The sequence below is a fragment of the Patagioenas fasciata genome (genome assembly GCF_037038585.1).
Source record: "Patagioenas fasciata isolate bPatFas1 chromosome 19 unlocalized genomic scaffold, bPatFas1.hap1 SUPER_19_unloc_1, whole genome shotgun sequence".
NCBI classification, from domain to species: Eukaryota; Metazoa; Chordata; class Aves; order Columbiformes; family Columbidae; genus Patagioenas; species Patagioenas fasciata.
Window position 1 is genome coordinate 2,057,070 of NW_027288507.1, and position 266,608 is coordinate 2,323,677.

The 266,608-nt window shown below is 52.6% G+C and overlaps 15 protein-coding genes, 2 long non-coding RNA genes and 1 pseudogene across 40 annotated transcripts in view; 11 read left to right on the plus strand and 7 right to left on the minus strand.

The window, feature by feature from the left end:
- LOC139826622 (ribosome maturation protein SBDS-like) overlaps positions 1-3,474 on the plus strand; it is a 53,439-nt gene extending 49,965 nt beyond the window's left edge. The window contains exon 3 of the mRNA XM_071802974.1: positions 3,376-3,474. Coding sequence (XP_071659075.1) covers positions 3,376-3,474 — 99 coding nt within the window. The remainder of the gene's footprint in view (positions 1-3,375) is intronic.
- Positions 3,475-12,974: 9,500 nt separating this feature from the next.
- Positions 12,975-32,198, minus strand: LOC139826638 (S-adenosyl-L-methionine-dependent tRNA 4-demethylwyosine synthase TYW1-like). Of its 3 annotated transcripts, XR_011736783.1 has the most exons (7): positions 31,479-32,198; positions 25,613-25,734; positions 24,975-25,059; positions 23,993-24,187; positions 22,664-22,838; positions 15,917-19,209; positions 15,227-15,773 (listed from the first exon to the last, which is right to left on the minus strand). XR_011736783.1 is itself a non-coding variant. In XM_071802990.1 (5 exons), exons 2-5 carry the CDS (start codon positions 25,636-25,638, stop codon positions 13,990-13,992), a joined length of 462 nt encoding a protein of 153 aa, XP_071659091.1. In that variant the 5' UTR covers positions 25,639-25,734; positions 31,479-32,198; the 3' UTR covers positions 12,975-13,989. The 3 variants fall into 3 exon arrangements, 1 of the variants encoding a protein (XP_071659091.1); XR_011736782.1 differs by having other exon boundaries at positions 15,227-19,209; XM_071802990.1 differs by lacking the exons at positions 15,227-15,773; positions 15,917-19,209; positions 22,664-22,838 and adding an exon at positions 12,975-14,145.
- A 3,777-nt stretch (positions 32,199-35,975) lies between these two features.
- LOC139826615 (ribosome maturation protein SBDS-like) lies at positions 35,976-59,765 on the plus strand. Of its 12 annotated transcripts, none has more exons than XM_071802959.1 (7): positions 36,010-36,180; positions 36,736-36,900; positions 39,808-39,967; positions 40,364-40,460; positions 41,109-41,277; positions 43,537-44,172; positions 44,682-44,854. In XM_071802959.1, exons 6-7 carry the CDS (start codon positions 43,643-43,645, stop codon positions 44,761-44,763), a joined length of 612 nt encoding a protein of 203 aa, XP_071659060.1. In that variant the 5' UTR covers positions 36,010-36,180; positions 36,736-36,900; positions 39,808-39,967; positions 40,364-40,460; positions 41,109-41,277; positions 43,537-43,642; the 3' UTR covers positions 44,764-44,854. The 12 variants fall into 12 exon arrangements, 11 of the variants coding, with proteins under 11 accessions (XP_071659065.1, XP_071659066.1, XP_071659067.1 ...); XM_071802960.1 differs by having other exon boundaries at positions 43,584-44,172; XM_071802957.1 differs by having other exon boundaries at positions 36,011-36,180; positions 43,383-44,172.
- Positions 46,265-48,398, plus strand: LOC139826616 (coiled-coil domain-containing protein 81-like). The gene is made up of 4 exons (XM_071802968.1): positions 46,265-46,475; positions 47,033-47,289; positions 47,694-47,779; positions 48,244-48,398. Exons 2-4 carry the CDS (start codon positions 47,113-47,115, stop codon positions 48,395-48,397), a joined length of 417 nt encoding a protein of 138 aa, XP_071659069.1. The 5' UTR covers positions 46,265-46,475; positions 47,033-47,112; the 3' UTR covers position 48,398.
- LOC139826614 (uncharacterized) lies at positions 48,405-52,745 on the plus strand. The gene is made up of 5 exons (XM_071802956.1): positions 48,405-48,870; positions 49,607-49,727; positions 50,190-50,399; positions 50,722-50,879; positions 51,178-52,745. Exons 1-5 carry the CDS (start codon positions 48,587-48,589, stop codon positions 51,302-51,304), a joined length of 900 nt encoding a protein of 299 aa, XP_071659057.1. The 5' UTR covers positions 48,405-48,586; the 3' UTR covers positions 51,305-52,745.
- Positions 59,766-63,565: 3,800 nt separating the features above from the next.
- On the minus strand, positions 63,566-75,117 carry LOC136110124 (F-box/WD repeat-containing protein 10-like). Its single transcript, XM_065853320.2, has 12 exons — positions 74,956-75,117; positions 74,737-74,864; positions 73,650-73,766; positions 73,014-73,141; positions 71,908-72,108; positions 70,837-70,958; positions 70,342-70,490; positions 69,273-69,415; positions 68,417-68,575; positions 67,241-67,434; positions 65,622-65,813; positions 63,566-64,649 (listed from the first exon to the last, which is right to left on the minus strand). Exons 1-12 carry the CDS (start codon positions 75,098-75,100, stop codon positions 63,790-63,792), a joined length of 2,538 nt encoding a protein of 845 aa, XP_065709392.2. The 5' UTR covers positions 75,101-75,117; the 3' UTR covers positions 63,566-63,789.
- Positions 75,118-98,137: 23,020 nt separating this feature from the next.
- On the minus strand, positions 98,138-110,944 carry LOC139826635 (S-adenosyl-L-methionine-dependent tRNA 4-demethylwyosine synthase TYW1-like). Of its 2 annotated transcripts, none has more exons than XM_071802988.1 (4): positions 110,827-110,944; positions 110,189-110,273; positions 109,207-109,401; positions 98,138-99,305 (listed from the first exon to the last, which is right to left on the minus strand). In XM_071802988.1, exons 1-4 carry the CDS (start codon positions 110,850-110,852, stop codon positions 99,150-99,152), a joined length of 462 nt encoding a protein of 153 aa, XP_071659089.1. In that variant the 5' UTR covers positions 110,853-110,944; the 3' UTR covers positions 98,138-99,149. The 2 variants fall into 2 exon arrangements, with proteins under 2 accessions (XP_071659089.1, XP_071659090.1); XM_071802989.1 differs by lacking the exon at positions 98,138-99,305 and adding an exon at positions 107,889-108,051.
- LOC139826636 (uncharacterized) lies at positions 100,386-103,400 on the minus strand. Its single transcript, XR_011736780.1, has 2 exons — positions 101,076-103,400; positions 100,386-100,932 (listed from the first exon to the last, which is right to left on the minus strand). It is a non-coding gene; the product is annotated as an uncharacterized lncRNA (long non-coding RNA).
- Positions 110,945-120,834: 9,890 nt separating the features above from the next.
- On the plus strand, positions 120,835-145,189 carry LOC139826611 (ribosome maturation protein SBDS-like). 10 transcript variants are annotated; one of them, XM_071802946.1, is made up of 6 exons: positions 120,835-121,378; positions 121,934-122,098; positions 125,006-125,165; positions 125,562-125,658; positions 126,307-126,475; positions 129,880-130,206. In XM_071802946.1, the coding sequence occupies exons 3-5, from the start codon at positions 125,007-125,009 to the stop codon at positions 126,432-126,434; spliced, it is 384 nt and encodes a 127-aa protein (XP_071659047.1). In that variant the 5' UTR covers positions 120,835-121,378; positions 121,934-122,098; position 125,006; the 3' UTR covers positions 126,435-126,475; positions 129,880-130,206. The 10 variants fall into 10 exon arrangements, 9 of the variants coding, with proteins under 9 accessions (XP_071659047.1, XP_071659043.1, XP_071659045.1 ...); XM_071802942.1 differs by lacking the exon at positions 129,880-130,206 and adding an exon at positions 128,581-129,873; XM_071802944.1 differs by lacking the exon at positions 129,880-130,206 and adding an exon at positions 128,735-129,873.
- LOC139826610 (coiled-coil domain-containing protein 81-like) lies at positions 130,209-133,597 on the plus strand. The gene is made up of 6 exons (XM_071802937.1): positions 130,209-130,287; positions 130,958-131,019; positions 131,519-131,675; positions 132,233-132,489; positions 132,894-132,979; positions 133,444-133,597. The coding sequence occupies exons 1-6, from the start codon at positions 130,224-130,226 to the stop codon at positions 133,595-133,597; spliced, it is 780 nt and encodes a 259-aa protein (XP_071659038.1). The 5' UTR covers positions 130,209-130,223.
- On the plus strand, positions 133,607-137,951 carry LOC139826609 (uncharacterized). The gene is made up of 5 exons (XM_071802936.1): positions 133,607-134,070; positions 134,807-134,927; positions 135,390-135,599; positions 135,922-136,085; positions 136,384-137,951. The coding sequence occupies exons 1-5, from the start codon at positions 133,787-133,789 to the stop codon at positions 136,508-136,510; spliced, it is 906 nt and encodes a 301-aa protein (XP_071659037.1). The 5' UTR covers positions 133,607-133,786; the 3' UTR covers positions 136,511-137,951.
- Positions 145,190-148,987: 3,798 nt separating the features above from the next.
- Positions 148,988-159,455, minus strand: LOC139826623 (F-box/WD repeat-containing protein 10-like). Its single transcript, XM_071802975.1, has 11 exons — positions 159,341-159,455; positions 159,068-159,297; positions 158,432-158,559; positions 157,326-157,526; positions 156,255-156,376; positions 155,760-155,908; positions 154,691-154,833; positions 153,835-153,993; positions 152,659-152,852; positions 151,038-151,229; positions 148,988-150,065 (listed from the first exon to the last, which is right to left on the minus strand). Exons 1-11 carry the CDS (start codon positions 159,453-159,455, stop codon positions 149,206-149,208), a joined length of 2,493 nt encoding a protein of 830 aa, XP_071659076.1. The 3' UTR covers positions 148,988-149,205.
- Positions 159,456-168,824: 9,369 nt separating this feature from the next.
- Positions 168,825-174,453, plus strand: LOC139826624 (coiled-coil domain-containing protein 183-like; annotated as a pseudogene).
- An 814-nt stretch (positions 174,454-175,267) lies between these two features.
- Positions 175,268-184,819, plus strand: LOC139826625 (uncharacterized). Its single transcript, XM_071802977.1, has 7 exons — positions 175,268-175,532; positions 177,341-177,793; positions 178,464-178,525; positions 179,025-179,181; positions 180,044-180,300; positions 183,643-183,804; positions 184,127-184,819. The coding sequence occupies exons 2-7, from the start codon at positions 177,730-177,732 to the stop codon at positions 184,436-184,438; spliced, it is 1,014 nt and encodes a 337-aa protein (XP_071659078.1). The 5' UTR covers positions 175,268-175,532; positions 177,341-177,729; the 3' UTR covers positions 184,439-184,819.
- A 10,584-nt stretch (positions 184,820-195,403) lies between these two features.
- LOC139826655 (uncharacterized) lies at positions 195,404-197,221 on the minus strand. Its single transcript, XR_011736790.1, has 3 exons — positions 197,108-197,221; positions 196,471-196,555; positions 195,404-195,683 (listed from the first exon to the last, which is right to left on the minus strand). It is a non-coding gene; the product is annotated as an uncharacterized lncRNA (long non-coding RNA).
- Positions 197,222-214,373: 17,152 nt separating this feature from the next.
- LOC139826626 (coiled-coil domain-containing protein 81-like) lies at positions 214,374-218,286 on the plus strand. The gene is made up of 5 exons (XM_071802978.1): positions 214,374-214,806; positions 215,477-215,538; positions 216,038-216,194; positions 217,057-217,313; positions 218,275-218,286. The coding sequence occupies exons 1-5, from the start codon at positions 214,743-214,745 to the stop codon at positions 218,284-218,286; spliced, it is 552 nt and encodes a 183-aa protein (XP_071659079.1). The 5' UTR covers positions 214,374-214,742.
- Positions 218,287-228,290: 10,004 nt separating this feature from the next.
- On the minus strand, positions 228,291-235,727 carry LOC139826651 (S-adenosyl-L-methionine-dependent tRNA 4-demethylwyosine synthase TYW1-like). Its single transcript, XM_071803001.1, has 4 exons — positions 235,614-235,727; positions 234,978-235,062; positions 233,996-234,190; positions 228,291-229,159 (listed from the first exon to the last, which is right to left on the minus strand). Exons 1-4 carry the CDS (start codon positions 235,637-235,639, stop codon positions 229,097-229,099), a joined length of 369 nt encoding a protein of 122 aa, XP_071659102.1. The 5' UTR covers positions 235,640-235,727; the 3' UTR covers positions 228,291-229,096.
- Positions 235,728-250,145: 14,418 nt separating this feature from the next.
- LOC139826627 (coiled-coil domain-containing protein 81-like) lies at positions 250,146-256,783 on the plus strand. The gene is made up of 6 exons (XM_071802979.1): positions 250,146-251,057; positions 252,866-253,303; positions 253,974-254,035; positions 254,535-254,691; positions 255,554-255,810; positions 256,772-256,783. Exons 2-6 carry the CDS (start codon positions 253,240-253,242, stop codon positions 256,781-256,783), a joined length of 552 nt encoding a protein of 183 aa, XP_071659080.1. The 5' UTR covers positions 250,146-251,057; positions 252,866-253,239.
- Positions 256,784-266,608: the final 9,825 nt, after the last annotated feature.

Sequence of the window (266,608 nt, forward strand, 5' to 3'; positions counted from 1 at the left end):
GCCCACCCACCCCCCAGAGCAAAGCTCTCCCAGTCCCCATCCTTCCAAGGGAGTGACAGTGTCCTGGAGCAACGTCCCAGTGTCCCTGGCTCTACGGTGGGGGGAGTTTCCCAGGCAGGACCCCCTCCTCCCGCTGGTGCCCAGCAAGCGCTGCCTCTGGCTTGGTGACCTCTGGCTTGCCCATCCAGGAGGCCCGGGAGAAGCACCGGGCCACAATCTACAAACAGGCGAACACGCTCAACATGCTGGACTACCAGCTGAGGCAGCGCTGCCAGACCCGGGACAAGCTGCAGCAGCAGCTGCTGCGGCTGCAGGAGGAGGAGTCGGATGAGACTAAGAAGCAAAAGCGGGTACCCAGGACCCCTCTTCCTGGGGTGGCTGCACCCATGGGAGGCTTGAACCCAAGCCCTGCAGCCCCTGCGTAGGTGCTGGGTTCAGCAGGTGGTGTCAGCCCATGTGTCCCCACCATCTCTGCCCCAGATGATTCGCCAGCTGGAGAACGACCTTGACAAGAGGCGCGCCAAACTCCGCGCTGCAGAGAAAGTGGGCACCGTGTACGAGTGGGTGTATGATGCCCTGCAGAAGGTGAGCTCCTCCTCAGCGGGCCATCGTCCCACCCGCTCCCCCTGCAAAGGCAGCGAGGTGCCCCAGGGACTGTGCTGGAGGGACGTCCTCCTGGCTCAGCGAGGTTCTTCTGCTCCCCTCCATGAAGCGGTGAGAGCCTGGCCCGGGTTGCCCAGAGAGGTGGTGGAGGAACCATCCCTGGAGACATCCCAGGCCAGGCTGGACGGGGCTCTGAGCAACCTGAGCTGGTGAAGACGTCCCCGCTCATGGCAGGGGTGGCACTGGGGGAGCTGGGAAGGTCCCTTCAACCCCAGCTATTCTAGGATTCTGTGATTCCATCCACTGTCACAGTGTGGGGACACCCAGGGCTCAGTGGGGTGACACGCTGTGGTTCCCTGTGTCCCAGGAGGTGAGCCAGCTGACTAGGGAGGCGGTGCGCATGTGGAGGCAGTCCGAGCTGGACGACATGGAGCTGAAGGACATGGAGGCCAGGGCCGAGGAGGCCCGCAAAGCTGCTGAGATAGCCCAGGTGAGATCAACCAGGGCACTCTGGGGCCCACTGCCACCCTCCAGAGACCAACAGACAGCACCGTGCACCCAGGCTGGTGGATCTTCCTGCAATGAAGAACAAAAGAGACTAAGCTGGGCTGGCCCACGGCACCTAGATCCTCTGGAGCTACTCACGTCTTATTCTTGGGCCAGGATGCCCTGGGGCTGGGGACAACGTGCCCAAAGCAACAGCCATGGTGAAAGCAGCACTCTCCACCCTCCAGCCCTCCCTGCCCTCCATCCTGCCCACTTTCCTACCCAGCCCATTTACACGGGGGGGTCATTTATGACACTGGCCATCTCAGAAGCTCAGCTGGCTCACAGAGGTCCATCCTCAGAACAAGAAAGCCCTTGAGGTGCTGGAGCAAGTTGAGAGAAGGGAACAGAGCTGGGGAAAAGGCTGTAGCACAAGTGTGATGGGAGCGGCTGAGGGACCTGGGGGTTCAGCTGGAGAACAGGAGCTGAGGGGAGACCTTCTGATCTCTGAACTGCCTGAAAGGAGCTTGGAGCCAGGGGGGTCGGGCTCTGCTCCCCAGGAACAAGCGCCAGGAGCAGAGGAAACGGCCTCAAATTGCACCAGGGGAGGTTGAGGTTGGATGTGGGGAACAATTTCTTCCCCAAAGGGCTGTGGGGCATTGGAACAGGCTCCCCGGGGCAGTGCTGGAGTCACCATCCCTGGAGGGCTGGACAGAGGGAGATGAGGTTCTCAGGGACATGGGGCAGTGCCAGGGATGGGTTGACGGTCGGACTCGATGATCTTGAGGGGCTCTTCCAACCCAAATGATTCCATGATTCTGTGGTCCCAGCTTCTGCAGCCACTTCTCTCTTCTCCGATACCCTCCAGGAGGAGCTGGCCAAGAGGGAAGCCGAGTTCCTTGCGGAGCGCTCCCTGGACACCCAGAAGGTTCCCATGGAGAGGCTGTGGCTGAGGGAACTGAGTGAAAAGAAAGTGCCAGCGGTGAGCTGAGGGGAAAGCAGCAGCACCGAGCCCCATGGGTGGGGGTGGCAGGGCCAGCTCCCCAGGGTGCCAGCAGCTCGGGGGGTGACCATGAACGTCCTTACAGGCAGCCAAGTCCGAGCCCAGCGCGGACGTCTCGACCCAGCAGGACCCAGTGGTGGGTGAGTGCTTGGCGGGGTGCAGTGGGGTGGGACGCGGGGGCAGCTCCGGGCATCCCTCTCTGCCGCTTTTCTCCCGCCTCAGCCCCCGAACTGGAGGCTGACGAGTCCCAGAGAGACCGCGAGGCCGGGATAAGCGAGACGATGGAGGCGGCCAAGGCTGCATTACAGTGCTCCCGCCTCTGGGTAACGGAAGAAGCCATCTCCCCAAACACCTGAGGCTGCTCGTAGCCACAGGGAGCCGAGACCTCTCTGCTCGCTTTGTTTTCTTGAGGGGTTCTCAGCTCTCCTGTGGGCCTGAAGCCCCCCAGAGCCCCTCTTGTGTGGGCAAGGATGGAGCTGTGTTTCTCCACACCTTGAGCCTGCGGTGGTCCCTGGTGCAGAAACCCCCCTGAGGCCACGGGCCAGCTCCTGCACCCTGCATGAGCACTGTGGGCTGAGTTCTCGTGCTGTCCCCTGGTTAGGACATCCCCAGCAAGATCCTGGCACAGGAGTCATCCTTGGAGGCCCTGGAGAACTACATCAAGGAGCAGGAAGAGCTGAAGGAGGAGCTGGAGAAAAAACTGAGGGATCTGGAGCTGAAGAAGGCTTTGCTCCTGTTTCACCAGGCCACCAACAAAACCAGGTGCTGCTGGCCTCGGGACAGCCGTGTCACAGAATCACAGACTCGCTTTGGTTGGAAAAGACTCTCAGGATCATTGAGTCCAACCATCAACCCACCCCTGACACTGCCCCATGTCCCTGACAACCTCATGTCCGTCTGTCCAACCCTCCAGGGATGGTGACTCCAGCACTGCCCTGGGCAGCCTGTTCCAATGCCCCACAGCCCTTTGGGAAAGAAACTGTGCCCCAGATCCAACCTCAACGTCCCTTGGCGCAACTTGAGGCCATTTCTGTTTGTCCTATCACTTGTTACGATTCGGGTGGTGAGAGCCTGTCCCATGTTGGCCAGAGAGGCGGTGGATGAACCATCCCTGGAGACATCCCAGGCCAGGCTGGATGGGGCTCTGAGCAACCTGAGCTGGTGAAGATGTCCCTGCTCATGGCAGGGGGGGGTGGGTTGCAACCTGAGCAGCTTTTGCAACGGATTTGTGGTGTCTCTGCACCCCTGTGCAGTTGTATGCATGTGGCTGTGGTTGGCTGCAGGATGCTGGAGGAGGAGCTGAGGGCGAAACTGCAGGAGCAAGAGGCCCGGCGGGACCGGTCGCGAGCCCAGATGCTGAAGAACGAGGAGCTCCTCTTTGAGATTGAGAACAGAATCGACCACCTCCTCTTCCATCTGCACGGCATCACCGTGCCTGGCCAGGTAGCCCCCCAGCGCTGGGTGGCGCAGTGACACAGCGCGGTGACACTTGGTGCAGCCACCGTCACCCCAGGTGGCTCATTTTGCCCACCAAGGTTGTTCTCTCTGTCTCCAGGATGATTCTCTCCTGTCCCGGGGGGTGGAGGGGAAGCTCCAGTACCTGGCCCAGAAGTGGCAGTACCTGGAGCAGCGGGCAGCCCACCTTCCCCCTGAGTGCAAGATCCTGGACAAGAGCAGCGAGGTACGTGGGGTGTCCATCCCTGCTGGGGTCTTCGGGGACCCGCGCCAGGAGGCTCCTCCTGATGGCCCGTCCCAAGTGAGGAGAATGGCGGTGGCCCCATGGAGCAGCTCAGCTCCAGGTGGCACTGGGCACTGCAGGGTGCTGTTCCCAGGGGATCATCAAGGGCATCCCTTGGGTTGTAACACCCACCTCCCCTTCAACAATTAACCCAGGGTGTCTTTCACAGATTTTCGTGAAGACCAGGGATTTTCTGGAGAAGAAAATGTCAAGCGATCCTCGGAACGTGATGGTTTCCTTTGAGGAGAGAGACAGCAGCGATGACGGTAGGAGAGCTTAGAGGGGACGTGTCCCACGGCGACTGTCCCTGCCCCTGCCTGTTGGGATTTGTGACCATCCTCGCCTGTCTCTCCCTGTCCCAGCAGAGCCCAGCCCATGAGTTCTCTCCAGACCTTGGGGCTGTCTCCAAGGCTTTGAGCATGGGTGGTGCTTTTAGGTGGGGATGTGGGAGCATGAAGGCAGCTGGCGGGGTGGCGAGCATCGGACCACAGAAGGAACAAGAAAAGATGCTGTGGGGCAAGGAGGGAGAGCCTTGTCTTCGAAATCACCTGGTTGTGAAGAACAACCAGTGCTGGGGTCTGTCTGTGGCCTCTTCCCATTGGATACTCTTGGAGGAGCCACTGAGTTTCTGAGCTTGCCACCTGTTTTGAATGAAGCTGGAGCTGCGTCCAGCACCGCGTGGCTCCAGACCTTTCTGGGAAGCCCCAGCAGCTGGGGATGGGCCACAGCAGCGGCACTGCCAGGCCCTGCAGGTCAGCCTGGGATGCTGGGCAGGAAGAGCCAGGGCTTGGCAGGAAAGCTCACTGTGATGCCACCAGCCCTCCAAAGCGTGCTGGCCCTCCCTGGTGACACCGGCACAGCGGAGATGGCCCTGCAGACCCTCCCCAGCCCATTTTTCTCTGTTCGCTCCTCCAGAATCCTCTGAATCCTCTGAAGAGAAGGAGGACGAAGATGGCGAGCACGTCCCTACCCGGGAAGACATCAAGAGGGAGGGGCAGCTGCTGATCCAAAGCCAGAAAAAAGCCATCAAAAAGTAGCAGCTGCTCCACGAGAGCTTTGGATGCCCCAGACCACCCCTTGTTCTTTGGATACCCCCACTACCCCTGTGTTTTGGATGGCCCAGACCATCCACTTGACCCTGTATTCCCCCGCCACCCCTTGTACCCTTTCTCCAACAGGTTTAATAAAGCAGATCTTTTTCGTTCCTCCCAAACCTGTGGTCAAGCTGCAATGGGGGGTCCTAGGTCACTTCTGTCACCCAGGACGCATGGGGGTCAAACCCTGAGGAGCACTCACCTGGGTTTGGAGGCAGCCCCATCGCCCTGGCCCTCACCCAGCTGTTCTCCTCGCAGAGCTGGGGATGGGCTGGGACGGGGGCGGCGTTCCTGGCCAGAGGAAAGCCGGGGGCAGGCTGGCTTTCCCCCACTTGATCCTGTGGAGCCAGCAACTTCCTGGGACCTCTGTCCCCCAGACGGCTCTGGCTGCACCAATGGGCCGCTGTGTGTCCACAAACATCTGCCAAAGCCTCAGGTAACCGAGAAACCCACTTCTCAGCAGTGACATCACCGAATCCAAGATCCAGAGTCTGTTGGTCAACAGCTGGGAATGTCCCAGTTCCAGGTATTCTGACAGCCTGAAGGTCATAGAGAAGAAAATCATAGAATCCCAGAAACAGACTCACAGAACAGTTTGGCTTGGAAGGGACCTTCAGAGCTCATCCAGTCCAACCTCTGCCATGAGCAGGGACATCTTCACCCAGATCAGGTTGCAGCTGGTAGAAATGATGACCTTTCAGAGCGTGCTGGTGGTACTTTGTCCCTTGTGCCCTGCCCGGATGTGCAGAGGAGACAGAAGGGACCCTGGGAAGCTTTGGGGAAGACCCTCCATATGCTGAGGTGGTGTGTCTCCTTCCTCTTCAGCCTCTAAAAGGCATTTGGTAAAAAGCAGAGTTGGAACTGGGGGTTCCCATCTTTTGAGATAAACTGTAAAACCTCATTAATCATTTTGGTTGGAAAAGACCCTCCAGATCATGGAGCCCAACCATAACCCACCCCTGGCACTGCCCCATATCTCTGAGAACCTCATCTCCGTCTGTCCAACCCTCCAGGGATGGTGACTCCAGCGCTGCCCTGGGCAGCCTGTTCCAATGCCCCACAGCCCTTTGGGGAAGAAATTGTTCCCTAATCCCATCTAAAGCCTCCCCTGGTGCCGGTTGTTTCAGGCTCTTGGTCTGGTCTTTGCACTCGGGCTGTGGGGAACAGAGAAGCCACAAAACGTGTTGAAGACTTCTCTCTGACAAAGCTGGACTCCATTTTTCCATCTCAGTTTTTGGAGAATCTGCTCTGTGGCCTGTTTGCCAGATGCAAGGGAACACTGAGATGCTTTAGCTGCCTTGAAAGGAGGGAAGAGCAACGACACGCAGCAACATAGGAATTTCAGGTCTACTGAAACCATTAAGTTGTGAGCAGAAGATACAAAGGCCAATTGCTTTATCATGAGCATTCACTGAATGTGCTCAGACACAGCATCCCAACTCCTCACCACGTCTGCGAGGAGAAGACGTCACCGCACCAGCGAGCTCCTGCCCGGAGTGCGGCGATTAGGAACCACGCACACCAGGACGCAGACAGAAATTCACGCAGAGGCAGAGGTCTTGTTCAGGACGGAGCGCAGCGCCTGGCCAAGCCGAGAGCTGCCCCAGGCCTAGGCTGCCTTCTTTATTCACCATTGACAATTTACGGGATTTACGGGTACAGGCCTGGACTAAGATGTTTACAAAAAGCTGCTTTTCCACTAATGGTTGTTAAGAACACACTAAACTCGTGCGATGTTTATCTCACTTGTTTAACCACTCATTCACAGACCAAGGCCAAGGACATTCGCACATCCCATGCACTTGGGGGCGGTTATCCGGCCCAAGATACCATTCTCACAAGTCTGGGCTATAACTTTTTACAATTACAAGAAACGTACACAAAGTAATCTGTCCAAGGCCCTTTATATGTTATTATGTTAGTATTATGTCTTTGACCGTCCAAATGGTCACGTTAGTATTGATCTTCCTTTATCATCCAGATGGCTGGAACCACACATCTTGCTCTCCCATATTTTACTTTCCAACATTTTCCCCTTTTTTGTTTTAAAATCAGGTTCTCAATGAGCGCAGTAAGGACCCTGGCTTTGTTCTTCTTTGCATTCTGTATCATTGTCCAGGTGATTTGAAGGACTACAAGAAAAACATCACACAAGCATATCCAAATCCCTCAAAAACCCATATACGCAGACTGAGAGCTGAAAATGAAGTTTTAGGGTCTAATCACTTTATGCTATGAGATAATGTTAGCCATTTTGTCTTACAGTCCTAACTCTTACAAACTGTGTAATTATTTGCAGAGTACTGGCTAAATCCTAAATCAGGCCTTGCACATTAGCAAAGACTGTTATTTTACTTGATATCACTCATAAACACTAGAATTCAAGTTCAACAGTATTACACATATTTAGCACTCTGATAAGAGAAAATACAGGTTCAAATAGCAGCTAAGGAGATTATTTAAATACGATATCATAAGAACAATGAGGATCCACAACGTGCATGCAGTCACTCACAAGAAACAAAACTGGAGGCCTTTTGCTTCAGGGTACTCACAAGAAACAGTCGCTCACTCCAATAAAGAAGTGAGGTGTCATTAATCCCAGGAAGTTTCCTTAGACGCTGTTCCTGTCCAAGGAAAGGACTCCAGTTCACAGACCCGCAGCTCCGAGAAGACCACTCAAAAAGGGTCTTTGGCAGGAACCCCATTTCACTGTTTGGCCAGATGTGGCTGTGGGCATTACAACATAGTCCAGAAGCTTCTCAGCGAGTCTGGGCACCTCCTTTGTAAAGGACCCTGTCAACTGACCGAGGATCCCACCCCTCCTGACCCATCAGTTGGTAGAGGTGAAGTTTATTGACAACACCTTGATACCATTCTAGGTGTATGTATGTGGGGACAGGCACAGTGGGGCACAGAAGGTGCTGAAGAGCCGTCAACCTCCTCACTGAAAGCTCCAGATTTCAGGGCAATGTGTAACTGCCTCACAATCCAGCCTGAGACCACAGTCATCTGGCAAACTACTTTGGAGTGGTGGTGCAGTCAGCTCTTGCCTCCAAAGTCAAAAGGGGGCATTCTGTTGGTGAGTTTGCATGCCCGCTGTGGATCATCATACCTTATGTGTCATTTTCTTGTTGCAAATCAACCTACAACAAAATAATACAAATTACAACAATTACAGTTATTAACAAATATTGGAGAAAGCTGCTTAGCCATACTAATAAGGAAAATAAATACATTGAAAGTGTTTTCGCCAGTTAGTCCCCAGTCCAAATCATGTAAATCTGAATCATTCTGATATGCCAGTGCCTCTTCCTTTGATCTCTTCTATTTCTTTGTTGCCCTCTGCCGCAGGGACAGATGCTGGATCTCTGGCATTAGGTCCTGCATCGTGTTTGTCCAGCTCGTAGAAAGGTTTAACGTATTTCACAGGAAGCCACTTTGGTCCTGTTGGAAGAAGAACACAAGCAGAGCCCTTTCCCAGGCGATTAACCACAGGCCCTTGCCACTGACTGTTGTGCAGGGGATCCGGTTATAAAACCTTTGGTCTCTGAGACAGTGAATCTGGAACACGGCAGTGTTTTTCCACTGCTGCGATAGAGGAGGGAGGCACAGTACGATTCAAAAAATGTAAAGCATATATTGCATTGTCTGATTGTTCTTGAGGCATCATATTTGCCCTTTTTTGTTTTAATAACATCTGTTTCAGTGTGGAATGTGCTCGTTCAGTGATAGCCTGTCCAGCGGGAGAATGTGGAATACCTGTGACATGCGAAACACCCCACTGCTATAAAAATTATTGCATGGATCTAGCAGTGTATCCAGGACTGTTGTCAGTTTTAATCTGTTGTGGCACTCCCAGCACAGCAAACAGCGGGTCCAGTGGGGCTGAACATCTCGGCTTTTCTCACTTGTATGTGCAGATGCACAAAACGTACCTGGAAAAGTATCTATAGAAACATGTACATATTTCAAACGGCCAAAAGATGAAACACGTGTAACCTCAGAGTGCCAAACGCCATTAGCTGAGAGTCCGCGAGGGTTAACTCCAAGGGAGGGCGAGCTTGTAATCAGACCTTGACATTCCGGGCAAGAGCGCACTATGTCGAGACCAAACACCTTTTTGAAGGCAGCAGCATTCTGATGGAAGAAAGCGTGTGAAGCCCTGGCAGACTGGAGGCGACTGTAGCTACAGTATAAGAATCTGGAACCGCATTGCCTTCAGTTGTGGGACCGGGTAAAGTCGTATGAGAGCGTATGTGAGCAACAAACAGTGGGTGTGTGCGAAGCTGTAATGCAGTTTGCAATGATACAAACATATCAAAAAGCTGCTGTTGCGAGATTTAAGAAAAGCGGAGGGGATGCGCTGTAGGACCTTGACTACGTACTCAGAACCACAAACCAAATTTAGAGGTTCCTCCCTAAAAAGCTCTAAGGCATGCAAAACTGCACCAAGTTCCACTAATTGGGTTGAGCCTTCAACAGTTTTAACAGAATGATGCCAATCGTTATCTTCACGCCAGACCACTACAGCTCTATGAGACTGCCCTGAAACATCAACAAAAACTGTGCGAGCATTTGGGATAGGACCGAATACAAGTACGGCCTGTGGTCTGGTATCGAAGACACGCAGATTTTGAAGCAATTTACGTTTACATGCCAAAAGCTGTGCTGTTAAGAAAATCAGCTAGCGCCATTTGCAAAGACAGAGATTGTGAATAAAAAAATCAAAATCTGCTTTCACAAAAGGTACGTGTATGACAGATGGATCACGGCCTGCTAAAGCCTGAATCGGTTCTCTGCCTTTTTCGATCAGAGTAACAATCAATTCTAGGGGCTCAGGAATAGTTTCACGAAAAGAATTAGGCAAAATATCCGTTCCAAGTATATCAGTCTGTTTGCATTCTCACCATACGGTCCCGCAACAGCCACAGGTTGTTTCTATGTTGTAGCTCTGAACAGACAAATCCGCAAGTCCAATCGAATGCAGTCAGCCTGTTAGGTTGTCATAAATTTATTCATCAAAGTTTCTAACTCCATTTTGGCTGTCATATTTATTGGATATTGTTTTCCCTTACCGGATCGAAGTCCTGTTTCAGATCTATCAGTGTAGTGTTTGCTTTACCGATACTTTGGTTGCCAATACCAGCGGAAATACAGCATCCAAAATTCCCTTGGAGGTTTCTCACTTGCACCAGCAGATCTGCACCATCCAAGCAGCTTCTTGTGGGACATGCAACGGAACAGAATTCTCAGAAAACGTTATTTGAGCTCACAATTTACTTAACAAATCTTGACCCAAGAGAGGGCTGTCCTGGTCCCTCTGGATGCCACCCCTTCCCTCCAGCGCATCGACGGCACCACTCGGCTTGGTGGAAAAGCAAAACTGAAGTGTCTTGGGTGATGCAGAGACCAGAGAAAAGTGTTTGGCTTTAGCTCTCTGCCAAGAACACCTGGGGAACCCTTTGAAATGCTTCAGCCACTTTAGCAGAGAAAAATAACACCCCCACACAGTTGCCAGGCTTTCACTGCTCACGCAGGGACAAAGGACAGCACGGGGACAGCACAGCTCTCACTCTGGAGCTCGCTGGCTCTGACACCCGTGCCTGTTTGGGACAAATATCAATGGGAAAGATTTTGTGCTCTGGGATTCAGGTCATCTGGAGAACACCAGCAAGGAGAACGACTGCCAAAACCTGCACAACGATGTGACCAACTCCAGCTCCCCTGGGGAAGGAGGCGGCTGGTGCTTGTCCCAGCCCAGCCATGCCATGGGCGACCCAGAGCGGCTGAGAGCAAAGCCTCTTTCCAGGCTCTCTACGCTGTGAGACCGTGGGGCAGGGTCCCATCCAGGGGGGACATGGGGGCACATCCTGCCCGAGCTCTAGCAGGCCACTCTGCTGCACGGGGAGCAGAGGAAGGGACAGAGGCACCTGGGTGGGCAGGTAGCCACCCAGCGCTGGGTGGTGCAGTGACACAGCGCGGTGACACTTGGTGCAGCCACCATCACCCCAAGTGGCTCATTTTGCCCACCAAGGTGGTTCTGCCTCCAGGATGATTCTCCCCTGTCCCGGGGGGTGGAGGAGGAGCTCCAGTGCTTGGGCCAGAAGCTGCAATACATGGAGCAGTACCAGGGGGCAGCCCACCTGCCCCCTGAGTGCAAGATCCTCGATGAGAGCAGCGAGGTACGTGGGGTGTCCATCCCCGCTGGGGTCTTCGGGGACCCGCACCAGGCGGCTCCTCCTGATGGCCCATCCCAAGTGAGGAGAATGGTGGTGGCCCCATGTCAAGCGATCCTCGGAACGTGGTGGTTTCCTTTGAGGAGAGAGATGGTAGGAGCAGCGATGACGGTAGGAGAGCTTAGCGGGGACGTGTCCCACGGCGACTGTCCCTGCCCCTGCCTGTTGGGATTTGTGACCATCCTCGCCTGTCTCTCCTGTCCCAGCAGAGCCCAGCCCATGAGTTCTCTCCAGACCTTGGGGCCGTCTCCAAGGCTTTGAGCATGGGTGGTGCTTTTAGGTGGGGATGTGGGAGCATGAAGGCAGCTGGCGGGGTGGCGAGCATCGAACCACAGAAGGAACAAGAAAAGATGCTGTGGGGCAAGGAGGGAGAGCCTTGTCTTCAAAATCACCTGGTTGTGAAGAACAACCAGTGCTGGGGTCTGTCTGTGGCCTCTTCCCATTGGATGCTCTTGGAGGAGCCACTGAGTTTCTGAGCTTGCCACCTGTTTTGAATGAAGCTGGAGCTGCGTCCAGCACCGCGTGGCTCCAGACCTTTCTGGGAAGCCCCAGCAGCTGGGGATGGGCCACAGCAGCGGCACTGCCAGGCCCTGCAGGTCAGCCTGGGATGCTGGGCAGGAAGAGCCAGGGCTTGGCAGGAAAGCTCCCTGTGATGCCACCAGCCCTCCAAAACGTGCTGGCTCCCCCTGGTGACACCGGCACAGCGGAGGTGTTAACTCTTTGTTTCTCCTTATCTCTTTGAGTTTTTCTAGTTTCTTTCTTATATCTCCCCAGGACTTTGTTACAAACTGGGGGGGTCCACTCCTTGAGTCCATTTATCCTTCGCTTTTTCCTTGGATGAACTTCTCTTCATCCCAGAATTCTAGCATGATCCCCCCCAAGAGACTGTTGGGGAGTCCAAAATTCTAACATGACCCCCTCTACCCCCGCAAAGGGACTGTCAGGGGGGCACCTGCAGCAGGTTGCTCCCCTTCGACCTCTTGTGGGGATCAAACCCATGAAACCTGGCTCACAACGTGGGGCTCAAACCCATGACACAGAGAGTTCTTCACTCGCTTTGTCCCTTCAGTGGCCAAGCCCCTCGCAGGGTGTTGGAACCCCACTTAGAAGGACTCCGCGCTCGCTCTGCAACCAGGCTGCGTCTCAGCCAACAGCAGTCACAGTCACACTGCCCGACCCGGCGGTACTTACAGTCCATTCTTCCCATCAGGACCTACCCGACCCAGCAGTACTTACAGTCCACTTTTCCCGTCGGGACCTTCGTGCACTCTGGATTACGGGTAAACTGCAGTATTCAGGGGGAGCGAGCTCCATTCTTTCCCTTCCGCTTTAATTTTGAATAATGTTGGTAGCTCTCCGCACAGCCGAGTCCAAGGGCCACTATTGAAGTGGGGCGCCTCCCTTGAACCTGAGGTAACACAGAGCTATCCAAGGTTATCATGTTGAGGTCGCCAATTGAAACAAATAACTTAGGCTTTTTCTATGGATAAACAACGTTTTATCCAATTCCTTAATTGTATTCCTTAAACACGTGTTCATTAGAGCAGAAGCAAAACAGCGCTGGGTGAGTGGGGGATTCGCTCCGGCCAACACGCGCACCTTTTAACAATAAGAAGTGTGCTTAAATACAGTAAGGTGTTACATATTCGTAATGACCCCAGGAACGCCTCTACAGATTGATAAGCTTTCACGCTTCTTATTAAAATAAGTCTCAGATAACCATTTCCACAGTCTCCTCCTTGACCCCTCCCTGTTACGCCTGCGCAGTGCCATGAAGATTGGGGAGCCCCGGAGTCAAAGATGGGTCCTCATGGAGCGATGATCAATGCTCGTTTTATTGCAATTCTGATTCTGTTCTACAGGGTTAGTCCAGGGTAGACGCGGCATATGACACATCATAACTAGCTACAAAGTAATGTTCACGCGGTACAGCAATAGCACATCTTTGTTCTACAAGACAGCATACCTTTGTTCTATAACCTCTTTTCGTGTTTTACTTCTTAATAAGTTTCTTTCTATTGATTACCCAAGGACAAATCCTTGCCGTCCGACACGTACGCTGGGTTGTGCAAGTGGGACTGGAAAAGTACTGAGTGCCCTGTTTCTTCAAGCATATTCTCTACAGTGTCACTTGGTGATTTTGAGGAGGGGTCTTTGGATGAAGGCTCCTTCAGCTTCGTCACAGTGAACCTTTTACCTGTGGCTCATTATGCTGAATTGGCTGGAACCCAAGCTGCCAAGTCGACTGAAATCAGAATGGCGCCCCCTTTTTGCTGTAAATCTTGGCTATCTCTTCTCCTCAAGGTTACAGCTGGTGCTGTGAAACTTCTTCTCTCGGCATTCAATGAGGTTCTGTTTATTTCCTTAACTGGTTACATACAGCTCTAAACTAGATATTCATTATGTGGCTTAAAGTGCTAGTTCGTTAGTAGGCCCTTGGAATGTGGTTGGGTAACCCTTAAAATGTTAGTTCCCTCTATCAATATAACTTCATAAACAAGTTTCATAACTTTTTGCATAGAACTTAACCACCTTTTCCTTTTTCCAGGTTCAGAGCCTGTGCCTCATTTGGTTATATCTGTAAACACTGAACATCTCCTCAGCAGGAATCACAGCTGCATTTCTCACAATCATGGGCAGCTCTGGTGCCCTTCACGCCAGAACCTGGGCCACATGTGGCAGCGATGGGGGGGCTGTAAGACCCTAAAGCCCATGGCAAGCACAGCTGAAGCTGCACGGCTGCCCTGGGCAGCTCTTGCTGCTCCCTGGGTGCTCCCCCACGGGATGCCCCCTCCCTCTGGGCTCCACGCTGCTATCGTGCTGCCCTCAGACCTGTGAGAAGATGAGCAAGTTTAAGGAGGCGCATTCCAGCCTGGCAGAGGACATGCGTGCAATGCAGGAGGCGCATTCCAGCCTGGTGGAGGACATCCGGGAGATCCAGGAGATGCTTGGCCTGGTGAGGACAGGGCTTCCCTCCAGGATCTGTGGGAGGAGATGAGCAAGTTTAAGGAGGTGCAGTCCGGCCCGGCAGAGGACATGCGGGCCATGCAGAAGGCGCGTTCTGGCATGGCAGAGGACATCCAGGAGATGAAGGAGACGGCTTGGCCTGGTGAATGTCCTCTGGTGCCCCGGGAGGGAGCTGGGCCCTCGTCCCCTCCCCACTTCTCTCCCTGTCAGCCTGTGCCCCTGCCCCACGGCCATCGGTGTCACCAGCATGAAGGGCAGCAGGAGGGAAGAGTGGGAAGGGTGTCCCAAGAGTTGCTAAGGCGCTTTTGAACTAGAGAGCCATCCAAACAGAACCATGGGCAGGGAAGGAGGGGAGATAAAGCTCTGCCCGTGCAATTCAGCCGCAGCACAGCCCTGGCCAGCGTCCCCCTGCCTCGTGCCCTGCTTCATTTGGGGTCCCAGGCCAGGGCGTTGGGAGCGGGGGCTCCCCTGAGAATCGCACTGGAAGAATTTTCTAGGTATTATTTCTAGGGTGGGGGGGAGCACACACTGCTGGGGAGGGCACTGGCCCTTGAGAGCCTCTAGATGGTCTTTTCTCCCCTCATTTTTTTAAAAATATATATCTAAAGTATAAAAATCCAGAGAGAAGGAGCAGCAGCACAGAGGTGGGCGCTGGGTGGGGGGGTTTCTTAATGCTCCCTCCCACCTGCATCGCTGCAGTGGGGCGGGAGAGCGAAGGGGAGACAAATAACAAAGCAATCAATGGCTGGAGGCAGCTGTCGGCACCCGGATCATGGCTATGGGGGCACCCTGGACTGGGGGCACACAGCCACTGGGGCCCCTGCCTCTGCATGTCCCAGACCCCTGATGAAGCCCCCAAAGTGCTCCCCTCCTCCGGCTCCTGAAATCAGCACGGCTTCTTGCACAGACCCCCGGGGCCCCCTCACCCGTCCTCCCTCCCTTGACACCCCCAGGGCCCAGGGGGATTTTACAAGGTGATGTCCCTCCTGTCACTGCCACTGCCACTCATGGCCCTTCCCAGGGGAGGGGGGAGCTGGGGGGGTTTTAGTCTTCAAATCAATCTTGCTTATAAAAAGAAAACAAAAAAACAACCAAGACAGGTTGAAGGTTCATTATTAATGCAAAAATAAGAAAAATAATTTAAAGAAACCCCCACTTTTTAAACCCCAGGTCCCCCACGCTCCGTACACAGCACAGGGACTGATCCACTCCCCAGCTCATGCGGTTCTGACTGGGCAGGCCGGGCTCCATTGATGGATCCTCTGGTGTTCACCAACCGGGTACAACTGCTCAAGGGAAACCCCATTGTTCAAGGTTCCACCACCCACTGTCCTTCATGTGTATTTTACAGCTCCATTTCCCAGAGGCTGGTGCCCGGCAGGGGCTGTGATCCACCCACGCAGTGCCACGCTCTGCCCCACGTGTCTGAGCTTGTTTCAGAAATGAGTCCCACTGTGAGACTCAGTTCTCTCTGGGTGCTGTGTCAGCACAGCCTTGCTGTCCACGGCCCAGGACAGTGCTCTGGGCAGTGGCATCGGGCACTGGGCATCTTTCAGCCATCCAGTGGTTACTTCCACCATTGTCAGCACGTGGTGTTTACCTTGGCAGGTTTGTGGGAGTGTGATCCAGTCAATCTGCCAGGCCTGCTCAGATGTGTATCGAAGCCACCACCCTCCATCCCACAGCAGCTTTAACCGTTTGTCTTGTTTAATTGCAGCACAACAGTGTCCGTAGTGAAGCCCACCCCTCGATCACGAGCCCGTGTACGTGTTGCAGCTCTGATGACCTGAGCCATCAGGGCTCACCGGGCTACCAACAGTTGCTACTTCGCATCCACCTCAGCCACTTCCATTTTAGCAGCGGCATCGCCCTGCTGGTTGTTTTCATGTTCCTCAGTGGCCACATTTTCTGGCCCATGAGCACCTGCGTGATGGACTTTTCCAAGCAGGCTCTCTAGCCTGGCAGCCAGAGAGGCTGTTTGAAAAAGATGGACTCACTTTGAAACTATTGTACCTCTGCAAGCAGAAACCACCCATTAACGCACCTCTTAGCACTTCAAAAGGGCACGACATAATTTAAAGTGATGAGGGTTAGACACCTCTCCCAGCGCACAAACAGCCCCCGGCCTCGGTCATTCGCAAGACAGCGACCCTGCAACACAAGGCGTTTTGCAGTCTGCGCTTCAGCAAGACGGAACCCGTAACTGCGGTGCAGTGCATATTTCAAGGGTGTTTTGGCGTTGATCTGTCAATGCCAAAGAGCACTCATGGTTGGTACCGACAATTTGAGGCAACAGGCTGTATCTGAGGGGAAGAGCACAGTGCAGCCACGCACTTGAGAAGAAAATGTGAGACGAGCTCAAGAGTTTTCCGCGGAACATGCACCAGTCCCCTCGTCCTGCCAGCCGAGAACTCGGTGATCCCTCATTTGACTGTCCAGTGTGTATTAAGGTGACATTCAATCGTGAGGCCACACGGGTTGAACTCAGACAGGCCGTTTGTGCAGGTGACAAAGCGTGCAGAATTTAGGGATGCGAAGTTACAGAACGTGGAGGACGGAGCTTCTGCCGCGTTTGATTTTTAGTGGTGAAGCGACGTTTCGTCCAAGTGGTCGTGCTGCCTGTCACAACGTGCACATACGATGATCGGAGAATCCACACGGAACAGTAGAGCACAGGCATAATTCTTCAGAAGTGAACGTCTCAAAACCCCCACACCAGAAAGATTTTTATTAGAGAAGTCTCACGATCGTAAGCCCGTATTTTATTAGAGACTTGTCCCAGCTGCCCGCAGAATATTTCATTTTTAGTAGAGATGCAGCGCATCCCCCTCCCCACTCCCCTGGGTATTATTTTTATCAGCTTTTGCTTTATCCCCTCCTATAATGGTTGCTCTGTTCCTTGAGCAATGCTTAGTGCTGTGGAGTCTTGGAAGAAACTTTGAGGGAAAATGCAGCACAGGTATAAAGTATCATTGACTCCAGTGATGTAGTGATTGACGTGGATACCTGCTGGGGACCAAGAAGGTGGGGAGATGCTGGTGGTGGTGACCACGAAAGGAGAAGAAGAACAATGAACATGAAAACTCAAGAAATGAGACTTCCCTGAACCACAGGTGAGATCCCAGAGGAGGAGAGTTGAAGGGCAAAGGAGTTCAGGACAACTGGCAGTTTTTCAAACCCTATTCAGTGCAAACAGTGCCAATAATAAAGCGAAGATCGCAAGCGTAACAAGAAACCAATCTGGCAGAATCACAGGCTCTTCTGCACCCTTGTGATCCTCCAGCTGAAAATAAAAGGAAAAGCACAAGAAGACAGGGTCATAATCAGAAAGGTCAAGGCAGAAAATCAGATAAAACTAACAAAGGACATCCAAAAGGGCTAACAAGGAAGAGCCCAGACAGGAGTAGGGAGAGGACAGGTCAGAGATATTTAATCTAAATGCAATGTTTTCACTTGGATGGTTAAACCCACACACATACACACCCGGCTGAGCCGCTCACCAGGGTCCGCACCCATCTCACCCCACCGACCACCTTCACATTTCCTCCTAGAAAAGCCTCAGGTTGTTACAGTGCTGGCAGAGCAGCACAGAAAGGCACCAAGACTTCATTTTTACCCTTCACAGGGGCATGAATTAGGTGTATTCTCTCATGTCCTGTCCCTCACCCCATCTAGAGGGTTATTTCAAGAGCTCCTGGAAGACAGGCAGGCCCAAAGGTCAAGAAACCAGCAAATAATCTAATCGGAAGGAAACAAGGAAGCTTGGGTCACAATGTATTAATTCTGGAAACAAAAAATAAGCAGATTGAAACACTGGGAGAAGAGATTATTAACTCAGCAGAACAAGGACTGGTGGCTGGAGACGGACAGAGACTCTGAACTTTCAGGCTCAGGTCCTGAGTTTCACAAACCTGCAGTGTCCACTCCTTTAATATCATAAAATTTATATTTCCCTGAAGAATTTAGGCCCTTGAGTCAAGTTACTTAATGAGAAGAAACTTTTGTTTTAATCTATGTTTTCAGTTTCTTCTTAATTTTTTTTTAAAAGACCTCTTTAATTAGCCCTCCTGTTACTCATCTCTTCATTTTGCAGGGCTTACTGTGATTGCTGGCTTTTGGCCACACACTTATTCAGCTCATCTGAACAGAACTTCAGCTGTTGCCTGTAAGTTAGAGCTGGACATCCAAGTACAGGTATAAACACCAGAAAGTTACAGAAGAAGAAATATGAACCAATTTCTTTACAGGATATCTCACTCTGTCTGGTTTGCCGCCTCCTCAGACGCAAAAATAATAAACCCTATTAATTTAAGTCTTATTTAGCTGTTCCATCTCTCTGCAATAATTGATTGGGCTTTAGACACTCAGCCAGAAAACACAATCAAATCAGGTTTGCCTGGTGACTGCGCCATAGCAGTGCCAGAAACCCCCAGTCCCCACACTTGCTCTAATTGACTAAAACATTTGGTCACTCGCACATTTCTATACAGACAATTAAGCTAAAGAGACACTACAAACGCAGCAAGACCAGCTGAGAGCAATAATGGATCTTTTCAGTCTATTTTTCTAGGGAGAATTATGACTTAGCGATGTTGCAGTAACTAAAGCGGGTTTTGTCTCCCCTTTGCTCTGGATGCAGCAGCCTCAGGAGCTCAACGCTGCACAATCGCTGCCTTGCAGGGAACCACACCAACGAATTATCTGCTTTTCCTGCCCTCCAAAAAAGCTGCCACGTGCTAAATCTGCATCTGTTTGGCATCTATCAGGGCTGTAGCACTTCCAGGAATGAGGGGGAAGGGCTCCAGTGCAGAGTCAAGCCACATTTTTTACAAATACCCCCAATTTTCTGAGTCTGTTTGGATGCTGGCTCCGCACGTGCCGGCTGGCACGGGGCCAAAATGTGTCAGTCACAACCAGGCAAACACAACGATACCCAGTTCCCAGGAAAGTGGCTGAACTGCAGCATTTCTTGCCAAAGTGATGCACAGAGAACAAACAGGCTCCTCGGACTCTTCCTCAGAGATCTTGGGGGAGCTGCAGCGGTCGGAAACATTGGCAGAATCTACAAGTGTCAAAAGCCTAAAAGAAGAGATCCAGAAAAAGAAAAAGAATTGCAGCCGCCTTATCTGCAACTTTGTGCACACGAGACAAGAACGGTGAGGCATGACATTTGTATTAAAAACATTTTGCCAACAGTAGATCCAGACTATCACTTCATACGTCTCCAATGGCACAGGTGGTACCTGCTAATAGAAGGTAACGTTTATCCTACCCAGTCACTGGTCCCTGCAGTTCTACATTCAGTCTTGCGTGACTAAGAATCTGCAAACGTGGTTTAAAGCAGAAAGCGTACAGCTAGTCCTGGCTGGAGGATTAGTAAGCTGTGCTGACATGCAACCAGTAGAGAGGAGCGTGGGTATGGAATTCCTGTCTCCCTGCACCAAATCAAATGACCAGCACAGCTCACAGCCACACAGAGGCTGTAACACCCCAACCACAGGGTCTAAAAAAGAAAAAACAAGCAGAGAAAGCTTCAGTTCTGCTTTACATCAAGCTTAAGGTGTGCATGATGTGAGACTTGAGATGAGTGTCAAAATTAACCTTTAAGTCTTCCTCCTCAGTAGAGATCTGAGAAGACAGGCAGCTGCAGTGCATATGGAAAATCCAGCAGCTGAAAACCCATTTCACCTGCAGCAGGTCAATAGTCATAGAATCATTTTGGTTGGAAAAGCCCCTCAAGATCAGGGAGTCCAACCATAACCCACGCCTGGCACTGCCCCATGTCCCTGAGAACCTCATTTAAACACCTTTTAAACCCCTCCAGGGATGGTGACTCCAGCACTGCCCTGGGCAGCCTGCTCCAATGCCCCACAGCCCTTTGGGGAAGAAATTGTTCCCCACATCCAACCTCAGCCTCCCCGGTGCAACTTGAGGCCGTTTCCTCTGCTCCTGGCGCTTGTTCCTGGGGAGCAGAGCCCGACCCCCCTGGCTCCAAGCTCCTTTCAGGCAGTTCAGAGATCAGAAGGTCTCCCCTCAGCTCCTGTTCTCCAGCTGAACCCCCCAGGTCCCTCGTGAAGTGGTTTGGGATGGAAGGGACCTTAAAAATCACCTAGTGTCCACCCCCCAGCCATGGGCAGGGACACCTTCCACTGGACCAGGTTGCTGAGCATCCCAACATGGCAAAAAGTCCAGAAGAAAACCCAAAGACACCTTCCGGCACAGATCTCTACACCACCAAAAACTCATTGCAAGAAAAGGCTTGGAAAGCATACACAAAAAGGCATAATTACAAAGGAATGAAGTAGAGCAGTGGTTGAAAAATGCCCAGAAGTCACAAGAAAGACTCAGCCATCCTCCTCCAAAAATGCAGCCACCATGAGCTCGGTTATAGCCCATCTGATGTCACACTGTGCTTCACAAACTCCTCAACGACCTCCAGAGGGCTTTTCTTCTGAGGAGGGAAATACACAGCTGGCAAATCAGTGTGGGTCTACCAAGCAACCTCCACAAAAGCCCTGGGGTTGGAAGCAATGATTGTCTGTTAAAGCTGAAACATTTCGGTGCAGAAAAGGGAGCTTCACAGCAGGAGATGTTTACAGGGGGAAAAAACGTCCCAGTTTCCCGCTGTTTTACAGGAGTGTGCCGGAGCTGAAGGTCAGACACAGCGGCAAATCCATCACCACCGACTTCAGGAGCATTGGCTGGAACACAATTGCTGCACTTGAGCCACCACCCAAAAGAATGTTCTGACTAAAGCGAGAAAATGTCACTGTTGGTGAAAGGAACCTGTTCAAATTATTTCAGCGTTTTATACCAGAATAGAAGTGGAATCCGGGCAGCGGAATTTTTCAGTTTGCCCAAGTGCGACAGGAGAAAACTCCAGTTTCATTCCTAGGGCTGCTCAGTCTTTGAGAAACCCTTGAAAGGCCACCAAGAGCTATTCTTTAGGCTTCCTCTTTCCCTTAAAAGAAAAGAAAGCGCTGTTGAAAAGTATAAAAGGCTTGAGATTTGTGGAAGGGTTTGCTTCCGTGAACTGAAAGCAGGAGTGAGAACATGAGAGGGGATATTACAGGGCTCTACTTGACACGCAAAAATACTGCAGTCGCAAAATGGATGGAAAGCTTGGTCTTTCCGTGATGCTGCTTCAGATCCTTCTCGTCATACAGGAAACTAAGAACACCTTGGACATTTTTAACACGTAGTAAAAGCCTGCTAAGGTCAGTGAAAAATGCAGCTGCTTCAGCAGGCAAGCCAAGCCGAACCTGGTGTCAAGAAAACGGGACTGGCAGAGTTCAGGGCTGGGAATGCCAGGAGCTGTAAGAAATACCAACCTCAACAGCTGAGCAGAAAAGAGCTAACAAATTGTTAGGATCTGGCTTTTTGCCTAAACCCAGATGCCCATTTTAATCCAAGAGCCCCTTCTGCTTTGCAGCAGGGGACAACAGGAATAACAAAAATTTCCAATACATAAGCGCATAATTTCTTGTCAAACTAAGCCTATGATGGGGTGTCGAACATTTTCACCGGAGGCCACAGCAGCCCCGCAGTTGCATTCAAAGGGCCGAATGTAATTTGAGGATTTGGCCCACAGGGCTTGTGTTTGTTATGTGCATCGTGCTCCTTTATCGCCGACTCTGTCTCGTAACACAAAAGACATACTGGCTTTTCCTCCCTGAAACACAAACACGTATTTGCTTTCCCATCTATCAATAAATCGCCTTCCTTCCGCATCAATCTTCCTCTTACTTGACATTCTGGGATTCAAATTGCTCCACCAAAGACGGTAAGATGTGTCACCTAAGTAAAAGATCTAGATGATACTTTCACCTCCATCAACTAGTACTGAAGAAAAACCAAAATCCTGGACCTTTCACAATAAGCCCCGTGGTAAGTCAGAACGCTTGCTGAGCCTGTCGCAAAACATCTGCCATGAAGATCTCACATTGGTGACCTCCACTAGTGGCAACCACGGCAAACCGTGTCTTACGGAAGTGAGGCCATGGGTATCGACCACACGGCAGCTCATCCCATTTCAATCCCTCCCCCAAATCTACCTGCAAGTTCTTGAGAGCTCCTCTCACCCAGGTGAGATGGAGAAGAGACATCCGTCCCTCAGCCCAAGTAGATTCACTAATTCCTACATTGGCTTCGCCATCCCAGGCTGCTCCCTTGAATTCTTGAATTAGATTCTGGAGGAACTGTTACTCTTTTAGCAACTAATTTGAATGAAAAAAACCTATTGCTATAATAAAAGCATTCTGAAACTAATAGACACTGGCAGATCATCTTCTCAGGCCATTTTGTCCATTAACAGCAGCTGTGTCACGCACCTGTGCTGTTAGATTGCCCACAGAAGAATTCGGAAGACCTATGAAGATGTCACATATTTCCTTATTTGGAGAACAGAATCTACAATGATTATTGAAGTGTATCACCACTATCCATATAAAATAAATGAGAGATACTCCATAGATAGTGTGAGGACATCACTATCATCTGTATCACACTTGACTGATGAGTTCTCTGCCCTTACCTGAAGGTACAGAACAATCCTAAGAAAACAGAACTAACCAGCCACCTCCAAAAACCATCTTCCAACTGCTCTTGGACACTGCACCCAAGAAAAAGACCAGCAAGACAAAATCCCCTCAAAGGGTCCCCACGGGGAGGTTGGGAAGACACAAGAGCGCACGCAGTTCACGTTTGGGCTGCAAAGCAAGCAGAAAAGAAAAATCCAAATAAAACCACAGGATGGGACTCGAGAACAGGTTGTGTCACAGAAGAACCAGTTTCCCGGTCCCAGCTCCCCTGCCAGGGCCAGAGCAACGGGACCCTGGGCTTTCCCCTCACACCCATCTACTCTCCCCACGAAAGGACATCTGGGTTCCTCCAGCGCCCACCACAGCCCAGCCTCATATCCAGCTATCGCTCCCAATAAATCATTTGGCAAATCAAGGAGCGGTTAAAACTAACGATGGTGAACAACCCACCAGAGCACAGGTCTGTGCTGACTTTACAGCAGCAGGGAAGTCTAAAAGACAATCAATATTTTTGTACCCATAAAATAAGAGGACACTGAAGGAATATCTGTGGAGTCACACTGGGGGTTTGTTTGGGGTTTTTGCTGCTCTTGTTTTTAGTTTGGGTTTTTTTTTTGGTTGTTTTGTTTGTTTGGGCCCATTTTGGTTTTGGTTGAGTGCCTTTTTTTCCCCCAGTCATCTTTCCTATGAGAACAGCAGCTTGAGCCTCCCTCTAAGGCTGAAGAAAGATTTAAATGTACTTCCTGGGAAAAAGAAAACCACACAAAAAACCCACCACCCAAACTTTGAGCCCAGCAGGAACTGTTTCAAGCAGCTACAAGCAACTGCAGAAACAAATAAGAACGTGTTAGGCTGTACCTACTAATCACCACAGGAGACACTAATATGAAAAGTGCTTCTATCTGCATTTTAGTTCCTGACACCTACCTGAACAGATTAAATTACTAAAGCGTTCACACAGCAAAATGGAAGCACTGCAAATAGAACCCAGCCAAATACCTGAACCATCAGCCTCTCTCCAGCTCTGTGTTGCTTGCAGGCACTTAGTTTGTGCTGTATTTGTATTTTTATGCAAGACTGAACACTGATGGAAAGGGAATCAGCATTTTCTCAGGCTGCAAGATTGGCTAACAACCTCCTTTCCCATTTCAAGGGGCAGCACACTTGCTTCAAAACTGCACTGCCTGTGCCCTAAACCCAGTCCACACAAAGGCTGCAAATCTCACACAAGCTACCAGTTACCATTCAGTTTTGGAGCATTTTGGGAAGCTCAGCCTTTCAGCGGAGCAGAAACTTCAGAAAGGTGCAGAGCAGATACTTACAGTGTTGTAATGATCGACATAAACCGCATTTCCCAAGCCAAACACAGCGTATCTCAGGCCTTTCAGATACGTTTTCCCAAAGCGAAAGTCACGCGCTGCCTCTTCTAACCCCTTGCAGAACCACGCTGCACTCTCGGTTGGCTGCCCGTCAGTGTACGTAGCTACCAAGAACACACAAACGTTCCTGCCGGTTGTCTAATAATATCAAGAGAATAGAAGAGATCGGTGCATTTCTCAGAACGCTTCCCATTAGTAAGACAACTGGAACACATGGGGAGTTGGAAGAAGTTAAAAGATGAGGTTTTTTCTAAGTGGGATTTTGGTGTGGGATGCTGCAGGTGATAACCCCAACAGTGGCGAACGGCCATCCCCCCTGCAGAGACGCCTTAAATTAGCCAGGAGAGATCAAACTGTCTGTCTGCTGCTTCACAGAGGTGGTACAAGAGAACAGAACATCTCCCTTCCCCACCCCAATCAACAGCTTCTTGAGCAGACTCTTGCAGCAATCAAGTTTCTCACTGATTCAAAAAAACAACTATCAATATTCACAGAAGAAAAATGCCTCAAGGATTACTCCATCTAAATATGACCAGCAAGGAGTTTTTAGCTTATGAGCCTGTGAAGGCTGCAAATTGTCACCATCTGCTTGTTCTGGCTTTGAACCCTTCCCTGGGGATACAGAGACAGAACAGAGGGACCTGGTGCAACCGCTCTCACTGAACTCACACCTGAGTTACAGAACCAGCTCATACCAAGTCACTGTCACCACCAAAATACTCTAGGCAATCCTCTCCTAGGAATATTCAAAATTTAGGTGTTTTCTGCTGAGGGTTGATGGGCTACACTTATACAGAAGGGAAGCGATTTTTAACACACAGCATTGGGAATTTCCAGAATAATAGGAGAGAAATACAAGGGGAAAAGAGTCTTCGCAACACAAGGAAAAGCTTTTCTTTATTAGTCATATTTATAAGGTACTTACCTCCTCTGGATCATAATCTCCCATGCTGATGACTTCCACAGGCAAACAAAGTGAAATAACGGCTTCAGCCAGACCTCTGGCAAACCTCCAAAAAAAAAAGAAAAAGAGGAATTTATCAATTGCTTCAACCCAAGCATGGTAGCGACCAAACAACCCCCACACGCCCAGTCACAAGACACCTCCCACAACAGAAAGAACAAAGACATCCGAGAACTGGACACTGGACCTAGAATTCCTCATGTTAAGAAAAAAAAAAATCAAGTATATTGGCTGCAAGAAGAGAGTGACATGAATTTTAATGACTAATGATTTCACATTTACACACACCATTTTTTTCAAAAGCACCTAAACCAGTACTTGTCTCTGAGAAGACCCGCTCGCAACTACGGGTACGGCAAGAGTAAACTTTAAACTTCATCATCAATGTCTCTACTGCATGCGCCATTTAAAGCAAGTAGAAAAAAAATGTTATTTTTACATAATTTTAAGTTATCTTTCATGTTGGGCAATGACTTCTCATGAGCTAATGAACTTTCTGATGTTTACACTGTGCAATACTTCTAAGGCAAGCAACAGACTTGAGTCTCAATATTTCAAATTACTTCATGTAGGTGGGGAAAAAAAAAAGTAACTGATACCTTTGCTGTGCCAGTCTGAGACCCATAGAAAATCTTTACTTTGCCTCCAGGGTGGCTGATCCATTTACGAGTTTGTCTTCTATTCCTTCAGAAGAAGCTGGATTCCCATTGGATTTTTCACCCTAAGAAACAAGCACCACTTCTCATTCAATCCCTTTTCAAAGTGATGTTAACCCCATTCTCCCAAAACCACTTAAAACACCTATCCTGTGAACAGACTCTCAGCACTAATTAAATGAGGCTATCAAAGCATTTTAGCTTCTCACACCCAGAGAAAGACACAACCACGTCTCTGAACTAGGCCACGCTCCAATAAACTCAGGTCACACGCAGCCGGATCCAGCTGAACGCAGGAACCTCCCAACTCGCGCAGCAGAACTTTGCTCACCTGCGCAAGGAGCTTTTACCATCCTGAACAGCCTAATCCCACTCCCGTCCTAAAACCAGCCCAACCTCATCAGTAACATCAACGGAAAGAGGAACCCGAGAACTCCAGCACAAGTAGAGTGATTGATTTGCAGTGACAGAGCAACCCAGGCTGACACGATCTCTCAGTAACGACGGGAGAAGCGTTCAGCAGAGAGCTGCTCCAACATCAGAGCAACGAGGGCACCGAGTCACCCACAAACATGAGACCGTCCAGGCTGCGGATTATAACCCTCAGGTGCACTGAACTGTAAGGAACGTTCAAGGAAGAAACGTTGTTTTCACAAAACTGGGGAGCTGGCACCTGACCCCCGCGAGGGAAGGGACCGAGACACATCAGACTGTGAATCCTGAATGTAAAACAAAATCTCTTCAAACTAATCCCAGAATGCAAACTGACACCTGTATTTACAAGTTAATCTAGAGGGAAGGACGGCCAAAGAGCCAGGAACCCATTTTTAAATAGATCAATAAGGGAAAGGGTGTTGTTCGGATTAGATGAATGAAATACGTAAACTGAGGCAGGTGTCGGGTGCTCTGTAAACCCTGAAGAACCGACCAGTGGGCAACAGGGGAGGGAAATTGCACCCAGGGTTTGGGGGGATATAAACGGGGGCTTTTTGCCCTATTATGCGTGCCTGCCTTTAGGGAGAACACCCGGTCTTGCAAAATCATTAACAAAATGTGCTTTGCTGAGAGATCCTGCCTGGGCCTGTTCTATTGGCAAGGTGATCGTTTCCTACACGACCACACCTGGGCTCCGCAGTGACCCACGGGGGGGCCCACAGTGGGGCAGCACGTGTCACTGCACCAGTGGGGACCGTCACCCGGCAGCCACTCGCCTCCACACGCAGATTTCGGGGCCTTCTTGGACAAAAGCACTTCCATCTTCCCTTGCCTTCTTTCTGGTTTTGGTGGTGAGGAACTGAACGATGATCCAAATGCTGATCCCAATGATACAGGGAATTGACCTTCTCCCCTGGAGAAGTTGTAGAAACTGAGGGCAACAGAAAGTAGAAATTTGGAAAGGTTGTTAGATGAAGCTTGGAGAGTATTCAGTAACAGGGACAAGGAAGATTCTTGAAAGGATAAGTAAGTAAGGAACTGAAGAGGTTGGAAGGCTTTGAAAGCCTTTAGAGAGAGGTCAGTATATATGTTGGGAAAATGAACGTTGGGGAAGGTACAGAGGAAGTAGGCAGAGAGAGAAACAGACAGTAGCAAGTTTTGAAAAAGACTGATGGGAACCTGGAATGAACAGAAACAAGTGGAATTTTTGGTGGATTGACAACAAGTAACAATTACATAGTAGGTAAAGGGAGTCACTGGCCAAAGTGAACGGGCATATTTTTGTGAACCTTTGAAATACAAATTGGGTAAACAAGTAGGTATTGATAAATTTCTATATATGTCCAATTCCTTCCAACCTTTTTGGGAGAAGGAATTTGGCCAGTAATAGAGAAATTAATACAAGTCAGGTTATAAACAGAATAATAAAGGACCTCTACCCAGTGGTAGCAAACACCTTTCTGACTGTATTAACTCTAATTTGATTTGGCTTACTGTTTTAGATTTGAAAGATGCCTTTTTGCCTCTCTCTCCGTGAAGCCAGCCAGACAATATTTATGTAAAACCCAGCTCACCTGGATGGTGTTGCCACAAGGATTTAAAAACAGCCCAACAGTACTAGGAAATCAGCTCGCTAAAGATCTTGAATCTTGGGAAGCCCCATCTGATGAAGGACAGATGCAACAATATGTGGATGATCGCTACCAGGACACAGAAGACATGCATAACCTGAACTGTAAGCTTGTTGAACTTTGGGGGCTCCAAGGATACCAGGTATCACAGAAGACAGCCCAGATGATACAGCAACTCATGAGTAACTCATTTGGGCTATGAAATCAGCGTAGGGCAGAGGACCCTGGGCCAGGCTCGAAAGGAGGCCGTATGCCAAACATCAAAGCCTCAAACTGTAAAAGAATTACGGACCCTTCTTGGGCATGACAGAGTGGTGCCGGTTGTGGATTTATAATTATGGATTGTTTGTCAAGCCACTGTATGTGCCAGCAGCCACAGATCAGGAACACCTGCAATGGAATAAAGGAGCTACACGAGCCTTTGAAGAACTTGGTAAGGCTTTGACAGCGCCTGCTCTAGGACTCCCAGGTGTGAGTAAACCATTTTTTCTATTCTCTCACGAGAAGCAGGGAATAGCCTTGGGTACACTGGCACAGGATCTTGGCCCGTACCGACGAGCAGCGGCCTATTTCTCCAGACAATCAGATGCAACTGCAAAAGGGTGGCCGGGATGCCCGCGGGCAGTTGCTGCAGCGGTACTGAACATACAGGAGGCCCGGAAATTTACCACGGGTCAGAAAATGGTTGTGCTGGTATCCCACACGGTGCCTACAGTTCTAAAAGAAAAAGGGGGACGTTGGCTTTCCCCACAAAGATTTCTCAAATATCAAGCTAAATCATCCTCACTAACACTGTCAAGCCAGCTTCTTTCCTCAGTGACAACATTGGAAAACCAGTTCATCATAATTGCCTGGAAACCATTGAAACAACATAATCCAGCCAAGCAGATCTAAAGGACATAGGATTATGGAGAACACTGAGAACTGCCTTACGGACGAAAGCAGCAATATCCTGAACGGTGAAAGGCACGCTGGTTATGCTATAACTACTAGCCATGAAGTGATGGAATCTGGGCCTCTGTCTGAAAGTACTTCAGCACAAAAGGCTGAAGTATATACTATATATACTATATATATATATATATAATGTAGTATATACTACATAATCGCCCTTACCTGTGCTCTGGAACTAGCCGAAGGTAAAACTGTGAACGTTTATATGGACTCTAAGTATGCTTTCAGGGTCGTGCACGGAACAATTTGGAAAGAAGAAGGACTCTTGAACTCTCAAGGCACACATATCAAACGTGCAGGAGAAATATCGGCAGCTCAACTTCCTAAGAAGGTGGCAATCATGCATATCCAGGCCCACCAGAAAGCGAGCTCGGAATTGGAAAAAAGGAAATGAGCTGGTGGACAGGGAGGCAAAACTGGTGCCTAAGCAAAAGGTAAAAGTGTAAAGTGCCCTAGTCCCCGACGGGCAGGTTATTTTAGAAGGTAAGCCAGAATATACTAAGGAAGACCAGAAACTTAGTATAGATTTAGAGGAATCATATCATGAGGAAGGGTGGGCTCACGCCCCACAAGAGAAAACTTATTGTTACCTCCTATTTAGTTTGCCCTTTAGTAGCAGAAACATTATACGAACATTTGATCAAAAATAGTAACTACAAATTGGTACACTACTGTAAGACAGGTGACACAGCAACGCGCTCTTTGCCTCCAGACTAATCCTAAGAATATACCTAAGCTAGAAATGGGTCAAATTGGGAAAGGAAACGGACCTGGGCAATAATGGTAAATTGATTTTTCGGAACTCCCAAGAAAAGGGGGGTGCTGATATTGCTTGGTACTAACTGATACCTTTTCAGGTTGGCCAGAAGCACTCCCTACCAGAACAGCAAAAGCTCGGGAGGTAACTAAAACATGAGCACAAGAAACAATACCAAGGCTTGGTGTTCCAGCTGATATATCCTCTGATAAAGGGCCACATTTTAAATCAAAAATTGTACAGCAAATCAGTCAGCACTTGAGAATAGACTGGCAACTACATACACCTTATCATTCTTCCTCCAGTGGCCAGGTAGAAAGAAAAAAAAAAAGATGAAGTGAGTCATCTAATTGAACAACAAATTGTAAATCTGGGGCAGGAGGCAAATTTGGCTTGGTCTCAATCTTCACCTTTGTCCCTCTTGCATATGAACAAGGACAAGGGCAAAGAAGGGTTAAATCCTTTTGAAATCCTGGATGGGAGACCCTATAGTGTACAGAAGGGGATGTCTGCACAGGAAGGGGATGAAATTATGACTTTTTATATGGTTATATTGCGTAAACAACTTAACAAAATTGGGAAGAGTGTTTGGAACTTGGAGTAGGGGTCTGGATGGGCCAGTACATAACATCCAATTGGGCGATTATGTGTCTGTGAAGTCTCTTGCAGAAAAGGACTTTGGAATCACAACAGGAAGCCCATTTCAAGTCCTCCTGGCATCCTTCACTGCTACCAAGATTAAAGAACGGAATGCCCGAATCCATCATTCTAGAGTGAAGAAAGTCTGCAAAGCACCACGAAGGGTAACCCAGGCGCAACCTGGAAAATGCCGTTTCTTACGGTCACAACCCTAGCACACGGATGGGACGAAAATTGCCATGAGCAAGATCTGAATAAAACCATGGGGGAACGCTTTAAATTGGTGCTTTGGAATCAAAACCATCAGAGTGTATATATTACATTGCCCACTTCCGCAGAAGAAAGCTTTACATTTGTAGTAATTAACCAAAACCTTTCTGAAATTCTATCAAAGAAATTAGGTTATGTCCACCCTGACATGTTTTGGTCCTTCTGGACCTTCTGGGTAACCTTTTGGTCCCTTTGGTCCTTCTGGGTGACCAACCCAAATGGCACTTCCTACCTCAGCAAGAAGAAACCCGAAAGAGAAGACAAATGCTACAGCTGCAGTGAGCGGGGTCACCACGCCAAAGAACGCAAGCTCCCGTCGCAGCCCAGAAGATGCCATTCCTGCCGGAGCACCAGCCACATGGCTGTCAGCTGCCCCCAAAGAGCTCAGCAGCGCAGAAGACAAACACCAGGAGCCTGACTTTTGCATTAACATTAAAAATCTGTTGAAGGATAGAGATGGGTTTTCTCAGGTAGAAGTAGCCTTCTTACCTGCGGCCAGAGAAAACATAGACAATCATCACATTAGTAAAAGAATTTACTAACCTCTTAGCAAAGGGGGGAATGATACAGGGAACTGACAATTAACTAATTAACACTTGACACTTAAGGAACTAACCCTACCCCACATCACTAAAGACACTTAGAGAGCTAACCCTTTAACCCACATCACTATTGCCTAGCCTTGTTTAACTCTGTGTAACTTATTGTACGAAAAACAGGACTTCACTGACGCCTTGCAAAGATCACAATCCTCGGGTGCATCCTTGGGTGAACTAGATTACAGAAACTTGGACACAGTTTTAACCAACTCAACAGTCTGAGACACAACCAACTCATCACACTGGACCAAAGGTGATCGGGTACAGAGAAGAGGACCCGGGGTCACGATCACTGCGCAGCTGCAACCAGGAGGAGCCGGAGACTCTGGAAATGGTCTCCTGAACTCATTGCAATAAGAACCGCCTTCTCGGGGACAGGTTATGAATATGTACAGGTGTTCCTAAAACTTCCGTGAATATGTAACGCTTTACTGCATTTAACCAAGCTCACAGCTACTGTAATTTTACACACGTATTAGGTGAAATGATTCCCCGTGTGTCCGGCATCGTACCTAAATACATACCTTCCTTATAACCTCAAGGGTTGTAAGGTCATTCCACGCCTCACCAACAGCAACAACAGAATAAACGTAAAGTCTGTGCAGCCATAAGGACACCAGGGAAGTATAGAAGAAGTTCCACGTATCCATTGAGACATCTAGATCTGGAATAAATAACAGATTTAGCAAAAGCAGATTCCTACAGGATGAATTCAGTGTAAGCACACAAGAAAAATAATCATACAGGTTCTGTTCTAAGGAAAGGCAGAAAATACTTTTGTGCTGTGCAAGTGCCTGAAAGTAAAGAGTCCTTGCAAAACGTTCGCTGGCCTTAGTTTTGCGCGGACCTGACACAGGCAGATCTCTGGAGCTAAAAAGCTCCATGTCAGGGGAGAAATCACTGCCACAGAGGCTGCTGCCGAACACAGCCCTTGCTTGTGTACATGAGACACCACACTGGTTACAACAACAGCTTCGACCCAGAGTTTCAAGGCCAGACTGAAACCTGGAAACCTTCAAAGTACTTTTTCAGAATTCTATCATGTGGGTGACGGTTGGTTCAGAACAACCCACACTGTTCTGAACCAACTTAAAAATTCAGGGTACATAACGCTGCAGCCAGGAGTGCACCTGTGCAGTCACCGACACTACCTAGCTCAGAAAAAAAAAAAAAAGCATTTAAGAGTTTAAATAAGGTTTGTTTGCAACACTGATGGACTGAGGAACGCAGATGACACCCTCCTGCTGTTATCCAGTCCTCTTGGATCTTGTTTCTGCAGACGTGAGACGAGCTCAGAAACCGAGCATTTCCAAGAGGCTGGAAGCTTTGCTAACTTATTTTTCCCCCGGGCTGTTACTAATGCTAAAAAAGCTTCTTTCCCCCTCACCCCTCCACAATTAATACTGAACCCCAAAAAAGAAAAGAGCCGAGGGGCTCCCAGGCCCGTTCAGCAGCTCATCCTGTGCCTCCAGCACGACTGGTTTATGTGGGCAGCCCACAGGGGTGGGTTTTACCCCTCCAGGGGGCTCCAGAAACCTGCAGCAGCCCAAGTACCCCACACCCTGTGCCCACCCCAGCACGCGCCATCCTGCACCCCCAGCCCATCCCTCCCGTGTTCACCCACCCCTCTAACCCCCCATACAAACCCCTCACACTGACCCCCACATCCCACACCCCAGTAACTGCCTCAGAACCACCCCCCCCAGTTATTACCCCTTCACATACCCCCAGATATCACCCCCCCCCACACACACACACATTTTCCCGCCCCGTGGTTATTACCCTTCCCCCCTCACACACACACACTCCCAGTTATTACCCCCCCACACACACACTCTCCCCACCTCAACATCATTACACCCCCAGTTATCACCCCCCACCCTACAGCTATCACCCACCCCCCCATGGCTATTATTCACACACACAGTTATTGCCCCCTCCATAGTTATTACCCACACCCACCCCTCACAGCCCCCCCAGTTATTACCCCCACACACTTCTCCCCTCCCCACAATTATTGCCCCCAAGGGTTATTACTCTTCCCTCCCTCACACCCCCCGCCCCCCAGCCCAGTTATTACCTTCACGCACAGTTATTACCCCACACACACCCCCCCGGGGTTATCACTCACACACACACAGTCATCACCAACACCGTTATTGTCCCTCTCACAGTTACTACCCCTCGCATCCCCCCAGTTATTACCCCCACATGCACAGCTATTACCCCCACACACACCCATGCACTCCCCCCTCAGGGTTATTGCTTCGCCCCGTTATTACCCCCACACACCCTACGGTTCCCACTCACACCTCCCCAAGTCATTACCCCCGACCCCGCCGCTATCAACCCCCCATACCCACCCTCCTCTCATGGTCATTACTCCGCCCCGTTATTACCACTGGCCCTCAGAGTTATTTAGCCCAAACCCTACGGTCACCCCCCACAGTCCTCACAGGTTCACGCCCCTCACGGTTATTCCTCCCCCCATACACCGCAAGCTCCCCAGACCCCCGCCCCTTCCGGCCACCGTTTCCCGCCGGACGGTTCTTGCTGGCGCTCCTGGGGGCGGTGGCCACCAATGGGAAGGCAGCGTGAGGCGGCCCCTCGGCCGTGGCGCAGCGGCGGCCGCCGCCGTGTCCGTCTTCACCCCCACCAACCAGAGGGAAAGCGCCGGGAGGCGCTTCGGGATCGCCTGTTACCGCAACAAGGCCATGGGATGGCGCAGCGGAGCGTGAGTGCCGGCCCGGGGCCTGCCCGAGGGCGGGAGGGAGGCGTGTGGGGCGCAGGCCCGTGTGGGGCGCAGGCCCGTGTGGGGCCCGGCTGGGGGGGGCTTGTGTGGACCTCCCTTGGACACTCTGAAGAGCAGAGGGGCCCTGCAGAGGGACCGGGACAAATTGCAGAGCTGGGCAATCACCAAGCACATGAAGTTCAACAAAAGCAAGTGCCGGATCCTGCACCTGAGCCAACCCCGGCTGTACAGGCAGACTGGGGGACGAGCTGCTGGAGAGCAGCTCCATGGAGAGGGATCGGGGGTTCTGGTGGACGGCAAGTTGAACGTGAGCCACCGGTGTCCCTGGAGCCAAGAGGGCCCCGTGTCCTGGTGCACCCAGCACAGCACGGCCAGGCGGGCAGGGGGGGATTGTCCCGCTCTACTCTGCGCTGGGGCGGCCTCACCTGGAGCATCCACTGTGTGCAAGGCTGGGGACACAGGAGAAAAGGAGACAAAGCTACTGCAGCGTGTCCAGAGGAGGCTGCTAAGGTGGTGAAGGTTTGGAGGGGAAGCCGGATGAGCAGCAGCTGAAGTCCCTGGGTTTGTTCAGCTGGAGCAGAGCAGACTGAGGGCAGAGCTCATGGGCTGCAGGTTCCTCAGCAGGAGCAGGAGGGGCAGGGCTGAGCTCTTCTCTGTGACAGTGACAGAGCCCGGGGAATGGCAGAAGATGTGCCAGGGAGGGTCAGTGGGACATGAGGAAAAGGTTCTTCACCCAGAGGTGCTGGACACTGAACAGGCTCCCAGGGAGGTGTCACGGCCCCAAGCCTGGCAGTGTTCAAGGAGAGACTGGACAATGTCCTCAGGCACACGAGGTGACCTGTGGGGTGTCCTGTGCAGGGACGGGAGTTGGATTCCATGATCCTGGTGGCACTGGGGGAGCTGGGAAGGCTCCTTTCAAGCCAAACTATTCTGTGATCCATGTAGGTGCCTTCCAAGTCAGCACATTCTGTGATTCTATGACCCAGTTTTGTGGGGCAGCCCCGTGTGGGCACCCAGCTGTGGCAGGGGAGAGGCCCAGGTGGGGCCTGGCTGTGGAGCCGGGGAGCTTTTGTGGTACGCGGCTCTCCAGCCCAGGAAGGTGGTGGGATCTGTGTGAATCCGGGTACGCGGAGCGCCCTTGGGCACAGGGCAGTGCCCTGCGCTTTCCTGGGGAGTTACATCTCAGGAGTAGAAGTTTCCAGGCTCGTTGGCAGCACAGGTTGTTCCTCCTTGCTAAAAACTCATGTTCTTTTTTATATTGTTGACTTCACAAATTTTCTAACCGTGCCCTAATCTCTAGGGAGAAAGATTTTGATGAGGTCCTGCAGACACACAGAGTGTTTGTCAACATTTTCAAAGGCCAGGTGGCAAAGAAAGATGATCTTGTTAAAGCATTTGTGACGGATGACCAAACAGAAATCTGTAAGATGGTAGGTTTCAACCACTTTGCGGTTAGCAGCTTTATAAAAGCTTGGAGAAGACTTTCCCCTCCAGGGCTGGTGACTCCAGCACTGCCCTGGGCAGCCTGTTCCAATGCCCCACAGCCCTTTGGGGAAGAAATTGTTCCAAGATCCAACCTCAGCCTCCCCTGGGGCAACTTGAGGCCGTTTCCTCTGCTCCTGGCGCTTGTTCCTGGGGAGCAGAGCCCGACCCCCCCTGGCTCCAAGCTCCTTTCAGGCAGTTCAGAGATCAGAAGGTCTCCCTCAGCTCCTGTTCTCCAGCTGAACCCCCCAGGTCCCTCAGCTGCTCCCATCGCACTTGTGCTCCAAGTCTTGAATATTTTATATGTATTTAGCTGAAAAGAGTTCTGAATACTCTGTAGAATATACAGCTTTTATACACTGATGTCTGTGGACACAGAAAAAAAAAAGAATTACCAGTGCTGAAGAGTTTCTCACCTAAGGTATATTTTTAAGGATGCAGGGGATGCAAAGGGGACAGTTGCTCACTTGGGGAAGTCCAATGAAATGTTAAGAACAGATCTAATTTCTTAGTCCTTCTTGGTAGGATATGAACTGTGGGCTTGTTGTGAATTCAAGGAAATCTGCGCATCTTTTTTTGTAGTTTTTCTGTGGTGAGTTTTTTCTTTGAAGTCTCTCCGTGCTGTCTGTCATAATGACATACATTATTAATACTGTTATTTTTTTATCCACTTCACATCTGACCAAACCATTCAAGCAATTGTTAAATTTAACAGAGTTACTAGATTTTTCACTCTGTAGTCAAACCCATGACATTTATTAACTGGGTTTTTTTAGTTACTTACTGTCCAGATTTTAACAGAAGGAGAGCTGCAGGTATCGGACAAAGAACGGCACACGCAGCTGGAGTAGATGTTTAGAGACATCGCGACCATTGTCGCTGACAAATGCGTGAATCCCAAAACAAAGAGGCCGTACACAGTGATCGTCATAGAAAGAGCCGTGAAGGACATTCACTACTCCGTCAAACCAAACAAGAGCACGAAGCAGCAGGTCTGTTTTCTTGCAAAATCGGTTTCAGGTCAGAGGTGGTGGCTTCAAGTGTAATTTCTCTGTTTGCAGCCACAGAGGGATCAGCAAAGCCCTGGGGGCTGAATTCTGCAGAGTGATTCTTCATCCAGCCGGTGGTTGAATGCTGGATGCAAACAGCTGCTGAAACTCGTGCAGTTTGTTTTCTAACAATTCAGGGAAGGGAGAAAGAAAGAAAGAAACTAATTAAAGCAGCAACAGTGATACGCCTGGAACAGAAAGAAAAGTTTTGTCCTTTAGTTTGATTGAGGTAATAGATCGGGCCTTGCATCTGAGCCACATGTTGGTTTGCAGTATAAGTGCTATTTAAGATTTCAGATGGGTTTTTTAAGCGTTGGAGGGATCACGAATAACAAGAACTCTGCCTTTCCTTGTTAATCTACCAAAGCATTGTTCGAGCAAACTCCCTGCAGCGCTGACAAAAGTGTCAGAAGCTGATGCGAAGGATTTGAGGTTTTGGTCTGTGTGATGGTTTTCAAGCAGGTGTGTAAATGCTCTTTGTTTTTAACACCTTTGTAGGCACTGGAAGTGATCAGACAGTTAAAGGAGACCATGCAAATCAAACGTGCTCACATGAGGCTGCGATTTATTCTTCCAGCAAGGGAGGGGAAGAAACTGAAAGAGAAGCTCAAGGTGCTGATTAAAGTGATTGAGAATGAAGATTTCCACCAACAGTTAGAAATTGTAAGCGATAAATCCTGGCAACTGTGTGGGAGTGTTATTTTTCTCTGCTAAAGTGGCTGAAGCATTTCAAAGGGTTTCCCCAGCTGTGCTTGGCAGAGAGCTAAAGCCAGATGCCTTTCTCTGATGTCTGCATCACCCAAGACACTTCACATTTGGTTTTCCACCAAGCTGAGTGGTGCAGTCGAGGCACTGGAGGGAAGGGGTGACATCCAGAGGGACCTGGACAGGCTGGGGGGTCCATGTGAATCTTGTGAAATTCATCCAGGCCAAGTGCAAGGTCCTGCACCTGGGTCAGGGCAATACCCAGTACCAGCACAGACTGGGGGAGGGAGGGAGGGTCAGACGGATGGGCAGCAACCCTGTGGAGAAGGGCTGGTGGGTAACAAAAGGGCCATAAGCTGGCAGTGTGCTCTTGCAGCCCAGAAAGCCAAGTGTGTCCTGGGCCACATCACCAGCAGGTGGAGGGAGGGGATGCTTCCCCCTCTGCTCTGCTCTCCTGGGGCCCCCCAGAGAACTGAGTCCAGCTCTGGGGTCCCCAGCGCAAGACAGACATGGACCCCAGGGGGTCTGTCCCTCTGTCACCAGTGCTGCCTCAGGCCCTCCAGCATTTTAGAACGATGCTAAAACCCAACCTGTGGCTGGCAATGCCAACGCAGGCGATGTGATGGTGAGTTTTGACCCACACATATATTAACCCTCCTAAAACCAACATGGAAATGGCAGATGTTTGTGCCTCCTTGTGTGGAAGCAGCTCTGGCTGCCTCGTCCCACATCCCACCCTTGCAGCTCCAGGACAGACCCCACACTGGTGGCCCTGCCTGCATCTCCCGTCCCAGAACAGCCAAAGGAGCTGCTTGTTTTGGCCTCCAGCTGGCTGATTTAGCCTGGTTCCCTTTCTCCATGAGCGATAAAACCTGATGCTGAGGCTCCAGTGTCAGTCCCAGCCTGTGCCTATCCTTCGTTGTGTGTCATTTCATGTGATTTTGATCACATCCTTGAAAACAAAAACAAACCTCCAACGCACTCAACCTCAGCCCTCCCAGGGCAGAGATATTTCCGCGTGGTGAACGCTCCCGTGCAAATTCTCCCATGTCCTATTTTAGGTTTCTCACCGGCAGCGGCTGCAGACAACTGCGCTGGAGCTCCTGTCAAGCCTTTGGCAGTGGTTGTTGTGGAAGGAATAAGGGTCTCTCAGGGCAGAAGAGGAAATCTCTCCTTTCCTTCCCTGGGCTGTGTCACCCCCCCACCTGCCACCTAATGAAACCCCAATGGCATCAGCCCTTTCCCTCCCCTGCATTTCTTAATTTATTCCTTACATTATTAATTTTCCTATATTGGAGGGCACCGTGCAACCTTTCTTTTTCCAGTGTTTGGGAATGTGTGTGCTCCCCTGCGCACTGGTGGCGTCACCATCATTGGAGGGGTTGGACAGATGCAGAGATGAGGTTCTCAGGGACATGGGTTAGTGCTAGGGGTGGGTTATGGTTGGATTCCATGATCTTGAGGGTCTCTTCCAGCCAAAATAATTCAATGATTTTATGACCTCCATCTTGGGGACGCCCCGACATGGGCTCTACTGCCCCATGGCCCCCATGGGGTGGGGACAGTGCCCTACTGTGCCCCATGCAGCTCCCCTGCCCAGTGCAGGCAGGCTGTCCCAGGCAGGGCTGTCCTGTGTGGCTCAGGGGTCACTTTGGCAGAGGGATGCTCCTGACCCTGCCACTGCCTTCCTGGTTGGTTGTATTTTGGTGTTTTCTTACTCTAGAAACCCAGGCATTGCCTCTGGTGTCTTCCCACTCGCTCCTGTACCTTTTTGCCACTTGTCACATCCATTTCCACGGCCGCCTCTCCTGGGCCAGGCTAAGACAGCGGCAGTCAGTCCGATTGCACCCAGTGTTGTCTCCCGGGCAGGAGCTCGCTGGTGGGGTGACGTCTTCTCCTCGCCTCACAGACATGGTGAGGAGTTGGGATGCGGTGTCTGAACACATTCAGGGAATGCTCATGATAAAGCAGTGGGCCTTTATCTTCTGCTCACAACTTAACAGTTTCAGGAGACCTGAAATTCCTGTGTTGCTGCGTGTCGTTGCTCTTCCCCTCCTTTCAAGGCAGCTAAAGCATCTCAGTGTTCCCTTGCATCTGGCAAACAGGCCACAGACCGGATTCTCCAAAAACTGAGATGGAAAAATGGAGTCCAGCTTTGTCAGAGAGAAGTCTTCAACACGTTTTGTGGCTTCTCTGTTGGCCAGAGTGCAAAGACCAGACCAAGAGCCTGAAACAACTGGCACCAGGGGAGGTTTTAGGTGGGATATAGGGGACAATTTCTTCCTGAAAAGGGCTGTCGGGCATTGGAACAGGCTGCCCATGGCAGTGGTGGAGTCACCATCCCTGTATGTCCCTTGGGACAGCCATGTCATAGAATCACAGACTCATTTTGGTTGGGAAAGACCCTCAAGATCATTGAGTCCAACCGTTAACCCAGCCCTGGCACTAACCCACGTCCCTGAGAACCTCATCTCCGTCTGTCCAACCCTCCAGGGATGGTGACCCCACCAGTGCCCTGGACAGCCTGTTCCAATGCCTGACAGCCCTTTGGGGAAGAAATTGTTCCCCAGATCCAACCTCAACTTCCCCCGGCGCAACTTGAGGCCATTTCTGTTTGTCTTATCGCTTGTTACGCTTAGGGTGGTGAGAGCCTGGCCCAGGTTGGCCAGAGAGGTGGTGGATGCCCCGTCCCTGGAGACATCCCAGGCCAGGCTGGATGGGGCTCTGAGCAACCTGAGCTGGTGACGATGTCCCTACTCAGGGCAGGGGGTGTGGTGGGTTGCAACTTGGGCAGCTTTTGCAACGGATTTGTGGTGTCTCTGCACCCCTGTGCAGTTGTATGGATGTGACTGTGCTTGGCTGCAGGATGCTGGAGGAGGAGCTGAGGGCAAAACTGCAGTCCGAAGAGGCCCGGCGAGACCGGTCGCGAGCCCAGCTGCTGAAGAACGAGGAGCTTCTCCTTGAATTTGAAAACAGAATCGACCGCCTCCTATTCCATCTGCACGGCATCACCGTGCCTGGCCAGGTATTCACCCAGCGCTGGGTGGCGCAGTGACACAGCGCGGTGACACTTGACGCAGCCACCATCACCCCAGGTGGCTCATTTTGCCCACCAAGGTGGTTCTCTCCGTCTCCAGAATGTCTCTCTCCTGTCCCGGGGGGTGGAGGAGAAGCTCCAGTACCTGGGCCAGAAGCTGCAGTACCTGGCACAGCGGGCGGCCCACCTGCCCCCTGAGTGCAAGATCCTGGATAAGAGCAACGAGATACGTGGGATGTCCATCCCTGCTGGGGTCTTCGGGGACCCGCAGCAGGCTCCTCCTGATGGCCCATCCCAAGTGTCCCCCAGGGGGACATCAAGGGCATCCCTTGGGTTGTAACACCCACCTCCCCTTCAACAATTAACCCAGGGTGTCTTTCACAGATTTTTGTGAAGGCCAGGGATTTTCTGGAGAAAAAAATGTCGAGTGATCCTCAGAACGTGGTGGTTTCCTTTGAGGAGAGAGACAGCAGCGATGACGGTAGGAGAGCTTAGCGGGGACGTGTCCCACGGCGACTGTCCCTGCCCCTGCCTGTTGGGATTTGTGACCATCCTCGCCTGTCTCTCCTGTCCCAGCAGAGCCCAGCCCATGAGTTCTCTCCAGACCTTGGGGCTGTCTCCAAGGCTTTGAGCATGGGTGGTGCTTTTAGGTGGGGATGTGGGAGCACGAAGGCAGCTGGCGGGGTGGTGAGCATCGAACCACAGAAGGAACAAGAAAAGATGCTGTGGGGCAAGGAGGGAGAGCCTTGTCTTCGAAATCACCTGGTTGTGAAGAACAACCAGTGCTGGGGTCTGTCTGTGGCCTCTTCCCATTGGATACTCTTGGAGGAGCCACTGAGTTTCTGAGCTTGCCACCTGTTTTGAATGAAGCTGGAGCTGCGTCCAGCACCACGTGGCTCCAGACCTTTCTGGGAAGCCCCAGCAGCTGGGGATGGACCACAGCAGCGGCACTGCCAGGCCCTGCAGGTCAGCCTGGGATGCTGGGCAGGAAGAGCCAGGGCTTGGCAGGAAAGCTCCCTGTGATGTCACCAGCCCTCCAAAACGTGCTGGCTCTCCCTGGTGACATGGGCACAGCAGAAGTGGCCCTGCAGACCCTCCCCAGCCCGTTTCTCTCTGTTCCCTCCTCCAGAATCCTCTAAATCTGATGACGAAGATGACGAGCACGTCCCCACCCGGGAAGACATCAAGAGGGAGGGGCAGCTGCTGATCCAAAGCAAGAAGAAAGCCAGCGTGTCACGGAATGCACCCCGAGATTAGTTTAAGGGACAAGAGGGTCCAAAACAACTTTTATTAAACCGGTGAGAAACAGGGTTTTAGCACTCCAAAAGTGACTTAAATATAGGTTCGGGTATCAGTTGAGGAAAATTATGAAGGGGCAGCAACTAGTACAACAGGAGGTCCACAGTGTGCATGCACGTGGCTTCACCCAAAACAATGCCGGAACCGCCCCTGAGGCCCAGAGGAGTACACGCTTGCCTGAACACGGTGCGGGATTATTCTTAAAGGGATATAGGTACTCGTAGTGAGTACGGAAAGTGTACGCTCGCGATTCCGCGAGGGTAAATTTATAATACACTCGCAATCCTGCGAGGGTTAATTTACTTACACGTGCAAATGTGCACGGAATACTACACGTGCTTATATGGAAGCACGGGAGGAAAATACACTCGCGATTATGCGAGGAAATAATTTTATACGTGTGCCAATGTGCACAGAAGGTTACTCATGCATATGTGCACGGAAAGTATAAATACACTCGCGCTTATGCGAGCAAATAATTTTATACGTGCTTATATTAAGCACGGGAAGTTACAGGTGCAAATGTGCACGGAAAGTATAAATATACTCGCAATCCTGCGAGCCGTTTTACTCACACCCGTGGCGGCAAGGCAAGCGGAGTCTCCATCCCGGGGAGGAGGGCTCTCGGTGGCAGCATCTCGCTCGTGCTCCGAGAGACCCGCGACAATGGGCGGAGTCTCGACGAGAGTCCCGTTTTTTATAGGCTGATCAGACCTGACTCTAGGCATTCTAGAAGCTTCTCTGCACCCCCACACCGGTTGTGGGGTGCCCCTGAAGCCTCCAAACATCCCCCACACTGGCCGCGGGCACCCAGCGGCTCACTGGCGCCTCGGCACTCCCGTCTCCTAATGACCCTGAGCCCTTCTCTCTGTCAGCCTCTTCCGAATGTTCTGCAGGGTACGCTAAATTAGGCTTTTACACATATCTGTGGAACAGTTTTTTTTCTACAAAGACTACATACAGGTTGCATTGTTTAATGGCAGCATGTACTAATATTATATGCTCAGGTTTCACAGCCACTGATAACATATCCATTTAGACCAGTTTGATTAACAAATATATCGTTAAGTCTATTACAGTCTCTAACCCCAGGAAAAATACACCCACATGTTTAGTGAGAAATTATATTACAGATATACGCTTGCCTGAATCTGGCAAGGAATTATTCAAGAAAATCCACGGGTTTATAATGAGGAAAACACCCGCCCAAGCGGCGAGGAATTATTTAATACACTCGCTGATCTGGTGAGGAAATAGCTCAGTTCTACCTAGTAAGTTATCGCTCACCCCAGCGAGGCGACGAGGCTGACCCAATCCCGGGAGGCTACTTTAGGTGGCGATCCTGCCTAAGGGGAGGCTTCAGGCAGACAGACCCGCAGCTCCGAGAAGACCACAAACGGCCATTCAACGGGACCCCGTTTATATCCGTGTCAGATCTGACTGTGGGCGGTCTAGAAGCTTCACGGCTTCTCTGCACACCCCTACTGTGGCTATGTGCGCCCCCTCCTCCCTACTAATGACCCTGGCCTGGGTCTCACAATAAGAACCATTAGCTTGCCCCATTGCAGGAGAGGGGGGTGGTGCTGGAGAAGGGGATGTGGGGGGTGCACACATGCAGCTGCCACATCAGTTCTCAGCGGAGGCGGGGCAGGGGGTAGGGGGAGAGTGTACTGCCACACTCCCCATGTACACCTGGATCCTCTCTGGACCCGTCTCCAAGACCCTCCCTGGGTTTCCGTGCCCCCTGCTCTGCTCCAAGTTCCTCCGCGGCCACCCAGACCCCTCTGCCCCTTCCTCTGCTGCCCGTGCAGCAGAGCTGCCTGCGAGCTCGGGCAGAATGTGCCCCTCATATCTCTCATGGATGGGACCCTGCCCCACAGTCTCACAGCGTAGAGAGCCTAGAAAGAGGCTTTGCTTTCAGCCGCTCTGGGTCGCCCATGGCATGGCTGGGCTGGGACAAGCACCAGCCGCCTCCTTCCCCAGGGGAGCTGGAGCTGGTCACATCGTTGTGCAGGTTTTGGCAGTCGTTCTCCTTGCTGGTGTTCTTCAGATGACCTGAATCCCAGAGCACAAAATCTTTCCCATTGATATTTGTCCCAAACAGGCACGGGTGTCAGAGCCAGCGAGCTCCAGAGTGAGAGCTGTGCTGTCCCCGTGCTGTCCTTTGTCCCTGTGTGAGCAGTGAAAGCCTGGCAACTGTGTGGGGGTGTTATTTTTCTCCGCTAAAGTGGCCGAAGCATTTCAAGGGGTTTCCTCAGAATTCTTTCCCAGGGCAGTCAGGGTGACTGAGAGCTTCTGTAAACAGTGAGACTGCTGCCAGCAGATCGAGGGAGGTCATCGTTCCCCCATCCTCAGCACTGGTGAATGAAGCCACTCCTGAAGCACTGCGGCCAGTTCTGGGCTACCCCGTACAAGAGAGACATTGACACACTAGAGAGAGTTCACCAGACGGTCACAACGAAGATGAAGGGCCTGGAGCGTCTGTCCAACGGGGACGGGCTGGGAGAGATGGGGCTGCTCAGCCTGGAGAAGAGAAGGCTCCCGGGGGATCTCATCAATGTGCATCAATACCTGAAGGGAAGGTGCCAAGAGGATGGAGCCAGGCTCTTTCCAGAGGCGCCCAGTGACAGGACCAGAGGCAATGAGCACAAACTGCAACACAGGAGGTTCCCTCAGAGCATCAGGACACAGTTTGTTATTACTGCCTGGGTGACTGAGCCCTGGCAGAGGTTGCCCAGGGAGGTTGGGGAGTCGTCAGCTCTGGAGATACTCAAGAGCCGTCTGGACATGGTCCTGGGCAACCAGCTCCGGGAGTCCCTGACTGAGCAGGGGGCTGGACCAGACAACCTCCAGAGGCCCCTGCCAACCTCAACCATTCTGCGACTCTGTTATCTGTGACTGTAGACATCATCAAGTAGTGTTTGTCCCCTCTGCTGCTCAGCTTAGAAATCTCTGGAAACCTCTAAAGGGAGCTGCAGCGGGACCCGTGTGGGAGCAGGTCCGGTGCTGCCGGAGCCAGTGGGAGACGGTTGCAGCCAGCTCCAAAGCCGGTGTGAGCAGCCATCGCCTGCCAAAGCTGCGCCAGGCAGGGCAGCCGCGCTCCCCGCTGCAGACACGTTGGGTGAGAGAGGCAGGAAGAAGCGGGGAAGGGTGGAAGGAAGCCCGTCGGCGCTTGCAGCCCTGTGTCCCCATGTGGGGACATGGCAGGGGCGGCCTGGGGAAACCCCTCCCGCTCAGGAGACAGTGGGGTGGGGGCAGCTCCCAGAAACCCCTGCCCACTGCAGAGCCCCTGGCAGGGCCTGGGGGGCAGGTGTGTGCAGCCCCTCTGTGACACGGTCCGAGGTCACAGTGGGACAGCCAGACGTCACAGTGGTGACAGCCCCCCTTTCCCTGTCGTGACCAGCATCTGCCCCACTCACCCCGGTGAGGCCGAGTCGACTCCAAGTGCTGAGAGCTGCTCTCGCCACCGCTCTGCTCTGGAGTAGCTGCTCTGCAGTGAGGAGGAGAAGGCGGAGAGAGGGAGCACGACAGCACCAAGGAGTGTGAAAGGTGGAGAAGGAGAAGGAGGAGGAGGAGGAGAAGGAGAAGGAGGAGGAGAAGGAGAAGGAGGAGGAGGAGGAGAAGAGAAAAAGAAGGAGGAGAAGAAGGAGAAGAAGGAGAAGAAGGAGGAGGACAAGGAGAAGCAGTAAAGCCATTGTCCAGCCACTTGCTGCAGTTGTTGACTTGAAGCAGCAGTGGAACTAAGATGGCAAGACAGCTCTTCTTGCAGCCTCACCTGAGCCCAACTATTGAGAAGCTCGAGCGTTATGGTAAGGCCTTCAGGCCCAATTTCACATGTGTGTCTGGGTCAAGGACATCTCTGAAATCAGGATGGAAACCCGAGGACTGTGGGGGGTGGTTGCTCAGGAGTGGTGACTGCAAGGAGGGACCTGCTTGACCATCCCAAAGGGCTGAGGGGCTGATGTGGCAGCCAGGGCTCCTGGTTCCCTTCCTGACGTGGCCCCTGCCTTCCTGGGGCAGCCCAGGCAGAAACCCCTGACCCCAAAGGGCTGCCCTTGCCTGGCGCTGGGCATTGCCCACGCTGAGCTCATGTCTGAATGGAAGAGCTGAAGGTGCTCGTGGGCCACGTGGGCTCTGTGTGTTCAGAGATGTGACCCGGCAAAACTGGCCCCTGCTGGGGAGACACCAGGGCCTGCCCTGAGCCTCCGAGAGCCGCGTGGAGCACAGCCCCGTGCCCCCGCGGGCATGGCAAAGCACTGCCGGCTTCCCGTGGGAGTGGGTCACACCCTGGAGAGCTGCACCTGCAAGGAAAGGAGCCCCTTGGAGGCAGCATGAGGTGTCCTTTGGTTCTTGCCGGGCTGGAGAGAGACCACCTGAAATGCCTGAGTGAAAGATGCATCGCTCCTTGGACAGGAGTGGGCCGAATGGTCTTGAGCTTGCTGCCTCAGAGCATGACAGGTCTTTCCCTTGTTTTTCCAGAGTTCGCTAAGATTTGGGCCAGCATATCGTATCACCTCAGCCTGCAGCTGGCTCTCCACCAGGTGGGCCTTACCTCCTTCTCCCCTCACACCCTGATGAACGCTGATCAAGTCCTGACAGCCCTTTGCCATGGGGTGCAGCTGTTCTTCCCCTGCGTTGAAAGCAGGAGCAACGCCCCAGCACGACACTGCAATGCACACAGTGACATGGACACCTTCTCTGTCCATTCAGATGTACAAGAAGGTCCCCTCGTCAGAGTTGCATGTGAAAACCTGGAAGCCTGGGACACATCTGGATTTATTCCAAGCGTGGGAACCCCCTGCCTTCTATCTGATTGAGCCAGAGGGTGTTTGTCAGCTTTCCCTCACCTATTTGGTTCTTCGTAGCTGAAGGGGGGTGAGAGGGAAAAGCGCAGCCCCTGTTTGTGTTCTCCCAAGGAGCCCATCTTGCTCCTTTGTGCCTCAGGCCAGGGCAGGGCACTAAACGCCATCAGCCTCCTCTGACAAGTCACCCGTCTGCCCCTCCAAGACTTCTTCCCATCCGCCATCTCCTCTGTTCCAGGCTGTCCGCATTCCCGGAATCGGGACTTTTGCGGTTGTCAGAAAGCGAGTAGCCCTCAGCGAGCAGGATCTGGTGATCGTGGAGAGACCCGTGTTTCGACCTGAAAAGGCTGTTGTGCAGGACCATGAGCTCCGCTATGGTTGCAAAGACTTCCCTGGTAAGCAGCGTGAAAGCGGCGCTGGCCCTTGAGCAGGGTGGGGAGGGGTGCTCTGCTCCCCAGAGGTGACTGAGGGGAGTACCAACCACCCACCGCGGTCCTGCCAAGAGCTTCACTCGACAAAACCAGCCGGCTGTGAAAGGACCCTGCCTAGCTGTTTGTTTTAAAGAATCACCAGAGGACAATACAGCTAAGAGCGCACTCTCTTTGTCCTGCTTCAACAACAGGTTCCCTCACAGCTTCCTTGGTGTGGTGTCTTCTGGTTCCGTGATGCTTCAACTCTTGCTCCCCCTTTCCGCTGCACTAGACCTCCTCCAGGCAAATGCCTAAGACTCTTTGTTTCCCTTTCTGTATCAGAGAAGCCACAGCTGTCTGTTCTGTACCTCACTGTCCACTTTAAGAGGAAGGGACAAGCCGAGCGTCTCCTCAGAGGCGCTGGCCCAGCCAGACAGCCCAGTACCAAAGTGTTGCCCGAGGGCCTGGAGGCTGCAGACCTTTGATTGTAGCCTGCCCAGCAGGTCTGCAAGCTCATGTGTTCCTCTTCTCTTGTCTTTCAGGCCATCAAGATTTCGAACAACTGCCGTATGCTGAGATAGCCTCAGAGAACGCTGTCTCTGAGGGCACCGTGCAGCTCTACATGGAAAGGACCACGCACCTTTTCCATGCCTGCGTAGAGAACGGGCAGAACGTTGCCATCATCTGGAGGGACGTGGGCATGCTGATTGTCCAGGGAAAAGACATGAAAATGAGATTTTACTTACACTTTTTGGAAAGGCTGAATGGCACTGGCAAGATGCTGCAAGCTCTTCTCGAGGTAGGATTTTCACTTTCCCAGCCCCACTCCTGCTGCTTCTGAAATGCTTTCTGGGGGCTGCTTTCCCCTGGCCGACCATGCCTTGTTCAGTCACCTGGGCTCCTGGAGCTCTAGAGCACAGCAGGCTCTCTGCAGAGCACCTCCCTGGCGTGCAATGGCCTGGCTTTGCAAGAGCCACCCCCAGAGGAGCTGCACTTTGCGAGAAAAGGCCGGCGTTGATGGCGGGGAGCGCTGCGTGCCCCACTCTGGGGGCCGGGAGCAGAGGCACAGGCAGAGCAAGGCTTGCTGAGCCCAGAGCCCTTGGGCGGCTCTGGCTCTTTGCTGGCGCTGGGCTGAGGCGGAGCGAGCAGCCGGCCCTTCCCAGTGTCCGCTCCTCCCGTCATCCGTCTCTGTCCTTGTTGCAGATGCCGGAGATGAGGGACTCAGTCATCTCACGCCATGACACCGCTGCTTCCCAGACCTCTTCTGGACGTGTTATCGTCCTGCCATGGTATGTTTGACTTCACTTGGAGGAACGTGGGACAGTGGCACGGCTTATGCATCTGTCCTACTGTGGAGCTAGAGATGCATTTAGGCAACATTTCCCACTACGTTTCTCCTGCTCCTTTTCTTTCCTCTGTGGGAGAGACTGCTCTTAGGTCCGGAAACGTTAATCTGCAAGGCTCTACAAGGAACTTGGAGGGCAAGATCAGAATTCGAAAGGGTGTTAGAAAATCAGAGCACTAGATAACATTCTGCTCTCCATGTGCACTATGAGCAGAATCATTTCCCCAGAAGCAGCAAGGGGGTTTTGTGGGAGGACGGCCATTCTCACGGGAAGGATGGAAAAACACGGGCACAGGCTGACGGGGCCTCTCCAGGCACTGGAGCTTCTACTGCGTCCCTCCGGGTTGGGCTGCCTTGGTAAACAACGTGGTGTCCTTTCTTCAGCCTGCTGCCTTCTTCCTCTTCCAGGTACCAACTTGAGACCGTGCCGAAAATGCCAGCGCTGATAGACCTGAAAGGATGTGTGAAGGGAAAAGGTGATGGCCTGTGGTGTGAACCTGCCCCAGCAGCAAATCTGTGTGCACGGGACCAATGCAGAAACCCCAGAGCCGGATTCCCTTGAGATAAATGATTCCCCTCCCCAGAATGACTCCTGGACAGCACGAGTATCTCCCATGGAACCCCCCGTTTCAGCACACGGATGAGAGAAAGCCATGCAAACAGTCTTCCCCAGGGAATAACGGTGCACTGTAGGCATGGGGCGTTGGATGTTAAAACAGTGTCAGAAAAGGCCTAAGACCTCCCAGGAAACATGGCTTTCCCCCAAAGGGATGAAAAGGACCACCTTCCCCAGTGTTACCACAGCCCTGAGCAGACCCGCACGTCACTCTCCTTGGAACTGGCACACAAGTGGCACCCGGTTCCCAGAACAACACCGAGATGCTGTTCTGAAGAACCGTCTCCTTTCCCCTTTCTAGAGGATGCTGCCGAGAAGCGCCTCCTCCGTCGAGCAAGGCTTCCTCCAAATCGGTTACCTGCCCTGACTGTGAAGCCGGAGCAGGGTCAGAAAGCTGAGGGGAGTGAGCCTCGCGCCAGGTGAGACACTTGCATAAATGGGTGAGCGTGACCCCCTGCTCCGGCCTCTGTGGGAGCGAGACGTTTCTCCTGGAAACACCCCAAGTGCGCTTTTCCCACGTCCCACTAACTCATGGTTTCTTGCTCATGGCAGTGTCTTGTAGCTTCTTGGCAGACTCTGCTGGCACCACTATTTCTTTCTTCCCTTCCGATGTGCAGATCTCTTGAGTAGCCAAGTGCAAAGGCTCGTTCCAGGAGCAGAAGGTCATTTTGGCTTTCCCTTCAGGTTGAAATGAGCCTGGCCTTTCTGTTTGCTGAGAACAGAGTTCTGCAGTTAGTTACTGCAGAGGATTGCCCTGAGCAACCAGGAGCCTCTTCTACGCTGACGCCTGTCTTACGGAGAGCCCAGTGGCAGGATGGCCCTTCTCGTGGGGTCGTGTCCTCCCCCCTTTGACACTGTGTCCCCAGCGCCCAACCTGCCCGTACAGGGCATAGCGCTATCTCTGGGCACAGGACCCTGTTCCTCTGGTTGCTCCAGCAAGAGAGGGCCGAGACCTGGGCATCCTGGGTTGCAGGGGGGGCTGTTGGGCCCATCCGAGGCTGACAGCTTGGGGTCTTCTCTGTGTCTGGGGACTTGATCACAAGGATGTGAGCAGAGCACGTTCTGCTGCAGAAGCAGGTGCGCCACCTGGAAGCACAGGATGCAGAACCAGCTCCTCCTGCGCTCCTGCCAACACACCCTGTTGTGTCTTTGCAGGCAGCTACCGGTCATCCAGAGGAGCTGCTTGAAGGAAAAGGAGGAGAAAGGAAAGCTACCGCCTCTGGTTGCACCCAGAGAAGTGGACTTCATAGCCAGAGCCATTGAGAGGAGAGAAAAGGTACCCGACACCGGATGCTGCCGGAGCACATCCTACTGGACTGTAGAGCAGCGTTGCTCCACACGTGCCAGTGCTCACAAGATTCTTCACTGGGTGTTCACGGGACCACTGACCAGTTGCTTTGGTGTTTGCTTGAAGGGAGGCGGGTCACTGTCAGTTGAGAATATACTTGTCACTTCCAGTAGCCTGGAAACACCCCCAGAGCCCTCACTTGAGGCCGTTTCTGTCGGCCAGGTGACTGCAGGGCTTGTCTGGGCTCACCAGCTGCCGGCTGGTTTGTAGCCCGGTGGTGGCTTATCTCCCTGGTCATTCCAGACGGGCTCCTCGGTGGAGCCTGCAGGAACCTGGGAGCAAACCAGCGTGGACAGCAAGGCAGAAGAGAAGGGAGGGAGGGAGGAAAACAGCTCAGCCGTGGCAGGACAGACTAATGCTGCCTGCTATTGCATTTCATTCGGCCTCCAGAATAAACGGGAGAAGAAGAAAGAGGAGCAGCTTCCAAAGCATATCCGGAAATTCCTGGAAGGAGAGGAAAAGAAGGAAAAAGAGGCGGCGGTACGGGAAAAAAGTAAACGGCAGTCAGCCAGAGCAATGAAAGCAAAGTCCAAGGCAGAAAAGGAGACACCCGGTGTGAAAGGAAAGGGAGAAAATCCAAAGGAGATGCAGAGGAGCCAGGTACGTGGGATTCCTGCAGAAAAAGAGCACTTTCTCCCGTGGGGCAGCTGAGACTGCAAAGTACCCTGGCACCCAAGCCGTCATAGCAGCCTTGCTGCAGCAGAACCGGGCGGGTGATGCTGCCCTTCCTGAGCAAGAAGGGGGACGCAAAGTTGCAGTGAAACCCTGGTGACACTCAGAGGTCACCCCAGGGCCTGCTGAGCTCCTTCTCCCAGCTCTCCCCGTCCCGTGTGGTCCAGCCAGAAGTGTTCTGGGGTCTGCGTGCTGGGAAGCAGCACCCTCCGGGTGCAGGGCTGTTGTATGAGAGTCTCCTCCTGTGCAGGAATCCAGCTCCCCCGAGTGCTCCTCAGACAGCTCCTCGAGCAGCGTGGAGTCAGACGAGTCCAGCTGTGACCTGCTGGAGATGAACATGGAGGGCTGGGAAGAGGCCGGAGAAGAGCCCCCCAGCGTCCCTGAGGACAACAGCGTCCCCCCGAAGCGGTACGAGTGTGCCCGCTCCAGCCGAGCCCTGGGGCGGTGGGGCGTGAGCCGGTGGTGGTGGGTACGGGGAGCCAACCCCTGAGCCACGGGGCTGCACAGGGCGCCCGGGGATTTCTGCAGCCGTGGGAGCGGGCTGGGTTAGACCCCACGGCAGGGGCCAGAGCAGGGGCTTGAAACCCCTCCTGCCTCCGGGGCGTTGTGGGGCAGAATGGGGCCACATAGCTGTGGGGCTGAGTGTGGGAAGAGGCAGGACGGTCCCAGCTGCAGAGTCAGGGAGACTTTGTCCTTGCTGTTGCAGGAGCCTTTCCCCACGGACAGACCGGGCCCTGCGGGAGGTGGTGACCTGCATCCTGGGGCAGGTGGCCCGCAAGAGAAGAGGGGAGAGGGATGAGCAGCTGGATCTGCAGGACAAGCTCCAGTGGTAAATCTCTCCGGACACGGGCAGCGCTTCCTCTCCCGCAGTCCCTTCCTCCTGCTCCCCGCAGCCCCGCGGGAGAGAGCCGCTTCTCCTGGCACCGGCCTCTCGGCAGAGCCGCTCCTGCGGCCGCGGCTGGCGCCCAGCTGGGAGCCCGGCTGGAGCGCTCTCCTGTGCTCACACCACCTCTTCCCGCTGTGTGTCTGCAGCGAGCTGGCAGTGCTGCGGTGGGAACGGTCGGGGAAAGAGGCAGGCAGCAGCCAACACCTGCGGGAAGCTGCACCCCAGGCTGCACCCCCTGCCAAGGCAGGGGAGAGGAGGGCAGGACCGGTACGTCCCCAAGGCTTGATGTGGTGGCGTTTGTAATGGCGACGGCGCAACGGTGCGGCCAGGCTGGTCTGGGACAGCAAGCAGCCGGGTTGCTTTCAGCCCCGCGCTCCCTTGGCTCAGGGGTCGTTGCAGAAAGGCTCTGCAGTCAGGACCGTGAGCAAAGCAGGGCTGATGGAGAGGCTGAAAAGAAGGGGCAGGAGGGAGGGGGAGCGCTGAAATCCCCCCAGCCCTTGCCAGGGACACTAACACTGCCTGCTGCTGCATTGCCGTGGTCCTGCAGGCGCAGCCCCGCGTGTGCACGGAGGAGGAAACACGCAAGCTCTGGGAGTCCTTGTGCAGCAAGATAGAGCAGAAGCGCAGCAGTGGCACCGCCAAAGGCCTGGAAAAAAGAGCCAGAGCAATGGGAGGCCCAGGTACTGCAGGCAGTGAAAAACAACTGGGGAAAGAGCATTCCCAGTTGAGTGTTTGCCTTTTGGAGTGCTCGCCTCTGAAAAAGGGGGTGTGGGCCAGCTTCAGGCCAGAGCTGGGCAAAGAGGGTGTTTTCCTGACAGCCCTGGGGGCACGGAGAGCAGCAGGGTGGGACTGCATCCCAGGGACCTGGACCTGCTCTCTCCAGACAGCAGCAGATCCCACCACATGTGTCCTGACCAGACTTGTTGCTCTGCACCTCTCTGTGCATACAAGACTACAGAGCTTTGTATTCAACTCCTCAGTTCTGGAGAACAGATCTACTCCACGTCGGCCAGTGCCAGGAGACCGTCTCAGGCACTGAGGCTCGCGGGAGAGACATCCAGCAAGAGCCTCCTCCGGCGTGACGAGCGCCAGTGCCGGCCAGCCAGGCTGCTGACACCAGCTCTCCCTTCTGTTCAGTAAAGCCCCACCTGCAAACCGCTGGGTCTGACAGCTGCTGATCCAAAGCCAGAAAAAAGCCATCAAAAAGTAGCAGTTGCTCCACAAGAGCTTTGGACGCCCCAGACCACCCCTTGTTCTTTGGGTGCCCCCGCTACCCCATGTGTTTTGGATGGCCCAGACCATCCATTTGACTGTGTATTCCCCTGCCACCCCTTGTACTCTTTCTCCAGCGGGTTTAATAAAGCAGATCTTTTTTGGTTCCTCCCAAACCTGTGGTCAAGCTGCAATGGGGGCCTGGTGAGGTGTGTCCTGGCCCTGCGCAGGCACCACTGCTCAAAACTTGGCAACGCTGGCTTCCTGCTGGATGGGGCTTCGTTTCCCTCTTAGCCCTCAACGGTTCTACACGTGAGTAGCTGGGGGTTGTGACCGAAATACGTCTTTAACGGTAAAATTGGCTTTGCTTATGGGCCTTCTTGAATACCAGAACTGGACAAGGAAACCATCATGGGTCATCTAATGCCATCTCCTGTGAACGTGCAGTTATCCTCAGTGTCTTTTTTGAGTCCTTTGGATCAGACTGGCTTTGAACATCATGAGCCATTTGGTTCATTTTAATGGAAAACAGCACCTCCTGGTGTGCAGGAGCTGCCAGTTTTCCTCCCCGCACCTCCAAGTCCACTGTCAAATTCCAAAACCCTGGGGCCCCGTCACCTCCTGGGGCTCCCGGCTCAGGAGCGGTGGTGCTGGCCCAGCCGCCGGTGCCCGCGGGGGGCTGGTGGCCATGACAGGCTGGTGGGGTAGGCCTTAGCCCCAGGCCCAGCCGAGCCCAAGCCCACTGTTCAGGCCCAGGGGCCCCGGGTCAGGGTCTTTGTGTGTGGATGACAGCGGGGGGTGTCTCCCCACAGGCCCTGGGGCCTTGTCACCCTTGTCACAGTACAGGGCTTTACACAGACACGCTGCAGGGCTGGACACAGACACGCTGCAGGGCTGCACACAGACACGCTGCAGGGCTGAACACAGGGTTCAGGGCTGGACGCAGAAACACTGCAGGGCTGCATGCAGACACGCTGCAGGGCTGGAGACAGACAGTCTGCAGGGCTGGACTAAGAGTACAGGGCTTTACACAGACAGGCTGCAAGGCTGGACATTCATGCTGCAGGGCTGCACGCAGACTGGGTGCAGGGCTTGACACAGACACACCACACGGCACAGGCAGACACGCCGCAGGGATGCAGAAAGACAGGTTGCAGGGCTGGAGGCAGACACACCACAGGGCTGGAGACAGACACGCTGCAGGACACCACGCGGACAGGTTGCAGGGCTGGACACGGACACGCCACAGGGCTGCACGCAGACACGCTGCAGGGATGCACACAGACACGCTGCAGGGATGCACACAGACACGCCGCAGGGATGCACACAGACACGCCACAGGGCTGCACGCAGACACGCCACAGGGCTGTATGCAGACACGCCGCAGGGATGCACACAGACACGCCGCAGGGATGCACACAGACATGCTGCAGGGCTGCAGGCAGACACGCTGCAGGGCTCAATGCAGACAGGCCACAGGGCTGGATACAGATGCTGCAGGGCGATACGCAGACATGCTGCACAGCTGCACGCAGTCACTCTGCAGGGCTGGACCCAGACAGTGTGCGGGGCTGCAGGCAGACACGCTGCAAGGCTGCAGGCAGACACGCCGCAGGGTGGCACACAGACACCCCGCAGGGCTGGAGGCAGACACGCCACAGGGCTGGAGGCAGATGCTGCAGGGCTGCACGCAGACACGCCTCAAAGCTGCACGCAGACACTCTGCAGGGCTGGACACAGACAGGGTACATGGCTGGATGCAGATGCACTGCAGGGCTGTACGCAGAAACGCCGCAGGGCTGGAGAGAGACACACTGCAGGGCTGCACGCAGACACTCTGCAGGGCTGTAGGCAGACACGCTGCAGGGCTGTGTGCAGACGCGGTGCAGCGCTGGACGCAGACACAGTACAGGGCTGGACGCAGAAACCCCACAGAGCTGGAGACAGACACGCTGCAGGGCTGTACGCAGAGACGCTGCAGAGCTGGAGAAAGAAACGCCGCAGGGCTGCAGGCAGACACGCCGCAGGGATTCATAGAGACGCTGCAGGGCTGCACGCAGATACACTGCGTTGCCCCATGCAGATAAGCTGCAGGGCTGCACGCAGACACGCTGCAGGGCTGGACGTAGACACGCCGCAGGGCTAGACTCAAACACAGTGCAGGGCTTTACACAGACAGGGTGCAGGGCTGGACACAGACACGCTGCAGGTCTGGAGACAGACACGTTGCAAGGCTCCAGACGGACTGGTTGCAGGGCTGGACACAGAGACACCACAGGACTGCACGCAGACAGGCTGCAGGCCTGGATGCAGACACGCTGCAGGGCTCTAAACAGACACGTTGCAGGGCTGCAGGCAGACATGCTGCATGGTTGCAAACAGACATGTTGCAGGGCTGCAGGCAGACACGCTGCACGGTTGCAAACAGACATGTTGCAGGGCTACAGGCAGACACGCTGCACGGTTGCAAACAGACATGTTGCAGGGCTCCACGCAGACACGCTGCATGGTTGCAAACAGACACGTTGCAGGGCTCCACGCAGACACGCTGCATGGCTATACGCAGACACGCTGCAGGGCTGGACGCAGACACGCCGCAGGGTTGCAGGCAGACACGCCGCAGGGCTCCACACAGACACACTGCAAGGCTCCACGCAGATACATTCGAGCACTCCACGCAGGCACGCTGCAGGGCTGCAGGCAGACACGCTGCAGGGCTGCAAACACATATGCTGCAGGGCTTCAGGCAGACACAATCCATGGCTGCAGGCAGACACGGTGCAAGGCTGGACACAGACACGCCGCAGGGCTGCAGGCACACATGCTGCAGGGCTGCACGCAGACACGCTGCAGGATGACATGCCGCAGGTCTGCACAGAGACACGCTGCAGGGCTGCAGGCAGACACGCTGCAGGGCTCCACACAGACATGTTGCAGGGCTGCAGGCAGACACACCACGGGGCTGCACGCAGACACGCCGCAGGGCTGGACCCAGACGCGCTGCAGGGCTGGACTAGATGCACTACAGGAGTGTACGCAGAAAAGCCACAGGGCTGGAGGCAGAAACGCTACAGGGCTGCACGCAGACGCACTGCAGGGCTGGACTCAGACACGCTGCAGGGCTGCAGGCACACACGCCACAGGGCTCAATGCAGACACGCCACAGGGCTGGATACAGATGCTGCAGGGCTATATGCAGACACGCTGCAGGGCTGCACACAGACACACTGCAGGGCTATATGCTGGCACGCTGCAGGGCTGCACGCAGACACTCTGCAGGGCTGGAGAGAGACATGCTGCAGGGCTTCACGCAGATATTCTGCAGGGCTGTTCACAAACATGCTGCAGGGCTGCATGCAGACACACTGCAGGGCTCCACACAGATGCGCTGCAGGGCTACAGGCAGATACACTGCAGGGCTGGAGACAGACACACTGCAGGGCTGGAGACAGACACACTGCAGGGCTGCAGGCAGATACACTGCAGGGCTGGAGACAGACACACTGCAGGGCTGCAAGCAGACACGCTGCAGGGCTGCACACAGACACGCTGCAGGGCTGGAGACAGACACACTGCAGGGCTGGAGACAGACACACTGCAGGGCTGCAAGCAGACACACTGCAGGGCTGGAGACAGACACACTGCAGGGCTGGAGACAGACACACTGCAGGGCTGGAGACAGACACACTGCAGGGCTGCACGCAGACACGCTGCAGGGCTGCACGCAGACACGCTGCAGGGCTGGACTGAGACACAGCACAGGGCTTGACACACACAGGCTGCAGAGCTGGACACAGACACGCTGCAGGGATGGAGACAGACGCGCTGCAGGACTGCACGCAGAAACGCCGCAGGGCTGAAGACAGACACGCTGCAGGACTGCACGCAGACACTCTGCAGGGCTGGAGACAGACACGCTGTAGGGCTGAACACAGACACGCTGCAGGGCTGGAGACAGACACTCCACAGGGCTCCATGCAGACACGCTGCAGGGCTTCATGCAGACATGGAGCAGGGCTGCACGCAGACACGCTGCAGGGCTCCAAGCGGACACACTGCAGGGCTGGACGCAGACACGCCAGAGGGCTGGACGCAGACACGCTGCAGGGTTGCGGGCAGACATGCTGCAGGGCTCAACACAGACACGCTGCAAAGCTCCACGCAGATACACTGGAAAGCTCCACGCAGACACGCCTCAGGGCTTCACGCGGACAAACTGCAAGGCTCCACGCAGATACACTGGAGGGCTCCACGCAGACACGCTGCAGGGCTGCACGCAGACACGCCATGCCCGACTACTCTCCCTAGCCCCCTCGCAAATCCTGCTGTGAACCAGCAGGTCCCAGTACAGCCCAGCACCGCTGTGCCTGCCCAGGGGGTGGCAGCCAGTGGGGGGTGCCCAAGAGTGGGTGCTGGCAGTTTGGGGGAGCACCCACCCGGCCCCAGCGCAGGGCAGCGTGTTGGGGTGATCCTGGGTCCCCACACCATGACACCCAGCAACAGCCACTACGTGTGTGTCACAGGGCTGTGCTTGTCCCCCTGTCCCCTGCAGGGCTGGACACACACACACACACACACACACACAGAGACACACACACACACACACAGAGACACACAGACACACACACACACACACACACACACACACACAGAGGCACAGGCACAGACACAGACACACACACAGACACACACACAGACACACACACACACACACAGACACACACACAGACACACACACACACGCACACACACACGCACACACACGCACACACACACACACGCACACACACACATCGCCAGGCACCTCAAAGTCCCCACCACCCTCTCCCACGGGCATCCCCACCCTGATGCCTTCATCACCCTCAGCATCCTCACCTGTATCCCCCTGCTCCTGGACACCAATTTAAGCCCAGCAGCCCCAGTGCTGGGATGTGTTGTGCTCAGTCCTGTTCTCTGTGCCCACTGTGGGGGTTTCTTGCTTTACCTGCCCCCACTCAGGTGTTTTATTTCCCCCAATGGGTGCTGGATGTGTGGTGAGACCTGCTGCTGCCATGGTTCCCCCTTTGCTGTCTGGGGTGGGGGTGATGGGACCACCTGCAGCCCCAGCTTGTTTGCTGTGCTGAGCACCCCCCAGATAGGAAGCCTGTGTGTTGGGGGGTGATGACTGGCAAACCAGCCTTCCCCCCACCCACCACGGGGACACCCATTCTGCCCCCCTCTCTGTGCACTGTAGGTTCTCCCCATCCCTCTTCCCCTCTGCATCCTCTCTCCAGTTCCTCTGATCCCAAATATCACAGCTCCTGTGCTTCCCCCTGCTGGTACTCACACCCCCCACCCCCCAGATTCTTTCCCGGTTCTCCCCCATTCCTCTTTACCCCTCCAAATCCCCTCCAGCTCCGTTGCCCTCTGCAGGACTTTGCTCCTGTCCCCTGCTCAATCACCGCTATCCCCACCGAGCACCTTCAGCTCGGCTCTGGTCCCCTGCATGCTCACTCCCACCCTGTGTGACACCCCCAGCACCCTCCCATCCCTTTCCCCCTCCCCATGTACACCTGGATCCTCTCTGGACCCATCTCCAAGACCCTCCCTGGGTTTCTGTGCCCCCTGCTCTGCTCCAGGCTCCTCTGGGGCCACCCAGAACCCTCTGTCCCTTCCTCTACTGCCCGTGAGCTTGAGCAGGATGTTCTCCCCATGTCCCCCCTGGATGGGACCCTGCCCCACAGTCTCACAGCGAAGAGAGCCTGGAAAGAGGCTTTGCTCTCAGCCGCTCTGGGTCGCCCATGGCATGGCTGGGCTGGGACAAGCACCAGCCGCCTCCTTCCCCAGGGGAGCTGGAGTTGGTCACATCGTTGTGCAGGTTTTGGCAGTCGTTCTCCTTGCTGGTGTTCTCCAGATGACCTGAATCCCAGAGCACAAAATCTTTCCCATTGATATTTGTCCCAAACAGGCACGGGTGTCAGAGCCAGCGAGCTCCGGAGTGAGAGCTGTGCTGTCCCCGTGCTGTCCTTTGTCCCTGCGTGAGCAGTGAAAGCCTGGCAACTGTGTGGGGGTGTTATTTTTCTCCGCTGAAGTGGCTGAAGCATTTCAAAGGGTTTCCCCAGATGTGCTTGGCAGAGAGCTAAAGCCAGGTGCATTTCCCTGGTCTCTGCATCTCCCAAGACACTCCCAAGACAGTTTTGGTTTTCCACCAAGCCGAATGGTGCAGCTGATGCGCTGGAGGGAAGGGGTGACATCCAGAGGGACCTGGACAGGCTGAGGGGTCCATGTGAACCTCATGAAATTCAACCAGGCCAAGTGCGAGGTCCTGCACCTGGGTCAGGGCAATACCCAGTACCAGCACAGACTGGGGGAGGGAGGAAGAGGTGGATGGATGGATGGATGGATGGATGGATGGATGGATGGATGGATGGATAGCAACCCTGTGGAGAAGGTTCTCAGCTGGTTCTCAGCTCTCCTGTGGGCCTGGAGCCCCCAGAGCCCCTCTTGTGTGGGCAAGGATGGAGCTGTGTTTCTCCATGCCTTGAGCCTGCGGTGGTCCCTGGTGCAGAAACCCCCCTGAGGCCACGGGCCAGCTCCTGCACCCTGCATGAGCACTGTGGGCTGAGTTCTCGTGCTGTCCCCTGGTTAGGACATCCCCAGCAAGATCCTGGCACAGGAGTCATCCTTGGAGGCCCTGGAGAAGTACATCAAGGAGCAGGAAGAGCTGCAGGAGGAGCTGGAGAAAAAACTGAGGGATCTGGAGCTGAAGAAGGCTTTGCTCCTGTTTCACCAGGCCCCCAACAAAACCAGGTGCTGCTGGCCTCGGGACAGCCGTGTCATTTGAGGCCATTTGTGTTCGTCCTATCACTTGTTACGATTCGGGTGGTGAGAGCCTGTCCCATGTTGGCCAGAGAGGCGGTGGATGAACCATCCCTGGAGACATCCCAGGCCAGGCTGGACGGGGCTCTGAGCAACCTGAGCTGGTGAAGATGTCCCTGCTCATGGCAGGGGGGGGTGGGTTGCAACCTGAGCAGCTTTTGCAACGGATTTGTGGTGTCTCTGCACCCCTGTGCAGTTGTATGGATGTGACTGTGCTTGGCTGCAGGATGCTGGAGGAGGAGCTGAGGGCGAAACTGCAGGAGCAAGAGGCCCGGCGGGACCGGTCGCGAGCCCAGATGCTGAAGAACGAGGAGCTCCTCTTTGAGATTGAGAACAGAATCGACCACTTCCTGTTCCGTGTGCGCGGCATCACCGTGCCCGGCCAGGTAGCCCCCCAGCGCTGGGTGGCGCAGTGACACAGCGCGGTGACACTTGGCGCAGCCACCGTCACCCCAGGTGGCTCATTTTGCCCACCAAGGTTGTTCTCTCTGTCTCCAGGATGACTCTCTCCTGTCCCGGGGGGTGGAGGGGAAGCTCCAGTACCTGGCCCAGAAGTGGCAGTACCTGGAGCAGCGGGCGGCCCACCTGCCCCCTGAGTGCAAGATCCTGGACGAGAGCAGCGAGGTACGTGGGGTGTCCATCCCTGCTGGGGTCTTCGGGGACCCGCGCCAGGAGGCTCCTCCTGATGGCCCGTCCCAAGTGAGGAGAATGGCGGTGGCCCCATGGAGCAGCTCAGCTCCAGGTGGCAGTGGGCACTGCAGGGTGCTGTTCCCAGGGGATCATCAAGGGCATCCCTTGGGTTGTAACACCCACCTCCCCTTCAACAATTAACCCAGGGTGTCTTTCACAGATTTTCGTGAAGGCCAGGGATTTTCTGGAGAAGAAAATGTCAAGCGATCCTCGGAACGTGATGGTTTCCTTTGAGGAGAGAGACAGCAGCGATGACGGTAGGAGAGCTTAGCGGGGACGTGTCCCACGGCGACTGGAGTCAGCTGATCGGAGCCAGCGCAGCGAGAGCCAGAGCCGGCGAGGTTCAGTCGACTACGAGGTTTAGCCGAGATTAGAAAGCCCAGAGGGAAACGTACAGGGACAGCGCGACTCCCGGCGGTCCCGATCCCCCCGAAGCCCCGGTAGCCATTGCGAGAGAGCGGCTGACGTGGCGGGGGGCGTTCCCACGGTGACGGCGACCACACCTCCTCCCCTTGCCTTGAAAAAACCTTTGGGAGGGCACCGACTAGCCGCTGACCACCAGGTGCAGAGAGGAGCAACCAGCTGGCGCAGCGGGTGTGGCAGCTGGCGCAGCGGGTGTGGCAGCTGGCGCAGCGGGGTGCAGAGAGCACTTGTTGTTTGTCATTCCCACCGACTTATTGCCAGCGTCCCAGACCGCTGATGACCATGGTCGCCTCCAGAAGGAGAGCATGTCTCAAAAAGACTGTGGCAACGCAGACTGAAGTTCTGTCCCAAACGGTGGCTGTTCAGGTCTCCGGCTGCAAGGAGTGCCAGAGCCTGCTGCTGCCGGAGGAGGGAGGCCAGCACTCTACTTGTGTGAGGTGTGAGCAGGTGCAAGATCTGCTCGACATGGTTGTGAAGCTTAAGGAGGAGGTTGAGACGCTGAGGTCCATCAGGGAGTGCGAAAGGGAGATCGACTGGTGGAGTAACACCCTTACGTGCCGGTCGGAAAGGCCCCAGGGAGGTACCCCCGAAAAGGAGATGGACCTCCTGCCCTCCCGGACAGAGGCGGAGGTCCTGAGACAGCCCCACCCTTGTCGCTGTCGGGCAGAGGTAAATGACCTAAAAGAAGATGAGGGTTGGAAGCTTATTCCAGTTCAGCATCACAGGCAGCCCCCCTCCCTGCCTGATTTGCCTCCCCAGGTGCCCCTCCGTAATAGGTTTGAGGCCCTGGATCTTGAAGAAGAGGTAGGTGAGGAGGTGGTGCCAAACCTGCCTACAAGATCACATAGGAAGAGGCGGTTGACTACACAACTGAAGACTACCTCTGATAAGAAAGATAGAAGGGTGATTGTAATAGGAAATTCCGTTCTGAAAGGAACAGAGGGCCCAATATGCAGGGTTGACCCTCATCTTAGGGAAGTCTGTAGTCTACCTGGAGCCCGGATCAAGGACGTTGCTAGAGAGCTCCCCAGACTGGTGCACCCGACAGACTACTACCCGCTGCTGGTCTTCCAGACAGATGGGGAGGAAGTTGCTTCCCGTAGTCTGAGGGGAATGAAGAATGACTTCAAGGTCTTGGGAAGGATGGTGAAAGATTCAGGGGCTCAAGTGATCTTCTCTTCACTCCTTCCCTCTTCAAGTGACGATGTGGGGTGGAATGGGAAAATTCAATCTCTAAATGGTTGGCTCCAAGACTGGTGCTACAGGCAGGGCTTTGGTTTTTTTGATAATGGCTGGTTTTATAAGACTCCAGTCCGGACAGTGTTATGCAGGAAAGGCTTATCTCGCAGAGGCAAAAGGATGCTGGGGCAGGAATTAGCTGGGCTCATTTGGAGAGCTTTAAACTAGGCTCGAAGGGGGATGGGGTTGTAGTTGGGCCTGCCCCAGTGGGGCAGCATTCTAAAACAGATGAGGACCGGGTGGCATCCTGTGCCCCTAGGGAGAAATTGGTGTGCTCTGCTCGCTCCCTGAAATGCCTGTACACCAATGCGCGCAGCATGGGGAATAAGCAGGAGGAGTTAGAATCCTATGTTCGGTCGGGAGATTATGATCTGGTGGCAATTACAGAAACGTGGTGGGACAGTTCACATGACTGGAATGTGGTCATGGATGGCTACGCCCTTTTCAGGGGTTTGAATGATGCAGAGATGAGGTTCTCAGGACATGTGGCAGTGCCAGGGGTGGGTTATGGTTGGACTCAATCTTGAAATGATTCTATCATTATTGAATCAGGGTTATATTACCTGCACTTTATGGATGACACAAGTACAACACAAGTGGCACCTGTTTACAGCAGAACTCCACCAAAACTCTCTTGCCAGCTCTCCGGTTTCATCTCCGTGTGTGTGGTCGCATCATGCCCTGCACACACCAGTGTCCCTCTGTCACCTCTGCTCACCCACGGACTGGGTGCACGGAAAGGTCAATTGAATTCAGAAATTAATTGCAAAGATAGTAAAACAAGCTCCTTATAGTTACCTTCATAAGTGATTTCACATACCATGTATGACATCTTCCCATATGTTAACTCCCTTCCAAGGCATCTCAGATGCCCAGGTCCCAGCTTTGTATTGTGTGCTGAGCTACAGCCGAGGGCAGGACTGGCTCCAGCGCTGCCTTGTCGCTCATTTCTTGCTGTTTCTGTTGGCTGCAGCATCTTAGAAGCGCCCGAGCATCCACACCCGCGGGGAGATGCTGATTTGTTGGCTCCAAATACGAAGACAACACTAATCCTTCTCACTTCAGCACAACTAAAAAGTCATCAGTCTTTCTGTGATGTTTTTCCACCAGTCTCCCTTGATTAGATTTTTCCCCAGGGGCTGTGCCAAAGGCTGTGCTGGGATTGAGCCCGATTGCTTTTCAGAAAGTGCCATCCTGTGGCCAAGTGTAAAATCCTTGCTGCTTCCTGTTCTAAAACTAAAGTCAGCAAAGCCACCTCAGACACCATAATCCCTGTAGCACACCACGGATGTGCTGCAGTGAGGCAAATACCCAACCTCTCAGCCTTGCTCATCCCCAGATCTACAACAGTCCTGCTCCCACACCTTCACGGTTCTACGTGGACCCTTAGTTTTAATTACCTGTTCATTTTCTTCTTTGAGGGACAACTATCATTATTTTTCACTGTGAGGCCTGACTTAATCACAGGGTTGGGAAGTTGAAGATGACACTAAAATAAATGAAGCAAAAATCACCACCACTCTACTGTAAGGAGAGTTTCCCAGAGTGAAACTGCTGCTTACAGCACCCCATCATCCACATCGTTATAACAAACATGTCAGACAAAATCAGAGCCAGGACTGCCCTGTGTGCTACACCACTAGTTACCGGCCTCCACGTAGACTTTGCGACACTGATCACCACCCCCTAGGCTCAGTCCACACTTCTTCAGCTTATAAACTCTAATCAATCCACACAATCTCCAGTAAGATTTATTATTATCATTGAGACACCTTGGAGACACATGTCGAGCTTTATTAGTGTCTGTATTACCAGCAGGTCTAGCAGGATAAATCCAGGACAGGACTCAGTCCACTCACTGCCTTGAGAAACAGCTGAATATACCAAGAATATCTCTTCAGAAAAAAACATACAGGGGAGACGTCTTTTATACTTAGAAACTACAGGGGTCGTGGCAGCTGGACGCCAGAACCCTCAGATAACGGTTGGTTGTTGGACTGAGGGATCAGCTCAGATAAATGTATTAAAGCCCAGCTCAGGAGCGGGTATCTTCCCCTCCCCAGTGAAAGAGTCCACCGGCAGGCCTTTCGCTTTCCGTAGCCAGGCTCTCCTGCGCGCTCGCTCCTGTTCTTCCGTGAGCTGCTGCTCTGCCTTACACTGAGCTGCAATAGCTGCCTCGTACCGCTCCTTCCATTTTTCCGTCAGAAGCCTGAACCCACCGTTGGGCTGGGAAGGGTCTGCAGCACTCGTGCAAAAAGAGATTTTTCTCCTGGAAACCACTTTGTTTTCCGTTTGTGCAATGGGCACATGCGTTGGTTTGGTCCTCTCAGCAGCAGCTGTAACGGGATCAACAACCTGAACCCCATCTCCAGGGGGAGGAATGACTTCACCAGGAGCTTTCTTTTCCTTCAGCAACCCAGAGCAAGTCTTGAGCCGCACAACAGAGGGAGCAGGGATGGAGGACTTCACAGTGGGGCCATGCAAAGAGTTTTTCAGCTTGAGCTGCAGCATTTTGGTTTCAAAGGGCACAGAGATTATCCTTGGGGTCAGAGAATCACTGTGCAATTTCGCACGTTGGAGCTGGGCTGCCTGATTGTTTTTGCGTTGCAGGGAGGGTTTGTGTATTTGTACCTTTTCAGGGTGGTGTTGCTCACTTTCCCGGGCTTCCTTGACTTCTGCGTGGCGATGAACGGGGTACCGATGAACGGCGGCTGCCTTGCGGGCGTTCTGCAGCGTGCTGAGTGTTAAGAGGAACTTGTCAAAGGACATGGGACTACTTTCACCTCTTCTCTTTCCAAATTGCCAAGTGGATTCTGCCTTGTCAAGATGTGCAGGCACATTGATAGAAGTGCCATGTTCGAGTCTGCTACCTGTTCCCAAAAATACAACACAGCAGGAGTCAAAAATAATTTTTCTGATCATCATTGGCAGGTTGTGCGATTATGGCCTTGACTAAGAACTGGACGGGGATTGTGTAAAATGCTCAGCCCCACGGACTTTGCCATAGTGATACGTTTGTCACTTTGTTCTGCCATGTCATTCCCATGTCAGTGCTTTGCAACAACAATTCTCCTTTTCCAGTCTGGCCAGCTGGAACTTCTGCCCCCTGGGAATATATTTCAGAGAACATTAAGTTCAGTGCAGAAAGGCAGAGCACAGCAAAGCAAACTAACGAAAGTTACTGCTTGTTCCTCATTTACGGAATTTAGAACTGATTAATCTGCACATACACATGACCCCGCTTCTTAGTTACAAACATGGGAATGTGGGGTTAGAGATTTTTTGATGGGCACAGCTCTCTGAAGTTCTCTTTCAGAGCCTGCCTTCAACTTCAAGGGCCCAAAACATTCTGAATGTAAGACTTTAGAAAAATTAACTTGGGACAAATGCCGTATGGTCACAGGCCACATTTGCGGTCTCAGTGGTCTCTCATTCTCATGTCTCAGGCTGCCGTGTCACTGTTGGCTGAGACAATTCACATGTAATTTTTTTAAACAATTTTCTGAGTTGCTGCTATTGATTAAATACCAGCTCCTCAAATTTTGTGCATGGTTCTGCTACACCTGTTAAAGAAATAAAACACAGAACAAGGATATAACGAAGCCCCCTAGACAGCAGAGAAGTAGAGCCGTACAGCTAGAGCTGAGCACTTGTCCTGTGTCTTCAACGCACAGCAGGTTCTGTAACCATCACAGGCTCTGCCAGTGATGCATGTGAGCACTGCAAACCTTCCATCCAGAGCAGGCCTGGCTTCCGGAGATCCTCGTGTTTCACTCTTTAGTTTATCTGAGGTGCACTCGTTTGAGGAATCGCTGTCCTGCCTACCCGCCAAGGGTCCTCACCAGGAATATCTGCCGGGAATCCTCTAGAACGTGCTCTCGCCAGTTTTCCCGAGGTGAGGGCGCAGGGTTGTGTGGTGTCAGGACCACACAGTTTATTGCGCTGCTCTGCCTGAACGTGAGAACTCTGCTTCATCTTGAGCAAATGCGGGTGCTGCTGGCAAGCTGCTGATGTAATCAGTTTCTTGCCGAGAGCTAGAAAACAACACAAAAGTAATCTCAACTTCACTGGTGTCCAACCTTTAAAATTTAAATAAAACGTTCATAACCGTCGGGCTTTAAGTCTTTGGTTACTGTTTCGCCTCTTATCACAGCTTCTGAAGGTCTAGGGATTAGAAACAATCCAAACACGTTTGTTTAGCAGAAAACTTCACAGCATTCAAAGATGACAGCAAATGTAGATCTTTTAAAATATGAAGTATGTACACACAGCCCGTACTTTTTTGCCACTAGAATTACAATACACTGCACTCCTATTTGTTTCCTGTTTCTACAAACTGTGCGTCCCTTACCAAGTAGAGCCACATCAGTGAGGTCAACACCTGGTGGCCTTAAAAGCATGAAAACTTTCTCAGTTTCCCTGCAATACACAGTTTGACTGTGGAGCTGGAAGATCTGTGATACGTCCTGCATTAAATAACTGCTGATTAAAAAAAAATCACTGTGTTACGATTTAAAAGGTGCCTGCTCATGTCCAATTGCATTTCCCACGGATGGCAGATCTCAAACGCAGGTGTCCTGTGGCTTTCTGGAGTATTTTCTAATAAATCAGAACTGAACCAGCAGCCTGTTTCCCTGCACACCAGCTGTAATAATGTGAATAATACTGATTTCTCTGTTACTGAGCTGGAAAAACGACAGCGCCTGTCTGTACGGGGATATAGCGGAAGATTTGGCGAGGAGCTTAGTTAAATGTAAATACACTCAAGTGACTTGCACCTGTCTGTAAAAAAGCACACACATCACACTCATTGTTTTACTGACCTTGTGTGCTTGACGAGCAGAACCTCTGTGTTAGATACCATAGGCCTGTGAGGAACTCCAGGCACCTCATCACTATGGCTGAGATTCCTGCTCTGTTGTGAGAAAGAGCAGGAGGCTGCGCCTGCCTGAAGCCTTGAAACACAGGTGAGCTCAGCAGCTCAGAGCTCCCAGCAGGGCTGAACTGACCAGCGCCTGCGTCCCTGCCGGTGTCACCTCTGCTGGGAGCTCCCGTGAGGCTTCGGAGATCCCCCGGTAGAGAGGGAACTAAAATGAAGCTCGCTCTTTGCAACACACCCGTGCCCTCTGGCTCTTCTTGCGACGCCTGCGGATGTGCACACACTGTCTGGACAAATGTCTCGAATTTATACCAAACCTTTCTAAAAAGGCACAAAAGTTTTACAAAAGCCTACAAGTGACGGAACCATTGAAACCAACAGCACACCTCCCAGACTGCGCTTTTGAAAAGCACAGAGTCTGTATATTGATTAAGACGAAGGCAGCCATATACTTGCAATTATTTCAAATTCATTTTAGGAAACGCCAGCGTGTTGCAGAGGCCGTTTGTAATATTTTGAGGTGTTCCCCAGCCTTTCAGTGGCCGGCAGCGGACCCAGGTTGAGAACGTGAGCTGTCAGCACCTTCTGGTTCCAGAGCCAGGCGGCGCATCCGGTCGTGGTACAGCCTTCGCCAGCAGGGAACCGCGGTTCTGCTCCAAGTCGCCTGCTGCTGGTTGGTCTTCCCCGCCACCTCTCGGGCAGCATCCAAGGTGTAGTCCCAGCTGACGTCCTCAAACTGGAACACCAGCACTAGGGCTGGAGAATTTATCACCATCCTGAAGGAGGGAAGGAAAAGCTGTGAAAGCACCAATACCATTAACCCAGGGCTTAGTGCCTGCAGGCACTTCAACAGCTCTGAGATGACCTGCACTTGTTTAAGGGAGCAGGAACAATTAACCCCATCGGTGGTGCTGCACATTGTAACCCAACCTCTGTGTGAGCTCTGTGGGGCTCTTTTCATTCAGCTCTATAATAAATTTAGTTGCAAGATGATTAGGATGAAAACTTGCAGCAGTAGAGTGAGCTAGATCAGTGCAATGCCAAAAGAAACTGGAGACACCATATTATTAGGGACGTTCAATGTAAATTGGAGGGGTGGAGCGGGCCTGGCTGGGATGGAGTTTACTTCATAGCAGCCCATATTTTGCTGTGGTTCAGAGCTGTGACCAAAACACCAGCATTTTAGCCATTGCTTATGCAGAAGCTGGGAACCACCTTCACTTCAGAGGTGCAGATGTGAGGACACCTGGGAGAACTTTCCACTGTTGGCTTTTACAAAGAGGCAGTAAGGCAGGGAACAGGTAGAGGCTTTGTCAGGCCTTGGCTCGAGTCCCCAACCTGCTAAGAAATTTGGGTGCTCAATTCAACTTTACAGTTGGTCCATAGAATCTTTTAAGCTGGAAAAAACCATTAAGATCATGAAGTCGACCATAAACTCGGCACTGCCGAGTCCACCGCTGAGCCACAACCTGAGGTGCCACATCTTTAAAATACCTTCGGGGATGGGGACTCCACCGCTTGCCCGGGCAGCCAGTTCCTCTGTGTGTCTTAAGTTGGATAGAAATGGGAAATTGTCAATTGCTGGATGGAGTAAGCAAATCTATTTTTAGCCACTGCTAACAAAACCAAGTTATTAAAGCAGTCAACAAGCAGTAGAGCCTTTTAAAGCTTATTTGTGAGAAGGAAAAATGCTTAATTCCTTAAATTACCAAGTTATCTACCTAGTTTAGTTCAGAGACGACAGCTGCCCTCACCAACCTGTTTTCTGACACGTGGACAGAAGAGATGGGGCCCCCGCTGGTTTCGGCCGTCAGCACTTTCAGGCAGGTCCCAGTCAGGTAGTTAAATATACGGATGTTCCCGTCAGCGCAGCCGCTGATGACTCGGAGATAGAGGAGCTGCAGAGACACGACTTCCCTGGAAACACAACACGGCAGCGCTGGGACATCCATCGTGCTTTCCCGAGGAGACGCGATCAGCTCCCTCTTTTGTCCTGGAGGAGATGCAGAGCTCTGCCTCCATCAACAGCCTGAATAAAGAAGCTCATGGAGATATTTCGAAGGCCTGGTAGCGAAGTCCTTCATAATCCCTCCCTGCCCAAACCAACCAACCCAGCGCATCCTCAGAGCAGCCACTGTGGCTGTGGCCATCTGCCGTGTTTTAAATTGCATTTTTATGTCTAGGAAAGTAAAAGAAAATAGTATGATGGTACAGTTCTAATGAGTATTAGAAAATAACATAGTACACAGTTGGCAGGGTTCAGCATATAACTTGGCCACCTCTGACATAGACCATGTCTTCTCTTGACCAGGTAGCATGACACCCTCTTGCATACAGGTTATGATCCTTGAATTATTAGACTATGCCCTGCCATCCCTGTTCATGAACGAGTGGTTGCAATATGTGCATTTGAGGTTGTTATAGGTCTTAACTGACAAACACTGGTTATGATCACATAGTGCCTGACACTTTTAAAGATGAAGATCGTTGAATGTGGGGATATTTCAGATACTAAGCTTGATAATTAAGGCATTCTGTGTTTCTATAAGGAAGATGTGTTCTTTACAGACTTAGTAGATTGCTGAATACAACTCGAAACGCATCCGATTCCTACTTTGGGTGGTGGAAAGCTACGAGGCATCTGCTCAGCTTTCCCAACATGCTCCATCCCAGGGCGCTCCCATCGGTGCTGCCTGTGACAAGGTGCCACTGGTCAAAGGACAAGCACTTCACTGGGCCTTGGCGCTCCTCTAATGTCTGCAAAATAAAAGAAATAGGTGTAACCCTCAGTAATCTAGATGTAAATACGCCAAGGTATCTCATGGCATTCACAATACCAGCCTCACGTACTATGTTGTAGTTTTATCAGGTGTTATTCTAATGTACCAATATACTCTGTGGATAACTGTTAGTTTTACAGTCACCAGAAATATTTCAGGCTTGCTGCTGATAATGAGCTGCTGGTGTGGAATTAACATTAATTTTCCATCTTTATTTATGTGCTCAATAGATGCCACCACACCAAGGCCTTTATCATCCATTGAATACTCACCCAGGAGAGAAGAGACCCAATGGCCCTGACTGTAATGAAAGGGACAATCGCAAATGTAGCTCAGCTGGAGCTGGGAAATCCTGCATCTGAGATTGCTCTCAATTTGCAGCTAGATTGCTCTCAATTTGCAGATAGCAAGAGCTTCACTCCTCTCAGATGTGGACTAACACTGATTCTGGACACCTGCTAAGGTAATTAGCAGTCTCCAGCCTCAACCTTTAAAATGGAGAGCAGCCATCCAGCTACTTCAGCTGCATCAGCTGTTACCAGTTGTGAAGGTTTCATATTTTAGGCTGACAGGTGAGACCCAACCCCAAGAGCTGTTGGTCAGACCCCAACCTCTTCCCAGGGTCTGAATGTTCCTGCAGGAGCGGGGGTGAACGTTTCTACAGGAATGATGGGGTCAGGCACAGCAAATCAAACCCTGCATTAAAATTGACAGTTGTTTGCAAACAAGTTTTGTATCATTTGCTTACAAATAAATCTGTGGTTTCTTTTACCAGTTTAGGCTGCCTTTGGTTTGGGGCTTTTTTTTTTTTAGGACATCTTTGGCAAGAACCAAAGGCTGTGATAAACTAGCACGGATTTTTAAACATTTAGCACAAAACGATCCACCTAAGAAGAAACTCACTTTGATCAGAGCGCCCGTATCCGCAGCCCAGACTCTGACCAGCCCTCGCTCGCACCCGCTGACAACGCGGGCACCGTCGGTTCTGACCACCCAGACAGCGCTGCTGTGCTGCAGGGTCTGGAGACATCGCCCACTCCTCAGATTCCACACTGTTGGGAGCAAGGGGGAGAAAGGTCACAAATTAATAGTAAAGAAACCTCTGGCAAAGCTGCAAGCTGATACCATTTTCCCCGAGAGCTGGTGTGGCCTTATAGCCACAAAACCTTTAAAAGTGAATAAAAGCAGAAGTAACAAGAATTTATGCAGTGACACAGAGACCTTGCATGTGCACGTGGCCACAGCTTCGGCTGCTCTGGAATCAAAATGAGACGCTAAACTCCACCCTCCAGTTGATGCCCTTGCTCTATTCAGACGCTGCCCGTGTCACCCGTCACACCTCCAGCACTCTGCCCATCTCGCTGCTCCCGGCCTTTGTCTGGAAGCTCCTGGTCTCACCTTTTACCATCCCATCCCTGGCTCCCGACACGAGCTGCTCTTCGTGTAAATCCAAGCAGGTGACTGTCCCATAGTGACCATTGAAGACTTTCACACAAGCACCACTGTAGATATTCCAGCACCTACAAAGGACCAACCAAAACAGGAATACAACGATTAACTTGATTGATGGCTTATTCATTTAATTATTTCCTACTTAACAGGCCCAGCGTTTGTCCTCTACAGATCAGGCTAAAGCCAGGAGTCATTCCACTAAGGTGTCAGAGTATTTGGAATGATCAAGTCAGGATTAGTATTAATTTTTTACCAATATAATTTGTTCTACCTGCAGACTACCTGGAAACACATGTCTAGATTCCACCTTAGGCACAGCTACCTCCAATTAACCTTAAAATGTAGAGCTTTGCAGATAAAATTGTTTCTTTAGTGGCTGGTGTCAGTGTGATTCCTGTTGGCCTCGGAGAACACCAGCACCTGTTCAAACAAACATTTTGGAGCAGGGAAGAGCAGGGGGGTCAGAGCCTGAGTCACTGTAAACTCTTTCCCTTTTTAAGTGCTGCCTTTCATGAATTTCTGGTATTGCTGTGCCAGAGCCAGACAACCTGCTGTTCAGCTTTTACCCCTCCTTGTGATACTCTTGAGATGTAGAGATAAATAAGACGGAAGAGCTGAGCATCTCCTTGTCTGAGGGGGCAGTGTCTGCAAAGGAGCAGCTGTGCAGCGGGTACCAGGCTGTTAAACCTGCTCAGCCAAACTGTCACAGATAGACCCAGCCTTGCTGAACTCAGTGCTGACCTTAGCAAGGCCAGAATCTCACAGCAAGTGCCTATGGGAAACATCTGGTGTTTTGAGGCACTTTAGGAAGACCTGTGCGTCACCAGGCGAAACTGGAAAAGAGAAGCTGTCCTGTGTGAGTGGGGGTTGTTTCCTTATCTACTGTCCTTTCCTCGTTACTATAGCGAAAGTGAGGGAAGGAAGATTCCGAAGATGGGCTGGAAGGACTAAAGATGAATGTTTTCCTGGATATTCCAAGAGGCTGGTATCCCGTGGCACGGTCCCTGTGCTGCTCACCTGATGCTGAGATCAAAGCCTGTGCTGAAGACGAAGCCTTTGTTCTCATCGAGGAGCAGAGCTTTGCTCCCAGCACTACCAGAGAGCAGAGGCGGCACTTCTTTCGTCCCCGGCATGCCAAGGAACCGCACTTTTCGGTTTGCAGAGCCAACGGCTACCAGGTCACCACCACTGTAGTGGATTATTCTGCTCTGGTCTGATCTGGATAAGAAACAGCGACTGAGATGAGCTTTAGCCGGGTGACAAGGTACAACATCTCTAAGGTTGTGACAGGGATTTCTCTGACGCTTAATGGTCTTCACTGAGCAACCTGACACACAACACACTTAAATGGGTGAATCCTTTGCAGGGCACCACAGCCAAGGTCCCTAATTCTGCATATTCAAGATTGTATCTGGAGAATAAGCTCAATAGGTGCTGGAGCGAGTTGGGAGAAGGGAACAGAGCTGGTGAGGGGCTGGAGCACAAGGGTGATGGGAGCAGCTGAGGGACCTGGGGGGTTCAGCTGGAGAACAGGAGCTGAGGGGAGACCTTCTGATCTCTGAACTGCCTGAAAGGAGCTTGGAGCCAGGGGGGTCGGGCTCTGCTCCCCAGGAACAAGCGCCAGGAGCAGAGGAAACGGCCTCAAGTTGCACCAGGGGAGGTTGAGGTTGGATGTGGGGAACAATTCCTTCCCCAAAGGGCTGTGGGGCATTGGAACAGGCTGCCCAGGGCAGTGCTGGAGTCACCAGCCCTGGAGGGTTGGACAGACGGACATGAGGTTCTCAGGGACATGGGGCAGTGCTAGGGGTGGGTTAATGTTTGGACTCCGTGATCCTGAGGGTCTTTTCCAATCAAAACAATTCTGTAATTCTAAAACAGGGAGAGTGCTCTGCATCCTTTGTGATACACTGGGGATCACCAACCCTTAAGTCTTTAAAAATTCCCCTGCTATCTTTATTAAAAACTGGATTTGACACTGAGGATTTTTCAACACTGATGCTGAGGGACTCTCCCCTCCAGCCACACATTCCCACAGAAGGACCGCAGGGAACAGAACAGGTTTGCAGAAGCTGCTGTTGGGCCCTACAGGGTTAGTGCAGAGAGCAGCCAGGCAATCTACTCACTGGTCCATGAGGACACGAACACTGTAGGAGCCACAGAAGACATTTCTCTCTTCTAGTTGGATTGTGTCGGTTTTCAGATCACGATAGGCTTCCTGCAGATTGTCTTTCTCCTCCCGTCTTTTTCCTCTCTGTCCAAAGAGAAATAGGGAAAAGTAGCTCATGGAGGGAGGAATGTAGCATTATTCCACAGTATTACACATAAAGGCTTGGTCCCTACTATAGTGATGAGACCAGAGACAGAATGTGTTGGTAAGGAACACCCAGAGTGCAGGAGCTTCCTGCTTGGTGCAGAAACAAGGGTTGTTCCTTGGCAAAAATGCAAGGCCTGACACCTGCACCCTTGATTTCTGGGGAAAGTGCTGTGCCCTTGGGATGCTGCCCGGCCCTGCTCGCAGCCCTGGCCCCAAGGCTACGCCTGCGAGATGCATTAGGACAAGGCAGGATTTAGGGATGCAGGCTCCTGCTCGTGACAGAAGGTGCTGAGCAAGCTCTGGTCCTTAGGAGTTGCTCACGATGGTACAAACCAGAAGAACAAAGCAACTCCAAATTCACTGTCACATCTTCCAAGATGTGTCCTCCTTCTTCCTCAAATGCTGAAATGCGGGATCCATGGAAGGCAAACACCTTCCAACATACCTGCGGTTTACTTTCACAGTCATGGCCTTCAATGACATCCCCCTCTTCGTTTAACACTGGAACTGCCACATCGACTCTTTTGGCATAGGTTGGAACTGCTCTTCTGGGGCACAACCCCTGGAATGAACCGGCAGAGGCACCACAGTCACCGCAGAGCCCGAGCACACAGAGGACGCTGCTCACGGGTGGTGCTCCAGCATCTCCATGGGACGCTGAAGCCACACGCAAATCTGAACTGCACACACTGGTTTACTGTTCCTTAAGAGACCTGACTTGCATTTACCACCTTGTTGGTGTATGACTTAACTTCTTGTGAAAAATCATTGCTCTTTCTTTTTTCCTCCAAAATCCAGTCTTGAGCTTCTAAGAACCTCCAAGACTTTTCCATTTCAACAGAAAAAAGTTTGAAAGTGCATCTCATCTCTGGTGAGCGCTCACTTGGTTCAGAATCCAAACCCACTGAGATGAGAGGCTCTCGAAACATCTTCAGCAATACTTAAGTTTCATTTGTAATGCGCAAAACCTTACACGAAGCAGCCTTTAAATGCTGGCCCAGAGCTGAGATTTCAATGCTCTCTTCACAAATCAAAGCACACAAAGATCTCCTACTTTCTCTCTTTGGGGATTTACCTTTACACTTAGCTTGGTCTATGGCAAGTCTGTCCTAAGCATGACAGGCATTTCCTAGCAGTTCTGCTTTACTGTGTCCCAACCGCCAGCTGTGACTTCTCACAAAGTAATCTCATCTTTCCATCTTCCTTGGTGGAGCAAATAAAGCTCAGGGAGCTGTCACCAGCTCCTGGAAATACAGGATTTGCATTCCTGACCAAACCCTGTTTTCTTTGTTACAAGAGTGTTTTGATCCATTTTTAGAGTCGCAGGCTCTCTGAAGGTCAGTAAAGGCTCTTGCGTTGTGCTTACTGGTGACAGTATGAACATCTAACCTGGCTTAACTCTGCAGATGGAAGAACAGGACAAAGGTGGGAGGTGGCCTCTAGTAAAAGCATTTCCATCTAAGGGTTTGGGCAGTAGCAGAAAAACCCTCTTTTTAAAGCACATCATAATGGCAGAAGCCCAGACATCATACCTGCAAATATAGGATCCCCTCCTGGACTATTTTATGACATGCACGTTCCTTCTTGACTTCTTTGGCCAGATAAGCCCAGAATTTATTCACAGATGCACATGCTTTGAGGGATTTTCGATCCAAAAGTCCTGAGGAATTAAAAGGACAGAATGGTCCACACTCGAGGCCATCCATGGCCCTTGGGGGAAACCACCCTTGGAAAAATGAGGGCAGCTTTACCAAAGATGTACAGGGACAGGTGAGGTGGCAGGCAGCTAATTAAGTTCTTGGACCCAAAGACATTAGAGGGTGACTGGTGGGCGGCAGGACCCACAGCCTCATCTCGACCAGTTAAGGGGCACAGCAGGCGAGTTCTCCTCTGCATCAGGACCCTCCCGGGGGAGGCACTCGGTGCTGTGGGGCCAGCAGCTCACTGCTGGTGGGTGACCACCTAGGAAACAGAGGAAATGACAGTTTTGTAAGCACTTGAGCTTCAGTGGCCATTAATGGTGCTGTTGTTAGCAGCGCACCGCAAGAGCTGGCTGATTTTCCTTAAACCCTTCACTATTGTACTGTTGAAAGGAAAACACTGGACACTCAGTGTCTTGCAGGACAATTCAAGCCAGCAAGGCTGGGGGGCAGAGGTGTGTGGGATGACAACTCTTCCCACTCCCCTTTGTCCCGAGGAGCAGGCAGGGGCTCCCGAACAGCCCGGAATCCCAGTTCTAGTCTGCAAACAAAAGCTCCCTCCCCAGAGGAGGGAGGGCTGTGTGCTGCTCCTCCCCACCGCCGGCCCTGCAGGGAAGGGCTCTGCTGACAGCCACCCAGGCTGCTGACAGGCGACACCTTCCTGCCTGGGCACAGTTGCTTGCAGTTTGTGTTAAATTCAGCCACTTTAAGTCTCAGCTGGGAGAAATCAAGAGGATTTTCGCAGCTCAGGGGAATCCAGCACAAGCCCCAGCAAAGCAGCATTTGCTTTTCCTACACCCTTAACCCTCAAAAACACTACAGGGAAAACCAGCACGGCATCCGCACCCAGAACACCGAACCGCGCCGGCCTGGTTGCCCTCGGTGCGAGGTTTCGGTCCCCTCCAAGCAGCACATGAAGCATCAAGCGGTGCCCCCAGGCCCAGGTTCAGACAAACCCCTTTGTCCCCGGGTCCCACCGGCGCCCACCGGCCCCGGGCCCGCTCACCCGCCCCGATGCCCTCGCCGCGTCCCGTTGCCAGGAGGCAACCGCTGAACGGAAACCTCCGAGCGCCGCCCGTGTTCTGCCGACAGCCGCGCCCGCCCGCCAGCGCCCGGCGTTCCGTGCCGAGCACGGGAACCCGCGGCGGGGCAGGGGGCACAGAGCCCCCGGAGCACAAGGCAGCTGGAAAGTGAAGCAGAGGGGCTGTAAAAAGACCTCAGGGAAGCGGGAGAGAAGAGAGGGGTAAAACAGCCAAACACCACACACACTCCAAAACAACAACCAACAAACCACACTTCCTTAGCCATCTAATGATGCAAAAATGCATGTAGATTAAGATTAAAGACCTGTTCATCTATCATTTGGGAGAAGGTAGGGGGATTAATTAGATTACTAGAAAAAACCTTTTGAAAAGAAGATCAAGTTCTGCAGAACAGCCTGCAAAGGCCAGGATGAGCTCGTACCTCCCCAGGGACTCCCCTCAGCCTTGCAGGGACAGGCCCAGATGCATCAGGACAGCAGTGGCACGTATCTGGGCCATGCTCTGTTCACAGCACGTTTGGGGTTGTCGCTGTGCCTGTTAGACAGGAGTGGAAACGATGGTGCTGGATGGGAGCACAACAGTCTCTGCCCTGCGGAGATCTCAGCGCTGTGCAAAGCACTCGAGGCACCATCCCATGCACATCCCCATGGTCACATTCGCCGTGCAGGATTTGCTCAGCCCGAGGGCCGTGTTAAAGCAGAGAAATGCAATGCTCCAGCCTCAGCTATTTCTCCAGCGCTAGGTTGTTTTCCTGCCCCAAAGAGCTACTTACAACAAATCCACCCCTTTTCACCAGTACCAAGCACTGCTACGGGGTCTCTCTGGGTGCTTGCTCAACTAGATCAAAGCTTGGAGCTCTGCCCAGATCACAAACCCCTCCAGAAATGCGTTTTACTCCCTATGCACAAAAACGCTTCTCTTACCTACCTTCCTGCATATCTAATGGTATCTCATAAATAACATTTTCTAGCAAAACAGTCCATTTGGGATTACAGCACCCAGACACTGCTGTCCCAGGTGAGAGAAGCTCTCAGACCCCAGACCTCCAGGAGGGCTCTGGAGGGAGCAGCCACCTCTCCCTGGGCCAGATTCCATTCTGTCCCCTTCTTCATGTTCACAAGAAGGTGCAAGCACCCTGATAGGGCAGCTCCTACTAAAACCAGCCCTGAGACCCTCATACAACCGCCCATGGCCTCCTGGCTTTCACAGAGACCCCCAGCCCCAGCGCTGAGATGTCACTCTCCACACCAAACCCGAGCCCTGCCAGGGGGACCAGGAGCACATCCCACCCTGCCAGCTCTGTTCAGAAAACCCAGAGTTACCTTCCCAGCTGCACATGGCTTCCTACCTGAGGGGGGCTCAGCAGAGCAAACGAACTAGGGCTGCGGGTGGTCCCAGCACCCCCACCCCAGGCAGCAAAGGAGAACCATGGCAGCAGCAGATCCCACAACACATCCAGCACCCATCGGGGGGGGGCCAGGTAAAGCAAGAAACCCCCACAGTGGGCACAGAGAACAGGGCTGAGCACAACACATGCCAGCACTGGGGCTGCTGGGCTTAAATTGGTGTCCAGGAGCAGGGGGGTGCAGGTGAGGATGCTCAGGGTGATGAAGGCATCAGGGTGGGGATGCCCGTGGGAGAGGGTGTTGGGGCTCTGAGGTGCCTGGGGATGTGTGTGTGTGTCCAGCACTGCAGGGGACAGGGGGACAAGCACAGCCCTGTGACACACACATAGTGGCTGCTGCTGGGTGTCGTGGTGTGGGACCCAGGATCACCCCAACACGCTGCCCTGCGCTGGGGCCAGGTGGGTGCTCCCCCAAACTGCCAGCACCCACCCCCGGGCACCCCCCTCACTGGCTGCCACCCCTGGGCAGGCACAGCGGTGTTGGGCTGTACTGGGACCTGCTGATTCACAGCAGGATTTGGGGGGGGGCTCAGGAAGAGTAGTCGGGCACCCCACCCTGTGCTGAGCTGGATCCGTCCACCAGCAGCATGTGGAGGACATTGGGGTGCAGGGGGGCTGGGAAGAGACTTGCAAGGTGAAGGGGCAGGATATAGGGGCATGGGACAGGATAGTGGGGTGCAGGGAGAAATAACAGGGTGCAGATGGATGACGCCCACTGGAGGGCAGGTAGAAACACAGTCCATGGATCCCAGCACCACCCCGCCAGCTCCTGGTGAAGCCAAACTGGGGTAACTGGGCATTGATGCTCATGGCGAGCGCCCACGGTGTATCCCAGCAGGGCTCACCCCATCATGGAGGGGCACAAGGATGTTGGGGGGCAACTCATGAAGAGCAATTGCATCCCCAGCCCAGGATCCCTGCTCTGCTCCCCCAGTTCCCAACACGATCCCCACACCAGCGGGACCCCAGGGCAGTGCATGGGGGAACCCTCACCCTTGGCTGCTGCCCCAGCCCCCAGGCGGGGTCCCACAGGGCTCTCCCACCCCCCTCCAAGCTGGGTGCCCCCGTGGGTGCAGCAGAAATGCCTCCAATATCCATTTTAAGCCTTTTTTCCAGGAAATAGGAGCCAGGAGCCGCTGAGCGGTCACTGTCAGCCCCTGCCCGCACGGAAGCCACTCGGGGTTGCAGACAAGCCAGGTCAGCCGTGTTCATTGAGAATGGTTGTGGAGGGATTAAAAATATTTCCACTAGCTCTGTAAGAATGTATAAACCTATACTCTGCTTCTCCCTGAATAAATGCCTCTCTGACCGTCATGCAAAGGGAGGTACTTCTGTAAGAAAATAGCAACGTTAAAAAAAGGAAAGCGCTAATACATCCTGCAGGGCCCTGCCATGTCAGGGGGGTCCCTGCCCGCGGGGGCCAAGGGACCCTCTGGCTGGCACGGGGACATGGGTGACGCACATGGACGCTGGCCCAGCACCCTGCAGCACCCACCCCCAGTACAGCCCCCGTCAGCAGAGCCCTTGGTGTGCAAACCCCTCGCCCAGGGGTGAACCCCCCGGGGACCATGGCTCAGGTGGCCCTGCTAGGGAGGGGACACGTCCCCACGCTAGGGAGCTCCTAGTGATCCCATTGCTCCCAGTTCTGCCTCCACCCTGCAGCTTTGCTGTCCCATCATCTCTCCCCGTACCCAGGGACACCCCTGCGGGGGACACGGCACCAGTGTTCTGCAGGGCAGCAACACTGATGGGGACATCCTGGGGGGACACAGGGACACAAAATAGTACATTGTGGGAATGCCATACAGATGAGGACATCCCTGGGGGACATGGGGACACACAGTGCTGCTGTGTCAGGGCGCAGTGGGGACATCCTGGGGACACACAGGGACAGCACAGGCAAGCGAGTGACAGCAGAGGCTGACACACCAGCGAGGGACGATGCTGTCACCGCAGGCCGGGCAGCGCCGCGGGCACGTGATGGTTGTTATTGCTTTGCAGGGCCAGCGTTCCGGGGGCCAGGCTGGGGAGCCAACCTCTGATTTGGGCTTCAAGGGGCTTTCTCCAGGGACTGTCCCCCTGTGCCAGCCAAGGTCTGGGGGGGAGCAACTCTGTCCCCAACAGCAGGGCAGATGGAGGGGCTGGGATCGCTCGCCCACTTAAGCCAGGGCCAAGCTGAGCGTAACAGCGGAAAGCAGGCAGCCCGAGGTGACACGGGGACAAGGGACACGACTGGCGAGCAGATTGGCCAGTGGCCCTGCCCCGAGCGGCAGGGGGCACAGAGAAAGCCAAAGCTTGGGGGACAGAGCTGTCCCCAGCCCGCCGGGGGTGGCTGGGGCAGCATCTGGCCGAGACAAGGGACCCCCGGGCTGGGTGGCCTGTCCCCTCGCTGTCCCCGCGGGCTGGGCGCTGGCCGGTTGGCTAAGGCGATACCGCAGCAGCGTAGGGTGGCGGGTGCGGTGTTGGTACCGGGGCAGGATGGAGCGCGATGTAAACATTTCTGATCTGGGGCGGTGGCAAGGAGCAGGAGGAGGAGGAGGGGGCTAGTGCGAGTCCTTCATCTGCTTCTGGATCTTCTGCAGCATCTCCTGCATCCGCCGCAGCTGGAGGGGAGCAGAGCAGGGAGCGTGGCGGGGGCTGGCACCCCCCAGCCCCCTTGCAAACAATAGTGGGGTTGAGCATCCCAAGCAAATTGGGATCCTCGAGTGCTGTGGGTTGGGGAGGGAACCTCTGACACCCCTCCAGCACCCCCCACCATGGCTGGCAGCTGCTGGGGTCTGCGGGAAGGGTGATCCCTTGCTGTGGTCGCCGTTTGCTCTGCCCGCTCCGTGATCTTACTCACGATCTTTTGTATTATCACAAAACGCACATTTTGAGTCAACGGATTCTCATGATTTAACAGTCTGTGAACTTACTGTGCCATATAACAGACAAAGACCTATTAAACGGTACTATGCTTAAACAGATACCTACAAAGGAAACAGGTTAATAAGGAAAGCATCTTGCGGAGTTCAGCAAGTTTACTGTGACCTGTGTGTTATCAGTTAACTCTCTCAGCTTGTTGAAGTTCAAACCGTTCCGCCTGTAAAACTGTCTGAAATGATTTAATGATCTCTTGTAGAGATGATTTTTGTCCTGCTCTTCTCGCCTTAAAAACAACATTAATTGCAACAAAGTGTTATACTTCAAGATTCTATTCTCCGGCCACTTTTCCCAATCATTTAACTTACACAGCAGCCACCATTAATTACAATATTTCACAAGATCTTCCTTCCTCCTATTTCCAAGTGCTTTCCTATGTTTAAAAACACCTCCGAATACCGATTTCCTAGGAACACGAACGAAAACAGTCGTTCCCGACCCCATCTCGTAAGTAAAGACCATGAGAAGAGGGAGGCGGGGGAAGCACAGGGCTGCTGGCAGCGCGAGTGGGAAAAGTGGGGAGAAAGTCTTACGGTGCACTTATAGCACAAAGGAACAATTCTAACAACAACCAGTAAAACAATGAACTCGCATTCCTGACAAGCTGCTTGATTTTCAGCAGGGCAATACACAGAAGCATGTAATATGTACTGTAAAACCCGCAGATAACACGTTGATAGCAAACATTAGCATTCTCTGCTGCTAATTTCAACACCAGCGCTTAGTTAACTTCTAAGTTTTCAACTTGCTTATTGAAGATGGTCGATAAATTGCATGTAATTCTCATTGGGACCCTGATAATAGTTATAAACGATTTGGCTCCTTTGTTGGTTTCAGACACCTCTACTACAGCTTGATATGCAAAGTCTGTTGACTGCCTCAGGATTTCAGAACTAATCGCTCCTGTAATTGTGGTGTGCCAATCAGTGTCTGTCCCAGGAGTTGTGGGATACCCACCCCTTTCAACGAGTCCCCATCGTTCCGTCCTAAATGATCCATAGCTGTTATACTGCATAGGTCTAATTTTGCTTGAGTCTTTCATGGTTTTTATCTGATCTCGGGGCAACACATACAAGAACTCTTCTTCCTGTTAACTTTTGAAGAAAATGCTGCAAAGCCCCGTCCTCATCCGAGTCATCAGATAACGCGGACTCGGACGGTGCTGCAGAATCGTTAGGAACAGGGGCGTTCGGAACAGTGCACGTTCTCGCCAATACTTTCTAGCATCATAACTATTCGTATAACCTGAGTCCCCAGGCGCACCCCCTTTCCCGTCACGATCAGCGTGACCGCATTGCCGACTGCTGGATTCACTCGCTCTCAGCTGATCTGATCTGTCACACAGTTCTCTTGCTCAGTTCTTATGCAGCGACTCCTTCTGCTCTCTCGTGGAAGTTGGAGGGTTAAAAGGCGGTAAAAGCAGATACAAATTGGCAAAATTGTTTGCGACTTTAGCATTCTCAGCTTTCTCATGTTCTTTGGGCAAGTTGTCTGACTCCAGTCCTCTGGACTTGCTGTTCTCACCAGGGTTGGGCAATGGTACAGGAGCCCACCCGCTCGGCATTTTTCCTCCCCCCGCCCCGGACTGCTGAGCTGTCGGGGGTGCCGAAAGCACAGCAGGGGATGGAGTAGGGAGAGTATCAAAGACACGAACCGGGCGAACTTCACAGCGACTTTCAGGATACTTATCAGGCTGCAACGCTGCAAAAATTCCCGCAGCAGCAGACCGTTTAGCCTTAAGATCTTTTAAGGTGCTAATTATAAGCTTCCATGTAGTTGCTAATGATTTAGCTTCTTTACCTCCATTGCTGACTTTATCCCATAACTTCTGCCCTGTGTCGTCCCAAAGCTCAAGTTTGAGTCACTAATGCTCATAACAGTCTTTTCAGGTTTTAGTTGCTTCACTGTAGTAACTATCAGTTTCCAGGCGGTTACAACGCCGAGAATATGTTTTTCACTGCGACTAATTGCCTTCCACAACACCGTTCCCACTTTTTCTCAAGTCTCTATTTGAAAAGCTCCTAAGAGATCAGCAGGAAACCCATTGCCTCTGCACCAAATTAACAGTCTTTTGAGGTTACTCTCCTCATACTTCACCCCTCTCTTAGAGAGAATATGCGAGAGGAGCCGCAGTATTTCTTCTTCTTCTTTAAAAATATTCTGCCCCGTCTCCTCCCGCCCCCAGCTGCCCACCTCTTTGGGTGTCCGTTGCAAGGATATCGGATCCTTTATCCCTCCTCTGTCGCTTCTGTAGCGATCAATCAGGAGTCACGCAGCCCGCAGACCGCGCCCCGGCCACGGTCCAGCCGAGCCGTTCCAGCTGGGGCTCGCTCCCCGCAGCGACCGTCCCCCTGCCGTAAATTCTCCTTATGGATCACGTCGGGGTCACCACTTGCGAGGGCGAAAACTCATGGACTCCACACAATTCAATACGAATTCAAGCGAAGCCATTTATTAGAGAAACAAGCCTCTTTATATATGCAGTTATTTCCTGATCACGCGTCCACGCTCCAGGCGTTCACGGGCCGATTGGATATTGTCCGTGTTCACGAGCTGTCCACGGGCCCGAGTCTCACTGCTGATAGGCCTGTTGATTTACATCCCCCACCACGGCTGGCAGCTGCTGGGATGCTGCGGGAAGGGTGCTCCCTTGCTGTGGTCGCCGTTTGCTCTGCCCGCTCCGTGACGATTAAACAGAGCTCTGGTTTGTGCTCCTGACACGACCTTTGCCTTTGTGCCATTAACGCGGTGTGAATTGTGTAGAATCGAAGCAGGGAGAGCTGATGTCAACGGGAGGAGCTTTGACGTGTCGGGTGCGGAGAGTCTGCGGGACTGGATGCTCTTGGAAGCTGATTTCTGCGGCGGCCGATTTACGGGAGCTCGTGCAAGGCTGGGTTAAGTTTCTTTAGGAATATTTTCAAAGTATTTGCCACTATAGACTCTGAGTTTTGCTGAGGGCCACTGCAACGGAGATTCTTGAACACTTTCTCGTGCCCCCAGGCTAATCTTCCGCGGTGTTTAAATGCTGCCTAGGAAAGTTCAGTGGCATAATGATTCTATTTGCTGTGTGGCCACAGCCTCAGTGTGGAAATCTCTCCGTGGACAGATCGGTAAGGTTCCTCGCGTGTACAATCCATGCTCTTCAGACGCCCATCTCTTCATGCGTGCTTTGTGAAGCGCTGAGGATGGTAACGTTGATATTTAGCTTGTCCCTGGCAATTAGCGCTAACATTCGATTCATGAATGTGCGAGTGAGACGCTGAGGAAGAGCCTCCGATGATGGTGTGTCAGTAATACTCGATTTCCTAATCCCGCCATTTGTTTTCTACATCCCAACACGCAGAGCACAAGAGGACGGCTGCAGGTCAAAGAGCTTCTGTTACAAAAACTTCATCTAACTCAATTCATGCGCTTGGTGCTAGGAAGGCAATTTCCTTATCAAGTCTGTTTTTTCTGCAAATGAAATGTTAAGTGTTTTCTCTGGTAGGGGGAGCTTGCAGTTGTTGTCATAGTTGTCCTTCAGCAGGAATGTATGGTAAGCATCCAAATAAAGATCAGTATTGGCGGCTGGTTTGCGTGTGCGGGTTTGAAGAACTCCCTGCGCAAGCGTGTCCTGACTAATGAAGTGGAATTTGGGAAGGAGGATGTCCAGGGAGTGACAGACTCCTCCTGGCACTTGGAGCAATCTGGCAGCTCCCGGGCGAGCGCTGCTGTGTTGTGTGTCCGTGTGCGCGTGTTTTGGCTGCAGTGGTCCCGTTTCTGGTGGGGTTCGGAGGGCTCTCCCGCCTGGGCTGGTTGCGGCTGCCGCAGCCGCGGTGCCGGGCAGCAGAGCTGGGCTGTGCTCGCTGTCCTGCCTGTGGCTGCCGCAGGGCGCTCAGGAATTGCTCCTGAATGAGTCCGCCGCGTGCAGCTGTGGAGAGGAAGGGGCTGTGAGCGGCCGTGTGGCCGTTGGAGCTGCCGCGGCAACGGTTCCGCAGGCAACGGGCACCCGGTTCCACAGGCGGTGCCGGCGGCGGCTCCGGCAGGCGGTGGAGCGGCCATGGCTGCGGCGGGGCCGGGGGACCGGGGCGCGACTGCCACCGTGCGGGGCCAGAAGACGCGGCTGAGCCGGCGCGCCCGGGAGCTGCGCGCCGCCACCGCCGTGCAAGGTGCTGCCCCTTGGGCTTGGCGGGGACGGGCTGGGGCTCTCGCTCCCCGCGTTGTCCCGCACCAACGGCGCCTTCGTGTCCCCCAGAGCAAGGGAGGCAGTTTTTCACGCAGTCCTGCGAGAAAAAGCTCCGTGGGAACAGGGAGCGGCTCCCCCGCCTGTGTGAGGCCGTGCAGGAGGATGCCCAGGCTCTGGCCATGGCCCGGCAGGTAGCGGGAGCTCCCATCTGCCACGTCCCCCTGCCCGGTGCTGGCCCTGCAGAGCCACCTGCTCCGCCAGCCCTCTCCGGGAGCAGACAGCAGTAGGACGTGACCGTCCCCATGCTGACGGGGACGTTCTCTCTGCCCGCAGCACAAGCCCGTCCTGGCCCCCGAGGTCCTCAGGGCGCACAACTTGCCCCCCGATCTGGCCGGGCTGACGGTGGAGGTAACGGGCTCTGGTGGGCACGGGCTGGTGCGGGGGCTGGGGCTCAAAGGACACTGGGAACAGGGTGCACCGTGGAGGGAGCCGGTGCCGGCACAAGGACAAGCCCACAGGGCTGGTGTGGTGAGACACGGGGTGTTCACCTGTGTCCCACGGGTCCCTTTCCACCGCAGGACGCATCCGTGCAGGTCCTCCTTTAGCTCCCGGAGCAGATCCCTTGCCCCAGCAGAGCTCCTGGCCCTTCCAGCCTGCCTCTCCTGGGCTGTCTGACGCAGAGTCCCCCAGCCCTGAGGTGTTGATGTCACCTCTGCCTTAGCCCACCCACCCCCCAGAGCAAAGCTCTCCCAGTCCCCATCCTTCCAAGGGAGTGACAGTGTCCTGGAGCAACGTCCCAGCGTCCCCGGCTCTACGGTGGGGGGAGTTTCCCAGGCAGGACCCCCTTCTCCCGCGGGTGCCCAGCAAGCGCTGCCTCCGGCTTGGTGACCTCTGGCTTGCCCATCCAGGAGGCCCGGGAGAAGCTCCGGGCCACAATCTACAAACAGGCGAACACGCTCAACATGCTGGACTACCAGCTGAGGCAGCGCTGCCAGACCCGGGACAAGCTGCAGCAGCAGCTGCTGCGGCTGCAGGAGGAGGAGTCGGATGAGACTAAGAAGCAAAAGCGGGTACCCAGGACCCCTCTTCCTGGGGTGGCTGCACCCATGGGAGGCTTGAACCCAAGCCCTGCAGCCCCTGCGTAGGTGCTGGCTTCAGCAGGTGGTGTCAGCCCATGTGTCCCCGCCATCTCTGCCCCAGATGATTCGCCAGCTGGAGAACGACCTTGACAAGAGGCGCGCCAAACTCCGCGCTGCAGAGAAAGTGGGCACCGTGTACGAGCGGGTGTATGATGCCCTGCAGAAGGTGAGCTCCTCCTCAGCGGGCCATCGTCCCACCCGCTCCCCCTGCAAAGGCAGCGAGGTGCCCCAGGGACTGTGCTGGAGGGACGTCCTCCTGGCTCAGCGAGGTTCTTCTGCTCCCCTCCATGAAGCGGTGAGAGCCTGGCCCGGGTTGCCCAGAGAGGTGGTGGAGGAACCATCCCTGGAGACATCCCAGGCCAGGCTGGACGGGGCTCTGAGCAACCTGAGCTGGTGAAGATGTCCCCGCTGATGGCAGGGGTGGCACTGGGGGAGCTGGGAAGGTCCCTTCAACCCCAGCTATTCTAGGATTCTGTGATTCCATCCACTGTCACAGTGTGGGGACACCCAGGGCTCAGTGGGGTGACACGCTGTGGTTCCCTGTGTCCCAGGAGGTGAGCCAGCTGACTAGGGAGGCGGTGCGCATGTGGAGGCAGTCCGAGCTGGACGACATGGAGCTGAAGGACATGGAGGCCAGGGCCGAGGAGGCCCGCAAAGCTGCTGAGATAGCCCAGGTGAGATCAGCCAGGGCACTCTGGGGCCCACTGCCACCCTCCAGAGCCCACAGACAGCACCGTGCACCCAGGCTGGTGGATCTTCCTGCAATGAAGAACAAAAGAGACTAAGCTGGGCTGGCCCACGGCACCTAGATCCTCTGGAGCTACTCACGTCTTATTCTTGGGCCAGGATGCCCTGGGGCTGGGGACAACGTGCCCAAAGCAACAGCCATGGTGAAAGCAGCACTCTCCACCCTCCAGCCCTCCCTGCCCTCCATCCTGCCCACTTTCCTACCCAGCCCATTTACACGGGGGGGTCATTTATGACACTGGCCATCTCAGAAGCTCAGCTGGCTCACAGAGGTCCATCCTCAGAACAAGAAAGCCCTTGAGGTGCTGGAGCAAGTTGAGAGAAGGGAACGGAGCTGGGGAAAAGGCTGTAGCACAAGTGTGATGGGAGCGGCTGAGGGACCTGGGGGGTTCAGCTGGAGAACAGGAGCTGAGGGGAGACCTTCTGATCTCTGAACTGCCTGAAAGGAGCTTGGAGCCAGGGGGGTCGGGCTCTGCTCCCCAGGAACAAGCGCCAGGAGCAGAGGAAACGGCCTCAAGTTGCACCAGGGGAGGTTGAGGTTGGATGTGGGGAACAATTTCTTCCCCAAAGGGCTGTGGGGCATTGGAGCAGGCTGCCCAGGGCAGTGCTGGAGTCACCAGCCCTGGAGGGCTGGACAGAGGGAGATGAGGTTCTCAGGGACATGAGGCAGTGCCAGGGATGGGTTGACGGTCGGACTCGATGATCTTGAGGGGCTCTTCCAACCCAAATGATTCCATGATTCTGTGGTCCCAGCTTCTGCAGCCACTTCTCTCTTCTCTGATACCCTCCAGGAGGAGCTGGCCAAGAGGGAAGCCGAGTTCCTTGCGGAGCGCTCCCTGGACACCCAGAAGGTTCCCATGGAGAGGCTGTGGCTGAGGGAACTGAGCGAAAAGAAAGTGCCAGCGGTGAGCTGAGGGGAAAGCAGCAGCACCGAGCCCCATGGGTGGGGGTGGCAGGGCCAGCTCCCCAGGGTGCCAGCAGCTCGGGGGGTGACCATGAACGTCCTTACAGGCAGCCAAGTCCGAGTCCAGCGTGGACGTCTCGACCCAGCAGGACCCACTGGTGGGTGAGTGCTTGGCGGGGTGCAGTGGGGTGGGACGCGGGGGCAGCTCCGGGCATCCCTCTCTGCCGCTTTTCTCCCGCCTCAGCCCCCGAACTGGAGGCTGACGAGTCCCAGAGAGACCGCGAGGCCGGGATAAGCGAGACGATGGAGGCGGCCAAGGCTGCATTACAGTGCTCCCGCCTCTGGGTAACGGAAGAAGCCATCTCCCCAAACACCTGAGGCTGCTCGTAGCCACAGGGAGCCGAGACCTCTCTGCTCGCTTTGTTTTCTTGAGGGGTTCTCAGCTCTCCTGTGGGCCTGAAGCCCCCCAGAGCCCCTCTTGTGTGGGCAAGGATGGAGCTGTGTTTCTCCATGCCTTGAGCCTGCGGTGGTCCCTGGTGCAGAAACCCCCCTGAGGCCACGGGCCAGCTCCTGCACCCTGCATGAGCACTGTGGGCTGAGTTCTCGTGCTGTCCCCTGGTTAGGACATCCCCAGCAAGATCCTGGCACAGGAGTCATCCTTGGAGGCCCTGGAGAAGTACATCAAGGAGCAGGAAGAGCTGCAGGAGGAGCTGGAGAAAAAACTGAGGGATCTGGAGCTGAAGAAGGCTTTGCTCCTGTTTCACCAGGCCCCCAACAAAACCAGGTGCTGCTGGCCTCGGGACAGCCGTGTCATAGAATCACAGACTCGCTTTGGTTGGAAAAGACTCTCAGGATCATTGAGTCCAACCATCAACCCGCCCCTGACACTGCCCCATGTCCCTGACAACCTCATGTCCGTCTGTCCAACCCTCCAGGGATGGTGACTCCAGCACTGCCCTGGGCAGCCTGTTCCAATGCCCCACAGCCCTTTGGGAAAGAAACTGTGCCCCAGATCCAACCTCAACGTCCCTTGGCGCAACTTGAGGCCATTTCTGTTTGTCCTATCACTTGTTACGATTCGGGTGGTGAGAGCCTGTCCCATGTTGGCCAGAGAGGCGGTGGATGAACCATCCCTGGAGACATCCCAGGCCAGGCTGGATGGGGCTCTGAGCAACCTGAGCTGGTGAAGATGTCCCTGCTCATGGCAGGGGGGGGTGGGTTGCAACCTGAGCAGCTTTTGCAACGGATTTGTGGTGTCTCTGCACCCCTGTGCAGTTGTATGGATGTGGCTGTGGTTGGCTGCAGGATGCTGGAGAAGGAGCTGAGGGCGAAACTGCAGGAGCAAGAGGCCCAGCGGGACCGGTCGCGAGCCCAGATGCTGAAGAACGAGGAGCTCCTCTTTGAGATTGAGAACAGAATCGACCACCTCCTCTTCCATCTGCACGGCATCACCGTGCCCGGCCAGGTAGCCCCCCAGCGCTGGGTGGCGCAGTGACACAGCGCGGTGACACTTGGCGCAGCCACCGTCACCCCAGGTGGCTCATTTTGCCCACCAAGGTTGTTCTCTCCGTCTCCAGGATGACTCTCTCCTGTCCCGGGGGGTGGAGGGGAAGCTCCAGTACCTGGCCCAGAAGTGGCAGTACCTGGAGCAGCGGGCGGCCCACCTGCCCCCTGAGTGCAAGATCCTGGACGAGAGCAGCGAGGTACGTGGGGTGTCCATCCCTGCTGGGGTCTTCGGGGACCCGCGCCAGGAGGCTCCTCCTGATGGCCCGTCCCAAGTGAGGAGAATGGCGGTGGCCCCATGGAGCAGCTCAGCTCCAGGTGGCAGTGGGCACTGCAGGGTGCTGTTCCCAGGGGATCATCAAGGGCATCCCTTGGGTTGTAACACCCACCTCCCCTTCAACAATTAACCCAGGGTGTCTTTCACAGATTTTCGTGAAGACCAGGGATTTTCTGGAGAAGAAAATGTCAAGCGATCCTCGGAACGTGATGGTTTGCTTTGAGGAGAGAGACAGCAGCGATGACGGTAGGAGAGCTTAGCGGGGACGTGTCCCACGGCGACTGTCCCTGCCCCTGCCTGTTGGGATTTGTGACCATCCTCGCCTGTCTCTCCCTGTCCCAGCAGAGCCCAGCCCATGAGTTCTCTCTAGACCTTGGGGCTGTCTCCAAGGCTTTGAGCATGGGTGGTGCTTTTAGGTGGGGATGTGGGAGCATGAAGGCAGCCGGTGGGGTGGTGAGCATCGGACCACAGAAGGAACAAGAAAAGATGCTGCGGGGCAAGGAGGGAGAGCCTTGTCTTCGAAATCACCTGGTTGTGAAGAACAACCAGTGCTGGGGTCTGTCTGTGGCCTCTTCCCATTGGATGCTCTTGGAGGAGCCACTGAGTTTCTGAGCTTGCCACCTGTTTTGAATGAAGCTGGAGCTGCGTCCAGCACCGCGTGGCTCCAGACCTTTCTGGGAAGCCCCAGCAGCTGGGGATGGGCCACAGCAGCGGCACTGCCAGGCCCTGCAGGTCAGCCTGGGATGCTGGGCAGGAAGAGCCAGGGCTTGGCAGGAAAGCTCACTGTGATGCCACCAGCCCTCCAAAGCGTGCTGGCCCTCCCTGGTGACACCGGCACAGCGGAGATGGCCCTGCAGACCCTCCCCAGCCCATTTTTCTCTGTTCGCTCCTCCAGAATCCTCTGAATCCTCTGAAGAGAAGGAGGACGAAGATGGCGAGCACGTCCCTACCCGGGAAGACATCAAGAGGGAGGGGCAGCTGCTGATCCAAAGCCAGAAAAAAGCCATCAAAAAGTAGCAACTGCTCCACGAGAGCTTTGGATGCCCCAGACCACCCCTTGTTCTTTGGATACCCCCACTACCCCTGTGTTTTGGATGGCCCAGACCATCCACTTGACCCTGTATTCCCCCGCCACCCCTTGTACCCTTTCTCCAACAGGTTTAATAAAGCAGATCTTTTTCGTTCCTCCCAAACCTGTGGTCAAGCTGCAATGGGGGGTCCTAGGTCACTTCTGTCACCCAGGACGCATGGGGGTCAAACCCTGAGGAGCACTCACCTGGGTTTGGAGGCAGCCCCATCGCCCTGGCCCTCACCCAGCTGTTCTCCTCGCAGAGCTGGGGATGGGCTGGGACGGGGGCGGCGTTCCTGGCCAGAGGAAAGCCGGGGGCAGGCTGGCTTTCCCCCACTTGATCCTGTGGAGCCAGCAACTTCCTGGGACCTCTGTCCCCCAGACGGCTCTGGCTGCACCAATGGGCCGCTGTGTGTCCACAAACATCTGCCAAAGCCTCAGGTAACCGAGAAACCCACTTCTCAGCAGTGACATCACCGAATCCAAGATCCAGAGTCTGTTGGTCAACAGCTGGGAATGTCCCAGTTCCAGGTATTCTGACAGCCTGAAGGTCATAGAGAAGAAAATCATAGAATCCCAGAAACAGACTCACAGAACAGTTTGGCTTGGAAGGGACCTTCAGAGCTCATCCAGTCCAACCTCTGCCATGAGCAGGGACATCTTCACCCAGATCAGGTTGCAGCTGGTAGAAATGATGACCTTTCAGAGCGTGCTGGTGGTACTTTGTCCCTTGTGCCCTGCCCGGATGTGCAGAGGAGACAGAAGGGACCCTGGGAAGCTTTGGGGAAGACCCTCCATATGCTGAGGTGGTGTGTCTCCTTCCTCTTCAGCCTCTAAAAGGCATTTGGTAAAAAGCAGAGTTGGAACTGGGGGTTCCCATCTTTTGAGATAAACTGTAAAACCTCATTAATCATTTTGGTTGGAAAAGACCCTCCAGATCATGGAGCCCAACCATAACCCACCCCTGGCACTGCCCCATATCTCTGAGAACCTCATCTCCGTCTGTCCAACCCTCCAGGGATGGTGACTCCAGCGCTGCCCTGGGCAGCCTGTTCCAATGCCCCACAGCCCTTTGGGGAAGAAATTGTTCCCTAATCCCATCTAAAGCCTCCCCTGGTGCCGGTTGTTTCAGGCTCTTGGTCTGGTCTTTGCACTCGGGCTGTGGGGAACAGAGAAGCCACAAAACGTGTTGAAGACTTCTCTCTGACAAAGCTGGACTCCATTTTTCCATCTCAGTTTTTGGAGAATCTGCTCTGTGGCCTGTTTGCCAGATGCAAGGGAACACTGAGATGCTTTAGCTGCCTTGAAAGGAGGGAAGAGCAACGACACGCAGCAACATAGGAATTTCAGGTCTACTGAAACCATTAAGTTGTGAGCAGAAGATACAAAGGCCAATTGCTTTATCATGAGCATTCACTGAATGTGCTCAGACACAGCATCCCAACTCCTCACCACGTCTGCGAGGAGAAGACGTCACCGCACCAGCGAGCTCCTGCCCGGAGTGCGGCGATTAGGAACCACGCACACCAGGACGCAGACAGAAATTCACGCAGAGGCAGAGGTCTTGTTCAGGACGGAGCGCAGCGCCTGGCCAAGCCGAGAGCTGCCCCAGGCCTAGGCTGCCTTCTTTATTCACCATTGACAATTTACGGGATTTACGGGTACAGGCCTGGACTAAGATGTTTACAAAAAGCTGCTTTTCCACTAATGGTTGTTAAGAACACACTAAACTCGTGCGATGTTTATCTCACTTGTTTAACCACTCATTCACAGACCAAGGCCAAGGACATTCGCACATCCCATGCACTTGGGGGCGGTTATCCGGCCCAAGATACCATTCTCACAAGTCTGGGCTATAACTTTTTACAATTACAAGAAACGTACACAAAGTAATCTGTCCAAGGCCCTTTATATGTTATTATGTTAGTATTATGTCTTTGACCGTCCAAATGGTCACGTTAGTATTGATCTTCCTTTATCATCCAGATGGCTGGAACCACACATCTTGCTCTCCCATATTTTACTTTCCAACATTTTCCCCTTTTTTGTTTTAAAATCAGGTTCTCAATGAGCGCAGTAAGGACCCTGGCTTTGTTCTTCTTTGCATTCTGTATCATTGTCCAGGTGATTTGAAGGACTACAAGAAAAACATCACACAAGCATATCCAAATCCCTCAAAAACCCATATACGCAGACTGAGAGCTGAAAATGAAGTTTTAGGGTCTAATCACTTTATGCTATGAGATAATGTTAGCCATTTTGTCTTACAGTCCTAACTCTTACAAACTGTGTAATTATTTGCAGAGTACTGGCTAAATCCTAAATCAGGCCTTGCACATTAGCAAAGACTGTTATTTGACTTGATATCACTCATAAACACTAGAATTCAAGTTCAACAGTATTACACATATTTAGCACTCTGATAAGAGAAAATACAGGTTCAAATAGCAGCTAAGGAGATTATTTAAATACGATATCATAAGAACAATGAGGATCCACAACGTGCATGCAGTCACTCACAAGAAACAAAACTGGAGGCCTTTTGCTTCAGGGTACTCACAAGAAACAGTCGCTCACTCCAATAAAGAAGTGAGGTGTCATTAATCCCAGGAAGTTTCCTTAGACGCTGTTCCTGTCCAAGGAAAGGACTCCAGTTCACAGACCCGCAGCTCCGAGAAGACCACTCAAAAAGGGTCTTTGGCAGGAACCCCATTTCACTGTTTGGCCAGATGTGGCTGTGGGCATTACAACATAGTCCAGAAGCTTCTCAGCGAGTCTGGGCACCTCCTTTGTAAAGGACCCTGTCAACTGACCGAGGATCCCACCCCTCCTGACCCATCAGTTGGTAGAGGTGAAGTTTATTGACAACACCTTGATACCATTCTAGGTGTATGTATGTGGGGACAGGCACAGTGGGGCACAGAAGGTGCTGAAGAGCCGTCAACCTCCTCACTGAAAGCTCCAGATTTCAGGGCAATGTGTAACTGCCTCACAATCCAGCCTGAGACCACAGTCATCTGGCAAACTACTTTGGAGTGGTGGTGCAGTCAGCTCTTGCCTCCAAAGTCAAAAGGGGGCATTCTGTTGGTGAGTTTGCATGCCCGCTGTGGATCATCATACCTTATGTGTCATTTTCTTGTTGCAAATCAACCTACAACAAAATAATACAAATTACAACAATTACAGTTATTAACAAATATTGGAGAAAGCTGCTTAGCCATACTAATAAGGAAAATAAATACATTGAAAGTGTTTTCGCCAGTTAGTCCCCAGTCCAAATCATGTAAATCTGAATCATTCTGATATGCCAGTGCCTCTTCCTTTGATCTCTTCTATTTCTTTGTTGCCCTCTGCCGCAGGGACAGATGCTGGATCTCTGGCATTAGGTCCTGCATCGTGTTTGTCCAGCTCGTAGAAAGGTTTAACGTATTTCACAGGAAGCCACTTTGGTCCTGTTGGAAGAAGAACACAAGCAGAGCCCTTTCCCAGGCGATTAACCACAGGCCCTTGCCACTGACTGTTGTGCAGGGGATCCGGTTATAAAACCTTTGGTCTCTGAGACAGTGAATCTGGAACACGGCAGTGTTTTTCCACTGCTGCGATAGAGGAGGGAGGCACAGTACGATTCAAAAAATGTAAAGCATATATTGCATTGTCTGATTGTTCTTGAGGCATCATATTTGCCCTTTTTTGTTTTAATAACATCTGTTTCAGTGTGGAATGTGCTCGTTCAGTGATAGCCTGTCCAGCGGGAGAATGTGGAATACCTGTGACATGCGAAACACCCCACTGCTATAAAAATTATTGCATGGATCTAGCAGTGTATCCAGGACTGTTGTCAGTTTTAATCTGTTGTGGCACTCCCAGCACAGCAAAACAGCGGGTCCAGTGGGGCTGAACATCTCGGCTTTTCTCACTTGTATGTGCAGATGCACAAAACGTACCTGGAAAAGTATCTATAGAAACATGTACATATTTCAAACGGCCAAAAGATGAAACACGTGTAACCTCAGAGTGCCAAACGCCATTAGCTGAGAGTCCGCGAGGGTTAACTCCAAGGGAGGGCGAGCTTGTAATCAGACCTTGACATTCCGGGCAAGAGCGCACTATGTCGAGACCAAACACCTTTTTGAAGGCAGCAGCATTCTGATGGAAGAAAGCGTGTGAAGCCCTGGCAGACTGGAGGCGACTGTAGCTACAGTATAAGAATCTGGAACCGCATTGCCTTCAGTTGTGGGACCGGGTAAAGTCGTATGAGAGCGTATGTGAGCAACAAACAGTGGGTGTGTGCGAAGCTGTAATGCAGTTTGCAATGATACAAACATATCAAAAAGCTGCTGTTGCGAGATTTAAGAAAAGCGGAGGGGATGCGCTGTAGGACCTTGACTACGTACTCAGAACCACAAACCAAATTTAGAGGTTCCTCCCTAAAAAGCTCTAAGGCATGCAAAACTGCACCAAGTTCCACTAATTGGGTTGAGCCTTCAACAGTTTTAACAGAATGATGCCAATCGTTATCTTCACGCCAGACCACTACAGCTCTATGAGACTGCCCTGAAACATCAACAAAAACTGTGCGAGCATTTGGGATAGGACCGAATACAAGTACGGCCTGTGGTCTGGTATCGAAGACACGCAGATTTTGAAGCAATTTACGTTTACATGCCAAAAGCTGTGCTGTTAAGAAAATCAGCTAGCGCCATTTGCAAAGACAGAGATTGTGAATAAAAAAATCAAAATCTGCTTTCACAAAAGGTACGTGTATGACAGATGGATCACGGCCTGCTAAAGCCTGAATCGGTTCTCTGCCTTTTTCGATCAGAGTAACAATCAATTCTAGGGGCTCAGGAATAGTTTCACGAAAAGAATTAGGCAAAATATCCGTTCCAAGTATATCAGTCTGTTTGCATTCTCACCATACGGTCCCGCAACAGCCACAGGTTGTTTCTATGTTGTAGCTCTGAACAGACAAATCCGCAAGTCCAATCGAATGCAGTCAGCCTGTTAGGTTGTCATAAATTTATTCATCAAAGTTTCTAACTCCATTTTGGCTGTCATATTTATTGGATATTGTTTTCCCTTACCGGATCGAAGTCCTGTTTCAGATCTATCAGTGTAGTGTTTGCTTTACCGATACTTTGGTTGCCAATACCAGCGGAAATACAGCATCCAAAATTCCCTTGGAGGTTTCTCACTTGCACCAGCAGATCTGCACCATCCAAGCAGCTTCTTGTGGGACATGCAACGGAACAGAATTCTCAGAAAACGTTATTTGAGCTCACAATTTACTTAACAAATCTTGACCCAAGAGAGGGCTGTCCTGGTCCCTCTGGATGCCACCCCTTCCCTCCAGCGCATCGACGGCACCACTCGGCTTGGTGGAAAAGCAAAACTGAAGTGTCTTGGGTGATGCAGAGACCAGAGAAAAGTGTTTGGCTTTAGCTCTCTGCCAAGAACACCTGGGGAACCCTTTGAAATGCTTCGGCCACTTTAGCAGAGAAAAATAACACCCCCACACAGTTGCCAGGCTTTCACTGCTCACGCAGGGACAAAGGACAGCACGGGGACAGCACAGCTCTCACTCTGGAGCTCGCTGGCTCTGACACCCGTGCCTGTTTGGGACAAATATCAATGGGAAAGATTTTGTGCTCTGGGATTCAGGTCATCTGGAGAACACCAGCAAGGAGAACGACTGCCAAAACCTGCACAACGATGTGACCAGCTCCAGCTCCCCTGCGGAAGGAGGCGGCTGGTGCTTGTCCCAGCCCAGCCATGCCATGGGCGACCCAGAGCGGCTGAAAGCAAAGCCTCTTTCCAGGCTCTCTTCGCTGTGAGACCGTGGGGCAGGGTCCCATCCAGGGGGGACATGGGGGCACATCCTGCCCGAGCTCTAGCAGGCCACTCTGCTGCACGGGGAGCAGAGGAAGGGACAGAGGCACCTGGGTGGGCAGGTAGCCACCCAGCGCTGGGTGGTGCAGTGACACAGCGCGGTGACACTTGGTGCAGCCACCATCACCCCAAGTGGCTCATTTTGCCCACCAAGGTGGTTCTGCCTCCAGGATGATTCTCCCCTGTCCCGGGGGGTGGAGGAGGAGCTCCAGTGCTTGGGCCAGAAGCTGCAATACCTGGAGCAGTACCAGGGGGCAGCCCACCTGCCCCCTGAGTGCAAGATCCTCGATGAGAGCAGCGAGGTACGTGGGGTGTCCATCCCCGCTGGGGTCTTCGGGGACCCGCACCAGGCGGCTCCTCCTGATGGCCCATCCCAAGTGAGGAGAATGGTGGTGGCCCCATGTCAAGCGATCCTCGGAACGTGGTGGTTTCCTTTGAGGAGAGAGATGGTAGGAGCAGCGATGACGGTAGGAGAGCTTAGCGGGGACGTGTCCCACGGCGACTGTCCCTGCCCCTGCCTGTTGGGATTTGTGACCATCCTCGCCTGTCTCTCCTGTCCCAGCAGAGCCCAGCCCATGAGTTCTCTCCAGACCTTGGGGCCGTCTCCAAGGCTTTGAGCATGGGTGGTGCTTTTAGGTGGGGATGTGGGAGCATGAAGGCAGCTGGCGGGGTGGCGAGCATCGAACCACAGAAGGAACAAGAAAAGATGCTGTGGGGCAAGGAGGGAGAGCCTTGTCTTCAAAATCACCTGGTTGTGAAGAACAACCAGTGCTGGGGTCTGTCTGTGGCCTCTTCCCATTGGATGCTCTTGGAGGAGCCACTGAGTTTCTGAGCTTGCCACCTGTTTTGAATGAAGCTGGAGCTGCGTCCAGCACCGCGTGGCTCCAGACCTTTCTGGGAAGCCCCAGCAGCTGGGGATGGGCCACAGCAGCGGCACTGCCAGGCCCTGCAGGTCAGCCTGGGATGCTGGGCAGGAAGAGCCAGGGCTTGGCAGGAAAGCTCCCTGTGATGCCACCAGCCCTCCAAAACGTGCTGGCTCCCCCTGGTGACACCGGCACAGCGGAGGTGTTAACTCTTTGTTTCTCCTTATCTCTTTGAGTTTTTCTAGTTTCTTTCTTATATCTCCCCAGGACTTTGTTACAAACTGGGGGGGTCCACTCCTTGAGTCCATTTATCCTTCGCTTTTTCCTTGGATGAACTTCTCTTCATCCCAGAATTCTAGCACGATCCCCCCCAAGAGACTGTTGGGGAGTCCAAAATTCTAACATGACCCCCTCTACCCCCGCAAAGGGACTGTCAGGGGGGCACCTGCAGCAGGTCGCTCCCCTTCGACCTCTTGTGGGGATCAAACCCATGAAACCTGGCTCACAACGTGGGGCTCAAACCCATGACACAGAGAGTTCTTCACTCGCTTTGTCCCTTCAGTGGCCAAGCCCCTCGCAGGGTGTTGGAACCCCACTTAGAAGGACTCCGCGCTCGCTTTGCAACCAGGTTGCGTCTCAGCCAACAGCAGTCACAGTCACACTGCCCGACCCGGCGGTACTTACAGTCCATTCTTCCCATCAGGACCTACCCGACCCAGCAGTACTTACAGTCCACTTTTCCCGTCGGGACCTTCGTGCACTCTGGATTACGGGTAAACTGCAGTATTCAGGGGGAGCGAGCTCCATTCTTTCCCTTCCGCTTTAATTTTGAATAATGTTGGTAGCTCTCCGCACAGCCGAGTCCAAGGGCCACTATTGAAGTGGGGCGCCTCCCTTGAACCTGAGGTAACACAGAGCTATCCAAGGTTATCATGTTGAGGTCGCCAATTGAAACAAATAACTTAGGCTTTTTCTATGGATAAACAACGTTTTATCCAATTCCTTAATTGTATTCCTTAAACACGTGTTCATTAGAGCAGAAGCAAAACAGCGCTGGGTGAGTGGGGGATTCGCTCCGGCCAACACGCGCACCTTTTAACAATAAGAAGTGTGCTTAAATACAGTAAGGTGTTACATATTCGTAATGACCCCAGGAACGCCTCTACAGATTGATAAGCTTTCACGCTTCTTATTAAAATAAGTCTCAGATAACCATTTCCACAGTCTCCTCCTTGACCCCTCCCTGTTACGCCTGCGCAGTGCCATGAAGATTGGGGAGCCCCGGAGTCAAAGATGGGTCCTCATGGAGCGATGATCAATGCTCGTTTTATTGCAATTCTGATTCTGTTCTACAGGGTTAGTCCAGGGTAGACGCGACATATGACACATCATAACTAGCTACAAAGTAATGTTCACGCGGTACAGCAATAGCACATCTTTGTTCTACAAGACAGCATACCTTTGTTCTATAACCTCTTTTCGTGTTTTACTTCTTAATAAGTTTCTTTCTATTGATTACCCAAGGACAAATCCTTGCCGTCCGACACGTACGCTGGGTTGTGCAAGTGGGACTGGAAAAGTACTGAGTGCCCTGTTTCTTCAAGCATATTCTCTACAGTGTCACTTGGTGATTTTGAGGAGGGGTCTTTGGATGAAGGCTCCTTCAGCTTCGTCACAGTGAACCTTTTACCTTTGGCTCATTATGCTGAATTGGCTGGAACCCAAGCTGCCAAGTCGACCGAAATCAGAATGGCGCCCCCTTTTTGCTGTAAATCTTGGCTATCTCTTCTCCTCAAGGTTACAGCTGGTGCTGTGAAACTTCTTCTCTCGGCATTCAATGAGGTTCTGTTTATTTCCTTAACTGGTTACATACAGCTCTAAACTAGATATTCATTATGTGGCTTAAAGTGCTAGTTCGTTAGTAGGCCCTTGGAATGTGGTTGGGTAACCCTTAAAATGTTAGTTCCCTCTATCAATATAACTTCATAAACAAGTTTCATAACTTTTTGCATAGAACTTAACCACCTTTTCCTTTTTCCAGGTTCAGAGCCTGTGCCTCATTTGGTTATATCTGTAAACACTGAACATCTCCTCAGCAGGAATCACAGCTGCATTTCTCACAATCATGGGCAGCTCTGGTGCCCTTCACGCCAGAACCTGGGCCACATGTGGCAGCGACGGGGGGGCTGTAAGACCCTAAAGCCCATGGCAAGCACAGCTGAAGCTGCACGGCTGCCCTGGGCAGCTCTTGCTGCTCCCTGGGTGCTCCCCCACAGGATGCCCCCTCCCTCTGGGCTCCACGCTGCTATCGTGCTGCCCTCAGACCTGTGAGAAGATGAGCAAGTTTAAGGAGGCGCATTCCAGCCTGGCAGAGGACATGCGTGCAATGCAGGAGGCGCATTCCAGCCTGGTGGAGGACATCCGGGAGATCCAGGAGATGCTTGGCCTGGTGAGGACAGGGCTTCCCTCCAGGATCTGTGGGAGGAGATGAGCAAGTTTAAGGAGGTGCAGTCCGGCCTGGCAGAGGACATGCGGGCCATGCAGAAGGCGCGTTCTGGCATGGCAGAGGACATCCAGGAGATGAAGGAGACGGCTTGGCCTGGTGAATGTCCGCTGGTGCCCCGGGAGGGAGCTGGGCCCTCGTCCCCTCCCCACTTCTCTCCCTGTCAGCCTGTGCCCCTGCCCCACGGCCATCGGTGTCACCAGCATGAAGGGCAGCAGGAGGGAAGAGTGGGAAGGGTGTCCCAAGAGTTGCTAAGGCACTTTTGAACTAGAGAGCCATGCAAACAGAACCATGGGCAGGGAAGGAGGGGAGATAAAGCTCTGCCCGTGCAATTCAGCCGCAGCACAGCCCTGGCCAGCGTCCCCCTGCCTCGTGCCCTGCTTCATTTGGGGTCCCAGGCCAGGGCGTTGGGAGCGGGGGCTCCCCTGAGAATCGCACTGGAAGAATTTTCTAGGTATTATTTCTAGGGTGGGGTGGAGCACACACTGCTGGGGAGGGCACTGGCCCTTGAGAGCCTCTAGATGGTCTTTTCTCCCCTCATTTTTTTAAAAATATATATCTAAAGTATAAAAATCCAGAGAGAAGGAGCAGCAGCACAGAGGTGGGCGCTGGGTGGGGGGGTTTCTTAATGCTCCCTCCCACCTGCATCGCTGCAGTGGGGCGGGAGAGGAAGGGGAGACAAATAACAAAGCAATCAATGGCTGGAGGCAGCTGTCGGCACCCGGATCATGGCTATGGGGGCACCCTGGATTGGGGGCACACAGCCACTGGGGCCCCTGCCTCTGCATGTCCCAGACCCCTGATGAAGCCCCCAAAGTGCTCCCCTCCTCCGGCTCCTGAAATCAGCACGGCTTCTTGCACAGACGCCCGGGGCCCCCTCACCCGTCCTCCCTCCCTTGACACCCCCAGGGCCCAGGGGGATTTTACAAGGTGATGTCCCTCCTGTCACTGCCACTGCCGCTCATGGCCCTTCCCAGGGGAGGGGGGAGCTGGGGGGGTTTTAGTCTTCAAATCAATCTTGCTTATAAAAAGAAAACAAAAAAACAACCAAGACAGGTTGAAGGTTCATTATTAATGCAAAAATAAGAAAAATAATTTAAAGAAACCCCCACTTTTTAAACCCCAGGTCCCCCACGCTCCGTACACAGCACAGGGACTGATCCACTCCCCAGCTCATGCGGTTCTGACTGGGCAGGCCGGGCTCCATTGATGGATCCTCTGGTGTTCACCAACCGGGTACAACTGCTCAAGGGAAACCCCATTGTTCAAGGTTCCACCACCCACTGTCCTTCATGTGTATTTTACAGCTCCATTTCCCAGAGGCTGGTGCCCGGCAGGGGCTGTGATCCACCCACGCAGTGCCACGCTCTGCCCCACGTGTCTGAGCTTGTTTCAGAAATGAGTCCCACTGTGAGACTCAGTTCTCTCTGGGTGCTGTGTCAGCACAGCCTTGCTGTCCACGGCCCAGGACAGTGCTCTGGGCAGTGGCATCGGGCACTGGGCATCTTTCAGCCATCCAGTGGTTACTTCCACCATTGTCAGCACGTGGTGTTTACCTTGGCAGGTTTGTGGGAGTGTGATCCAGTCAATCTGCCAGGCCTGCTCAGATGTGTATCGAAGCCACCACCCTCCATCCCACAGCAGCTTTAACCGTTTGTCTTGTTTAATTGCAGCACAACAGTGTCCGTAGTGAAGCCCACCCCTCGATCACGAGCCCGTGTACGTGTTGCAGCTCTGATGACCTGAGCCATCAGGGCTCACCGGGCTACCAACAGTTGCTACTTCGCATCCACCTCAGCCACTTCCATTTTAGCAGCGGCATCGCCCTGCTGGTTGTTTTCATGTTCCTCAGTGGCCACATTTTCTGGCCCATGAGCACCTGCGTGATGGACTTTTCCAAGCAGGCTCTCTAGCCTGGCAGCCAGAGAGGCTGTTTGAAAAAGATGGACTCACTTTGAAGCTATTGTACCTCTGCAAGCAGAAACCACCCATTAACGCACCTCTTAGCACTTCAAAAGGGCACGACATAATTTAAAGTGATGAGGGTTAGACACCTCTCCCAGCGCACAAACAGCCCCCGGCCTCGGTCATTCGCAAGACAGCGACCCTGCAACACAAGGCGTTTTGCAGTCTGCGCTTCAGCAAGACGGAACCCGTAACTGCGGTGCAGTGCATATTTCAAGGGTGTTTTGGCGTTGATCTGTCAATGCCAAAGAGCACTCATGGTTGGTACCGACAATTTGAGGCAACAGGCTGTATCTGAGGGGAAGAGCACAGTGCAGCCACGCACTTGAGAAGAAAATGTGAGACGAGCTCAAGAGTTTTCCGCGGAACATGCACCAGTCCCCTCGTCCTGCCAGCCGAGAACTCGGTGATCCCTCATTTGACTGTCCAGTGTGTATTAAGGTGACATTCAATCGTGAGGCCACACGGGTTGAACTCAGACAGGCCGTTCGTGCAGGTGACAAAGCGTGCAGAATTTAGGGATGCGAAGTTACAGAACGTGGAGGACGCAGCTTCTGCCGCGTTTGATTTTTAGTGGTGAAGTGACGTTTCGTCCAAGTGGTCGTGCTGCCTGTCACAACGTGCACATACGATGATCGGAGAATCCACATGGAACAGTAGAGCACAGGCATAATTCTTCAGAAGTGAACATCTCAAAACCCCCCACACCAGAAAGATTTTTATTAGAGAGGTCTCACGATCGTAAGCCCGTATTTTATTAGAGACTTGTCCCAGCTGCCCGCAGAATATTTCATTTTTAGTAGAGATGCAGTGCATCCCCCTCCCCACTCCCCTGGGTATTATTTTTATCAGCTTTTGCTTTATCCCCTCCTATAATGGTTGCTCTGTTCCTTGAGCAATGCTTAGTGCTGTGGAGTCTTGGAAGAAACTTTGAGGGAAAATGCAGCACAGGTATAAAGTATCATTGACTCCAGTGATGTAGTGATTGACGTGGATACCTGCTGGGGACCAAGAAGGTGGGGAGATGCTGGTGGTGGTGACCACGAAAGGAGAAGAAGAACAATGAACATGAAAACTCAAGAAATGAGACTTCCCTGAACCACAGGTGAGATCCCAGAGGAGGAGAGTTGAAGGGCAAAGGAGTTCAGGACAACTGGCAGTTTTTCAAACCCTATTCAGTGCAAACGGTGCCAATAATAAAGCGAAGATCGCAAGCGTAACAAGAAACCAATCTGGCAGAATCACAGGCTCTTCTGCACCCTTGTGATCCTCCAGCTGAAAATAAAAGGAAAAGCACAAGAAGACAGGGTCATAATCAGAAAGGTCAAGGCAGAAAATCAGATAAAACTAACAAAGGACATCCAAAAGGGCTAACAAGGAAGAGCCCAGACAGGAGTAGGGAGAGGACAGGTCAGAGATATTTAATCTAAATGCAATGTTTTCACTTGGATGGTTAAACCCACACACATACACACCCGGCTGAGCCGCTCACCAGGGTCCGCACCCATCTCACCCCACCGACCACCTTCACATTTCCTCCTGGAAAAGCCTCAGGTTGTTACAGTGCTGGCAGAGCAGCACAGAAAGGCACCAAGACTTCATTTTTACCATTCACAGGGGCATGAATTAGGTGTATTCTCTCATGTCCTGTCCCTCACCCCATCTAGAGGGTTATTTCAAGAGCTCCTGGAAGACAGGCAGGCCCAAAGGTCAAGAAACCAGCAAATAATCTAATCGGAAGGAAACAAGGAAGCTTGGGTCACAATGTATTAATTCTGGAAACAAAAAATAAGCAGATTGAAACACTGGGAGAAGAGATTATTAACTCAGCAGAACAAGGACTGGTGGCTGGAGATGGACAGAGACTCTGAACTTTCAGGCTCAGGTCCTGAGTTTCACAAACCTGCAGTGTCCACTCCTTTAATATCATAAAATTTATATTTCCCTGAAGAATTTAGGCCCTTGAGTCAAGTTACTTAATGAGAAGAAACTTTTGTTTTAATCTATGTTTTCAGTTTCTTCTTAATTTTTTTTTAAAAGACCTCTTTAATTAGCCCTCCTGTTACTCATCTCTTCATTTTGCAGGGCTTACTGTGATTGCTGGCTTTTGGCCACACACTTATTCAGCTCATCCGAACAGAACTTCAGCTGTTGCCTGTAAGTTAGAGCTGAACATCCAAGTACAGGTATAAACACCAGAAAGTTACAGAAGAAGAAATATGAACCAATTTCTTTACAGGATATCTCACTCTGTCTGGTTTGCCGCCTCCTCAGACGCAAAAATAATAAACCCTATTAATTTAAGTCTTATTTAGCTGTTCCATCTCTCTGCAATAATTGATTGGGCTTTAGACACTCAGCCAGAAAACACAATCAAATCAGGTTTGCCTGGTGACTGCGCCATAGCAGTGCCAGAAACCCCCAGTCCCCACACTTGCTCTAATTGATTAAAACATTTGGTCACTCGCACATTTCTATATAGACAATTAAGCTAAAGAGACACTACAAACGCAGCAAGACCAGCTGAGAGCAATAATGGATCTTTTCAGTCTATTTTTCTAGGGAGAATTATGACTTAGCGATGTTGCAGTAACTAAAGCGGGTTTTGTCTCCCCTTTGCTCCCGATGCAGCAGCCTCAGGAGCTCAACGCTGCACAATCGCTGCCTTGCAGGGAACCACACCAACGAATTATCTGCTTTTCCTGCCCTCCAAAAAAGCTGCCACGTGCTAAATCTGCATCTGTTTGGCATCTATCAGGGCTGTAGCACTTCCAGGAATGAGGGGGAAGGGCTCCAGTGCAGAGTCAAGCCACATTTTTTACAAATACCCCCAATTTTCTGAGTCTGTTTGGATGCTGGCTCCGCACGTGCCGGCTGGCACGGGGCCAAAATGTGTCAGTCACAACCAGGCAAACACAAGGATACCCAGTTCCCAGGAAAGTGGCTGAACTGCAGCATTTCTTGCCAAAGTGATGCACAGAGAACAAACAGGCTCCTCGGACTCTTCCTCAGAGATCTTGGGGGAGCTGCAGCGGTCGGAAACATTGGCAGAATCTACAAGTGTCAAAAGCCTAAAAGAAGAGATCCAGAAAAAGAAAAAGAATTGCAGCCGCCTTATCTGCAACTTTGTGCACACGAGACAAGAACGGTGAGGCATGACATTTGTATTAAAAACATTTTGCCAACAGTAGATCCAGACTATCACTTCATACGTCTCCAATGGCACAGGTGGTACCTGCTAATAGAAGGTAACGTTTATCCTACCCAGTCACTGGTCCCTGCAGTTCTACATTCAGTCTTGCGTGACTAAGAATCTGCAAACGTGGTTTAAAGCAGAAAGCGTACAGCTAGTCCTGGCTGGAGGATTAGTAAGCTGTGCTGACATGCAACCAGTAGAGAGGAGCGTGGGTATGGAATTCCTGTCTCCCTGCACCAAATCAAATGACCAGCACAGCTCACAGCCACACAGAGGCTGTAACACCCCAACCACAGGGTCTAAAAAAGAAACAACAAGCAGAGAAAGCTTCAGTTCTGCTTTACATCAAGCTTAAGGTGTGCATGATGTGAGACTTGAGATGAGTGTCAAAATTAACCTTTAAGTCTTCCTCCTCAGTAGAGATCTGAGAAGACAGGCAGCTGCAGTGCATATGGAAAATCCAGCAGCTGAAAACCCATTTCACCTGCAGCAGGTCAATAGTCATAGAATCATTTTGGTTGGAAAAGCCCCTCAAGATCAGGGAGTCCAACCATAACCCACGCCTGGCACTGCCCCATGTCCCTGAGAACCTCATTTAAACACCTTTTAAACCCCTCCAGGGCTGGTGACTCCAGCACTGCCCTGGGCAGCCTGCTCCAATGCCCCACAGCCCTTTGGGGAAGAAATTGTTCCCCACATCCAACCTCAGCCTCCCCGGTGCAACTTGAGGCCGTTTCCTCTGCTCCTGGCGCTTGTTCCTGGGGAGCAGAGCCCGACCCCCCTGCCTCCAAGCTCCTTTCAGGCAGTTCAGAGATCAGAAGGTCTCCCCTCAGCTCCTGTTCTCCAGCTGAACCCCCCCAGGTCCCTCATGAAGTGGTTTGGGATGGAAGGGACCTTAAAAATCATCTAGTGTCCACCCCCCAGCCATGGGCAGGGACACCTTCCACTGGACCAGGTTGCTGAGCATCCCAACATGGCAAAAAGTCCAGAAGAAAACCCAAAGACACCTTCCGGCACAGATCTCTACACCACCAAAAACTCATTGCAAGAAAAGGCTTGGAAAGCATACACAAAAAGGCATAATTACAAAGGAATGAAGTAGAGCAGTGGTTGAAAAATGCCCAGAAGTCACAAGAAAGACTCAGCCATCCTCCTCCAAAAATGCAGCCACCATGAGCTCGGTTATAGCCCATCTGATGTCACACTGTGCTTCACAAACTCCTCAACGACCTCCAGAGGGCTTTTCTTCTGAGGAGGGAAATACACAGCTGGCAAATCAGTGTGGGTCTACCAAGCAACCTCCACAAAAGCCCTGGGGTTGGAAGCAATGATTGTCTGTTAAAGCTGAAACATTTCGGTGCAGAAAAGGGAGCTTCACAGCAGGAGATCTTTACAGGGGGAAAAAACGTCCCAGTTTCCCGCTGTTTTACAGGAGTGTGCCGGAGCTGAAGGTCAGACACAGCGGCAAATCCATCACCACCGACTTCAGGAGCATTGGCTGGAACACAATTGCTGCACTTGAGCCACCACCCAAAAGAATGTTCTGACTAAAGCGAGAAAATGTCACTGTTGGTGAAAGGAACCTGTTCAAATTATTTCAGCGTTTTATACCAGAATAGAAGTGGAATCCGGGCAGCGGAATTTTTCAGTTTGCCCAAGTGCGACAGGAGAAAACTCCAGTTTCATTCCTAGGGCCGCTCAGTCTTTGAGAAACCCTTGAAAGGCCACCAAGAGCTATTCTTTAGGCTTCCTCTTTCCCTTAAAAGAAAAGAAAGCGCTGGTGAAAAGTATAAAAGGCTTGAGATTTGTGGAAGGGTTTGCTTCCGTGAACTGAAAGCAGGAGTGAGAACATGACAGGGGATATTACAGGGCTCTACTTGACACGCAAAAATACTGCAGTCGTAAAATGGATGGAAAGCTTGGTCTTTCCGTGATGCTGCTTCAGATCCTTCTCGTCATACAGGAAACTAAGAACACCTTGGACATTTTTAACACGTAGTAAAAGCCTGCTAAGGTCAGTGAAAAATGCAGCTGCTTCAGCAGGCAAGCCAAGCCGAACCTGGTGTCAAGAAAACGAGACTGGCAGAGTTCAGGGCTGGGAATGCCAGGAGCTGTAAGAAATACCAACCTCAACAGCTGAGCAGAAAAGAGCTAAAAGATTGTTAGGATCTGGCTTTTTGCCTAAACCCAGATGCCCATTTTAATCCAAGAGCCCCTTCTGCTTTGCAGCAGGGGACAACAGGAATAACAAAAATTTCCAATACATAAGCGCATAATTTCTTGTCAAACTAAGCCTATGATGGGCTGTCGAACATTTTCACCGGAGGCCACAGCAGCCCCGCAGTTGCATTCAAAGGGCCGAATGTAATTTGAGGATTTGGCCCACAGGGCTTGTGTTTGTTATTTGCATCGTGCTCCTGTATCGCCGACTCTGTCTCGTAACACAAAAGACATACTGGCTTTTCCTCCCTGAAACACAAACACGTATTTGCTTTCCCATCTATCAATAAATCGCCTTCCTTCCGCATCAATCTTCCTCTTACTGGACATTCTGGGATTCAAATTGCTCCACCAAAGACGGTAAGATGTGTCACCTAAGTAAAAGATCTAGATGATACTTTCACCTCCATCAACTAGTACTGAAGAAAAACCAAAATCCTGGACCTTTCACAATAAGCCCCGTGGTAAGTCAGAACGCTTGCTGAGCCTGTCGCAAAACATCTGCCATGAAGATCTCACATTGGTGACCTCCACTAGTGGCAACCACGGCAAACCGTGTCTTACGGAAGTGAGGCCATGGGTATCGACCACACGGCAGCTCATCCCATTTCAATCCCTCCCCCAAATCTACCTGCAAGTTCTTGAGAGCTCCTCTCACCCAGGTGAGATGGAGAAGAGACATCCGTCCCTCAGCCCAAGTAGATTCACTAATTCCTACATTGGCTTCGCCATCCCAGGCTGCTCCCTTGAATTCTTGAATTAGATTCTGGAGGAACTGTTACTCTTTTAGCAACTAATTTGAATGAAAAATACCTATTGCTATAATAAAAGCATTCTGAAACTAATAGACACTGGCAGATCATCTTCTCAGGCCATTTTGTCCATTAACAGCAGCTGTGTCACGCACCTGTGCTGTTAGATTGCCCACAGAAGAATTCGGAAGACCTATGAAGATGTCACATATTTCCTTATTTGCAGAACAGAATCTACAATGATTATTGAAGTGTATCACCACTATCCATATAAAATAAATGAGAGATACTCCATAGATAGTGTGAGGACATCACTATCATCTGTATCACACTTGACTGATGAGTTCTCTGCCCTTACCTGAAGTTTGAGGCCAAACTTTTGCCAAGAGATTTTAGATTTAAAACCCATCACCATCCGCCAGAACAATCCTAAGAAAACAGAACTAACCAGCCACCTCCAAAAACCATCTTCCAACTGCTCTTGGACACTGCACCCAAGAAAAAGACCAGCAAGACAAAATCCCCTCAAAGGGTCCCCACGGGGAGGTTGGGAAGACACAAGAGCGCACGCAGTTCACGTTTGGGCTGCAAAGCAAGCAGAAAAGAAAAATCCAAATAAAACCACAGGATGGGACTCGAGAACAGGTTGTGTCACAGAAGAACCAGTTTCCCGGTCCCAGCTCCCCTGCCAGGGCCAGAGCAACGGGACCCTGGGCTTTCCCCTCACACCCATCTACTCTCCCCACGAAAGGACATCTGGGTTCCTCCAGCGCCCACCACAGCCCAGCCTCATATCCAGCTATCGCTCCCAATAAATCATTTGGCAAATCAAGGAGCGGTTAAAACTAACGATGGTGAACAACCCACCAGAGCACAGGTCTGTGCTGACTTTACAGCAGCAGGGAAGTCTAAAAGACAATCAATATTTTTGTACCCATAAAATAAGAGGACACTGAAGGAATATCTGTGGAGTCACACTGGGGGTTTGTTTGGGGTTTTTGCTGCTCTTGGTTTTAGTTTGGGGTTTTTTTTTTGGTTGTTTTGTTTGTTTGGGCCCATTTTGGTTTTGGTTGAGTGCCTTTTTTTCCCCCAGTCATCTTTCCTATGAGAACAGCAGCTTGAGCCTCCCTCTAAGGCTGAAGAAAGATTTAAATGTACTTCCTGGGAAAAAGAAAACCACACAAAAAACCCACCACCCAAACTTTGAGCCCAGCAGGAACTGTTTCAAGCAGCTACAAGCAACTGCAGAAACAAATAAGAACGTGTTAGGCTGTACCTACTAATCACCACAGGAGACACTAATATGAAAAGTGCTTCTATCTGCATTTTAGTTCCTGACACCTACCTGAACAGATTAAATTACTAAAGCGTTCACACAGCAAAATGGAAGCACTGCAAATAGAACCCAGCCAAATACCTGAACCATCAGCCTCTCTCCAGCTCTGTGTTGCTTGCAGGCACTTAGTTTGTGCTGTATTTGTATTTTTATGCAAGACTGAACACTGATGGAAAGGGAATCAGCATTTTCTCAGGCTGCAAGATTGGCTAACAACCTCCTTTCCCATTTCAAGGGGCAGCACACTTGCTTCAAAACTGCACTGCCTGTGCCCTAAACCCAGTCCACACAAAGGCTGCAAATCTCACACAAGCTACCAGTTATCATTCAGTTTTGGAGCATTTTGGGAAGCTCAGCCTTTCAGCGGAGCAGAAACTTCAGAAAGGTGCAGAGCAGATACTTACAGTGTTGTAATGATCGACATAAACCGCATTTCCCAAGCCAAACACAGCGTATCTCAGGCCTTTCAGATACGTTTTCCCAAAGCGAAAGTCACGCGCTGCCTCTTCTAACCCCTTGCAGAACCACGCTGCACTCTCGGTTGGCTGCCCGTCAGTGTACGTAGCTACCAAGAACACACAAACGTTCCTGCCGGTTGTCTAATAATATCAAGAGAATAGAAGAGATCGGTGCATTTCTCAGAACGCTTCCCATTAGTAAGACAACTGGAACACATGGGGAGTTGGAAGAAGTTAAAAGATGAGGTTTTTTCTAAGTGGGATTTTGGTGTGGGATGCTGCAGGTGATAACCCCAACAGTGGCGAACGGCCATCCCCCCTGCAGAGACGCCTTAAATTAGCCAGGAGAGATCAAACTGTCTGTCTGCTGCTTCACAGAGGTGGTACAAGAGAACAGAACATCTCCCTTCCCCACCCCAATTGACAGCTTCTTGAGCAGACTCTTGCAGCAATCAAGTTTCTCACTGATTCAAAAAAACAACTATCAATATTCACAGAAGAAAAATGCCTCAAGGATTACTCCATCTAAATATGACCAGCAAGGAGTTTTTAGCTTATGAGCCTGTGAAGGCTGCAAATTGTCACCATCTGCTTGTTCTGGCTTTGAACCCTTCCCTGGGGATACAGAGACAGAACAGAGGGACCTGGTGCAACCGCTCTCACTGAACTCACACCTGAGTTACAGAACCAGCTCATACCAAGTCACTGTCACCATCAAAATACTCTAGGCAATCCTCTCCTAGGAATATTCAAAATTTAGGTGTTTTCTGCTGAGGGTTGATGGGCTACACTTATACAGAAGGGAAGCGACTTTTAACACACAGCATTGGGAATTTCCAGAATAATAGGAGAGAAATACAAGGGGAAAAGAGCCTTCGCAACACAAGGAAAAGCTTTTCTTTATTAGTCATATTTATAAGGTACTTACCTCCTCTGGATCATAATCTCCCATGCTGATGACTTCCACAGGCAAACAAAGTGAAATAACGGCTTCAGCCAGACCTCTGGCAAACCTCCAAAAAAAAAAAAAAAATAGGAATTTATCAATTGCTTCAACCCAAGCATGGTAGCGACCAAACAACCCCCCACACGCCCAGTCACAAGACACCTCCCACAACAGAAAGAACAAAGACATCCGAGAACTGGACACTGGACCTAGAATTCCTCATGTTAAGAAAAAAAAAAATCAAGTATATTGGCTGCAAGAAGAGAGTGACATGAATTTTAATGACTAATGATTTCACATTTACACACACCATTTTTTTCAAAAGCACCTAAACCAGTACTTGTCTCTGAGAAGACCCGCTCGCAACTACGGGTACGGCAAGAGTAAACTTTAAACTTCATCATCAATGTCTCTACTGCATGCGCCATTTAAAGCAAGTAGAAAAAAATGTTATTTTTACATAATTTTACGTTATCTTTCATGTTGGGCAATGACTTCTCATGAGCTAATGAACTTTCTGATGTTTACACTGTGCAATACTTCTAAGGCAAGCAACAGACTTGAGTCTCAATATTTCAAATTACTTCATGTAGGTGGGGAAAAAAAAAAGTAACTGATACCTTTGCTGTGCCAGTCTGAGACCCATAGAAAATCTTTACTTTGCCTCCAGGGTGGCTGATCCATTTACGAGTTTGTCTTCTATTCCTTCAGAAGAAGCTGGATTCCCATTGGATTTTTCACCCTAAGAAACAAGCACCACTTCTCATTCAATCCCTTTTCAAAGTGATGTTAACCCCATTCTCCCAAAACCACTTAAAACACCTATCCTGTGAACAGACTCTCAGCACTAATTAAATGAGGCTATCAAAGCATTTTAGCTTCTCACACCCAGAGAAAGACACAACCACGTCTCTGAACTAGGCCACGCTCCAATAAACTCAGGTCACACGCAGCCGGATCCAGCTGAACGCAGGAACCTCCCAACTCGCGCAGCAGAACTTTGCTCACCTGCGCAAGGAGCTTTTACCATCCTGAACAGCCTAATCCCACTCCCGTCCTAAAACCAGCCCAACCTCATCAGTAACATCAATGGAAAGAGGAACCCGAGAACTCCAGCACAAGTAGAGTGATTGATTTGCAGTGACAGAGCAACCCAGGCTGACACGATCTCTCAGTAACGACGGGAGAAGCGTTCAGCAGAGAGCTGCTCCAACATCAGAGCAACGAGGGCACCGAGTCACCCACAAACATGAGACCGTCCAGGCTGCGGATTATAACCCTCAGGTGCACTGAACTGTAAGGAACGTTCAAGGAAGAAACGTTGTTTTCACAAAACTGGGGAGCTGGCACCTGACCCCCGCGAGGGAAGGGACCGAGACACATCAGACTGTGAATCCTGAATGTAAAACAAAATCTCTTCAAACTAATCCCAGAATGCAAACTGACACCTGTATTTACAAGTTAATCTAGAGGGAAGGACGGCCAAAGAGCCAGGAACCCATTTTTAAATAGATCAATAAGGGAAAGGGTGTTGTTCGGATTAGATGAATGAAATACGTAAACTGAGGCAGGTGTCGGGTGCTCTGTAAACCCTGAAGAACCGACCAGTGGGCAACAGGGGAGGGAAATTGCACCCAGGGTTTGGGGGGATATAAACGGGGGCTTTTTGCCCTATTATGCGTGCCTGCCTTTAGGGAGAACACCCGGTCTTGCAAAATCATTAACAAAATGTGCTTTGCTGAGAGATCCTGCCTGGGCCTGTTCTATTGGCAAGGTGATCGTTTCCTACACGACCACACCTGGGCTCCGCAGTGACCCACGGGGGGGCCCACAGTGGGGCAGCACGTGTCACTGCACCAGTGGGGACCGTCACCCGGCAGCCACTCGCCTCCACACGCAGATTTCGGGGCCTTCTTGGACAAAAGCACTTCCATCTTCCCTTGCCTTCTTTCTGGTTTTGGTGGTGAGGAACTGAACGATGATCCAAATGCTGATCCCAACGATACAGGGAATTGACCTTCTCCCCTGGAGAAGTTGTAGAAACTGAGGGCAACAGAAAGTAGAAATTTGGAAAGGTTGTTAGATGAAGCTTGGAGAGTATTCAGTAACAGGGACAAGGAAGATTCTTGAAAGGATAAGTAAGTATGGAACTGAAGAGGTTGGAAGGCTTTGAAAGCCTTTAGAGAGAGGTCAGTATATATGTTGGGAAAATGAACGTTGGGGAAGGTACAGAGGAAGTAGGCAGAGAGAGAAACAGACAGTAGCAAGTTTTGAAAAAGACTGATGGGAACCTGGAATGAACAGAAACAAGTGGAATTTTTGGTGGATTGACAACAAGTAACAATTACATAGTAGGTAAAGGGAGTCACTGGCCAAAGTGAACGGGCATATTTTTGTGAACCTTTGAAATACAAATTGGGTAAACAAGTAGGTATTGATAAATTTCTATATATGTCCAATTCCTTCCAACCTTTTTGGGAGAAGGAATTTGGCCAGTAATAGAGAAATTAATACAAGTCAGGTTATAAACAGAATAATAAAGGACCTCTACCCAGTGGTAGCAAACACCTTTCTGACTGTATTAACTCTAATTTGATTTGGCTTACTGTTTTAGATTTGAAAGATGCCTTTTTGCCTCTCTCTCCGTGAAGCCAGCCAGACAATATTTATGTAAAACCCAGCTCACCTGGATGGTGTTGCCACAAGGATTTAAAAACAGCCCAACAGTACTAGGAAATCAGCTCGCTAAAGATCTTGAATCTTGGGAAGCCCCATCTGATGAAGGACAGATGCAACAATATGTGGATGATCGCTACCAGGACACAGAAGACATGCATAACCTGAACTGTAAGCTTATTGAACTTTGGGGGCTCCAAGGATACCAGGTATCACAGAAGACAGCCCAGATGATACAGCAACTCATGAGTAACTCATTTGGGCTATGAAATCAGCGTAGGGCAGAGGACCCTGGGCCAGGCTCGAAAGGAGGCCGTATGCCAAACATCAAAGCCTCAAACTGTAAAAGAATTACGGACCCTTCTTGGGCATGACAGAGTGGTGCCGGTTGTGGATTTATAATTATGGATTGTTTGTCAAGCCACTGTATGTGCCAGCAGCCACAGATCAGGAACACCTGCAATGGAATAAAGGAGCTACACGAGCCTTTGAAGAACTTGGTAAGGCTTTGACAGCGCCTGCTCTAGGACTCCCAGGTGTGAGTAAACCATTTTTTCTATTCTCTCACGAGAAGCAGGGAATAGCCTTGGGTACACTGGCACAGGATCTTGGCCCGTACCGACGAGCAGCGGCCTATTTCTCCAGACAATCAGATGCAACTGCAAAAGGGTGGCCGGGATGCCCGCGGGCAGTTGCTGCAGCGGTACTGAACATACAGGAGGCCCGGAAATTTACCACGGGTCAGAAAATGGCTGTGCTGGTATCCCACACGGTGCCTACAGTTCTAAAAGAAAAAGGGGGACGTTGGCTTTCCCCACAAAGATTTCTCAAATATCAAGCTAAATCATCCTCACTAACACTGTCAAGCCAGCTTCTTTCCTCAGTGACAACACTGGAAAAACAGTTCATCATAATTGCCTGGAAACCATTGAAACAACATAATCCAGCCAAGCAGATCTAAAGGACATAGGATTATGGAGAATACTGAGAACTGCCTTACGGACGAAAGCAGCAATATCCTGAACGGTGAAAGGCACGCTGGTTATGCTATAGCTACTAGCCATGAAGTGATGGAATCTGGACCTCTGTCTGAAAGTACTTCAGCACAAAAGGCAGAAATAATCGCCCTTACCTGTGCTCTGGAACTAGCCGAAGGTAAAACTGTGAACGTTTATATGGACTCTAAGTATGCTTTCAGGGTTGTGCACGGAACAATTTGGAAAGAAGAAGGACTCTTGAACTCTCAAGGCACACATATCAAACGTGCAGGAGAAATATCGGCAGCTCAACTTCCTAAGAAGGTGGCAATCATGCATATCCAGGCGCACCAGAAAGCGAGCTTGGAATTGGAAAAAAGGAAATGAGCTGGTGGACAGGGAGGCAAAACTGGTGCCTAAGCAAAAGGTAAAAGCGGAAAGTGCCCTAGTCCCCGACGGGCAGGTTATTTTAGAAGGTAAGCCAGAATATACTAAGGAAGACCAGACACTTAGTATAGATTTAGAGGAATCATATCATGAGGAAGGGTGGGCTCACGCCCCACAAGAGAAAACTTATTGTTACCTCCTATTTAGTTTGCCCTTTAGTAGCAGAAACATTATACGAACATTTGATCAAAAATAGTAACTACAAATTGGTACACTACTGTAAGACAGGTGACACAGCAACGCGCTCTTTGCCTCCAGACTAATCCTAAGAATATACCTAAGCTAGAAATGGGTCAAATTGGGAAAGGAAACGGACCTGGGCAATAATGGTAAATTGATTTTTCGGAACTCCCAAGAAAAGGGGGGTGCTGATATTGCTTGGTACTAACTGATACCTTTTCAGGTTGGCCAGAAGCACTCCCTACCAGAACAGCAAAAGCTCGGGAGGTAACTAAAACATGAGCACAAGAAACAATACCAAGGCTTGGTGTTCCAGCTGATATATCCTCTGATAAAGGGCCACATTTTAAATCAAAAATTGTACAGCAAATCAGTCAGCACTTGAGAATAGACTGGCAACTACATACACCTTATCATTCTTCCTCCAGTGGCCAGGTAGAAAGAAAAAAAAAAAGATGAAGTGAGTCATCTAATTGAACAACAAATTGTAAATCTGGGGCAGGAGGCAAATTTGGCTTGGTCTCAATCTTCACCTTTGTCCCTCTTGCATATGAACAAGGACAAGGGCAAAGAAGGGTTAAATCCTTTTGAAATCCTGGATGGGAGACCCTATAGTGTACAGAAGGGGATGTCTGCACAAGAAGGGGATGAAATTATGACTTTTTATATGGTTATATTGCGTAAACAACTTAACAAAATTGGGAAGAGTGTTTGGAACTTGGAGTAGGGGTCTGGATGGGCCAGTACATAACATCCAATTGGGCGATTATGTGTCTGTGAAGTCTCTTGCAGAAAAGGACTTTGGAATCACAACAGGAAGCCCATTTCAAGTCCTCCTGGCATCCTTCACTGCTACCAAGATTAAAGAACGGAATGCCCGAATCCATCATTCTAGAGTGAAGAAAGTCTGCAAAGCACCACGAAGGGTAACCCAGGCGCAACCTGGAAAATGCCGTTTCTTACGGTCATAACCCTAGCACACGGATGGGACGAAAATTGCCATGAGCAAGATCTGAATAAAACCATGGGGGAACGCTTTAAATTGGTGCTTTGGAATCAAAACCATCAGAGTGTATATATTACATTGCCCACTTCCGCAGAAGAAAGCTTTACATTTGTAGTAATTAACCAAAACCTTCCTGAAATTCTATCAAAGAAATTAGGTTATGTCCACCCTGACATGTTTTGGTCCTTCTGGGTAACCTTTTGGTCCCTTTGGTCCTTCTGGGTGACCAACCCAAACGGCACTTCCTACCTCAGCAAGAAGAAACCCCAAAGAGAAGACAAATGCTACAGCTGCAGTGAGCGGGGTCACCACGCCAAAGAACGCAAGCTCCCGTCGCAGCCCAGAAGATGCCATTCCTGCCGGAGCACCAGCCACATGGCTGTCAGCTGCCCCCAAAGAGCTCAGCAGCGCAGAAGACAAACACCAGGAGCCTGACTTTTGCATTAACATTAAAAATCTGTTGAAGGATAGAGATGGGTTTTCTCAGGTAGAAGTAGCCTTCTTACCTGCGGCCAGAGAAAACATAGACAATCATCACATTAGTAAAAGAATTTACTAACCTCTTAGCAAAGGGGGGAATGATACAGGGAACTGACAATTAACTAATTAACACTTGACACTTAAGGAACTAACCCTACCCCACATCACTAAAGACACTTAGAGAGCTAACCCTTTAACCCACATCACTATTGCCTAGCCTTGCTTAACTCTGTGTAACTTATTGTACGAAAAACAGGACTTCACTGACGCCTTGCAAAGATCACAATCCTCGGGTGCATCCTTGGGTGAACTAGATTACAGAAACTTGGACACAGTTTTAACCAACTCAGCAGTCTGAGACCCAACCAACTCATCACACTGGACCAAAGGTGATCGGGTACAGAGAAGAGGACCCGGGGTCACGATCACTGCGCAGCTGCAACCAGGAGGAGCCGGAGACTCTGGAAATGGTCTCCTGAACTCATTGCAATAAGAACCGCCTTCTCGGGGACAGGTTATGAATATGTACAGGTGTTCCTAAAACTTCCGTGAATATGTAACGCTTTACTGCATTTAACCAAGCTCACAGCTACTCTAATTTTACACACGTATTAGGTGAAATGGTTCCCCGTGTGTCCGGCATCGTACCTAAATACATACCTTCCTTATAACCTCAAGGGTTGTAAGGTCATTCCACGCCTCACCAACAGCAACAACAGAATCAACGTAAAGTCTGTGCAGCCATAAGGACACCAGGGAAGTATAGAAGAAGTTCCACGTATCCATTGAGACATCTAGATCTGGAATAAATAACAGATTTAGCGAAAGCAGATTCCTACAGGATGAATTCAGTGTAAGCACACAAGAAAAATAATCATACAGGTTCTGTTCTAAGGAAAGGCAGAAAATACTTTTGTGCTGTGCAAGTGCCTGAAAGTAAAGAGTCCTTGCAAAACGTTCGCTGGCCTTAGTTTTGCGCGGACCTGACACAGGCAGATCTCTGGAGCTAAAAAGCTCCACGTCAGGGGAGAAATCACTGCCACAGAGGCTGCTGCCAAACACAGCCCTTGCTTGTGTACATGAGACACCACACTGGTTACAACAACAGCTTCGACCCAGAGTTTCAAGGCCAGACTAAAACCTGGAAACCTTCAAAGTACTTTTTCAGAATTCTATCACGTGGGTGACGGTTGGTTCAGAACAACCCACACTGTTCTGAACCAACTTAAAAATTCAGGGTACATAACGCTGCAGCCAGGAGTGCACCTGTGCAGTCACCGACACTACCTAGCTCAGAAAAAAAAAAAGCATTTAAGAGTTTAAATAAGGTTTGTTTGCAACACTGATGGACTGAGGAACGCAGATGACACCCTCCTGCTCTTATCCACAGTCCTCTTGGATCTTGTTTCTGCAGACGTGAGACGAGCTCAGAAACCGAGCATTTCCAAGAGGCTGGAAGCTTTGCTAACTTATTTTTCCCCTGGGCTGTTACTAATGCTAAAAAAGCTTCTTTCCCCCTCACCCCTCCACAATTAATACTGAACCCCAAAAAAGAAAAGAGCCGAGGGGCTCCCAGGCCCGTTCAGCAGCTCATCCTGTGCCTCCAGCACGACTGGTTTATGTGGGCAGCCCACAGGGGTGGGTTTTACCCCTCCAGGGGGCTCCAGAAACCTGCAGCAGCCCAAGTACCCCACACCCTGTGCCCACCCCAGCACGCGCCATCCTGCACCCCCAGCCCATCCCTCCCGTGTTCACCCACCCCTCTAACCCCCCATACAAACCCCTCACACTGACCCCCACATCCCACACCCCAGTAACTGCCTCAGAACCACCCCCCCCAGTTATTACCCCTTCACATACCCCCAGATATCACCCCCCCACACACACACACACACATTTTCCCGCCCCGTGGTTATTACCCTTCCCCCCTCACACACACACACTCCCAGTTATTACCCCCCCACACACACACTCTCCCCACCTCAACATCATTACACCCCCAGTTATCACCCCCCACCCTACAGCTATCACCCACCCCCCCATGGCTATTATTCACACACACAGTTATTGCCCCCTCCATAGTTATTACCCACACCCACCCCTCACAGCCCCCCCAGTTATTACCCCCACACACTTCTCCCCTCCCCACAATTATTGCCCCCAAGGGTTATTACTCTTCCCTCCCTCACACCCCCCGCCCCCCCAGCCCAGTTATTACCTTCACGCACAGTTATTACCCCACACACACCCCCCCGGGGTTATCACTCACACACACACAGTCATCACCAACACCGTTATTGTCCCTCTCACAGTTACTACCCCTCGCATCCCCCCAGTTATTACCCCCACATGCACAACTATTACCCCCCCACACACACATGCACTCCCCCCTCAGGGTTATTGCTTCGCCCCGTTATTACCCCCACACACCCTACGGTTCCCACTCACACCTCCCCAAGTCATTACCCCCGACCCCGCCGCTATCAACCCCCCACACCCACCCTCCTCTCATGGTCATTACTCCGCCCCTCACACACACCCCTTCCCCCGCCCCGTTATTACCACTGGCCCTCAGAGTTATTTAGCCCAAACCCTACGGTCACCCCCCACAGTCCTCACAGGTTCACGCCCCTCACGGTTATTCCTCCCCCCATACACCGCAAGCTCCCCAGACCCCCGCCCCTTCCGGCCACCGTTTCCCGCCGGACGGTTCTTGCTGGCGCTCCTGGGGGCGGCGGCCACCAATGGGAAGGCAGCGTGAGGCGGCCCCTCGGCCGTGGCGCAGCGGCGGCCGCCGCCGTGTCCGTCTTCACCCCCACCAACCAGGGGGAAAGCGCCGGGAGGCGCTTCGGGATCGCCTGTTACCGCAACAAGGCCATGGGATGGCGCAGCGGAGCGTGAGTGCCGGCCCGGGGCCTGCCCGAGGGCGGGAGGGAGGCGTGTGGGGCGCAGGCCCGTGTGGGGCGCAGGCCCGTGTGGGGCGCAGGCCCGTGTGGGGCCCGGCTTGGGGGGGCTTGTGTGGACCTCCCTTGGACACTCTGAAGAGCAGAGGGGCCCTGCAGAGGGACCGGGACAAATTGCAGAGCTGGGCAATCACCAAGCACATGAAGTTCAACAAAAGCAAGTGCCGGATCCTGCACCTGAGCCAACCCCGGCTGTACAGGCAGACTGGGGGACGAGGTGCTGGAGAGCAGCTCCATGGAGAGGGATCGGGGGTTCTGGTGGACGGCAAGTTGAACGTGAGCCACCGGTGTCCCTGGAGCCAAGAGGGCCCCGTGTCCTGGTGCACCCAGCACAGCACGGCCAGGCGGGCAGGGGGGGATTGTCCCGCTCTACTCTGCGCTGGGGCGGCCTCACCTGGAGCATCCACTGTGTGCAAGGCTGGGGACACAGGAGAAAAGGAGACAAAGCTACTGCAGCGTGTCCAGAGGAGGCTGCTAAGCTGGTGAAGGTTTGGAGGGGAAGCCGGCTGAGCAGCAGCTGAAGTCCCTGGGTTTGTTCAGCTGGAGCAGAGCAGACTGAGGGCAGAGCTCATGGGCTGCAGGTTCCTCAGCAGGAGCAGGAGGGGCAGGGCTGAGCTCTTCTCTGTGACAGTGACAGAGCCCGGGGAATGGCAGAAGATGTGCCAGGGAGGGTCAGTGGGACATGAGGAAAAGGTTCTTCACCCAGACGTGCTGGACACTGAACAGGCTCCCAGGGAGGTGTCACGGCCCCAAGCCTGGCAGTGTTCAAGGAGAGACTGGACAATGTCCTCAGGCACACGAGGTGACCTGTGGGGTGTCCTGTGCAGGGACGGGAGTTGGACTCCATGATCCTGGTGGCACTGGGGGAGCTGGGAAGGCCCCTTTCAAGCCAAACTATTCTGTGATCCATGTAGGTGCCTTCCAAGTCAGCACATTCTGTGATTCTATGACCCAGTTTTGTGGGGCAGCCCCGTGTGGGCACCCAGCTGTGGCAGGGGAGAGGCCCAGGTGGGGCCTGGCTGTGGAGCCGGGGAGCTTTTGTGGTACGCGGCTCTCCAGCCCAGGAAGGTGGTGGGATCTGTGTGAATCCGGGTACGCGGAGCGCCCTTGGGCACAGGGCAGTGCCCTGCGCTTTCCTGGGGAGTTACATCTCAGGAGTAGAAGTTTCCAGGCTCGTTGGCAGCACAGGTTGTTCCTCCTTGCTAAAAACTCATGTTCTTTTTTATATTGTTGACTTCACAAATTTTCTAACCGTGCCCTAATCTCTAGGGAGAAAGATTTTGATGAGGTCCTGCAGACACACAGAGTGTTTGTCAACATTTTCAAAGGCCAGGTGGCAAAGAAAGATGATCTTGTTAAAGCATTTGTGACGGATGACCAAACAGAAATCTGTAAGATGGTAGGTTTCAACCACTTCGCGGTTAGCAGCTTTATAAAAGCTTGGAGAAGACGTTCCCCTCCAGGGCTGGTGACTCCAGCACTGCCCTGGGCAGCCTGCTCCAATGCCCCACAGCCCTTTGGGGAAGAAATTGTTCCAAGATCCAACCTCAGCCTCCCCTGGGGCAACTTGAGGCCGTTTCCTCTGCTCCTGGCGCTTGTTCCTGGGGAGCAGAGCCCGACCCCCCCTGGCTCCAAGCTCCTTTCAGGCAGTTCAGAGATCAGAAGGTCTCCCCTCAGCTCCTGTTCTCCAGCTGAACCCCCCAGGTCCCTCAGCTGCTCCCATCGCACTTGTGCTCCAAGTCTTGAATATTTTATATGTATTTAGCTGAAAAGAGTTCTGAATACTCTGTAGAATATACAGCTTTTATACACTGATGTCTGTGGACACAGAAAAAAAAAGAATTACCAGTGCTGAAGAGTTTCTCACCTAAGGTATATTTTTAAGGATGCAGGGGATGCAAAGGGGACAGTAGCTCACTTGGGGAAGTCCAATGAAATGTTAAGAACAGATCTAATTTCTTAGTCCTTCTTGGTAGGATATGAACTGTGGGCTTGTTGTGAATTCAAGGAAATCTGCGCATCTTTTTTTGTAGTTTTTCTGTGGTGAGTTTTTTCTTTGAAGTCTCTCCGTGCTGTCTGTCATAATGACATACATTATTAATACTGTTATTTTTTTATCCACTTCACATCTGACCAAACCATTCAAGCAATTGTTAAATTTAACAGAGTTACTAGATTTTTCACTCTGTAGTCAAACCCATGACATTTATTAACTGGGTTTTTTTAGTTATTTACTGTCCAGATTTTAACAGAAGGAGAGCTGCAGGTATCGGACAAAGAACGGCACACGCAGCTGGAGTAGATGTTTAGAGACATCGCGACCATTGTCGCTGACAAATGCGTGAATCCCAAAACAAAGAGGCCGTACACAGTGATCGTCATAGAAAGAGCCGTGAAGGACATTCACTACTCCGTCAAACCAAACAAGAGCACGAAGCAGCAGGTCTGTTTTCTTGCAAAATCGGTTTCAGGTCAGAGGTGGTGGCTTCAAGTGTAATTTCTCTGTTTGCAGCCACAGAGGGATCAGCAAAGCCCTGGGGGCTGAATTCTGCAGAGTGATTCTTCATCCAGCCGGTGGTTGAATGCTGGATGCAAACAGCTGCTGAAACTCGTGCAGTTTGTTTTCTAACAATTCAGGGAAGGGAGAAAGAAAGAAAGAAACTAATTAAAGCAGCAACAGTGATACGCCTGGAACAGAAAGAAAAGTTTTGTCCTTTAGTTTGATTGAGGTAATAGATTGGGCCTTGCATCTGAGCCACATGTTGGTTTGCAGTATAAGTGCTATTTAAGATTTCAGAGGGGTTTTTTAAGCGTTGGAGGGATCACGAATAACAAGAACTCTGCCTTTCCTTGTTAATCTACCAAAGCATTGTTCGAGCAAACTCCCTGCAGCGCTGACAAAAGTGTCAGAAGCTGATGCGAAGGATTTGAGGTTTTGGTCTGTGTGATGGTTTTCAAGCAGGTGTGTAAATGCTCTTTGTTTTTAACACCTTTGTAGGCACTGGAAGTGATCAGACAGTTAAAGGAGACCATGCAAATCAAACGTGCTCACATGAGGCTGCGATTTATTCTTCCAGCAAGGGAGGGGAAGAAACTGAAAGAGAAGCTCAAGGTGCTGATTAAAGTGATTGAGAATGAAGATTTCCACCAACAGTTAGAAATTGTAAGCGATAAATCCTGGCAACTGTGTGGGAGTGTTATTTTTCTCTGCTAAAGTGGCTGAAGCATTTCAAAGGGTTTCCCCAGCTGTGCTTGGCAGAGAGCTAAAGCCAGATGCCTTTCTCTGATGTCTGCATCACCCAAGACACTTCACTTTTGGTTTTCCACCAAGCTGAGTGGTGCAGTCGAGGCACTGGAGGGAAGGGGTGACATCCAGAGGGACCTGGACAGGCTGGGGGGTCCATGTGAATCTTGTGAAATTCATCCAGGCCAAGTGCGAGGTCCTGCACCTGGGTCAGGGCAATACCCAGTACCAGCACAGACTGGGGGAGGGAGGGAGGGTCAGACGGATGGGCAGCAACCCTGTGGAGAAGGGCTGGTGGGTAACAAAAGGGCCATAAGCTGGCAGTGTGCTCTTGCAGCCCAGAAAGCCAAGTGTGTCCTGGGCCACATCACCAGCAGGTGGAGGGAGGGGATGCTTCCCCCTCTGCTCTGCTCTCCTGGGGCCCCCCAGAGAACTGAGTCCAGCTCTGGGGTCCCCAGCGCAAGACAGACATGGACCCCAGGGGGTCTGTCCCTCTGTCACCAGTGCTGCCTCAGGCCCTCCAGCATTTTAGAACGATGCTAAAACCCAACCTGTGGCTGGCAATGCCAACGCAGGCGATGTGATGGTGAGTTTTGACCCACACATATATTAACCCTCCTAAAACCAACCTGGAAATGGCAGATGTTTGTGCCTCCTTGTGTGGAAGCAGCTCTGGCTGCCTCGTCCCACATCCCACCCTTGCAGCTCCAGGACAGACCCCACACTGGTGGCCCTGCCTGCATCTCCCGTCCCAGAACAGCCAAAGGAGCTGCTTGTTTTGGCCTCCAGCTGGCTGATTTAGCCTGGTTCCCTTTCTCCATGAGCGATAAAACCTGATGCTGAGGCTCCAGTGTCAGTCCCAGCCTGTGCCTATCCTTCGTTGTGTGTCATTTCATGTGATTTTGATCACATCCTTGAAAACAAAAACAAACCTCCAACGCACTCAACCTCAGCCCTCCCAGGGCAGAGAGATTTCCGCGTGGTGAACGCTCCCGTGCAAATTCTCCCATGTCCTATTTTAGGTTTCTCACCGGCAGCGGCTGCAGACAACTGCGCTGGAGCTCCTGTCAAGCCTTTGGCAGTGGTTGTTGTGGAAGGAATAAGGGTCTCTCAGGGCAGAAGAGGAAATCTCTCCTTTCCTTCCCTGGGCTGTGTCACCCCCCCACCTGCCACCTAATGAAACCCCAATGGCATCAGCCCTTTCCCTCCCCTGCATTTCTTAATTTATTCCTTACATTATTAATTTTCCTATATTGGAGGGCACCGTGCAACCTTTCTTTTTCCAGTGTTTGGGAATGTGTGTGCTCCCCTGCGCACTGGTGGCGTCACCATCATTGGAGGGGTTGGACAGATGCAGAGATGAGGTTCTCAGGGACATGGGTTAGTGCTAGGGGTGGGTTATGGTTGGATTCCATGATCTTGAGGGTCTCTTCCAGCCAAAATAATTCAATGATTTTATGACCTCCATCTTGGGGACGCCCCGACATGGGCTCTACTGCCCCATGGCCCCCATGGGGTGGGGACAGTGCCCTACTGTGCCCCATGCAGCTCCCCTGCCCAGTGCAGGCAGGCTGTCCCAGGCAGGGCTGTCCTGTGTGGCTCAGGGGTCACTTTGGCAGAGGGATGCTCCTGACCCTGCCACTGCCTTCCTGGTTGGTTGTATTTTGGTGTTTTCTTACTCTAGAAACCCAGGCATTGCCTCTGGTGTCTTCCCACTCGCTCCTGTACCTTTTTGCCACTTGTCACATCCATTTCCACGGCCGCCTCTCCTGGGCCAGGCTAAGACAGCGGCAGTCAGTCCGATTGCACCCAGTGTTGTCTCCTGGGCAGGAGCTCGCTGGTGGGGTGACGTCTTCTCCTCGCCTCACAGACATGGTGAGGAGTTGGGATGCGGTGTCTGAACACATTCAGGGAATGCTCATGATAAAGCAGTGGGCCTTTATCTTCTGCTCACAACTTAACAGTTTCAGGAGACCTGAAATTCCTGTGTTGCTGCGTGTCGTTGCTCTTCCCCTCCTTTCAAGGCAGCTAAAGCATCTCAGTGTTCCCTTGCATCTGGCAAACAGGCCACAGACCGGATTCTCCAAAAACTGAGATGGAAAAATGGAGTCCAGCTTTGTCAGAGAGAAGTCTTCAACACGTTTTGTGGCTTCTCTGTTGGCCAGAGTGCAAAGACCAGACCAAGACCCTGAAACAACTGGCACCAGGGGAGGTTTTAGGTGGGATATAGGGGACAATTTCTTCCTGAAAAGGGCTGTCGGGCATTGGAACAGGCTGCCCATGGCAGTGGTGGAGTCACCATCCCTGTATGTCCCTTGGGACAGCCGTGTCATAGAATCACAGACTCATTTTGGTTGGGAAAGACCCTCAAGATCATTGAGTCCAACCGTTAACCCAGCCCTGGCACTAACCCACGTCCCTGAGAACCTCATCTCCGTCTGTCCAACCCTCCAGGGATGGTGACCCCACCACTGCCCTGGGCAGCCTGTTCCAATGCCTGACAGCCCTTTGGGGAAGAAATTGTTCCCCAGATCCAACCTCAACTTCCCCCGGCGCAACTTGAGGCCATTTCTGTTTGTCTTATCGCTTGTTACGCTTAGGGTGGTGAGAGCCTGGCCCAGGTTGGCCAGAGAGGTGGTGGATGCCCCGTCCCTGGAGACATCCCAGGCCAGGCTGGACGGGGCTCTGAGCAACCTGAGCTGGTGACAATGTCCCTACTCAGGGCAGGGGGTGTGGTGGGTTGCAACTTGGGCAGCTTTTGCAACGGATTTGTGGTGTCTCTGCACCCCTGTGCAGTTGTATGGATGTGACTGTGCTTGGCTGCAGGATGCTGGAGGAGGAGCTGAGGGCAAAACTGCAGTCCGAAGAGGCCCGGCGAGACCGGTCGCGAGCCCAGCTGCTGAAGAACGAGGAGCTTCTCCTTGAATTTGAAAACAGAATCGACCACCTCCTATTCCATCTGCACGGCATCACCGTGCCTGGCCAGGTATTCACCCAGCGCTGGGTGGCGCAGTGACACAGTGCGGTGACACTTGGCGCAGCCACCGTCACCCCAAGTGGCTCATTTTGCCCACCAAGGTGGTTCTCTCCGTCTCCAGGATGACTCTCTCCTGTCCCGGGGGGTGGAGGAGAAGCTCCAGTACCTGGGCCAGAAGCTGCAGTACCTGGCACAGCGGGCGGCCCACCTGCCCCCTGAGTGCAAGATCCTGGATAAGAGCAACGAGATACGTGGGATGTCCATCCCTGCTGGGGTCTTCGGGGACCCGCAGCAGGCTCCTCCTGATGGCCCGTCCCAAGTGTCCCCCAGGGGGACATCAAGGGCACCTCTTGGGTTGTAACACCCACCTCCCCTTCAACAATTAACCCAGGGTGTCTTTCACAGATTTTTGTGAAGGCCAGGGATTTTCTGGAGAAAAAAATGTCGAGTGATCCTCAGAACGTGGTGGTTTCCTTTGAGGAGAGAGACAGCAGCGATGACGGTAGGAGAGCTTAGCGGGGACGTGTCCCACGGCGACTGTCCCTGCCCCTGCCTGTTGGGATTTGTGACCATCCTCGCCTGTCTCTCCTGTCCCAGCAGAGCCCAGCCCATGAGTTCTCTCCAGACCTTGGGGCTGTCTCCAAGGCTTTGAGCATGGGTGGTGCTTTTAGGTGGGGATGTGGGAGCATGAAGGCAGCTGGCGGGGTGGTGAGCATCGAACCACAGAAGGAACAAGAAAAGATGCTGTGGGGCAAGGAGGGAGAGCCTTGTCTTCAAAATCACCTGGTTGTGAAGAACAACCAGTGCTGGGGTCTGTCTGTGGCCTCTTCCTATTGGATGCTCTTGGAGGAGCCACTGAGTTTCTGAGCTTGCCACCTGTTTTGAATGAAGCTGGAGCTGCGTCCAGCACCGCGTGGCTCCAGACCTTTCTGGGAAGCCCCAGCAGCTGGGGATGGGCCACAGCAGCGGCACTGCCAGGCCCTGCAGGTCAGCCTGGGATGCTGGGCAGGAAGAGCCAGGGCTTGGCAGGAAAGCTCCCTGTGATGTCACCAGCCCTCCAAAACGTGCTGGCTCTCCCTGGTGACATGGGCACAGCAGAAGTGGCCCTGCAGACCCTCCCCAGCCCGTTTCTCTCTGTTCCCTCCTCCAGAATCCTCTAAATCTGATGACGAAGATGACGAGCACGTCCCCACCCGGGAAGACATCAAGAGGGAGGGGCAGCTGCTGATCCAAAGCAAGAAGAAAGCCAGCGTGTCACGGAATGCACCCCGAGATTAGTTTAAGGGACAAGAGGGTCCAAAACAACTTTTATTAAACCGGTGAGAAACAGGGTTTTAGCCCTCCAAAAGTGACTTAAATATAGGTTCGGGTATCAGTTGAGGAAAATTATGAAGGGGCAGCAACTAGTACAACAGGAGGTCCACAGTGTGCATGCACGTGGCTTCACCCAAAACAATGCCGGAACCGCCCCTGAGGCCCAGAGGAGTACACGCTTGCCTGAACACGGTGCGGGATTATTCTTAAAGGGATATAGGTACTCGTAGTGAGTACGGAAAGTGTACGCTCGCGATTCCGTGAGGGTAAATTTATAATACACTCGCAATCCTGCGAGAGTTAATTTACTTACACGTGCAAATGTGCACGGAATACTACACGTGCTTATATGGAAGCACGGGAGGAAAATACACTCGCGATTATGCGAGGAAATAATTTTATACGTGTGCAAATGTGCACAGAAGGTTACTCGTGCATATGTGCACGGAAAGTATAAATACACTCGCGATTATGCGAGCAAATAATTTTATACATGCTTATATTAAGCACGGGAAGTTACAGGTGCAAATGTGCACGGAAAGTGTAAATATACTCGCAATCCTGCGAGCCATTTTACTCACACCCGTGGCAGCAAGGCAAGCGGAGTCTCCATCCCGGGGAGGAGGGCTCTCGGCGGCAGCATCTCGCTCGTGCTCCGAGAGACCCGCGACAATGGGCGGAGTCTCGACGAGAGTCCCGTTTTTTATAGGCTGATCAGACCTGACTCTAGGCATTCTAGAAGCTTCTCTGCACCCCCACACCGGTTGTGGGGTGCCCCTGAAGCCTCCAAACATCCCCCACACTGGCCGCGGGCACCCAGCGGCTCACTGGCGCCTCGGCACTCCCGTCTCCTAATGACCCTGAGCCCTTCTCTCTGTCAGCCTCTTCCCGAATGTTCTGCAGGGTACGCTAAATTAGGCTTTTAGACATATCTGTGGAACAGGTTTTTTTCTACAAAGACTACATACAGGTTGCATTGTTTAATGGCAGCATGTACTAATATTATATGCTCAGGTTTCACAGCCACTGATAACATATCCATTTAGACCAGTTTGATTAACAAATATATCGTTAAGTCTATTACAGTCTCTAACCCCAGGAAAAATACACCCACGTGTTTAGTGAGAAATTATATTACGGATATACGCTTGCCTGAATCTGGCAAGGAATTATTCAAGAAAATCCACGGGTTTATAATGAGGAAAACACCCGCCCAAGCGGCGAGGAATTATTTAATACACTCGCTGATCTGGTGAGGAAATAGCTCAGTTCTACCTAGTAAGTTATCGCTCACCCCAGCGAGGCGACGAGGCTGACCCAATCCCGGGAGGCTACTTTAGGTGGCGATCCTGCCTAAGGGGAGGCTTCAGGCAGACAGACCCGCAGCTCCGAGAAGACCACAAACGGCCATTCAACGGGACCCCGTTTATATCCGTGTCAGATCTAACTGTGGGCGGTCTAGAAGCTTCACGGCTTCTCTGCACACCCCTACTGTGGCTACGTGCGCCCCCTCCTCCCTACTAATGACCCTGGCCTGGGTCTCACAATAAGAACCATTAGCTTGCCCCATTGCAGGAGAGGGGGGTGGTGCTGGAGAAGGGGATGTGGGGGGTGCACACATGCAGCTGCCACATCAGTTCTCAGCGGAGGCGGGGCAGGGGGTAGGGGGAGAGTGTACTGCCACACTCCCCATGTACACCTGGATCCTCTCTGGACCCGTCTCCAAGACCCTCCCTGGGTTTCCGTGCCCCCTGCTCTGCTCCAAGTTCCTCCGGGGCCACCCAGACCCCTCTGCCCCTTCCTCTGCTGCCCGTGCAGCAGAGCTGCCTGCGAGCTCGGGCAGAATGTGCCCCTCATATCTCTCATGGATGGGACCCTGCCCCACAGTCTCACAGCGTAGAGAGCCTGGAAAGAGGCTTTGCTTTCAGCCGCTCTGGGTCGCCCATGGCATGGCTGGGCTGGGACAAGCACCAGCCGCCTCCTTCCCCAGGGGAGCTGGAGTTGGTCACATCGTTGTGCAGGTTTTGGCAGTTGTTCTCCTGCTGGTGTTCTTCAGATGACCTGAATCCCAGAGCACAAAATCTTTCCCATTGATATTTGTCCCAAACAGGCACGGGTGTCAGAGCCAGCGAGCTCCAGAGTGAGAGCTGTGCTGTCCCCGTGCTGTCCTTTGTCCCTGCGTGAGCAGTGAAAGGCTGGCAACTGTGTGGGGGTGTTATTTTTCTCCGCTAAAGTGGCCGAAGCATTTCAAGGGGTTTCCTCAGAATTCTTTCCCAGGGCAGTCAGGGTGACTGAGAGCTTCTGTAAACAGTGAGACTGCTGCCAGCAGATCGAGGGAGGTCATCGTTCCCCCATCCTCAGCACTGGTGAATGAAGCCACTCCTGAAGCACTGCGGCCAGTTCTGGGCTACCCCGTACAAGAGAGACATTGACACACTAGAGAGAGTTCACCAAACGGTCACAACGAAGATGAAGGGCCTGGAGCGTCTGTCCAACGGGGACGGGCTGGGAGAGATGGGGCTGCTCAGCCTGGAGAAGAGAAGGCTCCCGGGGGATCTCATCAATGTGCATCAATATCTGAAGGGAAGGTGCCAAGAGGATGGAGCCAGGCTCTTTCCAGAGGCGCCCAGTGACAGGACCAGAGGCAATGAGCACAAACTGCAACACAGGAGGTTCCCTCAGAGCATCAGGACACAGTTTGTTATTACTGCCTGGGTGACTGAGCCCTGGCAGAGGTTGCCCAGGGAGGTTGGGGAGTCGTCAGCTCTGGAGATACTCAAGAGCCGTCTGGACATGGTCCTGGGCAACCAGCTCCGGGAGTCCCTGACTGAGCAGGGGGCTGGACCAGACAACCTCCAGAGGCCCCTCCCAACCTCAACCATTCTGCGACTCTGTTATCTGTGAGTGCAGACATCATCAAGTAGTGTTTGTCCCCTCTGCTGCTCAGCTTAGAAATCTCTGGAAACCTCTAAAGGGAGCTGCAGCGGGACCCGTGTGGGAGCAGGTCCGGTGCTGCCGGAGCCAGTGGGAGACGGTTGCAGCCAGCTCCAAAGCCGGTGTGAGCAGCCATCGCCTGCCAAAGCTGCGCCAGGCAGGGCAGCCGCGCTCCCCGCTGCAGACACGTTGGGTGAGAGAGGCAGGAAGAAGCGGGGAAGGGTGGAAGGAAGCCCATCGGCGCTTGCAGCCCTGTGTCCCCATGTGGGGACATGGCAGGGGCGGCCTGGGGAAACCCCTCCCGCTCAGGAGACAGTGGGGTGGGGGCAGCTCCCAGAAACCCCTGCCCACTGCAGAGCCCCTGGCAGGGCCTGGGGGGCAGGTGTGTGCAGCCCCTCTGTGACACGGTCCGAGGTCACAGTGGGACAGCCAGACGTCACAGTGGTGACAGCCCCCCTTTCCCTGTCGTGACCAGCATCTGCCCCACTCACCCCGGTGAGGCCGAGTCGACTCCAAGTGCTGAGAGCTGCTCTCGCCACCGCTCTGCTCTGGAGTAGCTGCTCTGCAGTGAGGAGGAGAAGGCGGAGAGAGGGAGCACGACAGCACCAAGGAGTGTGAAAGGTGGAGAAGGAGAAGGAGGAGGAGGAGGAGGAGAAGGAGAAGGAGGAGGAGAAGGAGAAGGAGGAGGAGGAGGAGAAGAGAAAAAGAAGGAGGAGGAGGAGGAGAAGAGAAAAAGAAGGAGGAGGACAAGGAGAAGCAGTAAAGCCATTGTCCAGCCACTTGCTGCAGTTGTTGACTTGAAGCAGCAGTGGAACTAAGATGGCAAGACAGCTCTTCTTGCAGCCTCACCTGAGCCCAACTATTGAGAAGCTCGAGCGTTATGGTAAGGCCTTCAGGCCCAATTTCACATGTGTGTCTGGGTCAAGGACATCTCTGAAATCAGGATGGAAACCCGAGGACTGTGGGGGGTGGTTGCTGAGGAGTGGTGACTGCAAGGAGGGACCTGCTTGACCATCCCAAAGGGCTGAGGGGCTGATGTGGCAGCCAGGGCTCCTGGTTCCCTTCCTGACGTGGCCCCTGCCTTCCTGGGGCAGCCCAGGCAGAAACCCCTGACCCCAAAGGGCTGCCCTTGCCTGGCGCTGGGCATTGCCCACGCTGAGCTCATGTCTGAATGGAAGAGCTGAAGGTGCTCGTGGGCCACGTGGGCTCTGTGTGTTCAGAGATGTGACCCGGCAAAACTGGCCCCTGCTGGGGAGACACCAGGGCCTGCCCTGAGCCTCCGAGAGCCGCGTGGAGCACAGCCCCGTGCCCCCGCGGGCATGGCAAAGCACTGCCGGCTTCCCGTGGGAGTGGGTCACACCCTGGAGAGCTGCACCTGCAAGGAAAGGAGCCCCTTGGAGGCAGCATGAGGTGTCCTTTGGTTCTTGCCGGGCTGGAGAGAGACCACCTGAAATGCCTGAGTGAAAGATGCATCGCTCCTTGGACAGGAGTGGGCCGAATGGTCTTGAGCTTGCTGCCTCAGAGCATGACAGGTCTTTCCCTTGTTTTTCCAGAGTTCGCTAAGATTTGGGCCAGCACATCGTATCACCTCAGCCTGCAGCTGGCTCTCCACCAGGTGGGCCTTACCTCCTTCTCCCCTCACACCCTGATGAACGCTGATCAAGTCCTGACAGCCCTTTGCCATGGGGTGCAGCTGTTCTTCCCCTGCGTTGAAAGCAGGAGCAACGCCCCAGCACGACACTGCAATGCACACAGTGACATGGACACCTTCTCTGTCCATTCAGATGTACAAGAAGGTCCCCCCGTCAGAGTTGCATGTGAAAACCTGGAAGCCTGGGACACATCTGGATTTATTCCAAGCGTGGGAACCCCCTGCCTTCTATCTGATTGAGCCAGAGGGTGTTTGTCAGCTTTCCCTCACCTATTTGGTTCTTCGTAGCTGAAGGGGGGTGAGAGGGAAAAGCGCAGCCCCTGTTTGTGTTCTCCCAAGGAGCCCATCTTGCTCCTTTGTGCCTCAGGCCAGGGCAGGGCACTAAACGCCATCAGCCTCCTCTGACAAGTCACCCGTCTGCCCCTCCAAGACTTCTTCCCATCCGCCATCTCCTCTGTTCCAGGCTGTCCGCATTCCCGGAATCGGGACTTTTGCGGTTGTCAGAAAGCGAGTAGCCCTCAGCGAGCAGGATCTGGTGATCGTGGAGAGACCCGTGTTTCGACCTGAAAAGGCTGTTGTGCAGGACCATGAGCTCCGCTATGGTTGCAAAGACTTCCCTGGTAAGCAGCGTGAAAGCGGCGCTGGCCCTTGAGCAGGGTGGGGAGGGGTGCTCTGCTCCCCAGAGGTGACTGAGGGGAGTACCAGCCACCCACCGCGGTCCTGCCAAGAGCTTCACTCGACAAAACCAGCCGGCTGTGAAAGGACCCTGCCTAGCTGTTTGTTTTAAAGAATCACCAGAGGACAATACAGCTAAGAGCGCACTCTCTTTGTCCTGCTTCAACAACAGGTTCCCTCACAGCTTCCTTGGTGTGGTGTCTTCTGGTTCCGTGATGCTTCAACTCTTGCTCCCCCTTTCCGCTGCACTAGACCTCCTCCAGGCAAATGCCTAAGACTCTTTGTTTCCCTTTCTGTATCAGAGAAGCCACAGCTGTCTGCTCCGCACCTCACTGTCCACTTTAAGAGGAAGGGACAAGCCGAGCGTCTCCTCAGAGGCGCTGGCCCAGCCAGACAGCCCAGTACCAAAGTGTTGCCCGAGGGCCTGGAGGCTGCAGACCTTTGATTGTAGCCTGCCCAGCAGGTCTGCAAGCTCATGTGTTCCTCTTCTCTTGTCTTTCAGGCCATCAAGATTTCGAACAACTGCCGTATGCTGAGATAGCCTCAGAGAACGCTGTCTCTGAGGGCACCGTGCAGCTCTACATGGAAAGGACCACGCACCTTTTCCATGCCTGCGTAGAGAACGGGCAGAACGTTGCCATCATCTGGAGGGACGTGGGCATGCTGATTGTCCAGGGAAAAGACATGAAAATGAGATTTTACTTACACTTTTTGGAAAGGCTGAATGGCACTGGCAAGATGCTGCAAGCTCTTCTCGAGGTAGGATTTTCACTTTCCCAGCCCCACTCCTGCTGCTTCTGAAATGCTTTCTGGGGGCTGCTTTCCCCTGGCCGACCATGCCTTGTTCAGTCACCTGGGCTCCTGGAGCTCTAGAGCACAGCAGGCTCTCTGCAGAGCACCTCCCTGGCGTGCAATGGCCTGGCTTTGCAAGAGCCACCCCCAGAGGAGCTGCACTTTGCGAGAAAAGGCCGGCGTTGATGGCGGGGAGCGCTGCGTGCCCCACTCTGGGGGCCGGGAGCAGAGGCACAGGCAGAGCAAGGCTTGCTGAGCCCAGAGCCCTTGGGCGGCTCTGGCTCTTTGCTGGCGCTGGGCTGAGGCGGAGCGAGCAGCCGGCCCTTCCCAGTGTCCGCTCCTCCCGTCATCCGTCTCTGTCCTCGTTGCAGATGCCGGAGATGAGGGACTCAGTCATCTCACGCCATGACACCGCTGCTTCCCAGACCTCTTCTGGACGTGTTATCGTCCTGCCATGGTATGTTTGACTTCACTTGGAGGAACGTGGGACAGTGGCACGGCTTATGCATCTGTCCTACTGTGGAGCTAGAGATGCATTTAGGCAACATTTCCCACTACGTTTCTCCTGCTCCTTTTCTTTCCTCTGTGGGAGAGACTGCTCTTAGGTCCGGAAACGTTAATCTGCAAGGCTCTACAAGGAACTTGGAGGGCAAGATCAGAATTCGAAAGGGTGTTAGAAAATCAGAGCACTAGATAACATTCTGCTCTCCATGTGCACTATCAGCAGAATCATTTCCCCAGAAGCAGCAAGGGGGTTTTGTGGGAGGACGGCCATTCTCACGGGAAGGATGGAAAAACACGGGCACAGGCTGACGGGGCCTCTCCAGGCACTGGAGCTTCTACTGCGTCCCTCCGGGTTGGGCTGCCTTGGTAAACAACGTGGTGTCCTTTCTTCAGCCTGCTGCCTTCTTCCTCTTCCAGGTACCAACTTGAGACCGTGCCGAAAATGCCAGCGCTGATAGACCTGAAAGGATGTGTGAAGGGAAAAGGTGATGGCCTGTGGTGTGAACCTGCCCCAGCAGCAAATCTGTGTGCACGGGACCAATGCAGAAACCCCAGAGCCGGATTCCCTTGAGATAAATGATTCCCCTCCCCAGAATGACTCCTGGACAGCACGAGTATCTCCCATGGAACCCCCCGTTTCAGCACACGGATGAGAGAAAGCCATGCAAACAGTCTTCCCCAGGGAATAACGGTGCACTGTAGGCATGGGGCGTTGGATGTTAAAACAGTGTCAGAAAAGGCCTAAGACCTCCCAGGAAACATGGCTTTCCCCCAAAGGGATGAAAAGGACCACCTTCCCCAGTGTTACCACAGCCCTGAGCAGACCCGCACGTCACTCTCCTTGGAACTGGCACACAAGTGGCACCCGGTTCCCAGAACAACACCGAGATGCTGTTCTGAAGAACCGTCTCCTTTCCCGTTTCTAGAGGATGCTGCCGAGAAGCGCCTCCTCCGTCGAGCAAGGCTTCCTCCAAATCGGTTACCTGCCCTGACTGTGAAGCCGGAGCAGGGTCAGAAAGCTGAGGGGAGTGAGCCTCGCGCCAGGTGAGACACTCGCATAAATGGGTGAGCGTGACCCCCTGCTCCGGGCTCTGTGGGAGCGAGACGTTTCTCCTGGAAACACCCCAAGTGCGCTTTTCCCACGTCCCACTAACTCATGGTTTCTTGCTCATGGCAGTGTCTTGTAGCTTCTTGGCAGACTCTGCTGGCACCACTATTTCTTTCTTCCCTTCCGATGTGCAGATCTCTTGAGTAGCCAAGTGCAAAGGCTCGCTCCAGGAGCAGAAGGTCATTTTGGCTTTCCCTTCAGGTTGAAATGAGCCTGGCCTTTCTGTTTGCTGAGAACAGAGTTCTGCAGTTAGTTACTGCAGAGGATTGCCCTGAGCAACCAGGAGCCTCTTCTACGCTGACGCCTGTCTTACGGAGAGCCCAGTGGCAGGATGGCCCTTCTCGTGGGGTCGTGTCCTCCCCCCTTTGACACTGTGTCCCCAGCGCCCAACCTGCCCATACAGGGCATAGCGCTATCTCCGGGCACAGGACCCTGTTCCTCTGGTTGCTCCAGCAAGAGAGGGCCGAGACCTGGGCATCCTGGGTTGCAGGGGGGGCTGTTGGGCCCATCCGAGGCTGACAGCTTGGGGTCTTCTCTGTGTCTGGGGACTTGATCACAAGGATGCGAGCAGAGCACGTTCTGCTGCAGAAGCAGGTGCGCCACCTGGAAGCACAGGATGCAGAACCAGCTCCTCCTGCGCTCCTGCCAACACGCCCTGTTGTGTCTTTGCAGGCAGCTACCGGTCATCCAGAGGAGCTGCTTGAAGGAAAAGGAGGAGAAAGGAAAGCTACCGCCTCTGGTTGCACCCAGAGAAGTGGACTTCATAGCCAGAGCCATTGAGAGGAGAGAAAAGGTACCCGACACCGGATGCTGCCGGAGCACATCCTACTGGACTGTAGAGCAGCGTTGCTCCACACGTGCCAGTGCTCACAAGATTCTTCACTGGGTGTTCACGGGACCACTGACCAGTTGCTTTGGTGTTTGCTTGAAGGGAGGCGGGTCACTGTCAGTTGAGAATATACTTGTCACTTCCAGTAGCCTGGAAACACCCCCAGAGCCCTCACTTGAGGCCGTTTCTGTCGGCCAGGTGACTGCAGGGCTTGTCTGGGCTCGCCAGCTGCCGGCTGGTTTGTAGCCCAGTGGTGGCTTATCTCCCTGGTCATTCCAGACGGGCTCCTCGGTGGAGCCTGCGGGAACCTGGGAGCAAACCAGCGTGGACAGCAAGGCAGAAGAGAAGGGAGGGAGGGAGGAAAACAGCTCAGCCGTGGCAGGACAGACTAATGCTGCCTGCTATTGCATTTCATTCGGCCTCCAGAATAAACGGGAGAAGAAGAAAGAGGAGCAGCTTCCAAAGCATATCCGGAAATTCCTGGAAGGAGAGGAAAAGAAGGAAAAAGAGGCGGCGGTACGGGAAAAAAGTAAACGGCAGTCAGCCAGAGCAATGAAAGCAAAGTCCAAGGCAGAAAAGGAGACACCCGGTGTGAAAGGAAAGGGAGAAAATCCAAAGGAGATGCAGAGGAGCCAGGTACTTGGGATTCCTGCAGAAAAAGAGCACTTTCTCCCGTGGGGCGGCTGAGACTGCAAAGTACCCTGGCACCCAAGCCGTCATAGCAGCCTTGCTGCAGCAGAACCGGGCGGGTGATGCTGCCCTTCCTGAGCAAGAAGGGGGACGCAAAGTTGCAGTGAAACCCTGGTGACACTCAGAGGTCACCCCAGGGCCTGCTGAGCTCCTTCTCCCAGCTCTCCCCGTCCCGTGTGGTCCAGCCAGAAGTGTTCTGGGGTCTGCGTGCTGGGAAGCAGCACCCTCCGGGTGCAGGGCTGTTGTATGAGAGTCTCCTCCTGTGCAGGAATCCAGCTCCCCCGAGTGCTCCTCAGACAGTTCCTCGAGCAGCGTGGAGTCAGACGAGTCCAGCTGTGACCTGCTGGAGATTAGGACGATTATGGAGGACTGGGAAGAGGCCGGAGAAGAGCCCCCCACAGTCCCTGAGGACAACAGCGTCCCCCCGAAGCGGTACGAGTGTGCCCGCTCCAGCCGAGCCCTGGGGCGGTGGGGCGCGAGCCGGTGGTGGTGGGTACAGGGAGCCAACCCCCGAGCCACGGGGCTGCACAGGGCGCCCAGGGATTTCTGCAGCCGTGGGAGCGGGCTGGGTTAGACCCCACGGCAGGGGCCAGAGCAGGGGCTTGAAACCCCTCCTGCCTCCGGGGCGTTGTGGGGCAGAATGGGGCCACATAGCTGTGGGGCTGAGTGTGGGAAGAGGCAGGACGGTCCCAGCTGCAGAGTCAGGGAGACTTTGTCCTTGCTGTTGCAGGAGCCTTTCCCCACGGACAGACCGGGCCCTGCGGGAGGTGGTGACCTGCATCCTGGGGCAGGTGGCCCGCAAGAGAAGAGGGGAGAGGGATGAGCAGCTGGATCTGCAGGACAAGCTCCAGTGGTAAATCTCTCCGGACACGGGCAGTGCTTCCTCTCCCGCAGTCCCTTCCTCCTGCTCCCCGCAGCCCCGCGGGAGAGAGCCGCTTCTCCTGGCACCGGCCTCTCGGCAGAGCCGCTCCTGCGGCCGCGGCTGGCGCCCAGCTGGGAGCCCGGCTGGAGCGCTCTCCTGTGCTCACACCACCTCTTCCCGCTGTGTGTCTGCAGCGAGCTGGCAGTGCTGCGGTGGGAACGGTCGGGGAAAGAGGCAGGCAGCAGCCAACACCTGCGGGAAGCTGCACCCCAGGCTGCACCCCCTGCCAAGGCGGGGGAGAGGAGGGCAGGACCGGTACGTCCCCAAGGCTTGATGTGGTGGCGTTTGTAATGGCGACGGCGCAACGGTGTGGCCAGGCTGGTCTGGGACAGCAAGCAGCCGGGTTGCTTTCAGCCCCGCGATCCCTTGGCTCAGGGGTTGTTGCAGAAAGGCTCTGCAGTCAGGACCGTGAGCAAAGCAGGGCTGATGGAGAGGCTGAAAAGAAGGGGCAGGAGGGAGGGGGGGCGCTGAAATCCCCCCAGCCTTTGCCAGGGACACTAACACTGCCTGCTGCTGCATTGCCGTGGTCCTGCAGGCGCAGCCCCGCGTGTGCACGGAGGAGGAAACACGCAAGCTCTGGGAGTCCTTGTGCAGCAAGATAGAGCAGAAGCGCAGCAGTGGCACCGCCAAAGGCCTGGAAAAAAGAGCCAGAGCAATGGGAGGCCCAGGTACTGCAGGCAGTGAAAAACAACTGGGGAAAGAGCATTCCCAGTTGAGTGTTTGCCTTTTGGAGTGCTCGCCTCTGAAAAAGGGGGTGTGGGCCAGCTTCAGGCCAGAGCTGGGCAAAGAGGGTGTTTTCCTGACAGCCCTGGGGGCACGGAGAGCAGCAGGGTGGGACTGCATCCCAGGGACCTGGACCTGCTCTCTCCAGCCAGCAGCAGATCCCACCACATGTGTCCTGACCAGACTTGTTGCTCTGCACCTCTCTGTGCATACAAGACTACAGAGCTTTGTATTCAACTCCTCAGTTCTGGAGAACAGATCTACTCCACGTCGGCCAGTGCCAGGAGACCGTCTCAGGCACTGAGGCTCGCGGGAGAGACATCCAGCAAGAGCCTCCTCCGGCGTGACGAGCGCCAGTGCCGGCCAGCCAGGCTGCTGACACCAGCTCTCCCTTCTGTTCAGTAAAGACCCACCTGCAAACCGCTGGGTCTGACAGCTGCTGCTCCAAAGCCAGAAAAAAGCCATCAAAAAGTAGCAGTTGCTCCACAAGAGCTTTGGACGCCCCAGACCACCCCTTGTTCTTTGGGTGCCCCCGCTACCCCATGTGTTTTGGATGGCCCAGACCATCCATTTGACTGTGTATTCCCCTGCCACCCCTTGTACTCTTTCTCCAGTGGGTTTAATAAAGCAGATCTTTTTTGGTTCCTCCCAAACCTGTGGTCAAGCTGCAATGGGGGCCTGGTGAGGTGTGTCCTGGCCCTGAGCAGGCACCACTGCTCAAAACTTGGCAACGCTGGCTTCCTGCTGGATGGGGCTTCGTTTCCCTCTTAGCCCTCAACGGTTCTGCACGTGAGTAGCTGGGGGTTGTGACCGAAATACGTCTTTAACGGTAAAATTGGCTTTGCTTATGGGCCTTCTTGAATACCAGAACTGGACAAGGAAACCATCATGGGTCATCTAATGCCATCTCCTGTGAACGTGCAGTTATCCTCAGTGTCTTTTTTGAGTCCTTTGGATCAGACTGGCTTTGAACATCATGAGCCATTTGGTTCATTTTAATGGAAAACAGCACCTCCTGGTGTGCAGGAGCTGCCAGTTTTCCTCCCCGCACCTCCAAGTCCACTGTCAAATTCCAAAACCCTGGGGCCCCGTCACCTCCTGGGGCTCCCGGCTCAGGAGCGGTGGTGCTGGCCCAGCCGCCGGTGCCCGCGGGGGGCTGGTGGCCATGACAGGCTGGTGGGGTAGGCCTTAGCCCCAGGCCCAGCCGAGCCCAAGCCCACTGTTCAGGCCCAGGGGCCCCGGGTCAGGGTCTTTGTGTGTGGATGACAGCGGGGGGTGTCTCCCCACAGGCCCTGGGGCCTTGTCACCCTTGTCACAGTGCAGGGCTTTACACAGACACGCTGCAGGGCTGGACACAGACACGCTGCAGGGCTGCACACAGACACGCTGCAGGGCTGAACACAGGGTTCAGGGCTGGACGCAGAAACACTGCAGGGCTGCATGCAGACACGCTGCAGGGCTGGAGACAGACAGTCTGCAGGGCTGGACTAAGAGTACAGGGCTTTACACAGACAGGCTGCAAGGCTGGACATTCATGCTGCAGGGCTGCACGCAGACTGGGTGCAGGGCTTGACACAGACGCACCACACGGCACAGGCAGACACACCGCAGGGATGCAGAAAGACAGGTTGCAGGGCTGGAGGCAGACACACCACAGGGCTGGAGACAGACACGCTGCAGGACACCACGCGGACAGGTTGCAGGGCTGGACACGGACACGCCACAGGGCTGCACGCAGACACGCTGCAGGGATGCACACAGACACGCCGCAGGGATGCACACAGACACGCCGCAGGGCTGCAGGCAGACACGCTGCAGGGCTCAATGCAGACAGGCCACAGGGCTGGATACAGATGCTGCAGGGCGATACGCAGACATGCTGCACAGCTGCACGCAGTCACTCTGCAGGGCTGGACGCAGACAGTGTGCGGGGCTGCAGGCAGACACGCTGCAAGGCTGCAGGCAGACACGCCGCAGGGTGGCACACAGACACCCCGCAGGGCTGGAGGCAGACACGCCACAGGGCTGGAGGCAGATGCTGCAGGGCTGCACGCAGACACGCCTCAAAGCTGCACGCAGACACTCTGCAGGGCTGGACACAGACAGGGTACATGGCTGGATGCAGATGCACTGCAGGGCTGTACGCAGAAACGCCGCAGGGCTGGAGAGAGACACACTGCAGGGCTGCACGCAGACACTCTGCAGGGCTGTAGGCAGACACGCTGCAGGGCTGTGTGCAGACGCGGTGCAGCGCTGGACGCAGACACAGTACAGGGCTGGACGCAGAAACCCCACAGAGCTGGAGACAGACACGCTGCAGGGCTGTACGCAGAGACGCTGCAGAGCTGGAGAAAGAAACGCCGCAGGGCTGCAGGCAGACACGCCGCAGGGATTGATAGAGACACGCTGCAGGGCTGCACGCAGATACACTGCGTTGCCCCATGCAGATAAGCTGCAGGGCTGCACGCAGACACGCTGCAGGGCTGGACGTAGACACGCCGCAGGGCTAGACTCAAACACAGTGCAGGGCTTTACACAGACAGGGTGCAGGGCTGGACACAGACACGCTGCAGGTCTGGAGACAGACACGTTGCAAGGCTCCAGACGGACTGGTTGCAGGGCTGGACACAGAGACACCACAGGACTGCACGCAGACAGGCTGCAGGCCTGGATGCAGACACGCTGCAGGGCTCTAAACAGACACGTTGCAGGGCTGCAGGCAGACATGCTGCAGGACACCACGCAGACACACAGCATGGCTGCTGCCAGACACGCAGCAGGGCTGCAGGCAGACACGCTGCACGGTTGCAGACAGACACGTTGCAGGGCTGCAGGCAGACACGCTGCATGGTTGCAAACAGACATGTTGCAGGGCTGCAGGCAGACACGCTGCATGGTTGCAAACAGACATGTTGCAGGGCTGCAGGCAGACACGCTGCACGGTTGCAAACAGACATGTTGCAGGGCTACAGGCAGACACGCTGCACGGTTGCAAACAGACATGTTGCAGGGCTCCACGCAGACACGCTGCATGGCTATACGCAGACACGCTGCAGGGCTGGACGCAGACACGCCGCAGGGTTGCAGGCAGACACGCCGCAGGGCTCCACACAGACATGCTGCAAGGCTCCACGCAGATACATTCGAGCACTCCACGCAGGCACGCTGCAGGGCTGCAGGCAGACACGCTGCAGGGCTGCAAACACATATGCTGCAGGGCTTCAGGCAGACACAATCCATGGCTGCAGGCAGACACGGTGCAAGGCTGGACACAGACACGCCGCAGGGCTGCAGGCACACATGCTGCAGGGCTGCACGCAGACACGCTGCAGGATGACATGCCGCAGGTCTGCACAGAGACACACTGCAGGGCTCCATGCAGACACGCTGCAGGGCTCCACACAGACATGTTGCAGGGCTGCAGGCAGACACACCACGGGGCTGCACGCAGACACGCCGCAGGGCTGGACCCAGACGCGCTGCAGGGCTGGACTAGATGCACTACAGGAGTGTACGCAGAAAAGCCACAGGGCTGGAGGCAGAAACGCTACAGGGCTGCACGCAGACGCACTGCAGGGCTGGACTCAGACACGCTGCAGGGCTGCAGGCACACACGCCACAGGGCTCAATGCAGACACGCCACAGGGCTGGATACAGATGCTGCAGGGCTATATGCAGACACGCTGCAGGGCTGCACACAGACACACTGCAGGGCTATATGCTGGCACGCTGCAGGGCTGCACGCAGACACTCTGCAGGGCTGGAGAGAGACATGCTGCAGGGCTTCACGCAGATATTCTGCAGGGCTGTTCACAAACACGCTGCAGGGCTGCATGCAGACACACTGCAGGGCTCCACACAGATGCGCTGCAGGGCTACAGGCAGATACACTGCAGGGCTGGAGACAGACACACTGCAGGGCTGGAGACAGACACACTGCAGGGCTGCAAGCAGACACGCTGCAGGGCTGCACGCAGACACGCTGCAGGGCTGGACTGAGACACAGCGCAGGGCTTGACACACACAGGCTGCAGAGCTGGACACAGACACGCTGCAGGGATGGAGACAGATGCGCTGCAGGACTGCACGCAGAAACGCCGCAGGGCTGAAGACAGACACGCTGCAGGACTGCACACAGACACTCTGCAGGGCTGGAGACAGACACGCTGTAGGGCTGAACACAGACACGCTGCAGGGCTGGAGACAGACACTCCACAGGGCTCCATGCAGACACGCTGCAGGGCTTCATGCAGACATGGAGCAGGGCTGCACGCAGACACGCTGCAGGGCTCCAAGCGGACACACTGCAGGGCTGGACGCAGACACGCCAGAGGGCTGGACGCAGACACGCTGCAGGGTTGCGGGCAGACATGCTGCAGGGCTCAACACAGACACGCTGCAAAGCTCCACGCAGATACACTGGAAAGCTCCACGCAGACACGCCTCAGGGCTTCACGCGGACAAACTGCAAGGCTCCACGCAGATACACTGGAGGGCTCCACGCAGACACGCTGCAGGGCTGCACGCAGACACGCCATGCCCGACTACTCTCCCTAGCCCCCTCGCAAATCCTGCTGTGAACCAGCAGGTCCCAGTACAGCCCAGCACCGCTGTGCCTGCCCAGGGGGTGGCAGCCAGTGGGGGGTGCCCAAGAGTGGGTGCTGGCAGTTTGGGGGAGCACCCACCCGGCCCCAGCGCAGGGCAGCGTGTTGGGGTGATCCTGGGTCCCCACACCATGACACCCAGCAACAGCCACTACGTGTGTGTCACAGGGCTGTGCTTGTCCCCCTGTCCCCTGCAGGGCTGGACACACACACACACACACAGACACAGACACAGACACACACACACAGAGACACACAGACACACAGACACACAGACACACAGACACACAGACACACAGACACACACACAGGCACAGGCACAGACACAGACACAGACACAGACACACACACAGACACACAGACACACACACAGACACACACACACACACACAGACACAGACACAGACACACACACACACAGACACACAGACACACAGACACACAGACACACAGACACACAGACACACAGACACACACACAGGCACAGGCACAGACACAGACACAGACACAGACACACACACAGACACACAGACACACACACAGACACACACACACACACACAGACACACACACAGACACACACACACACGCACACACACACGCACACACACACATCGCCAGGCACCTCAAAGTCCCCACCACCCTCTCCCACGGGCATCCCCACCCTGATGCTTTCATCACCCTCAGCATCCTCACCTGTATCCCCCTGCTCCTGGACACCAATTTAAGCCCAGCAGCCCCAGTGCTGGGATGTGTTGTGCTCAGTCCTGTTCTCTGTGCCCACTGTGGGGGTTTCTTGCTTTACCTGCCCCCACTCAGGTGTTTTATTTCCCCCAATGGGTGCTGGATGTGTGGTGAGACCTGCTGCTGCCATGGTTCCCCCTTTGCTGTCTGGGGTGGGGGTGATGGGACCACCTGCAGCCCCAGCTTGTTTGCTGTGCTGAGCACCCCCCAGATAGGAAGCCTGTGTGTTGGGGGGGTGATGACTGGCAAACCAGCCTTCCCCCCACCCACCACGGGGACACCCATTCTGCCCCCCTCTCTGTGCACTCTAGGTTCTCCCCATCCCTCTTCCCCTCTGCATCCTCTCTCCAGTTCCTCTGATCCCAAATATCACAGCTCCTGTGCTTCCCCCTGCTGGTACTCACACCCCCCACCCCCCAGATTCTTTCCCGGTTCTCCCCCATTCCTCTTTACCCCTCCAAATCCCCTCCAGCTCCGTTGCCCTCTGCAGGACTTTGCTCCTGTCCCCTGCTCAATCACCGCTATCCCCACCGAGCACCTTCAGCTCGGCTCTGGTCCCCTGCATGCTCACTCCCACCCTGTGTGACACTCCCTGCACCCTCCCATCCCTTTCCCCCTCCCCATGTACACCTGGATCCTCTCTGGACCCATCTCCAAGACCCTCCCTGGGTTTCTGTGCCCCCTGCTCTGCTCCAGGCTCCTCTGGGGCCACCCAGAACCCTCTGTCCCTTCCTCTACTGCCCGTGAGCTTGAGCAGGATGTTCTCCCCATGTCCCCCCTGGATGGGACCCTGCCCCACGGTCTCACAGCGAAGAGAGCCTGGAAAGAGGCTTTGCTCTCAGCCGCTCTGGGTCGCCCATGGCATGGCTGGGCTGGGACAAGCACCAGCCGCCTCCTTCCCCAGGGGAGCTGGAGTTGGTCACATCGTTGTGCAGGTTTTGGCAGTCGTTCTCCTTGCTGGTGTTCTCCAGATGACCTGAATCCCAGAGCACAAAATCTTTCCCATTGATATTTGTCCCAAACAGGCACGGGTGTCAGAGCCAGCGAGCTCCGGAGTGAGAGCTGTGCTGTCCCCGTGCTGTCCTTTGTCCCTGCGTGAGCAGTGAAAGCCTGGCAACTGTGTGGGGGTGTTATTTTTCTCCGCTGAAGTGGCTGAAGCATTTCAAAGGGTTTCCCCAGATGTGCTTGGCAGAGAGCTAAAGCCAGGTGCATTTCCCTGGTCTCTGCATCTCCCAAGACACTCCCAAGACAGTTTTGGTTTTCCACCAAGCCGAATGGTGCAGCTGATGCGCTGGAGGGAAGGGGTGACATCCAGAGGGACCTGGACAGGCTGAGGGGTCCATGTGAACCTCATGAAATTCAACCAGGCCAAGTGCGAGGTCCTGCACCTGGGTCAGGGCAATACCCAGTACCAGCACAGACTGGGGGAGGGAGGAAGAGGTGGATGGATGGATGGATGGATGGATGGATGGATGGATGGATGGATGGATAGCAACCCTGTGGAGAAGGTTCTCAGCTGGTTCTCAGCTCTCCTGTGGGCCTGGAGCCCCCAGAGCCCCTCTTGTGTGGGCAAGGATGGAGCTGTGTTTCTCCACGCCTTGAGCCTGCGGTGGTCCCTGGTGCAGAAACCCCCCTGAGGCCACGGGCCAGCTCCTGCACCCTGCATGAGCACTGTGGGCTGAGTTCTCGTGCTGTCCCCTGGTTAGGACATCCCCAGCAAGATCCTGGCACAGGAGTCATCCTTGGAGGCCCTGGAGAAGTACATCAAGGAGCAGGAAGAGCTGCAGGAGGAGCTGGAGAAAAAACTGAGGGATCTGGAGCTGAAGAAGGCTTTGCTCATGTTTCACCAGGCCCCCAACAAAACCAGGTGCTGCTGGCCTCGGGACAGCCGTGTCATAGAATCACAGACTCGCTTTGGTTGGAAAAGACTCTCAAGATCATTGAGTCCAACCATCAACCCACCCCTGACACTGCCCCATGTCCCTGACAACCTCATGTCCGTCTGTCCAACCCTCCAGGGATGGTGACTCCAGCACTGCCCTGGGCAGCCTGTTCCAATGCCCCACAGCCCTTTGGGGAAGAAACTGTGCCCCAGATCCAACCTCAACGTCCCTTGGCGCAACTTGAGGCCATTTCTGTTTGTCCTATCACTTGTTACGATTCGGGTGGTGAGAGCCTGTCCCATGTTGGCCAGAGAGGCGGTGGATGAACCATCCCTGGAGACATCCCAGGCCAGGCTGGATGGGGCTCTGAGCAACCTGAGCTGGTGAAGATGTCCCTGCTCATGGCAGGGGGGGGTGGGTTGCAACCTGAGCAGCTTTTGCAACGGATTTGTGGTGTCTCTGCACCCCTGTGCAGTTGTATGCATGTGGCTGTGGTTGGCTGCAGGATGCTGGAGGAGGAGCTGAGGGCGAAACTGCAGGAGCAAGAGGCCCGGCGGGACCGGTCGCGAGCCCAGATGCTGAAGAACGAGGAGCTCCTCTTTGAGATTGAGAACAGAATCGACCACTTCCTGTTCCGTGTGCGCGGCATCACCGTGCCCGGCCAGGTAACCCCCCAGCGCTGGGTGGCGCAGTGACACAGCGCGGTGACACTTGGTGCAGCCACCGTCACCCCAGGTGGCTCATTTTGCCCACCAAGGTTGTTCTCTCTGTCTCCAGGATGATTCTCTCCTGTCCCGGGGGCTGGAGGGGAAGCTCCAGTACCTGGCCCAGAAGTGGCAGTACCTGGAGCAGCGGGCGGCCCACCTGCCCCCTGAGTGCAAGATCCTGGACGAGAGCAGCGAGGTACGTGGGGTGTCCATCCCTGCTGGGGTCTTCGGGGACCCGCGCCAGGAGGCTCCTCCTGATGGCCCGTCCCAAGTGAGGAGAATGGCGGTGGCCCCATGGAGCAGCTCAGCTCCAGGTGGCAGTGGGCACTGCAGGGTGCTGTTCCCAGGGGATCATCAAGGGCATCCCTTGGGTTGTAACACCCTCCTCCCCTTCAACAATTAACCCAGGGTGTCTTTCACAGATTTTCGTGAAGGCCAGGGATTTTCTGGAGAAGAAAATGTCAAGCGATCCTCGGAACGTGATGGTTTCCTTTGAGGAGAGAGACAGCAGCGATGACGGTAGGAGAGCTTAGCGGGGACGTGTCCCACGGCGACTGGAGTCAGCTGATCGGAGCCAGCGCAGCGAGAGCCAGAGCCGGCGAGGTTCAGTCGACTACGAGGTTTAGCCGAGATTAGAAAGCCCAGAGGGAAACGTACAGGGACAGCGCGACTCCCGGCGGTCCCGATCCCCCCGAAGCCCCGGTAGCCATTGCGAGAGAGCGGCTGACGTGGCGGGGGGCGTTCCCACGGTGACGGCGACCACACCTCCTCCCCTTGCCTTGAAAAAACCTTTGGGAGGGCAGCGACTAGCCGCTGACCACCAGGTGCAGAGAGGAGCAACCAGCTGGCGCAGCGGGTGTGGCAGCTGGCGCAGCGGGTGTGGCAGCTGGCGCAGCGGGTGTGGCAGCTGGCGCAGCGGGTGTGGCAGCTGGCGCAGCGGGGTGCAGAGAGCACTTGTTGTTTGTCATTCCCACCGACTTATTGCCAGCGTCCCAGACCGCTGATGACCATGGTCGCCTCCAGAAGGAGAGCATGTCTCAAAAAGACTGTGGCAACGCAGACTGAAGTTCTGTCCCAAACGGTGGCTGTTCAGGTCTCCGGCTGCAAGGAGTGCCAGAGCCTGCTGCTGCCGGAGGAGGGAGGCCAGCACTCTGCTTGTGTGAGGTGTGAGCAGGTGCAAGATCTGCTCGACATGGTTGTGAAGCTTAAGGAGGAGGTTGAGACGCTGAGGTCCATCAGCGAGTGCGAAAGGGAGGTCGACTGGTGGAGTAACACCCTTACGTGCTGGTCGGAAAGGCCCCAGGGAGGTACCCCCGAAAAGGAGACGGACCTCCTGCCCTCCCGGACAGAGGCGGAGGTCCTGAGACAGCCCCACCCTTGTCGCTGTCGGGCAGAGGTAAATGACCTGAAAGAAGATGAGGGTTGGAAGCTTATTCCAGTTCGGCATCACAGGCAGCCCCCCTCCCTGCCTGATTTGCCTCCCCAGGTGCCCCTCCGTAATAGGTTTGAGGCCCTGGATCTTGAAGAAGAGGTAGGTGAGGAGGTGGTGCCAAACCTGCCTACAAGATCACATAGGAAGAGGCGGTTGACTACACAACTGAAGACTACCTCTGATAAGAAAGATAGAAGGGTGATTGTAATAGGAAATTCCGTTCTGAAAGGAACAGAGGGCCCAATATGCAGGGTTGACCCTCATCTTAGGGAAGTCTGTAGTCTACCTGGAGCCCGGATCAAGGACGTTGCTAGAGAGCTCCCCAGACTGGTGCACCCGACAGACTACTACCCGCTGCTGGTCTTCCAGACAGATGGGGAGGAAGTTGCTTCCCGTAGTCTGAGGGGAATGAAGAATGACTTCAAGGTCTTGGGAAGGATGGTGAAAGATTCAGGGGCTCAAGTGATCTTCTCTTCACTCCTTCCCTCTTCAAGTGACGATGTGGGGTGGAATGGGAAAATTCAATCTCTAAATGGTTGGCTCCAAGACTGGTGCTACAGGCAGGGCTTTGGTTTTTTTGATAATGGCTGGTTTTATAAGACTCCAGTCCGGACAGTGTTATGCAGGAAAGGCTTATCTCGCAGAGGCAAAAGGATGCTGGGGCAGGAATTAGCTGGGCTCATTTGGAGAGCTTTAAACTAGGCTCGAAGGGGGATGGGGTTGTAGTTGGGCTTGCCCCAGTGGGGCAGCATTCTAAAACAGATGAGGACCGGGTGGCCTCCTGTGCCCCTAGGGAGAAATTGGTGTGCTCTGCTCGCTCCCTGAAATGCCTGTACACCAATGCGCGCAGCATGGGGAATAAGCAGGAGGAGTTAGAATCCTATGTTCGGTCGGGAGATTATGATCTGGTGGCAATTACAGAAACGTGGTGGGACAGTTCACATGACTGGAATGTGGTCATGGATGGCTACGCCCTTTTCAGGGGTTTGAATGATGCAGAGATGAGGTTCTCAGGACATGTGGCAGTGCCAGGGGTGGGTTATGGTTGGACTCAATCTTGAAATGATTCTATCATTATTGAATCAGGGTTATATTACCTGCACTTTATGGATGACACAAGTACAACACAAGTGGCACCTGTTTACAGCAGAACTCCACCAAAACTCTCTTGCCAGCTCTCCGGTTTCATCTCCGTGTGTGTGGTCGCATCATGCCCTGCACACACCAGTGTCCCTCTGTCACCTCTGCTCACCCACGGACTGGGTGCACGGAAAGGTCAATTGAATTCAGAAATTAATTGCAAAGATAGTAAAACAAGCTCCTTATAGTTACCTTCATAAGTGATTTCACATACCATGTATGACATCTTCCCATATGTTAACTCCCTTCCAAGGCATCTCAGATGCCCAGGTCCCAGCTTTGTATTGTGTGCTGAGCTACAGCCGAGGGCAGGACTGGCTCCAGCGCTGCCTTGTCGCTCATTTCTTGCTGTTTCTGTTGGCTGCAGCATCTTAGAAGCGCCCGAGCATCCACACCCGCGGGGAGATGCTGATTTGTTGGCTCCAAATACGAAGACAACACTAATCCTTCTCACTTCAGCACAACTGAAAAGTCATCAGTCTTTCTGTGATGTTTTTCCACCAGTCTCCCTTGATTAGATTTTTCCCCAGGGGCTGTGCCAAAGGCTGTGCTGGGATTGAGCCCGATTGCTTTTCAGAAAGTGCCATCCTGTGGCCAAGTGTAAAATCCTTGCTGCTTCCTGTTCTAAAACTAAAGTCAGCAAAGCCACCTCAGACACCATAATCCCTGTAGCACACCACGGATGTGCTGCAGTGAGGCAAATACCCAACCTCTCAGCCTTGCTCATCCCCAGATCTACAACAGTCCTGCTCCCACACCTTCACGGTTCTACATGGACCCTTAGTTTTAATTACCTGTTCATTTTTTTCTTTGAGGGACAACTATCATTATTTTTCACTGTGAGGCCTGACTTAATCACAGGGTTTGGAAGTTGAAGATGACACTAAAATAAATGAAGCAAAAATCACCACCACTCTACTGTAAGGAGAGTTTCCCAGAGTGAAACTGCTGCTTACAGCACCCCCTCATCCACATCGTTATAACAAACATGTCAGACAAAATCAGAGCCAGGACTGCCCTGTGTGCTACACCACTAGTTACCGGCCTCCACGTAGACTTTGCGACACTGATCACCACCCCCTAGGCTCAGTCCACACTTCTTCAGCTTATAATCAATCCACACAATCTCCAATAAGATTTATTATTACCATTGAGACACCTTGGAGACACATGTCGAGCTTTATTAGGGTCTGTATTACCAGCAGGTCTAGCAGGATAAATCCAGGACAGGACTCAGTCCACTCACTGCCTTGAGAAACAGCTGAATATACCAACAATATCTCTTCAGAAAAAAACATACAGGGGAGACGTCTTTTATACTTAGAAACTACAGGGGTCGTGGCAGCTGGACGCCAGAACCCTCAGATAACGGTTGGTTGTTGGACTGAGGGATCAGCTCAGATAAATGTATTAAAGCCCAGCTCAGGAGCGGGTATCTTCCCCTCCCCAGTGAAAGAGTCCACCGGCAGGCCTTTCGCTTTCCGTAGCCAGGCTCTCCTGCGCGCTCGCTCCTGTTCTTCCGTGAGCTGCTGCTCTGCCTTACACTGAGCTGCAATAGCTGCCTCGCACCGCTCCTTCCATTTTTCCGTCAGAAGCCTGAACCCACCGTTGGGCTGGGAAGGGTCTGCAGCACTCGTGCAAAAAGAGATTTTTCTCCTGGAAACCACTTTGTTTTCCGTTTGTGCAATGGGCACATGCGTTGGTTTGGTCCTCTCAGCAGCAGCTGTAACGGGATCAACAACCTGAACCCCATCTCCAGGGGGAGGAATGACTTCACCAGGAGCTTTCTTTTCCTTCAGCAACCCAGAGCAAGTCTTGAGCCGCACAACAGAGGGAGCAGGGATGGAGGACTTCACAGTGGGGCCATGCAAAGAGTTTTTCAGCTTGAGCTGCAGCATTTTGGTTTCAAAGGGCACAGAGATTATCCTTGGGGTCAGAGAATCACTGTGCAATTTCGCACGTTGGAGCTGGGCTGCCTGATCGTTTTTGCGTTGCAGGGAGGGTTTGTGTATTTGTACCTTTTCAGGGTGGTGTTGCTCACTTTCCCAGGCTTCCTTGACTTCTGCATGGCGATGAACGGGGTACCGATGAACGGCGGCTGCCTTGCGGGCGTTCTGCAGCGTGCTGAGTGTTAAGAGGAACTTGTCAAAGGACATGGGACTACTTTCACCTCTTCTCTTTCCAAATTGCCAAGTGGATTCTGCCTTGTCAAGATGTGCAGGCACATTGATAGAAGTGCCATGTTCGAGTCTGCTACCTGTTCCCAAAAATACAACACAGCAGGAGTCAAAAATAATTTTTCTGATCATCATTGGCAGGTTGTGCGATTATGGCCTTGACTAAGAACTGGACGGGGATTGTGTAAAATGCTCAGCCCCACGGACTTTGCCATAGTGATACGTTTGTCACTTTGTTCTGCCATGTCATTCCCATGTCAGTGCTTTGCAACAACAATTCTCCTTTTCCAGTCTGGCCAGCTGGAACTTCTGCCCCCTGGGAATATATTTCAGAGAACATTAAGTTCAGTGCAGAAAGGCAGAGCACAGCAAAGCAAACTAACGAAAGTTACTGCTTGTTCCTCATTTACGGAATTTAGAACTGATTAATCTGCACATACACATGACCCCGCTTCTTAGTTACAAACATGGGAATGTGGGGTTAGAGATTTTTTGATGGGCACAGCTCTCTGAAGTTCTCTTTCAGAGCCTGCCTTAAACTTCAAGGGCCCAAAACATTCTGAATGTAAGACTTTAGAAAAATTAACTTGGGACAAATGCCGTATGGTCACAGGCCACATTTGCGGTCTCAGTGGTCTCTCATTCTCATGTCTCAGGCTGCCGTGTCACTGTTGGCTGAGACAATTCACATGTAATTTTTTTAAACAATTTTCTGAGTTGCTGCTATTGATTAAATACCAGCTCCTCAAATTTTGTGCATGGTTCTGCTACACCTGTTAAAGAAATAAAACACAGAACAAGGATATAACAAAGCCCCCTAGACAGCAGAGAAGTAGAGCCGTACAGCTAGAGCTGAGCACTTGTCCTGTGTCTTCAACGCACAGCAGGTTCTGTAACCATCACAGGCTCTGCCAGTGATGCGTGTGAGCACTGCAAACCTTCCATCCAGAGCAGGCCTGGCTTCCGGAGATCCTCGTGTTTCACTCTTTAGTTTATCTGAGGTGCACTCGTTTGAGGAATCGCTGTCCTGCCTACCCGCCAAGTGCCCTCACCAGGAATATCTGCCGGGAATCCTCTAGAACGTGCTCTCGCCAGTTTTCCCGAGGTGAGGGCGCAGGGTTGTGTGGTGTCAGGACCACACAGTTTATTGCGCTGCTCTGCCTGAACGTGAGAACTCTGCTTCATCTTGAGCAAATGCGGGTGCTGCTGGCGAGCTGCTGATGTCAGCAGTTTCTTGCCGAGAGCTAGAAAACAACAAAAAAGTAATCTCAACTTCACTGGTGTCCAACCTTTAAAATTTAAATAAAACGTTCATAACCGTCGGGCTTTAAGTCTTTGGTTACTGTTTCGCCTCTTATCACAGCTTCTGAAGGTCTAGGGATTAGAAACAATCCAAACACGTTTGTTTAGCAGAAAACTTCACAGCATTCAAAGATGACAGCAAATGTAGATCTTTTAAAATATGAACTATGTACACACAGCCCATACTTTTTTGCCACTAGAATTACAATACACTGCACTCCTATTTGTTTCCTGTTTCTACAAACTGTGCGTCCCTTACCAAGTAGAGCCACATCAGTGAGGTCAACACCTGGTGGCCTTAAAAGCATGAAAACTTTCTCAGTTTCCCTGCAATACACAGTTTGACTGTGGAGCTGGAAGATCTGTGATACGTCCTGCATTAAATAACTGCTGATTAAAAAAAAATCACTGTGTTACGATTTAAAAGGTGCCTGCTCATGTCCAATTGCATTTCCCACGGATGGCAGATCTCAAACGCAGGTGTCCTGTGGCTTTCTGGAGTATTTTCTAATAAATAAGAACTGAACCAGCAGCCTGTTTCCCTGCACACCAGCTGTAATAATGTGAATAATACTGATTTCTCTGTTACTGAGCTGGAAAAACGACAGCGCCTGTCTGTACGGGGATATAGCGGAAGATTTGGCGAGGAGCTTAGTTAAATGTAAATACGCTCAAGTGACTTGCACCTGTCTGTAAAAAAGCACACACATCACACTCATTGTTTTACTGACCTTGTGTGCTTGACGAGCAGAACCTCTGTGTTAGATACCATAGGCCTGTGAGGAACTCCAGGCACCTCATCACTATGGCTGAGATTCCTGCTCTGTTGTGAGAAAGAGCAGGAGGCTGCGCCTGCCTGAAGCCTTGAAACACAGGTGAGCTCAGCAGCTCAGAGCTCCCAGCAGGGCTGAACTGACCAGCGCCTGGGTCCCTGCCGGTGTCACCTCTGCTGGGAGCTCCCGTGAGGCTTCTGAGATCCCCCGGTAGAGAGGGAACTAAAATGAAGCTCGCTCTTTGCAACACACCCGTGCCCTCTGGCTCTTCTTGCGACGTGCCTGCGGGTGTGCACACACTGTCTGGACAAATGTCTCGAATTTATACCAAACCTTTCTAAAAAGGCACAAAAGTTTTACAAAAGCCTACAAGTGACGGAACCATTGAAACCAACAGCACACCTCCCAGACTGCGCTTTTGAAAAGCAGAGAGTCTGTATATTGATTAAGACGAAGGCAGCCATATACTTGCAATTATTTCAAATTCATTTTAGGAAACGCCAGCGTGTTGCAGAGGCCGTTTGTAATATTTTGAGGTGTTCCCCAGCCTTTCAGTGGCCGGCAGCGGACCCAGGTTGAGAACGTGAGCTGTCAGCACCTTCTGGTTCCAGAGCCAGGCGGCGCATCCGGTCGTGGTACAGCCTTCGCCAGCAGGGAACCGCGGTTCTGCTCCAAGTCGCCTGCTGCTGGTTGGTCTTCCCCGCCACCTCTCGGGCAGCATCCAAGGTGTAGTCCCAGCTGACGTCCTCAAACTGGAACACCAGCACTAGGGCTGGAGAATTTATCACCATCCTGAAGGAGGGAAGGAAAAGCTGTGAAAGCACCAATACCATTAACCCAGGGCTTAGTGCCTGCAGGCACTTCAACAGCTCTGAGATGACCTGCACTTGTTTAAGGGAGCAGGAACAATTAACCCCATCGGTGGTGCTGCACATTGTAACCCAACCTCTGTGTGAGCTCTGTGGGGCTCTTTTCATTCAGCTCTATAATAAATTTAGTTGCAAGATGATTAGGATGAAAACTTGCAGCAGTAGAGTGAGCTAGATCAGTGCAATGCCAAAAGAAACTGGAGACACCATATTATTAGGGACGTTCAATGTAAATTGGAGGGGTGGAGCGGGCCTGGCTGGGATGGAGTTTACTTCATAGCAGCCCATATTTTGCTGTGGTTCAGAGCTGTGACCAAAACACCAGCATTTTAGCCATTGCTTATGCAGAAGCTGGGAACCACCTTCACTTCAGAGGTGCAGATGTGAGGCCACCTGGGAGAACTTTCCACTGTTGGCTTTTACAAAGAGGCAGTAAGGCAGGGAACAGGTAGAGGCTTTGTCAGGCCTTGGCTCGAGTCCCCAACCTGCTAAGAAATTTGGGTGCTCAATTCAACTTTACAGTTGGTCCATAGAATCTTTTAAGCTGGAAAAAACCATTAAGATCATGAAGTCGACCATAAACTCGGCACTGCCGAGTCCACCGCTGAGCCACAACCTGAGGTGCCACATCTTTAAAATACCTTCGGGGATGGGGACTCCACCGCTTGCCCGGGCAGCCAGTTCCTCTGTGTGTCTTAAGTTGGATAGAAACGGGAAATTGTCAATTGCTGGATGGAGTAAGCAAATCTATTTTTAGCCACTGCTAACAAAACCAAGTTATTAAAGCAGTCAACAAGCAGTAGAGCCTTTTAAAGCTTATTTGTGAGAAGGAAAAATGCTTAATTCCTTAAATTACCAAGTTATCTACCTAGTTTAGTTCAGAGACGACAGCTGCCCTCACCAACCTGTTTTCTGACACGTGGACAGAAGAGATGGGGCCCCCGCTGGTTTCGGCCGTCAGCACTTTCAGGCAGGTCCCAGTCAGGTAGTTAAATATACGGATGTTCCCGTCAGCGCAGCCGCTGATGACTCGGAGATAGAGGAGCTGCAGAGACACGACTTCCCTGGAAACACAACACGGCAGCGCTGGGACATCCATCGTGCTTTCCCGAGGAGACGCGATCAGCTCCCTCTTTTGTCCTGGAGGAGATGCAGAGCTCTGCCTCCATCAACAGCCTGAATAAAGAAGCTCATGGAGATATTTCAAAGGCCTGGTAGCGAAGTCCTTCATAATCCCTCCCTGCCCAAACCAACCAACCCAGCGCATCCTCAGAGCAGCCACTGTGGCTGTGGCCATCTGCCGTGTTTTGAATTGCATTTTTATGTCTAGGAAAGTAAAAGAAAATAGTATGATGGTACAGTTCTAATGAGTATTAGAAAATAACATAGTACACAGTTGGCAGGGTTCAGCATATAACTTGGCCACCTCTGACATAGACCATGTCTTCTCTTGACCAGGTAGCATGACACCCTCTTGCATACAGGTTATGATCCTTGAATTATTAGACTATGCCCTGCCATCCCTGTTCATGAACGAGTGGTTGCAATATGTGCATTTGAGGTTGTTATAGGTCTTAACTGACAAACACTGGTTATGATCACATAGTGCCTGACACTTTTAAAGATGAAGATCGTTGAATGTGGGGATATTTCAGATACTAAGCTTGATAATTAAGGCATTCTGTGTTTCTATAAGGAAGATGTGTTCTTTACAGACTTAGTAGATTGCTGAATACAACTCGAAACGCATCCGATTCCTACTTTGGGTGGTGGAAAGCTACGAGGCATCTGCTCAGCTTTCCCAACATGCTCCATCCCAGGGCGCTCCCATCGGTGCTGCCTGTGACAAGGTGCCACTGGTCAAAGGACAAGCACTTCACTGGGCCTTGGTGCTCCTCTAATGTCTGCAAAATAAAAGAAATAGGTGTAACCCTCAGTAATCTAGATGTAAATACGCCAAGGTATCTCATGGCATTCACAATACCAGCCTCACGTACTATGTTGTAGTTTTATCAGGTGTTATTCTAATGTACCAATATACTCTGTGGATAACTGTTAGTTTTACAGTCACCAGAAATATTTCAGGCTTGCTGCTGATAATGAGCTGCTGGTGTGGAATTAACATTAATTTTCCATCTTTATTTATGTGCTCAATAGATGCCACCACACCAAGGCCTTTATCATCCATTGAATACTCACCCAGGAGAGAAGAGACCCAATGGCCCTGACTGTAATGAAAGGGACAATCGCAAATGTAGCTCAGCTGGAGCTGGGAAATCCTGCATCTGAGATTGCTCTCAATTTGCAGCTAGATTGCTCTCAATTTGCAGATAGCAAGAGCTTCACTCCTCTCAGATGTGGACTAACACTGATTCTGGACACCTGCTAAGGTAATTAGCAGTCTCCAGCCTCAACCTTTAAAATGGAGAGCAGCCATCCAGCTACTTCAGCTGCATCAGCTGTTACCAGTTGTGAAGGTTTCATATTTTAGGCTGACAGGTGAGACCCAACCCCAAGAGCTGTTGGTCAGACCCCAACCTCTTCCCAGGGTCTGAATGTTCCTGCAGGAGCGGGGGTGAACGTTTCTACAGGAATGATGGGGTCAGGCACAGCAAATCAAACCCTGCATTAAAACTGACAGTTGTTTGCAAACAAGTTTTGTATCATTTGCTTACAAATAAATCTGTGGTTTCTTTTACCAGTTTAGGCTGCCTTTGGTTTGGGGCTTTTTTTTTTTTAGGACATCTTTGGCAAGAACCAAAGGCTGTGATAAACTAGCACAGATTTTTAAACATTTAGCACAAAACGATCCACCTAAGAAGAAACTCACTTTGATCAGAGCGCCCGTATCCGCAGCCCAGACTCTGACCAGCCCTCGCTCGCACCCGCTGACAACGCGGGCACCGTCGGTTCTGACCACCCAGACAGCGCTGCTGTGCTGCAGGGTCTGGAGACATCGCCCACTCCTCAGATTCCACACTGTTGGGAGCAAGGGGGAGAAATGTCACAAATTAATAGTAAAGAAACCTCTGGCAAAGCTGCAAGCTGATACCATTTTCCCCGAGAGCTGGTGTGGCCTTATAGCCACAAAACCTTTAAAAGTGAATAAAAGCAGAAGTAACAAGAATTTATGCAGTGACACAGAGACCTTGCATGTGCACGTGGCCACAGCTTCGGCTGCTCTGGAATCGAAATGAGACGCTAAACTCCACCCTCCAATTGATGCCCTTGCTCTATTCAGACGCTGCCCGTGTCACCCGTCACACCTCCAGCACTCTGCCCATCTCGCTGCTCCCGGCCTTTGGCTGGAAGCTCCTGGTCTCACCTTTTACCATCCCATCCCTGGCTCCCGACACGAGCTGCTCTTCGTGTAAATCCAAGCAGGTGACTGTCCCATAGTGACCATTGAAGACTTTCACACAAGCACCACTGTAGATATTCCAGCACCTACAAAGGACCAACCAAAACAGGAATACAACGATTAACTTGATTGATGGCTTATTCATTTAATTATTTCCTACTTAACAGGCCCAGCGTTTGTCCTCTACAGATTAGGCTAAAGCCAGGAGTCATTCCACTAAGGTGTCAGAGTATTTGGAATGATCAAGTCAGGATTAGTATTAATTTTTTACCAATATAATTTGTTCTACCTGCAGACTAGCTGGAAACACATGTCTAGATTCCACCTTAGGCACAGCTACCTCCAATTAACCTTAAAATGTAGAGCTTTGCAGATAAAATTGTTTCTTTAGTGGCTGCTGTCAATGTGATTCCTGTTGGCCTCGGAGAACACCAGCACCTGTTCAAACAAACATTTTGGAGCAGGGAAGAGCAGGGGGGTCAGAGCCTGAGTCACTGTAAACTCTTTCCCTTTTTAAGTGCTGCCTTTCATGAATTTCTGGTATTGCTGTGCCAGAGCCAGACAACCTGCTGTTCAGCTTTTACCCCTCCTTGTGATACTCTTGAGATGTAGAGATAAATAAGACGGAAGAGCTGAGCATCTCCTTGTCTGAGGGGGCAGTGTCTGCAAAGGAGCAGCTGTGCAGCGGGTACCAGGCTGTTAAACCTGCTCAGCCAAACTGTCACAGATAGACCCAGCCTTGCTGAACTCAGTGCTGACCTTAGCAAGGCCAGAATCTCACAGCAAGTGCCTATGGGAAACATCTGGTGTTTTGAGGCACTTTAGGAAGACCTGTGCGTCACCAGGCGAAACTGGAAAAGAGAAGCTGTCCTGTGTGAGTGGGGGTTGTTTCCTTATCTACTGTCCTTTCCTCGTTACTATAGCGAAAGTGAGGGAAGGAAGATTCCGAAGATGGGCTGGAAGGACTAAAGATGAATGTTTTCCTGGATATTCCAAGAGGCTGGTATCCCGTGGCACGGTCCCTGTGCTGCTCACCTGATGCTGAGATCAAAGCCTGTGCTGAAGACGAAGCCTTTGTTCTCATCGAGGAGCAGAGCTTTGCTCCCAGCACTACCAGAGAGCAGAGGCGGCACTTCTTTCGTCCCCGGCATGCCAAGGAACCGCACTTTTCGGTTCGCAGAGCCAACGGCTACCAGGTCACCACCACTGTAGTGGATTATTCTGCTCTGGTCTGATCTGGATAAGAAACAGCGACTGAGATGAGCTTTAGCCGGGTGACAAGGTACAACATGTCTAAGGTTGTGACAGGGATTTCTCTGATGCTTAATGGTCTTCACTGAGCAACCTGACACACAACACACTTAAATGGGTGAATCCTTTGCAGGGCACCACAGCCAAGGTCCCTAATTCTGCATATTCAAGATTGTATCTGGAGAATAAGCTCAATAGGTGCTGGAGCGAGTTGGGAGAAGGGAACAGAGCTGGTGAGGGGCTGGAGCACAAGGGTGATGGGAGCAGCTGAGGGACCTGGGGGGTTCAGCTGGAGAACAGGAGCTGAGGGGAGACCTTCTGATCTCTGAACTGCCTGAAAGGAGCTTGGAGCCAGGGGGGTCGGGCTCTGCTCCCCAGGAACAAGCTCCAGGAGCAGAGGAAACGGCCTCAAGTTGCACCAGGGGAGGTTGAGGTTGGATGTGGGGAACAATTCCTTCCCCAAAGGGCTGTGGGGCATTGGAGCAGGCTGCCCAGGGCAGTGCTGGAGTCACCATCCCTGGAGGGCTGGACAGAGGGAGATGAGGTTGTCAGGGACATGGGGCAGTGCTAGGGGTGGGTTAATGTTTGGACTCCGTGATCCTGAGGGTCTTTTCCAATCAAAACAATTCTGTAATTCTAAAACAGGGAGAGTGCTCTGCATCCTTTGTGATACACTGGGGATCACCAACCCTTAAGTCTTTAAAAATTCCCCTGCTATCTTTATTAAAAACTGGATTTGACACTGAGGATTTTTCAACACTGATGCTGAGGGACTCTCCCCTCCAGCCACACATTCCCACAGAAGGACCGCAGGGAACAGAACGGGTTTGCAGAAGCTGCTGTTGGGCCCTACAGGGTTAGTGCAGAGAGCAGCCAGGCAATCTACTCACTGGTCCATGAGGACACGAACACTGTAGGAGCCACAGAAGACATTTCTCTCTTCTAGTTGGATTGTGTCGGTTTTCAGATCACGATAGGCTTCCTGCAGATTGTCTTTCTCCTCCCGTCTTTTTCCTCTCTGTCCAAAGAGAAATAGGGAAAAGTAGCTCATGGAGGGAGGAATGTAGCATTATTCCACAGTATTACACATAAAGGCTTGGTCCCTACTATAGTGATGAGACCAGAGACAGAATGTGTTGGTAAGGAACACCCAGAGTGCAGGAGCTTCCTGCTTGGTGCAGAAACAAGGGTTGTTCCTTGGCAAAAATGCAAGGCCTGACACCTGCACCCTTGATTTCTGGGGAAAGTGCTGTGCCCTTGGGATGCTGCCCGGCCCTGCTCGCAGCCCTGGCCCCAAGGCTACGCCTGCGAGATGCATTAGGACAAGGCAGGATTTAGGGATGCAGGCTCCTGCTCGTGACAGAAGGTGCTGAGCAAGCTCTGGTCCTTAGAAGTTGCTCACGATGGTACAAACCAGAAGAACAAAGCAACTCCAAATTCACTGTCACATCTTCCAAGATGTGTCCTCCTTCTTCCTCAAATGCTGAAATGCGGGATCCATGGAAGGCAAACACCTTCCAACATACCTGCGGTTTACTTTCACAGTCATGGCCTTCAATGACATCCCCCTCTTCGTTTAACACTGGAACTGCCACATCGACTCTTTTGGCATAGGTTGGAACTGCTCTTCTGGGGCACAACCCCTGGAATGAACCGGCAGAGGCACCACAGTCACCGCAGAGCCCGAGCACACAGAGGACGCTGCTCACGGGTGGTGCTCCAGCATCTCCATGGGACGCTGAAGCCACACGCAAATCTGAACTGCACACACTGGTTTACTGTTCCTTAAGAGACCTGACTTGCATTTACCACCTTGTTGGTATATGACTTAACTTCTTGTGAAAAATCATTGCTCTTTCTTTTTTCCTCCAAAATCCAGTCTTGAGCTTCTAAGAACCTCCAAGACTTTTCCATTTCAACAGAAAAAAGTTTGAAAGTGCATCTCATCTCTGGTGAGCGCTCAGTTGGTTCAGAATCCAAACCCACTGAGATGAGAGGCTCTCGAAACATCTTCAGCAATACTTAAGTTTCATTTGTAATGCGCAAAACCTTACACGAAGCAGCCTTTAAATGCTGGCCCAGAGCTGAGATTTCAATGCTCTCTTCACAAATCAAAGCACACAAAGATCTCCTACTTTCTCTCTTTGGGGATTTACCTTTACACTTAGCTTGGTCTATGGCAAGTCTGTCCTAAGCATGACAGGCATTTCCTAGCAGTTCTGCTTTACTGTGTCCCAACCGCCAGCTGTGACTTCTCACAAAGTAATCTCATCTTTCCATCTTCCTTGGTGGAGCAAATAAAGCTCAGGGAGCTGTCACCAGCTCCTGGAAATACAGGATTTGCATTCCTGACCAAACCCTGTTTTCTTTGTTACAAGAGTGTTTCGATCCATTTTTAGAGTCGCAGGCTCTCTGAAGGTCAGTAAAGGCTCTTGCGTTGTGCTTACTGGTGACAGTATGAACATCTAACCTGGCTTAACTCTGCAGATGGAAGAACAGGACAAAGGTGGGAGGTGGCCTCTAGTAAAAGCATTTCCATCTAAGGGTTTGGGCAGTAGCAGAAAAACCCTCTTTTTAAAGCACATCATAATGGCAGAAGCCCAGGCATCATACCTGCAAATATAGGATCCCCTCCTGGACTATTTTATGACATGCACGTTCCTTCTTGACTTCTTTGGCCAGATAAGCCCAGAATTTATTCACAGATGCACATGCTTTGAGGGATTTTCGATCCAAAAGTCCTGAGGAATTAAAAGGACAGAATGGTCCACACTCGAGGCCATCCATGGCCCTTGGGGGAAACCACCCTTGGAAAAATGAGGGCAGCTTTACCAAAGATGTACAGGGACAGGTGAGGTGGCAGGCAGCTAATTAAGTTCTTGGACCCAAAGACATTAGAGGGTGACTGGTGGGCGGCAGGACCCACAGCCTCATCTCGACCAGTTAAGGGGCACAGCAGGCGAGTTCTCCTCTGCATCAGGACCCTCCCGGGGGAGGCACTCGGTGCTGTGGGGCCAGCAGCTCACTGCTGGTGGGTGACCACCTAGGAAACAGAGGAAATGACAGTTTTGTAAGCACTTGAGCTTCAGTGGCTATTAATGGTGCTGTTGTTAGCAGCGCACCGCAAGAGCTGGCTGATTTTCCTTAAACCCTTCACTATTGTACTGTTGAAAGGAAAACACTGGACACTCAGTGTCTTGCAGGACAATTCAAGCCAGCAAGGCTGGGGGGCAGAGGTGTGTGGGATGACAACTCTTCCCACTCCCCTTTGTCCCGAGGAGCAGGCAGGGGCTCCCGAACAGCCCGGAATCCCAGTTCTAGTCTGCAAACAAAAGCTCCCTCCCCAGAGGAGGGAGGGCTGTGTGCTGCTCCTCCCCACCGCCGGCCCTGCAGGGAAGGGCTCTGCTGACAGCCACCCAGGCTGCTGACAGGCGACATCTTCCTGCCTGGGCACAGTTGCTTGCAGTTTGTGTTAAATTCAGCCACTTTAAGTCTCAGCTGGGAGAAATCAAGAGGATTTTCGCAGCTCAGGGGAATCCAGCACAAGCCCCAGCAAAGCAGCATTTGTTTTTCCTACACCCTTAACCCTCAAAAACACTACAGGGAAAACCAGCACGGCATCCGCACCCAGAACACCGAACCGCGCCGGCCTGGTTGCCCTCGGTGCGAGGTTTCGGTCCCCTCCAAGCAGCACATGAAGCATCAAGCGGTGCCCCCAGGCCCAGGTTCAGACAAACCCCTTTGTCCCCGGGTCCCACCGGCGCCCACCGGCCCCGGGCCCGCTCACCCGCCCCGATGCCCTCGCCGCGTCCCGTTGCCAGGAGGCAACCGCTGAACGGAAACCTCCGAGCGCCGCCCGTGTTCTGCCGACAGCCGCGCCCGCCCGCCAGCGCCCGGCGTTCCGTGCCGAGCACGGGAACCCGCGGCGGGGCAGGGGGCACAGAGGCCCCGGAGCACAAGGCAGCTGGAAAGTGAAGCAGAGGGGCTGTAAAAAGACCTCAGAGAAGCGGGAGAGAAGAGAGGGGTAAAACAGCCAAACACCACACACACTCCAAAACAACCACCAACAAACCACACTTCCTTAGCCATCTAATGATGCAAAAATGCATGTAGATTAAGATTAAAGACCTGTTCATCTATCATTTGGGAGAAGGTAGGGGGATTAATTAGATTACTAGAAAAAACCTTTTGAAAAGAAGATCAAGTTCTGCAGAACAGCCTGCAAAGGCCAGGATGAACTCGTACCTCCCCAGGGACTCCCCTCAGCCTTGCAGGGACAGGCCCAGATGCATCAGGACAGCAGTGGCACGTATCTGGGCCATGCTCTGTTCACAGCACGTTTGGGGTTGTCGCTGTGCCTGTTAGACAGGAGTGGAAACGATGGTGCTGGATGGGAGCACAACAGTCTCTGCCCTGCGGAGATCTCAGCGCTGTGCAAAGCACTCGAGGCACCATCCCATGCACATCCCCATGGTCACATTCGCCGTGCAGGATTTTAACACGGCCCTCGGGCTAAGCAAGCAGAGAAATGCAATGCTCCAGCCTCAGCTATTTCTCCAGCGCTGGGTTGTTTTCCTGCCCCAAAGAGCTACTTACAACAAATCCACCCCTTTTCACCAGTACCAAGCACTGCTACGGGGTCTCTCTGGGTGCTTGCTCAACTAGATCAAAGCTTGGAGCTCTGCCCAGATCACGAACCCCTCCAGAAATGCGTTTTACTCCCTATGCACAAAAACGCTTCTCTTACCTACCTTCCTGCATATCTAATGGTATCTCATAAATAATATTTTCTAGCAAAACAGTCCATTTGGGATTACAGCACCCAGACACTGCTGTCCCAGGTGAGAGAAGCTCTCAGACCCCAGACCTCCAGGAGGGCTCTGGAGGGAGCAGCCACCTCTCCCTGGGCCAGATTCCATTCTGTCCCCTTCTTCATGTTCACAAGAAGGTGCAAGCACCCTGATAGGGCAGCTCCTACTAAAACCAGCCCTGAGACCCTCATACAACCGCCCATGGCCTCCTGGCTTTCACAGAGACCCCCAGCCCCAGCGCTGAGATGTCACTCTCCACACCAAACCCGAGCCCTGCCAGGGGGACCAGGAGCACATCCCACCCTGCCAGCTCTGTTCAGAAAACCCAGAGTTACCTTCCCAGCTGCACATGGCTTCCTACCTGAGGGGGGCTCAGCAGAGCAAACGAACTAGGGCTGCGGGTGGTCCCAGCACCCCCACCCCAGGCAGCAAAGGAGAACCATGGCAGCAGCAGATCCCACAACACATCCAGCACCCATGGGGGGGGGGGGGGGGGCAAGTAAAGCAAGAAACCCCCACAGTGGGCACAGAGAACAGGACTGAGCACAACACATGCCAGCACTGGGGCTGCTGGGCTTAAATTGGTGTCCAGGAGCAGGGGGGTGCAGGTGAGGATGCTCAGGGTGATGAAGGCATCAGGGTGGGGATGCCCGTGGGAGAGGGTGTTGGGGCTCTGAGGTGCCTGGGGATGTGTGTGTGTGTCCAGCACTGCAGGGGACAGGGGGACAAGCACAGCCCTGTGACACACACATAGTGGCTGCTGCTGGGTGTCGTGGTGTGGGACCCAGGATCACCCCAAGACGCTGCCCTGCGCTGGGGCCAGGTGGGTGCTCCCCCAAACTGCCAGCACCCACCCCCGGGCACCCCCCTCACTGGCTGCCACCCCTGGGCAGGCACAGCGGTGTTGGGCTGTACTGGGACCTGCTGGTTCACAGCAGGATTTGGGGGGGGGGCTCAGGAAGAGTAGTCGGGCACCCCACCCTGTGCTGAGCTGGATCCATCCACCAGCAGCATGTGGAGGACATTGGGGTGCAGGGGGGCTGGGAAGAGACTTGCAAGGTGAAGGGGCAGGATATAGGGGCATGGGACAGGGTAGTGGGGTGCAGGGAGAAATAACAGGGTGCAGATGGATGACGCCCACTGGAGGGCAGGTAGAAACACAGTCCATGGATCCCAGCACCACCCCACCAGCTCCTGGTGAAGCCAAACTGGGGTAACTGGGCATTGATGCTCATGGCGAGCGCCCACGGTGTATCCCAGCAGGGCTCACCCCATCATGGAGGGGCACAAGGATGTTGGGGGGCAACTCATGAAGAGCAATTGCATCCCCAGCCCAGGATCCCTGCTCTGCTCCCCCAGTTCCCAACACGATCCCCACACCAGCGGGACCCCAGGGCAGTGCATGGGGGGACCCTCACCCTTGGCTGCTGCCCCAGCCCCCAGGCGGGGTCCCACAGGGCTCTCCCACCCCCCTCCAAGCTGGGTGCCCCCGTGGGTGCAGCAGAAACGCCTCCAATATCCATTTTAAGCCTTTTTTTCCAGGAAATAGGAGCCAGGAGCCGCTGAGCGGTCACTGTCAGCCCCTGCCCACACGGAAGCCACTCGGGGTTGCAGACAAGCCAGGTCAGCCGTGTTCATTGAGAATGGTTGTGGAGGGATTAAAAATATTTCCACTAGCTCTGTAAGAATGTATAAACCTATACTCTGCTTCTCCCTGAATAAATGCCTCTCTGACCGTCATGCAAAGGGAGGTACTTCTGTAAGAAAATAGCAACGTTAAAAAAAGGAAAGCGCTAATACATCCTGCAGGGCCCTGCCATGCCAGGGGGGTCCCTGCCCGTGGGGGCCAAGGGACCCTCTGGCTGGCACGGGGACATGGGTGACGCACATGGACGCTGGCCCAGCACCCTGCAGCACCCACCCCCAGTACAGCCCCCGTCAGCAGAGCCCTTGGTGTGCAAACCCCTAGCCCAGGGGTGAACCCCCCGGGGACCATGGCTCAGGTGGCCCTGCTAGGGAGGGGACACGTCCCCACGCTAGGGAGCTCCTAGTGATCCCATTGCTCCCAGTTCTGCCTCCACCCTGCAGCTTTGCTGTCCCATCATCTCTCCCCGTACCCAGGGACACCCCTGCGGGGGACACGACACCAGTGTTCTGCAGGGCAGCAACACTGATGGGGACATCCTGGGGGGACACAGGGACACAAAATAGTACATTGTGGGAATGCCATACAGATGAGGACATCCCTGGGGGACATGGGGACACACAGTGCTGCTGTGTCAGGGCGCAGTGGGGACATCCTGGGGACACACAGGGACAGCACAGGCAAGCGAGTGACAGCAGAGGCTGACACACCAGCGAGGGACGATGCTGTCACCGCAGGCCGGGCAGCGCCGCGGGCACGTGATGGTTGTTATTGCTTTGCAGGGCCAGCGTTCCGGGGGCCAGGCTGGGGAGCCAACCTCTGATTTGGGCTTCAAGGGGCTTTCTCCAGGGACTGTCCCCCTGTGCCAGCCAAGGCCTGGGGGGGAGCAACTCTGTCCCCAACAGCAGGGCAGATGGAGGGGCTGGGATCGCTCGCCCACTTAAGCCAGGGCCAAGCTGAGCGTAACAGCGGAAAGCAGGCAGCCCGAGGTGACACGGGGACAAGGGACACGACTGGCGAGCAGATTGGCCAGTGGCCCTGCCCCGAGCGGCAGGGGGCACAGAGAAAGCCAAAGCTTGGGGGACAGAGCTGTCCCCAGCCCGCCGGGGGTGGCTGGGGCAGCATCTGGCCGAGACAAGGGACCCCCGGGCTGGCTGGCCTGTCCCCTCGCTGTCCCCGCGGGCTGGGCGCTGGCCGGTTGGCTAAGGCGATACCGCAGCAGCGTAGGGTGGCGGGTGCGGTGTTGGTACCGGGGCAGGATGGAGCGCGATGTAAACATTTCTGATCTGGGGCGGTGGCAAGGAGCAGGAGGAGGAGGAGGGGGCTAGTGCGAGTCCTTCATCTGCTTCTGGATCTTCTGCAGCATCTCCTGCATCCGCCGCAGCTGGAGGGGAGCAGAGCAGGGAGTGTGGCGGGGGCTGGCACCCCCCAGCCCCCTTGCAAACAATAGTGGGGTTGAGCATCCCAAGCAAATTTGGATCCTCGAGTGCTGTGGGTTGGGGAGGGAACCTCTGACACCCCTCCAGCACCCCCCACCATGGCTGGCAGCTGCTGGGGTCTGCGGGAAGGGTGATCCCTTGCTGTGGTCGCCGTTTGCTCTGCCCGCTCCGTGATCTTACTCACGATCTTTTGTATTATCACAAAACGCACATTTTGAGTCAACGGATTCTCATGATTTAACAGTCTGTGAACTTACTGTGCCATATAACAGACAAAGACCTATTAAACGGTACTATGCTTAAACAGATACCTACAAAGGAAACAGGTTAATAAGGAAAGCATCTTGCGGAGTTCAGCAAGTTTACTGTGACCTGTGTGTTATCAGTTAACTCTCTCAGCTTGTTGAAGTTCAGACCGTTCCGCCTGTAAAACTGTCTGAAATGATTTAATGATCTCTTGTAGAGATGATTTTTGTCCTGCTCTTCTCGCCTTAAAAACAACATTAATTGCAACAAAGTGTTATACTTCAAGATTCTATTCTCCGGCCACTTTTCCCAATCATTTAACTTACACAGCAGCCACCATTAATTACAATATTTCACAAGATCTTCCTTCCTCCTATTTCCAAGTGCTTTCCTATGTTTAAAAACACCTCCGAATACCGATTTCTTAGGAACACGAACGAAAACAGTCGTTCCCGACCCCATCTCGTAAGTAAAGACCATGAGAAGAGGGAGGCGGGGGAAGCACAGGGCTGCTGGCAGCGCGAGTGGGAAAAGTGGGGAGAAAGTCTTACGGTGCACTTATAGCACAAAGGAACAATTCTAACAACAACCAGTAAAACAATGAACTCGCATTCCTGACAAGCTGCTTGATTTTCAGCAGGGCAATACACAGAAGCATGTAATACGTACTGTAAAACCCGCAGATAACACGTTGATAGCAAACATTAGCATTCTCTGCTGCTAATTTCAACACCAGCGCTTAGTTAACTTCTAAGTTTTCAACTTGCTTATTGAAGATGGCCGATAAATTGCATGTAATTCTCATTGGGACCCTGATAATAGTTATAAACGATTTGGCTCCTTTGTTGGTTTCAGACACCTCTACTACAGCTTGATATGCAAAGTCTGTTGACTGCCTCAGGATTTCAGAACTAATCGCTCCTGTAATTGTGGTGTGCCAATCAGTGTCTGTCCCAGGAGTTGTGGGATACCCACCCCTTTCAACGAGTCCCCATCGTTCCGTCCTAAATGATCCATAGCTGTTATACTGCATAGGTCTAATTTTGCTTGAGTCTTTCATGGTTTTTATCTGATCTCGGGGCAACACATACAAGAACTCTTCTTCCTGTTAACTTTTGAAGAAAATGCTGCAAACCCCCGTCCTCATCCGAGTCATCAGATAACGCGGACTCGGACGGTGCTGCAGAATCGTTAGGAACAGGGGCGTTCGGAACAGTGCACGTTCTCGCCAATACTTTCTAGCATCATAACTATTCGTATAACCTGAGTCCCCAGGCGCACCCCCTTTCCCGTCACGATCAGCGTGGCCGCATTGCCGACTGCTGGATTCACTCGCTCTCAGCTGATCTGATCTGTCACACAGTTCTGTTGCTCAGTTCTTATGCAGCGACTCCTTCTGCTCTCTCGTGGAAGTTGGAGGGTTAAAAGGCGGTAAAAGCAGATACAAATTGGCAAAATTGTTTGCGACTTTAGCATTCTCAGCTTTCTCATGTTCTTTGGGCAAGTTGTCTGACTCCAGTCCTCTGGACTTGCTGTTCTCACCAGGGTTGGGCAATGGTACAGGAGCCCACCCGCTCGGCATTTTTCCTCCCCCCGCCCCGGACTGCTGAGCTGTCGGGGGTGCCGAAAGCACAGCAGGGGATGGAGTAGGGAGAGTATCAAAGACACGAACCGGGCGAACTTCACAGCGACTTTCAGGATACTTATCAGGCTGCAACGCTGCAAAAATTCCCGCAGCAGCAGACCGTTTAGCCTTAAGATCTTTTAAGGTGCTAATTATAAGCTTCCATGTAGTTGCTAATGATTTAGCTTCTTTACCTCCATTGCTGACTTTATCCCATAACTTCTGCCCTGTGTCGTCCCAAAGCTCAAGTTTGAGTCACTAATGCTCATAACAGTCTTTTCAGGTTTTAGTTGCTTCACTGTAGTAATTATCAGTTTCCAGGCGGTTACAACGCCGAGAATATGTTTTTCACTGCGACTAATTGCCTTCCACAACACCGTTCCCACTTTTTCTCAAGTCTCTATTTGAAAAGCTCCTAAGAGATCAGCAGGAAACCCATTGCCTCTGCACCAAATTAGCAGTCTTTTGAGGTTACTCTCCTCATACTTCACCCCTCTCTTAGAGAGAATATGCGAGAGGAGCCGCAGTATTTCTTCTTCTTCTTTAAAAATATTCTGCCCCGTCTCCTCCCGCCCCCAGCTGCCCACCTCTTTGGGTGTCCGTTGCAAGGATATCGGATCCTTTATCCCTCCTCTGTCGCTTCTGTAGCGATCAATCAGGAGTCACGCAGCCCGCAGACCGCGCCCCGGCCACGGTCCAGCCGAGCCGTTCCAGCTGGGGCTCGCTCCCCGCAGCGACCGTCCCCCTGCCGTAAATTCTCCTTATGGATCACGTCGGGGTCACCACTTGCGAGGGCGAAAACTCATGGACTCCACACAATTCAATACGAATTCAAGCGAAGCCATTTATTAGAGAAACAAGCCTCTTTATGTATGCAGTTATTTCCTGATCACGCGTCCACGCTCCAGGCGTTCACGGGCCGATTGGATATTGTCCGTGTTCACGAGCTGTCCACGGGCCCGAGTCTCACTGCTGATAGGCCTGTTGATTTACATCCCCCACCACGGCTGGCAGCTGCTGGGATGCTGCGGGAAGGGTGCTCCCTTGCTGTGGTCACCGTTTGCTCTGCCCGCTCCGTGACGATTAAACAGAGCTCTGGTTTGTGCTCCTGACACGACCTTTGCCTTTGTGCCATTAACGCGGTGTGAATTGTGTAGAATCGAAGCAGGGAGAGCTGATGTCAACGGGAGGAGCTTTGACGTGTCGGGTGCGGAGAGTCCGCGGGACTGGATGCTCTTGGAAGCTGATTTCTGCAGCGGCCGATTTACGGGAGCTCGTGCAAGGCTGGGTTAAGTTTCTTTAGGAATATTTTCAAAGTATTTGCCACTATAGACTCTGAGTTTTGCTGAGGGCCACTGCAACGCAGATTCTTGAACACTTTCTCGTGCCCCCAGGCTAATCTTCCGCGGTGTTTAAATGCTGCCTAGGAAAGTTCAGTGGCATAATGATTCTATTTGCTGTGTGGCCACAGCCTCAGTGTGGAAATCTCTCCGTGGACAGATCGGTAAGGTTCCTCGCGTGTACAATCCATGCTTTTCAGACGCCCATTTCTTCATGCGTGCTTTGTGAAGCGCTGAGGATGGTAACGTTGATATTTAGCTTGTCCCTGGCAATTAGCGCTAACATTCGATTCATGAATGTGCGAGTGAGACGCTGAGGAAGAGCCTCCGATGATGGTGTGTCAGTAATACTCGATTTCCTAATCCCGCCGTTTGTTTTCTACATCCCAACACGCAGAGCACAAGAGGACGGCTGCAGGTCAAAGAGCTTCTGTTACAAAAACTTCATCTAACTCAATTCATGCGCTTGGTGCTAGGAAGGCAATTTCCTTATCAAGTGTTTTTTCTGCAAATGAAATGTTAAGTGTTTTCTCTGGTAGGGGGAGCTTCATTTGATCTACCAACACATTAATGTACATGCTTGCAGTTGTTGTCATAGTTGTCCTTCAGCAGGAATGTGTGGTAAGCATCCAAATAAAGATCAGTATTGGCGGCTGGTTTGCGTGTGCGGGTTTGAAGAACTCCCTGCGCAAGCGTGTCCTGACTAATGAAGTGGAATTTGGGAAGGAGGATGTCCAGGGAGTGACAGACTCCTCCTGGCACTTGGAGCAAGCTGGCAGCTCCCGGGCGAGCGCTGCTGTGTTGTGTGTCCGTGTGCGCGTGTTTTGGCTGCAGTGGTCCCGTTTCTGGTGGGGTTCGGAGGGCTCTCCCGCCTGGGCTGGTTGCGGCTGCCGCAGCCGCGGTGCCGGGCAGCAGAGCTGGGCTGTGCTCGCTGTCCTGCCTGTGGCTGCCGCAGGGCGCTCAGGAATTGCTCCTGAATGAGTCCGCCGCGTGCAGCTGTGGAGAGGAAGGGGCTGTGAGCGGCCGTGTGGCCGTTGGAGCTGCCGCGGCAACGGTTCCGCAGGCAACGGGCACCCGGTTCCACAGGCGGTGCCGGCGGCGGCTCCGGCAGGCGGTGGAGCGGCCATGGCTGCGGCGGGGCCGGGGGACCGGGGCGCGACTGCCACCGTGCGGGGCCAGAAGACGCGGCTGAGCCGGCGCGCCCGGGAGCTGCGCGCCGCCACCGCCGTGCAAGGTGCTGCCCCTTGGGCTTGGCGGGGACGGGCTGGGGCTCTCGCTCCCCCCGTTGTCCCGCACCAACGGCGCCTTCGTGTCCGCCAGAGCAAGGGAGGCAGTTTTTCACGCAGTCCTGCGAGAAAAAGCTCCGTGGGAACAGGGAGCGGCTCCCCCGCCTGTGTGAGGCCGTGCAGGAGGATGCCCAGGCTCTGGCCATGGCCCGGAAGGTAGCGGGAGCTCCCATCTGCCACGTCCCCCTGCCCGGTGCTGGCCCTGCAGAGCCACCTGCTCCGCCAGCCCTCTCCGGGAGCAGACAGCAGTAGGACGTGACCGTCCCCATGCTGACGGGGACGTTCTCTCTGCCCGCAGCACAAGCCCGTCCTGGCCCCCGAGGTCCTCAGGGCGCACAACTTGCCCCCCGATCTGGCCGGGCTGACGGTGGAGGTAACGGGCTCTGGTGGGCACGGGCTGGTGCGGGGGCTGGGGCTCAAAGGACACTGGGAACAGGGTGCACCGTGGAGGGAGCCGGTGCCGGCACAAGGACAAGCCCACAGGGCTGGTGTGGTGAGACACGGGGTGTTCACCTGTGTCCCACGGGTCCCTTTCCACTGCAGGACGCATCCGTGCAGGTCCTCCTTTAGCTCCCGGAGCAGATCCCTTGCCCCAGCAGAGCTCCTGGCCCTTCCAGCCTGCCTCTCCTGGGCTGTCTGACGCAGAGTCCCCCAGCCCTGAGGTGTTGATGTCACCTCTGCCTTAGCCCACCCACCCCCCAGAGCAAAGCTCTCCCAGTCCCCATCCTTCCAAGGGAGTGACAGTGTCCTGGAGCAACGTCCCAGCGTCCCCGGCTCTACGGTGGGGGGAGTTTCCCAGGCAGGACCCCCTTCTCCCGCGGGTGCCCAGCAAGCGCTGCCTCCGGCTTGGTGACCTCTGGCTTGCCCATCCAGGAGGCCCGGGAGAAGCTCCGGGCCACAATCTACAAACAGGCGAACACGCTCAACATGCTGGACTACCAGCTGAGGCAGCGCTGCCAGACCCGGGACAAGCTGCAGCAGCAGCTGCTGCGGCTGCAGGAGGAGGAGTCGGATGAGACTAAGAAGCAAAAGCGGGTACCCAGGACCCCTCTTCCTGGGGTGGCTGCACCCATGGGAGGCTTGAACCCAAGCCCTGCAGCCCCTGCGTAGGTGCTGGGTTCAGCAGGTGGTGTCAGCCCATGTGTCCCCGCCATCTCTGCCCCAGATGATTCGCCAGCTGGAGAACGACCTTGACAAGAGGCGCGCCAAACTCCGCGCTGCAGAGAAAGTGGGCACCGTGTACGAGCGGGTGTATGATGCCCTGCAGAAGGTGAGCTCCTCCTCAGCGGGCCATCGTCCCACCCGCTCCCCCTGCAAAGGCAGCGAGGTGCCCCAGGGACTGTGCTGGAGGGACGTCCTCCTGGCTCAGCGAGGTTCTTCTGCTCCCCTCCATGAAGCGGTGAGAGCCTGGCCCGGGTTGCCCAGAGAGGTGGTGGAGGAACCATCCCTGGAGACATCCCAGGCCAGGCTGGACGGGGCTCTGAGCAACCTGAGCTGGTGAAGACGTCCCCGCTCATGGCAGGGGTGGCACTGGGGGAGCTGGGAAGGTCCCTTCAACCCCAGCTATTCTAGGATTCTGTGATTCCATCCATTGTCACAGTGTGGGGACCCCCAGGGCTCAGTCGGGTGACACGCTGTGGTTCCCTGTGTCCCAGGAGGTGAGCCAGCTGACTAGGGAGGCGGTGCGCATGTGGAGGCAGTCCGAGCTGGACGACATGGAGCTGAAGGACATGGAGGCCAGGGCCGAGGAGGCCCGCAAAGCTGCTGAGATAGCCCAGGTGAGATCAGCCAGGGCACTCTGGGGCCCACTGCCACCCTCCAGAGCCCACAGACAGCACCGTGCACCCAGGCTGGTGGATCTTCCTGCAATGAAGAACAAAAGAAACTAAGCTGGGCTGGCCCACGGCACCTAGATCCTCTGGAGCTACTCTCACGTCTCATTCTTGGGCCAGGATGCCCTGGGGCTGGGGACAACGTGCCCAAAGCAACAGCCATGGTGAAAGCAGCACTCTCCACCCTCCAGCCCTCCCTGCCCTCCATCCTGCCCACTTTCCTACCCAGCCCATTTACACGGGGGGGTCATTTATGACACTGGCCATCTCAGAAGCTCAGCTGGCTCACAGAGGTCCATCCTCAGAACAAGAAAGCCCTTGAGGTGCTGGAGCAAGTTGAGAGAAGGGAACGGAGCTGGGGAAAAGGCTGTAGCACAAGTGTGATGGGAGCGGCTGAGGGACCTGGGGGTTCAGCTGGAGAACAGGAGCTGAGGGGAGACCTTCTGATCTCTGAACTGCCTGAAAGGAGCTTGGAGCCAGGGGGGTCGGACTCTGCTCCCCAGGAACAAGCGCCAGGAGCAGAGGAAACGGCCTCAAATTGCACCAGGGGAGGTTGAGGTTGGATGTGGGGAACAATTTCTTCCCCAAAGGGCTGTGGGGCATTGGAACAGGCTCCCCGGGGCAGTGCTGGAGTCACCATCCCTGGAGGGCTGGACAGAGGGAGATGAGGTTCTCAGGGACATGAGGCAGTGCCAGGGATGGGTTGACGGTCGGACTCGATGATCTTGAGGGGCTCTTCCAACCCAAATGATTCCATGATTCTGTGGTCCCAGCTTCTGCAGCCACTTCTCTCTTCTCCGATACCCTCCAGGAGGAGCTGGCCAAGAGGGAAGCCGAGTTCCTTGCGGAGCGCTCCCTGGACACCCAGAAGGTTCCCATGGAGAGGCTGTGGCTGAGGGAACTGAGCGAAAAGAAAGTGCCAGCGGTGAGCTGAGGGGAAAGCAGCAGCACCGAGCCCCATGGGTGGGGGTGGCAGGGCCAGCTCCCCAGGGTGCCAGCAGCTCGGGGGGTGACCATGAACGTCCTTACAGGCAGCCAAGTCCGAGTCCAGTGTGGACGTCTCGACCCAGCAGGACCCACTGGTGGGTGAGTACTTGGCGGGGTGCAGTGGGGTGGGACACGGGGGCAGCTCCGGGCATCCCTCTCTGCCACTTTTCTCCCGCCTCAGCCCCCGAACTGGAGGCTGACGAGTCCCAAAGAGACCACGAGGCCGGGATAAGCGAGACGATGGAGGCGGCCAAGGCTGCAGTACAGTGCTCCCGCCTCTGGGTAACGGAAGAAGCCATCTCCCCAAACACCTGAGGCTGCTCGTAGCCACAGGGAGCCGAGACCTCTCTGCTCGCTTTGTTTTCTTGAGGGGTTCTCAGCTCTCCTGTGGGCCTGGAGCCCCCCAGAGCCCCTCTTGTGTGGGCAAGGATGGAGCTGTGTTTCTCCACGCCTTGAGCCTGCGGTGGTCCCTGGTGCAGAAACCCCCCTGAGGCCACGGGCCAGCTCCTGCACCCTGCATGAGCACTGTGGGCTGAGTTCTCGTGCTGTCCCCTGGTTAGGACATCCCCAGCAAGATCCTGGCACAGGAGTCATCCTTGGAGGCCCTGGAGAAGTACATCAAGGAGCAGGAAGAGCTGCAGGAGGAGCTGGAGAAAAAACTGAGGGATCTGGAGCTGAAGAAGGCTTTGCTCATGTTTCACCAGGCCCCCAACAAAACCAGGTGCTGCTGGCCTCGGGACAGCCGTGTCATAGAATCACAGACTTGCTTTGGTTGGAAAAGACTCTCAGGATCATTGAGTCCAACCATCAACCCACCCCTGACACTGCCCCATGTCCCTGACAACCTCATGTCCGTCTGTCCAACCCTCCAGGGATGGTGACTCCAGCACTGCCCTGGGCAGCCTGTTCCAATGCCCCACAGCCCTTTGGGAAAGAAACTGTGCCCCAGATCCAACCTCAACGTCCCTTGGCGCAACTTGAGGCCATTTCTGTTTGTCCTATCACTTGTTACGATTCGGGTGGTGAGAGCCTGTCCCATGTTGGCCAGAGAGGTGGTGGATGAACCATCCCTGGAGACATCCCAGGCCAGGCTGGACGGGGCTCTGAGCAACCTGAGCTGGTGAAGATGTCCCTGCTCATGGCAGGGGGGGGTGGGTTGCAACCTGAGCAGCTTTTGCAACGGATTTGTGGTGTCTCTGCACCCCTGTGCAGTTGTATGCATGTGGCTGTGGTTGGCTGCAGGATGCTGGAGAAGGAGCTGAGGGCGAAACTGCAGGAGCAAGAGGCCGGGCGGGACCGGTTGCGAGCCCAGATGCTGAAGAACGAGGAGCTCCTCTTTGAGATTGAGAACAGAATCGACCACCTCCTCTTCCATCTGCACGGCATCACCGTGGCCGGCCAGGTAGCCCCCCAGTGCTGGGTGGCGCAGTGACACAGCGCGGTGACACTTGGTGCAGCCACCGTCACCCCAGGTGGCTCATTTTGCCCACCAAGGTTGTTCTCTCTGTCTCCAGGATGATTCTCTCCTGTCCCGGGGGCTGGAGGGGAAGCTCCAGTACCTGGCCCAGAAGTGGCAGTACCTGGAGCAGCGGGCAGCCCACCTGCCCCCTGAGTGCAAGATCCTGCACGAGAGCAGCGAGGTACGTGGGGTGTCCATCCCTGCTGGGGTCTTCGGGGACCCGCGCCAGGAGGCTCCTCCTGATGGCCCATCCCAAGTGAGGAGAATGGCGGTGGCCCCATGGAGCAGCTCAGCTCCAGGTGGCAGTGGGCACTGCAGGGTGCTGTTCCCAGGGGATCATCAAGGGCATCCCTTGGGTTGTAACACCCACCTCCCCTTCAACAATTAACCCAGGGTGTCTTTCACAGATTTTTGTGAAGGCCAGGGATTTTCTGGAGAAGAAAATGTCGAGTGATCCTCGGAACGTGGTGGTTTCCTTTGAGGAGAGAGACAGCAGCGATGACGGTAGGAGAGCTTAGCGGGGACGTGTCCCACGGCGACTGTCCCTGCCCCTGCCTGTTGGGATTTCTGACCATCCTCGCCTGTCTCTCCCTGTCCCAGCAGAGCCCAGCCCATGAGTTCTCTCCAGACCTTGGGGCTGTCTCCAAGGCTTTGAGCATGGGTGGTGCTTTTAGGTGGGGATGTGGGAGCATGAAGGCAGCTGGCGGGGTGGTGAGCATCGAACCACAGAAGGAACAAGAAAAGATGCTGTGGGGCAAGGAGGGAGAGCCTTGTCTTCAAAATCACCTGGTTGTGAAGAACAACCAGTGCTGGGGTCTGTCTGTGGCCTCTTCCCATTGGATACTCTTGGAGGAGCCACTGAGTTTCTGAGCTTGCCACCTGTTTTGAATGAAGCTGGAGCTGCATCCAGCACCGCGTGGCTCCAGACCTTTCTGGGAAGCCCCAGCAGGTGGGGATGGGCCACAGCAGCGGCACTGCCAGGCCCTGCAGGTCAGCCTGGAATGCTGGGCAGGAAGAGCCAGGGCTTGGCAGGAAAGCTCCCTGTGATGTCACCAGCCCTCCAAAACGTGCTGGCTCTCCCTGGTGACATGGGCACAGCAGAAGTGGCCCTGCAGACCCTCCCCAGCCCGTTTCTCTCTGTTCCCTCCTCCAGAATCCTCTAAATCTGATGACGAAGATGACGAGCACGTCCCCACCCGGGAAGACATCAAGAGGGAGGGGCAGCTGCTGATCCAAAGCAAGAAGAAAGCCAGCGTGTCACGGAATGCACCCCGAGATTAGTTTAAGGGACAAGAGGGTCCAAAACAACTTTTATTAAACCGGTGAGAAACAGGGTTTTAGAACTCCAAAAGTGACTTAAATATAGGTTCGGGTATCAGTTGAGGAAAATTATGAAGGGGCAGCAACTAGTACAACAGGAGGTCCACAGTGTGCATGCACGTGGCTTCACCCAAAACAATGCCGGAACCGCCCCTGAGGCCCAGAGGAGTACACGCTTGCCTGAACACGGTGCGGGATTATTCTTAAAGGGATATAGGTACTCGTAGTGAGTACGGAAAGTGTACGCTCGCGATTCCGCGAGGGTAAATTTATAATACACTCGCAATCCTGCGAGGGTTAATTTACTTACACGTGCAAATGTGCACGGAATACTACACGTGCTTATATGGAAGCACGGGAGGAAAATACACTCGCGATTATGCGAGGAAATAATTTTATACGTGTGCCAATGTGCACAGAAGGTTACTCGTGCATATGTGCACGGAAAGTATAAATACACTCGCGCTTATGCGAGCAAATAATTTTATACATGCTTATATTAAGCACGGGAAGTTACAGGTGCAAATGTGCACGGAAAGTATAAATATACTCGCAATCCTGCGAGCCGTTTTACTCACACCCGTGGCGGCAAGGCAAGCGGAGTCTCCATCCCGGGGAGGAGGGCTCTCGGCGGCAGCATCTCGCTCGTGCTCCGAGAGACCCGCGACAATGGGCGGAGTCTCGACGAGAGTCCCGTTTTTTATAGGCTGATCAGACCTGACTCTAGGCATTCTAGAAGCTTCTCTGCACCCCCACACCGGTTGTGGGGTGCCCCTGAAGCCTCCAAACATCCCCCACACTGGCCGCGGGCACCCAGCGGCTCACTGGCGCCTCGGCACTCCCGTCTCCTAATGACCCTGAGCCCTTCTCTCTGTCACCCTCTTCCCGAATGTTCTGCAGGGTACGCTAAATTAGGCTTTTACACATATCTGTGGAACAGTTTTTTTCTACAAAGACTACATACAGGTTGCATTGTTTAATGGCAGCATGTACTAATATTATATGCTCAGGTTTCACAGCCACTGATAACATATCCATTTAGACCAGTTTGATTAACAAATATATCGTTAAGTCTATTACAGTCTCTAACCCCAGGAAAAATACACCCACGTGTTTAGTGAGAAATTATATTACGGATATACGCTTGCCTGAATCTGGCAAGGAATTATTCAAGAAAATCCACGGGTTTATAATGAGGAAAACACCTGCCCAAGCGGCGAGGAATTATTTAATACACTCGCTGATCTGGTGAGGAAATAGCTCAGTTCTACCTAGTAAGTTATCGCTCACCCCAGCGAGGCGACGAGGCTGACCCAATCCCGGGAGGCTACTTTAGGTGGCGATCCTGCCTAAGGGGAGGCTTCAGGCAGACAGACCCGCAGCTCCGAGAAGACCACAAACGGCCATTCAACGGGACCCCGTTTATATCCGTGTCAGATCTGACTGTGGGCGGTCTAGAAGCTTCACGTCTTCTCTGCACGCCCCTACTGTGGCAGGGTAGCCGCGCTCCCCGCTGCAGACACGTTGGGTGAGAGAGGCAGGAAGAAGCGGGGAAGGGTAGAAGGAAGCCCATCGGCGCTTGCAGCCCTGTGTCCCCATGTGGGGACATGGCAGGGGCGGCCTGGGGAAACCCCTCCCACTCAGGAGACAGTGGGGTGGGGGCAGCTCCCAGAAACCCCTGCCCACTGCAGAGCCCCTGGCAGGGCCTGGGGGGCAGGTGTGTGCAGCCCCTCTGTGACACGGTCCGAGGTCACAGTGGGACAGCCAGACGTCACAGTGGTGACAGTCCCCCTTTCCCTGTCGTGACCAGCATCTGCCCCACTCACCCCGGTGAGGCCGAGTCGACTCCAAGTGCTGAGAGCTGCTCTCGCCACCGCTCTGCTCTGGAGTAGCCGCTCTGCAGTGAGGAGGAGAAGGTGGAGAGAGGGAGCACGACAGCACCAAGGAGTGTGAAAGGTGGAGAAGGAGAAGGAGGAGGAGGAGGAGAAGGAGAAGGAGGAGGAGGAGGAGAAGGAGAAGGAGGAGGAGGAGGAGAAGAGAAAAAGAAGGAGGAGGAGGAGGAGAAGAGAAAAAGAAGGAGGAGGAGGAGGAGAAGAAGGAGAAGAAGGAGGAGGAGAAGGAGGAGGACAAGGAGAAGCAGTAAAGCCATTGTCCAGCCACTTGCTGCTGTTGTTGACTTGAAGCAGCAGTGGAACTAAGATGGCAAGACAGCTCTTCTTGCAGCCTCACCTGAGCCCAACTATTGAGAAGCTCGAGCGTTATGGTAAGGCCTTCAGGCCCAATTTCACATGTGTGTCTGGGTCAAGGACATCTCTGAAATCAGGATGGAAACCCGAGGACTGTGGGGGGTGGTTGCTCAGGAGTGGTGACTGCAAGGAGGGACCTGCTTGACCATCCCAAAGGGCTGAGGGGCTGATGTGGCAGCCAGGGCTCCTGGTTCCCTTCCTGACGTGGCCCCTGCCTTCCTGGGGCAGCCCAGGCAGAAACCCCTGACCCCAAAGGGCTGCCCTTGCCTGGCGCTGGGCATTGCCCACGCTGAGCTCATGTCTGAATGGAAGAGCTGAAGGTGCTCGTGGGCCACGTGGGCTCTGTGTGTTCAGAGATGTGACCCGGCAAAACTGGCCCCTGCTGGGGAGACACCAGGGCCTGCCCTGAGCCTCCGAGAGCCGCGTGGAGCACAGCCCCGTGCCCCCGCGGGCATGGCAAAGCACTGCCGGCTTCCCGTGGGAGTGGGTCACACCCTGGAGAGCTGCACCTGCAAGGAAAGGAGCCCCTTGGAGGCAGCATGAGGTGTCCTTTGGTTCTTGCCGGGCTGGAGAGAGACCACCTGAAATGCCTGAGTGAAAGATGCATCGCTCCTTGGACAGGAGTGGGCCGAATGGTCTTGAGCTTGCTGCCTCAGAGCATGACAGGTCTTTCCCTTGTTTTTCCAGAGCTCGCTAAGATTTGGGCCAGCACATCGTATCACCTCAGCCTGCAGCTGGCTCTCCACCAGGTGGGCCTTACCTCCTTCTCCCCTCACACCCTGATGAACGCTGATCAAGTCCTGACAGCCCTTTGCCATGGGGTGCAGCTGTTCTTCCCCTGCGTTGAAAGCAGGAGCAACGCCCCAGCACGACACTGCAATGCACACAGTGACATGGACACCTTCTCTGTCCATTCAGATGTACAAGAAGGTCCCCCCGTCAGAGTTGCATGTGAAAACCTGGAAGCCTGGGACACATCTGGATTTATTCCAAGCGTGGGAACCCCCTGCCTTCTATCTGATTGAGCCAGAGGGTGTTTGTCAGCTTTCCCTCACCTATTTGGTTCTTCGTAGCTGAAGGGGGGTGAGAGGGAAAAGCGCAGCCCCTGTTTGTGTTCTCCCAAGGAGCCCATCTTGCTCCTTTGTGCCTCAGGCCAGGGCAGGGCACTAAACACCATCAGCCTCCTCTGACAAGTCACCCGTCTGCCCCTCCAAGACTTCTTCCCATCCGCCATCTCCTCTGTTCCAGGCTGTCCGCATTCCCGGAATCGGGACTTTTGCGGTTGTCAGAAAGCAAGTAGCCCTCAGCGAGCAGGATCTGGTGATCGTGGAGAGACCCGTGTTTCGACCTGACAAGGCTGTTGTGCAGGACTATGAGCTCCGCTATGGTTGCAAAGACTTCCCTGGTAAGCAGCGTGAAAGCGGCGCTGGCCCTTGAGCAGGGTGGGGAGGGGTGCTCTGCTCCCCAGAGGTGACTGAGGGGAGTACCAGCCACCCACCGCGGTCCTGCCAAGAGCTTCACTCGACAAAACCAGCCGGCTGTGAAAGGACCCTGCCTAGCTGTTTGTTTTAAAGAATCACCAGAGGACAATACAGCTAAGAGCGCACTCTCTTTGTCCTGCTTCAACAACAGGTTCCCTCACAGCTTCCTTGGTGTGGTGTCTTCTGGTTCTGTGATGCTTCAACTCTTGCTCCCCCTTTCCGCTGCACTAGACCTCCTCCAGGCAAATGCCAGGGCTCTTCCCAGCTCCCTCAGCCTCCTTGCACAGGGGAAAAGCAGGGGAAACCCAGGGGGGTAAGATGGTTCCTTCCAAAAGCCAGTGACGGCGACACCTGCGCCTTCTAGTCACTACTGCCTTTGGGGCAGCTGTTGTGGGACCCTGGGGAGCACCCAGAGCTTGGGGCTGTGTTTGGGGTGCGTTTCTCTCTAAAGACAAAGACAGCACCGAGTGTGGGCTGGCACCCTCCAGCTTGCCCTGGGACCTGGTGCCTATCTCCCCACTTTGTCCCGCAGTCACTCTTCTTCCCACCAAGTGCCTAAGACTCTTTGTTTCCCTTTCTGTATCAGAGAAGCCACAGCTGTCTGCTCCGCACCTCACTGTCCACTTTAAGAGGAAGGGACAAGCCGAGCGTCTCCTCAGAGGCGCTGGCCCAGCCAGGCAGCCCAGTACCAAAGTGTTGCCTGAGGGCCTGGAGGCTGCAGACCTTTGATTGTAGCCTGCCCAGCAGGTCTGCAAGCTCATGTGTTCCTCTTCTCTTGTCTTTCAGGCCATCAAGATTTCGAACAACTGCCGTATGCTGAGATAGCCTCAGAGAACGCTGTCTCTGAGGGCACCGTGCAGCTCTACATGGAAAGGACCACGCACCTTTTCCATGCCTACCTAGAGAACAGGAAGAACGTTGCCATCATCTGGAGGGACGTGGGCATGCTGATTGCCGAGGGAAAAGAGATAAAAAAGAGATTTTACTTACACTTTTTGGAAAGGCTGAATGGCACTGGCAAGATGCTGCAAGCTCTTCTCGAGGTAGGATTTTCACTTTCCCAGCCCCACTCCTGCTGCTTCTGAAATGCTTTCTGGGGGCTGCTTTCCCCTGGCCGACCATGCCTTGTTCAGTCACCTGGGCTCCTGGAGCTCTAGAGCACAGCAGGCTCTCTGCAGAGCACCTCCCTGGCGTGCAATGGCCTGGCTTTGCAAGAGCCACCCCCAGAGGAGCTGCACTTTGCGAGAAAAGGCCGGCGTTGATGGCGGGGAGCGCTGCGTGCCCCACTCTGGGGGCCGGGAGCAGAGGCACAGGCAGAGCAAGGCTTGCTGAGCCCAGAGCCCTTGGGCGGCTCTGGCTCTTTGCTGGCGCTGGGCTGAGGCGGAGCGAGCAGCCGGCCCTTCCCAGTGTCCGCTCCTCCCGTCATCCGTCTCTGTCCTCGTTGCAGATGCCGGAGATGAGGGACTCAGTCATCTCACGCCATGACACCGCTGCTTCCCAGACCTCCTCTGGACGTGTTATCGTCCTGCCATGGTATGTTTGACTTAACTTGGAGGAACGTGGGACAGTGGCACGGCTTATGCATCTGTCCTACTGTGGAGCTAGAGACGCATTTAGGCAACATTTCCCACTACGTTTCTCCTGCTCCTTTTCTTTCCTCTGTGGGAGAGACTGCTCTTAGGTCCGGAAACGTTAATCTGCAAGGCTCTACAGGAACTTGGAGGGCAAGATCAGAATTCAAAAGGGTGTTAGAAAATCAGAGCACTAGATAATATTCTGCTCTCCATGTGCACTGTGAGCAGGATCATTTCCCCAGAAGCAGCAAGGGGGTTTTGTGGGAGGACGACCATTCTCACGGGAAGGATGGAAAAAAGCGGGCACAGGCTGACGGGGTCTCACCTAGCCCTCCCGGCACTGGAGTTTCTACTGCAGCCCTCCGGGTTGGGCTGCCTTGGGAAACAATGTGGTGTCCTTTCTTCAGCCTGGTACCTTCTTGCTCTTCAGGTGCCAACTTGAGACCGTGCCTAAGATGCCAACGCTGATAGACCTGACGGGACGTGTGCAGGGAAAAGGTGATGGCAGTGGAAAGAAAGGTCGGGGACCAGTGGGTTGCTGGCAGGGGGCTGCAGGGTTTCCTTCCACGGCACATGGAGGGGATCAGAACTGAGGTTACCCCAGGAGGCCTGGAAGAGGGAGAGGCTCCTCCTGTGACTCTCTGGACCCATCATGGTAATGCTCCGGTGCCCCATCATGGGACAAGGTCTCAGGACAGTCCTGCACCACAAAGGGCCTCTTGGACTGCTGAAGGACACCTTTCCAGTGGCCTCCACTCCCTGCTTGGGCTGCAAACAGTGCAAAGCTCTAAGCCTGCTTCTTTCCATCATGTGCTCAGATGTCTCAGAGGCAATGCCTGTGGTGTGAACCTGCTCCAGCAGCAAATGTGTGTACACAGGACCAATGCAGAAATCCCAGAGCTGGGTTCCCTTGAGCAAAATGATTCCCCTTCCCAGAATGACTCCCGGAGACCACCGGCTCTGCCAGGGAACCCCCTGTTTCAGCACAAGGATGAGAGAAAGCCATCCAGATAGTTTTCCCCAGGGAACCCCAGGGAATAACGGTGCACTGTAGGCACGAGGAGCTGGACCAGAAAAACAGTGTCAGAAAAGGCCTAAGACCTCCCAGGAAACATGGCTTTCCCCCAAAGGGATGAAAAGGACCACCTTCCCCAGTGTTACCACAGCCCTGAGCAGACCCGCACGTCACTCTCCTTGGAACTGGCACACAAGTGGCACCCGGTTCCCAGAACAACACCGAGATGCTGTTCTGAAGAACCGTCTCCTTTCCCCTTTCTAGAGGATGCTGCCGAGAAGCGCCTCCTCCGTCGAACCAGGCTTCCTCCAAATCGGTTACCTGCACCGACTGTGAAGCCGGAGCAGGGTCAGAAAACTGAGGGGAGTGAGCCTCGCGCCAGGTGAGACACTCGCATAAATGGGTGAGCGTGACCCCCTGCTCCGGGCTCTGTGGGAGCGAGACGTTTCTCCTGGAAACACCCCAAGTGCGCTTTTCCCACGTCCCACTAACTCATGGTTTCTTGCTCATGGCAGTGTCTTGTAGCTTCTTGGCAGACTCTGCTGGCACCACTATTTCTTTCTTCCCTTCCGATGTGCAGAACTCTTGAGTAGCCAAGTGCAAAGGCTCGTTCCAGGAGCAGAAGGTCATTTTGGCTTTCCCTTCAGGTTGAAATGAGCCTGGCCTTGTGTTTGCTGAGAACAGAGTTCTGCAGTTAGTTACTGCAGAGGATTGCCCTGAGCAACCAGGAGCCTCTTCTACGCTGACGCCTGTCTTACGCAGAGCCCAGTGGCAGGATGGCCCTTCTCGTGGGGTCGTGTCCTCCTCCCTTTGACACTGTGTCCCCAGCGCCCAACCTGCCCGTACAGGGCATAGCGCTATCTCCGGGCACAGGACCCTGTTCCTCTGGTTGCTCCAGCAAGAGAGGGCCGAGACCTGGGCATCCTGGGTTGCAGGGGGGGCTGTTGGGCACATCCGAGGCTGACAGCTTGGGGTCTTCTCTGTGCCTGGGGACTTGATCACAAGGATGCGAGCAGAGCACGTTCTGCTGCAGAAGCAGGTGCGCCACCTGGAAGCACAGGATGCAGAACCAGCTCCTCCTGCGCTCCTGCCAACACGCCCTGTTGTGTCTTTGCAGGCAGCTACCGGTCATCCAGAGGAGCTGCTTGAAGGAAAAGGAGGAGAAAGGAAAGCTACCGCCTCTGGTTGCACCCAGAGAAGTGGACTTCATAGCCAGAGCCATTGAGAGGAGAGAAAAGGTACCCGACACCGGATGCTGCAGGAGCACATCGTACTGGACTGTAGAGCAGCGTTGCTCCACACGTGCCAGTGCTCACAAGATTCTTCACTGGGTGTTCACGGGACCACTGACCAGTTGCTTTGGTGTTTGCTTGAAGGGAGGCGGGTCACTGTCAGTTGAGAATACACTTGTCACTTCCAGTAGCCTGGAAACACCCCCAGAGCCCTCACTTGAGGCCGTTTCTGTCGGCCAGGTGACTGCAGGGCTTGTCTGGGCTCGCCAGCTGCCGGCTGGTTTGTAGCCCAGTGGTGGCTTATCTCCCTGGTCATTCCAGACGGGCTCCTCGGTGGAGCCTGCGGGAACCTGGGAGCAAACCAGCGTGGACAGCAAGGCAGAAGAGAAGGGAGGGGGGGAGGGAGGGAAGGAAGGAGGGAGGGAGGGAGGGAGGGAGGGAGGCAGGCAGGCAGGAAGGAAGGAAGGAAGGAAGGAAGGAAGGAAGGAAGGAAGGAAGGAAAACAGCTCAGCCGTGGCAGGGAAGGCTAATGCTGCCTGCTATTGCATTTTGTTTGTCCCCCAGAATAAATGGGAGAAGAAGGAGGAGCAGCTTCCACCGTATATCCAGAAATACCTGGAAGAACAGGAAGAGAAGGAAACAGAGCTGGCAGAGGCCGAGGCAGAAGAGGAGATGCCCAATGTGGAAGGAAATGGAGAAAAGCCAAAGGAGATGCAGAGGAGCCAGGTACTTGGGATTCCTGCAGAAAAAGAGCACTTTCTCCCGTGGGGCGGCTGAGACTGCAAAGTACCCTGGTACCCAAGCCGTCATAGCAGCCTTGCTGCAGCAGAACCGGGCGGGTGATGCTGCCCTTCCTGAGCAAGAAGGGGGACACAGAGTTGCAGTGAAACCCTGGTGACACTCAGAGGTCACCCCAGGGCCTGCTGAGCTCCTTCTCCCGGCTCTCCCCGTCCCGTGTGGTCCATTCAGAAGTGTTCTGGGGTCTGCGTGCTGGGAAGCAGCACCCTCCGGGTGCAGGGCTGTTGTATGAGAGTCTCCTCCTGTGCAGGAATCCAGCTCCCCCGAGTGCTCCTCAGACAGCTCCTCGAGCAGCGTGGAGTCAGACGAGTCCAGCTGTGACCTGCTGGAGATGAACATGGAGGGCTGGGAAGAGGCCGGAGAAGAGCCCCCCAGCGTCCCTGAGGACAACAGCGTCCCCCAGAAGCGGTACGAGATCTACTCCACGTCGGCCAGTGCCAGGAGACCGTCTCAGGCGCTGAGGCTCGCGAGAGACACGTCCAGCAAGAGCCTCCTCCGGCGTGACGAGCGCCAGTGCCGGCCAGCCAGGCTGCTGACACCAGCTCTCCCTTCTGTTCAGTAAAGCCCCACCTGCAAACCGCTGGGTCTGACACTGTGGGTGTTTCCTTGGTGGCTGTGGAAGCTGCGCTGGGCAGTGGCGCAGGGAAAGGCCACTGCAGGGAAGAGGGCTGGAGCCTCAGCCTCAGCCCTGCTCCAAGGGCAGCCCTCCCCAAGGCTCTGCTGTACCGGCTCGGCTGCGGCCCTGCTCTTTGTGCCCCTGCACCCCGCGTCCCTGGCACGGAGCCTGCCGCAGCTGCACATCCCGGACAGGAGCGGGAGGAGAAGGAGGAGGAGGAGGAAGAGGAGGAGGAGGAAGAGCCTGGGCACCCTGGGGAGCCGAGCTGCAGGGGAAAGCATCCGGGGGCTCGCCCAGCCAGGGCACTGCGGGGCGCCCAGAGCTGTGCAGGAACCACCGTGTGCCACAGGGACAATGGCACCCCAGGCAGGAGCCGTGCCTGGGGAGAGGAAAGCCATGGCGGGCAGCTGGACTCTGCCAAAGCTCTGCTGGGGCTCCCGACCCTTTTGTTCCACAGCCCCTGGCAGGAAAGGCAGGCTGGAGCTGAGGTGGGATGGGGACACCTCCGAAAGCTCCTCTGCGGAGCCCTGGGTTGGCATAAAGCGTGTCACAGGGGCCTGAGAGCGGCTGTGTGGCAGGAGGGAAGGAAGTTCGAAACTGCTGGCTGTTGGGCACCCTCACCCTGCCCGTGCTCTGTGGGGACTCCACGCAGCGGGTGTCAGCGATGCTGGCAGAGCCCAGGCAGGCTTAACCGCGCTACGAGAGATCGGGCCCATTTGTCAGACCTCTGTGGGATATTTTTTCCTGAAAAGCCCTGATTTTTGGGCATCCTGACTTTGCCTCCATAGGAGTAATTCCTACTGCCATTTACACTCTAAACAGCTGTGCCTTTCTCATGGCACCACGCGTGAGGTTGGCCAACGGTCAACAAGAATGGCTTGCCTCTTCTTAGGTGAATCTAAGCAGCTAAGGAATATATGGATATATATATGTATATATGAAGACTTATGTAGATAGGTGCCATGCAAACACCTGCCCCTGAGTTACCTACCTGCTTCCCCTCCTGCTCTAGTAGGCAGAAACGGGATTTCTTCCCTATGATGCCAGTGACTTCAGACACCCACTTTGCTTTATCTTGACGTGCCGCACACAGGATCACCTTTCTTTGCACTGGAAGAGAGTCTGGATCACTGAGAGACAGAAACCTGCAGTCGTTGCTGCTCTGTAAATCAGGTCTTTTGCAGCCTTCAAGATGGATATAAAATGTAGCGAGAAGTCACTTGCAGAAATCATAGTCCTGTTTCTCCTGTAGTGTTCCTGCGCTTGCCCAAGGCGGGGGCTGGAGAAAGCGTAGGACAAGCTGAGGCACCATATGGAAGTACAAGAAAGTACAACTTTCACCCTTTGGCAAACAAGATTTGAGCAAATCAGATTGCAGTCTGGGTAATTCAGTGAGAAGGGAAACTGTGCGTGAATTTGGGGGTGGGAGGGGCTGTTTCTGTGAATAAAATGTCACACAGATGTGTTTGACATTCAAGAAGTTAACAGCAATCACTATCCTAAAAAATATAAACACCCCTTCCTTCCCCAAAGCGTTAGAGGCCTTCAGACAATACACACAGACTCACGGAGATTCCTAGATCCAAATCAGTTCACATTCCAGCAACTTTTAAATACAACCTCATACAATATCAAGTTCCCATCCATCATAGCATTTCGGGTTTGTTTTGGTTTTGGTTTTGTGGGGGGTTTTTGTGGATTTTTTTTTCCCCCCAATCGGAATCAGAGTTTAACAATTTAAATTCTTTCCTGGTCTAAAAATTATTAGATAACAATAAGAGTAAATTAACTTAGAGTACCATACTTCATCCCATTTTTTCCAAAGTTCTGCAGAACAACATTAATTGCAATACAGCACTAAAACCCAGAATTCCACATTTAAGCCACATTCGAGTACAGTATCGTTTCAAGTTTCTTTTATCAGAATATTTCCCCAAAAGTTACTCTAATGCGTAAGGATGCATCCTAAGGGGGAGCAAGGTGGTATTTTAGCAGCGGAACCGGTTCCCATTTTGTAATTATCTCCCCAAACAAAATTCTTTTGGTACGAAATACATATATATATATATATATATATATGCCAACTAAAATACTGAGCTCAGATATGACAACCAAGTACCAAGTTCAAATATGCAGTTGGATCACAGTTACTTATTCAAGACAATATCTCCATTTTAGCACTGCACCTCAAAATTATTTTAGCATTGATCTCAAAATTATTTGATAACAATAAGAGTAATATTTCCCTTTGGGGTCTTCTGGCTTCTCACTGGGTCTTTTCACTGATATCACGTGTGCCTTTGTTTAGTTCAGCTGTAGACACTGTTTATGGTCCATAGCCTTCCGGGTACTGTTTGTGTGAATAAATCCTTTTCTTCTCAGCAAAGTGCCAAACAGGCCCCGTTCTGCAGACGTCTGTGATGCCTCCACGTTAGCCTTGCATTGTTATTTTTTTCCCCAGTCAGTTCCGTTCTTCCCAGCAAAGTGTGAACCAGACCTTATCTTGCAAGTCTTCAGTGTAGTTTGTAGGTGCTTTTGGTAAATATGAGCAGAACTTTACAGCTCCAGATTTTAGCAAAGATTAGTTACAAAGTTTTCTTTTACAGCAAAGATTTTAGCTTCCTAAGTAACATGAAGCAGCAAGTATATTAAAAATCATGCAACCTTATACTTCCAGATAATTCGTTATTTCTAGTATGCATTTGCTTAAGCTAAACGATTGCTATGAAACATAAATTGGGCTCATCCACTGACCTGTGAGCAGTAAAACCATGGCCATACGGCTGGTTATTCAGCAGAGCGAGCTCAAAGTAGGCTCATCCAGGCTGTCATATTTATAAAATAAAGTTGTTGGCTCATAGTCAAATTGCAGACAGTGGGAAAGGTCTGCACAAGACCCCCTGCACCCACAGCCCATTGGTGTTCAGCTGCTGTTCTGCTTCCCTGTGGGTCTCCTGGAAGGAGCTCTTGGCCTGGCTGCAGCCCAGGCCTTTCCCTCCTCTGGAGTCTGAACCAAACTGCCGCTGGGCTGGCTGGAGGGGGTCAAGTGCATCCACCACACCTGGGAACCTGTATCGTTCCTCCTCGTGCACCACAGCTGCCCCGGTCCCTTCCCTGGAGCCAGCCCCAGGATGGACTCCATCCACCCCAGCAGCCTGATCACCACGTGGTCCTCTTGGGAGTCACAGAATCAGAGTGGTTGGGCTGCAGGAGCTCTGCAGATCCCCAGCCCAGCCCTGCTCACACAGGGTCACAGAGCAGATCACACAGGTGGGTCCAGGCGGCTTTGGATGTCTCAGAGAAGGAGACTCCACACCCGCTCTGGGCAGCCTGGGCCAGGCTCTGGCACCTCCCAGCAAACAAGTTTCTGCTCATGTTCACATGGAGCCTCCTGTGTCACGGTTGAGACGGACAAATGGCATAGACCAAGTTCTCTGAGGATAAAAGCAGCAGATGCCATTTATTGCCACAAGTGCATTTTTATACAGTTTTACCAATTCAAGTGTCTCTTCACTATTGGTTACAAGTTACAGCAGTAACATCTCTTTGGCTATTTTTGCTGTCATCAATGTTACTCTTTTACTCCCTTCTCCCTCCCGGGTACATCCTTAACATCTCCGGATACTCCATTACTCCCATCTTTCTCATGGGTAGGCCTTCATATCTTCAAGGCTAATTTTTGTTCCCATGCCCTCCGTCAGGGAATCCACAGACCCACCATAGTCCCACATAACTGTGCACAATATTCCTGCCCTTCCAAAAATAAGCAAAAAATCTCACTCAAAACCCCCCACACCAGAAAGATTTTTATTAGAGAAGTCTCACGATCGTAAGCCCGTATTTTATTAGAGACTTGTCCCAGCTGCCCGCAGAATATTTCATTTTTAGTAGAGATGCAGCGCATCCCCCTCCCCACTCCCCTGGGTATTATTTTTATCAGCTTTTGCTTTATCCCCTCCTATAATGGTTGCTCTGTTCCTTGAGCAATGCTTAGTGCTGTGGAGTCTTGGAAGAAACTTTGAGGGAAAATGCAGCACAGGTATAAAGTATCATTGACTCCAGTGATGTAGTGATTGACGTGGATACCTGCTGGGGACCAAGAAGGTGGGGAGATGCTGGTGGTGGTGACCACGAAAGGAGAAGAAGAACAATGAACATGAAAACTCAAGAAATGAGACTTCCCTGAACCACAGGTGAGATCCCAGAGGAGGAGAGTTGAAGGGCAAAGGAGTTCAGGACAACTGGCAGTTTTTCAAACCCTATTCAGTGCAAACGGTGCCAATAATAAAGCGAAGATCGCAAGCGTAACAAGAAACCAATCTGGCAGAATCACAGGCTCTTCTGCACCCTTGTGATCCTCCAGCTGAAAATAAAAGGAAAAGCACAAGAAGACAGGGTCATAATCAGAAAGGTCAAGGCAGAAAATCAGATAAAACTAACAAAGGACATCCAAAAGGGCTAACAAGGAAGAGCCCAGACAGGAGTAGGGAGAGGACAGGTCAGAGATATTGAATCTAAATGCAATGTTTTCACTTGGATGGTTAAACCCACACACATACACACCCGGCTGAGCCGCTCACCAGGGTCCGCACCCATCTCACCCCACCGACCACCTTCACATTTCCTCCTAGAAAAGCCTCAGGTTGTTACAGTGCTGGCAGAGCAGCACAGAAAGGCACCAAGACTTCACTTTTACCATTCACAGGGGCATGAATTAGGTGTATTCTCTCATGTCCTGTCCCTCACCCCATCTAGAGGGTTATTTCAAGAGCTCCTGGAAGACAGGCATGCCCAAAGGTCAAGAAACCAGCAAATAATCTAATCAGAAGGAAACAAGGAAGCTTGGGTCACAATGTATTAATTCTGGAAACAAAAAATAAGCAGATTGAAACACTGGGAGAAGAGATTATTAACTCAGCAGAACAAGGACTGGTGGCTGGAGATGGACAGAGACTCTGAACTTTCAGGCTCAGGTCCTGAGTTTCACAAACCTGCAGTGTCCACTCCTTTAATATCATAAAATTTATATTTCCCTGAAGAATTTAGGCCCTTGAGTCAAGTTACTTAATGAGAAGAAACTTTTGTTTTAATCTATGTTTTCAGTTTCTTCTTAATTTTTTTTTAAAAGACCTCTTTAATTAGCCCTCCTGTTACTCATCTCTTCATTTTGCAGGGCTTACTGTGATTGCTGGCTTTTGGCCACACACTTATTCAGCTCATCTGAACAGAACTTCAGCTGTTGCCTGTAAGTTAGAGCTGAACATCCAAGTACAGGTATAAACACCAGAAAGTTACAGAAGAAGAAATATGAACCAATTTCTTTACAGGATATCTCACTCTGTCTGGTTTGCCGCCTCCTCAGACGCAAAAATAATAAACCCTATTAATTTAAGTCTTATTTAGCTGTTCCATCTCTCTGCAATAATTGATTGGGCTTTAGACACTCAGCCAGAAAACACAATCAAATCAGGTTTGCCTGGTGACTGCGCCATAGCAGTGCCAGAAACCCCCAGTCCCCACACTTGCTCTAATTGACTAAAACATTTGGTCACTCGCACATTTCTATACAGACAATTAAGCTAAAGAGACACTACAAACGCAGCAAGACCAGCTGAGAGCAATAATGGATCTTTTCAGTCTATTTTTCTAGGGAGAATTATGACTTAGCGATGTTGCAGTAACTAAAGCGGGTTTTGTCTCCCCTTTGCTCCCGATGCAGCAGCCTCAGGAGCTCAACGCTGCACAATCGCTGCCTTGCAGGGAACCACACCAACGAATTATCTGCTTTTCCTGCCCTCCAAAAAAGCTGCCACGTGCTAAATCTGCATCTGTTTGGCATCTATCAGGGCTGTAGCACTTCCAGGAATGAGGGGGAAGGGCTCCAGTGCAGAGTCAAGCCACATTTTTTACAAATACCCCCAATTTTCTGAGTGCGTTTGGATGCTGGCTCCGCACGTGCCGGCTGGCACGGGGCCAAAATGTGTCAGTCACAACCAGGCAAACACAACGATACCCAGTTCCCAGGAAAGTGGCTGAACTGCAGCATTTCTTGCCAAAGTGATGCACAGAGAACAAACAGGCTCCTCGGACTCTTCCTCAGAGATCTTGGGGGAGCTGCAGCGGTCGGAAACATTGGCAGAATCTACAAGTGTCAAAAGCCTAAAAGAAGAGATCCAGAAAAAGAAAAAGAATTGCAGCCGCCTTATCTGCAACTTTGTGCACACGAGACAAGAACGGTGAGGCATGACATTTGTATTAAAAACATTTTGCCAACAGTAGATCCAAACTATCACTTCATACGTCTCCAATGGCACAGGTGGTACCTGCTAATAGAAGGTAACGTTTATCCTACCCAGTCACTGGTCCCTGCAGTTCTACATTCAGTCTTGCGTGACTAAGAATCTGCAAACGTGGTTTAAAGCAGAAAGCGTACAGCTAGTCCTGGCTGGAGGATTAGTAAGCTGTGCTGACATGCAACCAGTAGAGAGGAGCGTGGGTATGGAATTCCTGTCTCCCTGTACCAAATCAAATGACCAGCACAGCTCACAGCCACACAGAGGCTGTAACACCCCAACCACAGGGTCTAAAAAAGAAACAACAAGCAGAGAAAGCTTCAGTTCTGCTTTACATCAAGCTTAAGGTGTGCATGATGTGAGACTTGAGATGAGTGTCAAAATTAACCTTTAAGTCTTCCTCCTCAGTAGAGATCTGAGAAGACAGGCAGCTGCAGTGCATATGGAAAATCCAGCAGCTGAAAACCCATTTCACCTGCAGCAGGTCAATAGTCATAGAATCATTTTGGTTGGAAAAGCCCCTCAAGATCAGGGAGTCCAACCATAACCCACGCCTGGCACTGCCCCATGTCCCTGAGAACCTCATTTAAACACCTTTTAAACCCCTCCAGGGATGGTGACTCCAGCACTGCCCTGGGCAGCCTGCTCCAATGCCCCACAGCCCTTTGGGGAAGAAATTGTTCCCCACATCCAACCTCAGCCTCCCCGGTGCAACTTGAGGCCGTTTCCTCTGCTCCTGGCGCTTGTTCCTGGGGAGCAGAGCCCGACCCCCCTGGCTCCAAGCTCCTTTCAGGCAGTTCAGAGATCAGAAGGTCTCCCCTCAGCTCCTGTTCTCCAGCTGAACCCCCCCAGGTCCCTCGTGAAGTGGTTTGGGATGGAAGGGACCTTAAAAATCATCTAGTGTCCACCCCCCAGCCATGGGCAGGGACACCTTCCACTGGACCAGGTTGCTGAGCATCCCAACATGGCAAAAAGTCCAGAAGAAAACCCAAAGACACCTTCCGGCACAGATCTCTACACCACCAAAAACTCATTGCAAGAAAAGGCTTGGAAAGCATACACAAAAAGGCATAATTACAAAGGAATGAAGTAGAGCAGTGGTTGAAAAATGCCCAGAAGTCACAAGAAAGACTCAGCCATCCTCCTCCAAAAATGCAGCCACCATGAGCTCGGTTATAGCCCATCTGATGTCACATTGTGCTTCACAAACTCCTCAACGACCTCCAGAGGGCTTTTCTTCTGAGGAGGGAAATACACAGCTGGCAAATCAGTGTGGGTCTACCAAGCAACCTCCACAAAAGCCCTGGGGTTGGAAGCAATGATTGTCTGTTAAAGCTGAAACATTTCGGTGCAGAAAAGAGAGCTTCACAGCAGGAGATCTTTACAGGGGGAAAAAACGTCCCAGTTTCCCGCTGTTTTACAGGAGTGTGCCGGAGCTGAAGGTCAGACACAGCGGCAAATCCATCACCACCGACTTCAGGAGCATTGGCTGGAACACAATTGCTGCACTTGAGCCACCACCCAAAAGAATGTTCTGACTAAAGCGAGAAAATGTCACTGTTGGTGAAAGGAACCTGTTCAAATTATTTCAGCGTTTTATACCAGAATAGAAGTGGAATCCGGGCAGCGGAATTTTGCAGTTTGCCCAAGTGCGACAGGAGAAAACTCCAGTTTCATTCCTAGGGCCGCTCAGTCTTTGAGAAACCCTTGAAAGGCCACCAAGAGCTATTCTTTAGGCTTCCTCTTTCCCTTAAAAGGAAAGAAAGCGCTGTTGAAAAGTATAAAAGGCTTGAGATTTGTGGAAGGGTTTGCTTCCGTGAACTGAAAGCAGGAGTGAGAACATGAGAGGGGATATTACAGGGCTCTACTTGACACGCAAAAATACTGCAGTCGCAAAATGGATGGAAAGCTTGGTCTTTCCGTGATGCTGCTTCAGATCCTTCTTGTCATACAGGAAACTAAGAACACCTTGGACATTTTTAACACGTAGTAAAAGCCTGCTAAGGTCAGTGAAAAATGCAGCTGCTTCAGCAGGCAAGCCAAGCCGAACCTGGTGTCAAGAAAACGAGACTGGCAGAGTTCAGGGCTGGGAATGCCAGGAGCTGTAAGAAATACCAACCTCAACAGCTGAGCAGAAAAGAGCTAACAAATTGTTAGGATCTGGCTTTTTGCCTAAACCCAGATGCCCATTTTAATCCAAGAGCCCCTTCTGCTTTGCAGCAGGGGACAACAGGAATAACAAAAATTTCCAATACATAAGCGCATAATTTCTTGTCAAACTAAGCCTATGATGGGGTGTTGAACATTTTCACCGGAGGCCACAGCAGCCCCGCAGTTGCATTCAAAGGGCCGAATGTAATTTGAGGATTTGGCCCACAGGGCTTGTGTTTGTTATGTGCATCGTGCTCCTTTATCGCCGACTCTGTCTCGTAACACAAAAGACATACTGGCTTTTCCTCCCTGAAACACAAACACGTATTTGCTTTCCCATCTATCAATAAATCGCCTTCCTTCCACATCAATCTTCCTCTTACTGGACATTCTGGGATTCAAATTGCTCCACCAAAGACGGTAAGATGTGTCACCTAAGTAAAAGATCTAGATGATACTTTCACCTCCATCAACTAGTACTGAAGAAAAACCAAAATCCTGGACCTTTCACAATAAGCCCCGTGGTAAGTCAGAACGCTTGCTGAGCCTGTCGCAAAACATCTGCCATGAAGATCTCACATTGGTGACCTCCACTAGTGGCAACCACGGCAAACCGTGTCTTACGGAAGTGAGGCCATGGGTATCGACCACACGGCAGCTCATCCCATTTCAATCCCTCCCCCAAATCTACCTGCAAGTTCTTGAGAGCTCCTCTCACCCAGGTGAGATGGAGAAGAGACATCCATCCCTCAGCCCAAGTAGATTCACTAATTCCTACATTGGCTTCGCCATCCCAGGCTGCTCCCTTGAATTCTTGAATTAGATTCTGGAGGAACTGTTACTCTTTTAGCAACTAATTTGAATGAAAAAAACCTATTGCTATAATAAAAGCATTCTGAAACTAATAGACACTGGCAGATCATCTTCTCAGGCCATTTTGTCCATTAACAGCAGCTGTGTCATGCACCTGTGCTGTTAGATTGCCCACAGAAGAATTCAGAAGACCTATGAAGATGTCACATATTTCCTTATTTGGAGAACAGAATCTACAATGATTATTGAAGTGTATCACCACTATCCATATAAAATAAATGAGAGATACTCCATAGATAGTGTGAGGACATCACTATCATCTGTATCACACTTGACTGATGAGTTCTCTGCCCTTACCTGAAGTTTGAGGCCAAACTTTTGCCAAGAGATTTTAAATTTAAAACCCATCACCATCCGCCAGAACAATCCTAAGAAAACAGAACTAACCAGCCACCTCCAAAAACCATCTTCCAACTGCTCTTGGACACTGCACCCAAGAAAAAGACCAGCAAGACAAAATCCCCTCAAAGGGTCCCCACGGGGAGGTTGGGAAGACACAAGAGCGCACGCAGTTCACGTTTGGGCTGCAAAGCAAGCAGAAAAGAAAAATCCAAATAAAACCACAGGATGGGACTCGAGAACAGGTTGTGTCACAGAAGAACCAGTTTCCCGGTCCCAGCTCCCCTGCCAGGGCCAGAGCAACGGGACCCTGGGCTTTCCCCTCACACCCATCTACTCTCCCCACGAAAGGACATCTGGGTTCCTCCAGCGCCCACCACAGCCCAGCCTCATATCCAGCTATCGCTCCCAATAAATCATTTGGCAAATCAAGGAGCGGTTAAAACTAACGATGGTGAACAACCCACCAGAGCACAGGTCTGTGCTGACTTTACAGCAGCAGGGAAGTCTAAAAGACAATCAATATTTTTGTACCCATAAAATAAGAGGACACTGAAGGAATATCTGTGGAGTCACACTGGGGGTTTGTTTGGGGTTTTTGCTGCTCTTGTTTTTAGTTTGGGGTTTTTTTTTTGGTTGTTTTGTTTGTTTGGGCCCATTTTGGTTTTGGTTGAGTGCCTTTTTTTCCCCCAGTCATCTTTCCTATGAGAACAGCAGCTTGAGCCTCCCTCTAAGGCTGAAGAAAGATTTAAATGTACTTCCTGGGAAAAAGAAAACCACACAAAAAACCCACCACCCAAACTTTGAGCCCAGCAGGAACTGTTTCAAGCAGCTACAAGCAACTGCAGAAACAAATAAGAACGTGTTAGGCTGTACCTACTAATCACCACAGGAGACACTAATATGAAAAGTGCTTCTATCTGCATTTTAGTTCCTGACACCTACCTGAACAGATTAAATTACTAAAGCGTTCACACAGCAAAATGGAAGCACTGCAAATAGAACCCAGCCAAATACCTGAACCATCAGCCTCTCTCCAGCTCTGTGTTGCTTGCAGGCACTTAGTTTGTGCTGTATTTGTATTTTTATGCAAGACTGAACACTGATGGAAAGGGAATCAGCATTTTCTCAGGCTGCAAGATTGGCTAACAACCTCCTTTCCCATTTCAAGGGGCAGCACACTTGCTTCAAAACTGCACTGCCTGTGCCCTAAACCCAGTCCACACAAAGGCTGCAAATCTCACACAAGCTACCAGTTATCAATCAGTTTTGGAGCATTTTGGGAAGCTCAGCCTTTCAGCGGAGCAGAAACTTCAGAAAGGTGCAGAGCAGATACTTAGAGTGTTGTAATGATCGACATAAACCGCATTTCCCAAGCCAAACACAGCGTATCTCAGGCCTTTCAGATACGTTTTCCCAAAGCGAAAGTCACGCGCTGCCTCTTCTAACCCCTTGCAGAACCACGCTGCACTCTCGGTTGGCTGCCCGTCAGTGTACGTAGCTACCAAGAACACACAAACGTTCCTGCCGGTTGTCTAATAATATCAAGAGAATAGAAGAGATCGGTGCATTTCTCAGAACGCTTCCCATTAGTAAGACAACTGGAACACATGGGGAGTTGGAAGAAGTTAAAAGATGAGGTTTTTTCTAAGTGGGATTTTGGTGTGGGATGCTGCAGGTGATAACCCCAACAGTGGCGAACGGCCATCCCCCCTGCAGAGACGCCTTAAATTAGCCAGGAGAGATCAAACTGTCTGTCTGCTGCTTCACAGAGGTGGTACAAGAGAACAGAACATCTCCCTTCCCCACCCCAATCAACAGCTTCTTGAGCAGACTCTTGCAGCAATCAAGTTTCTCACTGATTCAAAAAAACAACTATCAATATTCACAGAAGAAAAATGCCTCAAGGATTACTCCATCTAAATATGACCAGCAAGGAGTTTTTAGCTTATGAGCCTGTGAAGGCTGCAAATTGTCACCATCTGCTTGTTCTGGCTTTGAACCCTTCCCTGGGGATACAGAGACAGAACAGAGGGACCTGGTGCAACCGCTCTCACTGAACTCACACCTGAGTTACAGAACCAGCTCATACCAAGTCACTGTCACCATCAAAATACTCTAGGCAATCCTCTCCTAGGAATATTCAAAATTTAGGTGTTTTCTGCTGAGGGTTGATGGGCTACACTTATACAGAAGGGAAGCGATTTTTAACACACAGCATTGGGAATTTCCAGAATAATAGGAGAGAAATACAAGGGGAAAAGAGCCTTCGCAACACAAGGAAAAGCTTTTCTTTATTAGTCATATTTATAAGGTACTTACCTCCTCTGGATCATAATCTCCCATGCTGATGACTTCCACAGGCAAACAAAGTGAAATAACGGCTTCAGCCAGACCTCTGGCAAACCTCCAAAAAAAAAAAAAAATAGGAATTTATCAATTGCTTCAACCCAAGCATGGTAGCGACCAAACAACCCCCCACACGCCCAGTCACAAGACACCTCCCACAACAGAAAGAACAAAGACATCCGAGAACTGGACACTGGACCTAGAATTCCTCATGTTAAGAAAAAAAAAAATCAAGTATATTGGCTGCAAGAAGAGAGTGACATGAATTTTAATGACTAATGATTTCACATTTACACACACCATTTTTTTCAAAAGCACCTAAACCAGTACTTGTCTCTAAGAAGACCCGCTCGCAACTACGGGTACGGCAAGAGTAAACTTTAAACTTCATCATCAATGTCTCTACTGCATGCGCCATTTAAAGCAAGTAGAAAAAAATGTTATTTTTACATAATTTTAAGTTATCTTTCATGTTGGGCAATGACTTCTCATGAGCTAATGAACTTTCTGATGTTTACACTGTGCAATACTTCTAAGGCAAGCAACAGACTTGAGTCTCAATATTTCAAATTACTTCACGTAGGTGGGGAAAAAAAAAAGTAACTGATACCTTTGCTGTGCCAGTCTGAGACCCATAGAAAATCTTTACTTTGCCTCCAGGGTGGCTGATCCATTTACGAGTTTGTCTTCTATTCCTTCAGAAGAAGCTGGATTCCCATTGGATTTTTCACCCTAAGAAACAAGCACCACTTCTCATTCAATCCCTTTTCAAAGTGATGTTAACCCCATTCTCCCAAAACCACTTAAAACACCTATCCTGTGAACAGACTCTCAGCACTAATTAAATGAGGCTATCAAAGCATTTTAGCTTCTCACACCCAGAGAAAGACACAACCACGTCTCTGAACTAGGCCACGCTCCAATAAACTCAGGTCACACGCAGCCGGATCCAGCTGAACGCAGGAACCTCCCAACTCGCGCAGCAGAACTTTGCTCACCTGCGCAAGGAGCTTTTACCATCCTGAACAGCCTAATCCCACTCCCGTCCTAAAACCAGCCCAACCTCATCAGTAACATCAATGGAAAGAGGAACCCGAGAACTCCAGCACAAGTAGAGTGATTGATTTGCAGTGACAGAGCAACCCAGGCTGACACGATCTCTCAGTAACGACGGGAGAAGCGTTCAGCAGAGAGCTGCTCCAACATCAGAGCAACGAGGGCACCGAGTCACCCACAAACATGAGACCGTCCAGGCTGCGGATTATAACCCTCAGGTGCACTGAACTGTAAGGAACGTTCAAGGAAGAAACGTTGTTTTCACAAAACTGGGGAGCTGGCACCTGACCCCAGCGAGGGAAGGGACCGAGACACATCAGACTGTGAATCCTGAATGTAAAACAAAATCTCTTCAAACTAATCCCAGAATGCAAACTGACACCTGTATTTACAAGTTAATCTAGAGGGAAGGACGGCCAAAGAGCCAGGAACCCATTTTTAAATAGATCAATAAGGGAAAGGGTGTTGTTCGGATTAGATGAATGAAATACGTAAACTGAGGCAGGTGTCGGGTGCTCTGTAAACCCTGAAGAACCGACCAGTGGGCAACAGGGGAGGGAAATTGCACCCAGGGTTTGGGGGGATATAAACGGGGGCTTTTTGCCCTATTATGCGTGCCTGCCTTTAGGGAGAACACCCGGTCTTGCAAAATCATTAACAAAATGTGCTTTGCTGAGAGATCCTGCCTGGGCCTGTTCTATTGGCAAGGTGATCGTTTCCTACACGACCACACCTGGGCTCCGCAGTGACCCACGGGGGGGCCCACAGTGGGGCAGCACGTGTCACTGCACCAGTGGGGACCGTCACCCGGCAGCCACTCGCCTCCACACGCAGATTTCGGGGCCTTCTTGGACAAAAGCACTTCCATCTTCCCTTGCCTTCTTTCTGGTTTTGGTGGTGAGGAACTGAACGATGATCCAAATGCTGATCCCAATGATACAGGGAATTGACCTTCTCCCCTGGAGAAGTTGTAGAAACTGAGGGCAACAGAAAGTAGAAATTTGGAAAGGTTGTTAGATGAAGCTTGGAGAGTATTCAGTAACAGGGACAAGGAAGATTCTTGAAAGGATAAGTAAGTATGGAACTGAAGAGGTTGGAAGGCTTTGAAAGCCTTTAGAGAGAGGTCAGTATATATGTTGGGAAAATGAACGTTGGGGAAGGTACAGAGGAAGTAGGCAGAGAGAGAAACAGACAGTAGCAAGTTTTGAAAAAGACTGATGGGAACCTGGAATGAACAGAAACAAGTGGAATTTTTGGTGGATTGACAACAAGTAACAATTACATAGTAGGTAAAGGGAGTCACTGGCCAAAGTGAACGGGCATATTTTTGTGAACCTTTGAAATACAAATTGGGTAAACAAGTAGGTATTGATAAATTTCTATATATGTCCAATTCCTTCCAACCTTTTTGAGAGAAGGAATTTGGCCAGTAATAGAGAAATTAATACAAATCAGGTTATAAACAGAATAATAAAGGACCTCTACCCAGTGGTAGCAAACACCTTTCTGACTGTATTAACTCTAATTTGATTTGGCTTACTGTTTTAGATTTGAAAGATGCCTTTTTGCCTCTCTCTCCGTGAAGCCAGCCAGACAATATTTATGTAAAACCCAGCTCACCTGGATGGTGTTGCCACAAGGATTTAAAAACAGCCCAACAGTACTAGGAAATCAGCTCGCTAAAGATCTTGAATCTTGGGAAGCCCCATCTGATGAAGGACAGATGCAACAATATGTGGATGATCGCTACCAGGACACAGAAGACATGCATAACCTGAACTGTAAGCTTATTGAACTTTGGGGGCTCCAAGGATACCAGGTATCACAGAAGACAGCCCAGATGATACAGCAACTCATGAGTAACTCATTTGGGCTATGAAATCAGCGTAGGGCAGAGGACCCTGGGCCAGGCTCGAAAGGAGGCCGTATGCCAAACATCAAAGCCTCAAACTGTAAAAGAATTACGGACCCTTCTTGGGCATGACAGAGTGGTGCCGGTTGTGGATTTATAATTATGGATTGTTTGTCAAGCCACTGTATGTGCCAGCAGCCACAGATCAGGAACACCTGCAATGGAATAAAGGAGCTACACGAGCCTTTGAAGAACTTGGTAAGGCTTTGACAGCGCCTGCTCTAGGACTCCCAGGTGTGAGTAAACCATTTTTTCTATTCTCTCACGAGAAGCAGGGAATAGCCTTGGGTACACTGGCACAGGATCTTGGCCCGTACCGACGAGCAGCGGCCTATTTCTCCAGACAATTAGATGCAACTGCAAAAGGGTGGCCGGGATGCCCGCGGGCAGTTGCTGCAGCGGTACTGAACATACAGGAGGCCCGGAAATTTACCAGGGGTCAGAAAATGGTTGTGCTGGTATCCCACACGGTGCCTACAGTTCTAAAAGAAAAAGGGGGACGTTGGCTTTCCCCACAAAGATTTCTCAAATATCAAGCTAAATCATCCTCACTAACACTGTCAAGCCAGCTTCTTTCCTCAGTGACAACATTGGAAAACCAGTTCATCATAATTGCCTGGAAACCATTGAAACAACATAATCCAGCCAAGCAGATCTAAAGGACATAGGATTATGGAGAACACTGAGAACTGCCTTACGGACGAAAGCAGCAATATCCTGAACGGTGAAAGGCACGCTGGTTATGCTATAACTACTAGCCATGAAGTGATGGAATCTGGGCCTCTGTCTGAAAGTACTTCAGCACAAAAGGCAGAAATAATCGCCCTTACCTGTGCTCTGGAACTAGCCGAAGGTAAAACTGTGAACGTTTATATGGACTCTAAGTATGCTTTCAGGGTCGTGCACGGAACAATTTGGAAAGAAGGACTCTTGAACTCTCAAGGCACACATATCAAACGTGCAGGAGAAATATCGGCAGCTCAACTTCCTAAGAAGGTGGCAATCATGCATATCCAGGCGCACCAGAAAGCGAGCTCGGAATTGGAAAAAAGGAAATGAGCTGGTGGACAGGGAGGCAAAACTGGTGCCTAAGCAAAAGGTAAAAGTGGAAAGTGCCCTAGTCCCCAACGGGCAGGTTATTTCAGAAGGTAAGCCAGAATATACTAAGGAAGACCAGAAACTTAGTATAGATTTAGAGGAATCATATCATGAGGAAGGGTGGGCTCACGCCCCACAAGAGAAAACTTATTGTTACCTCCTATTTAGTTTGCCCTTTAGTAGCAGAAACATTATACGAACATTTGATCAAAAATAGTAACTACAAATTGGTACACTACTGTAAGACAGGTGACACAGCAACGCGCTCTTTGCCTCCAGACTAATCCTAAGAATATACCTAAGCTAGAAATGGGTCAAATTGGGAAAGGAAACGGACCTGGGCAATAATGGTAAATTGATTTTTCGGAACTCCCAAGAAAAGGGGGGTGCTGATATTGGTTGGTACTAACTGATACCTTTTCAGGTTGGCCAGAAGCACTCCCTACCAGAACAGCAAAAGCTCGGGAGGTAACTAAAACATGAGCACAAGAAACAATACCAAGGCTTGGTGTTCCAGCTGATATATCCTCTGATAAAGGGCCACATTTTAAATCAAAAATTGTACAGCAAATCAGTCAGCACTTGAGAATAGACTGGCAACTACATACACCTTATCATTCTTCCTCCAGTGGCCAGGTAGAAAGAAAAAAAAAAAGATGAAGTGAGTCATCTAATTGAACAACAAATTGTAAATCTGGGGCAGGAGGCAAATTTGGCTTGGTCTCAATCTTCACCTTTGTCCCTCTTGCATATGAACAAGGCCAAGGGCAAAGAAGGGTTAAATCCTTTTGAAATCCTGGATGGGAGACCCTATAGTGTACAGAAGGGGATGTCTGCACAAGAAGGGGATGAAATTATGACTTTTTATATGGTTATATTGCGTAAACAACTTAACAAAATTGGGAAGAGTGTTTGCAACTTGGAGTAGGGGTCTGGATGGGCCAGTACATAACATCCAATTGGGCGATTATGTGTCTGTGAAGTCTCTTGCAGAAAAGGACTTTGGAATCACAACAGGAAGCCCATTTCAAGTCCTCCTGGCATCCTTCACTGCTACCAAGATTAAAGAACGGAATGCCCGAATCCATCATTCTAGAGTGAAGAAAGTCTGCAAAGCACCACGAAGGGTAACCCAGGCGCAACCTGGAAAATGCCGTTTCTTACGGTCATAACCCTAGCACACGGATGGGACGAAAATTGCCATGAGCAAGATCTGAATAAAACCATGGGGGAACGCTTTAAATTGGTGCTTTGGAATCAAAACCATCAGAGTGTATATATTACATTGCCCACTTCCGCAGAAGAAAGCTTTACATTTGTAGTAATTAACCAAAACCTTCCTGGAATTCTATCAAAGAAATTAGGTTATGTCCACCCTGACATGTTTTGGTCCTTCTGGGTAACCTTTTGGTCCCTTTGGTCCTTCTGGGTGACCAACCCAAACGGCACTTCCTACCTCAGCAAGAAGAAACCCAAAAGAGAAGACAAATGCTACAGCTGCAGTGAGCGGGGTCACCACGCCAAAGAACGCAAGCTCCCGTCGCAGCCCAGAAGATGCCATTCCTGCCGGAGCACCAGCCACATGGCTGTCAGCTGCCCCAAAAGAGCTCAGCAGCGCAGAAGACAAACACCAGGAGCCTGACTTTTGCATTAACATTAAAAATCTGTTGAAGGATAGAGATGGGTTTTCTCAGGTAGAAGTAGCCTTCTTACCTGCGGCCAGAGAAAACATAGACAATCATCACATTAGTAAAAGAATTTACTAACCTCTTAGCAAAGGGGGGAATGATACAGGGAACTGACAATTAACTAATTAACACTTGACACTTAAGGAACTAACCCTACCCCACATCACTAAAGACACTTAGAGAGCTAACCCTTTAACCCACATCACTATTGCCTAGCCTTGCTTAACTCTGTGTAACTTATTGTACGAAAAACAGGACTTCACTGACGCCTTGCAAAGATCACAATCCTCGGGTGCATCCTTGGGTGAACTAGATTACAGAAACTTGGACACAGTTTTAACCAACTCAGCAGTCTGAGACCCAACCAACTCATCACACTGGACCAAAGGTGATCGGGTACAGAGAAGAGGACCCGGGGTCACGATCACTGCGCAGCTGCAACCAGGAGGAGCCGGAGACTCTGGAAATGGTCTCCTGAACTCATTGCAATAAGAACCGCCTTCTCGGGGACAGGTTATGAATATGTACAGGTGTTCCTAAAACTTCCGTGAATATGTAACGCTTTACTGCATTTAACCAAGCTCACAGCTACTGTAATTTTACACACGTATTAGGTGAAATGATTCCCCGTGTGTCCGGCATCGTACCTAAATACATACCTTCCTTATAACCTCAAGGGTTGTAAGGTCATTCCACGCCTCACCAACAGCAACAACAGAATCAACGTAAAGTCTGTGCAGCCATAAGGACACCAGGGAAGTATAGAAGAAGTTCCACGTATCCATTGAGACATCTAGATCTGGAATAAATAACAGATTTAGCGAAAGCAGATTCCTACAGGATGAATTCAGTGTAAGCACACAAGAAAAATAATCATACAGGTTCTGTTCTAAGGAAAGGCAGAAAATACTTTTGTGCTGTGCAAGTGCCTGAAAGTAAAGAGTCCTTGCAAAACGTTCGCTGGCCTTAGTTTTGCGCGGACCTGACACAGGCAGATCTCTGGAGCTAAAAAGCTCCATGTCAGGGGAGAAATCACTGCCACAGAGGCTGCTGCCGAACACAGCCCTTGCTTGTGTACATGAGACACCACACTGGTTACAACAACAGCTTCGACCCAGACTTTCAAGGCCAGACTAAAACCTGGAAACCTTCAAAGTACTTTTTCAGAATTCTATCATGTGGGTGACGGTTGGTTCAGAACAACCCACACTGTTCTGAACCAACTTAAAAATTCAGGGTACATAACGCTGCAGCCAGGAGTGCACCTGTGCAGTCACCGACACTACCTAGCTCAAAAAAAAAAAAAAAAGCATTTAAGAGTTTAAATAAGGTTTGTTTGCAACACTGATGGACTGAGGAACGCAGATGACACCCTCCTGCTGTTATCCACAGTCCTCTTGGATCTTGTTTCTGCAGACGTGAGACGAGCTCAGAAACCGAGCATTTCCAAGAGGCTGGAAGCTTTGCTAACTTATTTTTCCCCTGGGCTGTTACTAATGCTAAAAAAGCTTCTTTCCCCCTCACCCCTCCACAATTAATACTGAACCCCAAAAAAGAAAAGAGCCGAGGGGCTCCCAGGCCCGTTCAGCAGCTCATCCTGTGCCTCCAGCACGACTGGTTTATGTGGGCAGCCCACAGGGGTGGGTTTTACCCCTCCAGGGGGCTCCAGAAACCTGCAGCAGCCCAAGTACCCCACACCCTGTGCCCACCCCAGCACGCGCCATCCTGCACCCCCAGCCCATCCCTCCCGTGTTCACCCACCCCTCTAACCCCCCATACAAACCCCTCACACTGACCCCCACATCCCACACCCCAGTAACTGCCTCAGAACCACCCCCCCCAGTTATTACCCCTTCACATACCCCCAGATATCACCCCCCCCCCCACACACACACACATTTTCCCGCCCCGTGGTTATTACCCTTCCCCCCTCACACACACACACTCCCAGTTATTACCCCCACACACACACACTCTCCCCACCTCAACATCATTACACCCCCAGTTATCACCCCCCACCCTACAGCTATCACCCACCCCCCCATGGCTATTATTCACACACACAGTTATTGCCCCCTCCATAGTTATTACCCACACCCACCCCTCACAGCCCCCCCAGTTATTACCCCCACACACTTCTCCCCTCCCCACAATTATTGCCCCCAAGGGTTATTACTCTTCCCTCCCTCACACCCCCCGCCCCCCCAGCCCAGTTATTACCTTCACACACAGTTATTACCCCACACACACCCCTCCGGGGTTATCACTCACCCCGCCGCTATCAACCCCCCACACCCACCCTCCTCTCATGGTCATTACTCCGCCCCTCACACACACCCCTTCCCCCGCCCCGTTATTACCACTGGCCCTCAGAGTTATTTAGCCCAAACCCTACGGTCACCCCCCACAGTCCTCACAGGTTCACGTCCCTCACGGTTATTCCTCCCCCCATACACCGCAAGCTCCCCAGACCCCCGCCCCTTCCGGCCACCGTTTCCCGCCGGACGGTTCTTGCTGGCGCTCCTGGGGGCGGCGGCCACCAATGGGAAGGCAGCGTGAGGCGGCCCCTCGGCCGTGGCGCAGCGGCGGCCGCCGCCGTGTCCGTCTTCACCCCCACCAACCAGGGGGAAAGCGCCGGGAAGCGCTTCGGGATCGCCTGTTACCGCAACAAGGCCATGGGATGGCGCAGCGGAGCGTGAGTGCCGGCCCGGGGCCTGCCCGAGGGCGGGAGGGAGGCCGGCCGGCCGGCCCGTGTGGGGCGCAGGCCCGTGTGGGGCGCAGGCCCGTGTGGGGCGCAGGCCCGTGTGGGGCGCAGGCCCGTGTGGGGCGCAGGCCCGTGTGGGGCGCAGGCCCGTGTGGGGCCCGGCTGGGGGGGGCTTGTGTGGACCTCCCTTGGACACTGTGAAGAGCAGAGGGGCCCTGCAGAGGGACCGGGACAAATTGCAGAGCTGGGCAATCACCAAGCACATGAAGTTCAACAAGAGCAAGTGCCGGATCCTGCACCTGAGCCAACCCCGGCTGTACAGACAGACTGGGGGACAAGGTGCTGGAGAGCAGCTCCATGGAGAGGGATCGGGGGTTCTGGTGGACGGCAAGTTGAACGTGAGCCACCGGTGTCCCTGGAGCCAAGAGGGCCCCGTGTCCTGGTGCACCCAGCACAGCACGGCCAGGCGGGCAGGGGGTGATTGTCCCGCTCTACTCTGCGCTGGGGCGGCCTCACCTGGAGCATCCACTGTGTGCAAGGCTGGGGACAAAGGAGACAAAGCTACTGCAGCGTGTCCAGAGGAGGCTGCGAAGCTGGTGAAGGTTTGGAGGGGAAGCCGGATGAGCAGCGGCTGAAGTCCCTGGGTTTGTTCAGCTGGAGCAGAGCAGACTGAGGGCAGAGCTCATGGGCTGCAGGTTCCTCAGCAGGAGCAGGAGGGGCAGGGCTGAGCTCTTCTCTGTGACAGTGACAGAGCCCGGGGAATGGCAGAAGATGTGCCAGGGAGGGTCAGTGGGACATGAGGAAAAGGTTCTTCACCCAGACGTGCTGGACACTGAACAGGCTCCCAGGGAGGTGTCACGGCCCCAAGCCTGGCAGTGTTCAAGGAGAGACTGGACAATGTCCTCAGGCACACGAGGTGACCTGTGGGGTTTCCTGTGCAGGGACGGGAGTTGGACTCCGTGATCCTGGTGGCATTGGGGGAGCTGGGAAGGCCCCTTTCAAGCCAAACTATTCTGTGATCCGTGTAGGTGCCTTCCAAGTCAGCACATTCTGTGATTCTATGACCCAGTTTTGTGGGGCAGCCCCGTGTGGGCACCCAGCTGTGGCAGGGGAGAGGCCCAGGTGGGGCCTGGCTGTGGAGCTGGGGAGCTTTTGTGGTACGCGGCTCTCCAGCCCAGGAAGGTGGTGGGATCTGTGTGAATCCGGGTACGCGGAGCGCCCTTGGGCACAGGGCAGTGCCCTGCGCTTTCCTGGGGAGTTACATCTCAGGAGTAGAAGTTTCCAGGCTCGTTGGCAGCACAGGTTGTTCCTCCTTGCTAAAAACTCATGTTCTTTTTTATATTGTTGACTTCACAAATTTTCTAACCGTGCCCTAATCTCTAGGGAGAAAGATTTTGATGAGGTCCTGCAGACACACAGAGTGTTTGTCAACATTTTCAAAGGCCAGGTGGCAAAGAAAGATGATCTTGTTAAAGCATTTGTGACGGATGACCAAACAGAAATCTGTAAGATGGTAGGTTTCAACCACTTCGCGGTTAGCAGCTTTATAAAAGCTTGGAGAAGACTTTCCCCTCCAGGGCTGGTGACTCCAGCACTGCCCTGGGCAGCCTGTTCCAATGCCCCACAGCCCTTTGGGGAAGAAATTGTTCCAAGATCCAACCTCAGCCTCCCCTGGGGCAACTTGAGGCCGTTTCCTCTGCTCCTGGCACTTGTTCCTGGGGAGCAGAGCCCGACCCCCCCTGGCTCCAAGCTCCTTTCAGGCAGTTCAGAGATCAGAAGGTCTCCCCTCAGCTCCTGTTCTCCAGCTGAACCCCCCCAGGTCCCTCAGCTGCTCCCATCACACTTGTGCTCCAAGTCTTGAATATTTTATATGTATTTAGCTGAAAAGAGTTCTGAATACTCTGTAGAATATACAGCTTTTATACACTGATGTCTGTGGACACAGAAAAAAAAAGAATTACCAGTGCTGAAGAGTTTCTCACCTAAGGTATATTTTTAAGGATGCAGGGGATGCAAAGGGGACAGTTGCTCACTTGGGGAAGTCCAATGAAATGTTAAGAACAGATCTAATTTCTTAGTCCTTCTTGGTAGGATATGAACTGTGGGCTTGTTGTGAATTCAAGGAAATCTGTGCATCTTTTTTTGTAGTTTTTCTGTGGTGAGTTTTTTCTTTGAAATCTCTCCGTGCTGTCTGTCATAATGACGTACATTATTAATACTGTTATTTTTTTATCCACTTCACATCTGACCAAACCATTCAAGCAATTGTTAAATTTAACAGAGTTACTAGATTTTTCACTCTGTAGTCAAACCCATGACATTTATTAACTGGGTTTTTTTAGTTATTTACTGTCCAGATTTTAACAGAAGGAGAGCTGCAGGTATCGGACAAAGAACGGCACACGCAGCTGGAGTAGATGTTTAGAGACATCGCGACCATTGTCGCTGACAAATGCGTGAATCCCAAAACAAAGAGGCCGTACACAGTGATCGTCATAGAAAGAGCCGTGAAGGACATTCACTACTCCGTCAAACCAAACTAGACCACGAAGCAGCAGGTCTGTTTTCTTGCAAAATCGGTTTCAGGTCAGAGGTGGTGGCTTCAAGTGTAATTTCTCTGTTTGCAGCCACAGAGGGATCAGCAAAGCCCTGGGGGCTGAATTCTGCAGAGTGATTCTTCATCCAGCCGGTGGTTGAATGCTGGATGCAAACAGCTGCTGAAACTCGTGCAGTTTGTTTTCTAACAATTCAGGGAAGGGAGAAAGAAAGAAAGAAACTAATTAAAGCAGCAACAGTGATACGCCTGGAACAGAAAGAAAAGTTTTGTCCTTTAGTTTGATTGAGGTAATAAATCGGGCCTTGCATCTGAGCCACATGTTGGTTTGTAGTATAAGTGCTATTTAAGATTTCAGAGGGGTTTTTTAAGCGTTGGAGGGATCACGAATAACAAGAACTCTGCCTTTCCTTGTTAATCTACCAAAGCAGCGTTCGAGCAAACTCCCTGCAGCGCTGACAAAAGTGTCAGAAGCTGATGCGAAGGATTTGAGGTTTTGGTCTGTGTGATGGTTTTCAAGCAGGTGTGTAAATGCTCTTTGTTTTTAACACCTTTGTAGGCACTGGAAGTGATCAGACAGTTAAAGGAGACCATGCAAATCAAACGTGCTCACATGAGGCTGCGATTTATTCTTCCAGCAAGGGAGGGGAAGAAACTGAAAGAGAAGCTCAAGGTGCTGATTAAAGTGATTGAGAATGAAGATTTCCACCAACAGTTAGAAATTGTAAGCGATAAAGCCTGGCAACTGTGTGGGGGTGTTATTTTTCTCTGCTAAAGTGGCTGAAGCATTTCAAAGGGTTTCCCCAGCTGTGCTTGGCAGAGAGCTAAAGCCAGATGCCTTTCTCTGATGTCTGCATCACCCAAGACACTTCACTTTTGGTTTTCCACCAAGCTGAGTGGTGCAGTCGATGCACTGGAGGGAAGGGGTGACATCCAGAGGGACCTGGACAGGCTGGGGGGTCCATGTGAATCTTGTGAAATTCATCCAGGCCAAGTGCGAGGTCCTGCACCTGGGTCAGGGCAATACCCAGTACCAGCACAGACTGGGGGAGGGAGGGAGGGAGGGTCAGACGGATGGGCAGCAACCCTGTGGAGAAGGGCTGGTGGGTAACAAAAGGGCCGTAAGCTGGCAGTGTGCTCTTGCAGCCCAGAAAGCCAAGTGTGTCCTGGGCCACATCACCAGCAGGTGGAGGGAGGGGATGCTTCCCCCTCTGCTCTGCTCTCCTGGGGCCCCCCAGAGAACTGAGTCCAGCTCTGGGGTCCCCAGCGCAAGACAGACATGGACCCCAGGGGGTCTGTCCCTCTGTCACCAGTGCTGCCTCAGGCCCTCCAGCATTTTAGAACGATGCTAAAACCCAACCTGTGGCTGGCAATGCCAACCCAGGCGATGTGATGGTGAGTTTTGACCCACACATATATTAACCCTCCTAAAACCAACCTGGAAATGGCAGATGTTTGTGCCTCCTTGTGTGGAAGCAGCTCTGGCTGCCTCGTCCCACATCCCACCCTTGCAGCTCCAGGACAGACCCCACACTGGTGGCCCTGCCTGCATCTCCCGTCCCAGAACAGCCAAAGGAGCTGCTTGTTTTGGCCTCCAGCTGGCTGATTTAGCCTGGTTCCCTTTCTCCATGAACGATAAAACCCGGTGCTGAGGCTCCGGTGTCAGTCCCAGCCTGTGCCTATCCTTCGTTGTGTGTCATTTCATGTGATTTTGATCACATCCTTGAAAACAAAAACAAACCTCCAACGCACTCAATGTCAGCCCTCCCAGGGCAGAGATATTTCCGCGTGGTGAACGCTCCCGTGCAAATTCTCCCATGTCCTATTTTAGGTTTCTCACCGGCAGCGGCTGCAGACAACTGCGCTGGAGCTCCTGTCAAGCCTTTGGCAGTGGTTGTTGTGGAAGGAATAAGGGTCTCTCAGGGCAGAAGAGGAAATCTCTCCTTTCCTTCCCTGGGCTGTGTCACCCCCCCCCACCTGCCACCTAATGAAACCCCAATGGCATCAGCCCTTTCCCTCCCCTGCATTTCTTAATTTATTCCTTACATTATTAATTTTCCTATATTGGAGGGCACCGTGCAACCTTTCTTTTTCCAGTGTTTGGGAATGTGTGTGCTCCCCTGCGCACTGGTGGCGTCACCATCATTGGAGGGGTTGGACAGATGCAGAGATGAGGTTCTCAGGGACATGGGTTAGTGCTAGGGGTGGGTTATGGTTGGATTCCATGATCTTGAGGGTCTCTTCCAGCCAAAATAATTCAATGATTTTATGACCTCCATCTTGGGGACGCCCCGACATGGGCTCTACTGCCCCATGGCCCCCATGGGGTGGGGACAGTGCCCTACTGTGCCCCATGCAGCTCCCCTGCCCAGTGCAGGCAGGCTGTCCCAGGCAGGGCTGTCCTGTGTGGCCCAGGGGTCACTTTGGCAGAGGGATGCTCCTGACCCTGCCACTGCCTTCCTGGTTGGTTGTATTTTGGTGTTTTCTTACTCTAGAAACCCAGGCATTGCCTCTGGTGTCTTCCCACTCGCTCCTGTACCTTTTTGCCACTTGTCACATCCATTTCCACGGCCGCCTCTCCCGGGCCAGGCTAAGACAGCGGCAGTCAGTCCGATTGCACCCAGTGTTGTCTCCCGGGCAGGAGCTCGCTGGTGGGGTGACGTCTTCTCCTCGCCTCACAGACATGGTGAGGAGTTGGGATGCGGTGTCTGAACACATTCAGGGAATGCTCATGATAAAGCAGTTGGCCTTTATCTTCTGCTCACAACTTAACAGTTTCAGGAGACCTGAAATTCCTGTGTTGCTGCATGTCGTTGCTCTTCCCCTCCTTTCAAGGCAGCTAAAGCATCTCAGTGTTCCCTTGCATCTGGCAAACAGGCCACAGACCGGATTCTCCAAAAACTGAGATGGAAAAATGGAGTCCAGCTTTGTCAGAGAGAAGTCTTCAACACGTTTTGTGGCTTCTCTGTTGGCCAGAGTGCAAAGACCAGACCAAGACCCTGAAACAACTGGCACCAGGGGAGGTTTTAGGTGGGATATAGGGGACAATTTCTTCCTGAAAAGGGCTGTCGGGCATTGGAACAGGCTGCCCATGGCAGTGGTGGAGTCACCATCCCTGTGTGTCCCTTGGGACAGCCATGTCATAGAATCACAGACTCATTTTGGTTGGGAAAGACCCTCAAGATCATTGAGTCCAACCGTTAACCCAGCCCTGGCACTAACCCACGTCCCTGAGAACCTCATCTCCGTCTGTCCAACCCTCCAGGGATGGTGACCCCACCACTGCCCTGGGCAGCCTGTTCCAATGCCTGACAGCCGTTTGGGGAAGAAATTGTTCCCCAGATCCAACCTCAACTTCCCCCGGCGCAACTTGAGGCCGTTTCTGTTTGTCTTATCGCTTGTTACGCTTAGGGTGGTGAGAGCCTGGCCCAGGTTGGCCAGAGAGGTGGTGGATGCCCCGTCCCTGGAGACATCCCAGGCCAGGCTGGACGGGGCTCTGAGCAACCTGAGCTGGTGACGATGTCCCTACTCATGGCAGGGGGTGTGGTGGGTTGCAACTTGGGCAGCTTTTGCAACGGATTTGTGGTGTCTCTGCACCCCTGTGCAGTTGTATGGATGTGACTGTGCTTGGCTGCAGGATGCTGGAGGAGGAGCTGAGGGCAAAACGGCAGTCCGAAGAGGCCCGGCGAGACCGGTCGCGAGCCCAGCTGCTGAAGAACGAGGAGCTTCTCCTTGAATTTGAAAACAGAATCGACCGCCTCCTCTTCCATCTGCATGGCATCACCGTGCCTGGCCAGGTATTCACCCCAAGTGGCTCATTTTGCCCACCAAGATGGTTCTCTCCGTCTCCAGGATGACTCTCTCCTGTCCCGGGGGGTGGAGGAGAAGCTCCAGTACCTGGGCCAGAAGCTGCAGTACCTGGCACAGCGGGCGGCCCACCTGCCCCCTGAGTGCAAGATCCTGGATAAGAGCAACGAGATACGTGGGATGTCCATCCCTGCTGGGGTCTTCGGGGACCCGCAGCAGGCTCCTCCTGATGGCCCATCCCAAGTGTCCCCCAGGGGGACATCAAGGGCATCCCTTGGGTTGTAACACCCACCTCCCCTTCAGCAATTAACCCAGAGTGTCTTTCACAGATTTTTGTGAAGGCCAGGGATTTTCTGGAGAAAAAAATGTCGAGTGATCCTCAGAACGTGGTGGTTTCCTTTGAGGAGAGAGACAGCAGCGATGACGGTAGGAGAGCTTAGCGGGGACGTGTCCCACGGCGACTGTCCCTGCCCCTGCCTGTTGGGATTTCTGACCATCCTCGCCTGTCTCTCCCTGTCCCAGCAGAGCCCAGCCCATGAGTTCTCTCCAGACCTTGGGGCTGTCTCCAAGGCTTTGAGCATGGGTGGTGCTTTTAGGTGGGGATGTGGGAGCATGAAGGCAGCTGGCGGGGTGGTGAGCATCGAACCACAGAAGGAACAAGAAAAGATGCTGTGGGGCAAGGAGGGAGAGCCTTGTCTTCGAAATCACCTGGTTGTGAAGAACAACCAGTGCTGGGGTCTGTCTGTGGCCTCTTCCCATTGGATACTCTTGGAGGAGCCACTGAGTTTCTGAGCTTGCCACCTGTTTTGAATGAAGCTGGAGCTGCATCCAGCACCGCGTGGCTCCAGACCTTTCTGGGAAGCCCCAGCAGGTGGGGATGGGCCACAGCAGCGGCACTGCCAGGCCCTGCAGGTCAGCCTGGGATGCTGGGCAGGAAGAGCCAGGGCTTGGCAGGAAAGCTCCCTGTGATGTCACCAGCCCTCCAAAACGTGCTGGCTCTCCCTGGTGACATGGGCACAGCAGAAGTGGCCCTGCAGACCCTCCCCAGCCCGTTTCTCTCTGTTCCCTCCTCCAGAATCCTCTAAATCTGATGACGAAGATGACGAGCACGTCCCCACCCGGGAAGACATCAAGAGGGAGGGGCAGCTGCTGATCCAAAGCAAGAAGAAAGCCAGCGTGTCACGGAATGCACCCCGAGATTAGTTTAAGGGACAAGAGGGTCCAAAACAACTTTTATTAAACCGGTGAGAAACAGGGTTTTAGAACTCCAAAAGTGACTTAAATATAGGTTCGGGTATCAGTTGAGGAAAATTATGAAGGGGCAGCAACTAGTACAACAGGAGGTCCACAGTGTGCATGCACGTGGCTTCACCCAAAACAATGCCGGAACCGCCCCTGAGGCCCAGAGGAGTACACGCTTGCCTGAACACGGTGCGGGATTATTCTTAAAGGGATATAGGTACTCGTAGTGAGTACGGAAAGTGTACGCTCGCGATTCCGCGAGGGTAAATTTATAATACACTCGCAATCCTGCGAGGGTTAATTTACTTACACGTGCAAATGTGCACGGAATACTACACGTGCTTATATGGAAGCACGGGAGGAAAATACACTCGCGATTATGCGAGGAAATAATTTTATACGTGTGCCAATGTGCACAGAAGGTTACTCGTGCATATGTGCACGGAAAGTATAAATACACTCGCGCTTATGCGAGCAAATAATTTTATACATGCTTATATTAAGCACGGGAAGTTACAGGTGCAAATGTGCACGGAAAGTATAAATATACTCGCAATCCTGCGAGCCGTTTTACTCACACCCGTGGCGGCAAGGCAAGCGGAGTCTCCATCCCGGGGAGGAGGGCTCTCGGCGGCAGCATCTCGCTCGTGCTCCGAGAGACCCGCGACAATGGGCGGAGTCTCGACGAGAGTCCCGTTTTTTATAGGCTGATCAGACCTGACTCTAGGCATTCTAGAAGCTTCTCTGCACCCCCACACCGGTTGTGGGGTGCCTCTGAAGCCTCCAAACATCCCCCACACTGGCCGCGGGCACCCAGCGGCTCACTGGCGCCTCGGCACTCCCGTCTCCTAATGACCCTGAGCCCTTCTCTCTGTCAGCCTCTTCCCGAATGTTCTGCAGGGTACGCTAAATTAGGCTTTTACACATATCTGTGGAACAGTTTTTTTCTACAAAGACTACATACAGGTTGCATTGTTTAATGGCAGCATGTACTAATATTATATGCTCAGGTTTCACAGCCACTGATAACATATCCATTTAGACCAGTTTGATTAACAAATATATCGTTAAGTCTATTACAGTCTCTAACCCCAGGAAAAATACACCCACGTGTTTAGTGAGAAATTATATTACGGATATACGCTTGCCTGAATCTGGCAAGGAATTATTCAAGAAAATCCACGGGTTTATAATGAGGAAAACACCTGCCCAAGCGGCGAGGAATTATTTAATACACTCGCTGATCTGGTGAGGAAATAGCTCAGTTCTACCTAGTAAGTTATCGCTCACCCCAGCGAGGCGACGAGGCTGACCCAATCCCGGGAGGCTACTTTAGGTGGCGATCCTGCCTAAGGGGAGGCTTCAGGCAGACAGACCCGCAGCTCCGAGAAGACCACAAACGGCCATTCAACGGGACCCCGTTTATATCCGTGTCAGATCTGACTGTGGGCGGTCTAGAAGCTTCACGTCTTCTCTGCACGCCCCTACTGTGGCAGGGCAGCCGCGCTCCCCGCTGCAGACACGTTGGGTGAGAGAGGCAGGAAGAAGCGGGGAAGGGTGGAAGGAAGCCCATCGGCGCTTGCAGCCCTGTGTCCCCATGTGGGGACATGGCAGGGGCGGCCTGGGGAAACCCCTCCCACTCAGGAGACAGTGGGGTGGGGGCAGCTCCCAGAAACCCCTGCCCACTGCAGAGCCCCTGGCAGGGCCTGGGGGGCAGGTGTGTGCAGCCCCTCTGTGACACGGTCCGAGGTCACAGTGGGACAGCCAGACGTCACAGTGGTGACAGTCCCCCTTTCCCTGTCGTGACCAGCATCTGCCCCACTCACCCCGGTGAGGCCGAGTCGACTCCAAGTGCTGAGAGCTGCTCTCGCCACCGCTCTGCTCTGGAGTAGCTGCTCTGCAGTGAGGAGGAGAAGGTGGAGAGAGGGAGCACGACAGCACCAAGGAGTGTGAAAGGTGGAGAAGGAGAAGGAGGAGGAGGAGGAGAAGGAGAAGGAGGAGGAGGAGGAGAAGGAGAAGGAGGAGGAGGAGGAGAAGAGAAAAAGAAGGAGGAGGAGAAGAGAAAAAGAAGGAGGAGAAGAAGGAGAAGAAGGAGGAGGAGAAGGAGGAGGACAAGGAGAAGCAGTAAAGCCATTGTCCAGCCACTTGCTGCAGTTGTTGACTTGAAGCAGCAGTGGAACTAAGATGGCAAGACAGCTCTTCTTGCAGCCTCACCTGAGCCCAACTATTGAGAAGCTCGAGCGTTATGGTAAGGCCTTCAGGCCCAATTTCACATGTGTGTCTGGGTCAAGGACATCTCTGAAATCAGGATGGAAACCCGAGGACTGTGGGGGGTGGTTGCTCAGGAGTGGTGACTGCAAGGAGGGACCTGCTTGACCATCCCAAAGGGCTGAGGGGCTGATGTGGCAGCCAGGGCTCCTGGTTCCCTTCCTGACGTGGCCCCTGCCTTCCTGGGGCAGCCCAGGCAGAAACCCCTGACCCCAAAGGGCTGCCCTTGCCTGGCGCTGGGCATTACCCACGCTGAGCTCATGTCTGAATGGAAGAGCTGAAGGTGCTCGTGGGCCACGTGGGCTCTGTGTGTTCAGAGATGTGACCCGGCAAAACTGGCCCCTGCTGGGGAGACACCAGGGCCTGCCCTGAGCCTCCGAGAGCCGCGTGGAGCACAGCCCCGTGCCCCCGCGGGCATGGCAAAGCACTGCCGGCTTCCCGTGGGAGTGGGTCACACCCTGGAGAGCTGCACCTGCAAGGAAAGGAGCCCCTTGGAGGCAGCATGAGGTGTCCTTTGGTTCTTGCCGGGCTGGAGAGAGACCACCTGAAATGCCTGAGTGAAAGATGCATCGCTCCTTGGACAGGAGTGGGCTGAATGGTCTTGAGCTTGCTGCCTCAGAGCATGACAGGTCTTTCCCTTGTTTTTCCAGAGTTCGCTAAGATTTGGGCCAGCACATCGTATCACCTCAGCCTGCAGCTGGCTCTCCACCAGGTGGGCCTTACCTCCTTCTCCCCTCACACCCTGATGAACGCTGATCAAGTCCTGACAGCCCTTTGCCATGGGGTGCAGCTGTTCTTCCCCTGCGTTGAAAGCAGGAGCAACGCCCCAGCACGACACTGCAATGCACACAGTGACATGGACACCTTCTCTGTCCATTCAGATGTACAAGAAGGTCCCCCCGTCAGAGTTGCATGTGAAAACCTGGAAGCCTGGGACACATCTGGATTTATTCCAAGCGTGGGAACCCCCTGCCTTCTATCTGATTGAGCCAGAGGGTGTTTGTCAGCTTTCCCTCACCTATTTGGTTCTTCGTAGCTGAAGGGGGGTGAGAGGGAAAAGCGCAGCCCCTGTTTGTGTTCTCCCAAGGAGCCCATCTTGCTCCTTTGTGCCTCAGGCCAGGGCAGGGCACTAAACACCATCAGCCTCCTCTGACAAGTCACCCGTCTGCCCCTCCAAGACTTCTTCCCATCCGCCATCTCCTCTGTTCCAGGCTGTCCGCATTCCCGGAATCGGGACTTTTGCGGTTGTCAGAAAGCGAGTAGCCCTCAGCGAGCAGGATCTGGTGATCGTGGAGAGACCCGTGTTTCGACCTGACAAGGCTGTTGTGCAGGACTATGAGCTCCGCTATGGTTGCAAAGACTTCCCTGGTAAGCAGCGTGAAAGCGGCGCTGGCCCTTGAGCAGGGTGGGGAGGGGTGCTCTGCTCTCCAGAGGTGACTGAGGGGAGTACCAGCCACCCACCGCGGTCCTGCCAAGAGCTTCACTCGACAAAACCAGCCGGCTGTGAAAGGACCCTGCCTAGCTGTTTGTTTTAAAGAATCACCAGAGGACAATACAGCTAAGAGCGCACTCTCTTTGTCCTGCTTCAACAACAGGTTCCCTCACAGCTTCCTTGGTGTGGTGTCTTCTGGTTCTGTGATGCTTCAACTCTTGCTCCCCCTTTCTGCTGCACTAGACCTCCTCCAGGCAAATGCCAGGGCTCTTCCCAGCTCCCTCAGCCTCCTTGCACAGGGGAAAAGCAGGGGAAACCCAGGGGGGTAAGACGGTTCCTTCCAAAAGCCAGTGACGGCGACACCTGCGCCTTCTAGTCACTACTGCCTTTGGGGCAGCTGTTGTGGGACCCTGGGGAGCACCCAGAGCTTGGGGCTGTGTTTGGGGTGCGTTTCTCTCTAAAGACAAAGACAGCACCGAGTGTGGGCTGGCACCCTCCAGCTTGCCCTGGGACCTGGTGCCTATCTCCCCACTTTGTCCCGCAGTCACTCTTCTTCCCACCAAGTGCCTAAGACTCTTTGTTTCCCTTTCTGTATCAGAGAAGCCACAGCTGTCTGCTCCGCACCTCACTGTCCACTTTAAGAGGAAGGGACAAGCCGAGCGTCTCCTCAGAGGCGCTGGCCCAGCCAGGCAGCCCAGTACCAAAGTGTTGCCTGAGGGCCTGGAGGCTGCAGACCTTTGATTGTAGCCTGCCCAGCAGGTCTGCAAGCTCATGTGTTCCTCTTCTCTTGTCTTTCAGGCCATCAAGATTTCGAACAACTGCCGTATGCTGAGATAGCCTCAGAGAACGCTGTCTCTGAGGGCACCGTGCAGCTCTACATGGAAAGGACCACGCACCTTTTCCATGCCTACCTAGAGAACAGGAAGAACGTTGCCATCATCTGGAGGGACGTGGGCATGCTGATTGCCGAGGGAAAAGAGATAAAAAAGAGATTTTACTTACACTTTTTGGAAAGGCTGAATGGCACTGGCAAGATGCTGCAAGCTCTTCTCGAGGTAGGATTTTCACTTTCCCAGCCCCACTCCTGCTGCTTCTGAAATGCTTTCTGGGGGCTGCTTTCCCCTGGCCGACCATGCCTTGTTCAGTCACCTGGGCTCCTGGAGCTCTAGAGCACAGCAGGCTCTCTGCAGAGCACCTCCCTGGCGTGCAATGGCCTGGCTTTGCAAGAGCCACCCCCAGAGGAGCTGCACTTTGCGAGAAAAGGCCGGCGTTGATGGCGGGGAGCGCTGCGTGCCCCACTCTGGGGGCCGGGAGCAGAGGCACAGGCAGAGCAAGGCTTGCTGAGCCCAGAGCCCTTGGGCGGCTCTGGCTCTTTGCTGGCGCTGGGCTGAGGCGGAGCGAGCAGCCGGCCCTTCCCAGTGTCCGCTCCTCCCGTCATCCGTCTCTGTCCTCGTTGCAGATGCCGGAGATGAGGGACTCAGTCATCTCACGCCATGACACCGCTGCTTCCCAGACCTCCTCTGGACGTGTTATCGTCCTGCCATGGTATGTTTGACTTCACTTGGAGGAACGTGGGACAGTGGCACGGCTTATGCATCTGTCCTACTGTGGAGCTAGAGACGCATTTAGGCAACATTTCCCACTACGTTTCTCCTGCTCCTTTTCTTTCCTCTGTGGGAGAGACTGCTCTTAGGTCCGGAAACGTTAATCTGCAAGGCTCTACAGGAACTTGGAGGGCAAGATCAGAATTCAAAAGGGTGTTAGAAAATCAGAGCACTAGATAATATTCTGCTCTCCATGTGCACTGTGAGCAGGATCATTTCCCCAGAAGCAGCAAGGGGGTTTTGTGGGAGGACGACCATTCTCACGGGAAGGATGGAAAAAAGCGGGCACAGGCTGACGGGGTCTCACCTAGCCCTCCCGGCACTGGAGTTTCTACTGCAGCCCTCCGGGTTGGGCTGCCTTGGGAAACAATGTGGTGTCCTTTCTTCAGCCTGGTACCTTCTTGCTCTTCAGGTGCCAACTTGAGACCGTGCCTAAGATGCCAACGCTGATAGACCTGACGGGACGTGTGCAGGGAAAAGGTGATGGCAGTGGAAAGAAAGGTCGGGGACCAGTGGGTTGCTGGCAGGGGGCTGCAGGGTTTCCTTCCACGGCACATGGAGGGGATCAGAACTGAGGTTACCCCAGGAGGCCTGGAAGAGGGAGAGGCTCCTCCTGTGACTCTCTGGACCCATCATGGTAATGCTCCGGTGCCCCATCATGGGACAAGGTCTCAGGACAGTCCTGCACCACAAAGGGCCTCTTGGACTGCTGAAGGACACCTTTCCAGTGGCCTCCACTCCCTGCTTGGGCTGCAAACAGTGCAAAGCTCTAAGCCTGCTTCTTTCCATCATGTGCTCAGATGTCTCAGAGGCAATGCCTGTGGTGTGAACCTGCTCCAGCAGCAAATGTGTGTACACAGGACCAATGCAGAAATCCCAGAGCTGGGTTCCCTTGAGCAAAATGATTCCCCTTCCCAGAATGACTCCCGGAGACCACCGGCTCTGCCAGGGAACCCCCTGTTTCAGCACAAGGATGAGAGAAAGCCATCCAGATAGTTTTCCCCAGGGAACCCCAGGGAATAACGGTGCACTGTAGGCACGAGGAGCTGGACCAGAAAAACAGTGTCAGAAAAGGCCTAAGACCTCCCAGGAAACATGGCTTTCCCCCAAAGGGATGAAAAGGACCACCTTCCCCAGTGTTACCACAGCCCTGAGCAGACCCGCACGTCACTCTCCTTGGAACTGGCACACAAGTGGCACCCGGTTCCCAGAACAACACCGAGATGCTGTTCTGAAGAACCGTCTCCTTTCCCCTTTCTAGAGGATGCTGCCGAGAAGCGCCTCCTCCGTCGAACCAGGCTTCCTCCAAATCGGTTACCTGCACCGACTGTGAAGCCGGAGCAGGGTCAGAAAGCTGAGGGGAGTGAGCCTCGCGCCAGGTGAGACACTCGCATAAATGGGTGAGCGTGACCCCCTGCTCCGGGCTCTGTGGGAGCGAGACGTTTCTCGTGCGCTTTTCCCACGTCCCACTAACTCATGGTTTCTTGCTCATGGCAGTGTCTTGTAGCTTCTTGGCAGACTCTGCTGGCACCACTATTTCTTTCTTCCCTTCCGATGTGCAGAACTCTTGAGTAGCCAAGTGCAAAGGCTCGTTCCAGGAGCAGAAGGTCATTTTGGCTTTCCCTTCAGGTTGAAATGAGCCTGGCCTTTCTGTTTGCTGAGAACAGAGTTCTGCAGTTAGTTACTGCAGAGGATTGCCCTGAGCAACCAGGAGCCTCTTCTACGCTGACGCCTGTCTTACGGAGAGCCCAGTGGCAGGATGGCTCTTCTCGTGGGGTCGTGTCCTCCTCCCTTTGACACTGTGTCCCCAGCGCCCAACCTGCCCGTACAGGGCGTAGCGCTATCTCCGGGCACAGGACCCTGTTCCTCTGGTTGCTCCAGCAAGAGAGGGCCGAGACCTGGGCATCCTGAGTTGCAGGGGGGCTGTTGGGCCCATCCGAGGCTGACAGCTTGGGGTCTTCTCTGTGTCTGGGGACTTGATCACAAGGATGTGAGCAGAGCACGTTCTGCTGCAGAAGCAGGTGCGCCACCTGGAAGCACAGGATGCAGAACCAGCTCCTCCTGCGCTCCTGCCAACACGCCCTGTTGTGTCTTTGCAGGCAGCTACCGGTCATCCAGAGGAGCTGCTTGAAGGAAAAGGAGGAGAAAGGAAAGCTACCGCCTCTGCTTGCACCCAGAGAAGTGGACTTCATAGCCAGAGCCATTGAGAGGAGAGAAAAGGTACCCGACACCGGATGCTGCAGGAGCACATCCTACTGGACTGTAGAGCAGCGTTGCTCCACACGTGCCAGTGCTCACAAGATTCTTCACTGGGTGTTCACGGGACCACTGACCAGTTGCTTTGGTGTTTGCTTGAAGGGAGGCGGGTCACTGTCAGTTGAGAATATACTTGTCACTTCCAGTAGCCTGGAAACACCCCCAGAGCCCTCACTTGAGGCCGTTTCTGTCGGCCAGGTGACTGCAGGGCTTGTCTGGGCTCGCCAGCTGCCGGCTGGTTTGTAGCCCGGTGGTGGCTTATCTCCCTGGTCATTCCAGACGGGCTCCTCGGTGGAGCCTGCGGGAACCTGGGAGCAAACCAGCGTGGACAGCAAGGCAGAAGAGAAGGGAGGGAGGGAGGGAGGGAGGGAGGGAGGGAGGGAGGGAGGGAGGGAAGGAAGGAAGGAAGGAAGGAAGGAAGGAAGGAAGGAAGGAAGGAAGGAAGGAAGGAAGGAAGGAAGGAAGGAAGGAAGGAAGGAAGGGAGGAAGGGAGGGAGGAAGGGAGGAAGGAAGGAAGGAAGGAAGGAAGGGAGGGAGGGAGGGAGGGAGGAAGGAAGGAAAACAGCTCAGCCGTGGCAGGGAAGGCTAATGCTGCCTGCTATTGCATTTTGTTTGTCCCCCAGAATAAATGGGAGAAGAAGGAGGAGCAGCTTCCACCGTATATCCAGAAATACCTGGAAGAACAGGAAGAGAAGGAAACAGAGCTGGCAGAGGCCGAGGCAGAAGAGGAGATGCCCAATGTGGAAGGAAATGGAGAAAAGCCAAAGGAGATGCAGAGGAGCCAGGTACTTGGGATTCCTGCAGAAAAAGAGCACTTTCTCCCGTGGGGCGGCTGAGACTGCAAAGTACCCTGGTACCCAAGCCGTCATAGCAGCCTTGCTGCAGCAGAACCGGGCGGGTGATGCTGCCCTTCCTGAGCAAGAAGGGGGACACAGAGTTGCAGTGAAACCCTGGTGACACTCAGAGGTCACCCCAGGGCCTGCTGAGCTCCTTCTCCCGGCTCTCCCCGTCCCGTGTGGTCCATTCAGAAGTGTTCTGGGGTCTGCGTGCTGGGAAGCAGCACCCTCCGGGTGCAGGGCTGTTGTATGAGAGTCTCCTCCTGTGCAGGAATCCAGCTCCCCCGAGTGCTCCTCAGACAGCTCCTCGAGCAGCGTGGAGTCAGACGAGTCCAGCTGTGACCTGCTGGAGATGAACATGGAGGGCTGGGAAGAGGCCGGAGAAGAGCCCCCCAGCGTCCCTGAGGACAACAGCGTCCCCCCGAAGCGGTACGAGTGTGCCCGCTCCAGCCGAGCCCCGGGGGCGGTGGGGCGTGAGCCGGTGGTGGTGGGTACGGGGAGCCAAACCCTGAGCCACGGGGCTGCACAGGACGCCCCGGGATTTCTGCAGCCACGGGAACGGGCTGGGTTAGACCCCACGGCAGGGGCCAAAGCAGGTGTGGGGCTGAGTGTGGGAAGAGGCAGGACGGTCCCAGCTGCAGAGTCAGGGAGACTTTGTCCTTGCTGTTGCAGGAGCCTTTCCCCACGGACAGACCGGGCCCTGCGGGAGGTGGTGACCTGCATCCTGGGGCAGGTGGCCCGCAAGAGAAGAGGGGAGAGGGATGAGCAGCTGGATCTGCAGGACAAGCTCCAGTGGTAAATCTCTCCGGACACGGGCAGTGCTTCCTCTCCCGCAGTCCCTTCCTCCTGCTCCCCGCAGCCCCGCGGGAGAGAGCCGCTTCTCCTGGCACCGGCCTCTCGGCAGAGCCGCTCCTGCGGCCGCGGCTGGCGCCCAGCTGGGAGCCCGGCTGGAGCGCTCTCCTGTGCTCACACCACCTCTTCCCGCTGTGTGTCTGCAGCGAGCTGGCAGTGCTGCGGTGGGAACGGTCGGGGAAAGAGGCAGGCAGCAGCCAACACCTGCGGGAAGCTGCACCCCAAGCTGCACCCCCTGCCAAGGCGGGGAAGAGGAGGGCAGGACCGGTACGTCCCCAAGGCTTGATGTGGTGGCGTTTGTAATGGCGACGGCGCAACGGTGCGGCCAGGCTGGTCTGGGACAGCAAGCAGCCGGGTTGCTTTCAGCCCCGCGCTCCCTTGGCTCAGGGGTCGTTGCAGAAAGGCTCTGCAGTCAGGACCGTGAGCAAAGCAGGGCTGATGGAGAGGCTGAAAAGAAGGGGCAGGAGGGAGGGGGAGCGCTGAAATCCCCCCAGCCCTTGCCAGGGACACTAACACTGCCTGCTGCTGCATTGCCGTGGTCCTGCAGGCGCAGCCCCGCGTGTGCACGGAGGAGGAAACACGCAAGCTCTGGGAGTCCTTGTGCAGCAAGATAGAGCAGAAGCGCAGCAGTGGCACCGCCAAAGGCCTGGAAAAAAGAGCCAGAGCAATGGGAGGCCCAGGTACCGCAGGCAGTGAAAAACAACTGGGGAAAGAGCATTCCCAGTTGAGTGTTTGCCTTTTGGAGTGCTCGCCTCTGAAAAAGGGGGTGTGGGCCAGCTTCAGGCCAGAGCTGGGCAAAGAGGGTGTTTTCCTGACAGCCCTGGGGGCACGGAGAGCAGCAGGGTGGGACTGCATCCCAGGGACCTGGACCTGCTCTCTCCAGACAGCAGCAGATCCCACCACATGTGTCCTGACCAGACTTGTTGCTCTGCACCTCTCTGTGCATACAAGACTACAGAGCTTTGTATTCAACTCCTCAGTTCTGGAGAACAGATCTACTCCACGTCGGCCAGTGCCAGGAGACCGTCTCAGGCGCTGAGGCTCGCGAGAGACACGTCCAGCAAGAGCCTCCTCCGGCGTGACGAGCGCCAGTGCCGGCCAGCCAGGCTGCTGACACCAGCTCTCCCTTCTGTTCAGTAAAGCCCCACCTGCAAACCGCTGGGTCTGACACTGTGGGTGTTTCCTTGGCGGCTGTGGAAGCTGCGCTGGGCAGTGGCGCAGGGAAAGGCCACTGCAGGGAAGAGGGCTGGAGCCTCAGCCTCAGCCCTGCTCCAAGGGCAGCCCTCCCCAAGGCTCTGCTGTACCGGCTCGGCTGCGGCCCTGCTCTTTGTGCCCCTGCACCCCGCGTCCCTGGCACGGAGCCTGCCGCAGCTGCACATCCCGGACAGGAGCGGGAGGAGAAGGAGGAGGAGGAGGAAGAGGAGGAGGAGGAAGAGCCTGGGCACCCTGGGGAGCCGAGCTGCAGGGGAAAGCATCCGGGGGCTCGCCCAGCCAGGGCACTGCGGGGCGCCCAGAGCTGTGCAGGAACCACCGTGTGCCACAGGGACAATGGCACCCCAGGCAGGAGCCGTGCCTGGGGAGAGGAAAGCCATGGCGGGCAGCTGGACTCTGCCAAAGCTCTGCTGGGGCTCCCGACCCTTTTGTTCCACAGCCCCTGGCAGGAAAGGCAGGCTGGAGCCGAGGTGGGATGGGGACACCTCCGAAAGCTCCTCTGCGGAGCCCTGGGTTGGCATAAAGCGTGTCACAGGGGCCTGAGAGCGGCTGTGTGGCAGGAGGGAAGGAAGTTCGAAACTGCTGGCTGTTGGGCACCCTCACCCTGCCCGTGCTCTGTGGGGACTCCACGCAGCGGGTGTCAGCGATGCTGGCAGAGCCCAGGCAGGCTTAACCGCGCTACGAGAGATCGGGCCCATTTGTCAGACCTCTGTGGGATATTTTTTCCTGAAAAGCCCTGATTTTTGGGCATCCTGACTTTGCCTCCATAGGAGTAATTCCTACTGCCATTTACACTCTAAACAGCTGTGCCTTTCTCATGGCACCACGCGTGAGGTTGGCCAACGGTCAACAAGAATGGCTTGCCTCTTCTTAGGTGAATCTAAGCAGCTAAGGAATATATGGATATATATATGTATATATGAAGACTTATGTAGATAGGTGCCATGCAAACACCTGCCCCTGAGTTACCTACCTGCTTCCCCTCCTGCTCTAGTAGGCAGAAACGGGATTTCTTCCCTATGATGCCAGTGACTTCAGACACCCACTTTGCTTTATCTTGACGTGCCGCACACAGGATCACCTTTCTTTGCACTGGAAGAGAGTCTGGATCACTGAGAGACAGAAACCTGCAGTCGTTGCTACTCTGTAAATCAGGTCTTTTGCAGCCTTCAAGATGGATATAAAATGTAGCGAGAAGTCACTTGCAGAAATCATAGTCCTGTTTCTCCTGTAGTGTTCCTGCGCTTGCCCAAGGCGGGGGCTGGAGAAAGCGTAGGACAAGCTGAGGCACCATATGGAAGTACAAGAAAGTACAACTTTCACCCTTTGGCAAACAAGATTTGAGCAAATCAGATTGCAGTCTGGGTAATTCAGTGAGAAGGGAAACTGTGCGTGAATTTGGGGGTGGGAGGGGCTGTTTCTGTGAATAAAATGTCACACAGATGTGTTTGACATTCAAGAAGTTAACAGCAATCACTATCCTAAAAAATATAAACACCCCTTCCTTCCCCAAAGCGTTAGAGGCCTTCAGACAATACACACAGACTCACGGAGATTCCTAGATCCAAATCAGTTCACATTCCAGCAACTTTTAAATACAACCTCATACAATATCAAGTTCCCATCCATCATAGCATTTCGGGTTTGTTTTGGTTTTGGTTTTGTGGGGGGTTTTTGTGGATTTTTTTTTCCCCCCAATCGGAATCAGAGTTTAACAATTTAAATTCTTTCCTGGTCTAAAAATTATTAGATAACAATAAGAGTAAATTACCTTAGAGTACCATACTTCATCCCATTTTTTCCAAAGTTCTGCAGAACAACATTAATTGCAATACAGCACTAAAACCCAGAATTCCACATTTAAGCCACATTCGAGTACAGTATCGTTTCAAGTTTCTTTTATCAGAATATTTCCCCAAAAGTTACTCTAATGCGTAAGGATGCATCCTAAGGGGGAGCAAGGTGGTATTTTAGCAGCGGAACCGGTTCCCATTTTGTAATTATCTCCCCAAACAAAATTCTTTTGGTACGAAATACATATATATATATATATATATATATGCCAACTAAAATACTGAGCTCAGATATGACAACCAAGTACCAAGTTCAAATATGCAGTTGGATCACAGTTACTTATTCAAGACAATATCTCCATTTTAGCACTGCACCTCAAAATTATTTTAGCATTGATCTCAAAATTATTTGATAACAATAAGAGTAATATTTCCCTTTGGGGTCTTCTGGCTTCTCACTGGGTCTTTTCACTGATATCACGTGTGCCTTTGTTTAGTTCAGCTGTAGACACTGTTTATGGTCCATAGCCTTCCGGGTACTGTTTGTGTGAATAAATCCTTTTCTTCTCAGCAAAGTGCCAAACAGGCCCCGTTCTGCAGACGTCTGTGATGCCTCCACGTTAGCCTTGCATTGTTATTTTTTTCCCCAGTCAGTTCCGTTCTTCCCAGCAAAGTGTGAACCAGACCTTATCTTGCAAGTCTTCAGTGTAGTTTGTAGGTGCTTTTGGTAAATATGAGCAGAACTTTACAGCTCCAGATTTTAGCAAAGATTAGTTACAAAGTTTTCTTTTACAGCAAAGATTTTAGCTTCCTAAGTAACATGAAGCAGCAAGTATATTAAAAATCATGCAACCTTATACTTCCAGATAATTCGTTATTTCTAGTATGCATTTGCTTAAGCTAAACGATTGCTATGAAACATAAATTGGGCTCATCCACTGAGCTGTGAGCAGTAAAACCATGGCCATACGGCTGGTTATTCAGCAGAGCGAGCTCAAAGTAGGCTCATCCAGGCTGTCATATTTATAAAATAAAGTTGTTGGCTCATAGTCAAATTGCAGACAGTGGGAAAGGTCTGCACAAGACCTCCTGCACCCACAGCCCATTGGTGTTCAGCTGCTGTTCTGCTTCCCTGTGGGTCTCCTGGAAGGAGCTCTTGGCCTGGCTGCAGCCCAGGCCTTTCCCTCCTCTGGAGTCTGAACCAAACTGCCGCTGGGCTGGCTGGAGGGGGTCAAGTGCATCCACCACACCTGGGAACCTGTATCGTTCCTCCTCGTGCACCACAGCTGCCCCGGTCCCTTCCCTGGAGCCAGCCCCAGGATGGACTCCATCCACCCCAGCAGCCTGATCACCACGTGGTCCTCTTGGGAGTCACAGAATCAGAGTGGTTGGGCTGCAGGAGCTCTGCAGATCCCCAGCCCAGCCCTGCTCACACAGGGTCACAGAGCAGATCACACAGGTGGGTCCAGGTGGCTTTGGATGTCTCAGAGAAGGAGACTCCACACCCGCTCTGGGCAGCCTGGGCCAGGCTCTGGCACCTCCCAGCAAACAAGTTTCTGCTCATGTTCACATGGAGCCTCCTGTGTCACGGTTGAGACGGACAAATGGCATAGACCAAGTTCTCTGAGGATAAAAGCAGCAGATGCCATTTATTGCCACAAGTGCATTTTTATACAGTTTTACCAATTCAAGTGTCTCTTCACTATTGGTTACAAGTTACAGCAGTAACATCTCTTTGGCTATTTTTGCTGTCATCAATGTTACTCTTTTACTCCCTTCTCCCTCCCGGGTACATCCTTAACATCTCCGGATACTCCATCACTCCCATCTTTCTCATGGGTAGGCCTTCATATCTTCAAGGCTAATTTTTGTTCCCATGCCCTCCGTCAGGGAATCCACAGACCCACCATAGTCCCACATAACTGTGCACAATATTCCTGCCCTTCCAAAAATAAGCAAAAAATCTCACTCAAAACCCCCCACACCACAAAGATTTTTATTAGAGAAGTCTCACGATCGTAAGCCCGTATTTTATTAGAGACTTGTCCCAGCTGCCCGCAGAATATTTCATTTTTAGTAGAGATGCAGCGCATCCCCCTCCCCACTCCCCTGGGTATTATTTTTATCAGCTTTTGCTTTATCCCCTCCTATAATGGTTGCTCTGTTCCTTGAGCAATGCTTAGTGCTGTGGAGTCTTGGAAGAAACTTTGAGGGAAAATGCAGCACAGGTATAAAGTATCATTGACTCCAGTGATGTAGTGATTGACGTGGATACCTGCTGGGGACCAAGAAGGTGGGGAGATGCTGGTGGTGGTGACCACGAAAGGAGAAGAAGAACAATGAACATGAAAACTCAAGAAATGAGACCTCCCTGAACCACAGGTGAGATCCCAGAGGAGGAGAGTTGAAGGGCAAAGGAGTTCAGGACAACTGGCAGTTTTTCAAACCCTATTCAGTGCAAACGGTGCCAATAATAAAGCGAAGATCGCAAGCGTAACAAGAAACCAATCTGGCAGAATCACAGGCTCTTCTGCACCCTTGTGATCCTCCAGCTGAAAATAAAAGGAAAAGCACAAGAAGACAGGGTCATAATCAGAAAGGTCAAGGCAGAAAATCAGATAAAACTAACAAAGGACATCCAAAAGGGCTAACAAGGAAGAGCCCAGACAGGAGTAGGGAGAGGACAGGTCAGAGATATTGAATCTAAATGCAATGTTTTCACTTGGATGGTTAAACCCACACACATACACACCCGGCTGAGCCGCTCACCAGGGTCCGCACCCATCTCACCCCACCGACCACCTTCACATTTCCTCCTAGAAAAGCCTCAGGTTGTTACAGTGCTGGCAGAGCAGCACAGAAAGGCACCAAGACTTCACTTTTACCATTCACAGGGGCATGAATTAGGTGTATTCTCTCATGTCCTGTCCCTCACCCCATCTAGAGGGTTATTTCAAGAGCTCCTGGAAGACAGGCAGGCCCAAAGGTCAAGAAACCAGCAAATAATCTAATCGGAAGGAAACAAGGAAGCTTGGGTCACAATGTATTAATTCTGGAAACAAAAAATAAGCAGATTGAAACACTGGGAGAAGAGATTATTAACTCAGCAGAACAAGGACTGGTGGCTGGAGATGGACAGAGACTCTGAACTTTCAGGCTCAGGTCCTGAGTTTCACAAACCTGCAGTGTCCACTCCTTTAATATCATAAAATTTATATTTCCCTGAAGAATTTAGGCCCTTGAGTCAAGTTACTTAATGAGAAGAAACTTTTGTTTTAATCTATGTTTTCAGTTTCTTCTTAATTTTTTTTTAAAAGACCTCTTTAATTAGCCCTCCTGTTACTCATCTCTTCATTTTGCAGGGCTTACTGTGATTGCTGGCTTTTGGCCACACACTTATTCAGCTCATCCGAACAGAACTTCAGCTGTTGCCTGTAAGTTAGAGCTGAACATCCAAGTACAGGTATAAACACCAGAAAGTTACAGAAGAAGAAATATGAACCAATTTCTTTACAGGATATCTCACTCTGTCTGGTTTGCCGCCTCCTCAGACGCAAAAATAATAAACCCTATTAATTTAAGTCTTATTTAGCTGTTCCATCTCTCTGCAATAATTGATTGGGCCTTAGACACTCAGCCAGAAAACACAATCAAATCAGGTTTGCCTGGTGACTGCGCCATAGCAGTGCCAGAAACCCCCAGTCCCCACACTTGCTCTAATTGATTAAAACATTTGGTCACTCGCACATTTCTATATAGACAATTAAGCTAAAGAGACACTACAAACGCAGCAAGACCAGCTGAGAGCAATAATGGATCTTTTCAGTCTATTTTTCTAGGGAGAATTAGGACTTAGCGATGTTGCAGTAACTAAAGCGGGTTTTGTCTCCCCTTTGCTCTGGATGCAGCAGCCTCAGGAGCTCAACGCTGCACAATCGCTGCCTTGCAGGGAACCACACCAACGAATTATCTGCTTTTCCTGCCCTCCAAAAAAGCTGCCACGTGCTAAATCTGCATCTGTTTGGCATCTATCAGGGCTGTAGCACTTCCAGGAATGAGGGGGAAGGGCTCCAGTGCAGAGTCAAGCCACATTTTTTACAAATACCCCCAATTTTCTGAGTCTGTTTGGATGCTGGCTCCGCACGTGCCGGCTGGCACGGGGCCAAAATGTGTCAGTCACAACCAGGCAAACACAACGATACCCAGTTCCCAGGAAAGTGGCTGAACTGCAGCATTTCTTGCCAAAGTGATGCACAGAGAACAAACAGGCTCCTCGGACTCTTCCTCAGAGATCTTGGGGGAGCTGCAGCGGTCGGAAACATTGGCAGAATCCACAAGTGTCAAAAGCCTAAAAGAAGAGATCCAGAAAAAGAAAAAGAATTGCAGCCGCCTTATCTGCAACTTTGTGCACACGAGACAAGAACGGTGAGGCATGACATTTGTATTAAAAACATTTTGCCAACAGTAGATCCAGACTATCACTTCATACGTCTCCAATGGCACAGGTGGTACCTGCTAATAGAAGGTAACGTTTATCCTACCCAGTCACTGGTCCCTGCAGTTCTACATTCAGTCTTGCGTGACTAAGAATCTGCAAACGTGGTTTAAAGCAGAAAGCGTACAGCTAGTCCTGGCTGGAGGATTAGTAAGCTGTGCTGACATGCAACCAGTAGAGAGGAGCGTGGGTATGGAATTCCTGTCTCCCTGCACCAAATCAAATGACCAGCACAGCTCACAGCCACACAGAGGCTGTAACACCCCAACCACAGGGTCTAAAAAAGAAACAACAAGCAGAGAAAGCTTCAGATCTGCTTTACATCAAGCTTAAGGTGTGCATGATGTGAGACTTGAGATGAGTGTCAAAATTAACCTTTAAGTCTTCCTCCTCAGTAGAGATCTGAGAAGACAGGCAGCTGCAGTGCATATGGAAAATCCAGCAGCTGAAAACCCATTTCACCTGCAGCAGGTCAATAGTCATAGAATCATTTTGGTTGGAAAAGCCCCTCAAGATCAGGGAGTCCAACCATAACCCACGCCTGGCACTGCCCCATGTCCCTGAGAGCCTCATTTAAACACCTTTTAAACCCCTCCAGGGATGGTGACTCCAGCACTGCCCTGGGCAGCCTGTTCCAATGCCCCACAGCCCTTTGGGGAAGAAATTGTTCCCCACATCCAACCTCAGCCTCCCCGGTGCAACTTGAGGCCGTTTCCTCTGCTCCTGGCGCTTGTTCCTGGGGAGCAGAGCCCGACCCCCCTGGCTCCAAGCTCCTTTCAGGCAGTTCAGAGATCAGAAGGTCTCCCCTCAGCTCCTGTTCTCCAGCTGAACCCCCCCAGGTCCCTCGTGAAGTGGTTTGGGATGGAAGGGACCTTAAAAATCACCTAGTGTCCACCCCCCAGCCATGGGCAGGGACACCTTCCACTGGACCAGGTTGCTGAGCATCCCAACATGGCAAAAAGTCCAGAAGAAAACCCAAAGACACCTTCCGGCACAGATCTCTACACCACCAAAAACTCATTGCAAGAAAAGGCTTGGAAAGCATACACAAAAAGGCATAATTACAAAGGAATGAAGTAGAGCAGTGGTTGAAAAATGCCCAGAAGTCACAAGAAAGACTCAGCCATCCTCCTCCAAAAATGCAGCCACCATGAGCTCGGTTATAGCCCATCTGATGTCACATTGTGCTTCACAAACTCCTCAACGACCTCCAGAGGGCTTTTCTTCTGAGGAGGGAAATACACAGCTGGCAAATCAGTGTGGGTCTACCAAGCAACCTCCACAAAAGCCCTGGGGTTGGAAGCAATGATTGTCTGTTAAAGCTGAAACATTTCGGTGCAGAAAAGGAAGCTTCACAGCAGGAGATCTTTACAGGGGGAAAAAACGTCCCAGTTTCCCGCTGTTTTACAGGAGTGTGCCGGAGCCGAAGGTCAGACACAGCGGCAAATCCATCACCACCGACTTCAGGAGCATTGGCTGGAACACAATTGCTGCACTTGAGCCACCACCCAAAAGAATGTTCTGACTAAAGCGAGAAAATGTCACTGTTGGTGAAAGGAACCTGTTCAAATTATTTCAGCTTTTTATACCAGAATAGAAGTGGAATCCGGGCAGCGGAATTTTTCAGTTTGCCCAAGTGCGACAGGAGAAAACTCCAGTTTCATTCCTAGGGCTGCTCAGTCTTTGAGAAACCCTTGAAAGGCCACCAAGAGCTATTCTTTAGGCTTCCTCTTTCCCTTAAAAGAAAAGAAAGCGCTGTTGAAAAGTATAAAAGGCTTGAGATTTGTGGAAGGGTTTGCTTCCGTGAACTGAAAGCAGGAGTGAGAACATGAGAGGGGATATTACAGGGCTCTACTTGACACGCAAAAATACTGCAGTCGCAAAATGGATGGAAAGCTTGGTCTTTCCGTGATGCTGCTTCAGATCCTTCTCGTCATACAGGAAACTAAGAACACCTTGGACATTTTTAACACGTAGTAAAAGCCTGCTAAGGTCAGTGAAAAATGCAGCTGCTTCAGCAGGCAAGCCAAGCCGAACCTGGTGTCAAGAAAACGAGACTGGCAGAGTTCAGGGCTGGGAATGCCAGGAGCTGTAAGAAATACCAACCTCACCAGCTGAGCAGAAAAGAGCTAACAAATTGTTAGGATCTGGCTTTTTGCCTAAACCCAGATGCCCATTTTAATCCAAGAGCCCCTTCTGCTTTGCAGCAGGGGACAACAGGAATAACAAAAATTTCCAATACATAAGCGCATAATTTCTTGTCAAACTAAGCCTATGATGGGGTGTCGAACATTTTCACCGGAGGCCACAGCAGCCCCGCAGTTGCATTCAAAGGGCCGAATGTAATTTGAGGATTTGGCCCACAGGGCTTGTGTTTGTTATGTGCATCGTGCTCCTTTATCGCCGACTCTGTCTCGTAACACAAAAGACATACTGGCTTTTCCTCCCTGAAACACAAACATGTATTTGCTTTCCCATCTATCAATAAATCGCCTTCCTTCCGCATCAATCTTCCTCTTACTGGACATTTTGAGATTCAAATTGCTCCACCAAAGACGGTAAGATGTGTCACCTAAGTAAAAGATCTAGATGATACTTTCACCTCCATCAACTAGTACTGAAGAAAAACCAAAATCCTGGACCTTTCACAATAAGCCCCGTGGTAAGTCAGAACGCTTGCTGAGCCTGTCGCAAAACATCTGCCATGAAGATCTCACATTGGTGACCTCCACTAGTGGCAACCACGGCAAACCGTGTCTTACGGAAGTGAGGCCATGGGTATCGACCACACGGCAGCTCATCCCATTTCAATCCCTCCCCCAAATCTACCTGCAAGTTCTTGAGAGCTCCTCTCACCCAGGTGAGATGGAGAAGAGACATCCGTCCCTCAGCCCAAGTAGATTCACTAATTCCTACATTGGCTTCGCCATCCCAGGCTGCTCCCTTGAATTCTTGAATTAGATTCTGGAGGAACTGTTACTCTTTTAGCAACTAATTTGAATGAAAAAAACCTATTGCTATAATAAAAGCATTCTGAAACTAATAGACACTGGCAGATCATCTTCTCAGGGCATTTTGTCCATTAACAGCAGCTGTGTCACACACCTGTGCTGTTAGATTGCCCACAGAAGAATTCAGAAGACCTATGAAGATGTCACATATTTCCTTATTTGGAGAACAGAATCTACAATGATTATTGAAGTGTATCACCACTATCCATATAAAATAAATGAGAGATACTCCATAGATAGTGTGAGGACATCACTATCATCTGTATCACACTTGACTGATGAGTTCTCTGCCCTTACCTGAAGTTTGAGGCCAAACTTTTGCCAAGAGATTTTAAATTTAAAACCCATCACCATCCGCCAGAACAATCCTAAGAAAACAGAACTAACCAGCCACCTCCAAAAACCATCTTCCAACTGCTCTTGGACACTGCACCCAAGAAAAAGACCAGCAAGACAAAATCCCCTCAAAGGGTCCCCCCGGGGAGGTTGGGAAGACACAAGAGCGCACGCAGTTCACGTTTGGGCTGCAAAGCAAGCAGAAAAGAAAAATCCAAATAAAACCACAGGATGGGACTCGAGAACAGGTTGTGTCACAGAAGAACCAGTTTCCCGGTCCCAGCTCCCCTGCCAGGGCCAGAGCAACGGGACCCTGGGCTTTCCCCTCACACCCATCTACTCTCCCCACGAAAGGACATCTGGGTTCCTCCAGCGCCCACCACAGCCCAGCCTCATATCCAGCTATCGCTCCCAATAAATCATTTGGCAAATCAAGGAGCGGTTAAAACTAACGATGGTGAACAACCCACCAGAGCACAGGTCTGTGCTGACTTTACAGCAGCAGGGAAGTCTAAAAGACAATCAATATTTTTGCACCCATAAAATAAGAGGACACTGAAGGAATATCTGTGGAGTCACACTGGGGGTTTGTTTGGGGTTTTTGCTGCTCTTGTTTTTAGTTTGGGTTTTTTTTTTGGTTGTTTTGTTTGTTTGGGCCCATTTTGGTTTTGGTTGAGTGCCTTTTTTTCCCCCAGTCATCTTTCCTATGAGAACAGCAGCTTGAGCCTCCCTCTAAGGCTGAAGAAAGATTTAAATGTACTTCCTGGGAAAAAGAAAACCACACAAAAAACCCACCACCCAAACTTTGAGCCCAGCAGGAACTGTTTCAAGCAGCTACAAGCAACTGCAGAAACAAATAAGAACGTGTTAGGCTGTACCTACTAATCACCACAGGAGACACTAATATGAAAAGTGCTTCTATCTGCATTTTAGTTCCTGACACCTACCTGAACAGATTAAATTACTAAAGCGTTCACACAGCAAAATGGAAGCACTGCAAATAGAACCCAGCCAAATACCTGAACCATCAGCCTCTCTCCAGCTCTGTGTTGCTTGCAGGCACTTAGTTTGTGCTGTATTTGTATTTTTATGCAAGACTGAACACTGATGGAAAGGGAATCAGCATTTTGTCAGGCTGCAAGATTGGCTAACAACCTCCTTTCCCATTTCAAGGGGCAGCACACTTGCTTCAAAACTGCACTGCCTGTGCCCTAAACCCAGTCCACACAAAGGCTGCAAATCTCACACAAGCTACCAGTTATCATTCAGTTTTGGAGCATTTTGGGAAGCTCAGCCTTTCAGCGGAGCAGAAACTTCAGAAAGGTGCAGAGCAGATACTTACAGTGTTGTAATGATCGACATAAACCGCATTTCCCAAGCCAAACACAGCGTATCTCAGGCCTTTCAGATACGTTTTCCCAAAGCGAAAGTCACGCGCTGCCTCTTCTAACCCCTTGCAGAACCACGCTGCACTCTCGGTTGGCTGCCCGTCAGTGTACGTAGCTACCAAGAACACACAAACGTTCCTGCCGGTTGTCTAATAATATCAAGAGAATAGAAGAGATCGGTGCATTTCTCAGAACGCTTCCCATTAGTAAGACAACTGGAACACATGGGGAGTTGGAAGAAGTTAAAAGATGAGGTTTTTTCTAAGTGGGATTTTGGTGTGGGATGCTGCAGGTGATAACCCCAACAGTGGCGAACGGCCATCCCCCCTGCAGAGACGCCTTAAATTAGCCAGGAGAGATCAAACTGTCTGTCTGCTGCTTCACAGAGGTGGTACAAGAGAACAGAACATCTCCCTTCCCCACCCCAATCGACAGCTTCTTGAGCAGACTCTTGCAGCAATCAAGTTTCTCACTGATTCAAAAAAACAACTATCAATATTCACAGAAGAAAAATGCCTCAAGGATTACTCCATCTAAATATGACCAGCAAGGAGTTTTTAGCTTATGAGCCTGTGAAGGCTGCAAATTGTCACCATCTGCTTGTTCTGGCTTTGAACCCTTCCCTGGGGATACAGAGACAGAACAGAGGGACCTGGTGCAACCGCTCTCACTGAACTCACACCTGAGTTACAGAACCAGCTCATACCAAGTCACTGTCACCATCAAAATACTCTAGGCAATCCTCTCCTAGGAATATTCAAAATTTAGGTGTTTTCTGCTGAGGGTTGATGGGCTACACTTATACAGAAGGGAAGCGATTTTTAACACACAGCATTGGGAATTTCCAGAATAATAGGAGAGAAATACAAGGGGAAAAGAGCCTTCGCAACACAAGGAAAAGCTTTTCTTTATTAGTCATATTTATAAGGTACTTACCTCCTCTGGATCATAATCTCCCATGCTGATGACTTCCACAGGCAAACAAAGTGAAATAACGGCTTCAGCCAGACCTCTGGCAAACCTCCAAAAAAAAAAAAAAAAAGGAATTTATCAATTGCTTCAACCCAAGCATGGTAGCGACCAAACAACCCCCACACGCCCAGTCACAAGACACCTCCCACAACAGAAAGAACAAAGACATCCGAGAACTGGACACTGGACCTAGAATTCCTCATGTTAAGAAAAAAAAAAATCAAGTATATTGGCTGCAAGAAGAGAGTGACATGAATTTTAATGACTAATGATTTCACATTTACACACACCATTTTTTTCAAAAGCACCTAAACCAGTACTTGTCTCTGAGAAGACCCGCTCGCAACTACGGGTACGGCAAGAGTAAACTTTAAACTTCATCATCAATGTCTCTACTGCATGCGCCATTTAAAGCAAGTAGAAAAAAATGTTATTTTTACATAATTTTACGTTATCTTTCATGTTGGGCAATGACTTCTCATGAGCTAATGAACTTTCCGATGTTTACACTGTGCAATACTTCTAAGGCAAGCAACAGACTTGAGTCTCAATATTTCAAATTACTTCATGTAGGTGGGGAAAAAAAAAAGTAACTGATACCTTTGCTGTGCCAGTCTGAGACCCATAGAAAATCTTTACTTTGCCTCCAGGGTGGCTGATCCATTTACGAGTTTGTCTTCTATTCCTTCAGAAGAAGCTGGATTCCCATTGGATTTTTCACCCTAAGAAACAAGCACCACTTCTCATTCAATCCCTTTTCAAAGTGATGTTAACCCCATTCTCCCAAAACCACTTAAAACACCTATCCTGTGAACAGACTCTCAGCACTAATTAAATGAGGCTATCAAAGCATTTTAGCTTCTCACACCCAGAGAAAGACACAACCACGTCTCTGAACTAGGCCACGCTCCAATAAACTCAGGTCACACGCAGCCGGATCCAGCTGAACGCAGGAACCTCCCAACTCGCGCAGCAGAACTTTGCTCACCTGCGCAAGGAGCTTTTACCATCCTGAACAGCCTAATCCCACTCCCGTCCTAAAACCAGCCCAACCTCATCAGTAACATCAATGGAAAGAGGAACCCGAGAACTCCAGCACAAGTAGAGTGATTGATTTGCAGTGACAGAGCAACCCAGGCTGACACGATCTCTCAGTAACGACGGGAGAAGCGTTCAGCAGAGAGCTGCTCCAACATCAGAGCAACGAGGGCACCGAGTCACCCACAAACATGAGACCGTCCAGGCTGCGGATTATAACCCTCAGGTGCACTGAACTGTAAGGAACGTTCAAGGAAGAAACGTTGTTTTCACAAAACTGGGGAGCTGGCACCTGACCCCAGCGAGGGAAGGGACCGAGACACATCAGACTGTGAATCCTGAATGTAAAACAAAATCTCTTCAAACTAATCCCAGAATGCAAACTGACACCTGTATTTACAAGTTAATCTAGAGGGAAGGACGGCCAAAGAGCCAGGAACCCATTTTTAAATAGATCAATAAGGGAAAGGGTGTTGTTCGGATTAGATGAATGAAATACGTAAACTGAGGCAGGTGTCGGGTGCTCTGTAAACCCTGAAGAACCGACCAGTGGGCAACAGGGGAGGGAAATTGCACCCAGGGTTTGGGGGGATATAAACGGGGGCTTTTTGCCCTATTATGCGTGCCTGCCTTTAGGGAGAACACCCGGTCTTGCAAAATCATTAACAAAATGTGCTTTGCTGAGAGATCCTGCCTGGGCCTGTTCTATTGGCAAGGTGATCGTTTCCTACACGACCACACCTGGGCTCCGCAGTGACCCACGGGGGGGCCCACAGTGGGGCAGCACGTGTCACTGCACCAGTGGGGACCGTCACCCGGCAGCCACTCGCCTCCACACGCAGATTTCGGGGCCTTCTTGGACAAAAGCACTTCCATCTTCCTTGCCTTCTTTCTGGTTTTGGTGGTGAGGAACTGAACGATGATCCAAATGCTGATCCCAATGATACAGGGAATTGACCTTCTCCCCTGGAGAAGTTGTAGAAACTGAGGGCAACAGAAAGCAGAAATTTGGAAAGGTTGTTAGATGAAGCTTGGAGAGTATTCAGTAACAGGGACAAGGAAGATTCTTGAAAGGATAAGTAAGTATGGAACTGAAGAGGTTGGAAGGCTTTGAAAGCCTTTAGAGAGAGGTCAGTATATATGTTGGGAAAATGAACGTTGGGGAAGGTACAGAGGAAGTAGGCAGAGAGAGAAACAGACAGTAGCAAGTTTTGAAAAAGACTGATGGGAACCTGGAATGAACAGAAACAAGTGGAATTTTTGGTGGATTGACAACAAGTAACAATTACATAGTAGGTAAAGGGAGTCACTGGCCAAAGTGAACGGGCATATTTTTGTGAACCTTTGAAATACAAATTGGGTAAACAAGTAGGTATTGATAAATTTCTATATATGTCCAATTCCTTCCAACCTTTTTGGGAGAAGGAATTTGGCCAGTAATAGAGAAATTAATACAAGTCAGGTTATAAACAGAATAATAAAGGACCTCTACCCAGTGGTAGCAAACACCTTTCTGACTGTATTAACTCTAATTTGATTTGGCTTACTGTTTTAGATTTGAAAGATGCCTTTTTGCCTCTCTCTCCGTGAAGCCAGCCAGACAATATTTATGTAAAACCCAGCTCACCTGGATGGTGTTGCCACAAGGATTTAAAAACAGCCCAACAGTACTAGGAAATCAGCTCGCTAAAGATCTTGAATCTTGGGAAGCCCCATCTGATGAAGGACAGATGCAACAATATGTGGATGATCGCTACCAGGACACAGAAGACATGCATAACCTGAACTGTAAGCTTATTGAACTTTGGGGGCTCCAAGGATACCAGGTATCACAGAAGACAGCCCAGATGATACAGCAACTCATGAGTAACTCATTTGGGCTATGAAATCAGCGTAGGGCAGAGGACCCTGGGCCAGGCTCGAAAGGAGGCCGTATGCCAAACATCAAAGCCTCAAACTGTAAAAGAATTACGGACCCTTCTTGGGCATGACAGAGTGGTGCCAGTTGTGGATTTATAATTATGGATTGTTTGTCAAGCCACTGTATGTGCCAGCAGCCACAGATCAGGAACACCTGCAATGGAATAAAGGAGCTACACGAGCCTTTGAAGAACTTGGTAAGGCTTTGACAGCACCTGCTCTAGGACTCCCAGGTGTGAGTAAACCATTTTTTCTATTCTCTCACGAGAAGCAGGGAATAGCCTTGGGTACACTGGCACAGGATCTTGGCCCGTACCGACGAGCAGCGGCCTATTTCTCCAGACAATTAGATGCAACTGCAAAAGGGTGGCCGGGATGCCCGCGGGCAGTTGCTGCAGCGGTACTGAACATACAGGAGGCCCGGAAATTTACCATGGGTCAGAAAATGGCTGTGCTGGTATCCCACACGGTGCCTACAGTTCTAAATGAAAAAGGGGGACGTTGGCTTTCCCCACAAAGATTTCTCAAATATCAAGCTAAATCATCCTCACTAACACTGTCAAGCCAGCTTCTTTCCTCAGTGACAACATTGGAAAACCAGTTCATCATAATTGCCTGGAAACCATTGAAACAACATAATCCAGCCAAGCAGATCTAAAGGACATAGGATTATGGAGAACACTGAGAACTGCCTTACGGACGAAAGCAGCAATATCCTGAACGGTGAAAGGCACGCTGGTTATGCTATAACTACTAGCCATGAAGTGATGGAATCTGGGCCTCTGTCTGAAAGTACTTCAGCACAAAAGGCAGAAATAATCGCCCTTAACTGTGCTCTGGAACTAGCCGAAGGTAAAACTGTGAACGTTTATATGGACTCTAAGTATGCTTTCAGGGTCGTGCACGGAACAATTTGGAAAGAAGAAGGACTCTTGAACTCTCAAGGCGAACATATCAAACGTGCAGGAGAAATATCGGCAGCTCAACTTCCTAAGAAGGTGGCAATCATGCATATCCAGGCGCACCAGAAAGCGAGCTCGGAATTGGAAAAAAGGAAATGAGCTGGTGGACAGGGAGGCAAAACTGGTGCCTAAGCAAAAGGTAAAAGCGGAAAGTGCCCTAGTCCCCGACGGGCAGGTTATTTCAGAAGGTAAGCCAGAATATACTAAGGAAGACCAGAAACTTAGTATAGATTTAGAGGAATCATATCATGAGGAAGGGTGGGCTCACGCCCCACAAGAGAAAACTTATTGTTACCTCCTATTTAGTTTGCCCTTTAGTAGCAGAAACATTATACGAACATTTGATCAAAAATAGTAACTACAAATTGGTACACTACTGTAAGACAGGTGACACAGCAACGCGCTCTTTGCCTCCAGACTAATCCTAAGAATATACCTAAGCTAGAAATGGGTCAAATTGGGAAAGGAAACGGACCTGGGCAATAATGGTAAATTGATTTTTCGGAACTCCCAAGAAAAGGGGGGTGCTGATATTGGTTGGTACTAACTGATACCTTTTCAGGTTGGCCAGAAGCACTCCCTACCAGAACAGCAAAAGCTCGGGAGGTAACTAAAACATGAGCACAAGAAACAATACCAAGGCTTGGTGTTCCAGCTGATATATCCTCTGATAAAGGGCCACATTTTAAATCAAAAATTGTACAGCAAATCAGTCAGCACTTGAGAATAGACTGGCAACTACATACACCTTATCATTCTTCCTCCAGTGGCCAGGTAGAAAGAAAAAAAAAAAGATGAAGTGAGTCATCTAATTGAACAACAAATTGTAAATCTGGGGCAGGAGGCAAATTTGGCTTGGTCTCAATCTTCACCTTTGTCCCTCTTGCATATGAACAAGGCCAAGGGCAAAGAAGGGTTAAATCCTTTTGAAATCCTGGATGGGAGACCCTATAGTGTACAGAAGGGGATGTCTGCACAAGAAGGGGATGAAATTATGACTTTTTATATGGTTATATTGCGTAAACAACTTAACAAAATTGGGAAGAGTGTTTGGAACTTGGAGTAGGGGTCTGGATGGGCCAGTACATAACATCCAATTGGGCGATTATGTGTCTGTGAAGTCTCTTGCAGAAAAGGACTTTGGAATCACAACAGGAAGCCCATTTCAAGTCCTCCTGGCATCCTTCACTGCTACCAAGATTAAAGAACGGAATGCCCGAATCCATCATTCTAGAGTGAAGAAAGTCTGCAAAGCACCACGAAGGGTAACCCAGGCGCAACCTGGAAAATGCCGTTTCTTACGGTCATAACCCTAGCACACGGATGGGACGAAAATTGCCATGAGCAAGATCTGAATAAAACCATGGGGGAACGCTTTAAATTGGTGCTTTGGAATCAAAACCATCAGAGTGTATATATTACATTGCCCACTTCCGCAGAAGAAAGCTTTACATTTGTAGTAATTAACCAAAACCTTTCTGAAATTCTATCAAAGAAATTAGGTTATGTCCACCCTGACATGTTTTGGTCCTTCTGGACCTCCTGGGTAACCTTTTGGTCCCTTTGGTCCTTCTGGGTGACCAACCCAAACGGCACTTCCTACCTCAGCAAGAAGAAACCCAAAAGAGAAGACAAATGCTACAGCTGCAGTGAGCGGGGTCACCACGCCAAAGAACGCAAGCTCCCGTCGCAGCCCAGAAGATGCCATTCCTGCCGGAGCACCAGCCACATGGCTGTCAGCTGCCCCCAAAGAGCTCAGCAGCGCAGAAGACAAACACCAGGAGCCTGACTTTTGCATTAACATTAAAAATCTGTTGAAGGATAGAGATGGGTTTTCTCAGGTAGAAGTAGCCTTCTTACCTGCGGCCAGAGAAAACATAGACAATCATCACATTAGTAAAAGAATTTACTAACCTCTTAGCAAAGGGGGGAATGATACAGGGAACTGACAATTAACTAATTAACACTTGACACTTAAGGAACTAACCCTACCCCACATCACTAAAGACACTTAGAGAGCTAACCCTTTAACCCACATCACTATTGCCTAGCCTTGCTTAACTCTGTGTAACTTATTGTACGAAAAACAGGACTTCACTGACGCCTTGCAAAGATCACAATCCTCGGGTGCATCCTTGGGTGAACTAGATTACAGAAACTTGGACACAGTTTTAACCAACTCAGCAGTCTGAGACCCAACCAACTCATCACACTGGACCAAAGGTGATCGGGTACAGAGAAGAGGACCCGGGGTCACGATCACTGCGCAGCTGCAACCAGGAGGAGCCGGAGACTCTGGAAATGGTCTCCTGAACTCATTGCAATAAGAACCGCCTTCTCGGGGACAGGTTATGAATATGTACAGGTGTTCCTAAAACTTCCGTGAATATGTAACGCTTTACTGCATTTAACCAAGCTCACAGCTACTGTAATTTTACACACGTATTAGGTGAAATGATTCCCCGTGTGTCCGGCATCGTACCTAAATACATACCTTCCTTATAACCTCAAGGGTTGTAAGGTCATTCCACGCCTCACCAACAGCAACAACAGAATCAACGTAAAGTCTGTGCAGCCATAAGGACACCAGGGAAGTATAGAAGAAGTTCCACGTATCCATTGAGACATCTAGATCTGGAATAAATAACAGATTTAGCGAAAGCAGATTCCTACAGGATGAATTCAGTGTAAGCACACAAGAAAAATAATCATACAGGTTCTGTTCTAAGGAAAGGCAGAAAATACTTTTGTGCTGTGCAAGTGCCTGAAAGTAAAGAGTCCTTGCAAAACGTTCGCTGGCCTTAGTTTTGCGCGGACCTGACACAGGCAGATCTCTGGAGCTAAAAAGCTCCATGTCAGGGGAGAAATCACTGCCACAGAGGCTGCTGCCAAACACAGCCCTTGCTTGTGTACATGAGACACCACACTGGTTACAACAACAGCTTCGACCCAGACTTTCAAGGCCAGACTAAAACCTGGAAACCTTCAAAGTACTTTTTCAGAATTCTATCATGTGGGTGACGGTTGGTTCAGAACAACCCACACTGTTCTGAACCAACTTAAAAATTCAGGGTACATAACGCTGCAGCCAGGAGTGCACCTGTGCAGTCACCGACACTACCTAGCTCAGAAAAAAAAAAAGCATTTAAGAGTTTAAATAAGGTTTGTTTGCAACACTGATGGACTGAGGAACGCAGATGACACCCTCCTGCTGTTATCCACAGTCCTCTTGGATCTTGTTTCTGCAGACGTGAGACGAGCTCAGAAACCGAGCATTTCCAAGAGGCTGGAAGCTTTGCTAACTTATTTTTCCCCTGGGCTGTTACTAATGCTAAAAAAGCTTCTTTCCCCCTCACCCCTCCACAATTAATACTGAACCCCAAAAAAGAAAAGAGCCGAGGGGCTCCCAGGCCCGTTCAGCAGCTCATCCTGTGCCTCCAGCACGACTGGTTTATGTGGGCAGCCCACAGGGGTGGGTTTTACCCCTCCAGGGGGCTCCAGAAACCTGCAGCAGCCCAAGTACCCCACACCCTGTGCCCACCCCAGCACGCGCCATCCTGCACCCCCAGCCCATCCCTCCCGTGTTCACCCACCCCTCTAACCCCCCATACAAACCCCTCACACTGACCCCCACATCCCACACCCCAGTAACTGCCTCAGAACCACCCCCCCCAGTTATTACCCCTTCACATACCCCCAGATATCACCCCCCCCCCCACACACACACACATTTTCCCGCCCCGTGGTTATTACCCTTCCCCCCTCACACACACACACTCCCAGTTATTACCCCCACACACACACACTCTCCCCACCTCAACATCATTACACCCCCAGTTATCACCCCCCACCCTACAGCTATCACCCACCCCCCCATGGCTATTATTCACACACACAGTTATTGCCCCCTCCATAGTTATTACCCACACCCACCCCTCACAGCCCCCCCAGTTATTACCCCCACACACTTCTCCCCTCCCCACAATTATTGCCCCCAAGGGTTATTACTCTTCCCTCCCTCACACCCCCCGCCCCCCCAGCCCAGTTATTACCTTCACACACAGTTATTACCCCACACACACCCCTCCGGGGTTATCACTCACCCCGCCGCTATCAACCCCCCACACCCACCCTCCTCTCATGGTCATTACTCCGCCCCTCACACACACCCCTTCCCCCGCCCCGTTATTACCACTGGCCCTCAGAGTTATTTAGCCCAAACCCTACGGTCACCCCCCACAGTCCTCACAGGTTCACGTCCCTCACGGTTATTCCTCCCCCCATACACCGCAAGCTCCCCAGACCCCCGCCCCTTCCGGCCACCGTTTCCCTCCGGACGGTTCTTGCTGGCGCTCCTGGGGGCGGCGGCCACCAATGGGAAGGCAGCGTGAGGCGGCCCCTCGGCCGTGGCGCAGCGGCGGCCGCCGCCGTGTCCGTCTTCACCCCCACCAACCAGGGGGAAAGCGCCGGGAAGCGCTTCGGGATCGCCTGTTACCGCAACAAGGCCATGGGATGGCGCAGCGGAGCGTGAGTGCCGGCCCGGGGCCTGCCCGAGGGCGGGAGGGAGGCCGGCCGGCCGGCCCATGTGGGGCGCAGGCCCGTGTGGGGCGCAGGCCCGTGTGGGGCGCAGGCCCGTGTGGGGCGCAGGCCCGTGTGGGGCGCAGGCCCGTGTGGGGCCCGGCTGGGGGGGGCTTGTGTGGACCTCCCTTGGACACTGTGAAGAGCAGAGGGGCCCTGCAGAGGGACCGGGACAAATTGCAGAGCTGGGCAATCACCAAGCACATGAAGTTCAACAAGAGCAAGTGCCGGATCCTGCACCTGAGCCAACCCCGGCTGTACAGACAGACTGGGGGACAAGGTGCTGGAGAGCAGCTCCATGGAGAGGGATCGGGGGTTCTGGTGGACGGCAAGTTGAACGTGAGCCACCGGTGTCCCTGGAGCCAAGAGGGCCCCGTGTCCTGGTGCACCCAGCACAGCACGGCCAGGCGGGCAGGGGGTGATTGTCCCGCTCTACTCTGCGCTGGGGCGGCCTCACCTGGAGCATCCACTGTGTGCAAGGCTGGGGACAAAGGAGACAAAGCTACTGCAGCGTGTCCAGAGGAGGCTGCGAAGCTGGTGAAGGTTTGGAGGGGAAGCCGGATGAGCAGCGGCTGAAGTCCCTGGGTTTGTTCAGCTGGAGCAGAGCAGACTGAGGGCAGAGCTCATGGGCTGCAGGTTCCTCAGCAGGAGCAGGAGGGGCAGGGCTGAGCTCTTCTCTGTGACAGTGACAGAGCCCGGGGAATGGCAGAAGATGTGCCAGGGAGGGTCAGTGGGACATGAGGAAAAGGTTCTTCACCCAGACGTGCTGGACACTGAACAGGCTCCCAGGGATGTGTCACGGCCCCAAGCCTGGCAGTGTTCAAGGAGAGACTGGACAATGTCCTCAGGCACACGAGGTGACCTGTGGGGTTTCCTGTGCAGGGACGGGAGTTGGACTCCGTGATCCTGGTGGCATTGGGGGAGCTGGGAAGGCCCCTTTCAAGCCAAACTATTCTGTGATCCGTGTAGGTGCCTTCCAAGTCAGCACATTCTGTGATTCTATGACCCAGTTTTGTGGGGCAGCCCCGTGTGGGCACCCAGCTGTGGCAGGGGAGAGGCCCAGGTGGGGCCTGGCTGTGGAGCTGGGGAGCTTTTGTGGTACGCGGCTCTCCAGCCCAGGAAGGTGGTGGGATCTGTGTGAATCCGGGTACGCGGAGCGCCCTTGGGCACAGGGCAGTGCCCTGCGCTTTCCTGGGGAGTTACATCTCAGGAGTAGAAGTTTCCAGGCTCGTTGGCAGCACAGGTTGTTCCTCCTTGCTAAAAACTCATGTTCTTTTTTATATTGTTGACTTCACAAATTTTCTAACCGTGCCCTAATCTCTAGGGAGAAAGATTTTGATGAGGTCCTGCAGACACACAGAGTGTTTGTCAACATTTTCAAAGGCCAGGTGGCAAAGAAAGATGATCTTGTTAAAGCATTTGTGACGGATGACCAAACAGAAATCTGTAAGATGGTAGGTTTCAACCACTTCGCGGTTAGCAGCTTTATAAAAGCTTGGAGAAGACTTTCCCCTCCAGGGCTGGTGACTCCAGCACTGCCCTGGGCAGCCTGTTCCAATGCCCCACAGCCCTTTGGGGAAGAAATTGTTCCAAGATCCAGCCTCAGCCTCCCCTGGGGCAACTTGAGGCCGTTTCCTCTGCTCCTGGCACTTGTTCCTGGGGAGCAGAGCCCGACCCCCCCTGGCTCCAAGCTCCTTTCAGGCAGTTCAGAGATCAGAAGGTCTCCCCTCAGCTCCTGTTCTCCAGCTGAACCCCCCCAGGTCCCTCAGCTGCTCCCATCACACTTGTGCTCCAAGTCTTGAATATTTTATATGTATTTAGCTGAAAAGAGTTCTGAATACTCTGTAGAATATACAGCTTTTATACACTGATGTCTGTGGACACAGAAAAAAAAAGAATTACCAGTGCTGAAGAGTTTCTCACCTAAGGTATATTTTTAAGGATGCAGGGGATGCAAAGGGGACAGTTGCTCACTTGGGGAAGTCCAATGAAATGTTAAGAACAGATCTAATTTCTTAGTCCTTCTTGGTAGGATATGAACTGTGGGCTTGTTGTGAATTCAAGGAAATCTGTGCATCTTTTTTTGTAGTTTTTCTGTGGTGAGTTTTTTCTTTGAAATCTCTCCGTGCTGTCTGTCATAATGACGTACATTATTAATACTGTTATTTTTTTATCCACTTCACATCTGACCAAACCATTCAAGCAATTGTTAAATTTAACAGAGTTACTAGATTTTTCACTCTGTAGTCAAACCCATGACATTTATTAACTGGGTTTTTTTAGTTATTTACTGTCCAGATTTTAACAGAAGGAGAGCTGCAGGTATCGGACAAAGAACGGCACACGCAGCTGGAGTAGATGTTTAGAGACATCGCGACCATTGTCGCTGACAAATGCGTGAATCCCAAAACAAAGAGGCCGTACACAGTGATCGTCATAGAAAGAGCCGTGAAGGACATTCACTACTCCGTCAAACCAAACTAGACCACGAAGCAGCAGGTCTGTTTTCTTGCAAAATCGGTTTCAGGTCAGAGGTGGTGGCTTCAAGTGTAATTTCTCTGTTTGCAGCCACAGAGGGATCAGCAAAGCCCTGGGGGCTGAATTCTGCAGAGTGATTCTTCATCCAGCCGGTGGTTGAATGCTGGATGCAAACAGCTGCTGAAACTCGTGCAGTTTGTTTTCTAACAATTCAGGGAAGGGAGAAAGAAAGAAAGAAACTAATTAAAGCAGCAACAGTGATACGCCTGGAACAGAAAGAAAAGTTTTGTCCTTTAGTTTGATTGAGGTAATAAATCGGGCCTTGCATCTGAGCCACATGTTGGTTTGTAGTATAAGTGCTATTTAAGATTTCAGAGGGGTTTTTTAAGTGTTGGAGGGATCACGAATAACAAGAACTCTGCCTTTCCTTGTTAATCTACCAAAGCAGCGTTCGAGCAAACTCCCTGCAGCGCTGACAAAAGTGTCAGAAGCTGATGCGAAGGATTTGAGGTTTTGGTCTGTGTGATGGTTTTCAAGCAGGTGTGTAAATGCTCTTTGTTTTTAACACCTTTGTAGGCACTGGAAGTGATCAGACAGTTAAAGGAGACCATGCAAATCAAACGTGCTCACATGAGGCTGCGATTTATTCTTCCAGCAAGGGAGGGGAAGAAACTGAAAGAGAAGCTCAAGGTGCTGATTAAAGTGATTGAGAATGAAGATTTCCACCAACAGTTAGAAATTGTAAGCGATAAAGCCTGGCAACTGTGTGGGGGTGTTATTTTTCTCTGCTAAAGTGGCTGAAGCATTTCAAAGGGTTTCCCCAGCTGTGCTTGGCAGAGAGCTAAAGCCAGATGCCTTTCTCTGATGTCTGCATCACCCAAGACACTTCACTTTTGGTTTTCCACCAAGCTGAGTGGTGCAGTCGATGCACTGGAGGGAAGGGGTGACATCCAGAGGGACCTGGACAGGCTGGGGGGTCCATGTGAATCTTGTGAAATTCATCCAGGCCAAGTGCGAGGTCCTGCACCTGGGTCAGGGCAATACCCAGTACCAGCACAGACTGGGGGAGGGAGGGAGGGAGGGTCAGACGGATGGGCAGCAACCCTGTGGAGAAGGGCTGGTGGGTAACAAAAGGGCCGTAAGCTGGCAGTGTGCTCTTGCAGCCCAGAAAGCCAAGTGTGTCCTGGGCCACATCACCAGCAGGTGGAGGGAGGGGATGCTTCCCCCTCTGCTCTGCTCTCCTGGGGCCCCCCAGAGAACTGAGTCCAGCTCTGGGGTCCCCAGCGCAAGACAGACATGGACCCCAGGGGGTCTGTCCCTCTGTCACCAGTGCTGCCTCAGGCCCTCCAGCATTTTAGAACGATGCTAAAACCCAACCTGTGGCTGGCAATGCCAACCCAGGCGATGTGATGGTGAGTTTTGACCCACACATATATTAACCCTCCTAAAACCAACCTGGAAATGGCAGATGTTTGTGCCTCCTTGTGTGGAAGCAGCTCTGGCTGCCTCGTCCCACATCCCACCCTTGCAGCTCCAGGACAGACCCCACACTGGTGGCCCTGCCTGCATCTCCCGTCCCAGAACAGCCAAAGGAGCTGCTTGTTTTGGCCTCCAGCTGGCTGATTTAGCCTGGTTCCCTTTCTCCATGAACGATAAAACCCGGTGCTGAGGCTCCGGTGTCAGTCCCAGCCTGTGCCTATCCTTCGTTGTGTGTCATTTCATGTGATTTTGATCACATCCTTGAAAACAAAAACAAACCTCCAACGCACTCAATGTCAGCCCTCCCAGGGCAGAGATATTTCCGCGTGGTGAACGCTCCCGTGCAAATTCTCCCATGTCCTATTTTAGGTTTCTCACCGGCAGCGGCTGCAGACAACTGCGCTGGAGCTCCTGTCAAGCCTTTGGCAGTGGTTGTTGTGGAAGGAATAAGGGTCTCTCAGGGCAGAAGAGGAAATCTCTCCTTTCCTTCCCTGGGCTGTGTCACCCCCCCCCACCTGCCACCTAATGAAACCCCAATGGCATCAGCCCTTTCCCTCCCCTGCATTTCTTAATTTATTCCTTACATTATTAATTTTCCTATATTGGAGGGCACCGTGCAACCTTTCTTTTTCCAGTGTTTGGGAATGTGTGTGCTCCCCTGCGCACTGGTGGCGTCACCATCATTGGAGGGGTTGGACAGATGCAGAGATGAGGTTCTCAGGGACATGGGTTAGTGCTAGGGGTGGGTTATGGTTGGATTCCATGATCTTGAGGGTCTCTTCCAGCCAAAATAATTCAATGATTTTATGACCTCCATCTTGGGGACGCCCCGACATGGGCTCTACTGCCCCATGGCCCCCATGGGGTGGGGACAGTGCCCTACTGTGCCCCATGCAGCTCCCCTGCCCAGTGCAGGCAGGCTGTCCCAGGCAGGGCTGTCCTGTGTGGCCCAGGGGTCACTTTGGCAGAGGGATGCTCCTGACCCTGCCACTGCCTTCCTGGTTGGTTGTATTTTGGTGTTTTCTTACTCTAGAAACCCAGGCATTGCCTCTGGTGTCTTCCCACTCGCTCCTGTACCTTTTTGCCACTTGTCACATCCATTTCCACGGCCGCCTCTCCCGGGCCAGGCTAAGACAGCGGCAGTCAGTCCGATTGCACCCAGTGTTGTCTCCCGGGCAGGAGCTCGCTGGTGGGGTGACGTCTTCTCCTCGCCTCACAGACATGGTGAGGAGTTGGGATGCGGTGTCTGAACACATTCAGGGAATGCTCATGATAAAGCAGTTGGCCTTTATCTTCTGCTCACAACTTAACAGTTTCAGGAGACCTGAAATTCCTGTGTTGCTGCATGTCGTTGCTCTTCCCCTCCTTTCAAGGCAGCTAAAGCATCTCAGTGTTCCCTTGCATCTGGCAAACAGGCCACAGACCGGATTCTCCAAAAACTGAGATGGAAAAATGGAGTCCAGCTTTGTCAGAGAGAAGTCTTCAACACGTTTTGTGGCTTCTCTGTTGGCCAGAGTGCAAAGACCAGACCAAGACCCTGAAACAACTGGCACCAGGGGAGGTTTTAGGTGGGATATAGGGGACAATTTCTTCCTGAAAAGGGCTGTCGGGCATTGGAACAGGCTGCCCATGGCAGTGGTGGAGTCACCATCCCTGTGTGTCCCTTGGGACAGCCATGTCATAGAATCACAGACTCATTTTGGTTGGGAAAGACCCTCAAGATCATTGAGTCCAACCGTTAACCCAGCCCTGGCACTAACCCACGTCCCTGAGAACCTCATCTCCGTCTGTCCAACCCTCCAGGGATGGTGACCCCACCACTGCCCTGGGCAGCCTGTTCCAATGCCTGACAGCCGTTTGGGGAAGAAATTGTTCCCCAGATCCAACCTCAACTTCCCCCGGCGCAACTTGAGGCCGTTTCTGTTTGTCTTATCGCTTGTTACGCTTAGGGTGGTGAGAGCCTGGCCCAGGTTGGCCAGACAGGTGGTGGATGCCCCGTCCCTGGAGACATCCCAGGCCAGGCTGGACGGGGCTCTGAGCAACCTGAGCTGGTGACGATGTCCCTACTCATGGCAGGGGGTGTGGTGGGTTGCAACTTGGGCAGCTTTTGCAACGGATTTGTGGTGTCTCTGCACCCCTGTGCAGTTGTATGGATGTGACTGTGCTTGGCTGCAGGATGCTGGAGGAGGAGCTGAGGGCAAAACGGCAGTCCGAAGAGGCCCGGCGAGACCGGTCGCGAGCCCAGCTGCTGAAGAACGAGGAGCTTCTCCTTGAATTTGAAAACAGAATCGACCGCCTCCTCTTCCATCTGCATGGCATCACCGTGCCTGGCCAGGTATTCACCCCAAGTGGCTCATTTTGCCCACCAAGGTGGTTCTCTCCGTCTCCAGGATGACTCTCTCCTGTCCCGGGGGGTGGAGGAGAAGCTCCAGTACCTGGGCCAGAAGCTGCAGTACCTGGCACAGCGGGCGGCCCACCTGCCCCCTGAGTGCAAGATCCTGGATAAGAGCAACGAGATACGTGGGATGTCCATCCCTGCTGGGGTCTTCGGGGACCCGCAGCAGGCTCCTCCTGATGGCCCATCCCAAGTGTCCCCCAGGGGGACATCAAGGGCATCCCTTGGGTTGTAACACCCACCTCCCCTTCAGCAATTAACCCAGAGTGTCTTTCACAGATTTTTGTGAAGGCCAGGGATTTTCTGGAGAAAAAAATGTCGAGTGATCCTCAGAACGTGGTGGTTTCCTTTGAGGAGAGAGACAGCAGCGATGACGGTAGGAGAGCTTAGCGGGGACGTGTCCCACGGCGACTGTCCCTGCCCCTGCCTGTTGGGATTTCTGACCATCCTCGCCTGTCTCTCCCTGTCCCAGCAGAGCCCAGCCCATGAGTTCTCTCCAGACCTTGGGGCTGTCTCCAAGGCTTTGAGCATGGGTGGTGCTTTTAGGTGGGGATGTGGGAGCATGAAGGCAGCTGGCGGGGTGGTGAGCATCGAACCACAGAAGGAACAAGAAAAGATGCTGTGGGGCAAGGAGGGAGAGCCTTGTCTTCGAAATCACCTGGTTGTGAAGAACAACCAGTGCTGGGGTCTGTCTGTGGCCTCTTCCCATTGGATACTCTTGGAGGAGCCACTGAGTTTCTGAGCTTGCCACCTGTTTTGAATGAAGCTGGAGCTGCATCCAGCACCGCGTGGCTCCAGACCTTTCTGGGAAGCCCCAGCAGGTGGGGATGGGCCACAGCAGCGGCACTGCCAGGCCCTGCAGGTCAGCCTGGGATGCTGGGCAGGAAGAGCCAGGGCTTGGCAGGAAAGCTCCCTGTGATGTCACCAGCCCTCCAAAACGTGCTGGCTCTCCCTGGTGACATGGGCACAGCAGAAGTGGCCCTGCAGACCCTCCCCAGCCCGTTTCTCTCTGTTCCCTCCTCCAGAATCCTCTAAATCTGATGACGAAGATGACGAGCACGTCCCCACCCGGGAAGACATCAAGAGGGAGGGGCAGCTGCTGATCCAAAGCAAGAAGAAAGCCAGCGTGTCACGGAATGCACCCCGAGATTAGTTTAAGGGACAAGAGGGTCCAAAACAACTTTTATTAAACCGGTGAGAAACAGGGTTTTAGAACTCCAAAAGTGACTTAAATATAGGTTCGGGTATCAGTTGAGGAAAATTATGAAGGGGCAGCAACTAGTACAACAGGAGGTCCACAGTGTGCATGCACGTGGCTTCACCCAAAACAATGCCGGAACCGCCCCTGAGGCCCAGAGGAGTACACGCTTGCCTGAACACGGTGCGGGATTATTCTTAAAGGGATATAGGTACTCGTAGTGAGTACGGAAAGTGTACGCTCGCGATTCCGCGAGGGTAAATTTATAATACACTCGCAATCCTGCGAGGGTTAATTTACTTACACGTGCAAATGTGCACGGAATACTACACGTGCTTATATGGAAGCACGGGAGGAAAATACACTCGCGATTATGCGAGGAAATAATTTTATACGTGTGCCAATGTGCACAGAAGGTTACTCGTGCATATGTGCACGGAAAGTATAAATACACTCGCGCTTATGCGAGCAAATAATTTTATACATGCTTATATTAAGCACGGGAAGTTACAGGTGCAAATGTGCACGGAAAGTATAAATATACTCGCAATCCTGCGAGCCGTTTTACTCACACCCGTGGCGGCAAGGCAAGCGGAGTCTCCATCCCGGGGAGGAGGGCTCTCGGCGGCAGCATCTCGCTCGTGCTCCGAGAGACCCGCGACAATGGGCGGAGTCTCGACGAGAGTCCCGTTTTTTATAGGCTGATCAGACCTGACTCTAGGCATTCTAGAAGCTTCTCTGCACCCCCACACCGGTTGTGGGGTGCCTCTGAAGCCTCCAAACATCCCCCACACTGGCCGCGGGCACCCAGCGGCTCACTGGCGCCTCGGCACTCCCGTCTCCTAATGACCCTGAGCCCTTCTCTCTGTCAGCCTCTTCCCGAATGTTCTGCAGGGTACGCTAAATTAGGCTTTTACACATATCTGTGGAACAGTTTTTTTCTACAAAGACTACATACAGGTTGCATTGTTTAATGGCAGCATGTACTAATATTATATGCTCAGGTTTCACAGCCACTGATAACATATCCATTTAGACCAGTTTGATTAACAAATATATCGTTAAGTCTATTACAGTCTCTAACCCCAGGAAAAATACACCCACGTGTTTAGTGAGAAATTATATTACGGATATACGCTTGCCTGAATCTGGCAAGGAATTATTCAAGAAAATCCACGGGTTTATAATGAGGAAAACACCTGCCCAAGCGGCGAGGAATTATTTAATACACTCGCTGATCTGGTGAGGAAATAGCTCAGTTCTACCTAGTAAGTTATCGCTCACCCCAGCGAGGCGACGAGGCTGACCCGATCCCGGGAGGCTACTTTAGGTGGCGATCCTGCCTAAGGGGAGGCTTCAGGCAGACAGACCCGCAGCTCCGAGAAGACCACAAACGGCCATTCAACGGGACCCCGTTTATATCCGTGTCAGATCTGACTGTGGGCGGTCTAGAAGCTTCACGTCTTCTCTGCACGCCCCTACTGTGGCAGGGCAGCCGCGCTCCCCGCTGCAGACACGTTGGGTGAGAGAGGCAGGAAGAAGCGGGGAAGGGTGGAAGGAAGCCCATCGGCGCTTGCAGCCCTGTGTCCCCATGTGGGGACATGGCAGGGGCGGCCTGGGGAAACCCCTCCCACTCAGGAGACAGTGGGGTGGGGGCAGCTCCCAGAAACCCCTGCCCACTGCAGAGCCCCTGGCAGGGCCTGGGGGGCAGGTGTGTGCAGCCCCTCTGTGACACGGTCCGAGGTCACAGTGGGACAGCCAGACGTCACAGTGGTGACAGTCCCCCTTTCCCTGTCGTGACCAGCATCTGCCCCACTCACCCCGGTGAGGCCGAGTTGACTCCAAGTGCTGAGAGCTGCTCTCGCCACCGCTCTGCTCTGGAGTAGCTGCTCTGCAGTGAGGAGGAGAAGGTGGAGAGAGGGAGCACGACAGCACCAAGGAGTGTGAAAGGTGGAGAAGGAGAAGGAGGAGGAGGAGGAGAAGGAGAAGGAGGAGGAGGAGGAGAAGGAGAAGGAGGAGGAGGAGGAGAAGAGAAAAAGAAGGAGGAGGAGAAGAGAAAAAGAAGGAGGAGAAGAAGGAGAAGAAGGAGGAGGAGAAGGAGGAGGACAAGGAGAAGCAGTAAAGCCATTGTCCAGCCACTTGCTGCTGTTGTTGACTTGAAGCAGCAGTGGAACTAAGATGGCAAGACAGCTCTTCTTGCAGCCTCACCTGAGCCCAACTATTGAGAAGCTCGAGCGTTATGGTAAGGCCTTCAGGCCCAATTTCACATGTGTGTCTGGGTCAAGGACATCTCTGAAATCAGGATGGAAACCCGAGGACTGTGGGGGGTGGTTGCTCAGGAGTGGTGACTGCAAGGAGGGACCTGCTTGACCATCCCAAAGGGCTGAGGGGCTGATGTGGCAGCCAGGGCTCCTGGTTCCCTTCCTGACGTGGCCCCTGCCTTCCTGGGGCAGCCCAGGCAGAAACCCCTGACCCCAAAGGGCTGCCCTTGCCTGGCGCTGGGCATTACCCACGCTGAGCTCATGTCTGAATGGAAGAGCTGAAGGTGCTCGTGGGCCACGTGGGCTCTGTGTGTTCAGAGATGTGACCCGGCAAAACTGGCCCCTGCTGGGGAGACACCAGGGCCTGCCCTGAGCCTCCGAGAGCCGCGTGGAGCACAGCCCCGTGCCCCCGCGGGCATGGCAAAGCACTGCCGGCTTCCCGTGGGAGTGGGTCACACCCTGGAGAGCTGCACCTGCAAGGAAAGGAGCCCCTTGGAGGCAGCATGAGGTGTCCTTTGGTTCTTGCCGGGCTGGAGAGAGACCACCTGAAATGCCTGAGTGAAAGATGCATCGCTCCTTGGACAGGAGTGGGCTGAATGGTCTTGAGCTTGCTGCCTCAGAGCATGACAGGTCTTTCCCTTGTTTTTCCAGAGTTCGCTAAGATTTGGGCCAGCACATCGTATCACCTCAGCCTGCAGCTGGCTCTCCACCAGGTGGGCCTTACCTCCTTCTCCCCTCACACCCTGATGAACGCTGATCAAGTCCTGACAGCCCTTTGCCATGGGGTGCAGCTGTTCTTCCCCTGCGTTGAAAGCAGGAGCAACGCCCCAGCACGACACTGCAATGCACACAGTGACATGGACACCTTCTCTGTCCATTCAGATGTACAAGAAGGTCCCCCCGTCAGAGTTGCATGTGAAAACCTGGAAGCCTGGGACACATCTGGATTTATTCCAAGCGTGGGAACCCCCTGCCTTCTATCTGATTGAGCCAGAGGGTGTTTGTCAGCTTTCCCTCACCTATTTGGTTCTTCGTAGCTGAAGGGGGGTGAGAGGGAAAAGCGCAGCCCCTGTTTGTGTTCTCCCAAGGAGCCCATCTTGCTCCTTTGTGCCTCAGGCCAGGGCAGGGCACTAAACACCATCAGCCTCCTCTGACAAGTCACCCGTCTGCCCCTCCAAGACTTCTTCCCATCCGCCATCTCCTCTGTTCCAGGCTGTCCGCATTCCCGGAATCGGGACTTTTGCGGTTGTCAGAAAGCGAGTAGCCCTCAGCGAGCAGGATCTGGTGATCGTGGAGAGACCCGTGTTTCGACCTGACAAGGCTGTTGTGCAGGACTATGAGCTCCGCTATGGTTGCAAAGACTTCCCTGGTAAGCAGCGTGAAAGCGGCGCTGGCCCTTGAGCAGGGTGGGGAGGGGTGCTCTGCTCTCCAGAGGTGACTGAGGGGAGTACCAGCCACCCACCGCGGTCCTGCCAAGAGCTTCACTCGACAAAACCAGCCGGCTGTGAAAGGACCCTGCCTAGCTGTTTGTTTTAAAGAATCACCAGAGGACAATACAGCTAAGAGCGCACTCTCTTTGTCCTGCTTCAACAACAGGTTCCCTCACAGCTTCCTTGGTGTGGTGTCTTCTGGTTCTGTGATGCTTCAACTCTTGCTCCCCCTTTCTGCTGCACTAGACCTCCTCCAGGCAAATGCCAGGGCTCTTCCCAGCTCCCTCAGCCTCCTTGCACAGGGGAAAAGCAGGGGAAACCCAGGGGGGTAAGACGGTTCCTTCCAAAAGCCAGTGACGGCGACACCTGCGCCTTCTAGTCACTACTGCCTTTGGGGCAGCTGTTGTGGGACCCTGGGGAGCACCCAGAGCTTGGGGCTGTGTTTGGGGTGCGTTTCTCTCTAAAGACAAAGACAGCACCGAGTGTGGGCTGGCACCCTCCAGCTTGCCCTGGGACCTGGTGCCTATCTCCCCACTTTGTCCCGCAGTCACTCTTCTTCCCACCAAGTGCCTAAGACTCTTTGTTTCCCTTTCTGTATCAGAGAAGCCACAGCTGTCTGCTCCGCACCTCACTGTCCACTTTAAGAGGAAGGGACAAGCCGAGCGTCTCCTCAGAGGCGCTGGCCCAGCCAGGCAGCCCAGTACCAAAGTGTTGCCTGAGGGCCTGGAGGCTGCAGACCTTTGATTGTAGCCTGCCCAGCAGGTCTGCAAGCTCATGTGTTCCTCTTCTCTTGTCTTTCAGGCCATCAAGATTTCGAACAACTGCCGTATGCTGAGATAGCCTCAGAGAACGCTGTCTCTGAGGGCACCGTGCAGCTCTACATGGAAAGGACCACGCACCTTTTCCATGCCTACCTAGAGAACAGGAAGAACGTTGCCATCATCTGGAGGGACGTGGGCATGCTGATTGCCGAGGGAAAAGAGATAAAAAAGAGATTTTACTTACACTTTTTGGAAAGGCTGAATGGCACTGGCAAGATGCTGCAAGCTCTTCTCGAGGTAGGATTTTCACTTTCCCAGCCCCACTCCTGCTGCTTCTGAAATGCTTTCTGGGGGCTGCTTTCCCCTGGCCGACCATGCCTTGTTCAGTCACCTGGGCTCCTGGAGCTCTAGAGCACAGCAGGCTCTCTGCAGAGCACCTCCCTGGCGTGCAATGGCCTGGCTTTGCAAGAGCCACCCCCAGAGGAGCTGCACTTTGCGAGAAAAGGCCGGCGTTGATGGCGGGGAGCGCTGCGTGCCCCACTCTGGGGGCCGGGAGCAGAGGCACAGGCAGAGCAAGGCTTGCTGAGCCCAGAGCCCTTGGGCGGCTCTGGCTCTTTGCTGGCGCTGGGCTGAGGCGGAGCGAGCAGCCGGCCCTTCCCAGTGTCCGCTCCTCCCGTCATCCGTCTCTGTCCTCGTTGCAGATGCCGGAGATGAGGGACTCAGTCATCTCACGCCATGACACCGCTGCTTCCCAGACCTCCTCTGGACGTGTTATCGTCCTGCCATGGTATGTTTGACTTCACTTGGAGGAACGTGGGACAGTGGCACGGCTTATGCATCTGTCCTACTGTGGAGCTAGAGACGCATTTAGGCAACATTTCCCACTACGTTTCTCCTGCTCCTTTTCTTTCCTCTGTGGGAGAGACTGCTCTTAGGTCCGGAAACGTTAATCTGCAAGGCTCTACAGGAACTTGGAGGGCAAGATCAGAATTCAAAAGGGTGTTAGAAAATCAGAGCACTAGATAATATTCTGCTCTCCATGTGCACTGTGAGCAGGATCATTTCCCCAGAAGCAGCAAGGGGGTTTTGTGGGAGGACGACCATTCTCACGGGAAGGATGGAAAAAAGCGGGCACAGGCTGACGGGGTCTCACCTAGCCCTCCCGGCACTGGAGTTTCTACTGCAGCCCTCCGGGTTGGGCTGCCTTGGGAAACAATGTGGTGTCCTTTCTTCAGCCTGGTACCTTCTTGCTCTTCAGGTGCCAACTTGAGACCGTGCCTAAGATGCCAACGCTGATAGACCTGACGGGACGTGTGCAGGGAAAAGGTGATGGCAGTGGAAAGAAAGGTCGGGGACCAGTGGGTTGCTGGCAGGGGGCTGCAGGGTTTCCTTCCACGGCACATGGAGGGGATCAGAACTGAGGTTACCCCAGGAGGCCTGGAAGAGGGAGAGGCTCCTCCTGTGACTCTCTGGACCCATCATGGTAATGCTCCGGTGCCCCATCATGGGACAAGGTCTCAGGACAGTCCTGCACCACAAAGGGCCTCTTGGACTGCTGAAGGACACCTTTCCAGTGGCCTCCACTCCCTGCTTGGGCTGCAAACAGTGCAAAGCTCTAAGCCTGCTTCTTTCCATCATGTGCTCAGATGTCTCAGAGGCAATGCCTGTGGTGTGAACCTGCTCCAGCAGCAAATGTGTGTACACAGGACCAATGCAGAAATCCCAGAGCTGGGTTCCCTTGAGCAAAATGATTCCCCTTCCCAGAATGACTCCCGGAGACCACCGGCTCTGCCAGGGAACCCCCTGTTTCAGCACAAGGATGAGAGAAAGCCATCCAGATAGTTTTCCCCAGGGAACCCCAGGGAATAACGGTGCACTGTAGGCACGAGGAGCTGGACCAGAAAAACAGTGTCAGAAAAGGCCTAAGACCTCCCAGGAAACATGGCTTTCCCCCAAAGGGATGAAAAGGACCACCTTCCCCAGTGTTACCACAGCCCTGAGCAGACCCGCACGTCACTCTCCTTGGAACTGGCACACAAGTGGCACCCGGTTCCCAGAACAACACCGAGATGCTGTTCTGAAGAACCGTCTCCTTTCCCCTTTCTAGAGGATGCTGCCGAGAAGCGCCTCCTCCGTCGAACCAGGCTTCCTCCAAATCGGTTACCTGCACCGACTGTGAAGCCGGAGCAGGGTCAGAAAGCTGAGGGGAGTGAGCCTCGCGCCAGGTGAGACACTCGCATAAATGGGTGAGCGTGACCCCCTGCTCCGGGCTCTGTGGGAGCGAGACGTTTCTCGTGCGCTTTTCCCACGTCCCACTAACTCATGGTTTCTTGCTCATGGCAGTGTCTTGTAGCTTCTTGGCAGACTCTGCTGGCACCACTATTTCTTTCTTCCCTTCCGATGTGCAGAACTCTTGAGTAGCCAAGTGCAAAGGCTCGTTCCAGGAGCAGAAGGTCATTTTGGCTTTCCCTTCAGGTTGAAATGAGCCTGGCCTTTCTGTTTGCTGAGAACAGAGTTCTGCAGTTAGTTACTGCAGAGGATTGCCCTGAGCAACCAGGAGCCTCTTCTACGCTGACGCCTGTCTTACGGAGAGCCCAGTGGCAGGATGGCTCTTCTCGTGGGGTCGTGTCCTCCTCCCTTTGACACTGTGTCCCCAGCGCCCAACCTGCCCGTACAGGGCGTAGCGCTATCTCCGGGCACAGGACCCTGTTCCTCTGGTTGCTCCAGCAAGAGAGGGCCGAGACCTGGGCATCCTGAGTTGCAGGGGGGCTGTTGGGCCCATCCGAGGCTGACAGCTTGGGGTCTTCTCTGTGCCTGGGGACTTGATCACAAGGATGTGAGCAGAGCACGTTCTGCTGCAGAAGCAGGTGCGCCACCTGGAAGCACAGGATGCAGAACCAGCTCCTCCTGCGCTCCTGCCAACACGCCCTGTTGTGTCTTTGCAGGCAGCTACCGGTCATCCAGAGGAGCTGCTTGAAGGAAAAGGAGGAGAAAGGAAAGCTACCGCCTCTGCTTGCACCCAGAGAAGTGGACTTCATAGCCAGAGCCATTGAGAGGAGAGAAAAGGTACCCGACACCGGATGCTGCAGGAGCACATCGTACTGGACTGTAGAGCAGCGTTGCTCCACACGTGCCAGTGCTCACAAGATTCTTCACTGGGTGTTCACGGGACCACTGACCAGTTGCTTTGGTGTTTGCTTGAAGGGAGGCGGGTCACTGTCAGTTGAGAATATACTTGTCACTTCCAGTAGCCTGGAAACACCCCCAGAGCCCTCACTTGAGGCCGTTTCTGTCGGCCAGGTGACTGCAGGGCTTGTCTGGGCTCGCCAGCTGCCGGCTGGTTTGTAGCCCGGTGGTGGCTTATCTCCCTGGTCATTCCAGACGGGCTCCTCGGTGGAGCCTGCGGGAACCTGGGAGCAAACCAGCGTGGACAGCAAGGCAGAAGAGAAGGGAGGGAGGGAGGGAGGGAGGGAGGGAGGGAGGGAGGGAAGGAAGGAAGGAAGGAAGGAAGGAAGGAAGGAAGGAAGGAAGGAAGGAAGGAAGGAAGGAAGGAAGGAAGGAAGGAAGGGAGGGAGGGAGGAAGGGAGGAAGGGAGGAAGGAAGGAAGGGAGGGAGGGAGGGAGGGAGGGAGGGAGGGAGGAAGGAAGGAAAACAGCTCAGCCGTGGCAGGGAAGGCTAATGCTGCCTGCTATTGCATTTTGTTTGTCCCCCAGAATAAATGGGAGAAGAAGGAGGAGCAGCTTCCACCGTATATCCAGAAATACCTGGAAGAACAGGAAGAGAAGGAAACAGAGCTGGCAGAGGCCGAGGCAGAAGAGGAGATGCCCAATGTGGAAGGAAATGGAGAAAAGCCAAAGGAGATGCAGAGGAGCCAGGTACTTGGGATTCCTGCAGAAAAAGAGCACTTTCTCCCGTGGGGCGGCTGAGACTGCAAAGTACCCTGGTACCCAAGCCGTCATAGCAGCCTTGCTGCAGCAGAACCGGGCGGGTGATGCTGCCCTTCCTGAGCAAGAAGGGGGACACAGAGTTGCAGTGAAACCCTGGTGACACTCAGAGGTCACCCCAGGGCCTGCTGAGCTCCTTCTCCCGGCTCTCCCCGTCCCGTGTGGTCCATTCAGAAGTGTTCTGGGGTCTGCGTGCTGGGAAGCAGCACCCTCCGGGTGCAGGGCTGTTGTATGAGAGTCTCCTCCTGTGCAGGAATCCAGCTCCCCCGAGTGCTCCTCAGACAGCTCCTCGAGCAGCGTGGAGTCAGACGAGTCCAGCTGTGACCTGCTGGAGATGAACATGGAGGGCTGGGAAGAGGCCGGAGAAGAGCCCCCCAGCGTCCCTGAGGACAACAGCGTCCCCCCGAAGCGGTACGAGTGTGCCCGCTCCAGCCGAGCCCCGGGGGCGGTGGGGCGTGAGCCGGTGGTGGTGGGTACGGGGAGCCAAACCCTGAGCCACGGGGCTGCACAGGACGCCCCGGGATTTCTGCAGCCACGGGAACGGGCTGGGTTAGACCCCACGGCAGGGGCCAAAGCAGGTGTGGGGCTGAGTGTGGGAAGAGGCAGGACGGTCCCAGCTGCAGAGTCAGGGAGACTTTGTCCTTGCTGTTGCAGGAGCCTTTCCCCACGGACAGACCGGGCCCTGCGGGAGGTGGTGACCTGCATCCTGGGGCAGGTGGCCCGCAAGAGAAGAGGGGAGAGGGATGAGCAGCTGGATCTGCAGGACAAGCTCCAGTGGTAAATCTCTCCGGACACGGGCAGTGCTTCCTCTCCCGCAGTCCCTTCCTCCTGCTCCCCGCAGCCCCGCGGGAGAGAGCCGCTTCTCCTGGCACCGGCCTCTCGGCAGAGCCGCTCCTGCGGCCGCGGCTGGCGCCCAGCTGGGAGCCCGGCTGGAGCGCTCTCCTGTGCTCACACCACCTCTTCCCGCTGTGTGTCTGCAGCGAGCTGGCAGTGCTGCGGTGGGAACGGTCGGGGAAAGAGGCAGGCAGCAGCCAACACCTGCGGGAAGCTGCACCCCAAGCTGCACCCCCTGCCAAGGCGGGGAAGAGGAGGGCAGGACCGGTACGTCCCCAAGGCTTGATGTGGTGGCGTTTGTAATGGCGACGGCGCAACGGTGCGGCCAGGCTGGTCTGGGACAGCAAGCAGCCGGGTTGCTTTCAGCCCCGCGCTCCCTTGGCTCAGGGGTCGTTGCAGAAAGGCTCTGCAGTCAGGACCGTGAGCAAAGCAGGGCTGATGGAGAGGCTGAAAAGAAGGGGCAGGAGGGAGGGGGAGCGCTGAAATCCCCCCAGCCCTTGCCAGGGACACTAACACTGCCTGCTGCTGCATTGCCGTGGTCCTGCAGGCGCAGCCCCGCGTGTGCACGGAGGAGGAAACACGCAAGCTCTGGGAGTCCTTGTGCAGCAAGATAGAGCAGAAGCGCAGCAGTGGCACCGCCAAAGGCCTGGAAAAAAGAGCCAGAGCAATGGGAGGCCCAGGTACCGCAGGCACTGAAAAACAACTGGGGAAAGAGCATTCCCAGTTGAGTGTTTGCCTTTTGGAGTGCTCGCCTCTGAAAAAGGGGGTGTGGGCCAGCTTCAGGCCAGAGCTGGGCAAAGAGGGTGTTTTCCTGACAGCCCTGGGGGCACGGAGAGCAGCAGGGTGGGACTGCATCCCAGGGACCTGGACCTGCTCTCTCCAGACAGCAGCAGATCCCACCACATGTGTCCTGACCAGACTTGTTGCTCTGCACCTCTCTGTGCATACAAGACTACAGAGCTTTGTATTCAACTCCTCAGTTCTGGAGAACAGATCTACTCCACGTCGGCCAGTGCCAGGAGACCGTCTCAGGCGCTGAGGCTCGCGAGAGACACGTCCAGCAAGAGCCTCCTCCGGCGTGACGAGCGCCAGTGCCGGCCAGCCAGGCTGCTGACACCAGCTCTCCCTTCTGTTCAGTAAAGCCCCACCTGCAAACCGCTGGGTCTGACACTGTGGGTGTTTCCTTGGTGGCTGTGGAAGCTGCGCTGGGCAGTGGCGCAGGGAAAGGCCACTGCAGGGAAGAGGGCTGGAGCCTCAGCCTCAGCCCTGCTCCAAGGGCAGCCCTCCCCAAGGCTCTGCTGTACCGGCTCGGCTGCGGCCCTGCTCTTTGTGCCCCTGCACCCCGCGTCCCTGGCACGGAGCCTGCCGCAGCTGCACATCCCGGACAGGAGCGGGAGGAGAAGGAGGAGGAGGAGGAAGAGGAGGAGGAGGAAGAGCCTGGGCACCCTGGGGAGCCGAGCTGCAGGGGAAAGCATCCGGGGGCTCGCCCAGCCAGGGCACTGCGGGGCGCCCAGAGCTGTGCAGGAACCACCGTGTGCCACAGGGACAATGGCACCCCAGGCAGGAGCCGTGCCTGGGGAGAGGAAAGCCATGGCGGGCAGCTGGACTCTGCCAAAGCTCTGCTGGGGCTCCCGACCCTTTTGTTCCACAGCCCCTGGCAGGAAAGGCAGGCTGGAGCCGAGGTGGGATGGGGACACCTCCGAAAGCTCCTCTGCGGAGCCCTGGGTTGGCATAAAGCGTGTCACAGGGGCCTGAGAGCGGCTGTGTGGCAGGAGGGAAGGAAGTTCGAAACTGCTGGCTGTTGGGCACCCTCACCCTGCCCGTGCTCTGTGGGGACTCCACGCAGCGGGTGTCAGCGATGCTGGCAGAGCCCAGGCAGGCTTAACCGCGCTACGAGAGATCGGGCCCATTTGTCAGACCTCTGTGGGATATTTTTTCCTGAAAAGCCCTGATTTTTGGGCATCCTGACTTTGCCTCCATAGGAGTAATTCCTACTGCCATTTACACTCTAAACAGCTGTGCCTTTCTCATGGCACCACGCGTGAGGTTGGCCAACGGTCAACAAGAATGGCTTGCCTCTTCTTAGGTGAATCTAAGCAGCTAAGGAATATATGGATATATATATGTATATATGAAGACTTATGTAGATAGGTGCCATGCAAACACCTGCCCCTGAGTTACCTACCTGCTTCCCCTCCTGCTCTAGTAGGCAGAAACGGGATTTCTTCCCTATGATGCCAGTGACTTCAGACACCCACTTTGCTTTATCTTGACGTGCCGCACACAGGATCACCTTTCTTTGCACTGGAAGAGAGTCTGGATCACTGAGAGACAGAAACCTGCAGTCGTTGCTGCTCTGTAAATCAGGTCTTTTGCAGCCTTCAAGATGGATATAAAATGTAGCGAGAAGTCACTTGCAGAAATCATAGTCCTGTTTCTCCTGTAGTGTTCCTGCGCTTGCCCAAGGCGGGGGCTGGAGAAAGCGTAGGACAAGCTGAGGCACCATATGGAAGTACAAGAAAGTACAACTTTCACCCTTTGGCAAACAAGATTTGAGCAAATCAGATTGCAGTCTGGGTAATTCAGTGAGAAGGGAAACTGTGCGTGAATTTGGGGGTGGGAGGGGCTGTTTCTGTGAATAAAATGTCACACAGATGTGTTTGACATTCAAGAAGTTAACAGCAATCACTATCCTAAAAAATATAAACACCCCTTCCTTCCCCAAAGCGTTAGAGGCCTTCAGACAATACACACAGACTCACGGAGATTCCTAGATCCAAATCAGTTCACATTCCAGCAACTTTTAAATACAACCTCATACAATATCAAGTTCCCATCCATCATAGCATTTCGGGTTTGTTTTGGTTTTGGTTTTGTGGGGGGTTTTTGTGGATTTTTTTTTCCCCCCAATCGGAATCAGAGTTTAACAATTTAAATTCTTTCCTGGTCTAAAAATTATTAGATAACAATAAGAGTAAATTACCTTAGAGTACCATACTTCATCCCATTTTTTCCAAAGTTCTGCAGAACAACATTAATTGCAATACAGCACTAAAACCCAGAATTCCACATTTAAGCCACATTCGAGTACAGTATCGTTTCAAGTTTCTTTTATCAGAATATTTCCCCAAAAGTTACTCTAATGCGTAAGGATGCATCCTAAGGGGGAGCAAGGTGGTATTTTAGCAGCGGAACCGGTTCCCATTTTGTAATTATCTCCCCAAACAAAATTCTTTTGGTACGAAATACATATATATATATATATATATATATGCCAACTAAAATACTGAGCTCAGATATGACAACCAAGTACCAAGTTCAAATATGCAGTTGGATCACAGTTACTTATTCAAGACAATATCTCCATTTTAGCACTGCACCTCAAAATTATTTTAGCATTGATCTCAAAATTATTTGATAACAATAAGAGTAATATTTCCCTTTGGGGTCTTCTGGCTTCTCACTGGGTCTTTTCACTGATATCACGTGTGCCTTTGTTTAGTTCAGCTGTAGACACTGTTTATGGTCCATAGCCTTCCGGGTACTGTTTGTGTGAATAAATCCTTTTCTTCTCAGCAAAGTGCCAAACAGGCCCCGTTCTGCAGACGTCTGTGATGCCTCCACGTTAGCCTTGCATTGTTATTTTTTTCCCCAGTCAGTTCCGTTCTTCCCAGCAAAGTGTGAACCAGACCTTATCTTGCAAGTCTTCAGTGTAGTTTGTAGGTGCTTTTGGTAAATATGAGCAGAACTTTACAGCTCCAGATTTTAGCAAAGATTAGTTACAAAGTTTTCTTTTACAGCAAAGATTTTAGCTTCCTAAGTAACATGAAGCAGCAAGTATATTAAAAATCATGCAACCTTATACTTCCAGATAATTCGTTATTTCTAGTATGCATTTGCTTAAGCTAAACGATTGCTATGAAACATAAATTGGGCTCATCCACTGAGCTGTGAGCAGTAAAACCATGGCCATACGGCTGGTTATTCAGCAGAGCGAGCTCAAAGTAGGCTCATCCAGGCTGTCATATTTATAAAATAAAGTTGTTGGCTCATAGTCAAATTGCAGACAGTGGGAAAGGTCTGCACAAGACCCCCTGCACCCACAGCCCATTGGTGTTCAGCTGCTGTTCTGCTTCCCTGTGGGTCTCCTGGAAGGAGCTCTTGGCCTGGCTGCAGCCCAGGCCTTTCCCTCCTCTGGAGTCTGAACCAAACTGCCGCTGGGCTGGCTGGAGGGGGTCAAGTGCATCCACCACACCTGGGAACCTGTATCGTTCCTCCTCGTGCACCACAGCTGCCCCGGTCCCTTCCCTGGAGCCAGCCCCAGGATGGACTCCATCCACCCCAGCAGCCTGATCACCACGTGGTCCTCTTGGGAGTCACAGAATCAGAGTGGTTGGGCTGCAGGAGCTCTGCAGATCCCCAGCCCAGCCCTGCTCACACAGGGTCACAGAGCAGATCACACAGGTGGGTCCAGGCGGCTTTGGATGTCTCAGAGAAGGAGACTCCACACCCGCTCTGGGCAGCCTGGGCCAGGCTCTGGCACCTCCCAGCAAACAAGTTTCTGCTCATGTTCACATGGAGCCTCCTGTGTCACGGTTGAGACGGACAAATGGCATAGACCAAGTTCTCTGAGGATAAAAGCAGCAGATGCCATTTATTGCCACAAGTGCATTTTTATACAGTTTTACCAATTCAAGTGTCTCTTCACTATTGGTTACAAGTTACAGCAGTAACATCTCTTTGGCTATTTTTGCTGTCATCAATGTTACTCTTTTACTCCCTTCTCCCTCCCGGGTACATCCTTAACATCTCCGGATACTCCATCACTCCCATCTTTCTCATGGGTAGGCCTTCATATCTTCAAGGCTAATTTTTGTTCCCATGCCCTCCGTCAGGGAATCCACAGACCCACCATAGTCCCACATAACTGTGCACAATATTCCTGCCCTTCCAAAAATAAGCAAAAAATCTCACTCAAAACCCCCCACACCACAAAGATTTTTATTAGAGAAGTCTCACGATCGTAAGCCCGTATTTTATTAGAGACTTGTCCCAGCTGCCCGCAGAATATTTCATTTTTAGTAGAGATGCAGCGCATCCCCCTCCCCACTCCCCTGGGTATTATTTTTATCAGCTTTTGCTTTATCCCCTCCTATAATGGTTGCTCTGTTCCTTGAGCAATGCTTAGTGCTGTGGAGTCTTGGAAGAAACTTTGAGGGAAAATGCAGCACAGGTATAAAGTATCATTGACTCCAGTGATGTAGTGATTGACGTGGATACCTGCTGGGGACCAAGAAGGTGGGGAGATGCTGGTGGTGGTGACCACGAAAGGAGAAGAAGAACAATGAACATGAAAACTCAAGAAATGAGACCTCCCTGAACCACAGGTGAGATCCCAGAGGAGGAGAGTTGAAGGGCAAAGGAGTTCAGGACAACTGGCAGTTTTTCAAACCCTATTCAGTGCAAACGGTGCCAATAATAAAGCGAAGATCGCAAGCGTAACAAGAAACCAATCTGGCAGAATCACAGGCTCTTCTGCACCCTTGTGATCCTCCAGCTGAAAATAAAAGGAAAAGCACAAGAAGACAGGGTCATAATCAGAAAGGTCAAGGCAGAAAATCAGATAAAACTAACAAAGGACATCCAAAAGGGCTAACAAGGAAGAGCCCAGACAGGAGTAGGGAGAGGACAGGTCAGAGATATTGAATCTAAATGCAATGTTTTCACTTGGATGGTTAAACCCACACACATACACACCCGGCTGAGCCGCTCACCAGGGTCCGCACCCATCTCACCCCACCGACCACCTTCACATTTCCTCCTAGAAAAGCCTCAGGTTGTTACAGTGCTGGCAGAGCAGCACAGAAAGGCACCAAGACTTCACTTTTACCATTCACAGGGGCATGAATTAGGTGTATTCTCTCATGTCCTGTCCCTCACCCCATCTAGAGGGTTATTTCAAGAGCTCCTGGAAGACAGGCAGGCCCAAAGGTCAAGAAACCAGCAAATAATCTAATCGGAAGGAAACAAGGAAGCTTGGGTCACAATGTATTAATTCTGGAAACAAAAAATAAGCAGATTGAAACACTGGGAGAAGAGATTATTAACTCAGCAGAACAAGGACTGGTGGCTGGAGATGGACAGAGACTCTGAACTTTCAGGCTCAGGTCCTGAGTTTCACAAACCTGCAGTGTCCACTCCTTTAATATCATAAAATTTATATTTCCCTGAAGAATTTAGGCCCTTGAGTCAAGTTACTTAATGAGAAGAAACTTTTGTTTTAATCTATGTTTTCAGTTTCTTCTTAATTTTTTTTT

Coding starts and splice junctions, on each gene's coding strand:
- LOC139826627 (XM_071802979.1), top strand. CDS start 253,240: ATGGCAAGACAGCTCTTCTTGCAGCCTCACCTGAGCCCAACTATTGAG. Junction 253,304..253,973: donor TGAGAAGCTCGAGCGTTATG/GTAAGGCCTTCA, acceptor TTGTTTTTCCAG/AGTTCGCTAAGATTTGGGCC. Junction 254,692..255,553: donor TGGTTGCAAAGACTTCCCTG/GTAAGCAGCGTG, acceptor CTTGTCTTTCAG/GCCATCAAGATTTCGAACAA.
- LOC139826616 (XM_071802968.1), top strand. CDS start 47,113: ATGGAAAGGACCACGCACCTTTTCCATGCCTGCGTAGAGAACGGGCAG. Junction 47,290..47,693: donor TGCTGCAAGCTCTTCTCGAG/GTAGGATTTTCA, acceptor TCCTTGTTGCAG/ATGCCGGAGATGAGGGACTC. Junction 47,780..48,243: donor CGTGTTATCGTCCTGCCATG/GTATGTTTGACT, acceptor TTCCTCTTCCAG/GTACCAACTTGAGACCGTGC.
- LOC139826638 (XM_071802990.1), bottom strand. CDS start 25,638: ATGGGTCTCAGACTGGCACAGCAAAG. Junction 25,060..25,612: donor CTCAGACTGGCACAGCAAAG/GTATCAGTTACT, acceptor TTTTTTTTGGAG/GTTTGCCAGAGGTCTGGCTG. Junction 14,146..23,992: donor ATGTCGATCATTACAACACT/GTAAGTATCTGC, acceptor CTCCTCCCACAG/ATCCTGGAGGGAAGCCCTGT.
- LOC139826611 (XM_071802940.1), top strand. CDS start 128,841: ATGAAGCCACTCCTGAAGCACTGCGGCCAGTTCTGGGCTACCCCGTAC. Junction 129,371..129,879: donor ATTCTGCGACTCTGTTATCT/GTGAGTGCAGAC, acceptor TGTCGTGACCAG/CATCTGCCCCACTCACCCCG.
- LOC139826635 (XM_071802988.1), bottom strand. CDS start 110,852: ATGGGTCTCAGACTGGCACAGCAAAG. Junction 109,402..110,188: donor GAGATTATGATCCAGAGGAG/GTAAGTACCTTA, acceptor TGATATTATTAG/ACAACCGGCAGGAACGTTTG. Junction 99,306..109,206: donor ATGTCGATCATTACAACACT/GTAAGTATCTGC, acceptor CTCCTCCCACAG/ATCCTGGAGGGAAGCCCTGT.
- LOC139826609 (XM_071802936.1), top strand. CDS start 133,787: ATGGCTTTCCCCCAAAGGGATGAAAAGGACCACCTTCCCCAGTGTTAC. Junction 134,928..135,389: donor CCATTGAGAGGAGAGAAAAG/GTACCCGACACC, acceptor TTCGGCCTCCAG/AATAAACGGGAGAAGAAGAA. Junction 136,086..136,383: donor AACAGCGTCCCCCCGAAGCG/GTACGAGTGTGC, acceptor TTGCTGTTGCAG/GAGCCTTTCCCCACGGACAG.
- LOC139826626 (XM_071802978.1), top strand. CDS start 214,743: ATGGCAAGACAGCTCTTCTTGCAGCCTCACCTGAGCCCAACTATTGAG. Junction 214,807..215,476: donor TGAGAAGCTCGAGCGTTATG/GTAAGGCCTTCA, acceptor TTGTTTTTCCAG/AGTTCGCTAAGATTTGGGCC. Junction 216,195..217,056: donor TGGTTGCAAAGACTTCCCTG/GTAAGCAGCGTG, acceptor CTTGTCTTTCAG/GCCATCAAGATTTCGAACAA.
- LOC139826623 (XM_071802975.1), bottom strand. CDS start 159,455: ATGGAAAAGTCTTGGAGGTTCTTAGAAGCTCAAGACTGGATTTTGGAG. Junction 158,560..159,067: donor ACTGTGAAAGTAAACCGCAG/GTATGTTGGAAG, acceptor CTCTTTGGACAG/AGAGGAAAAAGACGGGAGGA. Junction 152,853..153,834: donor GTCCACGTGTCAGAAAACAG/GTTGGTGAGGGC, acceptor TCCCTCCTTCAG/GATGGTGATAAATTCTCCAG.
- LOC139826625 (XM_071802977.1), top strand. CDS start 177,730: ATGGCAAGACAGCTCTTCTTGCAGCCTCACCTGAGCCCAACTATTGAG. Junction 177,794..178,463: donor TGAGAAGCTCGAGCGTTATG/GTAAGGCCTTCA, acceptor TTGTTTTTCCAG/AGCTCGCTAAGATTTGGGCC. Junction 180,301..183,642: donor TGCTGCAAGCTCTTCTCGAG/GTAGGATTTTCA, acceptor TTTGTCCCCCAG/AATAAATGGGAGAAGAAGGA.
- LOC139826610 (XM_071802937.1), top strand. CDS start 130,224: ATGGCAAGACAGCTCTTCTTGCAGCCTCACCTGAGCCCAACTATTGAG. Junction 130,288..130,957: donor TGAGAAGCTCGAGCGTTATG/GTAAGGCCTTCA, acceptor TTGTTTTTCCAG/AGTTCGCTAAGATTTGGGCC. Junction 131,676..132,232: donor TGGTTGCAAAGACTTCCCTG/GTAAGCAGCGTG, acceptor CTTGTCTTTCAG/GCCATCAAGATTTCGAACAA.
- LOC136110124 (XM_065853320.2), bottom strand. CDS start 75,100: ATGCAGAGGAGAACTCGCCTGCTGTGCCCCTTAACTGGTCGAGATGAG. Junction 73,767..74,736: donor AGGGGATCCTATATTTGCAG/GTATGATGTCTG, acceptor GGTTCATTCCAG/GGGTTGTGCCCCAGAAGAGC. Junction 69,416..70,341: donor ATACGGGCGCTCTGATCAAA/GTGAGTTTCTTC, acceptor TTTATTTTGCAG/ACATTAGAGGAGCGCCAAGG.
- LOC139826651 (XM_071803001.1), bottom strand. CDS start 235,639: ATGGGTCTCAGACTGGCACAGCAAAG. Junction 235,063..235,613: donor CTCAGACTGGCACAGCAAAG/GTATCAGTTACT, acceptor TTTTTTTTGGAG/GTTTGCCAGAGGTCTGGCTG. Junction 234,191..234,977: donor GAGATTATGATCCAGAGGAG/GTAAGTACCTTA, acceptor TGATATTATTAG/ACAACCGGCAGGAACGTTTG.
- LOC139826615 (XM_071802961.1), top strand. CDS start 43,643: ATGAAGCCACTCCTGAAGCACTGCGGCCAGTTCTGGGCTACCCCGTAC. Junction 44,173..44,681: donor ATTCTGCGACTCTGTTATCT/GTGACTGTAGAC, acceptor TGTCGTGACCAG/CATCTGCCCCACTCACCCCG.
- LOC139826614 (XM_071802956.1), top strand. CDS start 48,587: ATGGCTTTCCCCCAAAGGGATGAAAAGGACCACCTTCCCCAGTGTTAC. Junction 49,728..50,189: donor CCATTGAGAGGAGAGAAAAG/GTACCCGACACC, acceptor TTCGGCCTCCAG/AATAAACGGGAGAAGAAGAA. Junction 50,880..51,177: donor AACAGCGTCCCCCCGAAGCG/GTACGAGTGTGC, acceptor TTGCTGTTGCAG/GAGCCTTTCCCCACGGACAG.